This window comes from Siniperca chuatsi, linkage group LG1 (genome assembly GCF_020085105.1).
Source record: "Siniperca chuatsi isolate FFG_IHB_CAS linkage group LG1, ASM2008510v1, whole genome shotgun sequence".
Lineage (NCBI taxonomy): Eukaryota > Metazoa > Chordata > Actinopteri > Centrarchiformes > Sinipercidae > Siniperca > Siniperca chuatsi.
In genome coordinates, this window is record NC_058042.1 from 36,393,837 (window position 1) to 36,655,330 (window position 261,494).

General features: G+C 40.9%; 11 protein-coding genes and 1 long non-coding RNA gene across 35 annotated transcripts; 8 read left to right on the forward strand and 4 right to left on the reverse strand.

Annotated features, from left to right (window-relative positions):
- The first annotated feature begins 2,503 nt into the window (after positions 1-2,503).
- Positions 2,504-24,876, forward strand: nadsyn1 (NAD synthetase 1). 2 transcript variants are annotated; one of them, XM_044190274.1, is made up of 21 exons: positions 2,504-2,696; positions 5,544-5,604; positions 5,843-5,959; positions 7,721-7,774; positions 8,668-8,757; positions 9,784-9,835; positions 9,972-10,060; positions 10,163-10,280; positions 10,705-10,836; positions 11,197-11,268; positions 13,487-13,611; positions 13,758-13,806; positions 13,956-14,058; positions 15,487-15,655; positions 16,964-17,099; positions 20,342-20,448; positions 20,841-20,972; positions 21,431-21,500; positions 22,281-22,409; positions 23,403-23,597; positions 23,832-24,876. In XM_044190274.1, the coding sequence occupies exons 1-21, from the start codon at positions 2,519-2,521 to the stop codon at positions 23,865-23,867; spliced, it is 2,214 nt and encodes a 737-aa protein (XP_044046209.1). In that variant the 5' UTR covers positions 2,504-2,518; the 3' UTR covers positions 23,868-24,876. The 2 variants fall into 2 exon arrangements, with proteins under 2 accessions (XP_044046209.1, XP_044046216.1); XM_044190281.1 differs by having other exon boundaries at positions 2,579-2,833.
- A 376-nt stretch (positions 24,877-25,252) lies between these two features.
- On the forward strand, positions 25,253-65,178 carry tpcn2 (two pore segment channel 2). 3 transcript variants are annotated; one of them, XM_044190241.1, is made up of 26 exons: positions 25,454-26,093; positions 33,751-33,768; positions 33,897-33,949; positions 34,590-34,666; positions 38,393-38,570; positions 38,746-38,862; positions 44,498-44,604; positions 46,014-46,086; positions 48,214-48,313; positions 48,400-48,465; positions 48,581-48,645; positions 50,667-50,758; positions 51,245-51,326; positions 52,358-52,447; positions 52,563-52,682; positions 52,799-52,858; positions 53,468-53,596; positions 56,441-56,490; positions 57,165-57,264; positions 58,037-58,108; positions 58,594-58,667; positions 60,062-60,167; positions 60,397-60,479; positions 60,565-60,646; positions 62,090-62,181; positions 62,276-65,178. In XM_044190241.1, exons 1-26 carry the CDS (start codon positions 25,943-25,945, stop codon positions 62,349-62,351), a joined length of 2,313 nt encoding a protein of 770 aa, XP_044046176.1. In that variant the 5' UTR covers positions 25,454-25,942; the 3' UTR covers positions 62,352-65,178. The 3 variants fall into 3 exon arrangements, with proteins under 3 accessions (XP_044046194.1, XP_044046176.1, XP_044046184.1); XM_044190259.1 differs by lacking the exons at positions 25,454-26,093; positions 33,751-33,768 and adding an exon at positions 25,253-25,375; XM_044190249.1 differs by lacking the exon at positions 33,751-33,768 and having other exon boundaries at positions 25,458-26,093.
- A 7,640-nt stretch (positions 65,179-72,818) lies between these two features.
- pop4 (POP4 homolog, ribonuclease P/MRP subunit) lies at positions 72,819-84,041 on the forward strand. 4 transcript variants are annotated; one of them, XM_044197384.1, is made up of 7 exons: positions 72,819-72,961; positions 78,819-78,874; positions 79,788-80,017; positions 80,178-80,255; positions 80,374-80,435; positions 81,620-81,721; positions 82,443-84,041. In XM_044197384.1, the coding sequence occupies exons 1-7, from the start codon at positions 72,955-72,957 to the stop codon at positions 82,577-82,579; spliced, it is 672 nt and encodes a 223-aa protein (XP_044053319.1). In that variant the 5' UTR covers positions 72,819-72,954; the 3' UTR covers positions 82,580-84,041. The 4 variants fall into 4 exon arrangements, with proteins under 4 accessions (XP_044053319.1, XP_044053328.1, XP_044053336.1 ...); XM_044197393.1 differs by having other exon boundaries at positions 80,377-80,435; XM_044197401.1 differs by lacking the exon at positions 81,620-81,721.
- A 1,389-nt stretch (positions 84,042-85,430) lies between these two features.
- Positions 85,431-90,308, forward strand: plekhf1 (pleckstrin homology domain containing, family F (with FYVE domain) member 1). The gene is made up of 2 exons (XM_044197376.1): positions 85,431-88,174; positions 88,712-90,308. Exons 1-2 carry the CDS (start codon positions 87,928-87,930, stop codon positions 89,305-89,307), a joined length of 843 nt encoding a protein of 280 aa, XP_044053311.1. The 5' UTR covers positions 85,431-87,927; the 3' UTR covers positions 89,308-90,308.
- Positions 90,309-97,166: 6,858 nt separating this feature from the next.
- Positions 97,167-138,416, forward strand: pcsk6 (proprotein convertase subtilisin/kexin type 6). 3 transcript variants are annotated; one of them, XM_044202401.1, is made up of 21 exons: positions 97,167-97,493; positions 99,427-99,531; positions 103,413-103,523; positions 103,623-103,766; positions 104,048-104,124; positions 106,636-106,724; positions 113,622-113,794; positions 113,907-114,119; positions 119,405-119,505; positions 121,106-121,209; positions 121,408-121,525; positions 123,202-123,390; positions 129,161-129,297; positions 129,394-129,573; positions 130,012-130,114; positions 133,280-133,476; positions 135,054-135,141; positions 135,230-135,333; positions 135,597-135,726; positions 136,065-136,177; positions 137,999-138,416. In XM_044202401.1, the coding sequence occupies exons 1-21, from the start codon at positions 97,329-97,331 to the stop codon at positions 138,094-138,096; spliced, it is 2,739 nt and encodes a 912-aa protein (XP_044058336.1). In that variant the 5' UTR covers positions 97,167-97,328; the 3' UTR covers positions 138,097-138,416. The 3 variants fall into 3 exon arrangements, with proteins under 3 accessions (XP_044058336.1, XP_044058354.1, XP_044058345.1); XM_044202419.1 differs by having other exon boundaries at positions 97,365-97,493; positions 99,431-99,531; XM_044202410.1 differs by lacking the exon at positions 97,167-97,493 and adding an exon at positions 98,730-98,835 and having other exon boundaries at positions 99,431-99,531.
- Positions 138,417-142,964: 4,548 nt separating this feature from the next.
- On the reverse strand, positions 142,965-151,298 carry rwdd3 (RWD domain containing 3). Of its 7 annotated transcripts, none has more exons than XR_006378377.1 (6): positions 151,071-151,296; positions 149,878-150,110; positions 149,347-149,559; positions 144,054-144,172; positions 143,737-143,915; positions 142,965-143,370 (listed from the first exon to the last, which is right to left on the reverse strand). XR_006378377.1 is itself a non-coding variant. In XM_044200186.1 (6 exons), exons 1-5 carry the CDS (start codon positions 151,153-151,155, stop codon positions 143,801-143,803), a joined length of 765 nt encoding a protein of 254 aa, XP_044056121.1. In that variant the 5' UTR covers positions 151,156-151,296; the 3' UTR covers positions 142,965-143,370; positions 143,764-143,800. The 7 variants fall into 7 exon arrangements, 5 of the variants coding, with proteins under 5 accessions (XP_044056121.1, XP_044056103.1, XP_044056129.1 ...); XR_006378374.1 differs by having other exon boundaries at positions 149,347-149,568; XM_044200186.1 differs by having other exon boundaries at positions 143,764-143,915.
- A 7,807-nt stretch (positions 151,299-159,105) lies between these two features.
- LOC122877152 lies at positions 159,106-161,673 on the reverse strand. Its single transcript, XR_006378198.1, has 2 exons — positions 161,546-161,673; positions 159,106-159,732 (listed from the first exon to the last, which is right to left on the reverse strand). It is a non-coding gene; the product is annotated as an uncharacterized LOC122877152 (long non-coding RNA).
- Positions 161,549-185,100, forward strand: plekho2 (pleckstrin homology domain containing, family O member 2). 2 transcript variants are annotated; one of them, XM_044198261.1, is made up of 8 exons: positions 161,549-161,635; positions 161,725-162,196; positions 172,390-172,539; positions 172,847-172,969; positions 180,128-180,232; positions 180,383-180,481; positions 181,554-181,874; positions 181,986-185,100. In XM_044198261.1, the coding sequence occupies exons 2-8, from the start codon at positions 162,188-162,190 to the stop codon at positions 183,387-183,389; spliced, it is 2,211 nt and encodes a 736-aa protein (XP_044054196.1). In that variant the 5' UTR covers positions 161,549-161,635; positions 161,725-162,187; the 3' UTR covers positions 183,390-185,100. The 2 variants fall into 2 exon arrangements, with proteins under 2 accessions (XP_044054196.1, XP_044054190.1); XM_044198255.1 differs by having other exon boundaries at positions 161,562-162,196.
- A 1,109-nt stretch (positions 185,101-186,209) lies between these two features.
- ankdd1a (ankyrin repeat and death domain containing 1A) lies at positions 186,210-208,331 on the forward strand. Of its 6 annotated transcripts, none has more exons than XM_044202457.1 (15): positions 186,210-186,396; positions 189,962-190,065; positions 191,317-191,415; positions 191,645-191,743; positions 191,862-191,966; positions 192,190-192,288; positions 194,334-194,432; positions 197,336-197,434; positions 197,552-197,650; positions 198,851-198,949; positions 199,150-199,248; positions 199,860-199,955; positions 201,728-201,929; positions 204,651-204,782; positions 205,815-208,331. In XM_044202457.1, exons 2-15 carry the CDS (start codon positions 190,018-190,020, stop codon positions 205,874-205,876), a joined length of 1,437 nt encoding a protein of 478 aa, XP_044058392.1. In that variant the 5' UTR covers positions 186,210-186,396; positions 189,962-190,017; the 3' UTR covers positions 205,877-208,331. The 6 variants fall into 6 exon arrangements, with proteins under 6 accessions (XP_044058392.1, XP_044058374.1, XP_044058395.1 ...); XM_044202439.1 differs by lacking the exon at positions 186,210-186,396 and adding an exon at positions 189,086-189,227; XM_044202449.1 differs by lacking the exon at positions 186,210-186,396 and adding an exon at positions 189,173-189,307.
- Positions 208,332-224,090: 15,759 nt separating this feature from the next.
- On the forward strand, positions 224,091-229,936 carry znf414 (zinc finger protein 414). 4 transcript variants are annotated; one of them, XM_044196614.1, is made up of 5 exons: positions 224,091-224,252; positions 224,483-224,613; positions 225,851-225,951; positions 226,043-226,590; positions 229,074-229,936. In XM_044196614.1, the coding sequence occupies exons 1-5, from the start codon at positions 224,201-224,203 to the stop codon at positions 229,232-229,234; spliced, it is 993 nt and encodes a 330-aa protein (XP_044052549.1). In that variant the 5' UTR covers positions 224,091-224,200; the 3' UTR covers positions 229,235-229,936. The 4 variants fall into 4 exon arrangements, with proteins under 4 accessions (XP_044052549.1, XP_044052575.1, XP_044052557.1 ...); XM_044196622.1 differs by having other exon boundaries at positions 224,095-224,252; positions 224,483-224,593; positions 225,846-225,951; XM_044196631.1 differs by having other exon boundaries at positions 224,095-224,252; positions 224,483-224,593.
- Positions 229,937-230,939: 1,003 nt separating this feature from the next.
- On the reverse strand, positions 230,940-248,739 carry mtch2 (mitochondrial carrier homolog 2). Its single transcript, XM_044196655.1, has 13 exons — positions 248,585-248,739; positions 247,266-247,350; positions 241,587-241,693; positions 238,361-238,387; positions 237,016-237,072; positions 235,357-235,414; positions 235,111-235,162; positions 234,961-235,020; positions 234,376-234,469; positions 233,979-234,026; positions 233,812-233,879; positions 233,656-233,731; positions 230,940-231,747 (listed from the first exon to the last, which is right to left on the reverse strand). The coding sequence occupies exons 1-13, from the start codon at positions 248,669-248,671 to the stop codon at positions 231,661-231,663; spliced, it is 906 nt and encodes a 301-aa protein (XP_044052590.1). The 5' UTR covers positions 248,672-248,739; the 3' UTR covers positions 230,940-231,660.
- Positions 248,740-254,422: 5,683 nt separating this feature from the next.
- LOC122876402 (hatching enzyme 1.2-like) lies at positions 254,423-258,258 on the reverse strand. The gene is made up of 9 exons (XM_044196710.1): positions 258,225-258,258; positions 257,984-258,071; positions 257,451-257,526; positions 257,212-257,367; positions 255,696-255,816; positions 255,427-255,605; positions 254,925-255,006; positions 254,692-254,816; positions 254,423-254,549 (listed from the first exon to the last, which is right to left on the reverse strand). Coding segments are annotated over exons 2-9 (819 nt in total). The 5' UTR covers positions 258,062-258,071; positions 258,225-258,258; the 3' UTR covers positions 254,423-254,547.
- Between the last annotated feature and the right edge of the window lie 3,236 nt (positions 258,259-261,494).

Consider the following 261,494-nt stretch of genomic DNA (forward strand, 5'->3'; position numbering starts at 1 on the left):
CTGATTCTGGGAACCTGCAGTAAACCAGCAGCAGACGGCCGCAGTGTTCGCAGGCGACTAGTGAACAACGGAGTTAGCATGTAGCTTGGTCCTAGCCCACTGAGGGCTTTGTAAAGGAGGAGGAGGAGCTTAAAATAATTCTCAATGTTACAGGAAGCCAGTGCAGAGCAGATACAAGTGGACTGATGTGGTCTCTCCTGGCTCTGGTTAATAGCTGAGCTGCAGAGTTTTTTAATCGAGTCGTCTTTAAAATAAAGGCACAAATCGGTTTTTCAGCATCTTTTTAATTTATAAATGGCCGTACTTCAGCTATGTGGTAAAAGCTGGTATATATACAGAGGTGTGAAAAAGGAGCAATCACTTTTTCACACATGTAGGTTTGGATTTTGTTTTCTCTTAATAATAACAACCTTCATTTAAAAACTGCATTTTGTGTTTACTTGTGTTATCTTTGACTAATATTTAAATTTGTTTGATGATCTGAAACATTTAAGTGTGACAAACATGCAAAAAAATAAGAAATCAGGAAGGGGGCAAACACTTTTTCACACCACTGTATGTGTGTGTGTGTATATATATTGATATAGCTACCATAATCAATATTTTTATATTAACAATGGATCAAATGACAATGTGTAATGTGAAAGATATCGCTTGTAGTGATGAACCCACAGAGATTTAAAACCCAGCTTCCCTCAGCTCTGCAGAGCTTTTTGACCTCTTTTCGCTCACCGTAGTGCTTTTACGGCCAGTAACTTTATTGTTCCGGGGCAGTCTCGCCGCTCTCACCAGCCGGTGGCCGCAGCAGACAGCTGTTTTCAGCAAAGCTCTGGTAAACCCACCACCTGTACACGACCTGCTCAGTGCCAAACAGCAGACAGGCGCAGTTAGAGACCAGCTGGTGGGACAGAGCAGGCATCGTCCAGCAAAAGGCAGACCCAAACAGAGCTGAAGGCAGAGTGAACGCTAGACTTTCCGCAGGTGGCCAGAAGCACGACTCCATGAGTTCTCTGTTGCTCATGTCTGCTGGATGTTAGCAGACATGAGCAACAGAGAGTCTGTCTGGAAATTAGAAACTATTTGCTAACACGTTTGCCCGAAACAACTTTAAAAGGTGATAATATGTCAGAGTTGTATCTGAAGTTTAAGTGTAAAGTCAACGCAAACTACTACTTGGATGAAGTGAGTTTCACACTGAACCGAAATGGATCTGTGGCTAATGGAAATACATGCACTACCACGTCCCCAGAACTGCATCAGCATGGGCTGCTTTTATGATAATGGCCTTCAGCAGTGGTGGTGAAATACTTACGGCCTCGAGTCTACGATGAGCACATGGTCCGGAACCCAGATAAAGATCTACTGTAATATTACTGTAAGCACTTCTGTAAGCAGGAAAATATCTAATGAAGATAAAAACTGAAGCCAGTACAACACACTTATAGCACAGTTGAATTATTCATGGTATTCTCAAGACATTCTCCTGCTGCCTCTGTTATGTGCTGAAAATATGAAAACGTTCTGATGAAAGGCTGACGTCACAGTATTTAATTTTTCTGAACTCACCACCTGCAAAGTTAGCAGCCGTCGACACAGAGCACAACATCAGGTCCGGGGGCCACTTCAGGTCGGTGGGTACACGATGAGCGTCCCACTCCGACTTCAGATTGGAGACTGCTTGCTCATTGGAGACCAGTGGGACTCCCCACAGCTGCCTCAATGTGCCCCCCTCGACATAATAAAAAAGCGCTTTGAGGACATTTTGCAAGTTACTGCAAAATAGAAGTTAGAAAGTTAGAATAGGGACAAGTAAGTAAGTACGTTTACTCAAGTACTGTACTTAAGTAAACGACCAAGTAACCAAAACTGTGCCTGAGTATTTCTGTTTTACTTCATACTTCCACTTCACTACATTTCCTAAGAAATATTGTACTTCTTACTGCACTCCATTTATTTGACCGCTGTAGTTGCTAGTTACTTGCATTATGAACAACATATGATGAGCTTATAAAATGTGTTTTTTCATGGGTTAGTGGTTCCCAACCTTTTTGACTGGTGACCCCTTACTAAAGCTGGGACACCTTCCTTCCACCAAAGACACATTTTCCCTGTAAACTTCTCAGATGGTTTTATTTTAATAACTGTTCAAACCCCAAAGAGGTTGAATTATCCAATATAACAATTACTACAATGAAGCATTAGATTATTATTCAAGATTAGAGAAAAGATCAAAAAATGAACACAGGTTTATGTAGCGGACCTTTGTTTTTTCTTCTTTATTTTCAAACCTGACTCCTCAGATTGATCTGTGGCCCTTAGGAGGCCGGTACCCACTGGACTTCTTCCCAGCTGTAGAACTAGTTAAAGCACTACCTCAACCAGCTGCAACAATAACATAACATGCATAACAATCGTATAATGTCATATACAATAACATATCAGTCAGCTTTTTCTGCAGAACCACTACTGTACTACTATTCCGTCCCCACGCGCTCCAGGCGTGCAGTTCGCACCACGAATGACGTCGTTTGGCCATTATCCTGTGGAGGGCAGTAATGCTCCCACAAGCGTCTTAACTGCCACAATTACAGCAGCCGAAGAAGAAGAGGAGCGAGGAAGACTCAGGACAGGACAGGACAGTCCAGTCCAGTCCAGTCCAGTCGGACACACGTCCTTACGGAGAGGCAGGTGGACAGGTAACCACCGTCCCCGCGACCTACTCAGTTTTAGCAGCAAACTAGCAAGAGCATGGGACGGAAAGTGACTGTTGCCACTGGCTCGCTGTGTCAGTGGGCTTTGGACTTTGAAGGCAATTTGGAAAGAATACTGAAGAGTAAGTCGGACTATTACTACTAGACAGCTGTGCATTTGAAGCTCTTTCAGCTGTAACATGTCACGTACAGGCTGTCACTGCCGCGGGGTGTAACAGTGATTCCGTTAGGACTGCAACATGAGTCGCCTTCTGCTGGAACATTTATTTGTCAAAGTGGAATTGCAGTGTGGAATAACAGACAGACGTGTTACTCATACGACTTGCAAGAACAAAGTTACTATCAGTTGTAGAAAACACGGTTGCGTTCCATTTTCAAAGCCTGTACCCCAGAATGCAGTGCCTGCCACAATTTGATGAGTCACGTGTGACAGGAAGCAGGAAGCACACAGGTTCAAGTGCATGGGGCCAGCATTCAGCCACCAGACCTTTTTAATAAGACTACATGTGTCTCACACAGAGCCTGCACCAGTGCTGGCAAGTTCATTTACTCAAGTCAAAATTTAGGTAGCCTACTTCCATATTTCCATTTTATACATTATATCATTGAATATCTTCTAGTGCTAGAAATGTTGTACTTTTTACTACTCGACATTTATTTGACAGCAAGTTCCAAGTTATTTTGCAGATTAGGATTTTATACAAAAACATAAGTATGGCCATTTTATAAAACATGAGGCATCAGGGTTTTTTGTTTGTTTGGTTTTTTTTTTAAGCGTTATTTAAAATGAATTTTGACGTAACACATGATAGCATACAATGAGGCATTTGGATACATAAGTCCATCTCGGTAGTTTAGAAAATTAGTTTTAGAAAATAAAAGTATCGGCCCAGATAATTAGAGGTTGATAGACCCATACATATACAAATGAAATAATGATCACTTTACTTGACCACCAGAGATCATGGCTTTAGGCGAAATGGCCAAATGAAAGAAGATAAGGGAAGAAAGAATCCAACACAACCAAAGGAGATTACTGACAAGAAAAGAAACAAATGGAGCAAATTCTTAAAATTCGCTCCACCTCCATAGTACATATAACACACACACACACATCTTTAGAGTATACTGTTTTTGCTGTTGGTATACAAGAAATCAACATACTTAACTGTTTGATACTAACAGGAAGTGATACAATACTTGTCCTGTTGGATGTCAGTCAAACTTCGACTTTGCATCACCACCAATTAAACTTTACAAAGACAAAGCAACATTTTTTTCCAAAAAGCTCCATATGAAATGCACATTGGTAAAATAAACGTGCTGAAAAGAACCTGCATTTGAATCCCCTGCATTAGACACAAAGCCACTCTGGTGAAAGATATTGCCTCCCACACAGTCACTTTCAGTTTGCGTGAATATTTTGTGGACTGAGGTTTTCCACTGATTTTCAAATCTGAGGATGATACATCTTATCTGATAATATTATTGACAGGAAACGTTTGCAAAGAAAGTAAACTGAGGTTCAAACATTCAAAGGAACTGTAGTGAGGAAACTGGGCCGAGTTCAGACCAGGGCAAGCTAAGTCTGACCTGATCATTTTCCTGTCAAAAGTTTAGTCCTAGTTGGTTTTACAGAATATAGGGTTAATATGAATTCATGAGACAGTGAAGGGGCTTATGGACATGCTGTAATTGGACAGATAAAATGTTCCCAATGACAACTGACGCTCTTCAACGCCACGGCTACCGAAACCCACGAAGTGTGTGTGTATAACTCTGAACTTAACAGTGCCCTTAAAGTTTTCATGTTGTTTTTTTTTTTTACAACATTAAATCAAAGTAGATTTGGCTTTTTTTTACACTGGTCAACAGAAAAAGAACCTTTTAATGTCAAAGTGAAAAAAGATCTCTAAAAAGCGATGGTCAGACCATAGAAGCTTCTTCCAGCTGACGTCAGTCTCCCACGTGCCTTCAGGTGAACTCATGCTGAGATGTCATGGAGAAAGATGTGGGCAAATCCCAGGCAGGGGAAGTTTAAGGAAAGCACTTGTCTTTGCATTTTCAAAACCTTTTATCACACGCCTGTCAGCTCCAGCTAGCTAACATGACACATGGAATTCCACAGTGAGAAACGGCAGCTAGTAGCAATGATAATGCTAACTGTGACTATACAAAGTTTGCTCCACAGGTAGTGAGAAATGAACTGTGAGTGTCCCAAAACATAAACCGGCAGCATGGGTTAAAAGCTCTGAAACCTCCCTTCAAACTCAGTCTAAGAGCACACACGCTCCCTCTTTCTGGACATATTAATAATGTCAGCACGTATGAAAATCCTGCTGTTTAGATAACTGCAGTGTAAACAGACAAAGCTTCACTCCTGACAAACTGCGTCAATGCAGGGTTTCATAAGTCTTATTGATCAGCTGCACAGGATCATGAAAAGAGACTCTGCACACCTGTTGACACCTGACATCTTGACACCCATTACTTTTGTGATTTGTACAGTTGAAGCTACAAAAACAACATTTCACGGGGGGGGGACGGGGTTAACATGAAATGCAATGAACAGTGCATCTCACTGATGACCCGTCTAGACGAGGGATTAAATGTCAAGATATGCCTCATCTGCTTTGATTTTGACCTTTTTTTAAATCTGTCTCTCAGAAGTCTCCCAACTTTGCGGAAGTACAGTACTGAATCATTATAGAAACGACTAAATAAAGGAACTGACTTCTGCTTCCACCACTGGTCAATGCACACTAAACCAACAATAATTTTTGCCAAAAAGCAATAATCCTGCCTGTTGTCTGTCTGTGTGATTCTCTGCAGGTATTGAGATTGCCAAGGCTCATGGCGCCAAATACAGACTGGGCCCAGAGCTGGAGATATGGTATGATGGGAAAAGCATTCATTAGTTTCCAAGACGCTTGCTTAGGTTTCACACTGATATGAGTATATCCCCATTATATGGTTATCAAATTTGTCTTTGTCCAAAATATCATCTTTAGAACTACTGGACTAACAGCCATAAAACATTGTCAGTGCCTTGTACCTCAATAGTGTTAGAGTTTCAGTTTTACTGTACTCAGCTGACCCGTGAGATTTTCTAATTCACTACATTTTTACAGCGGGTATGGCTGTGCAGACCACTTCTATGAATCGGACACGTTGCTCCACAGCTTTCAGGTCCTGAGGACGCTTCTGGAATCTCCCATCACCCAGGACATCATCTGCGACGTGGGAATGTGGGTATCACCTTCAAACAGACCAGTCCAAAAGCAGTATTCAGTCAAGCAGTCCTGCTCAAACAATGAGTATCACGTTGTTTTGGGCAGATCGCCTGCTGAACAACTAGTGACAGCAGTGGTGGAATGTAACTAAGTACTTTTACTCAAGTACTGTACTTAAGTACAAATTTGAGGTACTCCACTACAACTCAGAGGCAAATATTGAACTTTTTACTACATTACATTTGTCTGACAGCTTTAGTTACAGGTTACCTTTCAGATTACATTAAACAACTTTTCATACCCATAATGTCCAGTTAAAACCATGTATCTCCAAATGGATGGATGAAGTGTTCCATTATGGGTGGAGAAAATTCTCCTACTTCTTAAGCTAAACAAACTATTTAAACCCCCCTCGGATCAGCTGGAAAATAATGCTGAAAACAGGCTGTTTTTCTGAGCTCATGCAAAGTTGACTGCGACACTACAAACATATGATGATCTTATAGAATGTGATACATTGCTGTAGATTAAACTACCTAACAGTATATAAAGTAGTTCAAATTAGTTCAGCCTTAAACATCTACAGCAGTAAAATGCAACATACACATTAATGCAGCAGGAATATTAATCCAGAAACGTCAGCTATCATAGGAAAACACTGAAAGGGAACATTTTCTGCAGAATGAGTCCTTTATGTACTTTAAGTAAATTTTGCTGCTAATACTTACATACTTTTACTTAAGTGAGGTTTTGAATGCAGGACTTTTACTTGTATTGGAGTATTTTCACAGTGTGGTTTTAGTACTTTTACTCAAGTAAGTGCTAACTAAGGGTAAAACGTCTTTAAGCAGCCTAGTTGGGAATAGGGTCTAAGAGACAGGTTGATGGCTTAGATGAATTAATCGTAAGAGTTAGTTGAAGAAGGTCGATAGGAGCAAAGCAGTCAAAATATATATCAGGTTTTACAGCTGTTTCCAAGGTTCCTGTGTTTGAAGACAAGTCGGCAACGATTAAAGGCACGACTCGATGAATTTTTTCTCTAATAGTTAAAATTTTATCATTAAAGAAGCTCATGAAGTCGTTACTACTGAGGGCTATAGGAATACATGGTTCAGTAGAGCTATGATTCTCTGTCAGCCTGGCTACAGTGCTGAAAAGAAACCTGAGGTTGTTTTTATTTTCCTCTATTAATGATGAGTAGTAAGCTGCTCTGGCATTATGGAGGGCCTTCCTATATGTTTTAAGACTATCTTGCCAGACTAAACGAGATTCTTCCAGGTTGTTGGAACGCCATTTCCTTTCAAGTTTTCGTGATGTTTGCTTTAATTTGCGGGTTTGGGGGTTATACCATGTAGTTAACCTTCTTTGTTTTATTATCTTCTTTTGTAGAGGAGCGATAGAGATACAGGATACAGCAGGAGATACTTGAACATTTGAGAGTTTATTTCATATCAAAGGGCTTCGATATCCCATAAATCATAGGTAACAGTTGTTGCACTGCAAACTGCTGTGACTAAATATTTTCAGTTTTTACTCGTTATTAATTTAAAAATGACCACCATTCATAAACGCCATTCATAGTGAGAAGATTGCTCGGAACATAGGGCACTCTTAATATTTGCAGCTCGCATTTCTGAATTGAATTGACAGGACAAGTTTGTTTTGCCTAAGAAAAACCCCACAACAACCTCACCTTGTGTAGCTTCAAGTCTGGTGTCACATTTGACAGTGTTTTGGAGTGAAAGTTGAAAGTGTTTTGGATTCTGTTCCCCTCAGGCCCATCATGCATCATAATGTGCGCTACAACTGTCGGGTCCTGTTCCTCAACAGGTATGTCAACACACCAATCCAGTCTCATAAATGACATGTTTTTTTTTTCTTTTTTTATACATTTATATAATTTGACTGGACAAAATCTTTCTCATGATCAGTTGGGAGCATACAGAGCACTTGCAGATGGAAATGGCCTACTGTAAAACTTCAATTAATAGCCTGGGCTTTTATTTGCTTCAATCACTTAACCTGCCTATATTTGGGACAGGCGTGTCTGTATGGGTAATAATTGAGGAATGGACACATACTCGGACTTTATGACTGCTTCAAATGTAGGGAGTCATCCCTTTTTTTTTTGTCTCTCTTGTTTGTCATGTCGATAAATCTGAATGAATTATACTTTAGTGCTCATGGTTTCTGTAAAATGAACTCAAGGATTGAACTGTGGAGAATCTAACGATGTGTAGCATGTCCATATTGACAAAAGTTTAAACATTTATATATGAATGCACGATCTAAGCAACTTAGAACTAGCTCAAGCGGGCGACTTGGTGGGCTTTAAGAGGTTTTATACATCAAAACGTGTTGTCACACTCGGCCAGTAAAGGGGATCTGCGTTTAATTGGGGCTCGGCTTTTAATTGAACTGTTACTATATATATCTCTATATATATATATCTCTATATATATATATATATATATATATATCTCTATATATATATATATATATATAGAGAGAGAGAGATATAGATAGATATAGATATAGATAGATATAGATATATATCTATATCTATAGATATAGATATAGATATATAGATACGGAGAGAGAGAGTGTATATATAGAGTATTAAAGTATTTCTGATTCTGATGATATATATATATATATATATATACACTGTACTGTACTGATCTAGAGATATTATCACTCAGCATTTTTCTTCCATCCTGTAGAAAGATACTGCTGATCAGACCTAAAATGCTGATGGCCAACTATGGGAACTACAGAGAGATGCGCTGGTTCTCACCTTGGAACCAGTTACGGTTGGTCATCACTCAGAAGTCTACCACAGACTGTGACACTATTTTAATCCCTTCTTATTGCTCTGTCTCTCTTCTATCCATATCTCTAACACTAATTGTTGATATATTAGTTACATAAGCAAATTATTTAATATATTTATTACTTTCATTCGCAATGGATTTTATACTTTATTTGTCAGTGTATCTGGGATGTTTTACATATAGAACTGTCCCAATTATTAAAGATTATATTGTTGATATTAAACAACATCAACAATATTATTAAACTGAACTATCTAAATCTGACAAGTCTGTTTGTCTGTAGGCCATAAAAGAGTACTCCAGCAATTTATAAAGAGACAGTTGGTTGAAATCTGTGCAGCAGATGCCTGAGATATCCTGACGTTTACTCTCTGGTATGGGTCAAAATATGCTCCAGTGCTCCAGTTACCACTGGCACCACTGTTACTTTTACTCTCCACATCTTTTCTAGCTCCTCTTTCAGCCCTTGGTATGCAGGCACACACATGATGTTGTTGACCTGTGGGAGGTGTAAGCATCTGTTTCTCTGTGATCCTCCATGACCTACAGATACCCATAACACCCTACTCTGCATAGGTCCACAGGGACATTTAGTACTTCACAGAAGTATAATTCCAGCAAAATCCCATGCTCCTAGTTAGTTACACAGCCTTTCTGTTAAAACTTTGTAGTGTGTACGCTCAAGCAGAAATTACCCAGATGACATCACCAGGGCCATTTTTTTCAGATTTAGAAAGCTCTGCTAGAGTCAAAGAATACATTACTGTTTTCATAGGCTGAGTAGTACTCCCCACTACCATATTCGAGTTGTTGAAAGGTGTAACAGTTTCCCTATGATTGTAGTCTTTGAGCTCAAAGATAACATATTTCCCAAAATGCTGGGAGTGTTTTATGAGGCCAAAACTCTGATTCAGTTTTGTTTACCATATGTGATTTTATTTCACTTTTGGAAATGACATGAATGGTAGTGAAAGTACTTTTTGTCTTTTTGATTGTCTCTTCAAGGCAAGTGGAGGAGTATTTCCTGCCCAGAATGATCCAGGAGGTAACAGGGCAGGTACAAAAGCTAAGACTTTGACATGTTTAGCTAAGACTGATCAGCTAAAAGAAGACCTAGGCCATTTTCTCTCCACAGAAAACATTAGCAAAGAGACAGACAGTGTTTTTTATTCCTGTTTCTTTGTGTTCATCAGGATACAGTCCCATTTGGTGACTGCGTGCTATCCACTAAGGACACCTGCATTGGCACTGAGATATGTGCAGAGCTCTGGAACCCCAGAAGGTAGAGGACTGAATAAGGATACAGTATGGGTGTTGTAGTTTTCTGTGTGCTGTCTGAAACAATCTTAACTTCTGATGACTGAATGTTTTCTCCTTTTCTCAGCCCCCATATTCAGATGGGTCTGGATGGGGTTGAAATCTTTACTAATTCGTCTGCTAGCCACCACGAGCTCCGCAAAGCTGACCAAAGAGTCAACCTGATCAAGTCAGCCACCACCAAGGTATACTTTAACCAGGAGTCCTTACACATTTGCTTGTCTATTCACGTAGAAACATGAAAATGTTGTGATTATGCTTGTTACAAAAACATGTTGTGTAAGATTATTAATACTGGTCTGGAGTTTTATTTGCAGGTATTAAAAAAAAATCACAATTGCACTATTGGTCTGAAAATTTAGCAATTACATTATGTTCTACCATCACCTTACCAAGAGACTTTATATTGGTTTTGATTTTCATTTGTCACTCATCTGTACTTGCGCAGACAATGCAAAGCAGAGATCACCAGAGGGCAGTGCTGTATCACTGATGTAGGACGTAGTACCACCATAACATCCTGTGTTTTTAGTACATTTTCCGCTTTGAGTATGCAATAGTTTGACTGAAATCAGTACTGCATTCAGTGTATTGTTGGTGTTGTTTCAGAGTGGAGGTATCTACCTGTATGCCAACCAGAGGGGCTGTGATGGAGACCGTATCTACTACGATGGTTGTGCCATGGTGGCCATCAACGGAGACATTGTGGCACAGGGAGCACAGTTCTCCCTTAATGATGTGGTATGTATGGACATGAAAAGAACCAGACCCGGCTCGGAACGTACCTGCAAATAAGTGTCTATGTAGTTGAAAATCATAAATGATAATGTGAAGTGACATTATTGTAGGTGTGGACAAAAAATAATACATGTTGTTTATACTGGAGGAAGCCAAATCAGTTGTGGACTGCAGTGTGAAAACATTAAGTACTTTTTGTGTGTATACTGTATGTTTCCTGTGTGTGCAGGTGTATTGGGTAAGTGTTGCAGGGCAGGTCATACAGTGAGACAACAGACAGACAACATGCCTTCGTCACAAGAGAACCAGACTGATTGTGTGTGTGTGTGTGTGTGTGTGTGTGTGTGTGTGTGTGTGTTGTAGGAGGTGATTACAGTCACTCTTGACCTTGAGGATGTGCGTAGCTACAGAGGAGAAATATGCCAGCCAAACATGGTGAGAAAGCACCCCCTTCCAACCTTTGTAAAAAAAAATCATCATGCCAAAATCATAGCCGATTGCTTTTACTTATCGCTATGTACTTACTTATATACTTTTATGACAAAATAGCTGCAAAACTAATTCCCATCAGCCTCAGCTGTACTCTGTGTTTACAGCTGATCAGAAAATGTTGGCATGCTAACATGCTAAACTAAGCTGGTGAACATGGCAAACATTAAACCTGCTGTACATCTGCATGTTAACATTGTCATTGTGAGCATGTTAGCACACTGACATTAGCATTAGCATGTACAGCCTCACAGAGCTGCATGTGTGGCTATAGTTTAGCCCATGGTTAGCTTTGTTTTATCAGTGAGAGTTAGCTGAAATGTAGCGTTTAGCATAAGTGCTGTTGCTACGGTTACCCTGTTGTTTAACATACTTTAGGTTGCACGCTGATTTAGAACAGTGGTTAAACTGGTGACTGGAACTACTGTATGTTTGAGGTGTCCTGATGCACCATGTTAATAGGTATTTGCCCTCCAATCAGAAACAAGTATCTTCTTTAACTGTGGTAGTGTTTGTCCCATTGGTAATCTGAAGTAGCTAAATCTGAACAATGACCTTTTCGTAGGTACAAAGATAAATCTAAAGTTCTTATTTTTACTGTATTTATTCTGTGACCTGTGTCCCCGTAATCTCCTAAACAGTGGAACTTAACTGTAATGTGTTGAAAAGCCTCGGTTGTATAGTATGTAAGGGGTGTAGCTGTGTTTACAGTTGAGTGTAAGTACTGTATGTCTTTATTGGCCCTGGGTGAAAATAGCAGGCCTGACATGTGTATGTCGCATATTACAGCTAATGAGACTGGAACATCATCTCATGATGAGGTGTCATGATTAGGTGCCTCTCTCTTTACAGACCTGTGAGCAAGTCTGCTTATCTTGCGACACAAATCTCAAGTTAGGTTAAGTTAGGTTCGTGTCAGATCTCCGCCATTAAAGGTCAAGCCTCAAATCATGTTTTAGGTGGAAATGGAGGGAACTGAGTCAATATTGCTCAGATGTACAAAATACCTTAAATATTTCAATAGAATGGAGGACAAATTCAGTCACTCAGATTTACAACACAAACAATATGTTAATGTGACATCAAAAATGATGCCACTGGAACACACTTGAACAGTCTGAAGACAATCCATGTCCCATGTTAAAGCTGCACTAATCAGACGCAGTCAGAGAGCAGCTGCTGAACATAGCGGAGCATCTAGCAGCTAAAGAGCCAGATGTTTCCCTCAGCAGCTGCTGGAGACCAAACACAGAGCTGACAGAGAGAGAATATTGGACGTACATTCATCAGGTGACACAAACATGGCTCCAAATAAATGAATATCTTGTTCTGTGTCTGCTGGATGTGTAAATAAGCAATATGTTTATAAGTAAATAAGCTGTTTGCTAAGACGTTCACCATAACAACTTAAAAGGCGATAATATGTCAGATGTTGTTTCTACAGCCTGTTCTGCTGCCCCCAAGTGACAAAAAAATCAATGAATGCAGCTTTAAGTAATAAGGAGTTGGTTGTAAGTATTGAGGAGAAGCATTTTATTGCCTTTAACATCATTGTTTTGGTTTTCAAGCGACTAGCTGGTAAAGAAACATCTAGCAAGCTAAAACTCAGGTATTTTTCTCAGGAGTTGGTGGAGACCAAAAGTGAATATTGGACATTTGTCAGGTGGAGGGAAGCACAACTCCAAATTAATGTTATTGTTGCTGGATGTGTAAATATGCTACTCTTTGCTAACAGCTGTCAACCTCATAATAATATGCGAGAGGATGTGTGTTCACCATGTTACGCTGCCCCCATGTGGCCAAAAAAAATCAGTTAATGCAGCTTTAAGTGAATCTTTTTACACATTAAGTTTTTACGCTTTTGTTGTTTGATTGTTTCTCTCTGAACATGTTAAAATTCATATTTAATTTCATTCTCTTTACTTTCTAGCATTTTTTAGTTGGTTCAGTTAGTCACAAATAGCTCAGTTACAAGTGATCTATGGCTTGTAAACAAATGTCAAATGGACTCACATACATCTCCTTCATTGGACAGATATCCTACTGTTTTAAGACATTTCTGCAGCGGAAAACACCTTTTATCATTTCCTGATCACTGTTAGTGATAGTTTTGTATGTTTCACTTGAGTATGTGTCTCTTTGTGATTCTCATACTATGTTGTAGGAAAGTGAACCCAAACCTTGCTACAGGGTCAAAGTTGACTTCTCTTTATCCAGTGGTGATGATATCTACCTCCCTACCCACCAACCAATAACATGGCACTTTCATACTCCAGAGGAAGAGATCAGGTACAAAATACATTTCGTTTGGTACAAAATATGTATTTTTTCTTAACAGAAAACCAGAATCATCTTTTAGCTTTTGAAAAGGGCCAGTTAAAGAAACCCTCTATGCAGAAATCCATTGAACAGCAGTTGACACCTGTGTTGCTCAGTCTAGGGCCGGCCTGCTGGCTGTGGGACTACCTGAGGAGAAGTGGACAGGTGAGGAGGAGAACACACACTGAAAAAATGCTGCTGTGTGTGTCTCATAAGGATTATTAGGCCTTAAAATAACTGAAATTAAGAAGTAATTAGATTTTGACTTTGGGAACTCACTTTGCTGTTTGTGATGGTTCTGGTGTGTGTCCCAGGCTGGTTTTCTGTTGCCTCTGAGCGGGGGCGTCGACAGCTCCTCCACCGCCTGTATTGTCCACTCTATGTGTGTGCTGCTCTGCCAGGCGATAGAGGACGGCAGTGAGTATGATTCAGTTTGCCTTAATTTCAATTTATACTAAACACACATATTCTCTCAATGTGACTATTGACACATGTTCCTCTAAAGGATAAGGCTGGATATATTCTGTATTTTCCATATTCTCAACAAATTCCATGAAAAGACCCAAACCAGCAGTGAACGTATCTACTAACAGGTGTTGTGTGTATCACAACCTGATGGATCTTCTTCCTCTGAGCCGCAGAGCTCACTGCTGTCCAGAAACTGTTAAAACTGATCAGTGAGCCGCTCTGTTGCACTGGGTGTCATGTTCCTTCATCACCATGAACGCACACACTGTAGTTTATTCTGACTCAGTCCCACACACACCGTCCTGCTGCCCCAAACACTCACTACAGCACCACATGTGGATTCATCCGCTGCTGAAAATAGTCCCCTGTTTTATGAAATTACTGAGCCTTTTTGAAAAAAATTTAACAATATATTTGTGAGTTGTTTTTAAAGATTTACGTCTTGGTGCTGAGAGCCACAGACAGGGTAGGGAAATATATATTGAGGGAGACTTACTATTACAATGTTGGTTTTGGGCTTCATTTTTGCCAATAAAAAAGCAATATATGTTGGAAACTGTTAGCATGGTAAAGAAGCAGGGGGAACAGTACAACAGAATGAGTTCAATTATGCTTTTGTAAAGCAATAACTTCCTTCCTTAGAATCCAGCCTTGGACCTTGGTTGGTCTTTGGTCTTGGTCTTTCCTGTCTCACTTCTCTCTAACAAAACAGAAGTTCCAAAAAGTCTATTCTTGTCAATCTGTACAGCATACAACACCCTCTGTCCTTAGACCCTCTCTATTCGCATGAGGAAAAACTCCCCCAAAAAAACTCTAATGAGATAAAAATGGAAGAAACCTCAGGAAGAGCTACAGAGTAGGGATCCCTCTCCCAGGACGGACAGAGAGGAAATAGATGTGTGTGTACAGAATAGACTAGAGCGGTTTAAACTTTACTGTGGGCGGTCTGGAACACACACATTTCAGGAGCAGGTGGTAATGGTCAGAAATCCAGTGGGAGCTGTTGTAAAATTACAGTATAGACAATCATGATGACAAAGGTTTGAGGAGATCAGACAGGTATGAAAGGGCGAGCCCTTTACAATTTTATGAGTCATCAGAAGCACCTTAAAGTCTGATCCAATCTCGGAACCCATCGGCCATCATCTGACAACGATTAAGCCTCTGGGGGCAACGGCCGATGTTTCAGGGCTTCCGATGTAGCCAGCGGATATTGGAATGATGGATATCTGGACCAAGACTTCCTTTTCTGTGCGCTGGTCATTGTTTACAGTACAGCTGGCAATCTCAGAAACCATCGGCTATCTTGGTGTGATATGATCAAATTTTCTAGTTTTAGTTGAGATTCTAGTTGCTGCATTCTGAACCATCTCTCAGACAGCCAGGTACTGGAGGATGTTCGCAGAGTGGTAGGGGAAGACTCCTACCGTCCTCAGCACCCAAGGGAACTGTGTGGTCGCATCCTCACCACCTGCTACATGGCCAGCGAAAACTCCTCAGGGGACACATGCAGCAGGGCCAAAGACCTGGCCAATCAGATCGGCAGGTAGGCACGATTCAACTTGAAGGGCTTTTGCTAACGAGATTGTAAGATGCTATGTGCTGTACAAAGGAGCATACAAATGATGTGTTTGAGAATCAGGTGTCAAAACCAAAGACCATTTCATTTGTTATTCAGATTGTGTAAAATCAAACTTTAATAATGGCCAAGAATTAGGTGACTGCTAATGTCACTATCAATAAAAACTAAAATGTCTAAAAATAATCTGGTTAAAGAATGAGGTGGTTTTTAGTATCAAATGATCATTACCATAATACAGTACTGCACAAGATGAATGGAATTAAGTGATGCAAATATGCGGCATATAATAACACAATTATAGTGTTAGATTGTTATAAGAAGAAAAATATGTATATGAATTACCATGTATGCAATGGGTAAAAAAGTAAAGTATACTGAGAGAAAAAATGAAAATGTACATGTCAGAAAAATATGCAGTTTGACAATAAATGACAATGATATACAAAAACACAATTATATGCCTTAAAGTATGAAGATTTGAGGAAAGAAATAGAATAGATTAGAATACACTGTATTCACAACAGTAAGGGTTCAGTATAGACAGAAAGTGTGAAGGGATTATCAAAGAAATCAGAATTGATATGAATTTATGGATGAGCATTCAAACATGTTGAGAAGAGCCTGATCGATATGGCATGGCCAATATTGGCCAGTTTTAGCTCATCGCAGATGTTATTGGTATATATGTCAGCCATATGTCAGAGTTACGCGCTGGAACTATTTGTTGCTATGCTAAACTAATTGCATTCTTGCTCCTAGACATGAGAGCAGTGTCAATGTTCTCATCTAACTCGTATTTGTCAGTACAGAAATGCCAAAGCTACTTTGTACTGTATGTTTGAGGTAATTTAGAAACAGTGTCTCCATTACAAAATGTATCTCCATACAGCACTGAGAAGTTGATTGAAAATCCAGTCTCTTATGTCCAGAAAAAATGGGACTACAGTGCAACTTCATCTGTACTGTCAAGTCAACAAGAGGCTCAGTAACTTAATTGAAACAGAGTTAACTTAGTAGGGAGTAAAAAAAAACCCAAAACAACTCAAACAAGTACTAATAAGAGTTGTGGAATATCTGTTTGCCTTGTTGGTTGTGTGGATGAACACATAATTGTGTTCTTATCAAAACAAAGTACAAAGTGCTTCACAACAAGAGAAATATAATACCACAAGAAATAAGTATAAATAATAATTTTCTGTAGAGTTATTCTCCTTTGAGTTGCTTTGGAATAAAAATGTTTTCATCCCTTGTCATTTGTCTCTTGGTTTGCAGCACACACATGAATATTAACATAGACATGGCAGTGAAAGGCATTCTGGGTATCTTCTCAGTGGTTACTGGAAGAAGGCCTCAGTTTCGCGCCAGTGGTGGAAGCCACAGGGAAAACCTGGCTCTGCAGAATGTACAGGTTAGACACTTACGCACACTCTATCTGTATCTCTGTTTCTGTAATCATAATGGTTTTATCATCATGACAGTTTCCTCTCCTTATTCTTTGTCAAGTCGATTTTATTTATATAGCCCGATATCACAAATCACAATTTGCCTCAAGGGGCTTTACAATCTGTATAGCATAAACACCTTCTGTCCTTAGCCTCCTGATTCGATTGAGGAAAAACTCCTCCCAAAACCTTTTTAACGGGGAAAAAATGGAATAAACCTCAGGAAGAGCAACAGAGGCATCCCTCTCCCAGGATGGACAGACATGCAAAAGATGTGTGTACAGAACAGAATAGAAAACAAAAACTAGCAGAGGGTAAGATAAATGCAGTCGATATCAAAAAGTTTGCAGTCTGTTAATTGAATTCTCGTCAGCAGGATAAACATGGACTATAAGTACTAATATTAATAGGTTCATTGAGACTGAGAATGACCCGCCGGAGGTAAAGTGGTAACAGGTACGAGGTCTGAAGTATAGAAGGTTAAGTACTAATTTAAAGTTAAAGCAAAAGGAGTTTTTAGCTTAGATTTAAAGGCCAACAGACTCAGACTGTCTGACGTCAGCAGGAAGATTATTCCACAGAAAAGGGGCACGATAGGTCTTGTGAGGTCTTTATTCACTTTTTTTTAGTTCACAAACATTCTGTTTAACCACAGTCTTCACACTGATGCTTCAGTAACACAACTTTGACCATTTTGTAGTTCTGTTTTGTATAGGCTTCACCCTCTAAGGCTATCACTACTGGGTTCATCCCTGCTCATGCAGCACTGAAGACTTACTATGTGGGCCCCTCCTCGCTCTCACCCTGTGTATAAATTGAGATGAGACCAGACAATCGGCTCCCATTTTTCTTCAGCTCTCTTCGACTTTCGCAGCAGCTGTTTGACAAGGAAGATGTCTGCATGTGTCCAGTCTGCCAGACGGGATGCATCATGGATTATGATCTGCATGCCCGTTGTGAGTCGTGCCTTGGACCAGAACATGCTGGCTTGGCCCTCACTCGTCAAGCCAATTGCCCCTCTAGTGTTCTCACCTTCCTCAGTCTGAGAAGCAAAAGATTTGTGGCCAGTGCGGGAATCTTATTCTGTAGACAAGGCTCTGGACATTTTGGATCCCGCTGTTTTTGCTGCGGGGCAGGAATCAGATGTGGGTCGCCTCTAGCTCCCATCCTCCTGGTGGAGGAGCAAGATCTTGATAGCGACCCGATGGGTGTTCGCCCAGGGAATCCTGGGCTCCCCCTGTTTGCTAGGCTTGCCAACCAGTCCCAACAGTGTGGCTTCCAGGGGTAAGTGGCAGCCAACAAAACTGCCCTGCTCGTATATTCCATGGCAGATCCGGCCGCACAACCTAATGTCCTGCCCATCAAACAGGTGTAGAAGATCGGCAAAACTTCCTGTGCTGTCCTGGCAGTGTGTGCTACCATCGCAGACAGTGATCCATCGCAAGGGAAGCACAATGCAAATACCAACTAGAATTTTTAAAATAGTAATAATTAATGGTAGAAAAAGAAAGAAAAATGGTAGATAAATACGCATGAATGCAGTGGCAGATATCAGGCAGCACGTGGGAACTCCCGTGGAGCGGGGACACGCTCTTCCATGCAAAGGGAACGATTAGGAGTTATCTGGTGATAGGCCAGCGTCGGTGGGTTTGACCCCTGAACAGGAGCGCTTAGAGAGACTGGGCCTCTCTCGGGATATTGTGCAGGCCGCTAGAGCCGCCTCTATCATGGCATCTTATACGGCTAAATGGTCGGCTTTTCAGCGCTGGTGTGTGGATAAAAGACTGGATCCCACTGCGTGCTCTCTGTCTTGTGTGTTTTCTACAGCTATACTGGTGGATAGAAATTTGGCTTTCAGGATGTTACCCGCACTGGTTAAAGCCCCTTTTGAACCTTTCGATCAGGTCCCACTTATTTTTATCCACCAAAACGGCTTTGCTTTTGGCTCTGACATTTGCTAAGAGGGTTAGTGACTTGTCTGCTCTCTCAATGGCTCCCTAGTGCCTCAGAATTTGAAGAGACCGTGGCTCTGCTATTTTGCGTCCTAACCTGACCTATACACCTAAGAGCATCACCTGCTCTTTTAGGTAAAGGGTGTTAGCTCTGGATGTTTTTGCCCCTCCTCATAAATCTAAGGAGGAAGCCACTTCTCATCTCCTCTGCCCGTTGTGTGCACTGTCTTGCTATGTTGGGTGTCCAGCAGGTTTTCGCTGTTCCCAGTGCTTATTTGTGCACTACAGAGAGCAATCCCAGGGTCTTCTCCTGTCCGCACAGCGCCTGTCACAAGGGCTTTGTGAGGCTGTTTCACAGGCCTATCTTTGAAAAATCCAAAACAGGAGCTGTGTTTTTTGGACGACTTTATGAAATATACTGCTGACAAAAAAAGGCAACAGAGCAGAAACAAACAGCCTCTGTCCCTGTATGATACAGCGAGAGAGAACAGAAAGAGGTGGGCGCGGCAAACTGGGGTTGTGAGTAAACGCTAAAATAAGGTGATAAATAAGTAGAATTAAATTGGTAAAATAAGAAATAACCTACTAGAGTCATTCTGTGGGAAACACTATATTTGTTAAGCTCTAAGCTGCTCCCAATAACCAAGCATAGGCTGCTATAAATTGTGTCTCTAAGGCAGACAGTGGGATATGTTGCACATGTTGCCTGCCAATAAATAAACAGTTGTCAATTCATGATACTTTCTCATCGCTTAATTTAATACTTAATACACAATGTTGTTAAGAATAGTTAAATAAATAAATAATGCTACACAATAAATAGAAGTCTTCATATAGACCCCGTGATCAGTGATTGGTATCGGCCAATACTGCTTTCAGTGATCAGCCCCAAAAATCCTGATCGGAGGACCCTTAACCGTGACTCCAGATACTATGAGTATAGGCGCAGCCCTCTAAACTGTGGGCCCCACTGGTTCCTTTTACTAGCTGAAGAAAAAGCTGTTTTGGAAGCCGATTGTCTGGTCTCATCTCAATTTATGCACAGTGTGAGGCCGCGGTGGGGCCCACGAAGTACATGGGCATGGTCTAAAAGTCTTCGGTGCTGCGCAAGTGCAAGCACCGAAGCACCCACTAGCGATAGCCTTAGAGGCCTGCGCCTATACTCATAGAATCTGGACTTTAGGTATGTAACGTCTTTATCTGTGCCGGAGGCAGTTTTGTATTTACTTCCTCTGTGTGTGTGTGTGTGTTCCCAGGCCCGGGTCAGGATGGTCCTGGCCTACCTGTTTGCCCAGCTGAGTCTGTGGGCCCGGGGGAAGCCAGGTGGATTGCTGGTGTTGGGCTCAGCCAACGTAGATGAGAGGTATTACCAGAAAATAATTACACTGTGATTTTGGACTGTCTGTTTGGAGTCAAAAGTTGACAGTTGCAAACTGTGAGTTTGAAGGTTTCTGTTACTCAAACTGGCCCTCCTGTATTGTCTTTCATTGACTCACTCAGTACCTGAAACAACATGCCCCCACCATCACAGCTGTGCTGCTTTCAGTTTGAATGCCTGGTAACAAATGTTAATGTTTGGTGTAGGAGGCTATTCACCAAAAACAATAACTGCTCTGTTCACTGGCAAAATGGCATTCACAAAACATTGTTAGTGTAACTAAAGCAGTGCAACTACTGAAAGATAAATGTTATTTTTCTCCAGACTAGTACCATCTTTGTGGAGAATAGTTACAGCCTAACTTTTCTCCTGCTCAGTCTGACAGGGTATTTCACAAAGTATGACTGCTCCAGTGCTGACATCAACCCAATAGGAGGGATCAGCAAGACAGACCTAAAGAGCTTCCTGCTTTACTGTGTTGAGCAGTTCCAGCTCACCAGTCTGAGAGGGTAAGGTCAGCTGAGAACACATACACCTATATATATATGTATGTATGTATATATATGTATATATATATATATATATATATATATATATATATATATATATATATATATATATATATATATATATATATATATATATATATATATATATATATATATATATGTATATATATATATATATATATATATATATATATATATATATATATGTATATATATATATATATATATATATATATATGTGTGTGTATATATGTATATATATATATGTATATGTATATATATATATATATATATATGTATATGTATATGTATATATATGTATATATATATGTATATATATATGTATATATATATATATATATATATATATATATATATATATATATATATATATATATATATATATATATATATAAATAAAACAGAGCATCTTGTGTGGTTTTGGTTTCCCTTTGCAGCATCCTGGCCGCTCCACCCACAGCTGAACTGGAGCCGCTGACAGACGGACAGGTGTCGCAAACAGATGAGGTAAGACATGGAAATATATCTGTAGAACTTCTTATAGAATTACAATAAAAAGAACCAAACAGTTATCTTACACCTAATAAATTACTTAACCTGAAAAATAGGACGGTGTAGTCCCTCCTTCGTCCAGGAGTGTTCTATCGTAGAAAAGTTTTCAGTCGTAGTCGTCTGGACGCTGTTTTCAGAATCAAGACGTTTCGGCTCCCATCCGGAAGTCATTCTCAATTGTGAAAAAATGGGACGGGAACTCAGAAATTTAAGCTACTCTGTGTTACATAAGCCCCGCCCTCAGGAAGGAGTCTGCCTGAGTATCTGTTGATTAGCTAGTTTCACCTGAAACTGACCTAATTGTTTCAAGATGGCCCAGTAATCAGTAATCAGGCCTATTGTTTTCTGGCTGCACCTCCCTCATCACTGTTAAGTACCTGATTAGCATGTGATTGGCGTGACCAAGGTGCCAATACACTGTGGTAAACTTTGGGCAGATTGAATCTCAGACCACCATTTCTGTTCAAAGAGGGGTTTTCTTTTTGCAGAAAAATGGCTTCCTTGAAACCAACTCATTGAGAATGACTTCCGGATGGGAGCCGAAACGTCTTGATTCTGAAAACCAGATGACTACGACTGAAACCTTTTCTACAAGCTGAAAAATACTTAACTGGGATATGACTAGCAGCTCTGTTACTCTGTGTAAGGGATCATAGCCCCGCATTTGCTTCACTTCTCATCCTCCTTTTCCTGTTTTCCATCTTTGTCTTACCACCACCACGCCTCCCTCCCCAGGCAGACATGGGGATGACTTACTCTGAGTTGTCGGTGATTGGACGACTGAGGAAGATCTCTAAGTGTGGCCCCTTCAGTATGTTCTGTAAACTCATTCACATGTGGAAGGATGCGCTCTCACCCACGGAGGTCAGTTAACTCCTTTGCAGTGTGGGATGTTTTTCTGCTAGTCCTCAGCTTTGGGATAATCTGGTGTCCACTTTTAAATAAACTCAGCCACAGAAAAATGCAGAGCACACATTTTCAGGCCAAGTGTGGATGTCATAGATGTGGAGGAGGATTTTCAACAAATCTGTAATGCATTATCGACTTAAATTTAATTTTGTGATTATTTTAGGGCTGAATGATTTCAGGAGAATATGTAATTGTGATTTTTCTGACCAATATTGCAATTTCAGTTTTAATCGCCTGTATTCGAGGTAGAAGACACACTTGTACCAAGAAGAATCACAAATTGACCTTCTTTCTACATGAATAGAATCAGAAAAAACAATGCAGTTGATTGTTTTTATTTTTTTCTCAAACCTGTCAGTCAAAGAAAAGTCAACTAAGTAAACCAGACTAATTTTCTATGGATACATTGAGGAGTTTAGCCCACATTTATTAAGTTATTATTAGTATAATTAACATTACTCAGTAATATTCCAATATACTGTAATAATGACATTCATAAGTGGCTTTATAACAATATTAATTGATAATGGCTACGTAGTTTATCCATTCTGGTAATATTGACAAACCGCTGGTTTTGGACCATATCTATCTTGTTTCATGGCAGCATAAACCTAAACTAAACCGGAGTCACGTCTGACTGTGTTTGATGGCGGGCTGATGAGCTCTAATGTTCTGCCCTTTAGCTGCTTGAGCCAATGTTAAAGTTTCACAGACTGACAGGACGAGCTGCTTAACAGCTCTAAAGCTTATAACGATGATATGATGTGCTTAAAAATTGAATGAGAGAATTTACAACTAACGAGCGACCTGCTAGCAGCCAGTCTGAAGTGAATGTGAGGCAATCTCTACATCATTTATCTTGAGCAAGACCCAACATTGAAAATGTGTCTGTTGAACACAGATAATGAATATTGTGCATTTAGCAGCTGTATTGTCGTCTTTCTTCAGGTGGCCCAGAAGGTGAAGCACTTCTTCCGGATGTACTCAGTGAATCGCCACAAGATGACCACGGTGACGCCGTCCTACCACGCAGAGAGCTACAGTCCTGATGACAACCGCTTTGACCTCCGACCTTTCCTCTATAACACACGCTGGACCTGGCAGTTCAGGTGCATCGACAGCCAGTTAGAATCAATGCACAAGGCAAGAACTTTGTTTCACTTGATTCTCTTGTTAGGTGGTGGGCTAGACAGAAAAACAAAGTCAAATCTAACAGACAAAAGGAGGATAATGTAGACACACAGGAATGAACTGTGAATAAGGTTAGCCAACATGCTCTATCCCACTACTCTATAGGATTTGGTAGAGCTGGACACAAACAATGGTGACTTTGGCTAAATAACATCTTTGACCCATTTTTCATTTCCTTTCCCACAGGTGGCCCTGATGGCAGCAAACACCCCAAAGCAATAAGAACCTGAGGTCTTCAGTGTCCAGTGAAAATCCATCAGATCTGTGATAGATCAAAAAGATCAAATATTTTGTCCAGCTTTCAGTAAAGCCAAATACTTTGTACTGTGCTTGCAAGCAGGGGAAAGAATCATTTTATGGGACTATTTAGAACCTTTGTTCTACTTCCGCCCTTGTCACATTTGTGACAGCTGACTACATGCCATCATTCCCAAAAGTTACTACGAAGCATGGGATCATTTTAAGTCTTTTCCCCATGAGAAATGCAGTAATGCAGTCATTTGTGACAAATATGCAACATTTTTAATCACTGTGTAAGAAATAACAGCTGTTCCTACGATGGCGTATTAGGGCCATTGTAGGTGGAAAAAATAAAATTACGGAGCTGGGGGAGGGGGGTAATATTCTGAGAAAAAATCTTGAATATTCTCTGAGATTATAAAGTCATAAATTTGCGAGACATAGGTTTGTTAGCGAATTGAACACAGACGCTGGGCTCAAGCGAACTTTTTGGGCTCAACCCTCCACGTCCAACTAGCGCATTGCAACTTGTATCCCCCTTGGCCGTGCTGGGAGGGGACGGTGATTTCACTACCCCACCCCTCCCCTAATGTTGAACATGGGCCCCCCTTCTTCATTAAATTCCTACCACAACAATTCACTTTACCCTTGGACCTAGCTGGTTCCCGGCTGTGTATGTTATAGCGGTACATACTGTATATAGCCGGGCTTAATCTTGCACACCAATCTGAACCTTGTGATGAATACCAACTGGAATAAATCTGTTGTGTAGCTCTTTTTGGAAGCCTAACCTTGATTTTTCTAATGTGACTAAAGCCACTGCTGGGGTTTTCAAAGTCGATGCCTTATTTATCCTGTGTGTGACGGTGATGTTTTTTTAGATGTTTTTACCTGTATACCTGTAAGAAAAACTGCTTCAAACGATACAATCTTTAATTTGCTTCAGTATAATCACAGGATTGTATTTCAAATAAATATTGCTGATATATAATGTTCAGTTTCTACATTTGTTATTAGAAACATGAATGCCTGTCAAAACCATGGACTATATTTGACTGAAGATTCTCAATCATTTATCTGAAGCAATAGGTTTGCCCTAATAAGCCTCCTCTTACCTTACATCACTTTTTATTTAGGTATAGCTACAAAAAACATGCTTTTTACATTATGGTTGTATAACAACTCATGCTTCAAACTTTTTGAGGTGTAAAAAATGCTTAGGGGTTAAAAGTGTATAATTCAAAAGTACATATTTTTGTGTTAACAGCAAGCTTAGCTAAGAGTCTTCAGCCACGCTAGCGGCTCTCTGAGGCTGTGCTTAGGCCCAGTGTGCTTTGAGCTAAATGCTAACATCTGATAATGTTGTCATGGTCATGCTAGGTTAACATGTGTCAGCAGCTCTGCAGGTATTTGGTCAGAAAGCAAAGTGTTGGACAAGTTGACACGTCGACCTGATGGTGGCGCTAGAGGAACAGTCAGGGAACGACAGAGTGAGTAGGATGAATCTATCTGTACAAAATGTCAGGCCGATACATCCAGCTGTTGAGATATTTCAGACTGACAGACCAGCCATGCCAGGAGCTAACATGGCGTAGGAACTGCGGTTTGAATAACAGGAAACATGGGGGGAGTTCTTTAAGAGTTTGAAAACGGCTGTACAACATTCACTGAAAAAAATTAAAGACTTGAAAACATGTGAACCTGTTGTTTAGGACAGCCATGTTTATTTATTTGATAGGTATATTTGTGTATCTGTAAATTGGAGCTGGGTTAAACTGTTGCTTTCTTTTTGTTCACCGTAACGTTTCGAGTGTCTCCGTCTCCGGGCCCTCGGAGAGTAGGTGCAGCCGCTGTAGGTGGGGTTTGTGCTTTTAAAGTCAGCGTGAAGTGGTTGTAGAGGACATGGGGGGGTGGTAGGAGGAGCAGAGGACTTCCTAAAAGCTCAGTCCCGGCCTTCTGCTGGCCGCTGTACGGACCGAAGGGAGCCTCGCTGTAACTTGGTTCACACCGCGTCCACCGCAGAGGAGCGGCCGCTGAACGACTCGTACATTGCCTGGATGGAGACGGACAGTCTGCTGGCCGGGAGTGTGACCGGAGCATCCGGGGAATACGGCTCCCGGTCGGTCACGGAGCACGGAGGGGCCCCCGGCAGCAGACGGATGTCGTACTCTGTCGCCGGGGAGTCGTGTAGTGTCGAGGGGAACACGGGTGAGTGCAGGGGGGTCGGTGGCGTCCGCAGCAACATGAGATCAAGTTTGATATCGTGAGAGAAATGTGTAAGGACAGGTGCCACTCCTCTGTTTGTTAGTCATCAGGGCTGAGGAAGAGGGCCTGCTGCGATCCTGAAGGAAGAAGAGCAGTTCTGTCCAAGCTCAAGTCCTACATTCAAATCTTCACTCAGAGCAAAGTAAATCTGTATTATCAGCTGAAGTATCACAAACAAACTCCTTGTGCAGAAGAATGACCCCTGTGGGAATGGCAGGTTAAACCCACCTAGGGGCCCTGCAGCAGAGCTATGGGCACACCAGCACCTCATGGCATCGTGTGTGTCCTGGTACCTTCAACTTGACAAAGTAAACAGATTTATATAGGCTGCATGCATCATGGAAACATATTCTAAGCCTAAATAATAACTAAGTATGAAATGTAGTTTCTGGTACTGGGCTTTCAGCAAGACAGGGCCTCAACATAACGTAATGATGCAGGACCTGTAAAGAGGCCCGTACAATCCTGATTTCACTCAGTGTCATTTATTGGTGCATAGCCACAAACACATTTTCAAATAATCAAATTACCACAAAGCATGAACACAGTGAACCTGGTATCTTTTGGGGCTCTTGAGGGTCTGGGGGTCTGGGTCAGTGTTCCACTTTCCCCGGTTGGAAATCCATTCTTGCCTGTGCCATTGCCTGTGTTATAGTGGTATATAGGATTGTTACTACTGGTGCATTAATGTGTAAGTAGCATTTTATTGTTGTAGTGGGTCAAGGTGGCCCTAATTGTAACTACTTTATATATTGTTGGGTAGTTTAATTTTTAACAATGCATCATATTTTGTAAGGTCATCATGCTTTGTTAAAGTAACTATAGCTGTCAGATAAATGTAATGCAGTAAAAAGTACACGTACCTTAAAAGTGTTCTTTGGATGCTTTTTTTTTCACACCCTTCTCTGTAAACTGTAGAGACTGTGGTGGTGAAAATCCTACAAGATCAGCAGTTTCTGGCTGGCTGCAGCGGCTGTAAAATGGTGGAAATATTTTTTATAGTGTCACAACCCCTGCGAAATGACTCGTTTCACCCTCGCGGAGGGCTAAACCGGACGTTAAAGTAAAGCGAACTCCTCTGTCGTTGAGTTTGTCTGGTGCGACGGAGGAGTTCTGCACCGCGACACTGCGATTGTTTGGAGGGCGAGATGATGGATCTCCATTGAGCTCACCAGTGAGGTTCCGGAAGTGAAAATCCCATTCATATTCTGAATAGAGGATTTTGATTATTAGCCATAATGTCGTAACCATCCAAGGTAGACTTATCACCAGCTATGAGATTGTGAAACGTTGGTATGTGCTCCTGTAGAAGCCACAAGTCTGTATGAAATGGACTTTGTTTTAAGAAAAACACTTTTTATTCGCAATCTCATGGAGAAGCACTACACTACCCACAATCCTAAAGTGTTGCAGCGATGTCTCTGATCGGTGGAGCTAGCTGTTACCATGGAAATGTTCCGCGAACACGAACCCACGAACGTCTAGTGAGCTTTTTTAAAAACTTTATTTCCACACTGACAACTCTTAGACCAGGTTTAGCTGGTGAGTTAGCTGCTACCACTGAACTACATCCGTTTCCGTTTTGTTTCCGCCGAGCAGCCATGACGTCTTCCTGACATGCTGCGTTTTTTTAGAGAATCACAACACTACAATAATGACACAGGTTAAATTCAAGAAGAAGCGCGCTCTGTCGTTAGGCTAGGAGCTGTTGGAAAGCTATCATTTGCAGTGGTTTATGGGATGTGTAGTTCCTTCAAATAATTATGTACCTTTGCCTTTTTTTTCCGTTTTCCAAACTTTTTCCATCTGAATCAAATGTTTTATGGTCACGATTCATCTCGTCGTTGGTTGGCTTGGTTCCAGGCTTAAAACTGTTAAAGTTATATGAGGATTTTCTGAAACGTCAATGGAGTGAATGAATGGGGAGTTCACTTCGGCAACCAGAGCCGTTAAAAAACTGGGCGGTCACTGTTGAGCTTAACGGCGTACGTAGTTACTGATGCCTACGTCGTTACCACAGCAACGCATGCAGATAGGGTGGGGATGTCTGATCACTTGCGAATAACAATGCGGGCAGTCTGTCTTAAAGATGTGATTTGAGAAACAAATCTGATTTAGATCACATCTCTGATGTTCGGTCTGAACAACAGCTGAACCTCCTCACCATGTCTGCATCGGGTTGCTGCCCCATGATTGGCTGGTTAGATATCTGCATTAACGAGCTGGAGTACAGGTGTACCTAATAAAGTGACCACTGAATGTATATAGTTTTAGTATATATTAAAGGCCGCAACTAACAACTATTTTCATTATATGTGAATCTGTTGATTGTTGTTTGATTATTTCATTAATAGTTTAGTCTATAAAATGTTATAAAATAGTTGAAATTCTCATCACAATTTCCCAAAGCGGGAGGTGATGTCTTCTAATGTCTTGCTTTGTCCAACTCCAAAGATATTAAGTTGACAAAGATAGAAAACAGCAAATCCTCACCCTCGAGAAGCTGGAACCACAGAAGGTTTGACATTGTTGTGCTGATTCGATTATCAGCGGTGTTTTTCTGTGAATCAGCTAATCGTTTCAGTTGTAATATACGCTGTGTATAGCCTGCATTCAGTATGCCTAAAAATTCTATGAGCGCTCACAACTTTCAGGGGAGAGTTGAGTCCCGTTATGAGCTACATACTGGAAGGCAGAAGGTGATTTGGCCTCCTCCTCGTGGCGCATGGCTTATCAGGTGTCCAACCGGTGCATCTGATTGTAACGTCCGAGCGGAATCAGTTAGTTGAAGTGGTGTTAGTGTTCTCAGCCTTCAGCTCTATCTGCCAGCTGAAAGGCGTGAAAGAATTGTTGGTGTAGAACGGGGGTGTATGGTGCAAAAGCAGACGGAACTTTACAATTATTCTGTGAGTAAAGCAGATATATAATATTATTTTAATTAAGATACATTGATTTCCTATAGCTTTGATCAGTTTCATTCCACTTATTATGATGCACAAAATAGTGTACTGTTCTGCAAGTGAAGTGAGTATTCCCCTTTATTGTGCTCTTTAAAGCTAATAGAATTTGAGCAGCGGCGACGTGTCCTGTGACTCACAGCACTGTAATGAACGGTCTCGTTGTCTTTCTCTGCCGTTTTCATGCTGCAGTTTAAAGCTAACTACGTTTTATGTATGGAGCCACTAGGCTTCCTGTATGGAATTCTAATGCCACACCAGGTTTTAACTCCCATGGCGTGTATAGATGATTTTGATAGGGCTGGGTCTGTACGCTGATAGAACAATCACATGGTCCATTATCAAAGCAGAGGGTTTGACGTTTCCACACAAAGGGTGATTCATGTTTCCACACAAGTCAGCTACGAGTATAGTTTCGTCATTTTCGTTCAAGAAACCCCAAAGTACTAGTTATTTTACATTAAAATAATTGCATAATGACCTACTAGGCTGATTGTGGAAGGAACAGTGCAACATTTTGAGAAATCCTCTTGTTTCCGTCTCTGACACGGAGTCAGAAGAAAAGATCAGCTTCGTGTCTGTGCATCCAGATAGATCCGTGAACAAAGACTGGAAGCATAGCTCCATCAGAAGTGGAAAACACACACCCGGCAGCAACTACAAGGCTATCTGATTTAGACTGCAGACAGGCTGCTCTTATCATTGATTCAGCTGTAAGGTTTTATGGAAGGATGTTTGTTCTATTTGCACAGTATGGAAAGTGTATGCTTTATTCCAATAGCTGGTAATAACAATAGTTGATAATTAAGTATTCAGTAGCAATAATAGTTATGTAATAAGGAGTTTATAATTACAGAAATATTATTCACGTGCTGTTTCTCTGGACTTTATTTTAAAAGCTGCTAGAGTATGTAATATTAATTTACAGCATACAACCTGTAACTCTGTCCCGCTGTGACGTAACCTGACGCGGCTGTCTGGACGGTGACGGGAGCGGGAGGACATTTCTGAAATTGTAGGCTGCTGACGAAATGCAAAATGTTTTGTTGAATGTGTTTAACAATGTCTTTGTGTTAACAATATGATTGATGATATGAACTGAGCCCCTTTTAGACATACACCTCACTGGGTAAATGTCATGGAACTTTAACATGGTCTAATGTCTGAATTCAAAAGTCACAGGTGGATGTTACTAGGTCGGACCCAGGAACATTCTGATACGGCACAAATCTGAACTGAATGTTGTCAAATCAACGTAAAGGCTGCTGCACAACATAATATAACTGCACGCCGTGTTCTGCCTTATTAAGAGCGCTGTGATAATCAGTTACCATCTCTTTGATTAACCGGGAAACACACTGGATGTAGATCAGATTCTTCTCTTTTCAGATCAGTCTACAAAAAAAAATTCTCCTCAAGGTGCAGAGCAAAAACGGTAAAAAAAAAAAAAAAGTTGTACAATGACAACAATAATCAGACAAGCACTCCCTCCCCAGATTTTCAGTTTATCTATCCAGCAAAACGCTTCACAGACAGCATGTGGGCAAACAGGAATGAATGAGAATCCCAAGTTAACATCCTGTCATGTAGCGCTTGTGAAAGCAGCAGAGGTCTCTAATAATTTATGAAACTGAGTTTGTTCTACAGCAAAACAAGTCTTAATATCCCTCAGTGTTTCCCGTGAGACCTGAGACCTGAGTGTTTCAGCGCTGCGCCGTGAGAGCGTGAGAAGTTCACACTCGTTTGTCCGCTGTGGTGGGTGTTAGCTGCGTGTTGCAGCAGTGTCATGAGCACCCACCGCCACCGCCACTATGACACATCCTGCTGTGATGCATCGAGTCAGCAGCACCGTGTGTGTGTGTGTGTGTGTGTGTGTGTGTGTGTGGCTACAGCTGAGTCATCATATCTGAAACATGTAACTGCTGAACGGAAAAGTTAGTCATTGTATAGCAGTCTGTGGATATTCTCTCACTAACATAAATGATGAAGAAGAGCATCCAGTCTTCATGCTTGACATGGTGGAACTAGTGAATATTAGAGATTTTTGATTGAAAAATGACTCAAACAATTATTTGATTATCTAAATGGTTGCCAATTAATATTCTGCTGATCAACTAAGCAATGAATTGACTAATCCATGCAGCTGCACAAAATATTGCACAAATGGTTCAAATTGCGACAACTGTTTTACTGATATTCTATTTTGATATAAGCATCGTATACACTTTAATATAATTGTACATGTTAACATTCCAGTTTTTCAAGCTGCCCTCACATTTTTACAACAAAAATACAAGAACATTTGTTTGCATACTTGGTCAACAAAGCTGATTCGGATCAATGGCAGCCACTAGTAGGATAGTGTTTGTCTTCCTTCCCTTAGAGCCTTCCAGATAGAGTCATTTTCCAGTGAGTGTGATGCTCGTGTAAATTGATTCTGTTGTTATTGTTATGTATACAAAATAGTCCATCTGGGTCCCAGGGCATCATGTGACCTGAAGTGGCTGTGGCCCTTAGCCAAAATCCCCACACAGCCCATGTTCCTGAGGGCCTTTCAAATACTTTCTATAATGTTCCCCCGAACCTGTCTTAGCAGGCATAGTTGGGTAACACTTTCTAATGTTACAAAGCATACAGTATACCCAACCGTTAACTAACGCGGGCTCGTAATGATTTATGAATGCAGGATGTAGGCATGAATTTCTGTTTCTCACCGTTAACAAATGATCAAGTCTCTGACTTTATGGGATTAGTTAACACTCACTGTACAGAGATCATCAGTTAATGAATGTGAATTCACAGTTCCTTCATACATTCATTGATAAGTCACCAAATGAGCTGGATTCCAGCTGCACAGAAAAGGGACTTTCCAGTCATGTCTGATCAGTTCAATTCAGTTTTATTTATATAGCGCCAATTCATAACAGAAGTTATCTCAGTGCACTTTTCCTATAGAGCAGGTCTAGACCGAACTCTTTGTAATATTATTTACAGAGACCCAACAAATCCCACCTTGAGCAAGCATTTGGCGACAGTGGCAAGGAAACACTTCCTTTAAGAGGCAGAAACCTCGGACAGAACCAGACTCGGTGTGGGCGGCCATCCGCCGCTGCCGTGTTGATCCGCCTCTGGCAGCAGAACAGGACCTGCTGGTCTGCTGGCCTGCTGGCCGTCCGATGCAAACACCTACATGCTGCTGCAGGACCCACTGGTCTTTATGTCACATTTGCAAGCTTGGGAGTGGAACATGAGTTTTTAAAAATGATTCTGTTATTATTTTATTATATTTGTTTAACATTAATCATTTGCAAATGTGTATCATGACAAGATACAAGGTAATAAAGGAATCAAGGTCATTTATTTGTCATCTTACAACACAGGGTTGCACAGTGAAATGTAAGTTGTAGTTGTTGATGTTGTGGTGGAGCAGGTCTCTGTAAAGATGTGGGCACAACAGTCTCTGATTTCCCCTTAGCCTTAGTCCTTTTTCATAATAGTTATCTCGTGTGAAGTATTGACTGAATATTGATGAACTCATCATGTCTCATTTACAGTTTAAGTCATGCATGTCTGTCCATTCTCCCCTGATTTGTCAGTTGACACCTGCTAGATGTATTTTGTTTTAGTGCATCATTCTCTTCTGTGCCACACTCCACTTCTATCAATAACAAGAGCAAATATGATTAAATAGTAATGATAAAATGATATTTTAAAAAGTTATGTTCCGCCCCGTATCTTGAAAATGTGACATAATCTGAGTTGAAAAAAGCTCCATGTTTCTGTCCAAAACCTCAAACTAACCGCTGCATTGTTGTGTGTACACTGCATTGGAGAACGTATTACCTGACAGGCCTAAATTAGGGCAAAAAAAGCCCCTCGAAGCATGTTAAACCTGCTGGCAAATTATCGTCAGAGACTGCCATACCACAGGAAAGCTCATCAGCTGCTCACAATTAACAAAATCAAACTTTTACTGACACTAAGGACACGTATTACACTGTAGTTAGTTCTTGAAAGGGGGGACATAACGGCCAGGTTAATGGTCATGCACAGTACTTCTCCGCCTGTTCAGTGGCTCTGGAGAAGCTTTCTAATGTCTTTGAAAACAAATGTATTACGGAAAGTCTGCATTTTATACTGGACATTGAGTTTGAAAGATGTGGGCATTTACCAGGTAGGGCGGGTCGAATGAAATGATTCTTTCTACTAGCGCCACCCTGAGGACAAACGTTACATTTTTAGCATCACTACTGGTGAGGCTGTAAGAATAGAAAAATCGTCAGGATGTTGTTTCTTCTGTCCAACACATTTGCACTGTTGCGTGTGATGAAGATTTCAGTCTCTAGTATCCGCTAACGTGGCTTTGGGCTATCTGCATGTACATCAGTATGATATTCGATTCAGGCTTATTAAAGAATGATCACAGCTTTCTGTATGTGTGGGTATTTTTGGTGTTTGAGTGGAGATAAACCACAGTTAGAAAAACAACCTACAGCTTTACCACAGCACTCAGCTGTATCCCAGCTGCTGTTTTCCCCAATTTTGCCTCAAGAAAAAGCAAACCATCATCTCAGCTCCCAGTCCAACCAGTTCTACAGTTGTGTTTTAGTCAGAGAACGTGTTCTGTACATTCTGTTGCACAGGAACCATGGTGAGTGAAGGTACGCATGGGGATTCAGGGCAGTGAAGAGCACCTCTGGGATATGTGAAGATCTTTGCTAATTCTGCTTCCGAGTCAGAGGAACTGTTCAGATGGTCCTGCCACTCTCTCTTGTCTCACTGTCCACAGATGAGGACCTCTTCATCCAGCAGGCTGTTGTATTCATCGAGGACGCCATACAGGTACGTACAATGACTTTCCTTACTACTGTAAGGCGTTTTGTCCACCATCTTGTGTGAAAATATACCTAATAAGCTTGTTGTGCAATTTCTGCTTCAGTCCTGCTTTTTCCAACTAAGGAACACTGCAAAAGTCAAAACAAAAATTGAACATGTATCGCACCAGATTAGATTACACTAGCTCCCTGTCACTTTTAGGATTGATTTCAAAGTTTTGCATGGGCAGGAACCTCTGTGCTTAGAAGAGCAGGGACTCTTCTAACTAAAGGTGCTCATGCTTTTGCTGTTGTTGCTCCTCGACTCTGGAAGAGGGATGCACTGATCCAATACCATCGGCAATGACATGAGTGATCTACATTAGATACTGTTTCTTCATCTTCTAGTTAGTCCCATGCAGTGAGGTATACAGATTTTAAATTTGGGGGAAGGACAGCGCTGGTAGCATATCGGAACTCGGTGTCGCCAGATAACCCGTGCTGAGAGGGAAGAGTCAGAATGGTGAATCTGTTACAGCGTCCTGCAAAGTCTGAGAAGCCGAATCAATGTACATTTTAATCATACTGTATTTTCTCTTTTGTCTCTCCTGTAAAGCACTCTTGTTTGAAAAAGTCCTATATTATTTAAGTTTGTTTTTTGCTCATAGTACCGGTCCATCAACCACCGTGTGGATGCCAGCTCGCTCCGCCTGTATCGGTGGTACTACTCCAGGATATGCCAGCGGTAAGTTCACACACCTCCCAGATTGGAACCTATTTGTTTGGATCCGACAACTCCTTGTCACTATCATAATCTGTAATTACATTTTGTGTAATATTTTTTGTTATCTGTTCTGTCATTCTTTTATTTCCCATTCGAAGTTACTTGTAAACCACTTGTTTGCCTGTTTTGGATGCATTTTAAATCCGATTTTTTTTTAAAGAGAGAGAGGTCAGGTCATGCAGTGACGCCTGAAGTGTGTGATTTTTGTGCACGTCACGTGAGCTAATGTTACTGCTATCTGAATTAGGAAACCCTCAGCAACAGGGAGGAAACTGGTAAAATGTCAAAAAGACAATCAAATTTGTTGAATTTCTTCAAGGTCAGTGAAGACCAGTCATTTCGGCAGATCAACATAATGGCACTGTATTCTAGTGGTTTAATGCTTTTTGGTGTCTGAATATTTTGGCATATGATTGCTATAAGCCCTACAGCCAGCCAGCCAGAACACATCACTTGGTTTGGTTTCTTAGCCTGCTTGCTTTTCGGGGTTGTAAATAGAACTTTCAGCCCTAATTCCACTTTCCCCCCATTGTAGCAGCAATCCACAGACAGAAAGGAAATGACAGGGAAGAGAGAGAGAGAGAGAGAGAGAGAGAGAGAGAGAGGCTAACCTTAAACAGCTGTTTCTACGTGATTATTGTGAATGCTATGATATAAATAAATAATGCTTTGTTTGTGATGACAGTTTAGTTTAGTTTTAACAGCTAACCTAGGCGTTGTCCAATGTGCTCCAGGCGTTCCATGACTTTTTCTCTCTCCTGACCCGCCGGAACAGCACCCTCTCTGTGTTCCGGGACCTCCTGATTTACAGCGCTGCTCCAGAGATGTCCTAACCGAATAGGAGTCGCCAGGAGATGGTGTTCAGGCAGAGACATTCAGTGGGAGGAGAGTTATTCATTGACAGGGATTACTAAAAGATACTATTTTGGCAAAAATGTAAAAATCATTTCTGCATCTGACCTTGTGCAGGATGCAGAAAAGAACACATGCTCTCTCCTCAAAACTTTATGGCCAAATGTAGCTTTGCGAAAGTGATGATTTACTGTAGGTCAAAAACACAGTTCCAGCAGTAAGAAGTCAATCTTTGATGCTCATACAGCTCCTTAGGTACTGCACTGATTCAAATTGTTGCTTATTTATTTATTTCGAAATAAGCCACAGAGCCATAGAATAATATTTGAGATATATTTATATTGGTATTTCCCAAACTGGGTGACACTACAGAAACAAGAGATTTTGTCCCACCTGTAATATGTTCATATGTCAGGAAGTGTTCATCCATGAAAATGAGAGTAAAGAGTAAAAATAAGAACTTTACGAGTTTGGAGATTGAAGTCTTGCTTTTGGAGATCCATAAAGGAAAGCCTATAATTTTTCAGTTACACATTTGTAGAAGCCCAGCCCATGGTAATCTAAACGTGACAACAACCATTCATCTGTCTCTGCCAATATACAGTATCAGCATGCTGTCTAAAGACAGTCTAAGGCAACTGTCTTAGGATTTTCATACTCAAAATTGCTTCAAAGTAATGAAATATACAATCCATTAGTGAAAAACTTAACAAAACAGCAGACTAATTGCACATGACTGCTACGACAGGTCTGGACCACTCGTAAATTGTGTTTGTGTCTAAGAGAAAATTCAAAATACGAGAAAATTGGTGAATCACTCCTAAAACACTCGTACAAGTCGCTTTAGAAAGAATCGTACAAGTGGTTCTTGCATGAGGCCCAATGAATAACACATGAATGATTCAGCATACAGTAGGTCAACAGTATTCCAGATTAACTTTTTCCCTCAGAGCCATTTTTATGTATGATGGGATATTTTTTCTTCCGCTTTGTGTTTAATGCTGATTTATTTAAAGAGTGAAAGTCAGAATCCGTGTGTCCTCTAGAGGCTGCAGTGTTCATTACACCCTACAAAAATGTGAACACAGCAATCAATATGCAATTTTGCATTTGTTGATGCAGATCTAGCCAGTAGTTGTTGAGATATTCAAAACTGTAGACAGAATATCCAATTAAAACCGCCATTCTTAGGCCCTCCTGCTGTCATAACTGAGACAGGGTAAAGTGTGCTATTTAAAGTAGCAGTCATTTTTCTGTAACAGAATGTTAATGTTAGCTGGGTTACTGATTTGATTAGATAGCTGATAGTGTGTATGCATTAATTCAGACTCGAGATAGAAAAGGAAGAATATAAAAGTTTTACTTCCTCAGGACTGCACTTAAGTTTATGACAGGCATCTGGCAGGACATCTTATCTCAGACCAGATCATCAGTGAGGAGAAAGAGATAGGGTGTGTAAACTATCCCAGAGAGTCAATTTATTGTCATAAAATTTTGCTGTTGCTCCATTAGCACAACAAGACATATATTTTCTCCGGGGTGGAAAGTTCTTGTCTTGTCTGGCAAGTCTCCAACATTGACACCTTTACTGTTGAAAATTGGGGAACAAGCCAGTTGAGGTCTGGAGGGTCATAGCAAAGATTTTTATTCAAAACCCCCCAATGAAGATAACAGACATTCACCCCATTGTTCCCCAAGTTCATGCATGCTAATGTTACTTTTTTTAATGCTAGCGTTACTTGTGTGAGAGGAGGTTCTGTGCTCTTATCTGTGCTGCCTGATAAGGGTCTGAAAAATACTTTGTAGTTTTTCACTACGAGAGCTAACTTCGTGTAGTCGCTGTTAGCATTGTTACTGCTGTTAGCTGCCATTTCACCCTGGAATTTTATTAGTCATCTTAGCTTTAGCTAACATTTGGAAATGCGAGGACAAGTGCTGCATGCAAGTTCACCTCTAAACAGTAATTTTACTGGTTTCCAGCAAGGTTCTTTATTTCTAAATAATGGAAATGTGCATATACAACCTACCGTGACATTGTGGCTCTTGCTTTCTATCCTCCTGCTGTGGTTGCATCCTTGATTGTTTGTAAACGGGATACACTGTACAGTTGTACATGTCGGTATGTCAGCCCTCTTAATACATTTGGAAGTTGGTGTAGTTGGTCAAAAATGGAAAAAGCGATAATGGGGGGAAATATTATGACAGACTTGATTGGACCAATGAGGATTTTGTAAAACAGTAGCTGGATCAGATTATTACAGTTGGTGTCAACTAGAATTGTAGCATTTGAGAATGCTTAAAAAAATCAAGACAAATGTTGTTCGCCCACTACAAGGCTTGACTGATGAAAGTGACGTCTACTTTAAATGTTTTGATCGACAAACTAATTGACTGGTTGATTGATACACATGTTGTCAGGGTGTGACTCACTCAGGAGGAACAGATCAATAGATCTCACCTTCCTCCACACAAGTATCCTGCACTACCAGTAGGAGATGGTAGTGCAGTGACAACAGTGTTATCCCTCACTGGCTTCCCACCCATCAACACTACCAAAAGGCCCTTTTCACAACAGACATTTTGACATAATAACAGGAAAAGCACAGGTGTACGAACTGTTCCTTTAACAATGTGAACTTGAGGATTGTAAGTGGTGATAAAGAATACAGAGTAAACTTTACCTGTCAACACTTTTTTGAGCAAGATTGAGCAAGTTTAGACAGCACCATCTGGTAAGCCTCATCAACACATGGAGTTGAATGACAATTTTCTTTTCTCTAAGCCATATTCCTGCATCCATTTGTCCATCCATTCACCCATCTTTCCTTGCCCCAGGGGCTTGGGCCTAACCATTGCGGCGGTGTTGCTGCTGGCATTCGTGGAGCGCCCGTCCTCCCTGTCCGTGTCCTCAGACCCTCGGCATCGCTCTCCACCCTGGCAGCCTCCCTGCGGCTTCACCGAGAGCATCGAGATGGTCTGCCTCATCATCTTCTCTCTTGATCTTGCTGTCAAGGTAGGCACAGCCAGGGTGGAAAACATTTGTTCTCAGGACATTAGCAGCTGTCTGGTTGAACAAGGGTTTCAACATGGAATTTGCCACATTTGATGTTTCCAAATAAACTTGCTGTTTCTTATAGTTATTTCCTACTTATTTGTCCATTTGAACCACTGCTTCACTTTGTCCTCAGAGCTACTTGATTGGCTGGGAAGAATTCAGAAAGAGCAAATGGCTGATCGGCTACACAGTAGTGATTTCAGTCTCCGTCATCGACTGGGTGTTGTCTGTCAGCATGGTGTGTGATGAGGTGAGGCTGTCTTCTGTCATCCTTCTCTAAACATGTTGTGCTTAGAGGAGTGTAGTCCACCATCACGCAGTATACAGTAAAGAGTATTATTAGTACTCATAAGGATGTTTAGCTTGCAGAAAAAGAAAAGCTTGAGATACATAGTGTTGTTGAAAGCTGTAGAGAAGTCAGTGGGACAGTACAACATGAAACAGTAGGCCACTCTCATTCTGCATTCGTGTCTGTTCTTGTAGACCTATGAAACTTTATCATGTCATGGCCCAATTCAAAGTTCGCACTTAGACAAGTACAGTCCAAATGATTGAAAGTGGTCTTGCTCTGTCCATTTTATCAAGGATACTTTGGGAGCTGACTAAATTTGGTGTAGACAAGTATCCCAGAATGCATTTAACATCAACCAGCAGCAATGGCAGAGAATTTGAGCTAGTCTCACAACTCTTATAATTTTTGGACTACAACTATTACTGTGTCACCAAATTAATTTCTTAATGTAATTAAGAAATTAATTTATGTATACAGTAGTGTGCGAAAGAGTTTGCCCTCTTCCTGATTTCTTATTTTTTTGCATGTTTGTCACACTTAAATGTTTCAGATCATCAAACAAATTTAAATATTAGTCAAAGATAACACAAGTAAACACAAAATGCAGTTTTTAAATGAAGGTTGTTATTATTAAGGGAAAACAAAAGCCAAACCTACATGGCCCTATGTTGGTTTGACCTATAACTGGTTGGGCCACCCTTAGCAGCAACAACTGCAATCAAGCGTTTGCGATAACTTACAATGAGTCTTTTACAGCGCTGTGGAGGAATTTTGGCCCACTCATCTTTGCAGAATTGTTGTAATTCAGCCACATTGGAGGGTTTTCGAGCATGAACTGCCTTTTTAAGGTCATGCATCTCAGCATCTCAGTAGGATTCAGGTCAGGACTTTGACTAGGCCACTCCAAAGTCTTCATTTTGTTCTTCTTCAGCCATTCAGAGGTGGACTTGCTGGTGTGTTTTGGATCATTGTCCTGCTGCAGAACCCAAGTTCACTTCAGCTTGAGGTCACAAACAGATGGATGGACATTCTCCTTCAGGAGTTTTTGGTAGACAGCAGAATTCATGGGTCCATTTATCACAGCAAGTCTTCCAGATCCTAAAGCAGCAAAACAACCCCAGACCATCACACTACCACCACCGTATTTTAATGTTGGTATGATGTTCTTTTTCTGAAATGCGGTGTTACTTTTACGCCAGATATAATGAGACACACACCTTCCAAAAGGTTCAACTTTTGTCTCGTCAGTCCACAAAGTATATTCCCAAAAGTCTTGGGGATCATCAAGATGTTTTCTGGCAAAAATTAGGTTTGGATTTTGTTTTCCCTTAATAATAACAACCTTCATTTAAAAACCGCATTTTGTGTTTACTTGTGTTATCTTTGACTAATATTTAAATTAGTTTGATGACCTGAAACATTTAAGTGTGACAAACATGCAAAAAAATAAGAAATCAGGAAGGGGCAAACACTTTTGCACACCTCTGTATGTGTGTGTATAATATATGTATATATATATACACATACATGTATATATACACACACATATATATATATATATATACACATATATATGTGTGTGTGTGTGTGTGTGTGTGTGTATATATATATATATATATATATATATATAATATATATATATATATATAATGTATATATATATATATAATGTATATAATGCAAATACCACCTAGAATTTTTAAAATAGTAGAAATGTAATTGTAGTGTTTATATTAATAAATTAATAATAATAATAGGAATGTCAGCTATAGGAAAAATAATGTCAGTATTAGTAACAGAGCCAATAACAACAACTGTAGTAGCAGTTATCGAGGAGGAACACGGGGACAGCAAGTGGCCCACAACCACAGATCCAGACGTAGCTGCGGAGGCAGAAATACCCGCTGAGAGCGACAGAAGGAGAGAGGAGAGAAACGAGAAAGCACAAAAGAGAGAGAGAGAAGATGTCGAGGTAGTAACATGCAATAATGCGATAAAAATGCATGAGGAAAGATGGAGAGAGGAAAGAGGTGCATCATGGGAAGTCGCCTGGCAGTCTTGGCCTATAGCAGCATAACTAAGGGATGGTTTAGGGCTCACCCAAGCCAGCCCTAACTATAAGCCTTATCAAAGAGGAAAGTCTTAAGCCTACTCTTAAATGTGGAGATGGTGTCTGCCTCCCAAACCCAAACTGGGATGTGATTTCACAGGAGAGGAGCTTGATAACTGAAGGCTCTGGCTCCCATTCTACTTTTGGAGACTCAAGGAACCACAAGTAACCCTGCATCCTGGGAGCACAGTGTTCTAGTCGGGTAATAAGGTATTATGAGATCTTTAAGATACGATGGTGCCTGACCATTAAGAGCTTTGTAGGCGAGGAGAAGGATTTTAAATTATATTCTGGACTTTACAAGGAGCCAGTGCAGAGAAGCTAATATTGGAGAGATATGATCTCTTTTCCTAGTTCTTGTCAGTACATGTGCCGCAGCATTCTGGATCAACTGGAGGGTCTTAAGGGACTTATTCGGGCAGCCTGATTATAAGGAATTGCAGTAGTCCAACCTAGAAGTAACAAATGCATGCACTAATTTATCGGCATCATTTTGAGACAGGATGTGCCTGATTTTTGCAATGTTACTGAAAAAAGGCAGTCCTTGAAGTTTGTTTCATGTGGGAGTTAAAGGATAAATCCAGATCAAAGATAACTCAGAGGTTCCTTACGGTGCTGCTGGAGGCCAGGGCAATGCCATCTAGAGTAACTATATCTTTAGATAATGTGTCTCAGAGGTGTTTGGGACCAAGTACAATAACTTCAGTTTTGTCTGAGTTTAACATCAGAAAATTGCAGGTCATCCAGGTCTTTATGTCCTTAAGGCATGCTTGAAGTTTAATTAACTGGTTAGTTTCATCTGGCTTGATCGATAGATATAATTGGGTATCATCCGCATAACAATGAAAGTTTATGGAGTGTTTCTGAATAATATTGCCTAGAGGAAGCATATATAAGGTGAATAGAATCAGTCCAAGCACAGAACCTTGTGGAACTCCGTGACTAACTTTGGCGTGCACGGAGGACTCACCGTTAACATATAGAAACTGAGATCAATCTGATAGATAGGATTTAAACCAGCTTAGTGCGGCTTTCTTTAATGGCAATTACATGTTCCAGTCTCTGTAATAGGATGTGATGGTCAATGGTGTCGAACGCAGCATTAAGATCTAACAAGACAAGTACAGAGACAAGTCCATTGTCTGATGCAATTAAAAGGTCATTTGTAATTTTCACCAGTGCTGTCTCTGTGATATGATGCTCTCTCAATCCTGACTGAAAATCCTCAAATGAACTATTGTTATTTAGAAAGTCATACAACTGATTGGTGACAGCTTTCTCAAGGATCTTAGATATAGGTCTATAGTTGGCTAAAACCCCTGGATCAAGAGTGGGCTTTTTAAGAAGAGGTTTAATTACAGCTTCTTTAAAGGATTGTGGTACATAGCCTGTTAATAAAGACAGATTGATCATATCCAGTAAAGAGGTGCCAACTAAGGATAAAACGTCTTTAAGCAGCCTAGTTGGAATGGGTCTAAGAGACAGTTTGATGGCTTAGATGAATTAATCGTCGAAGTTAGTTGAAGAAGGTCGATAGGAGCAAAGCAGTCAAAATATATATCAGGTTTTACAGCTGTTTCTAAGGTTCCTGTGTTTGAAGATAAGTCGGTACTGGTTGAGGGAAGGGCTTGATGAATTTTTTCTCTAATAGTAAAAATTTTATTATTGAAGAAACTCATGAAGTTGTTACTACTGAGGGCTATAGGAATACATGGTTCAGAATCAGAATCAGAAATACTTTATTGATCCCCGAGGGGAAACTCTTTTGTTACAGCAGCTCACTATCACATCAGTGCACACAGGAATAGAAGTACTAAGCAAAAAATATAATACAATATAATACAGGTCAGAAAATAAATTAAGTACCAAGTGGGTATAAGTATAAAATTAAAATAAGTGTGAAGTACAAAGTGGGTTTACCGGTTGAGGATAATAATACGGTATAAAGTAATAGTGCATGAACTGTCAAGTTAAGTGTAACTTATTAAGATTATAATGAGACAGAGGATATTGTACAGCAGTAATAGAAGTATGAATAAATATCAATAAATAGGGAATTTTAAACTGAAAAGAGTATATTGCACAGGAGTATTAACACAGAATATTGCACAATTATGTCAAATATTGCAGAGATGTCAATGATCAATGTCCAGTTTCTTGTCCAGTTTAATAGAGTTATGACTCTCTGTCTCTCTGTAGCCTGGCTACAGTGCTGAAAAGAAACCTTGGGTTGTTTTTATTTTCCTCCTATTAATGATGAGTAGTAAGCTGCTCTGGCATTACGGAGGGCCTTCCTGTATATTTTAAGACTATCTTGCCAGACTAAACGAGATTCTTCCTTATTAGAACGCCATTTCTTTTCAAGTTTTTATGATGTTTGCTTTAATTTGGGGTTTGGGGTTTTACCATGGAGCTAACCCTCTTTGTTTTATTATCTTCTTTTTTAGAGGAGCGATAGAATTGAGTGTCGTTCACAGTGAGCCTGCAGCACTATCAACTAGATGGTCAATTTGGGAGGGGCTGCGATTTGCATAGGAGTCCTCTGTTGTATTGAGACATAACATTGAGTTAAATGCAGATGGGATCGCTTCCTTGAATCTAGCCACAACAATATCAGATAGACATCTAGAGTAGGAGTTTTTGCCTAATGGCGTGTAGTCCAGTAATAGCAGTTCAAAAGTTATTAAGTAATGGTCCGATAAAGAAGGATTCTGTGGAATATACCAGAACAAGGTTGAGGGTGTGGTTAAAACAGTGAGTGGCTTCATGTACACTCTGACAAAAGCCAATTGAATCTAAGAATGAGATGAACGCAGTGCTAAGGCTATCATTTTCAATGTCCACATGAGTATTGAAATCACCTACAATAATTACTTTGTCTGTTTTAAGGACTAAACTTGATAAAGACTCTGAGAATTCAGATAAAAATTCAGAATAAGGACCAGAAGCGCGGTACACTATAATAAACAGAATTTATTCGTTATTAGTCTTTTCCAGGTTGGGTGTGAAAGACCAAGAACAAGTCTTTTGAATGAGTTATAATTTAGGTTGATTAATATATGTATGTGTATGTACACATGTATGTATGTGTGTATCTATATAAATGTATGTATGTATGTATGTATGTGTATATATGTTTGTATATATGTATGTGTATACATGTGTATGTATGTATATATGTGTATATATATAAAAATATATTTATGTATATATATGTATGTACAGTATATAATATATATTTACAAATATATACGTGTGTGTGTGTGTGTATAAATGTATATATATATATATATATATGTGTGTGTATGTATGTATGTAAACAATCAGTGGAAGTGTAATGTATGATATTAAATTAAGTATTCTGTAAATATACATTACAATAAGCATAACAAGTGTGTGTAACGTATTTCACCGTATCTCAGGTGTGTAGTCACATGGTGCCGTGCATTCAAAAAGGAATCTTTTCTTTTCTCTGTTAATCAGAAACTGAGAGTACGGCGACTCCTCCGACCATTCTTCCTCCTGCAGAACTCCTCCCTGATGAAAAAGACACTGAAGTGCATCAAGAGGACTCTGCCAGAGATTGCCAGGTATCTGACTCTTTTAAACGGGCACGACTATCTCAGATCTACTGATTTATGCTAATTTTGTTTTTGAACACTTTGTTTTCTAATTTAAAGTAAGCCAATGTGGCCACTGTGACCACAAGTAACAATTACAGGATAGTGGTATTTGTTAAAACTTAGTAAACTTAATAAAACTTAATGAAAGCACAGGAAGTGATGAGTCATAAAGTCTGCAACCTGGCTCAGTAACAGTGTTGGGCAAGTTACTTAATTTACTCATTACTTATTACTAATTGAAAACGCAATTGCATTACATACATTGCATTACTAATTATTCAACAGCAAAAGTAATTAGTTGCATTGCCCATCATTAGCTCAGTAAAAACTGAAACTACAGTGAAACCTACAGTTGGCTCAGTTATCTTCAATTTCATTCCAGCAAATAAAAAAGCCGCCGCTCCGAGCAGTCAGTGGTTTGCTGCTTCCCCATGATGTGGTCACAGACTACACTACTTTATGATACGCTCCCTGACTGTGTTACAGTGTCCGGTAGCGTGTCCAAAACTGTATTGAATTTCAAAACATGAACAGTGAGGAAGAACATTTGGAGGTTCTGTTTGGTGCTATAGATCTGTGAAGTTGTAGGAGGAGTTCTTTCAGGCATCTATGTTATTAAAGACGACGTTAGGTGAATGACAGTTGGAGCACTTCAGATGGACATGAAACTCTCCCGTTCAATCACTCATCTGGCTCTTTGATAAAAAGTCAAAGGTGCAAGGCATGTGCATAAAAATGTAAAGGGAAAAGTCAACTACGACTCCCAAGGAGCAGTTTAGTAAGAATCATCCAATCACAGAGCTTTATCTTGTAAATATTGTCTGTGAATTTTGTCTTGTGGTAATCTGTGAATATTGCCTGTTGTGCTAGTCATTGTGTCTAAAGTGATGTTGATATTTGTCTGACGTTACTGACACTGTTGAATAGAGCTTAGCTAGCATGCTGTACCGAAAGCACGGTTGTGCGGTCATTAATAAATATATAAATGATTGATTCATTCATTTAAAATCTGTCGTGTGAACCTCTAACTGCAAGCAGACGCTAAAGAAACCTGATAAAACAGTCTGCAGTTTGGATCAGTTCACGTTCAGATTCTGGGTCAGTCTTGGATCAGTTCTGCATCCTTGCTGCAGTGTTTTGTTCCCAACTGCAGCAACGAAGCAGCTCGTGGGAACTGTAGAGCCGTCCGCCATAGCAAACTAAAAAAACGGATTTTTCAGAAATTAAGCTGAAATAATTAAAACTGATGGCCATTGCATAAACCTATAGTATTTTTTAAGTTATGTTTTAATGGAGTGTATCTTAAATAAATAGAGAAAGATTTAGATTATTCGCTGACTCCCAGGCTTTTCCACCCCCACCCTGATTCTGTGCAGTGTCATCCTGCTGCTGGCGCTCCACCTCTGCCTCTTCACTATGATCGGCATGCTGCTGTTTCCTAAAACTGAGGTGAGTTCAGCTCTTTGTGGTCACGCCCTGTTAAATACACAGTACACTACCTACACAGGACACTCTGGCTTTGTGTGTGTGTGTGTGTGTGTGTGTGTGTGTGTGTGTGTGTGTGTGTGTGTGTGTGTCTGGACACGTCCCAGACTGTGATGGCAACTCAACAGCCGAGGGTCACTGTCAAAAGAATGCCACTAGTCCATCATTAAAAAAACAGTTGCAAAAAAAATACACAAATTAAAAAATGACTACGAATAATGTCACAAACTGTGCCAGAAAAGGTTGGATAGGTCGAGGTCAAATATGTGTAAACAAGAGCAAGCTTTAACTCACTAGATGGTGGAGGCCTCAGGCCCGGAAGGAAGAGGTGAATATATGAAGCCACGTAAATATGCTTGAGGCCCAAACAATATCCAGCTCCGCCTCTGAACCAGGAAGTGGAACAGTCCACAGAGGCCACAGACATGACAATTAAAACTAATAATAAAACAGAAATACTGTACAGCATTCAAAAACAAACACTGTTGAGAGTGCAAAGGGTACGTGCTACATTTTAAACAGTTATGGTGAGACTGATTTACATATTACAAAATGATTTGAAAAATCAATTCATTACAATAATCAAGTTCACAGAAAATTTGATGAGATGCCTTAAATTGTGACGTGAAACTGTAACTTCCGGGTTCTGTTCCAGAAGTAAGAAATCCCACCAACATTTGTAATGATGCAAATTACAAGAAGTCCATCCCTCACTCAGCAGTATGTTGTGGGGTTCACACATGTGGAGAAGTGGAAAACGCCCCTCGCACCTACTCTCCTCAGTCGTAACACAGTCACGATACACACACTCTTGGAATCAGCTTGACTTTCACTTTGCAGGGACAGCAGGAAGTAAAGACGGACCTGTTTAGACAGGCGTCTGGGTAACCTGTATGCACCAGGAAGGCTTCTTATGGATTTATTGTGTATTTGTTATTATGTATTGTGTTTTTAGTTTTGCACTTTTCAACACGTGGCTCGGGCGGTCGCTTCATCTTCTTTGATTTCTTTCTTGTACGTTGTATAATGCTTTTGTAAAGCACTTTGTGACTTATGTCTGGGAAAAGCACTATACAAATAGATTTTACTTACTTACTTACAGTAACTACAGTGTCCATCAAAGATAAACGTTTATTAATCCGCCAAGAAATCCTAAGAAAAAAACACATTTCAGTTTGCCTCCTAATCATCGTGTTTGGACATTTTCTGCCCAATCACCAGCAGGCTGCTCCGTGCTTTTCTGTTCAGTGGAAACAGTAGCTGCTAATAGTTAATAATTCAGCATGACTTTACTCCAAATTCACCAGAGTAAACAAATATAGGCTAAAAACCACAGGGGTCAAGGTGTAGGTGCAGCCCACCGCAAACTCACTGACTCCATGGCAACATCTAAACTCCATGCTTGCATCACCCAAAGCACGGTTGGAGCTGGAGCTGTAAATTAGTCCCCAACAAAAGCACTGTTCCCTCCTGTGACCAACGTTTGCTTAAAACTGCAGTGGCCAGCTTATAGATTTATGCCTTCAGTAGGAACCAGTGGGCTCGCAGCTGAGAGCCACAGACCGGAAGTCAGACAGTGTTGACAGACGGACTAATTGTTGGTTTGATCTTTTTCTTGGGACTTTTTGACAACAAAAATATAGAATATTGTCAGCCTTATCCTTAAATGGACACCAGTTCCCACAAAGTGTTTCTCAGCTTGAACCTCACCAATAGTTGCTTAACAGTGATAAAATAATTTATCTTATAGTATGGATAGTACACTCCAGAAACATGTTGTACCTTTTTAGAAAGACAGAAGAAAGAAACCCGTAATGAGAGATTGTAGTGAACTACAGAAGCTAGTGCTACATTTAGTCCAGAGGTGGCGCTCGGCTCGCTGTTAAAAAAGACATACGTTATCTGCCTTTGTGCAACAAATCTAACTAAAGACTGCAGCTAATGACTATTTTTCATTAGCAATTTATATATTAATATATTAATCAAGAAATGTCAATAAATGCCTGTCTCAAGGTAAAGTAAGGTCTTTAGATTGTCCGCCCCGCCTCTCCCCGTTTCTGTTCATCGCTCTCCCTCTGTGTCTCTGTTCAGGATCCAAAGAAGAATGGGGAGTGGGAGTTACATTTCCGAAACCTGCCTAATTCCCTGACCTCTCTGCTGGTGCTTCTCACCACAGCCAACAACCCAGACGGTACGCAGTCACTTACATGATAAACAAGCCACGTTAGCTGAGGCGGAGTCGGATCGTCTGTTTAACATTTCTTCTATCCTCCACAGTGATGATCCCTGCCTACTCCCTAAACAGAGGCTACTCAGTTTTCTTTGTGACCTTCAGTGTAATCGGTGAGCCGGGATTATTATTGTCTGTGTCAGTGCAGCAGCTTTAAGTGACCTGTAGTGATAGTAGATTGTTGTGTTGCTGTTAAAGCAAGCTTACATGTGTTTTGCTTTCTGGCAGGAACCTACTGTCTGATGAACTTACTGACAGCCATCATCTATAACCAGTTTAGAGGATATTTACTGGTGAGTCACACATACACTATGACATAATGCTGCTGAGGAGCAGTTCATAGTCCTGGGAATTATCTTGCAGTTACAGCTCCACACATTCATACTGGAAGCCACCCAGTACAAGCACAGTCTTCCACTGGTGGCCAGTGAGCACTGTGGTTGAATGCTGTTTCGATTATGTGTGGCAGACATGATTAATGTGAGCCTGTGATGTGAGAGGGTTTTTTATTTTTACTAAACTGACTGCTGTTACTTAATTGTTCCCAGCTGGGAAAGCGGGTGTGTCAGTGGGAAAACCCCAGCCTCGGCAGGGGAAGGTAGTCATCTGACATTTCATATGCCAAAGCATCCGCCCAACATTGGGAAATGATGTATGGTTTTGTGCGTAACCTAAATTCTGAAAGTCATTGGCCTGTTATCACATATTGAGCCTCAGCATCACCACTTTCATTCATTCTAAGGTATACTCCAGTGCAATGCTAAATGTTTTAGCATCGCACTTCTGTGAAGTTGGAGGATTCACAAGAGACACATTAAAAAAAGAATGGTCGAAAGTGGGTTCATCCAGTTAGAGTATGGGACAAGCTCCCAAACCGCTGGATCCTACAATTCCCATGATGCAACCAACAGTGTCTTTTCGGTAGACCCTCCCCACTCCCCCACACATTTTAAGACTCCAAGACCAAGCTGAGATAACCATTTCCACCCAAAGTACCCGGAACTTTAATTCCCAGGAACTACTTTTCCTGTGATGCTGTTGTCAGCAGCATCACAGGAAAGTCTGTGTAAATTTGGTGGAGGTCTTCTTTAAAAGCATCGCCTGTCGTGTACACCAGTTTCTACAAGTACAAACTGTAACAGTCAGTGTGGGAAATGCTAAGATTGGGTGTAAAAGGGATAGCTTGGGATTTGGAACAGGATTAGCATGACTCGAGTCACAGGACGGGATGCTAACAGGAATACAGTCCATCCGGAGGGTATTCACAGCGCTTCAGTTTCCACATTTTATAATGTTACAGCCTCATTCCAAAATGGATTCAATTCATTATTTTCCTCAAAATTCTATAAACAATACCCCATAATAACAACGTGAAAGAAGTTTGTTTGAAATCTTTGCAAATTTATTAAAAATAAAAAACGAACAAATCACATGTACAGAAGTATTCCCAGCCGCTGCCCTGACACTCAGAACCGAGCTCAGGTGCTTCCTGTTTCCACTGACCATACCTGAGACGTTTCTACTTGACTGGAGTCCACCTGTGGTAAACTCAGTTGATTGGACATGATTTGGAAAGGCACACACCGGTCTATATAAGTCCCACAGCTAACAGTGCATGTCAGAGCACAGACCAGGCCATCAAGTCCAAGGACTTGTCTGTAGACCTCTGAGACAGGACTGTATCGAGGCACAGGTCTGGGGAAGGGTACAGAAACATTTCTGCAGAATGTGGAAAAAGTGAAGCGCTGTGAATACTTTCCAGATGCACTGTAAATAAATCTTTACTGAGAAACCAAAAAAAGTGTTTCTTTCAGGTCATCCTTTAGCTAAAGCTCTGTAACCTCCACCTGCTTTTATTTGGAATCAACTCATTGGTGAATACAAAAAACCATGTGACTGTGTATGCTTTTACTCCACTAGGATAGCCATTCAGTACTTGGACTACTTCTGTCGGACCTTTCCTCCTCGTTTTTAGAGGACCATGCCAGTGGTTTTGCATGTTGTGGTGCACTTACTATAAACCATGGATAGGACACATTGCAGCTAGACATTTTGTTGTGCTGTAAGAATTTGAATGCATTTTCTTTTATACATTTGCAGACATCAGTGGTTTCTATTCATTTCTGTACAATGTAAAACAAATCCTTCAGCAGACTCTTGAAACTTGCTTGAGTTGTGTAGTCCATCACAGTGAACATACTATGTATTGATACTATACTAGAAGTACACTACTATGCTGTAGCCAGTTTCAAAAGGAAGCCAGTGGCTGCTCTGAATGGTAGAAAAATATCTTTCTGTTTCTGTTTTGGTCCAGATGTCGGTCCAAACGTCCATCATCAGGAGACGACTGGGGATCCGAGCTGCTTTCCAAGTCCTCAGCTGCCAGGGAGCCCGACAGGCTGCTGAGTAAGAGACGTACAGAACACACACACACACACACACATACAGGGCATCATATCATAACACTTGCATTTATTTGCAGGAGTTAAAATAAATAAAATCTAACCCTCTAAATGTGTTGGTTAACTGTTTCCCCCCGTGATGAGATGAATGTTACATTGTTAAAATGCTGGGCTTCCGTGCAACTCGCTGCTAATGACAAATTGTTACATTGTTATGATACTTCATAGTGCAGTGACAAATTTGAACCGATGTTTTAACAACTTGATTTCACTTTGTTTAGTTTTTACCAGTTTTAATCAAAAGATTCGATCACCTTAAACTCACTTTCACCAAGATTTTATCATCTGAAAAAGCTGCCGGGGAGGAGGCGTGTTCAGCGCAGTTGACAGTAAAGCGGCTCCTGTGGCGGCGAGGACAGCTCAGAATATTCTTCCACTGATAGAAAATGAACAGAAGAAATGGAGAGAGTTGTATTATGTTCTCTGTCAGGGAGCGTGTGCGTGTTGATGCGGTGCTGGAGGTGATGTCCAGGGTCCAGATGAAGAGCTACTACAGAGCGGCCATCACTAAGGTCAGAGCGGACACCAAACCACTCTCACACACACACACACACACACTCACACACACACACACACACAACCACAACCACTCCAAGGGCCACTGTCACCGTAATACACCGCAAATGATGCTTACTTTTATGCTTACTTTGTCTTCTGAGTACAATTTTTTCTTCCAATCCCTCAAATGCATATAGTGCACATAATTTGAGATGCAAAACGCATATTCAGTTCATGTTGGCTTTTAACCTGTATGATGTTAAAGATGGATTTATGGTTCTGCAGGAAAATCTCATTTAGCAGGCAGTATCACCAAACAACATAATATAAGGTATAAAAAGTGATACTTAGATTACATTCTTAACAGTGTATGTCCTGCCTTTTGGTTGAGCGCTCATTGAACAGGTTTTAGCAGGATCCCAAAATGAGCTCTGAGTATATGTTCAGAATTTACCAGACATGAAAACAGGGAGGGCTGGTTGACAGGCTTCTTGCTTCAACTACAGAAATGTTGATGAAGAAACACCACCAAGGAAGGTCTTTAAACTGGGCACCAAATATTCCAGTAGCAGCATATATGCCATCATCAGCGTCAGAACTGCTCACTAGATCATTCAGTTGTGCTACATTGGCATATTCACCAGTGATCAACAATGGATCAATGACTTTTTTTTATCTTATATGTTTTAATTGAGATAAATAAATAAATGCTAATGTTGCTGTGTGTCTGTGTGGTATGTAAATTGGCAACTGTTTGCTAACATGTTTGCTATAACAACTTTATAAGGTAACAATATGTCAGTGTTGTGCACCTGTGGAGTTCTTCTTCCCCCAAGTGGGCAAAAAAAAGCAGTACAGCTTTAATATTTATTCATATCAATCGATAGACGGTAACTGCAGATATTTTACATATAGCATAGATCTTACCATAAATAAAGCTTCTGAGTGGGTTAGACCACAAGAATATTTCAATTTAAAAGGCATTCAGATGAGAAGATGCATCCTCTGGTTCTTCACCTTGTCCTTTACACCTTGTGGACTTCAGGAGGCGCGGCAGTATGCAGATGTCGGCTACATGGACCGAGAGCAGTTCAGGAAGATATTTGATGAACTGGATAAAGATCGCATCAAGGAGGTAGAGCTGTGCCCACAGGCTCTGCTGATTCATTCAACATTACATTTCACTTTGCTTTATGTCTCTGACTGTGTGTGTGTGTGTGTGTGTGTGTGTGTGTGTGTGTTCCTCCCAGCACCCACCCTTGCCCCAGTACAACTCTCCAGTCCTGCAGAGACTCCAGGTGATCTTCAGTCACTACTATCTCACTATACTTGGCAACGCAGTGGCACTGGCCAATGTTGTGTGCATATGTGTAAGTTGGACGCACACACGCACATATATATAAATATACATGTACTGTATATACTCATACACCCTCACAACCTGACCAAGCTGCAAATGGCAATATTACCTTTGTGTGTGTTACAGACCATCCTGGTGTTGAACTCTGAAAAGTCCACAGTAGAGAGAGACAACTACATCATGGAGGTGAACACCGTCAGAATGTTTTATGGCTGTAGGATGATTCCTAATCATTGTGGCGACCACCCTGAGCTTTCCTCTAGCACCACCATCAGGTCCAAATTACACCTGAACCAACACTTAGATCCACAATAAAGTATCTCAAAAATATTTGCCTGCATCTCATTAAATTCACTGTGAGGACCTGTCAGGTCAAACGTTCCACTTTTATACAAAAATATCAAAAAATCTAATGAACTGTTTGCAATGAAGTTTGCTTATCACATTCACTCGGGGGGTTTAAGCACACAGTGGACCCTCAGATTCCCCAAATTTCCCCCCAGCTCAGTGCTGATGTTTTGAATTTCGTAAGGAATTGTGTTGATTTTTCAAACATTAATAATATTTAATAAGTATTTACACCATTTGCATTGTTGGACCCTATACCAAAAATAGGGAGTGTTCTTTGAACTGCCTCTTCTCTAGCTCCCCCTTAAGACAAACTAAGTCTTTGAAAATAGAAAAATCATCAGTAGTTTATGTGGGGTAAAATAAACAGTGCAGCCTTGTTGAAATTGTGAACCTAACCTAGTTGAGAAATTAACTGATTTCACTCTTCCACTGTCCAACTGTCAGATCATCAACCTAGGCTTCATCCTCTATTACCTGTTTGAAATGTGCGTGAAGATCTTTGCCTTCGGCTGGAGAGGGTACCTGTCCTACAGGAACAACATCTTTGACGGCTTCCTCACCATCCTGCTGTTGGTAACACTGCTCTACCCACACACTCTATTATTTTCATATTTCATATAATACATCTGCAGTTTAGTCAAACGTAAAAAGATGACACTAAGGACCAGATTTACTTTTCTGTCACTATTTTTATTAGTTTGTATTTTCAAAAAAGTGATAAACTGCAGCTCTGTGGATAGTTTTGGGGTGCATTCATTCATGGATTTCTATAGTGGTTCTTTTCCCTCCGCAACCCTTTGTGTGGCTCATGTAAATCTCATCTATGCTATTTTCATGCCCGCTCTAACACGCACAGCTCACCATCGTAAATTGCTTGACCTTACTAGATGGTAACGTGTCTCCTGCTATTATTTGCCCAGTCCTCCCTTACATGCAAATACAATAAGGAGGGAGGCAGTGCACTCACTAAAATGACTGAGTTCCTGTTGAAGTGCCTGTGTGATACATTTCTGCCTGTTGGTCAACATGCCTGCTAAGTAATGAGAATACAGGTACTAAAGTTATGTACAATGTGTGTCCCCAGCAGATTATTATAGGTGCTTCATGGTTGCACCTCAGCAACACTACATGTAGTGATAGGCTGTATGCAACATTTGGCACTTCACTGTATAGAATTGGATAGACTTATGTAGCATATAAAAACATAATGCTGTTTTGAACAAGCAGGAACTACAGTATGCTTATTGTTTACATACTGTAGGAAGTGAAGGTGATGCGTGATTGGAGACTTTAAAATCAGCATGCAGGGTGAATGCATAGTTGCTATCCTGAAATAGTTCCACAGTTAAACCTACTTACATCAGTTGCAGTATATGCAGTGGTGTGCAAAAGTATTTTCCCCCTTCCTGGTTTCTTATTTTTTTTGCATGTTTGTCACACATAAATGTTTCAGATCATCAAACAAATTTAAATATTAGTCAAAGATAACACAAGTAAACACAAAATGCAGTTTTTAAAATGAAGGTTGTTATTATTAAGGGAAAACAAAATCCAAACCTACATGGCCCTGTGTGAAAAAGTGATTGCTCCCTAAACCTAATAACTGGTTGGGCCACCCTTAGCAGCAACAACTGCAATCAAGCGTTTGCAATAACTTGCAACTTGCAGCCTTTTACAGCGCTGTGGAGGAATTTTGGCCCACTCATCTTTGCAGAATTGTTGTAATTCAGCCACATTGGAGGGTTTTCGAGCATGAACTGCCTTTTTAAGGTCATGCCACAGCATCTCAATAGGATTCAGGTCAGGACTTTAACTAGGCCATTCCAAAGTCTTCATTTTGTTCTTCTTCAGCCATTCAGAGGTGGACTTGCTGTTTTGGATCATTGTCCTGCTGCAGAACCCAAGTTCGCTTCAGCTTGAGGTCACGAACAGATGGCCGGACATTCTCCTTCAGGAGTTTTTGGTAGACAGCAGAATTCATGGGTCCATTTATCACAGCAAGTCTTCCGAGTTCTGAAGCAGCAAAACAGCCCCAGACCATCACACTACCACCACCATATTTTACTGTTGGTATGATGTTCTTTTTCTGAAATGCAGTGTTACTTTTACGCCCGATGTAATGGGACACACCTTCCAAAAAGTTCAACTTTTGTCTCGTCAGTCCACAGAGTATTTTCTCAAAAGTCTTGGGGATCATCAAGATGTTTTCTGGCAAAAATGAGTCTTAATGTTCTTTTTGCTCAGCAGTGGTTTTCGTCTTGGAGCTCTGCCCTGCAGGCCATTTTTGCCCAGTCTCTTTCTTATGGTGGAGTCATGAACACTGACCTTAACTGAGGCAAGTGAGGCCTGCAGATCTTTGGATGTTGTTGTGGAGTCTTTTGTGGCCTCTTGAATGAGTCGTCGCTGGGCTCTTTATAGCCTTTTCTAGTCTGATAGATCTCAATTACTTTCCTTCTCATTTGTTCCTGAATTTCTTTGGATCTTGGCATGATGTCCAGCTTTTGAAGATCTTCTGGTCTACTTCACTTTGTCAGGCAGGTCCTATTTAAGTGACTTCTTGATTGAGCACAGGTGTGGCAGTAATCAGGCCTGGGTGTGGCTAGAGAAATTGAACTCAGGTGTGATAAACCACAGTTATGTTTTAACAGGTGGGGCAGTAATCAGTAATCACTTTTTCACACAGGGCCATGTAGGTTTGGATTTTGTTTTCCCTTAATAATAACAACCTTCATTTAAAAACAGCATTTTGTGTTTACTTGTGTTATCTTTGACTAATATTAAAATTTGTTTGATGATCTGAAACATTTAAGTGTGACAAACATGCAAAAAAAATAAGAAACCAGGAAGGGGCAAACACTTTTTCACACCACTGTATTCAAGGTGATTGATATTATAACTGAACTGTTCTTCTGAAATTGGAGGTCTTATAATCGTCAGTCCTCTTATTGTGGACAATCCTAAATGTCAGTCAGCACCAGAGTGGACAATCTGCTGACATTCAAATGCAAATTTCTTTAAAGCAGATATAATCGATATTTTTGTACTAACAGTGATCATTATCAAATGATCTGGTAGTGATGAACCTACAGAGAGTCATCAGCTGAACCTGCAGCTCCGCTCGGCTTTACGGAGCTTTGTAGAGATTTTCAGCTCGTTGTTTATCTGTCCGGCTGCAACTTTACTGACTCCTGACGAACATGTTGCTCTGTAGCTGCTGGATGTGGAAATAAGCAGCTGTTTGCTAACAACCTCATCAATGTAAAATGTTCCCAACCTGTTTCCGCTGCCCCCATGTGACCAAAAAAATCACTTATTGCAGGTTTAATAAAGTAAAATGTCTCATGAACATTTGATCTGTTGCTATATTTATCACTTTTAATACTCATCTCTGATCTTATGTGTGTTTTTTTCCATCAGGCCCTACAGATCACTATATATGTGACCTACAGGCTTCCTTATTCTCACTGGTAGGTTTGTATTTTCTTCCATTAATTTTAAAGTGAATGTATGTTTGTTTATTCAATTTCATGTTATCATTGTTTTTATATTAGAAATTCTGCAGTGATGGTTGACATTTGAGTCGTCAGAGGAGTTCACTCAAGTTCTACATTTCAAATGCAGAGTCTAAAACCAAATAATCAGCTGTGAAAATAGACAAATAGCAATGGAGTCCCAGAAGCTAAACAGAGTGACAGCAGACTTTTCCCAGAAGCTGGAGCACAAAACATGTTCGTTCCCATCTCTACATGAGCATAAGAAACAGGCAGAAATTACACATCTTTCCCTCAAACTTATTCCAGATTTTAATGATAACTTAAAGTGAAATACAAAGACACACTGTTTAACTGTTTAACCAAACTTACTGACATTTATAAAGACATGTACAACACTCTAAACCTTACCTGTAACTGTGCAGTTGCCATTTTTTGTTTGGATTCAGGATTGAAGATGCTGCTTATGAAACGCTCAAAATGCTTCTTAACTGTACACAGGAATATATTCAGTTTCAGCAGGAAGACAGAGTATTTAAGATTGTTGACATGTCTCCATAAAACCAGTAAGCTTTGATTAATGAACTGCCAAATGTCTCGCATTTCACTTCAGTGTGTGTGTGTGTGTGTGTGTGTGTGTGTCACAACAGGGACCCATCCTCTCATGGTGTAATGACTCTGTGGGAAATGGTTCGTTTGGTCAACATGCTGATTGTCTTCCGCTTCCTGCGCATTATCCCAGATATCAAGGTACACAGCAGGTGGCATACATGGCAATATGTGGAGTCTCAAAATGTTCAATATTAAATAAATAAAGTTATTATTAGGGCTGGTTATTGGTACGCAATACCATTAATGTATCGACTGAAATAAGCCAGTACAATAAGAAAAAGAAAAACAATAGAAGTGACAAAATCCATTCAAACTTGACTATTTACACTATCAATACATTTTGACAATATTAAGGCTCAGAATACCCAACATGCATATATTCCCAGGACACGGACACGCTCCTGTATCCATTCATACACAGATATTTACCGTACGTTAAATCTCTTTTGACTTATAGGCCAAAAAAAAACAACAAAACAAAACCAAAGCCCTTGTTTTACAAAAAGCTGCCATAGAACAAGTATGGTAGCACTCTTATAGCAACTGATGGCTTTTCTGAGTAGCTGAACTTATTATGAAAATAACAATATCTTGCATGCTTAGCCAAGACACGTAGTGACTATTCCATAAGCATGTAAATAAAGGGTGCAAAAACTGAGCAAACATTGCCAGGGGTTCAAAGGGTTAACACTACACTAACTGTAGTAAAAGCAAAAGTGGGACTGAAACATGAATATCCGGTAAAACACTACAGTATATGTGAAACATTGTTGTGTATTGCCAAGATTTTAGCATTATGTCCTCTCCGCAACACAAATCTCCATTTGCAGACACTGCAGCCTCATCACAAATACACTCCCGTGTCTCTATGTCCCCTTTTGCCTTTCATACTCTCCATCTTGTTGTCCAGCTCATGGCTTTGGTCGCAAGTACTCTGTTGGACCTGTTGAAAAACCTCAGAGCCTTTGCAGGGATACTGGTGGTGAGTGACATCAGCATACTTCAGTCAGCTGCTCTACACTTACTGTTTGCTATAAACATATGATATAAAATAGCTACTTATCTGTCAATGGAGTCCCAATACAGACACATTTTTTAATTATTGATCTGAGCTATGAAGCTCACGTAGAAAAAATCCCAAGTATTAGTATTTGTAACTTTGTATGTCTTTTTAAATGGCCTCTACCTACCTGTGTCGGGGGGAAAACCTTTTATCTTCTACTTTGGACATGTTCATGCTTTCAAATAGGCTGAATGATGACGTGCACCTTTATGGATTGAGGTCATTGTCTCTGGCTCAGAAAACCTTTTCCAAACTTTGGATGTTCACATTTATTGTCCCAAAACCTAAGTGGTGGAGATACAAGGTTTTCATCTGAAAACAGTGATGTGCAGAGCAGTTTACATGTGAAGGGAGCAAGCCTAACATGGGGAGTGGTTGATGTCTTCTTCATGCTCTCTGTGCAGGTGGTATACTACGTGTTTGCTGTGTTTGGGATCTGGCTGTTTGAGGGGGCCATTACACCTCCTCCAGAGACGAGGTATGAAGTCAGCATCAGCAGGAGCGCCTGGCGTAAAGCTCTTTCCCACCTTTTTGTTGGCAAAGAAAGCAGAAACACTAAGCCTAAATAATGTTCAGAACCTGTAGCTACAACCTGAGAATGAGATGAGCGGCCGAAGTTTGTATCTCACCCATTAGAAAAACAGCGGTATCCTACTGACTTTGCAAACCTTGTTTTTCTACGAGCTACTTGATCCAGATTCTGTACGTTTTGTAGGAGCTGAACAGTCTAATTGCGTTTGTCCTTATTTTGTGCTCCATTGCACTCCAGACACGTCACAACAGCCCAGCAGGTCTCCTTTAATGGCACTTTCTGCTTTCAGATGAACTGCAGCTGGGTTCATTGACATCTGTACAGTAATTTGTCGCAGGCTTAGTAAATATTCCCGAGTCCGCTCACCGTTGTAGTTGGGTTACAGAGCGGTGCTTCTTTCTCTAAATGGTCTTTGATCAGACATGTTCTGAGAGCACATTAACCAAACGACTTCCGAGTTTCATTTTGCCCTTTTGGCAAGTTACTTACAGCATTACAGTAATGACCTAAAGCTGAAGTAATCTGTCACGGCAACAGCTGTCATTTTAACCTGTGAACGTGACGGCCAGTGCAAGCTAGACATGAGAAGCAGCTCCACTGCGGACACTGTGCTCTTTGCTAATAAGAAAAAGCGAAGAAAGACAAGAGATTTTAAAAAGCTTAGAACCTCCTGGAACCAGATCTAAAACAGAACCGGCTATCTTACCAGCCGTAGTCTCTCCTACACAGTGTATCATCCAAAACCAAGTTTTGAGTGTACCCATATCTCCATCAATGAAAACCAGTAAATGTTTCTACGAAACTTCCAGAGACAATCGTATTAAAACAGTGCCAGGCAACATGCTATCATCCCTTTCAATCAACTCCATTTTATTTCTGTGGTGCTTTAACAAAGCCACTACACTACACTACACTATAGACAGACATACAATTCAGAGAAAAATAACTAAAGGCATCTGTTGAGGTTTGGGGGTATCAGAACATTAGCCCCAACAAAAGAAAGGCTATAACAACAAGGCCTATTCACAGGACCTTCGTATGGAGTCTGTGTGTGCTTTTCTACCATCGGAGGAGTTCTACTGCATGGAACCTGCTGCCTGTATGTTAGCCAGCTAGCTAGCTAAGATTGGTTCATGTGATAGCATAATATAAGGCAAGAGATCCAAATAATGAGGCTACATTTGTTAGACAGTATGAATACAGACAAGCGCAATGCTGACAACAAAAGCTGTGAAAGACCTTGAGATCACCAGCTCGTTTTCATGGGGTTGCCCGGTTTAGTGAGTCATCCCTGATTTTGTGTGTGTGTGTGTGTGTGTGTGTGTGTGTGTGTGTCCCAGTGTGCTCTCCAATACCTCCATGGAGAACATCACCACTAACTTCAGCATGGAGTGTGGCACCTATGAACAGCTGGGCTACTGGCCAAATAACTTTGATGACTTTGCTGTGAGTACCAGTCAGATCTGCAGTGTGGTGTTTGTGTTTCACTCTTCTCTCCCTTTTAACAACACCGCCCACTTATCCTCTGCAGCCAAAGGATAAAATCTGGGACTGAAATATGTTTGCTTTATGTTATTCCTCATTGTGAAGCACTTTTTAAAGTAATTATTGTCCTGTTTGACATTTGATGATGATGATCATTCCATAGTATGATCTTTCCCTCCCTCTCTCTCAGGCATCCATCATTTTGCTGTATGATGTCATGGTGGTCAACAACTGGCAGGCCTTCATGGATGCATACAGCAGATACACCACAGAGTAAGAGAAAGCCACTTTACATGCACAGCTGCTAATGCAGACGACGACGACGATGATGATGATAAAGGTGTTTCATTTTTCTCAGGTGGGCCAAGATCTACTTTGTGTGTTGGTGGCTCACCTCCTCTGTCATGTGGGTCAACTTGTTTGTGGCACTCATCTTGGAGGTCAGTTCACTCAGACAACACAAACATGGCTACCGAAAAAGACTTAAAACAAGAACTTCTTTATGCATTTAAATAACATAGCTATGGATTAAACTGACTACAAACACGCTTAAAACAATTGGTAACAATTTAAACACAGCCATGGTGCATCTGGGCCCCATGGAGAAAAGAGAGACACACAGCTGAACATCATGGGGTTCTCCACCTCCACCTTCTCCATCATCTTCTTGTGTTTATATTTCAGCCAGATCATCCATCTCACGCACATGCGACAGATCAGATATGCTTCTGTTTTAATCGATACAGCTGTGCAGATATGTATAGATTGCATAACAGCTCGTGTTTTACTCAGGCTTTACGCGCAGAACAACAACCAGCAGCATCTTTTAGGCCTCCGCTCGCGTGCGTAACTGCAGGGACGGCGTGCACAGCCGTACTGCGGCCGAACACATCCAATGTAGACACTGATGGAGGACTGAGCCCGCTGCTGCGACACTGATGTGCTGCTTTTGCTCCATGGCCGATAAAATTAAAAACTGTTAACACATCGATAAACCACACGCACGATGTTAGACGCATCACATTTTTCTTTGTAGTGAAAGCCTTTCTTTGACATTACGGTTCCATTAACTTTTCTTTCATCCTTACCTTCATATCTTGACTGACATGAGGTTTGAAGCTGCCACGGACAGTGTAGTGCACAGATCGTTGCTCTGACTTTGACAGTTCATGCAACAACTAACGAGAAAGCGTTGTATTGTTGTCCGGCTGGATGAAATTCGTTCAGGGTTAGAGGCTCTTTCATCCAGGATGAACCAGAAAATTCAACCATTAAATGCATAAATTCAACATTCAGAAACAAAGAAGTCACTACATCAGAGTTGTTCTTGCTTTCATTGGGAAGGAATATTTATCTCCTGTCACAAGCTGGCTGAAATATTGGCAGGTTAAAACACCACAGCCTGATGGAGGTTCCTCCTCTGAGCCGCAGAGCTCACTGCTGTCCAGGAACTGTTAAAACACACAGCGAGCCGCTCTGTTGCACCGGGTGACATGTTCCTTCATCACCATGAACACACACACTGTAGTTTATTCTGCCTCAGCCCCACACACACCGTCCTGCTGCCCCAAACACTCACTACAGCACCGCATGTGGATTCATCCGCTGCTGGAAATAGTCCCCGACAGATGCACTGTTTCCTCCTGTTTGAGTTAAGTTTGATTAAAAACTAATAATTATAATGTTATTGTAATTTTAGGAAATTAAAAATGAAACTATATATTTGTGAGGTGTTTTTAAAGATTCACATGTTCAGTGTCACAGACAGGGAAAGGATTGTTGGTTTGTGTAACTTGTTGAAGAAAAATCCTTATCTTTTAATATGAACTACATATTAAACATGCTAATAACACAAATACTCTTTGTTCCTTATTTCCTAACAGAACTTCATCTATAAGTGGGACCGCAGTCACAGCTGCTCTGTTATAGATGTGGAGAGGATCAGATATGAAACTTCTGTTCAGCTCATGTTCAAGTAGGTTGACGCTCGTCGAACTCAAAAATCTAGCTCTCAAGCCACGGCTAACTCATTCCTCTTTTCTCCATGATGTGTCCCTCTGTCTGTGCAGAGAGCAGATCCAGGAGCCGACTGAAGAGGAACTACTTTGCCAACTACATCAACACCCCCACTTACACCTACACTGATGACACACACACAGACACACAGCTCCAGAACTTAGCTGCAGTAACAAGTCAAGAGACTGCTACTAAATGAGTCTACTGCGTGTGTGGTAGAAGCACTGAGAGGAAAATTTAAGCATTCTACTACTAGTTTATTTTCATTTGTATTATTGTAATCTGTAATTGCTACTACTGAAGCAGTAAGAAGTACCGTTCTTATTATTTGTCATGTTATTCATGAGTAAAACCACTGTAGTGTCTGTTGTACAAAGGCTCTTTGGAGGCAGACATGCCATTGGTTGAGTTGAACATGAGTGGGTGGAGCTAAAGAACCACAAGTTGTGTGCCAGTTCCATACTGAAATACTATACAGCAGGCCTATTCAACTGGCGGCCCGCGGGCCACATCCGGCCCAGCAGCTACCTCCGAGTGACATCTGATGAATGACAAATAAATGTAACCTGCATATAAAGTGTATGGAAGGAGCTAACGGGTGAGCCGTCTCGCTTCCTGCTCATCGCTGCTGAGAGCTCCACGTGCGCAGCACCGATCGGGCGGGATGTTTCCGGATGCAGCGACACCGCCGATCATATCTTTCACAAATCAGCCTTTCCTCATGTGAGCTCCGACCAGCTGAGCAGCTGCTCAACACATCTGTCTGTCGACAGTCACAAGCAGGAAGTGCTCTACTGAGAATATGTCTCTGTCAACCCTGAAACGTAACTCTGACAGTGAAAGCGTCAGTTTGACGCTGCGTAACTATTATATTTTTGGTTTACCAAGCTGTGGCACAAAAACAACGGAATCAACATCAGTACGAAGTGTGTGGAAGAGCCTCCCTTATCGGTTAAACCACTAAAATTCAGGAGGTTATATTCTTTGAAATTTTGGTTTTGCATCGCAGTTGTCCAACCATAAAAATCCAAGTATATTGTCTCATCACACTTAGCAAAGACAGTATGAGAACTGCTGCTGTAAAAAGAGAAAAACCTTTATTGTGCGTGTTTACAAAGAATTAGCAGATTTTGTCTTTACCTGGATGCAGTTGTTCCAGCACTAAAACCATAAAAAACAATATGGAAGTTTAAAAGAAAGTGATTTAAGCCCCTTTCAGACAGGGAACCTGCAACTTTTCTCCAATGTGACCTCCTATGTGGCACGTGATTTGTCTCTTTTTACACATGACAAAGCGTCTTTCTTTCAGTTTTTGATATTAGTTAGCTGAACTTGTTATATTACGTGTGTCATGTTGCTGCCATTCCCTCTGCTTGAAGCTACAACTTGTTCTAGTAAGCAACATGATTAGATTAGGGTAGGTGAACAGCAGCAGCCTGTAGCGTATGGTACAGGTTAATAGGACTCAAAATACAGAACGCAAACGTTGATGGGCAGCAGGTGCAGTGGTAGCAACTTGCTGCCTGAAAGTACCTCAAATGGAGGATTTAAAAAGTGTCTTGCAGTGAATGGATGTTTGGCTCTGTGGCTTGTTTGCCAACCATCAGCCTGCCTCACTAAACCCCCCTGCTGTTCACTTTCATCAGTTAGCTATGACATACAAAACAGGCAACACATTTCTAACATCTAACAGTGGCCAGAACACTTCAGCAAAAAATGCCCAATATGTCAAAGATAAGTTTGGGTGGTATTTAATTAATACCTGCTTTGCTCACCCATAGATACCGTAGCTAAATGTTTTGCTGGGTTGTTATCCTACATTTGTATTGGGACTTTTGCGTGTAGAATGTGTGAAACTTAACTATGTGAGGGAGTTTCTGGGGAGAATGTTTGTTGAGTGTGTTCCCCACACTGCAAGGAAAAACAGGAACCAGGAACCAGGAAGCACGCCTTTAAATGAAAGCACCTAGAGTGCATCTTCCATACTCTCACATTACTGCACATTGCGAAACACGATCATCAGATACATGTGCCAGATTATTTTCTATCCATGTAAGTGCAGCAGTTCATAAGGAAATGTTCAAAATGTTCCTATCTCATGATGATGAGATTTACTTTTTCCCGGGCTCCACACCAGAAACCAGCGACTTGTTCCGTATTGGCCTGTGGCCTAATCACCCACCCACACACACACACACACACACACACACACACACACACACACACACACATTTCATTGGAATCTGATTACAGGTTTTCGAGACAGCCTGCTAACAATTGGAACCAAAAACAAAAGCTTCTTCATAAGTTTAGTGTTTCATTTATAAAGTGTTTTTGAAGATGTATGTGTATACTGCCTGTATATTCTATGTCTGAGAACACGCAGCCTCATGTATCTGTTAATATGACTGCTTTATATTCACACTTGAGACACCAATATGTCGAATTTCCAGAACATTTCGGGAGTGACGTGCGTGTGTGAAAGGTGACTTTATTCTGGGAGTATTTGTGGTACTGGTGAGGCTGGAGGCTGCATGCTGGATTACCATCATCTACAAGATGAGGTATCAAAGGCTCAGTAAATATGAACACGTTCTGTCTTCTGCAGTGGTATCTGCCATAAAGCCAGTGTATTCAGATCGTTTTTTACTAAAAGAGTAAAAATGGAGAAGCTCACTCCTTGTGACTGACTCCTTGTGTTATTTGAACTGAGATTTTTTCTAGAAAGTGTGCCTTGGTATTATATAAATACAGTTCAAATGCATTTTATTTGTAGAAAAAACTGGGAAAAGATTTTTATTGATAGAAGTTTGAATGTATAGGAAAGTTGGAATGCAATTTTCTGATATTTGAATTAACTTGAGATACAGCTTGTATTTCAGTCTGCATTTTGTGAACTGTTTGTAAAAAATGATCCAAACATAGATTTTAAATAAATATTTTGCAAAAATTCAAAGACTTATTTTGTGATTTTATTGATTTTTTTTTTATTAAGTGAAGCACTTCACTTCCGTATCACCTTCCTTTCAGTTTTAAATTAGCCAGTTAACTGTTATGTGCGGCCATACCCTCAATCTTACCACATTACCTCTTTTTCCGTCAAGTCAATTATATTTATATAGCCCGATATAACAAATCACAAATCTGCCTCAAGGTGCTTCACAATCTGTACAGCATAAACGCCTTCTGTCCTTAGACCGTTGATTCTGATGAGGAAAAACTCCCCTAAAAACCTTTTTAACAAACCTCCGGAAGAGCAACAAAGGATCCCTCTCCCAGGACAGACAGACATGCAATAGATGTCGTGTGTACAGAATAGACCAACATAATAAAATGACAGTTTGGACAATCATGATGACAAAGTTATGAATAGATTGTAACATATGAAGAATATCGATCCGGGAGGACGTCGAGGCACTTCAGGTGTCGTCAAACAGCCCGTTTTCATTCCCAGGGCGTTTTAAGTTACGCTACTAGTCATGTTTTGTTGCCTAAACCTACCATCACGTGACTTTCAATTCAATTTTATTTATATAGCGCCAATTCATAACAGAAGTTATCTCATTGCGCTTTTCCTATAGAGCAGGTCTAGATCGTACTCTTTATAATATTATTTACAGAGACCCAACAAATCCCACCATGAGCAAGCACTTGGTGACAGTGGCCAGGAAAAACTTCCTTTAAGAGGCAGAAACCTTGGACAGAACCAGACTCAGGGTGGGCGGCCATCCGCTGCTGCCGTGTTAGGTTTTGAGGAAGAGAGAGAGAGAGGTGTTTTGAGAGGGGGCACAATGCAAAGAACATGTAGAAAAAGAAGGAGAGAGGAGAGAAACAAGAAAGCACAAAACTACAGGAGAGAGAAGATGCCGAGGTACTAACATGCAGTAATGGGATAAAAATGCATACAGATGGAGAGGGAGAGGAGGAGAGAGGAAAGAGGTGCATCATGGGAAGTCTCCCGGTAGTCTAGGCCTACAGGAGCATAACTAAGGGATGGTTCAGGACTCACCCAAGCCAGCCCTAACTATAAGCTTTATCAAAGAGGAAAGTCTTTAGCATACACTTAAATGTGGAGATGGTGTCTGCCCCCCGAACCCAAACTGGGACCTGATTCCACAGGAGCTTGATAACTGAAGGCTCTGGCTCCCATTCTACTTTTGGAGACTCTAGGAACCACAAGTAACCCTGCATCCTTGGAGCGCAATGTTCTAGTTGGATAATATGGTATTATGAAATCTTTAAGATATGATGGTGTCAGACCATTAAGAGCTTTGTAGGTGAGGAGAAGGATTTTAAATTCTATTCTAAATTTTACAAGGAGCCAGTGCAGAGAAGCTAATATTGGAGAGACATGATCTCTTTTCCTAGTTTTTGTCAGTACACGTGCCGCAGCATTCTGGATCAACTGGAGAGTCTTAAGGGACTTATTCGGGCAGCCGGATAATAAGGAATTGCAATAGTCCAACCTAGAAGTAACAAATGCATGCACTAGTTTTTCAGCATCATTTTGAGACAGGATGTGCCTGGTTTTTGCAATGTTACGTAGGTGAAAGAAGGCAGTCCTTGAAGTTTGTTTCATGTGGGAGTTAAAGGATAAATCCTGATCAAAGATAACTCAGAGGTTTCTTACTGTGCTGCTGGAGGCCAGGGAAATGCCATCTAGAGTAACTCTATCTTTAGATAATGTGTCTCGGAGGTGTTTGGGACCAAGTACAATAACTTTAGTTGTGTCAGAGTTTAACATCAGAAAATTGCAGGTCATCCAGGTCTTTATGTCCTTAAGGCATGCTTGAGGTTTAGCTAACTGGTTAGTTTCATCTGGCTCGATCGATAGATATAATTGGGTATCATCCGCATAACAATGAAAGTTTATGGAGTGTTTCCTAATAATATTGCCTAGAGGAAGCATATATAAGTTGAATAGAATCGGTCCAAGCACAGAACCTTGTGGAACTCCGTGACTAACTTGGGCGTGCACGGAGGACTCGCCGTTAACATGTAAAAACTGAGATCACAGACAACTCACACTCCATCCATCGTTTGTTTTGTACAGAAAACTTTTCAACTAACTAACGCTGTCTGCTTATGGCTTATCAACTCTTTGATCATAACATCAATATAGTAACTTTCACCACTGCTCATTTTTGAAACGCCACCGTAAGAAAACGTTTCTTTGATTAGATTATCAAACTGACAAAGGATCATAGATGGCATGAGGACCCTAGTTCTGTGAGCCAATGGGCTTTGAGCATGCGTAGTAGGGTTCTGTCATGACGTGTAACCCCCTTTTTATAGCATCAAATAACTAATTACAACCAAACTTATCAGAAAAATGAACACTTTAACATACAGTACATCAGCGTGATAAGAACTACCTAAAATGTTATTTGACGTGATTTTTTTAGTTTGGCCCATGTCCCGTCCGCTAACGTGGAGGGGGCGTGGTTTATGACCTATACTGCAGCCAGCCACCAGGAGGCGATCGAGATGTTTTGGCTTCACTTTTGGGTAGCTGTCATGTCGTCCATCTATACATACAATCTATGGTTGCACCAAACAGACCAGAGCCACACAGCCTTCTCTCCACCTGTCTGTGGGCATGTGGGTGGGGAACAGAGAGTGCAGTATAGTATAGTGTAGTATAGTGTAAGTTTTCTTATATAGATGTATGCAATGTTTTTAATGAAGTGTTTTTGAATAGTATAGTCCCATTTTTCTTTAAGATGCATAGAATAGGATATGGGATTGTAACCGAGGGTCCTGGGTTCACCTAACTGTAAACACTTAATGAGGAAACAATAAACAGGACGATAAGTCCAAACTTCTGAATTTAAACTTTCATACTGGACAGCAGAATCTGCCCTGTCTCCTTCTCCTCTGAGTATTTTTAATTTTGAGAGCTCATTTAGCTCTTTGAAATCTGAGATTACAGAGCTGAACTTGTTAAAGTAAACGTTCCTTATTTTAATGAATGTTGTACATTGTAGGAGGAAGTACATCTCTGTCTCAACCTCACCTGTCGATCAGTGAGCACATATTCTGTTTTCTTTTGGTTGCCAGGATTGTTTGTGTCTTCCTGTTTCGATGCCAGTTTGTGGTCACTGAGCCTGTACTTGGTCAGGATCTGTCTCTGCTTTCTGTCTCTGACAGCAGAGAGATATTCTGCTGATTCATCATCTCTTTTTAGGGTCAGATAACATTCTGATCTGCTCTGGCTTTTAGCTTCTTCTTTCCAATGTTCCAAATATGTTTCTTTGCGTTATAATTTGGTTTCCTCTGATTGGTGTTTGGAAAGCAGTGTTGTTGTGAGACTGATCAGAGTGTGCCTGAGTTAGTCTCAGCACCAACTGATATAGGGGACTCTTTTCTGGGCTCAGTTCTTGGGTTTGGAGGGCTTTGGGATGGAGGGTGTCTCGGGGGCTGGATTTAAGGTGATTAAAAAATGTGAGCGCTCTCTTTTTGTTGGTGTTTTTCTGTGTACATATAAAATGTATGTGCAGAATTCTGCATGTAAAGATTCTGTTGGATGTTTGTCCCAACAGGTATAGCTCTGATGACTGAGTGGACCCTATACTTCACTACCATACAGCACAATGGGCTGGATGACACATGAATATTGTAAAACAGATTTTAATTTTAATTTGGAAATTATAAAATGTTGTCTTAATTGCATTTAGAGCTTTTTTCTTTTAGTGCATTCACTGCGATGTTGAAACTCCCTGATGCTGTTATGTTATACCAAGGTAGGTATAACTCATACTGTGTTCAATGATATGATTATTTATGGTAAGCTGGTATTTGTTCTCCTGGCATCTGGGGCATTTTTGAAAAATCATGACATTCGTTTTCTTCATATTTATTCATATCATACAGGGCTGTGTCTTTGAGGGTCTTTGCAAATATCTTCACCCGCTCTCTGTGTAGATGGAGTCCATCATAGAGGTCCAAGGTGCCAATGGTTGGGTGGAGGGCCAGGTGGATCTTAGGTAATGTGGCACATCCTCTTCTGATCTCCATATTAATGTCTTGGATGACATGAGGAGGGGTGTCTGTCCTAGGCAGCAGGGTGGAGACCACAATGCGGATGTCAGGGAACTCCTTACTGGCCTGCTCCGCCATCTTCCTCATTGCCTCAGCAGTGTCTTTACAAAGGCTGTGTAGATCACTTGTTCCTGTGTAGATCACCAGGCATTGAGGGCTCTTGAGGGTCTCCTTTTTCAAAAGCTTCATTGCCTAGCCTGTGGTGCTGCAGCCTTTAGATAACACTTTCTTACCAGGAAAAAGCTTGTTTGTGTCCAGGAATTTCCCATTAGAGTCAGCCATGAGGACTACTTGTGGGGCTTCCCCTTCAGGCTGAGTGGAGGGAAGCTGGGATGGGCAGAGCTGGGTGTTGGCAGCTGGCTGTGTGGATGTATCAGCAGGTGCCAGGGTGTTGTTGGGCTGAGTGCAGAGCAGAGAGGGAGGGACAGAGACATGGCAGGGGTTTGGAACACTGGCAAGGAGAGTTTGTGTCTCAGTACTTATCATTGTGGGGACTGATGAGAGTTGGTTTGTCAGGTGTTGGACTTGCCTGGTGAAGCTCCTTTGTCTATTCTCAGCATCCTCCTTTACTTTGGCTAACATGGAGTACACTGTTCTCTTGTTTGAGTGCCTCTAGACTTTCTCTGAGGCCTGGTTGGCTCTCTTTAAGTTGCTGCAGAGTGTTGTCTGGGTGATCAGACAGCCTGGCTTGGGTCAGCTCTTTGAATTCAGCAAAGTCCAGCTCCAGCAGGGCCATATTCAGCTAGTTGGTTGCACTGGCAGGTGTGGGAGGAGCAGAGATTGACAAAGTGGTGGGGTTCCCTACAGGGCTCTCATCATCTTCACTGTCAGAGGGGACCTTGATCCTCTTGGTGTCCACCTCAGCTTTCAACAGGGGAAATGCCTCTTGAAAGGACTCCAGGTGTACTTCATTCCCTTGGACCATGACATTTCCTTTGGTGTAGTATGTGATGGTAAGCAGAGGGTCGTCCTTGTCAAGGTGTTCATCTTTACAGATCTTTAATCTTTCTCCTGAGCCGATGCCCTCACTGGATACATATGCTCTGCTGCACAGAGTATCTTTCCAGATGTAGATGAAATCAGTGAAGAATATGAGGTTGTTCTTTCTTTTGTTGGGCATAGTCAGTGAAGAGGACCTCTGTCTTCTCCTTGTGTTTCTCCCTGGCTGTTCCACTCTTACATTTAGCAGGGTACTTAATCTAGTTGCTCTCTACTCTGAGAGCTGTGCTGTGCTGCCTTCAGATCGGTTTCCATGGCATCAACTTGTTTTCTCCAAGGGGAGCTTGGCTAACAATTTACTTTTCAAGCTTTTCTAGCCTACAAAAACTGGCAAAAAACTGAACTATGCACAGTTTACCAGATATATTAATGCTACCAACAAGAATCCTTTAATTTTTCTTCTAGTCTTTATCAAGTGATTCTTCTGTTAGCTTCTTTAGTGCAGTTTCTCCTTTGGAATGTCGGTAATAGTAGTAGGTAGCAGTTAACAGTTGCTAGCTAGCTTGACAGTTAACAAGTTGTTTTGAATAAATATCCGAAGACGATATTTCCTCTTCTGTTCTTGTTGATTAATGCAGTTACCTCTTCTTAAGAGTCCTTTCTGAAGATTATTTGAAGGTCATTTTGCAAAATGTCCCACTTCATTAGGTCCAAGTTTGAGTTGTATTCAGGAGCTCATCTTTTGGTGCAGCTATTCTCACAGAATCTCTCTCTATGCCATACTACTATGCTAATATAGCAACTGACTGAAAGCCATTCGGCATCACTTTAGAACTGATTAAGCATATAACCACAATTGTGACTACATAAGTATGACGTTATTACAACATCCAAGAATGTACAATCATCTACTAGAGTAGTGGTTTGTGGGGCAGGCCACCTCTGGGGGTCGTGGAGTTACTGCAGGAGGGGCATGGATGTCAGGGGAAAAAATGTGGTGAGGAATTAAAGTTGAATGACGAAACAAACAAAAGTTCTATAGTCTACCAAGATTCAGATGTTCAGTACAAGTTGGACAGATTTGTGACAGGGAAGAGAAGAATTGATGATACTCATCAAGGAAGAGTCAAGAAAATATAACAAAGCTTATCTTGTTCTAGTGGCAGAGCCTTGTGTCCAAAAGCTGGCAGTTTAATAATGTATGGTGAAAGGAAATGCGTAGCTCATGTTTTAATGTTTTTTTATTAAAATTACATTGAACTTTTCATTTTTTCATTTTTTATTACTATCTGCAATATTAATACTTGTTTATAAAGATAACTTAAATTTTGTATACAATTGTCCAAAGTGGGGCACTGTACTGAAGCATTAATGTTCATTTTTGGCCTTGGAAATAGTAGTTTGACAAAACAGTCCCAACTCAAGATCCTTTTACTAGCTGTTTCTGGAGCTTTCTTGTATCAAGAATGAACTTTCATAAACCAACAGGGACTAAAAGTGCTGTGGATGAAATCAACAGTGACTGAGCTGGCATGTCAACAGATCCCTCTCCATGACGACAAAACAACCTCCATCCGCTGTCGGAGGCTGTGATATCATTGAGAAAAAGCCAGTACGTGGACCTGGAGTTGGGACTGTTTTGTCAGTCTACTCATTTATATTAAACAGCCTCTTGTCATGTAAAGTTGGAGCAATAAATAACTAACTTAATTTGATAACTTATGCAAGCTGTAATTGTATTATTAAAACGTATTATCAAACACATGGTTTAAGTGTCTTTCTCCAAAGCACCTGTCCTCCATGATCAGGAAAATGAAGGCTGCATTTCTTCCCAGATTTGGAGCAACCTTTGGAATGGGGCAGCCTAGTTGTCCTTTTGTAATGTATTCCATCTTTAATGTGGAGTGTTGAGGTGGAACCTGAATTTGGGACACAGTGTCATGCTTTAAGACACTTTCTTGGGCTGCCCTTCAAAAGAATGTGTGAGCCTTCTCCAACATGTACTATATTAATTAATGAATGCTATTTTTATCTTTTTTATGGCTAAAAACAAGTACCATTCATTCTAAATATCCCACTACAGTAACTACCAACAAGTAACAAAGATATGAATGAAATCATGTGGTTGGACAGGAACTTGTGCAAGGTGACCTTTTTAGGTTCCTCTACATGGTGTACAGTAGTTTACATAAGCTACTGCACTTGTTTTGTCTCACTGATCCTTGTGCAGAAACTTAGTGGTTGCATCTGCTAAATTGATTATGTAACATCAAGTAACATGGAGCATAAATTACAATATTCATTGTAAGTTATAGAAACACTTCACCCAAACAGCGCATGTTAAAGAGAAGGTAGAATAAAAAGTATGAAGGAGGTGAGAATGATAGCAGAGGTAGGCCACAGCTTGAACAAACAAAAAGAAAAATAAAATTAAAATATATTATTTTTTATTTGAATACATTGTTTTCTTTTGAAAAGAGTGACCACTGTGTCGGAGTGTAATTATTAGTGTCTTTACTGGTATTGACGATAGAGGGCACATCACGCCTCGCAGCGGACATTCTACCGGAAACTCTTCAGGAGGAGGAGAAGAAGAAGAAAAGACAGGAAGTGAGTTTGTGTTGCATTCCAAAGCATAGATGTATAATCCGTGATTCCCAACACGCGTTGAGCTGTCTGTCTGGTTTCCCGGGGCCAGAGAAGTTGCTGAATTTAGTTCCGTTTTCTCCGGGAAGTCCGCGCAAACGTGAGAATGGACGGTGAGTTTAATTTTCGAAGAGGGAAGTAAAGCTACGGTTGAAAGGACAAGTTCACGAGTGTTGATGCTAGTTTCACTGACACTAACACTCCGACCTCGTGTACAATCCAACGGTACAGCCCCCTCTGTCTATTCCTACCGCCTGCCAGTCTGGTAACCGTTTCTAAAAGGCGCAGGTCGGGCCCTGTTCTTTCAAATATGTGTGTGGGGATGCTGTTGTGAGTACAAAGGTCTATTCACCTTAGTTAGCTTGTCTTTTCATTGGTGTCAGGCAGCAGACTCCTGATGCTCATTGCTGTTAGCAGTTGCTAACTGGTGATGCCAGCGTAGATCCCAGATAAGTTAACCCTTTTTCACAGCGGCCATTTAGCTATATTAACCTCAAGGGTCAGTTTATCTAATAGTAGCCTATCTAGCCATACAGGTAGTTTTTGTTTTTTGAGGCAAAAGACATTTAAAGCGTTTTAACAGCTCCATCTCTTTCCAGCCACTCTTTGGATCTAATCTACAGAAAACGTTGTCACTGGAACTCGTTTCTACCAAAGAAGCAGCTTCTAGCTGCTTTATTGTACACCAAGCCGTCCCTGTACTTCCTGTATACACCTGTCAACACCTGTCACTGCATCCCCTTTCCTAGACCGGCCAGGACAAGGAAACATGTCCACAACCATGTCTCCTACAGAATTTCACGTGTTCAAATGGAAATATTCTTAACATTCAAAGTGTTTCAATACAGTGTGACGAAAATATATTTCAACCTTTCTTTCTCTTCAGAATACACTGAGTGAGTACTCAGTCTCAAATATCCAGTTTTTAACACAGCCGTTAAACATAAAATCAAACCCCCCACTTATTTTTTTCTTAATCTGATTTCTTCTAAAGCATAAATGTTTGTTCCAAATATAACATATAACATAAATGTCAACATCCGTTTTTTGTTTGTTTGACTTCTAACCTCAGTTCAGCAGCTCGCCCTTGTCCTGTGGGTCTCTCAGGTGGTTCCCTAGGTCTGTGGACCTTGTCAAAGCTGGTGTCTCAGTTTTTGGGTTAGCGTGGCACAAGTCTGGTGTCACACCGACTCGCTTTTCAGACTCTGTCTCCTGAGCATGTTCCTCAAAGTCCTCCCGAGTCTTCAGCAGACTCTTTCTGTTTCTCCTAAGCAGTTGTCCATTCTCTTTACAGTGACTGACCTGGGACCTATTTCTCTTAGGACAGTTGCCTTTGTGGTCCTTTTCCTGAAGAGAGTCATAGATCATTTTCAGTTTGAGCTTGAGTTTTATCCTCTCATCAGTCGGCTCTTTGTTGTTGTTGGGACTGTGGGATGTGTGGGAGTGCGGTGCAGGCCCAGCAGGGGCTGCCCCACGCTCCAGAGATGCCGTCCTGTAGCTTAGCAAAGCCAGATATGGGTCAGTGCTATTGTCACTTGCATTTTTCAACAGTCTTTTCAGAATTTGGACTCCTTTTTCAGCCTGTCCATTAGCCTGTGGATAGAGTGGGCTAGAGGTAATGTGTTGAAATTCATACTGCTTGGCAAACTCCCTGAACTCCCCACAGCCGTATTGGTTTAGTTGGACCGTTGTCACTGGCCACGCATTGTGAGATTCTGTGTCTGGCGAAAAAGCCTTCCATATGTGTGATGACAGAATGTGCTGATGAACTGGGGAGGTGTGCTACCTCAGGGTCGTCTGAGTAAAATCTGTTACCAAAAGATAGGCCTTGTCATTCCGATGGAATAGATCGATACCCGCCTTTTGCCATGGTTTAGTTGGTATGTCTGCAATTAGCTGGCTCTTTTGTTTGTTTATAGTAGTGTCTGAGACATTTGTAACATTTCCCTATTATTTTCTCATTCTCCCTCATGGAGTGCTGGGTGACAATTCTGTTTTGTCTCAGCACACTCGGATCCTATTTGCTGTAACATGACATCAGGCGCGGGAGCGTTGCAGTCACCATGTTGGCATGTATTTCAACATCGTCGGTTGTCGAGCTGACCATCGTGTCAGTGCTAGGTGCTGGTGCCCTAGACAAAGCATCTGCCAGCACTATGTATTTTCCTGGTGTGTAGATGAACTCAATCATATTGCTGTAGTTTCATCATCAGATGCTGAATTCTAGGGGGCATGTCGTTAAGGTTCTTTATGATTGAAATCAGCTGTAAAGGTCTGCAAACCAAAGACACAACTGTGAAACTTTCCACATTCATACACTAAGCCCAAAGTCTCTCTTTCTATTTGAGCATAGCGTTTTTAGTGTCTGTCATAGATCCTGACCCGTTTGCCAGCTGCTGCCATTTGTCTCCCTCAGCTTGGAGCAGTACAGCTTCCATACCGTCATTTTAGGCGTCGCTGGAGATCATTGTTGTTTTTGAGGGATCAAAAAACACGAGGACTGGCTCAGTAGTTAGAATGTAAAAAAGCTGAATGGGACTTTTCATGCTGTGTTGGAGGAGAGATTAGGAATGAATTTGTCATTCCCATGGCTCGCTGGACTTGTGGGACACTTTTGAATGATCCGGTTCTACCCCCTCTCCTGAGAGCTCACCTCCCAAGAAGGTTATTTCTATGACGCCGAATTAGCATTTCTTTCTGCTCAGATTCAGTCCACTCTCTTGGACTCTCTGTAGGAGTTTTTCCAGTCTTTCATCATGATGTTGATGTGTGGACCCCCAGACCACCAAGTAATCAATATACACCCTGGTGCCTTCCAGACCCTCTATTATGGACTCCATCACCCTGTGGAAGATCTCTGGTGCTAAGATGATGCCAAATGGGAGCTTGAAGTAACAGTTTGGGAGGTGCAGTACTTACTGCTTTCTGGGTCTAGTTTCAGCTGCCAAACCCCCCGCGAATCATCCGGTTTGCTGAAATGCTTCGCACCTGCCACTTCACTGGTTATTTCTTCTCTTTTTGGGATTTAGTAGTGTTTTTATATTCTCATTCAGGGTTTTGGGCTCAAGGCAGACTCTTAACTCCCCACATGTTTTCTTGACGCATGTGATGGGATTTACCCAAGTGGTTCCTCAAAATCCTACAAACAATACCCCATAATGACAATGTGAAAGAAGTTTGTTTGAAATCTTTGCAAATGTATTAAAAATATCAAACGAAAAAAATCACATCATCACGAGATTCTTCCAGGTTGTTTGAGCGCCATTTCCTTTCAAGTTTTCGTGATGTTTGCTTTAATTTGCGGGTTTGGGGGTTATACCATGGAGCTAACCTTCTTTGTTTTATTATCTTCTTTTTTTAGAGGAGCGATAGAATCGAGTGTCGTTCGCAGTGAGTCTGCAGCACTATCAACTAGATGGTCAATTTGGGAGGGGCTGCGATTTGCATAGGAGTCCTCAGTTATATTGAGACATAACATTGAGTTAAATGCAGATGGGATCGCTTCCTTGAATTTAGCCACAGCACTATCAGATAGACATGTAGAGTATGAGTTTTTGCCTAATGGTGTGTAGTCCAGTAATAGCAGTTCAAAAGTTATTAAACAATGGTCTGATAAAGAAGATACTGTGGAAAGACTATTAAATGTTCAACTTCAATGCCATATACCAGAACAAGGTCGAGGGTGTGGTTAAAACAGTGAGTGGCTTCATGCACACTCTGACAAAAGCCAATCCAATCTAATAATGAGATGAACACAGTCCAGTGTCTTCTGTTGTCTGAGACCTTGTGACGTTTGTTCCTGTTAGCAGTGGAGTGGTGGCACCTGGCTCTGTACCTTCTCAGTCTGTGTACAGAACAGTATGCAGTAGCTAGTCAGACAGGTCTGTCTACTCCATGACAGCTGTTGGAGCTGAAAGCTCTTCTGTGTCTGTGTCCTCTCTCACATTAATGTTCACACTGTTACTTCCCTGAAATAGCAACTGCTTTACGCCACGGGAGTCACAGAATGTACGACATGTAACTAAACCTCTCTAATGTAAGTTTCCGACTGTGGAATGGTTATCACAGTACAGGTGGAAGTCACAGGGAAGTCCCTGTCTTCAAAAACAAACAAAACAAGGAACACATTTTTTTCTGGTGCAAATCAGGAAATTCCTGGAAGGCCGTTGTTGTCAGCCAGCACAGAAGGTTTATCTCCAATCTGTACTGATGCCTGACAGTTTGACATTTAGGGCAGGGCTGACCTAAATTAGGTCAGGGCTCACAGTAACAGTTGCCATTTTGGGAATTTTTCAACAAATTGCCATCAGTGGCAACCACTTTTTAACATATAAAAAAATAGGGACAGCAAAACATGCACCCCAAAATAAATAAAATGTGAATGTTTGTTGCATTAGTGATATTTAAATATTATCCGGAACCAGACAACGCTGCACATGCGCTGGTGCGTTTACTCGCGTGCGCACAGGCATCTGTTTGAGACCGCGGTGAGTGTTTGACTGTGGGGTGAAAAGTTCGACTAACCCGTCAACATCACAAACAAACGTGCAGATTGATTCTATCCGCACAAAGGTCCAGAAAACCGAAATTTGAAAGGGAGTTAACGGATGAGCAAGCAGCCAGTGACTTGCTGGATGAATTTTGAAGGATCTGTGTAGAACATGACAACAGCTGCACTACCGGTATTTTGTATACCAGGAATGGAGGGTGGGCACGTTAAGATTCAAATTTGTTAAATGTATCTGTATCTTCTGTAAAGTATCTGATAAAACTCAAACTACAAAGAATTTTGTTCAGTTAGTGTAATAAAGCTTTTAAATATTATGTCACATTTTCAATATTAAGCTGACGTATAACCATATGGTATCGTAATTACTCAAAATACAAGTTAACTAAAAATGGCAACCGTATTTTCAGTTTCAGCAACCAAAAGCTGATGCCTGGTTGCCAGCTTGGCAACCACTTAAACACTCAAAGTTAGTGTTGGTCCTGATTTAGGTATTTAGGTCTTTTTTCATGCAATGGCTTATCCTAAAACCTGCCTACAGAATAGAATGGTAGCTTGATAAGGGAGCCTTTCCTGCAGTGGTGTTTCAGCGATGTAAGTAAAGTGATAGCCCTGAAACATGGAAATCCAACACCACCCTGAAAGTCAACCAGTTAGATGACAGTCCAAATGAAAGTTTTCCCCTTGGCAGCCTTTTTGGCTTCATTATCACGGTTCTCAAACTCTCTGGAAAACCTGAAATTTGTAAGACAGCTTTCCAGGCCAACAAAGTTCCAAAATACATAAAACACCTCAGAAACAATGACTTCTCCTGAAGAGGTTTTGAATTTGCAGCATCAGATTGTAATACGAACTGTCACAAGACCCCAAAATATATTATTTTCAGATATCCCCACAACAGTTGGCAGCTGAATGTTAGCTCATGACAGAAGTTGGATTTGACAGCAATAGGGGGCATTTTATAGTATGATTATACTGGCTTTAGAGCTCAATTAGTCAATCAGATATTTAAACGTTAACGATTTCAATAATTGGTTGTATAAGTAATTTATCCAGCCAGTATGCCAAACATTGTCAGCCTCCTGCTTCTCAAATGTGCACTTTCTCCTTGTTATATAATAGTAAACTGAATGTCTTTTTGAAGATGTCACCTTGGGCTCTGTGAACTTGTGTTTTGTCTTTTTATAGACATTTTATAGACTCCACGGCTCGTAGATTAATAGAAAGAAAGAATAGATGGACTAATAGACAACGAAAAGAATTGTTGTAGTAGTATTGCTAGTAACAAAAAGATAGACGTTGTTGATAAAGCCAGAATCTCAGTGTTAATTTGTTCTTGTTTTTTATGTGGCACTGTGGCTGGCTGCTGGGGTCGACATTGGCCTAATGACCACTCTGCATTCTGGTCCAGTGCTCAGATCAGGGTTTGTGTAATACTAGTTTTGTTCGTGTCCTTTCAACAGAAGCACTTGTTCGTGCCACAATCCCTCGTGATCTGGTGAAGGCTCTCGGTGTTGAGGTAAGACCCTTCTCAGCGGCCGTACGATGCGCTGTATAGTGTAAGTCTGAACTGTGTCCACATCTGTAATCTCATGATCCAAGACTTTCCTGCAGCAAAGAACGTGACATGAGATCTAGAGCTGAAACAATGACTTCATTAATCGATTAGTCCACAGCAAATGAATCTGCAGCTAATTTGATAATTGTTTCAATAAATTGCTGGTTCCACCTTCTCAGATTTGAGGATTTGATGCTTTGATTGGGTTGACATTTGACTCTTAACACAATCATAGCAGGCATTTTTCACTGTTTTCTGACATCAAACAATCAATAGCTTAATCTAGAAAAAGCAGATTAATTAAAAAAATGTTAATTGCTGCCTTATTGATATCATACAAATGTGTGTGAGAGGTTAGCAGACTGATATTATCGGCCAGTAAGTGGCTTAGAGATGTCGGTATTGTTGTATATGTCGGCTAATTGAAATTGCACTACAATAACACATTGTTCAGTAACTTACTGTATGCCGCCTACAAAACATCAATTCCTAAAAATATTTTTAACCCTCATTTTTCTCAGTTTTTGTTTAAAATATTTATTGCATTTGTTCTGATCTGTAGTTATCGTTCATATAGGGCATCTAGCTGAAGCTAATTTGCATCCCCCATCCCTGGTTAGGCTTTTAAACTCAGGATTAAAAACTAAGCAAATACATGGATACAACAGATTCAGCATAATTTAGTCTAGTAAAAAAAAATTGTGTTTATGTTAGATAGTAAAGTTTATTGTTGGCTGATATACTGCTATGATTTTTTCTAAAAAATCCCATCAGACAGGCTCTACTAAACAGTTTATTTCAAAAGTTGGGCCAAACTGTATGTTCTGTGTGTGTTACAGGAAAAAACCTTTGTAAATGTCTGTCTCATTTCCAGTCTCAAACCAACTCGAAGGCGGAGGCCTTCACCCAGGCGTTCCTGAAGAGCAGCATTCAGCAGCACGCACGGCATGATCTGAAGAGCATGTTGAGTCACAAGGCTGTGATACTGGGCTACGCCAGGCCCAAGAAGGGCAAGTCGAAAAGGAACAGCAAGAAAGCCAAAGGACTCAACGCTCGGCAGAAGAGGGCGATGAAGATTTTCCAGATCAAGCCTGAGCACCAGAGGTTGGTCAGGAATCTGGAAGAGGGGACAGTTATTGTGCCCGACATGTGGGAGAACTTGATGTACACCCCTGCATCAAAATATTTACGTTTCCCCTTCACCCAGTTGTTTTGTAGCCTGTCGCTCTCCCCAGCATCACTGTCTTTATCCTTATTATTGTAGATACAAGCTTTTCCTGCCTCTGCATGAACTCTGGAGACAGTACGTTATTGACCTGTGCAGTGGATTGAAACCAACGAGGTAAATCGCTTTGGAGAACCGCAGAGCCTGACATTCATCATGAATTGCTCATTTGAAGCAGTTTCAGAAGCGCTCCTTACTTTTACTGTGCATTCAGTCTCATTGGTTTTGTTCACAGCAGTCCACAGTTTGTGCAGCAGAAGCTTCTGAAGGCAGACTTCCATGGTGCCATCATCACAGGTAGATTATCAGTTTTCTCTAAAATTAATATCCCAATGACTTTCAGTAACGCGGTCCAGTGTTACCTTAAACCCCCACACTACCAGGGCTTCCCCTGAACTTGGGTGTCTCTTGTTTTCACAGACCAATAAAACGAAGCTCTATGATTTATATAAATAACTCTAAATATATTTATTTATAGATAAATCACACACACACACACAGAATGTCCCCAGACCTTTCAGCGAACCTCAGAACCAGCATGTGAACACCTGCACGAAATTTGGTTACGATAGCTCAAAGCAAACTGGACTAAAGTAAGCCATTCTGGAGAAAAGATTGTTGATGTTTGAACTCAGCAGTTAAACAAATACACCCTTCCCTTCAGTGCTCCTTCAGACACTCTGCCCCCCAAATTCATGGACACGCATTGCCAAGGCAACAACACTAACAACTGGGCAATATGGCGGAATCCAGAGCAAAAATTCAGCATCAATCCAAATAATCCCACTGCAAGCAAACTTGTGTTTTCAGGTCTTTGTGGCTATAAAACACTATAGAATATAGAGCGAACAACGACACAGCAAGTCATGTAACTAACGTTAGCTAGGTCGTCACAACTTCGACTGAGTTGCAGCAAAACAGAACGGCGTATTATAATAAAAAGGTAGAACTTCTGTGCGTCTCAGTCCAAGCTCTTCATGTGTGAATTTTGGTGAAGATCCAATCAAATTTGTAGGCTGTGGTATCTAAACATTTTGGACTTAATTCAGAATGGTGGGAGGATGTGTAGGAAAAATGGCTCGTGTCCAAGGATTCCAGGGAATTTTCTGTTTTCTATCAAATACGGTTTATAAGTTATTGACCAAAATGTAAACACAGCTATTATAGAACCAGCATGGGGTCAGGTGATATGAGTGTCCAATCAGGTGTTCATGTCTGTGAAGGAGAGAACTATCAAGTTGCTATCACACAGTTTGAGATATGCCAAGACAGTCAGCTGTGTACAGTGTGATGTACTGAATGGTGTATCGCCATCACCTGTGCTTTATTGTTAAACCCTACAAGAAGCTGTTGTATACACACACTTACCAGATGGTCACTCGATCACGCTGACTGCTGAAAGGCCGTCGTCTGGATACGTTTCTGCACAGATGCAGGTACGACAGACTCTACTCATAGTTTGTTTCTTTTCTTCTTCACAGTGGTCCGGTCTAAATGCCCTTCCTATGTGGGGACTACAGGGATTCTAGTCCAAGAGTTCAAACATGTCTTTAAAATCATCACCAAAGAAGACAAACTGAAAGGTTAGACAGATGGACGTGTCTCCCTCACTGAGACTCACCTTTCAGTCTGGCTCTGCCACACAAAGCCAGATAACCTGTTAGCATTTCACAAAAATCTGTTGTCCAAACTAATGATTCTGACCCAGTTGTAATTACTAACTAATATTAGTTATAGAACTTTTACTCGTATGATATGACAAGTCAAAATGTCTACTGAGACAAAGGTCTATTCGTTGCATTGGTTAATTGTAGTTTTATATTTTACACGAATTTAACATAATATATAATGATATCAGAAAAATATAATGATTTCACCCACCACTATATTTAACACTATTACACAAAACATCGAAGTATTAAAAAGAAAGCTGTGATATTGACGATATTTTCTTAACATAAAACTATGCAGTTATGGCATTTAGAATACGGTCTCTGGTTGGCCTGCCGGTTATGGGTGGGCTATCTTTATTAATAAATGACAACGTTTGCATTTCTTTTACAATTTGTTTGTAAAAGCACATGGTAAAAAGTTAAACCAATTTAGTAAAACTCAACTTTTTCATTTAGACGTAAGAACTGTGAACCACATCAGTATTTTGCTGGTGAAACCTTCCAGTCCTGCACAGTCTCTCTCTAAGCACGAGTTTGATGGCAGTGTTAAGGAGTCCTGTGTTTTGGAATAGTCACTTCTCACCAGGTTAACACATTTGTTTTTTCTCACCCTGCACTTGCTGTGTGACAGTGATCCCTAAGAGGAACAGTGTGTTTGCAGTGGAGATCAACGGCTTCGTCTCCCACATCTATGGAAGCAAGTTCGAACAGCGAGCCAGTGAACGCTCCGCCAAGAAGTTTAAAGTGAGAGGAACCATCGACTTGTGATGAGTGTCGCTAAGAGACATTACAAACGCAGCCTTCTACTGCCCTCTATTGGCAGTCTGGAGGAACTGCACCAACAATGACCAGCGTTTAACAGATGGATTGTGGTCATTTACTGTATGTGGGACTGTAAAACTTTAAAAATTATACTTGAGTTTTTGGTTCAGTTTTTCACCCCGCTGCATGTGGACAACTTTCACACATAGGCATCACCTTATTTTAAAGGGGAACTCCACCAATTTTGCACATTCAGGATCACTGTAGGAGTGAAACCAGTTGTATAATGTGTCTCTGTGTTATGCTTATGCTGTCATCAGGATTGTCTCAATTTGGGCTTGGAGCTCCTGAAGTTCCTTGTTGTGATATGAATGGAAGTAACTGGGAGAATGCGACTCCAGAAACTGACGTGGCGCGATCTGCTAGAATCGCCTTACTGTTGGAGTTGTTGGAACTCCAGAAATACTCAGGACTCATCACGAAGGATTTCACAGACACCGGCTGCAGGGAGCACTTTAACCAGACAACAGACAAGTTTCATTTAGGCTTTTTAAGTTAAGTTAGTTAAACTCAATTATTTATTTTGCCAATCTGGGTGTCAAAACTCAGAACCACTCGTACCGGTGTGGACAAATACATTCACACACTCTAACTTTGGCTGGCATGCAAGTGAAGTGCTGCACTGCAGAGGCCAGCTGTCATCCAGGTGAGCAGCGCTGCAGTAGCAGGCTGAGGTGGACAAAACGCAGGAGAGGTCCGTAAAGAAGTAGATTCATCAGCTTTCTTTTAGCTGATACTGATCCATTAAAATATGCTCGGATCGGCCCAGATACTGATCCTTAGGATCCGTGTGGGACTGGGAGTGTGTTCTGGGTGTTCTGGGAGACTAAAAGTCAGGATATCTCTGCCTCTGCTGTTTCAATCTTGGATCATTCTATTTAGAATCTATGTCTTGCAAGTCTCCCAATGTTTTTAAAATGTGTAAAACTAAATTGCTGGAGTGCCCCCTTTAATAGTCATCAAACACTGTGGAGGCACTGAGACGGGGTTTTGCTGCAGGTGCGTGTTGTTGATCAGGGCCTTGTTAAAAGCAGTGGAAGTGTCTGAGGGACAGTTGCTGCCTTTACATGATGACTGTTATAAAAACGCTGTTTCTTATAACACTCTATTGTCAGAACACTCTGAGAGAGTGCTGGGAAGATGCACCACTCTTTGTTCCATTCTGTCTTTTCCAAGCGCTCAGTGCTTCCGAGTGATGAGCAGAAGGCTCGCCCTCAGTTCAGTCCAGCGGGGCATCAGAAATAAATACTTTTCTTAAACTAAACAATGTTTCTGTAGCAAATGTTGGCATCGAGTTCCTGGTCACATTTTTAGTTGTTCACCTTTGATCAGATGTTTCTGGATTTAAATCGTGTTTTGCACGCCTGCTTCATGTTCAGACAAACATTAAACACTGAACTCTGAAAAAGTTTGTTGTTTTTTTTTTGATTAATTAAAAAATATATTTTTATGCAAATGTATGTTGCTATTCCCCAAAGAAAGGTATCGTTTTGGTATCAGTACCAAAACTAAAAGTATTCGTTACCAGCTCTGAAGTTTCAAACAATAGCCAGCCCTGTGGAGTGGCGAGTTTTGTAATGCTCTAATTAAACTGCTGCTTGAGTACAAAATAGCAGTAGGCCAGGAATAGTCCTAAACTAAAGATACGTTTTTAGAGGTTTGCTCATAGTGGAGTGAAGAAATATAAACAGGAGACTTTATTGCATCATTTTATTTAGCTCTTCTTAATGGGAACTGATTACATTTAGAATTTAAAAATAAATAGCTCATGTAAGCAGCCAGACGGAGAAGATGTCCGCTGTCAGACAGCAGTATTCAGTTTGTTTGAGTAGCTAGTTTTTTTTAGCTCATTTTGTAATACATATTGTACAGTAGTGGTGTAACCACAAAGATGTCTGCCTGCACCCTTACTTTTTTTGTCATGAGGAAACATGCAGGACTTCCTTATTACCTTATGTTTTCGGTGCCGTTTGTTGGTTTGTCTGTCAGCAGGATTACGGAAAAACTACCGGCTCGCTTTTCACGAAACGTGGTGGAAGAGTGCAGCATGGGCCAAGGGAGAGTCCACTGCGTTTTGGAGCGGATCCGAATCACGTGGTGGATACATGAATTATTTTTCACTTTGTGTATGGCAAAGTGAACAGAATTCATCGCACATGTGCGAACCCATCATAATTAAAGTGAATGGTGTGTCGCAAATAAACAACCAAAGAGCCCCCTCAGACAGCACTGTAGACACGCATGCTGCAGGGATGTAAGAAATAAGCAGTCAGGGATGGGATTTTTCCGGATGAATCCAGATTTTCCGACCTGAAATGTGACCCACGTGAATCATACAGAGCCATAAAAAATATTTATAGTCACACACACACACACACACACGTTTGTTTCACTATCCCCGTGGGGGACAGTCATTGGCATAATGCTTTCCCTAGCCCCTTACCCTGACCATAACCATCGCAACTAAGTGCCTAACCGTAACCCTTACCCTCACCCTGACCTTAACCTAATTGTAACCTGAACCCTAAAACCAAGTCTTAACCCTCAAAAAGCTTTCTCTCCCCGTGGGAACCTCAATTTTCCCCACGGGTTAGTGTGCATTCAGGTTCCCCACCGGGCTAGAAGAACCTGACACACACACGAGCAGAGGCTCAGAGACAGTGAACCATGAAGTGAAGGTAACGTTTTACTCCAGTTGACGACAACGCGAGTAAAAAGTAGGTAGAAAAAGGTAGAAAAGCGATATTTCCACCTGCTTTGTCCGCAGCTGTAATTCAAATAGTTTTGGAAATATGTCCAGACATAAAGCCTGCTGTGTAGTGGTTGCACTTGCAGATTTGCATATCGAAGACTGGACTACTGGCCTTGGAGGAGGTCTGCGCTCTGAGTGCCCTCCTAGTTCCCATGGTGGGCTTCGAGCTGTTTCTGACTGAATACAAAGACAATACAACACTTGGTGGACTTTCTTGACCTCCTTCACTTGCTCCTGGTGATGTTTGCACCTCTCACATTCCAGGTGCCCAGAGTGCCTTATATAATTCCCTTGGGGAGAAAACTTGTATAACCACGTGTTGGTACTGCCAAGCTGGAGGTGTCTGTGATTTGACAGTGCACAATTAGTTTTTGTCCTTGACAGATCCCAACACTTGGCTTCAGCAGTGTGCTTTTCTAAGACAACTATTTGGGTTCATTAGAGAGGCATGCATGCAGAGGCTTCACTCAGATCAGATTACTGATCAAGACTGCAGAACCCAGACGTTCAGCTTTGTATCTGTTACATCATTTGAAGACAAAAACAAACAGTATGCATGCTGTGTGCACATACTGCACGGCACTCTAATTAATGAGGACACGCGCTTAATTAAGCTTAGTCTATGACTCCATAGTCAATACTCATAACTCATAACTCATTCACATTTAAGATACATTTCAGAAAGCCCCTTTGCAAAGCCAGGATTAATTCTCCTGGTTGAATTTGTACCCTGTAGGGGAAAGTGGCCCTCAGTGAGAGCGGTAACGGAACTATGGAGGAAGTTAGTGTGGAGATATGTAAGATTTGACACTACCTCACGTTAACCACCTGGAAGGTTAAAATGGCTCACACTTGCTTTGTAAAAATGGAATTTAATTCTCAATAGCCCAAGTATTGTTTTATCATGCTTTACAATTCCAACTAATGCACCGACCGAGCTGTAGCCCTTTTTCACAGCAGACATTTTATGTTAGAGCAGAAAAAGCACAGGTGGCCCGCAACTTTACTGTTTTGGTTCACTCTCACACCCATCCTTATCTCATCCACCTTGTTTTCAGAAGCAGCATGCTCTATTTTAAGCGGAAAAGCTCTGATAAACCCACTGTACACTACATTTCCAGCACCAAATGGCCTTCAGACAGTAAGTGACTAGCATTTAACAGCTAAAGAGCGAGATGTTTTTCTCAGGAGTTGGTGGAGACCAAAAGTTAAAAGAAAGTGATTATTCGATTCATGTTCATCAGGTGGACACAAACACCACTCCAAATGAAGGATAATGTTGCCCTGTGTCTGCTGGATGTGCAAACAGGCCAAAGTTGCCGTTGGCAGATGTCAACTCGACAAGGCCATACATGTCAAACGTGAGAAGCCAAAGTTGCCAACTGTTAAATGTAGCAGTTAAAAGACCCTAGCCTGAATAATTCTAAAATTGCCAACATTTTAATTGAAATCAAGGACTGTCTGATCAAAGAGTAAGTCATATGATCCTGACCAGACATTCGATGGCAGCTTTCAGTATGTGACAGATTTTGATACATTTCAGTCGGTACAAGAAAGTATTGAGACTCCATACCCAGCTCTGCCCATTTAAAAAAAAGGAATATTAGACTTCCAGCACATTTGTCACGTGGCCAGAAACAAATTAATGCTAATATGAGTGATAATGGCTGCCTCAAAAATCACTTCATATTTGCTGTATAGTGCACTAAATATACTTTCTTACATTTTGTTAGTGTCCAAATTCCGAGTGTGAATTGAATGCATTATATAGTGCCAACCAAAATTCCTACAGTGGAATGAAAAAAGTTTGAGCATTGCTACTTTTTGCTGATGATCCCACAATGCAATGTGTTGCATTTGATAGATGCAAAATTATAGTTGTGTGACACCACAACTGGCAATGAGGAAGAGGCAAAATGATGATGTAGCGTAAAGTGAGTGTAAAATACTGTTAACAAAGGAGTGACTTTGGACTCAGTGTTATATGTTGTGTGTTTTAGCTTGTTCTGCTGCCCCCAAGAGTCAGTTAATTCAGCTTTAAATTGTTCTTACGGGAACGGTGGGAAACATTCCAAAGCTCTTGGTGATGGAGTGCATGGTGAAATACAAATATTCATTCATGAGCTGGAAATAGTGGAAGCCACAGGTTCCTTTGAAATAACGTAGTCAGACACTAAATCAGCACAGAAAAAAGTGTATGTTCCCAGCAGCAAGGGAATTTCAGCTGCAAAAATGTTGCTATTCTGGAAATGCTGAAATTTCCTTCTTTAGAATTTCTAGCGTCACTTTCTCTGAATTCAAATTCAGCTCCCGCCCCCTTCCTTCTTCCAAGATGTTTGTTTTAAAGCTGAACTTTGGAAAGCCCCATTGCGTCACCAAGAACTAAGGCTTTAAGTGCTTCTGCTTGGCTGCTTGCCTCATCAGAGAGACAAGACGAACACATGACAACATCTTGCACCTACAGAGGCGTGGAACTATCAGCAAAAAGACTGAGACTGCTGCACTGAAAACAGGACTCTTGTGAACTAGATACAAGGACACCATGGCAGACCAGCTAACGTTTGCTCAGGAGAACCGGGAGCGGATCCATGCTGTTGAAAACTCATTTGGGCCGTTGGGGAAGCCCCTGTTCCAGCCGGGTCGGGTTCTGATCGGAGAGGGCCGGCTGAGGAAGCAGAGCCGCCGGGGGCCACAGCCTAAAGTCTTCTTCCTCTTCAACGATGTGCTGGTGTACGGCAGCATCATTCTAAATGGCCGTTGGCACAAAAAACAGCAGATCATCCCTCTAGGTGAGCAACTCATCTGCTTCTCTAGAACACTTGACCGAGGAGGAAGATTAGGCTTAATTGTTTCATAACTTTTAGGGTTATGACATGCTTTGACAGTTAAAAGTGAAGCTCATACTCACAAATAAAAAGGTAAACAAGATTTAGAACAAAGAGCCAACACAGTCAAAAGGCAACAGGTTCACACTGCGAGCGAGTTGGTTGGCTGTGGGCAGGGCCAGATGCTCTGATTACATCTCTGCAGTAGCTTGCAGCTACAGGCAGTGACAGCGACATTGTTTAGATGACTTGGTAAAGTCTGCTGGCAAAAGAAAAATGTGGTTACAATGACAGCTGACTGTCACCTCCAACGGTGGATGTAACTGCTTCCAACCAGACATTTTAAAGCAAAGGATGCCTGTAGTCTTTCAAAAATGAGCTGAAACGGGGGCGTTTTAAAGAAGTAAATTCAGGGCTAATTTTTCTTGGCTTGTTGACCATACCATAGTGTTCATACCTTTTGTTATCTTGTATTAACAGATCATTTTTTCATAATTTCAGAGGACATCCAGCTGGAGGACTTGGAGGACGGTGTGAGAATGAAAAACCAATGGTTGATCCGCACACCACGCAAGTCCTTCTACGTGTCAGCCGACTCATACGAGGAGAAGCGAGCCTGGATCGAACACATGGAGGACTGCCAGTCCAGACTCCAGCAGGGCGGCGGCCGCAGGCCCGTGTCCACCTTTGCCGTTACTTGGATCCCTGACCAGGCCTCTGCCATCTGCATGCGCTGCTCTGACAAGTTCACCGTGACCCAGCGTCGGCACCACTGCCGAAAATGCGGCTTTGTGGTCTGTGGTGCGTGCTCCAAGAAGAGAGCGGTGATAGGACATATTCACCCGACTAAGTGGTTGAGGGTCTGCGCCATGTGTCACTCGAGTCTTTCGAGGACGGAGACAAAGGCCCAAGATATGTCTCGTCTGAGAGGAAACAGCACTGGGAAGATTGGCTCAGATGAAGATGAAGTGGAGGGGTCCAGTGAAGAAGAGGAGCAGATGGAGGACCATGACCCCAGCAGGTGGATGGACTGCCATAAGGACTCCTGGTCCCCCTATGTCTACCTCAAACCAGAGCACATGAGTCCCAAAACATAAGCACATCAAGAGTGCTGCAGTCACTCGGAAACAACCTTGTGTTGGACTTTGGGACTTGCTGTAACTTGGACACTATGCTGATGATCCAGCTTTGTGCAGTAGAAGCAAGTTAAACGCCCTTCCCACTCAGTCATAACCATAACAAGACAATAACGTTTAAACTGTTTTGTACATGCTGTATTTATTGATGTGAATAGTTTGTCATTGCTGCTCTTTTCACACTGTGCTGTTTGTGGAAACACTATTGCTGTGAAGTCGGCACATAATTTTCTTTATTTGTCGACAAAGGATTTTGAGTAGAACACTTGAGGTAAGCCTCAGTCTGCCTTACTAGATTTTTATTTAAGTCTGATTTCAGTCACTTGTGTATGTCAGTGTTTGTGTACATGGGAGCATATTGACTTACATCTATAATCTGCCTCACATTTGTCTTTGAAATGAACAATGAAAAATAAAGCACTTACAAATTAGATAAAGGATGGGGTTATGTCATCGGTCGAGTTGGTCTGTCTGTGTTGATATTTCAAGAACTACTTGACAAGTTTCTATGAAATAATAACCCACACGCATGACACTATAAAGCAAAACCTCTTAGATTTTTACTATGAAGAACTTGTAGATTCATGGTCAAATCAATCATTGTAGCACCACATATGGATCCCCTGCAATGTTTTGTCCGATGGGTGGAGAATGAAAAAAGGAAAAACCAACAGGTTTTAACACATCAGTGCAAAATCTTCCTCTATATGTTCTGTTGAGACCTGGTGACTGTGAAGGCCATGCCATAGCAAATGATTCACATCATTTTCTTACACCTCAAACAGTTCAGTGACCCCTCATATCCTGTCGATGTGGGCATTGGCATCCTGGATTTTCCATTCATTTATTGTTTTTTCCCCTTTGTTTTGTCGCCCATCAGTATATTGCTATGCAATGTATGCCTCCTATCTGCTGATTGGCTTTAACCAAATAAAGTCCTGTGTGGTCATTTCTAGTGAGGATCCATCTGTTGTGTATATTTGGTTAGTCAGTACTGGATTGATAATTATAAACGTATTAGTAGTAGTAATATGATGAATGTGGTTTTTATGATTGATGTGAACAAGTGTGCACTGATAACAGCAGAGTGCTTGATATAACTGTGTATGTTTAGAGGCAGAATTGGAGTACTGAATAAATTAATGAATGATTTTTTATTTTATTTTGTGTCATACCATTGAAATCCCACATGAGATTACATGACACGCAATAATACAGCATATAAATAAATACTTCCGCTAGCTGAATAGCTTCATATTCCAGAGACGAACTTATTATTATAAACCACATACTGTACATGGTTCTCGAAACACAATAGAAACACAATAGAAAACTTCTACAACACGTTTTCTTAGCTCATGCTTGTCCAGATACTCAAAACTAGACTCAAACTAGACTGGCCACTGGTTTAATGTTTAACTAATTGTTTTTATAAGCTGATCATATGTTGTTGTTTTTTTAATATAAAATCTTAATTTGAAAAGTAACTAGTAACTACAGCTGTCAAATAAATATAGTGGAGTAAAACGTACAATATTTCCCTCTCAAATGTAGTGGAAGTAGAAGTATAAAGTAGCATAAAATGGAAATACTGAAGTACCTCAAAATTGAAGTTAAGTACAGTACTTGAGTAAAATTACTTAGTTCCATTCCACCACTGGTGGCAAGCGTGTGAGGAGTCTGGCTATTTGTTGGGGTGTGAAGTGCAGAGCTGGCAGTGGTCATACTGGCGGTCAGTGTGTCTTAGCTCTGGGTTTGGCACTGGGTATAGTGGTTTATAGTACAATGGTGTGACATTTTCTCTGGAAAAATACTCTGGTGGAATTTAACAGGCTGGCATTTCCACTGAGCAAACAGTACACACCCTTCAACGCGCCTCTGCATTCTTTCCAATGAGCCGGGCTTTGACTGTGGTGTCAGATCTGTCTGACTACACGGAACAAGGAAATGGTCCTGGAAGAAGACACTTTCGAGCAGGTGTACAGAGAGACCTGCAAAAATGCAGACAGTAATTCAAACAGGAATTCTCCTTTTTCTCTTGTGAAGATACTCACAGCCAAGTATGTCTGGAAAGTGTGAACTTTAAAATAAAGTTCTGTGGGTTTGAAAAATGTTTGGCCAAAACAGAGTGAGTTTATAAGAGACGAGCCAGCAGAGGGGCAGCGGCCGGGGGGGGGCTCTTGTTTCATTCAGTAATTCCCAAGTATTCACAAATGTGTCCAGTACTTTTGTCAGATCTCCACACTCTAGTTCTTATTGTTCCTGAATAATGCGTCGGATTTGAGTAAAACAATCTCATGTTGTTACTGTGTACCAGCCAACATGGGGCCCAAACAAATGAAAAATGTCCGGAATACAGTACATGTCAATTCATGTTTGAATATATGTTCATTTATTTGGTCTTATGAAAATGTTTAATACATATTAATTATTCCTACCTATAATTAAATCATATAATTATGTATAACATTTATGTTAATGTAATGTATATTAATAACCTATTTAATAACAAATAATATAAGATTTGGTTCTAAATTAATTTCCGTATTGCTAGAGATGGCTCCTGTTAGCAGTGGTGGAGTACTCTACTTAAGTACAATTTTAAGGTACTTGTGCTTTACTTGAGTTTTTCCATGTTATGCTACTCCGCTGTATTTTGGAGAGAAATAAGAGATAAATAATGTACCTTTTACAATATTCACTACTTTAATTTTACAGCTATTCTTACTAATGACTTTGCAGATGATGATTTTACGTACGAAATATTCCACCTCGACCAGCTACAACTTTTAAATGCTGCTTATGTGTTGATACTTCAATGATAATAATCCAATACTATAATATATATAATACTATAACGCTATGAAAGGGGCCATTTTGCATAATGAGTACTTTTACTTTTGATACTTATTAAAGTATATTTGGCCGATAGTATTTTTCTAAATAAGTAGTAGAAGTTTTAAATGCAGGGCTTTTACTTGTAACAGAGCATTTTTACATTTCAGTAATACTTATTATTACATATTATTTATTAAAAATACTTTCCCCCCACTGACATTCAAAACATGAACAGTGTGTAAAAGAAACTGCAAACCATGGGGAAAGTCAGAACTCACTTAGTTTAAACCACTGAGGTTTCAGATAAACGAGAAGGAAATGAGTGCGTAAATCTTGATAAATGTCTCGTTTGACTTCTCTCAGAGTGCAATGGTTCCTCTTTATACGAACTGGTTTTCTAAGGAAATGAAGCTGGACACCAATCTCGCTCCAGCAAAAGACCATAATTTCCTTTATTTCATTGTTTTGCTTCTTGCTTGTAGTTGGGTTTACTCAAGAGAGTAAAAAGGCTGCATACACTTAGTCATACGAGGTATAGTATATTTACAACTGGAAAATGATCTGTGTCTGATAGCAGCAGTGGCAGAGAAATCAGACTTTAGTTTATTGTCTGACAGTGTCGTTCATCCAGCACTCATCTATATCTATCTATCTATATTCACCTTCATGAAGGGGGCATTCCACTGATTTTACGTCATCAGTGTACTTGTCATGGAGAGTGCTACTCAGTCTGTGAAAACTCTGGAGGAGCTTTGTCAAGTCTTCACAAGTCACACTTGAATTACTGTACTTGAACCTTTTATGAAAAACTTGCTAATTCAAGTGTAAAATGTTATAATTTCAAAGTCAGGTCTATAGAAGTCAGCAGAGTTGTTCTTTGGACCCAAAAAGTCATATCCCCATGGAGGCAAAACTATATTTGCAGCCTGAATTATTTCCAGCAACAGCTGCATTTAGAAGAGATCTGTGGGGAGCCAGTGTGACTACACTGTACCAGGAGTCAAGGTATATGAGGAGCAGAGAAAGCTCTATAAAGTAGACACTTAGCCGCTGGATTAGTCTTTTTGAAACCCTACTTAAGACCAAAAAATAAAATGAATGTCACTGGTGTTGGATCAGATGGGCTGATCTGTGGACTCTGACATCAGCCTGTGAAGCTGCTGTGAATTGAGCAGGTCATCATCTGTGTGTGCATGTTCATGGTCATGGAGAGTAGCTGTAGTTGTGAAGTTGGATGTGGCAATGTATTGTACTGTATCTGTTAAAGAGTAATACAGAAAGTAGGCAGTGCTGTGTGTCATCATCAGTGCCATACAGTATATTTGTGAATTTGTCAGTTTTAGTGCTGCAAAGTACCAAATTTGCTAAGGCGGACATGCAAGTCAATTCTGCCTGGTTGGCTGGTCATGTTTTAATTAGGCCTTGTAGCGATCCTGTAGCAATATTGCACAAGGAGGTAAAACTTCCTGTTTTGACTGTTTGGAGAGTGGTGCAATGACATTTAGAAATACATTCATTGTTTGAATAGATGTCATATATAATAAAATGTCAAGATGTTTTGCCACATAATGGTCCATGTTTTTGGCATTTCTCATCCTTGTTTGATCCAATATCCCATTGCACCATGTGCCCCCACTCTGGATACATTTTGCAAAAAGTACAGCTTTATTTGAATCATCTTTTATAGTAAGCTTAAAGCTGCACTAAGCAATATTTTTATACTAATGAAACAACTGCTTGTAATGTGAGATGTGTCCCTCATAGTGATGAATCAGCTTTATGAAGCCTTTTAGCGTCTTTCAGCTCATTGTTTTGGTTTTATAGCACACAACTTCACTCTTTTGGTTCAACCTCTCTCTCTTTTTTCAGCAGGCAGCTGTTTTCAGAGAAAAAGCTGTAAAAAGCCACTGTGCACTACCTGCTCACCACCAAACAGCAGACAGACACAGTTAGAGACTAGCTGAACATAGTGGAGCATTTAGCAGCTAAAGAGCCAGCTGTATTTCTCAGGGGTTTTGTGAACACCAAAACAGAGACAAAAGGAGCATGAATATTAGACGTGTATTAATTGGGTGGCCAGAAACATGACTCCAAATGAATGACCATTTTGCTGTGTGTTGCTGACACATTCAAAATAACAATTTTATAACGTAATAATATGTTGTGGCCAAAAATAAATGCAGTTTTAAGCTGGGTTAACACAAACATCTGCGACACAAAATGTAAACTTTAATTCATAAAATTAAATGTTCATCACTTTATAGGGCAACATGTGAGTGGTGTGTCAACTCACAGTCATACTTGCTGTAGGGTGTTCAGATCCTTTTGTGTGTGTGTGTGTGTGTGTGTGTGTGTGTGTGTTGTCTTGTTCAGCTCTATATGTGACTCCACACAAGGCACATGACAGTCTCAGTTGGAGACACATGAGTCGCTGATAAGGCAGAAAACAGCACCCCCTACTGTGCCTGGGTCAGCAAGTCAAAAAATATTCCCAAACACCACCTCACAGGGTGCTGGATTTGGGTGAAATTTCAAATGTATTGTGTTGATCAGTTGTTCCCACCACAGTTGGCCACAGACATCTGTTCACAAATTTGACAGTAATATCCCTAATACTACGGTGTAGTCCCTCATTCATCCAGGAGTGTTCTATCGTAGAAAAGGTTTCAGACAGCGAGGTGAAGATTCTAAGTAGAGAGAAGAGTTGGTTTGAACGGGGTGTGAAAAAAGAAAACCCCTCTTTGAACAGAAATGGTGGTCTGAGATTCAATCTGCCCAAAGTTTACCACAGTGTATTGGCACCTTGGTCACGCCAATCACATGCTAATCAGGTACTTAACAGTGATGAGGGAGGTGCAGCCAGAAAACAATAGGCCTGATTACTGATTACTGGGCCATCTTGAAACTATTAGGCCTCCAGGACCTGAAAGCCCACAGGAAAGGCTGTGGCTGACCCCCCCCCCGGACACAAACTGTTTCAGACGCTCCCCTCCAGCAGGAGGCTGTGGTCCATCAGCACCAAAACCTCAGGCTGCAGCCGGCCTCATCAACAAGGCCCGGGACTCCCACTGACACTGACTCATAGCCGCCCCCACCTACCCCAATAGTGCAGTATAATCAAACTGTAAACTTTTGCACATTCCCATGTAAATAAGTCATAGTCATAGTCAAATTGTATTTTTGATTCTTGACCTTCAGTACTTGCTTAAGCTTTCTCTATATTTGTTTATTTTTCACCAAAATACCAGTACTATTGCACGAAATGCCAGCAGTACACTTGTACTTTCAATAGTAACATATATTGAAATAGTTTTGTAATAAAAGAATACTTTCGTTACTTAACTTTATATGGTTTTTTAATCACTATTTATCTTTGAGCAACATTTTTCAGTTTGAGTAATAAAAATAAAAACCACATCTCTGTCCCCTCAGTGAATGAATCTGTGTGACTTGGTTAAAGGATTCTAATCCTGAATTTTGTCAAATTCAGTGAATATCTCCTCACAGTCCGCTAGCTGTCCGATCTGTATGTGCGCTGGAAAAAAAACTAAGTGTTTGTACACAGCCGCAAATGGGAAACACACAAAGTGGCTCGGACTGAACCACACAGCACTATTCCAGCCATGATTTGTGTGTCAAGTACCGTTAAATGACTTGCCCACAGACATTCAGCTATCTTTCTAGTTTGCCAAGATCTGCTGTTGTTGTGATGTTAGCTATAGCAGCAGGAGAGTTGTGTGTATCGCTGTCTGGAGCTGCTGTGCTGGCTCTGGGAAACGTCTCGTCCTCTGGCTGTTAGCTTCTCAGCTGAAGGGACAGTTTGCTAACCCACAACCTAGCTAACGTTAGTTATATAACTTACTGTGTCGTTGTTCGCTCTATATCATGGTATTGGATTTCTCCAGAATTGCATCCCCCACCTTTAATTGCGAGTTTGAGGTTATTGGTAGCTGGTAATACCCATTTCCCAGTCATACATATTTCCTGCGGTGCAATTCCACAGGTGGCGTTGTTGGTTTTCTATCTCATTCACCTTTCAAATATAGTTCTCTCACTTCTCTCTCTGCCACATATGCACAACATTTGTTCACATTGGTCCAATAATAGTACTTAAAAACCTCAGTCTGTTGGTAGAAATAGCTGATTCATTGGTCAGTGACACATAAGAACTTCAAACACAACCCTGCCAATCTGCCAGCAGAGTGGGGCCCCTGCCAGGGCAAAGACCTGCCAGACTGTGTTTGTTCTAACTTCAGAGAAATAAAATCGCACATTCTTTCCACAATACAAAATCAGTTTCTTTCAAAATCTGCAAGCAGCAGGCTTCCCTGGATAATCAGTGGATGCACTGATTTCATACCCTCAAATATACTCATACTCTAAATTGACTGGTATGATGTCATGTTCTATTAAAAGAGAAGTAATAGAATTAATGGAAGAAACAATTTGTGATTTTATCAGAAAACACTTTGTTTTATATTAATATTTGGCTCTTTAGCCAGCCTCTAATTGGACTGATAAGTAGCCCAATCAAAGCATAAAACCGGCCAAAGTGTAGCCCAATTTTTAATGTTCATTTAGGAAAGGGTTATATACAGTGTATTATGTGTACATATGTATATATGTATGTGTGTGTGTGTGTGTGTGTGTATGTGTATATATTTGTTCATGTGTATATATATATACACATATACACACACACATATATAGACATATAAGAGTATGGTCTAGACCACTATATAAATAAAATTGAATTGAATATATATATATATATGTAATATAATATATATATGTGGAGACATCTTGTTTCCAGTAGTTAAAGGTTTGAAATGAGTCATTTCTGGATAGTGTTTTTAACATTTAATTCATACTTGCGGTTGTTTTCGAATAGAATGCGGTTTAAACGTGATCAGTGCAGGTCAAGGCAGCAGCATCCAGTGAGGTTCCAGATGTTGTGCCATTGGCTGCTGCTGCCAGCTCAGAGCGCACAGCCCCTCCGCGGCACGGGGACTAGTGTTCTAGCGGACAGTGGATTTCAACGGGACCTGACCACAGCATGATGGACTTGTGACAGACTTTACCCACAGCTGCGCTCCAGCACTTTTCCCGTTAACCGACTTTGATTTTCGAACATTGGAGTCAGGATGGCTTTATTCTTGCTTTTCATTGTATTAACTGTTGAAACCAATCAATTAGTGCTCTCAGCACACAGGGACGTTTATACCAACCACTGGGCAGTGCGGATTACAGGTGGTCAGGAACAGGCTGATATAATCGCAGCGAAATATGGATATATAAACTTGGGACAGGTAATGATCAGTTTATTTTCTGTTGATTTGTTATTACTGCTGTTGTGAATTAGCCCACATAAATGACATAACATGCTGTGAGGTTACTCTGAGGTTAAATGTCGTAATGCATTTTCTGTGAAAGTTGTAACAGTGTACATAAAGAGAGTCTTGACTGATGTGAAATTAAAACACCATGCAAAAGGAGGATTTTTTAAAAATCGCTACCACTTTCTAATAGCCTATTCCGAGCCTTTATAAAGGTTGTATAAGCAATGGCATTATTCATAGTTAATAACTCATTTACTAATGCTTTATAGATCAGTTATAAGCCATTAATAAGAATGACTTGGGTTGCCAGGTTGAGAAAAATCCCTCTTGCTGGTGTTTATTCTCCTCCAGCAGGACACTTGATTTATCCCTTAGATAGTACATACATCCTAATGGACCACTCACCATCTGGAGAAACAGATTATCCAGAGTATCTGCACTAAAATACATTTATTAACAACTTATCCACATTCATATCTGTAGACTTGGTGGCTCATTAGAAAGTGTGAAACCCATAAGCATTTATTAATGTACTTCAGACATTTCTAATCATTATTACCAATAAAAAAGGATAAACACACCAGTCAAAGGGATTTTTCACAACTTGGCAGCCCCAAACCTGTTTTAAATAATGGCTTATAACTAATAACAAAAACTTGGTTAGACATACAGACAAGAAATGACAGTAGCTCCACCTACAATTAGGATATCACATGATACAAAATAACCTGGTTTAAATGAGGAATTCAACATAAAATCGGTCTTATAAAAGTGCAAAAATGTTATTTTGTATCATGTGCTCTTTTAAATGTAGGCGGAGCTGTCATTTTATGTTTGTACATATCCTGCTTTTTGTTCACGTTTACCTGATAAAGACGTTGTGGGTCGAAACCTGGCATCATTCGAATTTTGGGAGCATGCAAAACTGAGTGTGTGGACACCATCTTCTTTCTCTTTTGTATACTGCTTTTATTTCCTTGCTCATAAGTGATCTATAAACCTTCAGTAAATGATTTATTAACATTAATAAAACTATAAGTTGCAACATGTCTTCTTAATAACCCTTAATAAATACATTATAAAGCTTGCCTTATTAGAAAGTGGTACCAAAAAATCTCTTCTTTTAGGTACTTGATAGGCCTACCTTCTGTAAAAGAGACTCACACAAGATATCTGTGGTTGAAGGCGATGGGGAGAGGATGAAGAGATGTAGTAAGAGGAATGGTTCGAGCCAGAGTAGACTGGAGTCTGAAGAACATGACTGCAGTGTGCCAGCTGTGCACATGTGCTGAGAATCCTGCTCACATTTTTGGTGCAAAGTCAAGAGAGAAGATGCATATTTATTAAGTGACATCATATTCTATATACAGATGGCTCAAATGTGTTTTGAATGTAGAAAGCTTTGTAGAACCAGTATGGAAGCATATAGGGGACTATATTAAAATGATAATGAAAATGTGATTCCACAATAGCGTTATAATTTTTCACATATGTATACATTATTTGAGTAAAAATGTAAATGAAAAAACAATGTGAACAATGATTTTCCATTTATGCAAGAAATATTTAAGTCAAAATTAAAATTAAAATGCAATTTTCTAACATTGTGACTTTGTTCATTAACATTTACAAGTTCTACCTACAGACTTGGGCGGGCTCTGCCCGGACTGGGAGCTCATTTCCAAGTTTACATTATCATTTTAATATATTCCCCCTATACGCTTCCATAAATCAGGTTTATGTTTTTTATTTTAAAAAGTCAGATCACATCATTGTAAAAGCCATTTAGATAACAAGAGCTCAGATATATAGAATATTCAGCATTTAGCTATCTGTTTATAGTCTAAGTTTCAGTCTAATTGTTGTAATTTTCTCGTTGTTGTTGTTGGATGTGTTTGGTCAGATAGGAAGTCTGGAGGACCATTACCATTTCCACCACAGCAGAGTGGTTCGCAGAGCTGTGTACTCTTTGAAGGGCCCCCACAGCTTCATCCATATGGATCCCAAGGTGAGACTTGGTTTCTTTCAAGTGGAATCAAAATGTACAACAGAGGAGATATGATATGAGATATTTTTGCTCTTGTCTAAAGCCTTTCAATCAGACCTTCCTACCCTGGACATAGTACCACACTGGCAGAAGTTCACATATTTCTGTCATGACTGTATTTTTTCCATTTCATTGGTTTATACATTAGCATAAGAATGCTGTGCACCTCTTGTGGTGTAAAATGATTGACCAGTGTTTTCTTTTCCACTTAAATAATAAGAAAAATCCATTATTTTGTGAGGTTATACCCAACATTTAAATAAAAATAGGAAACAAGTTCACTCTTCTTGGACTGATGTCACGGAATAACAGGCAGGGGACACCGAGATGGAAGGGAATGTCTTTATTCAGACGACAGCCAGAAGTAGAGAATGTGGAGATAGGTAATGTGGCTCTGGAGAAGTCACCGGAGGGAAGCCACAGGAGACTGGAGAGACAAAGGAGGAATAGAGAAGCCACGGAGGACCGGCGACGACACAGGGAACTGGAGAACACACGGGGAACTGGAGAGACACTGGAATAATCTGGTGCATGGAGTCCTAAACACGAACGAGGTCGGACCCTGAGTGTGGAGAGTGGAGTGGTTTTATACTGGATGTGATTGGGGCTGATTGAAGGCAGGAGTGTAATTAGGAGCAGGTGTGGGTGATTACGGGCTGGTGAGGACATGACAGGCTGTGACAACTGAGTTGCAGTTGGATGAAAAAAATCAAAAACAAGAAGTGCAGCATAGTCCTCAAGATACTACATTACATATTTAGCTGATGATTTTGTCCAAAGCGAATCATGCAAGTACATCAACTTCATCAAATATGCTGAACTGTTTCAAGTGCTACATTTAGAATAAGAGAGAGAGTTTTTTGTTTGTTTTTTGATTTTATTTCTATGGGCCACGGTGCAGTCTGAACAGATGAGTTTTCAGTCTGCAACGGAAGAGTTTCTGCTGTGCTGATGCCTCTCCCCCATTTGCAGCATGGTAGACAAGTACCAGCGTATTGAATCGGATTCGAGCAGCCACTGGTAGCCAGTGCAGGGTGCGGACGTGCAGTGTAGTGTGGGATAACTTGGGTAGGTTGAAGACCGGCTGCTGCATTCTCTATGAGCTGCAGAGGTCAGATGGCACATGCAGGCACACTAGCCAGGAGCGAGATGCAGTAGTCTAGGCGTGAGATGACAAGAGTCTGGACCAGAACCTGCGCCTCCTGGGTGAGGAACGGATGTATCCTCCTGATGTTGAGGAGAATTAATCTGCAGGAGTGGGTTGTCACAGTGATGTTGACTGCTGGTCATCCAGTCTCATATCCAGGTTCCTTGCAGTCCTAGCCGGGGACACCACAGTGTTCTCAATGATAATGGAGAGGTCATGGGTGGGAGATACCTTCCCTGGAAGGAAGAGCAGCTCAGTCTTGTCGAGGTTGAGCTTCAGGTGGTGAGCAGACATCCACTGAGAGATGTCAGCCAGACATGAGGAGAGTCACGCTGCCACCTGGGTTTCAGAAAAGACAGAATTAGTTGAGTGTCATCTGCTTAGCTGTGGTAGGATGTGAGTGAATAACAAAGCCAAGTGGCTTGGTGTAAAGAGAAAAGAGGAGGGGACCCAGAAGAGAGGCTTCAAGGTTCAGACACAGTTTCTCTCCTGTAGAAGTGACCCTGTAAGTGCGGTCCTTGAGGTAGGATGTGAACAGGGAGAGTGCAGAGCCTGAGACTTCCAGTTCTTGGAGGGTGGAGAGGAGGATCTGGTGGTTCATCGTGTCAAATGCTGCTGAATGGTCCAGCAGGATGATGATGGAGAAGAGGGAGGCTGCTCTAGCAGTGTGGAGTTCCTCTGTGACAGCCAGGAGGGCAGTCTCAGTTGAGTGGCCTGCCTTGAAACCAGACTGGTGGGGGTCAAGGAGGTTGTTCTGGTGGAGAAATGCAGAAGGTTGAGTGAAGAAAACACACTCAAATGTTTTAGATAGAAAGAAAAGAAGAGAGAAAAGTACATCATTCTCCACATCAGAAGGGGTTCTTTAAAAGGGGGTTCACTCTCGCTGCTTTTAGAGTGTCAGGAACCAGATGTCAGAGAGGAAAGGAAGGGGGTCAGGAGCAATAGACTGAAGAAGGTGAGAGGGGATAGGGTCATGTGGGCAGGGTGGTTGAAAAGAAGTTAGAGTAGGAGATGAAGAGGTGGATATGGACAGGTGGTGTCAGCAGGTGGGTGGGGAAATAAGAAGCTTATGTCATCTATCTTTTTTACAAAGTAGCTAACAAAGTCGCTCTGTAGAAGGGAGGAGGGAGCCAGGGGACTCGGGATCGAAGAGGGTAGAGAAGATAGAAAAATGTTTTCTAGGGTTGGAGAAGGAAGATTGAATTTTGGATTGAAATAAAGAGCTTTTAGCTGCAGATAAGGAGGTGGAGAAAGAAGAGAGAAGAGATTGTTAGGTAAGGAGGTCCTCAGAGCGCTTGGCTTTTCACCATTTTCTTTCAGCTGCCCATAGGGTGGTTCAGTCAGCTGAGTCAAACAGCCACAGAGCTAGAGGGGTCGGGCGAGCCTACCGAGAGGTGAGAGGACAGAGAGAGTCCGGGGAAGAGGACAAAGTAGAGAGGAGAGTGTCCTGGCGGGTCGGGAGGTATGAGTGAGGAGTCAGGTGAGGAGAAAGCTGATAGGACAGAGGAGGAAGACAGGGAGGGAAGGTTGTGGCGGAAAGGGACAGTATGTGTAGAAGACAGAGGTTTGAGAGTTTGAGAGAGGGGGATAGAGTAGGATATGAGGAAGTGGTCAGAAACATTAGGAGGAGTTACAGAAAAGCTAGTGGTAGAGCAGTTCCTGGGGAATATAAGGTTGATTCGCTTTATGAGTGGGGGGGTCACAGCGTGAAGTTAGATTTTCATTAATCATCTTCTAGAAGCAACAAAGCAAAATCAGCAGATTTAGTGATTGTTTGTGAATAATGCAAATAATGTTAATAACTTCCTCTTTTTAATCTGATATCTGATATATATGTGGTGGTGTCAGGTCACATGACCTCCTCATAAATGTGAATGTGTGTTCCCAACGTTGAGAAATGTATAGCAGGCTATGTGAAACAATCAGAACCCAGTAATGTTGTTACTATAGTCAACAATAAACAGCCGGAAGTTACAAGACAAAAAAGGAAATGGAACAAACAAAAAATTGGCCAAATAAAGTCAATAGGTATGCAGAATCTTCTACAACACTGTATTTATGGTGGAGGATGGTGGTGAAAGTAATGTTTTGATAGCAAAGACAGAAAAAGATGATTCTGTTTGATGTATTTAAAAAAGTGTAATTTTTCATGTAGTCCTTTCTCACAGAAGACATTTTGACATGCGACAGTGGGAAAAGCCCAAGTGTAAATAATAAAAGTAATGCTAATTCCATTTGGCTGGGTCCTGATATTGTTCATTCTGGCTCACTGTCACACTGTCATGTCTTACTGGGACACTTCAGTAGAAAAGAGCCGTTGTTAATGCTTTTCCTACTATGACAAGTAAAAATGTCTGCTGTGAAAAAGGTCTATTGGCACATGTCATGTGGAGCATAGCAAATAATCCAACAAGCAGAAGAGGTTTATGGCAAGAGTCAATAGTCAGTGGCCACATTCAGACTTCTCCCCCCTCAAATCTGATGTCTACTTGGGTCACTCATGTAACTGCAGAAGTCAGGGTAAGATCGATGAAAACATAGATAAAATCTATAAAAAAAATATTCTTCAACATTTACCTGTAATTACCATTAATTGTGTAGGTATTTTACAAGGCCTTCTACAGAAAACAGTGCAGCTCTTTTTGCACTTGAAACTGATTTACAGTGTTCTTGCCATTTCCATTTCCACCCTTAGGTGGACTGGGCCCAGCAGCAGGTAGTAAAACCAAGAGTAAAGAGGCACGCCCAAAGTGACCCAAGCTTCATTAATTTCAATGACCCTAAATGGTCCAACATGTGGTACATCGTAAGTGCAGAACACTGAATCATTCATCCTGCCATTTCCATTTTGACGAGACAAAACAAAATAAGATGGCTGGTGTTTGTCGTCTATGTTTCTCTTCAGCACTGCAATGATAAGAGCAGCCGCTGTCGCTCCGAGATGAACATTCTGGCAGCCTGGCAGAGGGGCTACACCGGCAAGAATGTGGTGGTCACCATACTGGATGATGGCATAGAGATGAACCACCCTGATCTGGCTCAGAACTATGTATGTGCTATCCATCCAACCATCACCAAAAATGGATACAGTTCAAAATCAAAATACGTCCTTAGGAATTTAATTTTCAGATGTAACATCTTGGGTTATTGACCCAAGTTTGTAACCCATGTTAGGCTCCAGTTCATCACTCCAATACCACACAAAAAGAACTGAAATAGAAAAGGCACAGGTTGATGTATACTGCATAAATCTTTTTTATGAACTTCAGTAACTGTTGGCTGTTTTCTCTGTCTCTGCCTCACCTATTTGTTGTCCTATCATTTCTGTAGGACCATCTAGCAAGTTATGATGTCAATGGGAATGACCATGACCCTAAACCACGTTATGACTCGCACAATGAAAACATGTAAGAAATAATATGTCTCCACCTTGTCACATTCAACTTAAATCTATTTCCCCCAACTATCCCTCTGTCCTTTGATCTTGTCGCTATCCTTGTAGCATAAGTGCCCACTATACAGCAGGAGTAGTTCCAAATGAGTTCCAGACTCATTATCAGAATATCTAGAAGTACTAGATATAGTGGCAAGTGTGCTAGTACAATACATAAAGTTGTCAGTTTGCAGGTCAGGTCGGGTTCGGGTTCGGGTTCAGGTGGTTGATTAACGCATATATTTGTGGGTCAGGCAGTGCAGATTGACTTTAATGACAGGTCGGGTCGGTGTGGATATTAAAAAACCCTGACCCGCACATCACCTTTGATTGTACATTCATTCCATACTTTTGCAGTGAGTTTCCTTGCTAAAAAAATCTTTTAATTTCAAATTTACTATTTCCCATACAAACGAGAGCCAGAAAGATAAATCATCTAGGCCGAAGTAACAAGAAATGTCAGTACAGAAATGCCAAACTGGTTTTGAGGTAATTTAGAAATAGTGTCTACAGAGTTTGTCCCCCAAAGAGCACTGACACGTTTTTTGCACTGTAAAATGTTATGCTGAGCATGTATCTTGGTCACAATTGTTTAAAAAATTCTAAGGGATCCGTATGAGTGCCGGTTAGCATCATAGCTAGGCTAGCGTTAGCATTAGCAGACACCTGGAAAAGTTGGCTGAAAAGGATGAAGTGTCAGTGCCTGATCCGTACTGGCTGCCCGAGTCGTTCTGCACATGCGCAAAATAGGTCCTGTAAGTCAAAGAAGGTTACTGAAATGTGCCTATTCAAAAAACTAAAACAAAATCTTTCAAATCAAGATAACAACATGGTTTTTAGTCATTGTAAATGTAATAGTTCACTATTATGTAATAGGGAATTGAAGTTATAAAAAATTCAAAAAAACATTCTGCAAATGTGCATACTTATTACTGCCCGATTTGTACCACGCATGTGTGAACATTTTACTTGACGACAGCCTATGGATGTATAAAGAGACAGCCAGTGAGTTTTTTTTACTTTATCAACAACACAATATTATAGTAGTCTAAGTTAAAAATAGACAACTCTATAACAGAGGATTACACTGTGATTTCAAAATAATTTGTTATTTTTTGTATTATATACTCTGATGTATGTTTACAACAACTTTAGTAATGACATACCATCTGGAACATGTATTTTTCATATACTGAATGAATTGTATTGAATGAACACAGAATTAAAACAAAACAGAATTAAGTTTTTTTCATTTTTAATTACAAATGTACAGATTGTCCAATGATACACAGACTGAACTATTACATTTCTAATGATTTACAACCATTTTGTTATCTTGAGTGTGAGTAGGATTGTTTTATGATCATTCATTCACATCACAAGTAATTTTAACAGGCACATTTGTGGTAACCTCCGTTGACTGACAGGACCACTTTTGCACCTGTGCAGAACAGATTGGGCAGCTGGTATGGATCGGGCACTGACAAGGAGCTATCTGATTGGCTACAGATACTTCCCTGTTGAAAAAAAAGGCATTTGTAATTCGAGCCACGCCAGGGAACTCTAAAAAATAATGCATTGAGTTCACAAATGACAAGCAGTTTGTAAATGCAGGTTTAACAGTTTGTGTATGTATGTAACAACATCCAAATATGTTTTGATGAAAATTGCAAATACCTTCAAATACATATATTTGTGGATTTCTATTACAAATATTTAAAACAAGAAATATTGGTGTGTGCATCAGAAATACATTTGTGAACCATCTTTTTATATGTGGATTTGTTTTACATTTATATACAACAATAATTATTTGTGTGCATTGAAGAATATTTATGTGGAGAGAGTCATTTATATATAAATCCCAAAAAACATTTGTGAATCCTTCTGTTCGCATTCATTATTAATGAGACTGATCTGACTCCATATCTCTGGGCCTTATCGAATGGCATTATGGAAAATGTACAGTAGAATGTAGACAATTCCTGGAACACAGTGAACATTGGAAACTGATGGCATGAGTTTTGGGATGGTCACCATATTATCTGTCTTCTATATATGGGCTTCATAGAGGGTGTTAAAAATTCATAACAATATTGTGAGAGTAGAATGGCTATAGGAGATAAGGTAATCAATTCTTGTTGTTTGTTGTTTTCCACTACGTTTCCATTATCTGTAGGCACTAAGGGGTAGCCTTGAGATAGCATCTGTTCTCAGGTGTGTTAGCTTTCTATAAAAGTAGGTCTAGTAAAGAAAGGGAATGTGTCATCCTCTGACTAATGATTCCCCTGCTAAGCCTGTAAGGAGAGGAAGCTCTCGCCGCAGGCGGTGTCATGTTACTCTTCTCTGAATGATATATACAATGGTTATTTTATTACAGATATGGCTTTGAGAAATGTTTACAGCAATCTGCCCTTGGCATTGAAACAGATCACATCTGTATGTCAGGTTGTACTTTCTGTATTTGCTCTCTGTTTACATGTAGACATGGAACTCGGTGTGCAGGTGAAGTTGCAGCAGCGGCCAATAACTCCCATTGCATCGTTGGGATTGCCTACAACGCTCACATTGGAGGTAGAGTTCTCTGTCCTTTTTTTCAACACTTGCAAGAATTAATGTAGGTTTAAAGGTTTTTTCTCTACTTATTATTTTAGTGCTTTGTCACATGTGTTTCAGTCACTTTAGGAGCTCAGTCTATTACTGTAAGCTACTGAGATGTCGAACCCAGGAGTGACCTGGTTGACGCGCTTCACTTAGTCTGATGTGATTGTATTACCATTTGCTGTGTGTTGCATTCAGTACAGAATCTCCAGGCTGTTCTTCTTGGATCCAGCCTATATATGGGACTTTGTCAACTGACTGTTGCTTTCCTAGATGACAGAGCAGAAATCTCGCTGGCAATAGCGGATGATGGCAACCTCTGCTCCCAATAGATCATCCAGCATCAAGATGCAACTCCTGGACATAACTATGACCCTTTGTCTTTCAGCATGCATCTTACTGTCCTGACTTGTTTCATCTAGATGGTTAGCCATAGAAGCGTCCAACAGCTTTCTCAGGCGACTCCACGCCAACAACATGGCTTTTAACCAGAGGAACCAGTAAACTGCTATCTTGAGCCTCCTCCCGTCCAAAAAATAGGCAATGAGCTGGTCAGTAGGACTAGACATGTCACATGCACTGAATACATTTGCTGTTGCCTGAATACATTTGCTGTTGTCTTTCTGATCTCTTGGTTTTTAGAGTCCACTGCGACTTCCAACACAGTTTTAGGCCAGTCCTCCTTATGTTTCCAAAAAAATGTGGGACCTTCAAGCCACTTGCTGTTCTTCAGAAGGTCAGGGACCTTCATTCATCTGGATGCATCATCAGCTGGATTGTCTTTGGAACCGACGTGTCTCCACTGTGAGGGTTTCCGATGTTTCTCTGATGGTCGAGATTCTGTTGGCCACAAATGTATGAAAGCACCTGTCCTCATTGTTAAAGTACTTCAACACTGAAGTGCTGTCAGTCCAAAATACAGAATCTGCATTCATCTGCTGCATCATTTTAGCAAGCAAAGTGACTGGTGCCAGGAAACCCTGAGGATTATACACTGAGCTGGTAATTGACAACAGACTGTTGTTTTATCTCCATCTTGAATCTGAAAGAGTCAGTCTCCACACACCATTGTAGATCCAGAGCTCTTTCCACCGGAAATTTGTCTTGGTCCAGATCTAACTTCTCTAGGTCCTTGGCCCGTTGATCCTCTGCGATGGCTCGCAAAATGACACGACTGTTGCTCATCCATTTCTCCCCCACCTTCCAACACAGAGCAATAAGATATCTTATCATATGGATAGCTTGTCCTTCAGTGGCTGAGCTCTTCAAACAGTCATCCACATAGAAGTTCTGCTTGACAGATTGAAGCACTTCAGCCAAGAACTCAGGCTGGTTATCATCAGCAGTTTTCCTCACTGCATAGCTTGCACAACTGGGAAATGACACAGTGCCGAACAGGTGTACAGTCATCCTTAGTGACATCTCCATCTGGCTACCAGAGAAAGCGAAGAAAATCTCTGTCTTCCTCAGTGATCTTCACCTTGCTCCTTGAAATGTGGCTCCACAGTCATACACCACACAAAGGGATCCTTTCCTTGGATGGTGGACACCATGGCGAGGGATGTACCACACCTTCCCATTCTCCCATTGCAGTTGTTGCTGAGGTACTTGCTCCGCATAGGTTTTACTAATGAACTTGTTTATGAACCCTGTATACTCCTGGCGCAAGCCTTTGTTGTGAAGGAACCTTTTCCTCAATCCCTGTATCCTTTGCTTAGCCACTGCAAAGTTGTTGTGCAGATTGACCTCCCTTTTCTTGAAGGGCAATTTCAAACAATACTTCCCATCCTGAAGTACTACTGAGAGCTCCACAGTTTCCAGAAACTTGAGGTCTTCTCTGGACATTTCTTTCTCCTTCATACTCATCTTTCATTGAATCAGTGGTTCCCGTTTACAATAGCAGATGGAAGCTCCTCATCCAAAGCACCACTGTCTCCATTCAGTGGACCATTAACGACCTGTCACAGCACCATCCTTGTGAGGGCCATTCCCACAGCTGTTAATGACCTCCCAGGGTTCCAATATCTTGGGAGCATTTGTTCCGATCAACAGGTTGACATTTGCGTTCATGCTTGGGATGTGCACCCTTGACAAGTATGGTCATTTATATGGTCAGCTCTTCATGTGTCACCATGTTCATCAGCAGTGACTGGCATTTTCTTCTGTGTGAGAACCTCTGGGAGAAAATAAAAGTAATTGCTGTCCAGATCAGATACCTCCCAACCAGACAAGGAGTAGGCTGGAACAACAATTTCTTGCCCATTGTGCTTAACAGGAAGTTGGTTCTTCTGCCTGTGATATTCAACTTCTGCATTAGATGTTCCGATGGCTGAACTACCAGGATCCAAAAAACATTTTTATAATGTGATTTCCTTTTGCAGATTTCACCTTTAAAGGAAGAATGGATAGAACACACTGGTTCTTACCAGCCCCTGTATGACCACATGTTTGGAGTGAAGTTGGCTGGTTATTAGATTGTTCTTTTGACTGTTCCAGAGCCGTTGTTTGCCTTTTGATATGAAGCATGGTGGGATGAGTTTGACCACAAATTTTTCATATCAAGCGCCTCTCGCAATCCAAGCTCATGTGACCAACACATAAGCATGCAAAGCAAACTCCGTTTTCCCTCAGAAAGTGAATTTTCTCCTTGTGCTTCTTTCCCTTGAACTGTTGCACTCTTCCAATGAGTGACTACGAGCACGGCAAAGGCATCTAGCTTTCTCTGCCTTCCCTGGATCTGATATTGGCTCATTAACTCCCCCAGGCAAGTCCATAGATGTTACTGTGGTGGCGACACTGTTTCTCTTTACTCTATTTCTGGACTATGATTTAAATTTGGTGATAGTCTTTACCCCAGCTACACCAGATAATGGATCCTGTATGTCACCAAATGGAGGATCGGAAAGAATTCTGACACAATGCTCAATGAATGTGACCGGTTCCATAAAGTGAGTTCTGTCGTTGGTTTATTCCATTACGTCATGAGCTCTGGTCCTCCATTGCTGCCTCATGTTGAATGGCAACTTTGAAATAATGACTCATGTTTACAGGCATATCCAATTCCTGCATGTACTGGAGCTCCTCCATTACATTGCAGTAGCCACGCAAAAATAAGGAGTAGGCTTGGAGTGCCTTTACATCCTCAGATTTTATTGTTTGCCAGGCCAAAGCCATCTCCATATAAGCAGTTGCGATTTTGTACTGATTTCCAAAGTGTTCCTGTAGAAGGCCCTTTGCCACAGCATAGCCTCGCTCAGGAGCCAGATGCTGGCAGGTACGCACCAGCTCTCACAGCTGTCCTCTAGTAAACTGACAAATAGTACAAACAATCTTTCTGCCTTTTCCTCCACTCCTTGCTCAAAGGCTTTCATAAATGCTCTGCATTTGAGAGGATCCCCTTCAAATGTGGGAATATCTTGTGGTGGCAGAGACAACGAATGCTGATGCTGTACCAGAGCAGCTGTTATTTCATTTTGTCTGTGCATGATGTGTAAGTATGTCTCCGGGCAGATTTTGACTGATCTGATGATGGTATGCAGATTTCTCTTTCTCATCATTTAACTGAGCAGTTGCTAATTCTAAATCTGTTGATAGTGGTTTATTGGGTGGTACTGACCATTTTGTCAAGTCATTTTGTTGATTTCCACATTCCGGGCTTGTATTCCTTTACCATAGGATTTAGGTCATTGACAGACTCCATTTCCCTTTTTTCATTTTCAAAATAAGAATTCATGCCATTTGAGTTTCCTTGAGAAGAACCTTTCAGATCAGAGGCCTGTAATACTGCCAACATAGCAGTGGATGCGGCTAGTTTAGCTTCCAAATCAAGTTCCTCTCTTTTCCTCTTCAACTGTTGTTCCTGCTCCTCCAAATATGCCTTTTAAAGCTGCAACACGAGCAACAAGTGCAGCTCTATTTACCTCAGCTTTTATTCGTGCAGAGGATGTGGTACTTGATTTACCACTGTTAATACTCCTTTGACATGAACGTTTACTATCAACACTGGAAACACTGTCATTTGGATTAATATCATCCTCAACATTACCATTTTCAGGGGCATGAATTGTATGTGACCCACATTTTTGCATCAACAATACACTTATCATTAAACAGCATTTTTGCCATGTTTCGTGTTTTTCCCTTTCATCACGTCAGTAGACCCAAAAGAGACATGCATGCATGTTGCTTCGTCACACACTGCAATCAATTCTCCAAGAGCATTCTGTACCCGTGCTTTATCATCTTTTAGCATTAAACCTTGCATTGATTTTATATATTTTTTGCTTTGTTTAGCTTAGCTTAGCTTCCATTTTGCAACCTGTCCAATTTATCAGCAAGCGCTTTTGCAGTGAGCTTAACTACACGTTTTTGAGTTTGTATTTCAACACCGCTAGTCACTAGTTTACTAGTGACTGGCAGTTTACAAATGACTTTGTTGATGTTACTGTTCATCGGGTCAAAATTTTAATTTGCTCAGTACTTTGGTTTATGACCAAATACTTGCAAATAGCATTCTACTGTACCATGCTAAACTAAGATGAACATGGTAAACATTATACCTGCTAAACATTAGCATAGGTGAAGAGGAGCAGCTGCACCCCCACTATTAGACTTAGGGGAGTAAACGTGCTTTTGTATCCCCACTTTTTAATCGGACAAGTCAAGACTGATCTCACTCACTCTGACTCTGTCGACATATGATGCCCTTTACCTTGTGTTTCTTATTAATATGTCATATTTCTTAAAGGGAGTTTGGCGTAATATTTTCCCTGGAGAGCGCAGGGAGTTTAGTTTAGTTTAACTAGGACTTTAGTTTAATCCAAACTGCTAAAATGTATATTGACTGTGGTTAGGTATTGGTTTGATTAATGGTTTAATAATGTATAAACATTAGCATAACATTGTTATTGTGAGCATGTTACTATGCTGACTTTAGCATTTAGCTCAAAGGGAATGTCACTGTCAGTTTGCTTGATCTTTCCATTGGTTTAGTAATGGCATTTATGGCATTCGGCAATTAAGCATCAGCACTCAAATGTTACATTACTCACTTAGGTATAAGAATACACAAGTATAACCATAGAAGAAACAATTTTTCTGCATGATTAGAAATGGGTTACTTTTGCTCCAGGCACTAGGCTGGTGACTAGCATTCTGATGAACATTCATGTGCTTCCACTATATGAATCCCCGTGGCCTTTTGCTAATGTCAGGTGTTGAAGATATTTAATCAAAACACTTTGTTGTTTCCTTGAAGCATGGCTCAGTTTCATTCTATACTGACAGCTCAAATAACTAACAGCTGCATTATTAGATGGTGAAAGTTATCTAAGTTCACAATATACATTTATTATTGCAATTACTATTGCATTGGTTCCTTGTGAAGTAAAATCCCTTTTAGCTATTATACTGTTAGCAAGCAAGGTACATGATATATTTTTTTTTTGTTGGCATTTTAGATCTTTTACATCACCTTACAGTGACAGACAAGAGAGCTATTAAACATGGGGATGACATGCAAAATGTCCCCGGCCAGAACTGGAGATGTTGTGACTGTGTGGTACATGTCAGGAGGACACCCCAGCGCATGATCAAATTTAGCTGAGGATGTCCATTAGAACTATTCAATTAAATTAGTAGATTTGACTTTAGCTGACTTGATGGTGTGTCTGGCTGACTTGTTTGAAGACAAAGTAATAGCACTGTTGTTGTATTGCAGGGTGCAGTTAGAATGTAATGTCTTTATGATAGTGTTTTTCGATGCTTACTTAAGCAAATAACTGTATTGTAAGTGGTGTATCACTACCAAGAATTTAACTTTACCCCTGAAATTATTGTTGCATTAACCTATAAACAGCTTATGGTGTGAGATAGACCAGGTGGTGCTAACTATGTCGTGTGGGCTGTGTAGTAGTATGTGGTCCCAAATGCAGAGTACCAGGAAGCGGTATGAGGTGAAGTAGCCAGATGGCTACAGTGTTTATTGGGGTGATATGGTTTACAGGCAGACCGGTAGACAGACAGGTAACGAACAGGCCAAAGGCAGATAGGTTACCGGCTGGCAGTGATGGAAGCAGAGAAGTGAGTCTGCCTGCTCCCGATTGAACCAATCGGGAGCAGGCAGACTCACTTTTGCAAATTACAAAATCCAGGATCCAGCCAATGTTCAAGGGAGACAAAGAATCCAGAACAGAACTCACGGTAAAAATGCCGGGGAACTGGGCACTGGAACCAGGTACAACAAAAGGTGCACCAAACGGTGACACACAAAGGTCAGGAACACTCACAAGACAGGAACAAAACTCAAAGCAGGCATAACACCATACATTAACAACAATGACCCAACACTGAACAAAGACAGAGACCCGGACTAAATACCCTAGGGGAGGTGAAACAACGAGACACAGGTGCAAATAATTAAGGAAGGGCCAACAATCAAAACTGGAGGGAAAACAAAGCCAGGAAGTAAAACCACAAGACACACAAGGGAAGGAGAATACTACAAAATAAAACAGGAAATGAAAAACCTTAAACTACCACAAACTATAAATTATTTATATACTGTTGAGTAGTTTAAACTACAGCAGAATATCATATTTTATGAGTTTAACATATGCTTTGTGAGTAAAATCAACTAACTACAATCATAACTACAGCCATCAGATAAATGTAATGGATTAGAAAGTAAACACTTTCCTGTATGGGACTCTTGTGCTCTATGCTGCAACATATTATTGTTATTTTTAGCTCTTTATTTATACACCTATTTTCTGTGTAATCTGATGAAGATGCAAGGAAGGCTGGGTGCGTTACATTCATTCCATTTGAAATTAGTTTGATGTATTGAGATTGATATTACCTTGGACACAGGGATTCGGATGCTGGATGGTGATGTGACTGATATAGTAGAGGCCAAGTCCCTGGGAATCCGACCTGACTACATCGACATCTACAGTGCCAGCTGGGGGCCAAATGACGATGGCAGGACAGTGGAAGGCCCAGGGCCGCTAACAAAGCAGGCTTTTGAGCAAGGCATCAAGAAGGTTTGATCAGTCACAAAGAAAAAACAACACTTCTCTGAGCAGAAGTTATGTTATGTCTTATGTATGTATGATTGATGTTTGAGTAGAATCACTATGTATTTATATCACACAGGGTCGCAAAGGCCTGGGGTCCATTTTTGTCTGGGCGTCAGGTAACGGTGGTCGGCAGGGTGATCACTGTTCATGTGATGGTTACACCAGCAGTATCTACACCATCTCCATCTCCAGCACCACAGAGAATGGAAACAAGCCCTGGTACCAGGAGGTCTGCAGTTCCATCATGGCCACAACCTACAGCAGTGGAGAGTTTAACGAGAGGAAGATTGTGAGTACTGGATAAATGGCTATTTCATCAACTGTAGCTCAGACAGTTAGACATGCGGTTTAAAATATGTGTAATACATATGACAATTCAAAACAAATATGTTTGAGCACCCACAGATAAGTTACTAGCTACCTCTGTAGCATGTGACTGTTGAATGTCCATAAGCCCCTAACATTGGCTTAACGTAACAAAATGAAAATCATTAATTTGTATAAAGTAGTTGCAAACTATTTTTAGCCTCTTTTAGCTCATTGTTTTGGTTTTACGGCTCACAAACTCAACTCTGATCATCATAGTTTCCAGTAGACAGTTAAAGTCAGCTATTAGCTTGTGAACATAGTGGAGCATTTAGCAGCTGAAGAGCCAGATATTTTTCTCAGGAGATGGTGGAGACCAAACACAGAGCTATAAGTAGAGTGAATACTGGACTTACATTCATCAAGTTCCCAGAAACAATGAAATGCTGTGGCACTCTGTCTGCTGGATGTGTCAATCAACAATAAAAGGAGGAAGGCCCTACCTGAACCGCCGTGAACTCGACTAACTTTCCACCGCCGCTCCACTTGTTCCCCACTGTGTTGCCCACTCGATGGCGTGGTCAGGCCAGCCCTGCTCAGGTCCGCTCTGCGCTCCAGCCGCTTCTCATGTTAACAATGTTGCCCTGAGCTCATCATTGGTTTCAGTTCATTTAGTTTAACAAATAGATGCAATGAGAAACTAAACCAAAGTACTTAAGGGATGAGAGTCATCGGCCATTGTCTATCATGGTAGAAACAAAAAGTTGCTCTTTGCAAGTACTCTGCAGCAAGCCACCCTCAAGCATCCATATCTCTACTCTTCCTCCCTCTGGTGTCTGCCCTCAGGCCAGCTCATACTACGTGAGCCTCACCTTCATGTTGCTTGGCAACCAATCAAAAATGACAAATGACAACCTGTGACTGTGACAAGTTGTTAGCATGGAGCAAACAAGCCACATCACTGAAGCTATGAGTCATGTGTGTTCATGTTATGGTTATTTGACTGGTAATAGACCAACCACTATTGGTAACTTGCTGGAACCTGTTGATAAAAGGGACAGAAAAAAATGGAGACCTTTTCTCCAGATTCTGACTTCAGTATCCCATTATTATGGGAGTGAAGAGATATGAGGTGAGGCATGCACTCCGAAAGCATGAAGCCAGTGTGTACAAAGGTTGTTGTAAGGTGAAATTTGTATGCATGTGTGAGTGGATATGTGTGTGTATGTGTGTGTGGGGGAGGAGACGATTAACAGCGGAGGTTGTGTTTGCTTGTACTGTGGTGTGCTTCTCACGTCATGTGGAGAGTAGATCAAAAATAAGAGAAAGGTGACTAAGTAAAGAGACATAATGATCTAAGTTCACAACAAGCGACCACACAAAAAGGTTTTAATGTGGTTCCCTGCTGCAGTTAAGAACAAACTGTGAGAATGTGTCTTTGTGTGGCCCGGTCCCACACTGTGGTCCTCAGTGTAAATATTATGCTTTGGCTTGTGTAAAACTAACCAGAGTGACGAGAGAACCATCTCCCCAGTGCAGTGCGCAAGGTGGAGGCTAGCCAAACAGTCAGGTCCGCTTGTGGAGAGGACACCACACACAGAGTGTCTCACAGACCTCCGTCTCCCATCTGTCATGTATTTAAACAAGCAGTGCTTATGAGTTCCGGCATGAGCAGAGCACACTTTCAGTTTTTCCTGTCACGGCCTGTTTTTTATGTCTGATCAAGGTCTTTGAACAAAGAAGGAACTTGATCAAGACAAATCAAGTCACTGCACAAAGATGTTAAACAGGTCTGCAGAGTTAGGCAAGTTATCAATTCTGCGGTAGCCTGGTTCAAGACCTCTGAAACACTCCAGACTTTTTGTTTTTTCAGCTTATCAAACAGGACGGACAGCTGTTGTTGAAAAGCTACTACAGCTTCAGTGGCAAATGAAAACGGACGTTGGCGGGACAGACATGTCACTTGCTACTGATTGGTTAAGGCAAAACAAAAGAAAACAGAAACCAGCTAGCATGACCATGATGTCAGACTGAATAATGCAGTAAAATGAAGAGGCAACTCAGTCTGATTTTCAGGCTAAGTCAAATGTAGGTTAGACACAAAAATATAGACCCCTTACCCCCTCCCTGCAGGCTATGTCAGTTCAGAGCTGCTGATAATTCCCAAAAATGTTGTGAAGCAAGCAAGAGTGAGAATTTAAAAAGGCTGCAATAACTCATTGAATGTTTTTAAAAATTAAAAAGATAAAGTTAAAAATGTTTCAAGGGACTCACTCCTTGAGTGACTCACTCTGCCCTAAAGGCAGTCCTGGCTCCAGACGAACGTACATGACATTGATAAAAAGGGAATAGTCTGCCTGGAACACCAGGTCTGAGACTCTGACTAATAGAAATGAATCATGAATAACATAATACATATGTATAGGCAAGCCAAGTTTTTTAACAACAGGGCAATCCAAAGTGCTGTACATTGGACATAAAATACATTAAGACAAGATATAAAAGAAACACAAGACAATATAAAAAGACACATCTGAATAGGATTTAAAAGCGCAAAATAAAATAGAAATAAGATAAAATAAAATAAGACAGATTAAACTGGAGAATAAAATTATAGTTCAGCTACAGTGCAGTGGAAGATATGTATAAATTGTCCCACATTTAATTTACTAAAAGGCAGCGGCAAACAGAAAAGCCTTCAGCCTCGATTTAAAAGAACTAACAGTTGCAGCAGAACTGCAGTTTTCTGGGAGTTTGTTCCAGATATGTGGAGTAGAAAAACTGAACGCTGCTTCTCTATGTTCAGTTTGACTCTGGGGACAGAAAGCTGACCTGAGAGGTCTGGATGGTTCATAATGTAGCAGAAGATCAGAAATGTACTTTGGCCCTAAACCATTCAGTGCTTTATAAACCAACAGTAGTATTTTGAAATCAGTTCTTTGACAGACAGGAAGCCAGTGTAAAGACCTCAGAACTGGAGCTGCAGCTGTCTGATCGACCCATAGAGACAGCATTACAGATGTTGTGCCTACTGAAGATGCATGTACAAGGTTTTCTAACTCCTGCTGAGACATAAGTCCTTTAATTCTTGATTTTTTATTAAAATTTAGGTCTGAGTCTGGGACTACACCAAGATTTCTGGCCTGGTACTGGTCTTTAACATTAGCGATTTGAGGTGAGCCCTTTTAATCGTTCTTCTTCGGCTCCAAAAACAGTTATTTCTGTTTTATTTCTGTTTAACTGGAGGAATGTTTTGGACCATAGTCTCCTGGTGACATTGTTATGTAAATCTGTGTGTCGTCTGCATAATTATGATAACATATTTTGTTGTTTTCCATAATCTGAGCCAGTGGGAGCATGTAGATGTTGAAAAAAGGAGGCCTGAGAATGGAGCCTTGTGGAAGTCCACAGGTCATTTTCTACACTCAGATGTGTAATTACCTACAGACACAAAGTAGTCCCGGTCCTTCAAATAGTATTCAAATCTGTGCCAGAAAGTCCCACCCAGTTTTCCAGTCTGTCCAGTAATATGTCGAATGCCACACTGAGATCTAATAATACCAAGACTGAAGTTCTGCCACTGTTTGTGTTTAAGTGGATGTCATTTAAGACCTTAACAAGAGCAGGCTCAGTGCTGTGGTGCGGTCGATCTCCTGACTGGAAAACATCAAAACAGCTGTTTAATGTCCAGAAGGGGGTTTGAAAAGCTTTTGAAAAACAGCCTTTTCAATGATTTTACTTAAAATGGGAGGTTTGATATTGGCCTTTGATTGTTCATTAGTGAGTTGGCTAGATTGTTCTTTTTTAAGAGTGGCTTAATAACTGCAGTTATCAGTTCTGTGGGAAATAGTCTGAGAGAAGAGACATGTTTTTGAAAAAGCCTGTAGGTTTATTAGCGAGGCAGCAGGAGGAGGATTTCAATGGTGGCAGAAAGTAACTAAGTACATTTACTAAAGTACTTTACTTGAGTATTTCCATTGCTACTTTATAGTTCTACTTCATTACATTTTAGAGGGAAATATTGTAGCTACTAGCTACTTTTTAGATTAAGATTTTAAATAGAAAAAAAACATATGATAAGCTTGTATCTTACAACACATTTTAATATATTTAAGCAAGTAGTTCCCAACCTTTTCGGCTTGTGACCTAATTTCTCCTCTAAACTTCTCACATGGTTTCATTTCAATAACTGTTCAAGGACCAAAGAAGTAAAACTCTCAAATACTTCAAAAGAAAAGCAAAGATTAAAAAAAAAAAAAAATTCATTCTTCGTGTAGCAGAACTTTGTTTTTTCTTCTTTCCTCTCCCATTAACCATCTCAGGACCCTGCACACCTCGAACACCATCAACAGTAAAATGGTCCTGCATTTGCTGGAACACATGGATGTATCAGTATTAACTATTTTTAATGCACAACCACTACTTTTACTGTTGATACTTTAAGTACTTTTAGCTGAAAATACTTCTGTACTATTACTAGGTAGGATTTTGAATGCAAGACTTTTACTCATTTTTACATTGTTGTATTGGTACTTTTACTCAAGTAAAGGGTACTGAATACTGGATTAGCACTGGATTTCAAATGTTGCATAATTTCTTCCAAGGTTTTTACAGCAGATAGGACCATATTGTGTCATGCTAATTAGATTGGATTTAAGTGGCCACAAGGACAATACAGACCCTTTGCCTGAACTGACAGCTGGTCTAATTTCAAAATTGTCAGTAAAGAAATACGTTGCAAGACTTAGTGGATAAAAGTTCAGGAGCTACTGACACAAGAGGTATTTCTCAGTTCTAAGTTATAAATGCAAGGCTTTCTTTATAGATGGCATAATGAACCTGTAGATGTCGCCACCTACGTTCAGCTTTTCAACATTGTCTTTTTTAAATATTTACCAGCGTGGCATTGGTTTTTTCGTACCAGAGACTACTTTTACCTTAGTGGGAGCAGTGGCATCAATAACATTTGTAATTTTAGAACTGAAATTATCTACAAGCTTGTTGACTGAGACCCAAGAGAGAGCAGGTGTGGATGAGAAAGCCTGAATGAATAATTCAATGCTTTTTTCAGTGATATCCTCTTTTGATTTTTGATTACCTGTGTTTGAACATTTGTGTGTACATTTATAGTCTGATCAAAATGTGGTCAAATTAAGGGCTTTCTGGCAAACACTACAGCACTACAGTAACAGAATGAAATCCATATGAAGTCAGATCTGTAAACAACGACTCAAATGGGAACTATACTGTGTTTGTGTTCCCTTGCAGGTAACCACTGACCTCCGGCAGCGCTGCACTGATGGTCATACTGGCACTTCTGTCTCTGCTCCCATTGTGGCTGGAGTCATAGCTCTCACCCTGGAGGCCAAGTCAGTCAAGCTTTTCTAAGTCTTGCTGTTTTTCTCCTTCTCCATCTGTCTTCTGTCTTTCCTTATGTCTATTCAGGTCCTCTGCTGACATCTAACCTGTGGGTGCTGTGTCAAGGCACTCTTATGTAGATACTGCATTGTTACACAGCCAAAAATACTAGGTTATTTAATTCTGTAGCCATTTAGTAACTGGCTACAGCTTATATATCATAGCCATATCTGTTTCCACTTGATGATTAAAGTAACACATTGAAGTTTAACACATTAAAGACTGATAACATTAACAGAAATATCCTCTTATCCTCAAATACCAAACAGCTTTGGTCATTTTTTAAGCAATCTGTATTCACGTTTTCTTGAAAAGGACCTGCTGTGGGCAAATAACAAAGGGATGAAGTCGATGTGGATGGTTTTAGAAGATGCTGGTATAGACGCTTCCACAACCTCCTGGATTACTAGCTACCTGATAGACAGACCCCAGTTTGTGTGCCTGGGGGGCTGTATGTCTGAACAGTATGTCTCACCTGCACTTTTCTGACAATTTTAGCTCTAAAATAACAAATCTTATTGTGCAGACAAAACAACCGGTCTCTGGTCCGCCTTGAAGGGGCGGTCTCGGACTGCTGTCAAGTGAACTCTGGAGCAGTTCATTTCTGGGGTGAACACCATTCAAAGCAATCGCAGGAAGCTAACCATTGTATGTGTCATTTTATTGGTTAAAAAACATTTTCTCTTCCTGTTTTGGTGACTGGTGACCTAGTAGTGCGTTTGCAACCAAAATGACGAACTTAGTGATTTTTGCATGTTTGCAGTTGTCGCCCACTCACCTCACTGGTCCACTTTGCAGGGCAAATGCAAACAAGTCGTGGTAGGATCTCATCTGAACCACCCGTCGTCTGTGATAAGACCGTCTCATGGCAGAGCCTCGAAATGCCTGCATTATTAAATTATTTAATACCCGCTCTCTTACGAGACGTTCATATGGGCGGTCCTCCAAAGTCTGCTGATATGAATCTGGATTTCGACCACACCGCAGCACTGAGACTGCTCTCACGAAAGTCTTAAATGACATCTATTTAAATACAGACAATGGTAAAGTCTTTGTCTTAGTATTGCTGGATCTCAGAGCTGCGTTCCTACTGAAAACGTAAATCTTTAAAAAACGTCTGACAAATATATAGTTCCATTTTTATAAAACGCTCAATAATTTCTTAAAACAGACACTGTAGTTGTAGGTAAAAGTCGATCAAACAGTGAATTTTTAGGGGACTATTTTCATCTGCAGACTAAGACTTTTGGTGCTCTAGGACAACTCGTTGATGTGTGATGAGTCTAATCCTTTTAGCTTCACTTAACAATGACTGATGTCTTGCTTCTTCCTGTATCTTTGTGTGTACATGTGTGAATGTACTGTACAGGATAAAGCTGACCAATGGAACAGTCTGCCAAAAACACAGTGCATTTCTTCAAAGCTAGTTGAACCAAAGAAGTTGAACTGCGTTGTCATAACAATCAAAGGCCAAACGGAGTTAACAAAGATAAAGGTCACGAGTCTCTCTGTCTGGCCAAATGAGATGAGCAGTGTCTTTGCTTTCTGCAGCCTTTTGCTGACATGGAGGGATGTGCAACATCTTTTGGTGAAGACATCCAGACCAGTCCACCTGAAAGCTGATGACTGGAAGACCAATGCTGCCGGACACAGAGGTACACTGCATTCTGCTTCTAATACTAACATAGTATTGACTGTTTTATACTTGTAATACTTTGAACTATGAAAATGTTTTGTTGTTTCGTTAAGTAAAATGGGTTGCAGGCCATCTCAACAACCCTGAAGCCTTACATAATTATAGAAGCATAATTACTGTCTTTTATTTTGTAATCAGTCTGTGTCTTCTCTCGCAGTCAGCCACCTGTATGGTTTTGGCCTGGTGGATGCAGAGGCCATGGTGCTGGAGGCTACGAAGTGGAGGACTGTTCCTCCTCAGCACACCTGCAGTCAGATGGCTGAGCGACGCAGCAGGTGAGGTGAACTGCATGCAGGTGCAGTTTGTAGCTGGCCGTACATTTTCTGTAGAAAGTAAACCTGGCTGGACACATGAGCAGAGAAAAACAAAGAAAAATGTGTGAGTGTGTGTGTGTGTGTGTGTGTACATAGTTATGCAAATTCCAGGAGGGATGATGATGTTTTGCCCTTGACTGTCTTGTTGAAAAAATACCACATGAATCTGTAGTTCAAGAGCCCAGCAAATAGTTGAAGACTTTAAATAAAATTGTGTAATTGCTTTATATAAATCCATACAATACAATAAAAGCCACACCCACCATTAAACATCATTTAGAAACTACTGTATAATTGTCATAAGAGATGGGTTAGTGCAGTTCTAGTGCTTTTACAGTATGTAAATGCAAATGGGTTTGACAAAAAAAAGGTCAATACTTACTCACACACAAAATAAGAACATAGTGGTTGTTGTTGTTTTTAAATGGGACCAGATAGTGTGCTCCAGCTGTAAAACATTGCTCAGTCTCCTTGTGAAAGCTTATGCCAGGGTGCTGGAAACTAGACTCCAGCCAATCCTGCTTTGTCTCCATATGTTTTGTTGATTCAGAGAAGGGCCGTGCGAATGAAGTGGTTCTGCAGGCTTCATAAGGCCTTGGTGGGGCGGTCTGTAGCCAAGCAGTGGGGAGAGGGAGTTAGATCAGGACTTGGAGTGAGTTAGAGGAGGCTGAGCATGAAAGTACATGTTGACGGCAATGTTATATATGTATATATATACATAAAGAAAAAACACAACACATAGTTGAAATACAAATTTACAAACCAAACCAAACAATGGATGGGCCTACATTTCAAGTGTGCTATGGTGCATTTCAGAAATGTAATAAAGTTATACCCATTTTGCCTCACTTTATTAATGCAAATTTGACTGCTGCATTGCTTTTGCAGTCTGTGTTTATTATGCTCAGCTAAGGTAGCGACTGTACAGACATTAGCTGTAGCTTGATACAAACGGGTGTGTGTGTGTGTGTGTGACAGCACACTGATATCAGAACTCACCAGGAACTCCAGTCCTCCCTGTTATTTTGCCTCCACACTCTCCTCTTTTTCCTCTTGTACATTCATTTCGCTCAAGAAACATTTCCAAATTGTGTGGATGCATCTTGGCCTCAATTCGCATCACCCACGGGCGACTGTTGACCTCCACTCATGACTTTGCATTGACTTTACATTGCAGTGGTTACTTTAAAATAATGCCTCTTTGCTTTGCATTCAAACACATCTTAATACAGCCGTCACAAGTTAACATATGGCTGTCACTGCAGTATGCAGAGTGTGTACCTGCAGGATTAATTAAATAGCATATCTGCTACGGGGCAGAGTACAGCAGCATCATCTATGGCCGCCACTGGACTGTCTTTGAGAACTTGAGAACAATGTAAACATAACTGGACGTGGCATTGCTCGAGGAGGTCACAATATCTTGGTGGAAAAAGTGGCAGTGGCTTCATTGTAGATTACCTTCCTCTCAAACCTTTTCACTATTGTTGTTGTAGGTTGTTCAGAGTCTGCTGCTCATGTGCTTTATTGCCTCTTGCAGGCACAATGCTCCAGATCAATGGAGGATACGTATGAGGGCAATCTATTCTGATAGTTTTCATGTAATTGCATACAGCTTATGCTTATGGCTTCCCCAGGTACATCCATGCTGGTCAAAGCCTGAACAGCAGCATAACTACCTCTGGGTGTTCAGCAGAACCTGAGCAGCACGTGGATCACCTGGAGCATGTGGTGGTCAAGGTCCTGATAGTCCACCCACGACGAGGAGACCTGGAGATCAACCTCATCTCTCCGTCTGGGACGAGATCACAGCTACTGGCCAAGAGGTGAGCGCTACACTATACACTATACTACACTACACTATATATGGGGCCCACAGTGGCCTTTTATTAAAGGCCCCAGATGTATCTATCCATGCAGATGCTGTAGTTTCGGTTTCATCTGCAGATGTTGTCATCTGCAGATGTTGTCATCTGCAGTTTTCACTATTTTCTATTTTTAAAGAATTTTTATTTTATTAAATGTTGTGTTTCAATGTACCTAAGTGGAGTTTATTATCATCACACCCGATCTCTGCTAAACTGAGCATGGTGTATGCGCGCAGGCCGTGATGAGGTATGTTCCAAACATCAAATATATACTTAACTCACCTTAATACTAGCTACAAGTATTTTTAAAAATGATTTCTTGAATCACTGTGAGATTGGATTCAGCTTTTCAGCTTTGTTTTTGGAATCTAGGTTTCCTCAAATGGTTTCCCATCACTTGGAAAAGTTAAACTGTGTTTGTTTCCGCATTCTCACATCCGTCCGTAGCTTGCCTTTTTTTTCTCTGCCCTGCTTTTCTTTGTGGGTCCTTCATCCCCTTTGTTGATATTCACAGAGTGCTGTCCATTGTCATACCGGGTACTCATCATAATATGCTTATTAATAAAACCTTAGAAAAAAGTGTTTTGGAATGTGGATGGATTTCTTTGGTTTCTTAAGTGTTTGGGGAAGCCACACAGTCAAACATCAGTGGATAAGAGACGGCCTACTTTTATTTCACAAAGTTTTAAAGATCTGAGTTTGCTTCAAACAACTTTTCATTTATGTCTCAGTGCCTGCTGCAGCACTGTCTCTGACTACTCTTATTGTTTGACTGACAGAGGTTTGACTGACAGTGCTGCTCAGTCCATATTCCTGCACACATGTCTGCCCTGCCAAAACAAGATTTGCAAAACACGTTTTATAACTAGGTACCAAGATACTTAGTGTACAGTTCAACTGATCAGGGTTGGGAGCTTGTTTGCTCAGCAGAATTCAAATAGCATGCCAACATGTGTTTTATGCTATACAGCTATAAAAATCACATTCTTTACTCTTTTACCATTTCTATTTCACAAAAATAGAAAAATATAGTAATGCAGTTGCACAGTAACTACAGACTGATGTGAAAAGTCTGCACTGCGTTCCCACACAACAGTAGCATGACTCTGCTAACAATAAAAGCAGACACAATATTCACTGTGATGAATTACCTACCTGAAGCGAGATTTAAAGGGGAACTTTTCGAAGCTGTAAAAAGTCTTTAGTGTCTCCAGAGGGAACCGTGTGAAGTCTGATGAATGATGTCACTTGAGTCAGCGTTGTTTGGGTCTGAAGACTACAAGTTTGAAAATGAAAAGAATCTGCGGGTGTTGAGGTCTGCTAAGAAGTGAGCGTATCAGACCTCTGTAGCCCGCTCCTCTCCTCTGCTTGAGGGAGGAGGCTCCAGGCTACACACACATCCCAATCTTCTTATCAGCGACCGAGTTGCATTGTGGGTAATGTAGTCGCCAGGTTTTGACAGGGAAGAAGAATGCATGGAATAAAAAAAGATGATATCTCTGGTTCTGCAGCATCGATTTTGATCAACAACGTTATGGGATGCGATGAGAAATCAGAAAATCAGAAATCAGTACTCTTTTAAGTCTCGACAAGTTGATACCAAAGTGAAACAAATAGAAAGCAAAGTCTATAATAAATTGTCTATATAGAAAATATATAGTCGCACTGGCAGCTCTGTGAGGTTTAACTTTGAGCTGAATGCTGACACCGGGTTGCTAAATCTCACACTTTTGGCATGAGATATCTGCTTTTAGGCTCTGTCTCTCGCTCTCTCGTCACCCAAACTAATCTCACGCCAAATAAGAGGAAGCCACGAAGCCACTCTTTGATGAGAAATATAGCCAGGCCTAAAGGTTTTGCAGAAACGTCAGTACTGAGGTTCTATTTGTTGGCCACAACTGTTTATAAGAAGGATTCTGTCCTTTGAGTTTATTAAATATCTGCACATAGCAGGAACGATACGTGCGTCTCCAAACTGAAAGAGGTGCTGTGTGCGTATAGAAGTGTATCCACATATTGAATGGACTCTTTCTGATCATTAAAAAATATAGCAATAGAAAGGAATGCTGAAAATACATTTTATTGTACCATAAGTTGCATAGTTAGTTGCTGCCTCATTGGACAGATGGGCTGATCACTAGGACAATGTTTCATGGAGATATATATTACGGCCTCTCTCCTCCCAGAATTACATTTGTGCTGCTCACAGAATTCAAAAAGCATTTAAAAATTTCAACATCTCTTTCCAGAATCAGTGGCCAATACAATGGAGGTAAATGAATAATACACAGAATACACTGTGTAGAGTTTTTATTCAGACTATTTCCTCCACATGCTATTTCCGTCCACAGTTTGAATCCCGGCCGGGGGACCTTTGTTGCGTGTCATACCTCTCTCTCCCCATATTTTCCTGTCTATCTCTACTGGCTGTCAAATAAAGGAAAAATTGCCCAAAAAATAATCTTAAAAAAAAGAAAACTGTCCACAGTAAGGTTCGTGTAAATTCCACTCCACTGTATTAGAGTGAGGGGAAAATCTCAGACTGCCTGGTCTAACATAGATCTACCTCCACCTAAAATGACCCCCACCCCAACCACCAAAAAACTGAATACATTTGGAATTCTGCTTCTCTGAGCTGCCCGTAAAAATGACATAGGTGTCATTTGGAGATGTGTGTTTCTTTATACTTGTATGGATCGGGAGTATAAAGCATGTGTCCAGGAAGCAGTATCACGTTTAGCAAACCACAATGTACAGAAAATGTAGAAGAAATATGAAAACAGAAATCAATTTCGATCCAGTGACAGTGTAAACTAACCACTACATTAGTTAACCAAACTTAAAAGAATTTGCATTTACCAAAGTAAATTGATGGGACAAGGATAAGACAGGCAACAATATTAATATATTAATATATTACTGGCATATTTGGTGTGATCCTGTCTCTAATGGCTACAACCAGGGGTTAAATTGGGATTTGTCATGTGGAGGGGCTCTGTGATTTCAGGGTTGGTGTACGTGTGTGTGCACATAGACTACAAAATGTGATTGATATCATTTGACAAACTGTAAATAAAATATAACAAGAGGAGACAACCCTCTGCACTGAACACTAAAATGCTAATCAATGTGCAAAACTACAGCTGATGACAATAACACCTTTCTGTAAATGCACTCTCCTGTGTATCTGCATCAAATATATCAAAACACTGTTTAAGCAGAATATCAGTGCAAATTACCTTCTGTTATTAAACCTGTCAGTGTCTGACCTATTTTTCTCCCGACCTTGCCATCCGCTCTAAGCTAAATTGCAGCTATCAACATTTTAAATTCAATATTTAATTAATAAGTGTCAGTGTCAATCCATCTTGCATTAGACCAGAGTTGTAACTAAACCATGACTGAGAGACTAGTTAACTGGTCTCCACAGAGGTTGCAGCTGAAGTTTCATTTCGTGCACGTACATATGAACACGTTATCTTTTCTGTTGCACGTTGGCATTTATCAAACGTAATATAACAGACCACAGCCCAGGAAGTGGCTGGCAAGCGTGCGAGACCCAGCCAGACCAAGAGATGCACTGCCCATATATATATATATATATATATATATATATATATATATATATATATATATATATATATATATATAAATATGGTATATGTGTTCCTTCATGGAACTACACTACACATTTGTTTTTTTGCCAGAGACTGGGATCATTTCAGAAACCAAATTTGTAAAGACCTAAGTAACTCAAAAGGGGTGTACACAGCACAGTGGTGTTGGGATTTACAATGGTTAAAGGGGGCACCACTTGTGTAGGTGTGATCAATTAATTATGGAATTATCAAATATAATCAAAGTCCTCTGGGGCACCACTCTTCTTAAAGAAGAGAAGTGATAGCCAATGAATTGACTGAGTCTCATAAAATACACTAAACCATCAATTTGGAACTCAGATTAATAATTAAATTAATAACTAATAACCAAAATTACAGTACCATTGATAGCTAGTAGGTTGAAGGATTTGGAGTTCAACATAGAAGAGGTTGGCAAATTACTAACTCTTGTGCAACATTAAAGAAGCCAACATAATTATACACAAGCATTTATTTAAAAGAGAACCAAAGCAAAAACACACAATGTGAAGTCCAACTCTACTACAGAACAAAGGGTGTGTGTATGTGTGTGTGTGTGTGTGTGTGTGTGTGTCTGTGCAGGTCTGGGTGCATGCCAAAAGGAACGTGTGCATGTTTCTGTTCTGCCTGCCATGGATGTCTTGTGTGCACACGTGCTCAGAAACAAAGGAACATGTGAAGCAGGAGCTTTAAAGTTACTCTCCGCTGTGTGTGGTTGTCTTTAAGGGCCAAACCAGAGGTGTATGTGTCTGATCTGTTTAGGATAACAGTGCCAAGTTAAAAGGAGTTAGTTAGCATGCAAAGACTTTGTCTGTGTGGAGCATAACATTAACTAACATCCACATAGCATGTGGCTGCCAAATTAACCTAACAGATAAACAAATAAAACCTCAGAAAAACACATCAGTAATGTCACTTATACAAAGTTAAACAGTCCTGAGCTGCTTAGCTACTTAGCTATATATACTGTTACTCTATGCTATGCCCAGTTGTTACGTTACCTGTCCATGGGAGGGAAAGAGAGGTGGCTTCTGGTGCTGCTGTTTGCTGGCGGTCAGTCTGTGTTAGACGAGTAAAGCGGGGAAGAGTTCTGGTTCCGCTGTGGAATCGTCTTTTGCTGTGCAGTGTTCGCTTGAAGAGATTGGAGGAAGCCGGTCACTCCACCTGTGGTTGTCCTTACAGAGTTAACAGCTTAACTTGCTTCATGCTTCTTAAAGTTTGCTAGCAGGCTTTGTGCAATAGATGTTGGCGCTAAACTTTGTTGCAGAGTCTTCGTAGCGCTCCGTTTCTGTTCCGAGCAGATTACACGGCGAAGCCAAGAGGAGAGAGTTCAGGTGGGTGTCTGCTGATGAGCAGGCCACACTGAGAGGGAGACAACCATGGCTGTCCGCTGCAGTGAAGGATTCCAGGAGAAAAAGAGAACAAATGATCGCTGACCTTTTTATTGACCTGGTGGCATCCGGGTCACAGGTCAGACTGGCCAACGCTGCGTTCATTGGCTCTCAGGATTGTGGGACAAAAGAGAATGCAGTCTCCTAACAAAAGTTCAGTTAACAATCACCCAAATGAATGAATTCTTCTGTGGAGTCCCAAAAATGGGATGGATCTGTGTCTGGAGAGACCTATCGTGTAGAAACAGACCTTGAGGTCTACGACCCTGAATGCTACATCTTTTTCAGACTATGCATGGATAGCTCTGTTATTCAAAAGGCTCGGAGGGGCAACCCTGACGAGGATAAACTACCCCATTACATCGAAAGAATGGGAGACATGGTTTACCACTGGTTTTGTAGTCCAGTGGAGTGATTGGGGGAGAACTCTTGATGTTTTGTCACGTAGAGGTCTTACATTTCTGACACTGAATTTTGGCGCAGGATGTCTTTGGTTGCCAAAGCTCTAAACTGGCTGTCAGTGGATGTGTTTCACAGTATGATCTAAGACCACCGTTTTTGATTGACAAGATTTCATCATGTGTAAATGGCACAGTGTAAAGTGGCCTTAAGGGGTAACTTTGCCCATGAACATAGAGCTTTTATCTTCTTAATTTCACCGTTCTTACATCTGATTTCACCTCACTATTATGTTTACAGGTTGTTTGACAGTTCTAACGAGGGCTTCAGGAACTGGGAGTTCATGACAGTTCATTTCTGGGGTGAGAGGGCAGAGGGCACATGGACTCTGGAGATTATTGACTCACAGTCAAAGCTACGCAACCCTGAGGTGCTGGGTAAGGTCCAACAGCACATGCACAGATTTACCATTACAGTTGAAGCTGATTCCCTTATCCAGAGCAACCTAAAAAAAATATTATTACTCGGCACAGGCAACCTAAAAGAATGGACGCTGATCCTTTATGGCACATCTCAGAACCCTTACCACCCCTACAGTGCTCAGCACTCCCGTTCAAGGATGTTGGAGATCCCAGCCCCAGAGGAGGAGCCAGAGCTGGACGAGGAGGAGGAGGAGGAGGAGGAGGAGGAGGAGGAGGAAGACGAGTACAATGGTGAGAGAATCAAAAAGTAATTTTTCTTCCCAACTTTCACATCTAAACGGAAATATTCAAAATAGAATATATATAATATAATAATAAAAACACATTTTCTCAAGGAATAAAATTAGACAAAAGCAGGAGATAATATACATTTTAAAAATCTCTTTCATTTTCACGTCAAGTACAGACAGACATGGACATTTGTGAATTTAGGCAGAGTTATAAATGACTAAACTAAATTTCTTTTGCCTTAGTAAGAATAAAGCTAATTAATTGTCAGTCTCCCCTGTAGAACCAGAGTGGAAATGTTCTCATCCCATGTGATAGAATAATGAATGTATGTAATGCGCATTGTGGAAAGAGATTTATCAGCTGTTTGCACTGGTGATGATAATGATGATGATGACACTGGTGGTGTTGTTGATCATAATCAATGTGGTGTTCATCAAGGACCATGCCACAGTGAGTGTGGAGACCAGGGCTGTGACGGACCAGATGCTGACCACTGCCTCAACTGTGTCCACTTCAGCTCGGGCAGCCTGAAAAGTGGCAGGTAAGAGTTGATAGAAGAAAATGGAACCAGACAAGATAAGGTGGAAAGTCACAAACTTTAAAGCTGCACTCCTCAATATTTTTTATATTAACAATGGCTCGAATTATTATGTGTAATGTGAAAAGCGTCACTCATAATGACCAACCCACAACACAACACAGCAGGCAGCGGCTTTCAACAAAAAAGCCCTGATCAACCCACTGTACACTACCTGCCCAATACCAAACAGCAGACAGAAAGTTTGAGAGTAGCTGGTGAACATAGTGCTAAAATTGTCAGGAGTTGGTGGAGACCAAAACAGAGCTAAAAGGACAGTGTAAGGTGGTCAGTCAGTTAGCTAGAAACACAACTCCAAATAAATGATAATGTTGCTTCTTGTCTGTTGGATATCTAAATTGGCAACTGTTTGCTAACACGTTTGCCATTTCAACTTGAAAGTGCAGGCTAAAGGAATCATCAACAGAAATGTCATCAGTAGTTTTAATGACTACAGACCTGTTGCACTAACAAGGGACCTCTTAGGTACAGGGAGGATCAATGTTGCCCACTAGATCAGAACCACTTTCCTGCTGTTCTGGTTACACAGCAAGCCTCTGACTGTGTGGGTCCAGACTGTCTGCTGCTGTAAATAATCTGAGTGGGAGATGCTAGTGCCTCAATACAGCAGTAGAATTCATTCGGACTATCAGGAAGGCTGTATTCATCACCTCCTGCAGCCCATGTCACACTCCGCTGTGGACATGGAGTTTGGTCTCAAGTTTATCTCTATACTCTGCCTTAGCCTTTTTCACTGCTCGCTTATACTTATTCAGCAGCTTTGTCACCTCCTCATTACCACTCCCAAAAGCATTCTTCTTCTCCCTGCAGAGATTTCTAACCTCTAGACTACAGTATACCATGGCTTGTTGTTACAGTTATTAAATTAGTCTGACTACAAACTTTATAGTTCCCATTCTCTCTGTGTGATGGGATAATAATTATGAATGATGTCAGTAGTAATACAGGCTAAAAGTTAGACTATGTAACCTAAGAAAGATGAAACATTTTACCTCTTCTAAAGTTGAATTCATAAGCAATAAAGCTCTTTCTCACTTAGTTCAGTACACTCAGGGGTTTTGCTGCTACAGGCTTACTTGGTCTGGTATGACAAGTAGCTTGCGGCAGCGGCGGATGGCCGCCCACCATTGAGTCTGGTTCTGCTCGAGGTTTCTGCCTGTTAAAAGGAAGTTTTTCCTTGCCACTGTTGCCAAGTGCTTTCTCATGGTGGGATTTGTTGGGTCTCTGTAAATAATATTATAAAGAGTTCGGTCTAGACCTGCTCTATAGGAAACGTGCAATGAGATAACTTCTGTTATGAACTGGCGCTATATAAATAAGATTGAACTGAATTAATGTTAGCGAATGTTAGCAAAATGTAGGTAGATATTGCTGAGTAACAAATGATTCAGTTTGCTGACTTTGACTCGTCTTTTCTCTACTTATGCAACTGTTAGATCAAGTTGTAGCATTTGCCCATCACCCCAGTTGTCACTTGTTACCATAGAGGCCGCTGTTCAGCAAAAGTTACATAGGCTCACTTGAAAATAAGTAAACTGTACACAGCAAGTAATAAGGTGGGTTAACTATTTCAGCAAAAAGATGGTCACCTGTTTAGCTGTACTGGCTAAAACTACAAGCCACAAATCAATACAGATCCACCCAAACAAAGCTACTGTAGTGTTACCCACCCTGCTACAGTTCAGGGTTTAATTAAATTCAATTACTTTAATAAAAGTTCAGTTACAGAATCAGAATCAGAATCAGAAATACTTTATTGATCCCCGTAGGGAAACTCTTTGTTCCAGTAGCTCTTCTTTACGTCAGTGCACACAGGAGAAAACGATATTATACACTATAAACAGGTCAGAAATAAATTAAGTAACATGTTGGTATAAGTATAAGATAAACTAAGTGTCGAGTACCAAGTGGGTTTACTGGTAGATGGTGAAGTACAGTATAAATACAATGTCACTAATTATGTAATAAATAATAGTAAAAGCGGAGGTGCATGTACTGTCGAGAGTGATTGAGGTATATCCGTAACAGTAATAAGAAAAACTAACAAGGAAAACTAATATTGCACTTGAGTAGTAAACAGAATATTGCACAATTATTATTAAGATGTAATGCTCAATGTCCAGTTTAGTGACCTAGGGTCAAACAGACTAATCCTTAGAGGAGGAGTTAAATAGTTTGATGGCCACAGGCAGGAATGACTTCCTGTGGCGCTCTGTGGTGCTCTTTGGTGGGATGAGTCTTCCGCTGAAGGTGCTCCTTTGTTTAGCCAGCACGTCATGGAGCGGGTGGGAGACACTGTCCAAGATGGCGTGTAGTTTGGCCAGCATCCTCCTCTCTGACACCACCGCCAGAGAGTCCAGCTCCACCCCACAATGTTACTGGCCTTACGGATCAGTTTGTTCAGTCTGTTTGCGTCCGCTACCTTTAACCTGCTGCCCCAGCATGCAACAGCATACAGGATAGCACTGGCCACCACAGACTCATAGAACATCTTCAGCATTGTCCGGCAGATGTTGAAGGACCTCAGCCTCCTCAGAAAATAGAGGCGGCTCTGGCCCTTCCTGTAAACAGCCTGAGTGTTCTTGGTCCAGTCCAGTTTATTATCCAAGTGTACTCCCAGGTACTTGTAGTCCTCCACAATGTCCACACTGACCCCTGGATGGAAACCGGGGTCACTGGTGCCTTGGCCCTCCGTAGATCCACAATCAGCTCCTTTGACTTTGTCGCATTGAGCTGCAGATGGTTCTGCTCGCACCATGAAACAAAGTTACCCACCACAGCCCTGTACTCCGTCTCATCACCACCGCTGACACATCCCACCACAGCAGAGTCATCAGAAAACTTCTGAAGGTGGCAGGACTCTGTGTGGTAGCTTTATTTACTTAAATTTAATTTACTTTAAATTACGTAGGCCTATGTAAGTGTGTTACAACAATACCCCTGCTGTTTCACTATAACTGGTCTTCAGTCTATTGTGCTCAAAGTATTTAGGTTCTCAAGCTCAGTTTAACCAATGAAATGATTTCTCCACCAAGACCAGCTCTGCCTCTGAGAAATGTCCATATTCTAATTCTAATTCTCTTTGCTCCGTCCTACATGTGTGTATAGAACCTGTGTGAGCCACTGTCCAATGGGACACTACGAGGACACTACGTCTCGTCGCTGTAGACGCTGCTATAAAGGCTGTGAGAGATGTGTTGGCCGATCAGTCGGTGATTGTCTCTCCTGTCGAAGAGGCCTTTACAGCAACACACTCAATTCCAGCTGCATCGATACCTGCCCCCCAGGTTACTTTGCTGATGAGAGTAAGTCAACACATCCACAGTGTAGAGCGAATTCAGTTGGCCGTTTATTAAATATATTTATTAAATATGTACGAGTAAATGGTAAATGGCTACATTTACAGTATATAGAGCTTTTATCCAAAGTGCTTTACAAGGTTTTTGCCGCTCATTCACCCATTCACGCACACATTCACCAATGGCAGCGAGCTACCACGCAGGTAGCTGGCCAACCATCGGGAGCAATTAGGGATTCAGTGTCTTGCCAAAGGACACTTCGACATGTGGACAGGAGGGGGTGGGGATCAAACTACCAACACTGTGATCAGTGGACCACCTCCTCTACCACCTGAGGCACAGCCACCTGTGTACATGACTGGTACACCAGGGGTTTGCAACCTTTTTGCTCCATGGGCCATTCTTATATATTTTCAGTAGGGGTGTGTGTGGTTATTGATAGTATCATCATCGAAATGAAAAACTCTAAAACTGTCTCTCACACTCATAATGTTTTGTTTCTTATTCATATTAGCAAGTTAGTTGCAACAGTAATAAGAACACAACACATGCAAAAGGAATAGCTAAGTGGGTGATGACGGACTGATGACCTTACTTTTGTTTAGTCACTATGTGGGCATGACGGGGAGTAATGACTGAAGATGCAACACAGACAAACCTCACCAAGTTCAAGGTAATTACAGCACGAATAGCTGATAACAGTCTGTAAAGTTAGAGGGAATATTATTCGGCTTATATGGACAAATCCTAACGTTTCCTTGTGGCCCGGTAGTAAATGGTCTGAGGCCTGCTACTGGGTCGCTGATTCAGAGGTGATGTGCTAATCATATTCCAAACATATAATCAGTTTTAGTAATAAGAGTAGTAAAAAACTAACACTTATTGTTGTGGTCATTGTCGTATCCCAAGTTGTAATGGAAACTTTCTGTGTTGCAGTCTCGTCTTTTTTTCCATCCCACGTGTGAAAAGTATTTTTTAACAATTCTGTTCTGTTTTTAAAAAATTTCGGAAATATTTTAAGTAAATATTTGAAACTGTGGAGTTTTTGACTACAGGTAACGCTAGGGAGCAATGTTTTTATTAGCGAGTCCGTGTTTTGTTTTTGGCTTCACGCTATTCCCCTGATTGACAGTCACTGGCGACAATCTGCCAAGAAATAATGTGCCAGCAAAAAACAGGGAAGAAGAAGACTGTTAGCTAGCCACCATCGATGTAAACAATGCAGGTTTCAAAATATTCAAAAACAATGTTTTATGAGGAAGGAAATGCATTCACCATGTTTGTTAGGCCTCAGGGATACGCACAATGCGATTTGGTGAGAAACACTGAATGAGGAAACCCCACAAGGTACCTTTTCAGTAGTATCATTACTGGTCTCCAGTTGTTCCTTATATTGATTTAAACCTGTAGACTGTGGCGTGTTTGTGGCTGAATAAAGGGTGTGTGATACAAGTTAATTCTTTTTTTATTTACATAAATACATGCGTAAATAAATGTTAAATGAAATAAATGTTAAGACAATCCAGGAACTCCAATTGTGTTATTTCCACCATAGTGATGCTTGTGCATGCTGTCTATGGCAGATCAGAGGCAGTGTGTGAAGTGTCATGACACATGTGTGAGATGCCTGAGGTATGCAGACAGATGCACTGCCTGCAGAGAAGGCTACAGGTATGTAAAGACAGTTAGACTGCCATTTATATTTGAACTTTGGTTTAAAACAAGGTATTGTAATGTAGTTGGGCTTTTTTGTTTACAGTCTGGCGGGGATGACTTGTGTTCCTGAATGCACCGATGGAACCTTTTTCCATCTGGAAGAGATGACGTGCAGCCCATGCCATTCCTCTTGTAGGACTTGTACAGGTCAGTGTGTTTGCCAGGTACGTGCAGTTTCTACAGTGCCGTAACAGAAGCAGCAGAAATAAAACCTCTTAGTGATAAGGCAAATGCTGATTTAGAAACTTGAGTAAAACTAGCAGACAAAGTTGAAGAGATTCAGGTATAGGTGTGAATATATTTTGATCACGTCTTTCCAAAAGTGCTATGTGCTCCTGATAATGTGTCGTGCAGTGGCCTGGAGGTTTTCATCTTGCGTGACATCGGAGTTTCATATGTGTGTTTCCCAGGGCCAGGTGAGGAGGAGTGTATCCAGTGTGCTGAGGGCTACCTGCAGCAGGAGTGGAGGTGTGTGCAGACCTGCGCACCTGGCTACTACTCTGGAGAGGCAGCAGGAGTCCCTCATAAGATGTGTCACAGGTGCGTGATTCTCAGTCTTACAAATATCACTGGTTCATACCTGGATCATTTTAAAATGTTTTTCTTACAATAAGTCAGTCAGTCAGGGTGTGATGCTTCACATGTATAACTTAAAATTCACTGTAAAATGTAAATCTTGGATGGTTCTTTTATCACAGTTACATTTGAATTATGCACCTGACATTTTCTAGTGAAAAAGCAGAAGAACATACCAGCTTCTTGGGGGTGCCCCAGTCTCAACCCTTTCTCTAAAAGGAAATGGAAGAAATAGGTGTTTGTTTAGTATGTGACGATTTCAGCTCTGTTCTAGTGTTTTTTATGTGGCTTTGTCTCTCCAGGTGTGAGGAAAACTGTCTGAGCTGCAGTGGCCCCGGAACAACTTGCACCAAATGTAAAGAGGATTATAGTCTGGTCAGCAGGACTTGTGTTGTGAATGCATCCTGTAATAACGGTGAGTTTGAAATTCTAGCCCCATCAGCTTCAATCTCCTAGGGCTTTTGTGTGATGTTATGCACCTCTACTGGCAATACTGGATAAGAGCTGCTGGGAACGAGCTCCATGCAGCTCTTTATCTCCCTAGAACAAAATGTACAGTTAATTTCTGTGTGGTGTTTTTTTTTACTGTGAAGTGAACATTTCCCCAATAAATTATTTGATCTATTTTATGTTTAGATAATGTCAGCTAACTAAGACTAGCATAACAACAAACCTCCCTGTCTTGCAAAACCATCCGATTTGTACACCAAAATACTTAAAGGTACCTTGTGGAGTTTTTGACCACTAGTAGCGCTATGGAGCAATGTTTGGACGAGTGGGTCCCCGTTTTGTTTGTACTGCGCACACACAAGCACACGATTCACATCCTGCAGCTGGTTTTACGTTATTTTGTGACAATAGGTGAAGAAGAAGACTGCTAGCAAGCAAACATACAATGCACAATTTAGAATACATAACAAATCGGCTTTTCAAATGCATCTCATGCAAGAACCATTTTGTTCTGTAGATTTGTTCTTAAGTGGCATGTACAAGTGCTTTAAGATTTCATTTACCACTTTTCTCCTACTTTGTAGTTTCTCTGAGGTTCGAACAAGGTACATCGCCATGACTGTCACATCCACTTGACCACCTCTCATATGAGTCATGGACTGCTTTGCTTTAGAAAGACGTGTTTTAGCATTTAACTTTGTCAAAACATTCCCTCTTTATGTCGTGTCATCAGAGCACAGCTGTACTGTGACAATCGTTGGCAGCTGTACCACTAATATTTTCTAATTGTTACAGGTCCTCTAACACCACTACTGACAAAAAAAACTACTGCTAGATTTTGTATGTTTTTGTCTGCTGATTTCCGACAGCAGGACTAGAAGCTCTGCAGTATGAAAGTCTTCTTTTTGCTCTTGTGTAACATTTTTGTGAATGAAACACAAACAGAGCGGAACAGGCAACCTTATATTGGCATTTTTGAAGCAAAGTAGATAATGCTAAGGATGAAACTCACAAACGCACACCTTCACAGGTGGTATTCATCAGGCTGAAACAAGCAATTTACAGCACTCGTATAAACAAGCCTCACAGACAATGGTAAGAGAAGTTTAGGATATGAATATGAAAATGTTCTTGCATGAGGCCCAATGTTGTTTGGTGAGTAACACTGAATGTAAACAGAACTACAAGAAAATTCCAAAGGGCCCCTCTAAAGTTCAGTGTAACTTTGCCACCTGGTATTAACATGCAATCTGGATCTGGATATGTTATCTGTATAAGGATAAACGTGTTAATGCAGGTGTAAATTCATGCAGAACACCATCTGGATGCAATCTGATCAGCTAGACCACTTCTGGAGGCGGTCTGGCTTGCATTGGGATCAGATCTCAGCCAGGTGTGAATGACATCTGTACATGGTGACCACATCTTAAGAAAAAATGTGTCCAGCATGTTGAAAGGTCACCTAACTCCACCTATTCCTCCTAGCTACAGACAACACTTCCTCTGCCCATGCAGCAGTATAACCAATAAGTGCGGGCAGAACGAAAATGCTTATTAATACCAGGTGAAAATGGGGTCTGAACACAGTGTGTTACCTCACTTGAGTCAAGTATGATTTGAAGATTGTTTGCCAAAAATGGTTATCAATCCCATTTTCTCAAAAATGAAGGAAAAATTCAAGACAAAGCAGATCCAAACAAAACAACGATGGTTCGTGGTGGTTAACCATGGTGGATGGTTATTTAGTTAAGCTGATTCTCTGCTTCTGCTCTGATCTGTCTGTCAGCTGATGAGGAGTTCTGTGAGATGGTCATATCCAACCGTCTCTGTGAGAAGAAGCTTTACCGTCAGTTCTGCTGCCGCACCTGTCTGATGAACGGATGAGGAGCCGGCCACCTCCAGACACCTCCCTCTCTCTTACTCTCAGTCAGTGTTAAACAGACATAACAACTCAAGTGTTATCATCTGACCAAACCTACGTCAGTTACATTCATTTATAAAATACTAACTTGTGCTATTCTCTTTTAGTTTTTAACTCTTTACAAATAGTGGAATGAAGCTCTTCAGTTGTATTTTTGCAGGTTGCTGAAGGCAGGTGTCATTTTCACAGATCTTTTTAAAATGGGCATTTGTGGAATGTGTAGAAATGTTCTGTACTGAACATGTACAAAACTGCATTATAATGAATGTGCTTTTTACAACAATATGAAGTACTGTTCTTATTAGTACTACAGAACGTTTTAGCATGTTTCAGCTCGTTGGTGGTTTTCCAGCCCACACCTTTAGTGTTTTGTTTGCTCTCACTGCTCTCATCAGCATCGTTACCAGCAGCAGCTGTTTTCACGGAAAAAAGCTCTGATAAAGCCATTATTTTGTAGCCAGTAATATTGCGATGCGTGGGCCTTGCACATAACAGGGTGACACAGGGATAGAAGTCTGAAATGAACCTGGAAGAGGCAAGCCCCCAGTTCTATCCTATTAAATTATAGGCCTATGTTAAAAAAATTTAAAAAATAAACCTATTAAGATACCAAAACTAACGGTCTGCCAATGGCCGGTGACCTACAGTACAGAAAGGGCAAATTATAAAATGAGAATGCCCCTCATATTCTTCATGGCATGGTCTCTTGACAAAATCAAACTAAAGCTCTGTTTCGCCATGTATACATGTTTTGTCTTAACACAATTTAGCTAGCTTATTAACCGTCAGTTTTGAAGTTCATGAGGCCTGTTGTTTCCCGCTGGCTGAGTTCGCCCTCTCAGCTAACACTTTATTTGATTCATAGTCCTACATTTTATTAATTCATCATCGTCCAAATGGGCGGCACTTAAACAAAATTAGCCATCACAGGCCAACTGTAGGTCCCTACACGTAAACTATGCACTGAACACGAGCTGCTCAGCAGCAAACAGCAGCCAGACGCAGTCAGAGAGCAGCTGCTGAACGTAGCGGAGCATCTAGCTGCTAAAGAGCCAGATGTTTCCCTCAGCAGCTGCTGGAGACCAAACACAGAGCTGACAGAGAGAAGACTGGACTGACGTCCATCAGGAGACACAGACACGCCTCTAAATGACTGATCACTACTGCATGTGGAAGTAGACAACTTTTTTTCTAACACGTTCTCCGTAAACGTTTGCCAGCTCATCATTACATTAAATCAGGTACCGCTGTTGCAAGTGTATTTGCTGCAAGTTTATCAAGTGCAAGACACGAAGAAGTCAGCAACTTCCTGGTCACACAAATCAGATCCATTACATATCAAAATCAAATTCAGTCCGTGGCTCGATTTTTGTGTTGGACTCATACACGAATAACAAAATAATGAATTGTTTTTTAATTTTCCGATTTTGGATTCCTATTGAATATAAAATAAAATACAAAAACCGGAAGAATCTATGTTTACAAACAAACAATAAACTCAATAAGCAAAAGCTGAAATTTGAATGTCCATGACTTGCTTCCTAACATAGTGTTAACGTTTTATAATGCACACACAGACACATGATGCACATGCACTGTAATACTATGGTGAAGTTAGCAACACTTTTTAAAGACTTATTTCTGAGCAAACGTAGCTGGCCCGTGTTGTATTTACTTTACTTGCTTCATCTTTGTGGGCATGAAAGCTGGCCACTGCTCCAGCGACGGGCGGAGCAAAAAGACTACACGGCGGAGGGACTGTGTTTTCGGTTCCTTCAGCTTTTTGCTCCAACCCTTCAAAACACATTGGTTCCTATACAGCTACACAGGAGGTTGGGGATATAGAAGGCTGTGCACAGACACTACCATATGCTTTCAGTTGCCTGAACTTGAAAAGTCCTGCCAACAGGAAAAGTTGGTTTTAGAATGCACTGATAAACAACCTATTTTGTTGCTTAGGTATGCAGACTTGTTGAACTTTTTATTTAGCATCCGAGGCTATCACCCCGGGGGGTCTGAACACCAATTAGTGCCTTGACGTATCTGACAGACGTAAAACCTTTCATAGCAAAATCCCACAAATACTTTACGTCCAGCCATTTGGGCTGAAATGGCTGAGAGCCGAAGTTCTGTCATTATTAACAAAGTGTTTTGTTTTTGTCCGGGTGAAAAGCTGCTGAAACACCACTGATACATCAGAGATGTTAACAACATCAATAGTGATACATTGTAGTACACAACTACATTAAATCAAATACAAAAATAAAATAAAGTGTTGAGGATGAGGATGGAGAGTGAAAGCACTAAACCCTGGCTAGCAGTCAATGACACACATTACAGCCTTCATAGAGCCATATGGTCTGATGGTCTGAAGTGTTTCAGAGGAACACACACAACAGCTGTAAACTGGTGGGTGACCTGCGGTTTAAATTCTTGAGATGAACCAGCTGGAATGTGCTCTTTTTACATCCTCTTAGTGTATTACTTGAAACTCGCTCATCCACGACCCAGAACTGTTTGTGTCCTTTGTGTGTTGTTGTTCCTGGAATGATAAGGATAATCTCATTGTTCTGTCTTATATCAGACCCTCATGTCCTGTTAGTGTCAACTGCTCAGCTGAAGGTAGGCAAGTGAGGACACCAATTCATTTACAAGAAAAAAGATTTAAGATGTACGTATAGTCTGTCACTTAATTGCTGGTACTTTTACTCTTTCTGAGAATCTTCCAAATATTCCAAAATATCCCCGTGTGTCTGAACATACACTTAAAATGTCTGCTCCACTGTTGTAAACAGTCCTACTGGTTTCTGGTTTTAGCAAGACACTGAGGTATTCCTAAATACAGACTGAACTGTTTAAGGACTACATTAATCAAGGGAGGAACAGCACTTTTAAAGACTTGACCTCCATTTCTGACAATGTGAGCCCCATAGGTGGTGCTAAATGCTAAATGGTCATGAAAATATTATGCAGAAGCTTTTTGTAGATGGCTTGCTGATTGTTATGTGCAGTAGCTAAAACAGGTTCTTTTGGTGAGAGAAAGAAAGCGAGAAAGATCAAGTGGGAGAGTCTAGCTGTTTTATTTTTTTTTTAGATAATTTTTTCGTCTTAATTTGCCAGTGACAGCAGCAGAGATAGACAGGAAAGGCGGGAGGGGGGGGGGATGACGACATGACATGCAGCAACGGGTTGGAATCTAACCCAGGCCGCTGCGGTAAGGACTCAGCCGCAATGGTTTGTGCTCTAGCTGGTGACTCACAAGGGCACCCCAAGACTTTAGTTATTGTTTATGACTTCTGTTCTGTGTCATATCGTTCAATGACTGCGTAAAAAACTAAACCACAGAGCAAGTTTCAAGTTCTTTATTGTCATATGCACAACAATTACAGTGATGCAGTCGGCAATGACATTCTTAGTTCTCAGGCTCCCTACAACAATGCTCATACAAATATGTATAAAAAGGAAAATCACGTAAAGAATTTAGAATCTAAGACATAAGGACATAAAATAGTGCAGAAGTTAAAATACAGGAAGAAAATATAAAATACACAGGCAATTTACAGGTAGTAGAATAAATAAATATATATATATACATACTGTGATGTGTGCAGGTATAACCAGGTAGTAATAAATACACCTGGATATAGGGATGTGATGTTGCAGTAGAATGTGTATGTTCAGTACCAGTAAGTATAGTATAAGTATGGCAGTAGTGTAAAATAGTAAAGTGACGTCCAAGTATCAGTGTGGTGCGACCAAAGTGGCATAGTGACGAGCACGAGAGCAAGAGTTCAACAGTCTTATGGCCTGAGGGAGGAAGCCGTCCCTGAGCCTGGTGGTGCGGGTCCGGAGGCCGCGGTACTGTCCGCCAGACAGGAGCAGGCAGGACAGTTTGTGGCTGTGGTGGTTGGGGTCTCTGATGATCCTGTTGGCCTTACAGTTGAGGGTGGTGCACCTGTAGAAGTGGCAGAGTATCCTGGAGTCCATGTTGAGCATCCTCAGCCTGAGGAGGAAGAACAGCTGTTGTCTCTGTGTTTTTGCGATGGTGTCGGTGTGGTGAGATGTGGTGTGATCTGATGTGCAAAAGGTGGTTCACATGGGTGGTAGTAGTAGTAGATGAAACAATCAGTGAAAATTGATGGTTTGTTGCTTTCAACCCGTTCAGCAGTCTACCAGTGTCATTCTTGAAATGACCACTAGATGACGCTGATGTAAAGAATTTAAAGAATTTGGGATTTGTTGGGTCAATAATATTATAAAGAGTTCGGTCTAGACCTGCTCTACAGGAAAAGTGCAATGAGATAACTTCTGTTATGAATTGGCGCCATATAAATAAAATTGAATTTAATTTGAGTGGTTTTAAATATCATCGGTGACAGACGACACAAATTGTGTTTTGCATAAAATCCCATCTTTATGATAAACAGGACACTTCACAGACCCCTAGTGTAATTGTGAAGAAACCAGAATAAGGGATGTTTTCAACACTGTAATAGACTGGATACTTCAGACACATTCTCCTTTATTAAGTTTTCAGCAGAATCAAGCTAGCAGTGTCTGAAATATCCAGTTGACATTAATGCCCCTGAAAACTTAAAATCTTAAATATTTATTTATAACGTTAAATAATCATGACTAAATAAGCAGCAATCAAAGTTAAGAAAACTATATGCAAGTGGTTTTACTGCCACTCTAATCATATGCTCTCTTAAACTTGGATTGCTAAGTATGAAGCACATGAACAGAAAAAAACCCAATAAAAGGTCGATGAAACCTGTTCTCAGATTTATGAATGTAAATTGTTGTAATTTATAAAAGGCGCACCCATAGCAACAACTCAAAAGAGCTTTATTGGTACAATACTTGCACATACAGTAACCACAAATAACAACAGAATTATGTCTGGTGTGTTAATCCATTTTCAGTCCATCAGTGAAAATGAAATCATGCATCCAAATACACATCAGCAATAATGAAACCCTGCTTTTTTATGAAAAGGCATACTTGTTGTCTTTTGTGTTAGCACCATCAGTCCCTTTGTGTTTGTTGTTGAGCCGATGCTACAGCACAGTTAGTGTTGTGTTGTAGTTGGGAGGAGGCTTTTAAGATTTACGTTTAATTTGTAATCCTGGGCTGTCAGCTCTTCCTGTGTGCAGCTGTTTCTCAGTCTGAATCTTGTCAAGAATCTTCTCAGTTTACTGATCTGCTCACCGTGGTACGGAACCCCCTGGGGTCAGCTGAGAAAGAAAAAAAGGAGCCATGTTTATTTCTGGACTCTCGGTTTACAAATCTGTGCACAGTTTTTTAAAATCGTGCTCTCAGATTCATAATCTGCCCACAGATTTGAAAACGACTTCTTTCTTTAAGAGAACAAGAAATGGAGCATTTCGACAGTGTTCAATTCAGTGTTACACAATGAAAGCTGCGAAACATCCAATGTAAAACACAATATTTGTGCTTTTTAAAGTGCTAGGCCTATATATAAATGAAATAATCTGGAAACTGGATGTGGTCGCCGTCGAAATGCTCCATTCCTTGTTCTCTGAAGAAAGAGGTCTTGTGCCACTCCGTGCGCACAGTTTGCAAACAGAGTACAGATTTACACATGGCTCTTTTTTTTCTCAGCTGACCCCAGGGGAGCTCCGTGACTTGGTAACCTGTGTGCTGTCAGTCACTTAATGATGGCAGGATCTGCTGGTAAAGCTCAGTCATGTTGATTTCCTGGAAGGCCGCGGTCAGCTCTGGTAATGACTGGTAGTTCTTCACTACAAAACCCTGGAGACTGATGGAAAGACATGGAGAGAAACAGAGAGAAACCAAATGAGAGCTGCAGTAATACTGCACAGTGATTATATGGATCTAGAAGTCCTGCCGTTATTCCATTTCTCTCCTACATCAGTCACGTGTCTGTGATCCATACCCATGTCCACAGGAGGAAGACAAAAGGGTTTCAATGAGAACCTTCATCATCCTCTCTTTGCATTTCTTGCCTGAAGAATCCACATCCACCTTCACTGTCTTCAAAAGGCAACAAAACTCCTGAAGAGACAACAATCATACAACAGAGATAACAGTCATAACAATCAGAATATACTACAAGGGGAGACACAGTACATGGCAGGAGTTATTAATCTGGCCGAGTTTATTAGTGGACCTAAACCATGACAACTCAGAGTTGAGACCAGGAGGCAGAGTTGCAGTCCTACACTTCCACGCTTCTCTGCACTTCCAGAGCAGTTACCCACCCAGAACTCCTTAGTGACGACAGCCAATTCTATTTGTTATAGTGTACCGCACTCCTGGTCCTTATTCTGAATTTTTATCTGAATTCTCAGAGTTTTTATCAAGTTTAGTCCTTAAAACAGATAAAGTAATTATTGTAGGTGATTTCAATATTTATGTGAACGTTGAAAATGATAGCCTTAGCACTGCGTTTATCTCATTCTTAGATTTGATTGGCTTTTGTCAGAGCGTACATGAAGCCACTCACTGTTTTAACCACACCCTCAACCTTGTTCTGGTATATGGCATTGAAATTGAACATTTAATAGTCTTTCCACAGAATCCTTCTTTATCGGACCATTATTTAATAACTTTTGAACTGCTATTACTGGACTACACACCATTAGGCAAAAACTCCTACTCTAGATGTCTATCTGATATTGCTGTGGCTAAATTTAAGGAAGCGATCCCATCTGCATTTAATTCAATGTTATGTCTCAATATAACAGAGGACTCCTATGCAAATCGCAGCCCCTCCCAAATTGACCATCTAGTTGATAGTGCTGCAGGCTCACTGCGAACGACACTCGATTCTATCGCTCCTCTAAAATAGAAAATAATAAAACAAAGAAGGTTAGCTCCATGGTATAACCTCCAAACCCGCAAATTAAAGCAAACATCACAAAAACTTGAAAGGAAATGGCGCTCAAACAACCTGGAAGAATCTCGTTTAGTCTGGCAAGATAGTCTTAAAACATATAGGAAGGCCCTCCGTAATGCCAGAGCAGCTTACTACTCATCATTAATAGAGGAAAATAAAAACAACCCTGGGTTTCTTTTCAGCACTGTAGCCAGGCTGACAGAGAGTCATAGCTCTATTGAACCATGTATTCCTATAGCCCTCTGTAGTAACGACTTCATGAGCTTCTTTAATAATAAAATTTTAACTATTAAACTATTTAACTAAAAAATTCATCAAGTCCTGCCTTCAACTGGTATTGATTTGTCTTCAAACACAGGAACCTTAGAAACAACTGTAAAACCTGATATATATTTGCTTTGTATAAGTGCTTTGCTCTTATCAACCTTCTTCAACTAAGTGACGATTAATTCATCTAAGCCATCAACCTGTCTCTTAGACCCTATTCCAACTAGGCTGCGTAAAGATGTTTTACCCTTAGTTAGCACTTCTTTACTGGATATGATCAATCTGTCTTTATTAACAGGCTATGTACCACAATCCTTTAAAGTAGCTGTAATTAAACTGCTTCTTAAAAAGCCTACTGTTGATCCAGGGGTTTCAGCCAACTATAGACCTATATCTAACCTTTCCTTTCTCTCTAAGATCCTTGAAAAAGCAGTCGCCAATCAGTTGTGTGACTTTCTAAATAACAATAGTTTATTTGAGGATTTTCAGTCAGGATTGAGAGTGCATCATAGCACAGAGTCAGCACTGGTGAAAATTACAAATTACCTTTTAATTGCATCGGACAATGGACTTGTCTCTGTACTTGTCTTGTTAGATCTTAGTGCTGCGTTCGACACAATTGACCATCACATCCTATTTCAGAGACTGGAACATGTAATTGGCATTAAAGGAGCCGCACTAAGCTGGTTTAAATCCTATCTATCAGATCAATCTCAATTTGTACATGTTAACAGTGAGTCCTCCGTGCACGCCAAAGTTAGTCACGGAGTTCCACAAGGTTCTGTGCTTGGACCGATTCTATTCACCTTATATATGCTTCCTCTAGGCAATATTATTAGGAAACACTCCATAAACTTTCGTTGTTATGCAGATGATAGACAATTATATCTATCGATCAAGCCAGATGAAACTAATCAGCTAGCTAAACTTCAAGCATGCCTTGAGGACATAAAAACCTGGATGACCTGCAATTTTCTGATGTTAAACTCTGACACAACTAAAGTTATCGTACCTGGCCCCAAACACCTCCGAGACACGTTATCTAAAGATAGTTACTCTAGATGGCATTGCCCTGGCCTCCAGCACCACCGTAAGGAACCTCGGAGTTATCAGAGTAAAATCAAATCAAAACACACAGAATTCTTGTAGAGAGATCAGGGAGGCAGTGGGATGCAGCCAGGAGGAGGATATGACGCTTTTCACTCCGCCTTCGAGTGTCGCCTTTTGGAACAGGTATGAAAGGGACAGTTAACAGCAAAATCAAAAATACATATTTTCCCTCTCACCTGTTTATCTATCTAGACTGTTTTGGTGCCAGTCGCCGAGTTTTGGAGATATTGGCCGTAGAGATGTTTGCTTTTTTGAATATAATGGGACTATACGACACCTGGCTTGTGGAGCGCAAAGCGCCAAAAGAATACATTTGAAAAACTCAACAGCAATGTCTCTTTCCAGAAATCACGACTATTAGTAGAAAGAAAATAGTTCCTACATGAAACTGCTCACAACAAATCTGTGGATTATCTTGAGTAACCGGGTCAGGATATCTGGAAAGACGTTGCTGTTGAGTTTTTCAAATGTATTTCTTTGATGTGGACAGAGAGTGAGTAGTATAGCAAGTCCTTCAAATTAAATGACAAAATAAGTCACTTGTAACTGTCCTCTAGAACGACGCATAGAGTTTTCTGATCTGACACATCTATTAGCAGGACGACATCATTTGTCTGTTCTTTCCAAAGCTGTTAAAAATCACTGTTGAAAAATAAATTTGTTTTATGATATGACAACGCTATGGTTAAGGTTTGATTAGGTTCAGGCACAAAAACCACTTGGTTAGGGGAAACATTGTGGTTTGGGTTAAAATGTCTTTGTTAAAGTTAGGGGAGCTTCGCTGTGATGGTTACAGTAATAAACGCATGGTTAAGGCTAGGGAACGATCGTGGTCACAGTTCAAAGAAACCAACATTGACGGTCACTTGGAAACGGGAAACAAACAGCGGTCTCCGGTGTTTAAGTCTGACGCTTTGTTGTGCCATCCATCCCCCCGACCTCCTCCCTACGCAGACTGTCACTCTGTCAACATCACCTGACTTCCTCCTTCACTCCCAACGAACGAGAGTCATATTTCATATGGCCACTAGAGGGCGCTCAAATGTAAACAGATTTCACATCAACTTAGTTTGTGGCATACTGAACCTTTTATCCTCTGCACTGTATTTTATATCAGAGCTGCAATAATTAGTCAATTAATCTATAGTCAATTTTCAGAATCAAATAATCATTTTAATAATTTTTTAATTTAAAAAATTCCAAACCTTCTCATATTTAAGCTTCTCAAATGTGAAACGTTGCTGCTTTTCCTCATTATAGCAAATTTAATATTTCTGGACTGTTTGATGACATCAACTTGGGGTCTAGGGAATTGTGATGGGAATTTTACCTGCTTTCTGATATTATATACCAGCTCACCAAGGAAGCAAATATGTAGATTAATCGATTATAAAAATGCTCATTAATTGCAGCCTTATTTTATATTGTGTGACACCTACTTTACAGCATACAACAGGCAGAGGGCGCTGTTCTTATAGTTTATAAGAAATGTCTTCATTCCGGTGTGAGCCAGAGGCTACTAATCAACTTTATCATAGTCTCATTTGTCTCTGTATAAATTTACCTAGGTATCACAATAATGCAGTAAAGATGTGTTTGTATAATAGTGATATAAATGGCCCTTTTAACATGTACTGTATGTTTTCAAGTGCAGAATCAATCAATCCTTAAATTCATAAGCCATGGCCATACAGTAAGTCCAGTATACAGTACATGTACTGTAGTTATATACCGTATACAAGACATACACAAAAAGTAGGTATGCCCAGATCGATCGGCCGGCCAATCGTTATCGGCCAATATTCAGTAAAAATATGTGATAGGGAGATCGGGATTAATGCTTTCTAGTCGCCAATCGATGACACAAAAAACTCAATTCTCAGCTGAGTTGGTGTCCTTGTTGCATGCTAACTAACCTAAAGGAGCACTTCTTCACCCCAAAATGATTTGTATATCAATTACTCACCCCATGTTGCCTTGAATTCCTGAAGAATTTTGTTTCCTCGTGAACATAGAATGAATCCAAAGCACGCTATCCAGACTTGTTGAGATTGATGGCGCTCCCGTTTTTAAAATAGCAAAACTATATCAAAATATCTGTTTAAAAACTCTCTCTCGTGCAAGATAATCCATGTCTCATTTATCTACCAGGGCTCGACATTAATGCTTGAACAGGGCAAGTAAACTCTCTGTTCGGGCAAGTGGAATGCCTCTAGCAGTTGTCCAATCAGGCAAGTGAAAAATAAATGTGATGTCTTTATCCATTTTTCCGTGTTCAAAACAGTTATTGCTACTAATTTAATGGCCTGCCTGCGAAGAACGAGTGAGAGCTGCTCAGCGACAGACTCGTTCAGCGAGCGAACCCAGCAGCACACAGAGGCCAGCGGGGAAACAGCGTGTACTTTAGAGCCAGAATATTTTCACATCTAACTCGGTGGATGAAGGATTTATTTCAACCAAACCAAAGTGGGTGATTGTTGGAATGATGGAAAGACTAACAAAGATGGTTTTGGTGAGTTTTATTTTGTTTCTCTTGAGTTTGAATGAAGTGTGTTTTATGATGAGTTAAAAAGGCAATTAAGCTGCTCTTAGTTTGGTGAAAGAGAGAAATGGTTGTATTTTTCTGTTTAATAAGGAAATAGGTATAAGAATATTTCCTTTCATGACATTTTGTGAGTTTATTTAGTTTATTAACATAAACAGAACGTAGCGAACTCGCTGCTCTCACACATCTCCCAGCTAAAACTTGGTTAACCTGTGGTTAAACACTCTCGTGCATGCGGCTGAGAGCAACAACTGCGTGTGTAGCGTTGCCCCGCCTCCCACCTCGTTCACTGGCCAGGAGCTGTGCATGTGGTTGCGGTATCGGCGGCAAAAACACGCGATCGGGGCATCCCTAACAAAAACAGGTACGTTCTTTGTGTGATGCCGAGTTAAACGTGTGGGTTCGTACCTTGATGTTGGGTCTCGCTCCCTGCAGAATAACCAGTATACTTCGTCCCAGTAATAATCTCCCAGTGAGCTGCAGCTGCTGGGTCCAGCGCTCCAGCAGTCCGATGTAACGGTTTTGAGCTCGGATGTGGTCCAACAACAGCACTGCAGTCCACTCCTCCTCTTTTTCTCTCTCTTTCACCTCCTCCTCACCTCCTCTGTAGTCCTCTGCAATCTGCACACACTGCTATTGTTAACACAGCACGTATTTGCACATTAATTATGATTATTTGAGGTCCTCCACAGATTTACTGTCCTTGTGTAACTGTATTACTTTGTGCACCCTGATATTGTTGTGGCTAATGTTTGTCCAAGGAAGCTACAAATGTTTCACAGCTGCCCTTCTAACCTACAGGGGGTGAGTGTTTTATACCCAATATATTTTTCGGATGGAGCATTCCTTTCATGTAAAAATGTTTTTGTACAATTATATGTAACCAGCTAAATTTCCAGAGTTACAGCTCATGAGAAGGTCAGTAAGTTTATTGTTTACCTGTAACCACTCCACTAACTGATGAACTATTGGTTCTGGTGGTAAGGCTGCAGCTTGATCCAGCAGCTTCTGTCTGATGTTGTGACACTGAGTCCTAGAAAGAGCAGTGGAAGAGACAGAGATGCCGGGGGGGCAGGAAGGGTAGCGGGGGTGCAGATGGAACAACAGACTGATGTCCAGTCCTCTTTCTCCTCCAACAGTGCTGTTGATTTGGACAACAAGCCCATCCTGAGCTAGAAGGCGAACAGAGCGATGTTACAGCACCAACAGACTGTAGACCTAAGTGCCAAAGTAACAGAGTACAGCTGATTTGGGTTTTTAAAGTCTAAGGGAATGTCAGAGAATCACATTTGTCATTGTAAATATTGGGGCAGCTGGCTGTATTAACACTGAAGCTTCAAAGTCTCACTTTTGTGCATCTTGTTAGCAAAGGCTTGAGGTTATACTGAATGTTGTCTTGGCCAATTTGTTGTAAGTTACATATTCAATTCAGTTGTATTTATATAGCGCCAGTTCATAACAGAAGTTATCTCATTGCACTTTTCCTATAGAGCAGGTCTAGACCGTACTCTTTATAATATAACATGGTTAAACGAGGCCTATAGTGAAGGTAGTGAAGGGATCTGAACCCCAAAAGTCAGGGTGATCTTATCCATACTCTTATCAGCCCGGCTCTTTAGCAGTACTCTTACCGGTTCTTTTTCATTACTAAATAATTTGGGTTAATTTTTTTAAAAAAATTAATAGTTTTAAAGAATAAATTCAGACCAGGATTAGAATTGATTTACATTTAAATATAACTAAATATTGTTTCTAGAGCAGCGGCAGTAAAGTTTACAACAGCAAAGTCATGGATGCACTCAATAATATCTCAGGGGAAACAAATCTAAAATGGCAGTCACATAAATCATATTCCTGCCATGAAAATGTGAAGAACACAGTCAGTATCAGGGTCCCTCTGCTGGGGGGGGGCTGCTTTCTCAGCCAGCAGGAAGTTTACAAGAATTTTAAAATTTTAAGATTCGTGGCAAACTAAGATAAACAGTCAGACTACATTCAGACAGCTTTCGTTTTAGTTTGTTCGTAACAATTCGCTATTAGCTCAACAAGCACGTTGTCGTTGTAAAAACTGCGGACAAAGCAGGTGGAAAGCAAATACGACGGTGTTGGCAGCGAAATGTTAGCTAGCTTACCAGACTGCTGGATGAGCTGGAACTCTCCTTCTCCGCAGTAAATGGACGATAAAACGGAAACTTCCTCAACAGCAGCTTCGGACATTATTCATGAATCAACATCATGTCGTTCGCGTCTCCATAACAGCTTTAAACAAGCGACATATCGCCAAACATTATGTTATTTGCTGTCATTTTTCAGTGGATGTATGTATGTATGTACACACATGTCCGAACCTCCTTGTCGTCCGGGTAGCTTTCGGATACCGAGTTCATCAGTTCCTCTGCAGGAGCGCACTTTTCACTTTTCCATGTCGATTTTATCACTACTGCAGTAATAAGTATTAAACAATAATAATAATGACAGTTATATCAGTTATATATATTAATAAAAACGAACTTGCTTGAACTAAATCTTTCCAGCACGTATTTGAATTTAGCACTCTAGATCACATATTTGGGAGTTCAAAGGGAGATCCTGCTGCTGAAGAGGGGCCATATTACATATTACAGGACATTTGAAGTACGACTGGACAGTTTTTCTTTATGTATTTCTGCACTTTCAGGGTAGTGATATAGTATTATTTTCCTAGCATATTTTGTAAATCACTTCATGTTAATTACAGCAAATTATATATTAAAGGATTTACTGAAGTAGCTGATTTACCCTCTAGGTCAAGGACCATCCAGATCCACCAATACAACTGGTTCACTCCAGCTAGATATACAAGCAGCAGGTGAGCTACTTATTACATGAAATACAGTATCACTGCCCTGTTCAATTAAAATGAAAACAGACAGTGAAGTTGAAGAGTAAGAACATAGCCTCACGCAACTTCTTTGGTGTCACTGAGCAACTCTACTCCTTCACAGAAGGCTCCACCAAAAGATATGGTTTGTTCATTGATGTGCAAAAAGAGCTGATGGAAAATGACCCCAAGAGACCCAAGACACTGAAGGCTTTGAGTGTCCTTCTCATTACCATGGATACTGTGGTGGAGACATTGGATCGGATTCAGACCAGTGATGCATTTGACCGGGACACGTCAGGAACTGCAATGGCACTGAGAAAAGCCATTGATTTTCAGTTCTGTCTCCATCTGGTGGCCTTGAGTAGAATTCTCACAATGACTGGTATTCTCTCAAAATACCTCCAGGGTGAAGACATGGACATCAGCACAGCTGCACAGCTTGTGGATGACTGCAAAACGGAGCTGTCTGTCCTGAGGACAGATTAAGTTTTTGTGGAGATGTGGGATAAAGCAGAGATGATCTAGTTATATCAGTGTGTGTAGATGTGGTTACAGGTTATATGTATAAGTGTCATTTTCAATAACCAAAACAAATCATTTACATGAAATTCTCTAAATAACTATATAGTATTTACCATAATATAAAGTGGGAGATTACTGAGCTACAAAAACTGATTTAATGAAGTTTTAAAATAATCCCCCCAAAGTCTTTGAATATATATGTCAAATTGCAGGAAATTGCATCATTATTTTCTTTATTTTCTGGGGAAGGACCCCCATGCCTCTCTATTTGTGCCCCCCCAGAATTTTGGCTTGCATGATGCCACTGCTGCAATATGTCACTTACAATACATTTTGTTGAGTTTAATGTCTCAGTGAGGTTGCGATTTCTCACCTCCGCCACCATGTCACGCAGGGGTTGTGTGAGCTCTACATATGCTGGAACATGGTTCCTGCTGTATCCTGTCAGGCCTAAAAAGGCTAACATTTGTTGAACCATAGTAGGCTTTCCGTGTGACAAAACAGATGACTTCTGCGAAGCGGTGAGGATGTGTCCCTCATGAGAGATTTCACGACCTAGAAACCATGCGTCTGCAAACTTGCACCTTTTCTCTTTTGACCTCATACCCCTGTTCTGCGAGTGTGTAGCAGTCAGGCAAGCTTCGGCAGTAGGGACGGCCAAAAGGATGCCGTCCACGTACTGTATGACCACAACATCTTGGGGTAGAGCCAATGGTGTGAGGTGTTGTTTTAGTACAGTGTTGAACAGTCCAGGGCTGTCCTGATAGCCTTGTGGTAGTCTGGTGTAAGTGTAGGTTTGGCCTTTGTAGGTGAAAGCAAAACATTTGATTCTTGGTCCAAGGGTAAGCAGAAAAATGCATTGGCCAAGTCCACCACTGTGAAGTATTGGTGCTGTGGACCAATGTTTTGGAGGACCAAGTATGGCTCAGGAACAGGGAGGGCCTCAGGTACTGTGGCAGCATTTACCGGGAGAAAGTCTTGCACCATCCTCCAGTCTTTTACTTCCCCTTTTGTCACAGGTAGAATGGAAGTGTTCCATGGGGACTTGTATGGGGACACCAGTTTGAAGCAGACCTTGGATTGTGTCAGCAATGCCCTCTTGTTGTTCTGGTTTGAGGCGGTATTGAGGGCGCCATATAGGGCCGTGGCCTGGTTTGACAGTCATATGAATAGGGGGAGTGTTAACCAGGCCGACATCCTGTGGTAATACTGTCCAGATTTTTGACGGCACATCATCCAATAGTCTTGGAGTGTCCGGGTGGTCCGTTCATTCTCGGCCATGGTATCTGCGGAGCTCCTTTTCCTCAAACACTCTGTTTACCTTTGTGGAAATAGAAATACACCACATGTCTTCTTCCCTTGCCTTCCATACCTGGGGGGCTTGTGTTCTGTCCCACGTAAGAGTGAGTGCCCTCTTCCCCATAGGACCCAAGGACCTCGCTTCGTATTTGCTCCCCACTGCTAGAGTGACATCTGGACTTGATTTGGTGTCTAAAGCATACCATTCTTGTTGGTCTTCCGTCAAGGAGCAGCCTGCCGCCACACCCTCCTTTCCAGCAAAAATAGAGGTAATTTGTAATTGCTGAGTGGTGGAATTCACTTCTTCTTGCCAGGCCTGTTCATAAAGCTCGTCTGGCTGGGTGAGATAGTTCAAAGAGCAGTGTAGCTCATCCAGTGGGGCCTTGTATGGATGTAGAGTCTGTAACCATGGTTTCCAGAGCATGTACTGGTACTGGATGTGGGGGGATTCTGGGCCACAGGACAGCAGTCTCATCCAGTACATCCGCGTGTGTGGTTCAGTTGGTAGTGCAGATGAGGCCATGTACAACACTAGAGTAGGGGTGGTAACTGGGGTGATGAAGCTCACCAGTGGTGATGTGGAGTCCATCTGGGCAGCAGTAGATGTTCAAACACATTTTGGAGAGACCTGAAACTGACCTAATTGGTCAGGTGAAACTAGCTAATCAACAGATACTCAGGTAGACTCCTTCCTGAGGGCGGGGCTTATGTAACACAGAGTAGCTTAAATTTCTAGTTCCCGTCCCATTTCTTCACAATTGAGAATGACTTCCGGATGGGAGCCGAAACGTCTTGATTCTGAAAACAGTGTCCAGATGACTACGACTGAAACCCTTTCTACGCTAGAACACTCCTGGACGAATGAGGGACTACACCGTCTTATTTTGAGGCCCATTGAAATTGTTGCGTGAGCAGCTGATTGGAAATTCTTCTACTCAAAACATGCTGGACTATGTCATTGCAAAAAAGGGTGTGATAATGTTGTGGCTCATGCCCTCTCATGTGTACCTTAGGATTGACACCAGTATGGCTGCCAACTTAAGGGAGGGGGTGTTACGTGCCATTCTGTGTCCTGCTATTGTGTTGCTTGTGTGTGTGTGTGTCTGCTCTATGCCTCTGTGTTCTAGGTGCAGTTCATGGATGACTACGCCAACTCCACATCTGGCTATAGGGTTACTGCATGAACACAGATATCCTCTTTGTTGACAATTTTGCTGCCTTTTTAAATAGGCCTCATCTTTTTAAACTAGATGACCTCCATCCCTCACACATAGGCTCATGCCTTCTATCAACTAATATTGAACTGACTGTGCAACCTTGTAAGGCTCATACTTCCTGACCTGTAGTGAGTCCACCTGACCATACCTCCCTGGGCTCATATAGTATTCCTAGGATCATGCCTAGATATAATACTCACTACCCTATGTATTCTGTGTCTTCAAACGATAACTTGAGAATTTAATTGTTAATTACAGTGTGCGCTAGTAATTCCAGATCAGCTAAGCCCTTACTTCCAGTTGTCTTTGCTCTTCTAAACTCTCAGTCTGTGTCCAATTAATCGTTCATTAATGATCTAATTGCATCCCATAACCTTGACATCCTATTTCTTACTGAGACCTGGCTCAAATCTGGGGAGTGCTGCCCTCTCAGTTATAATTTTCTGAATACATCTAGGTTAAAAGGCTGTGGTGGGGGTATTGCAGCTGTTTTCAAGAATCATCTCACTTGAACGCAACTCAGTCTTGGTTCTTTTTAGTTTTAGTTTAGTTTTAAAATCTTAGCTTTTAAAATTGTGTGATAACCCAATTTGCTGTGTAATTATTTATTAACTACCCAATTCAAATATGGGTTTTCTTAATGATTTCTCTGATTTACTGTCTGCTCTTGTGCTCAAATTTGACCCATTATAGTTGGTGGCTTTAACATTCATATTGATAATCCTTCTAACTCATTTGCCACAAATTTTAAATCTTTCAATCTTGTGCAGCATGTCTCTGGCCCGACACATAAACGTGGACACACCCTTGACTTATTTTTTACTCTACACATGTTTCTTAACTCCCTGAACAACATTGATTTTATCTCTGACCATAAATGTATTATCTTTGATGCACCCTTACTACCCACTACATTGAAACGGAAACATATAATCCACTCTCACATCTTTAATGAGCAGTCCGCAGCCACTTTTTCCAGCTACTTTTCTAGCCTGGCCTCACTTTGCTAATCTTAATGACAAAGTTAACTGGATTAATGATTTGTGTACATCTGCTCTTGACAACAAAGAAGGGAATATAGAAAATCCTAACGTAGATGGAAAAAATCCAAACTCGAAGTTCACCACCTCCATATGAAGGAGCTTTTGTTGAAACTGAACCAGATTATTAAAGATGCGCAAGCTGCCTACTTCTCTGACTTGATTAGTAGCAAGAAACACAATCCAATATTTCTGTTTAGTACTATTAACCAGCTTGTAAATCCTTCTCTTCCTATCATTCCTGCCTCATCTTTTATTGACTGTGAAAACTTCTTATAATTTTTTGTTGGCAAGATCGATGGTCTGAGGTCCAATTTTGCACTGACTGTTTTACCCTTTGCACCATTCAGCTGTCCTATTTTACAGTCTGAATTTGCCCCAATCTCTCTGTAGATCCTTTTTGACACTGTAGCTCATACAGTATGTGTCCCTAATCCAGTCCCTGTGATAAAGTTCCCATGAAATTTCAAAAATCTGTTCTTCCTGCCTTAATTCCCAGCCTGCACGTTATTACCAACAACTCTCTTACATCTGGGTCTGTACCTGACTATTTTAAAACTGCCAGTGTCCCACCACTTCTTAAAAAAACTTTTCTCGACCCAGCCCAGTTAGAGAATTATAGATCAATTTCGAAGCTACCCTTCTCATCCAAAATCCTTGAAAAAATCATTACAGACCAACTCCTCAAATTGTTTGAGGGTCATAAACTCTTTGATAAATTTTAATCTGGCTTTCATCACAATAATAGTGCTGTGACTGCATTACTAAGGGTGACAAATGACATTATGACATTATTATGCATGCAGACAAAGGTGAATATTCCATCCTCATACTACTGGACTTTGATACCATCGATCATGCCATTTTACTTGCTAGATTACATCACTGGGTTGGCATTTCTGATACAGCTCTAATCTGGTTTAATTCTTATCTGACTAATAGATATTTCAATGTTTGTATGAATAATCATGTGTCCTCCTCAGCTCCCCTGCTGTGCGGAGTCCCTCAGGGGTCAGTCCTTGGACCAATTCTCTTCTCATTGCACATGCTTCCTCTGGGTCATTTGTTCAGCCGCTTTCATGTCATGTCATATCACTGTTATGCAGATGATACACAGATCTATTTCTCTGTTAAACCCAATAATAAGATTGTATGTGTCATAACTTCCTCCACCTAAACCCTGACAAAACAGAAGTTATTTTAATTGGACCTGATAACTTTGCCACTGCAGTTGATCAGTTTATTGGACCATTTCACTCTAATATCAAATCTACCGCTAAGAATCTTGGTATCGTCTTTGACCAGTATATGACTTTTGACCATCATGTTACCAGTGTCGTCCAAACCTGTTTTCTTCAGCTAAGATTATTGTAATTCCCTCTACATGTGCCTCAGTCAAGCTGCTCTAAATTGTTTATAGTTGGTACAAAATGCAGCTGCCAGGCTACTAACTAGAACTAGCCATCGGTCCCACATTACCCCTGTTCTTGCATCCCTCCATTGGATTCCTGTAAAATTTAGAATAAACTATAAGATTTTGTTGATTACATATAAGGCTCTGCAGGACCTTGCCCCCAGTTATATTTCTGATCTCCTCATTCCTCATTCCACTTTTAGACCACTTTGAGAGAGAGAGAGAGAGAGAGGGAGAAGGAGAGGTTTAGAGAGAGAGGTTTATAGATAGATAGAGAGAGAGGTTTGGGGGAGGCACAATGCAAATACCACCAAGAATTTTTAAAATAATAGTAATGTAATTGTAGTGGTAATATTAATAAATTAATCATAATAGGAATGACAGCTATAGGAATAATAATGACAGTACTAGCAACAGAGCCAACTGTAGTAGCAGTTGTCGAGCAGGAACACGGGGGCAGCAGGCGGCCCACAACCACAGATCCAGACTCTGCAGCTCTGAAGGCAGAAATACCTGCTGAAAGTGACAGAAGGAGAGAGGAGAGAAATGAGAAAGCACAGAACTACAGGAGAGAGATGATGTCGAGTTAGTAACATGCAGTAATGGGATAAAAATGCATACAGATGGAGAGGAGGAGAGAGGAGCTCAGTGCATCATGGGAAGTCTCCCAGCAGTCTAGGCCTATAGCAGCATAACTAAGGGATGGTTCAGGACTCACCCAAGCCAGCCCTAACTATAAGCTTTATCAAAGAGGAAAGTCTTAAGCCTACTCTTAAATGTGGAGATGGTGTCTGCCTTCCGAACCCAAACTGGGACCTGATTCCACAGGAGAGGAGCTTGATAGCTGAAGGCTCTGGCTCCCATTCTACTTTTGGAGACTCTAGGAACCACAAGTAACCCTGCATCCTAGGAGTGCAGTGTTCTAGTCGGGTAATAAGGTATTATGAGATCTTTAAGATATGATGGTGCCTGACCGTTAAGAACTTTGTAGGCGAGGAGAAGAAGTAGGGAGCTGTAGTGGAATTTTAAAAGCAACGGCTTTATGGTCAGTTATAGGAATATCCACCAAATTAACACACTCGAGAGAGATACCAGATGAGAGTACCAGGTCTAAGGTGTGACCTTTATAATGAGTGGTCCTTTTAGCAGATTGAATAAGGTTAAAAGAGTCTATAAGATCTAAGAAATTAGATGTTTGGGAATGAGAAGGACAATTGCAAGTGCAGTCGCAACGCTGATGACCTCTTCATTTGCACCTCCAGCAAAATGGCGCATTAGTCACCGCCACCAAATACTGGTATGTGTGTGCGAAAGAATTAATTCACTGAATTTTCTCATTGGGTATAGCTGTCCATCAGACGTAATATCGTCGCATGATAGATTGATTGCACACTGCTCCTCCACAACTCTCCTGCAACTCCTATTAATTTGCGCCTCTCTTGCTTAGTATCAATGTCTGATACCAAATCAGTCTAGAAGCAATTGTTTTAAACATACCTGGTGTCTATTCCAGAAAGCAGGTTCAACAAACTGAGCCTAAACCTGAACTCTGAGTTGATGAACACTGAGATGGGAAACTCAGAGTTTAGAACAGCTGATTAGAGTCAGTTCAATCAACTCTGGGTATGTGCACTCTGAGTTAAGCTCGTGCATGAGGACTATAAACAGCCAACATCGACGGAGCTCCGAGACTACGATTCACCATGGCAATAGGTAAATAGGCAGAGCCTCCATTGTAATCCAGTGGACGTAGAGATATTAATGCATGTATATGCAGACTATGCACATTTATCTTTAAAAAAAGAGCCTGAGTCAGAGTGGGGAAAAGTTTTTATTCTGGTTTTATTCTGACCTGAGTGACTTGATGATGTGTAACATTTGAATGTGAGTGCAAAAACCGCTGTTCAAAGAAATGACTGACAGCGTATAAGAGTGGTAACTTCAGATAGTCCTGAGTAACAAACTAATATCCAACCAGGATTTAGATTCTGACAGTAAACCTCCGTTTCAGTCAGTTACCACGGTAAGTGATCCAGAGTTTAAGTTACTTCTCTGTCTGGAACTGAAAACCCAGAGTTTCCCTCATCTCAGGGTTAACAAACTCAGAGTTTTCACTAAACCTGCTTACTGGAATAGACCCCAGGTTGATGCTCACTGGCTAAAACGACAACTATGAGGGTACTTTTGTGTCTTTATTATGCAATCAAACAGAATAGGTTTGAGATCAAAACTTTCCACACTGCAATCAATAATTTTTTATTGCAAGTCAAATAAATGTGTGATTAAAGATGTATTAATGCAAATCCAAAAGTTTTGCTTTTGAACCCGAAAGCTTTGCTTGCTGTTGAGCTGACTCTCATGGGCGGGACCTACGCTGAAAGATGTAAGACACCTCCCTATTGCCCAGCCTCGATCGGAGTAACAGCTTGGCAACATCCACTGTTAGCAGACAGGAGACAGAGCAGGAGCGGAGAAGACAGAAAATCAGTGCACAGGTATGTTTACACATAACTTATGTCTTAGTAATAGCAAGAATGTTATGTTTGAACTGGTGCACGTAGATTGATTTTGTTTAACGATCTGTAATATTGTAATGGGTTAAAAAATGCATATTATTTTGCTAGCCTGTAAGTTAGCTGCTAGCTTAGCTCAATAAGCTAGTCACTACAGTTATGTGCCCGGGCTTCCTATGATATTATATGAGGGGGAGGAGTATGTAATCTTTCAAAACTTAAAAACGCATTGGACTCGTAGTAGAGAACGAGCTCTGTTAACCAATTTTGTACCAAATACATTGACTAGACAATGACGTAGTGAACAGTGGTTAAATTTAAATTTTTGATCAAAATGATTGCTCGGGACAATTCAGTAGTGTAAGGAGGCGTAGCTGGAGATCTCAGTCTTGCGGGAAGCTGACTGGCAGTTCCACAGGGCCCCTGTGACGAGGTGTGTGTGGAGCGGGTGGGATGGATAAGATCAGAGAGGTTGCAGCGATGTTGTGAGCTGGTGTGTGGTCTATAGTATCTACGAGAAGAGTGGTGTACAGGAATGGAAAGTATACACATAACAAATAAGAAAAAAGCAGGTATATAAACAAAGCGAAAAAATACTTAGCAATACTGACAATGTTAGCCAGTCCTCTCGCCGCTTCAAACAAGGAGTGACTTTCTAAACACAAGTGCTGATTGTTTAATTGGCTACCGAGGTGTTAACCACTCCCCCTGTTAATTAGCAATACAATGACCCTAATGGTGATGGCCTGGCAATAGAAACTCGTTTCCACTGGCAGCTCAACAAACAAACAAGTTATACAGATCAGGGAAGAGGTGCGATTCTGAAATCCTAAACTGAAATATTAACAATGCCTTGAGCTCTGTTGAGACAATGCTCAACCATTGTATGCTCTCGCTCTCTCATACACACAGCGTGTGGCCTATGAATCTCAGTGCTATTAATACTTACATAGTACTGGTAATATTAGTATTGGGATACGCACCAAGCACCAGGCCCACTCAGAACTTCTTGAGACATTTTCTAGTTATTATATGCGAGGCACAAACCGGGGTGAACATACTACGTACTTGTGCAGACTATCATGCAGACTTTTTAAATCTTAGCCTATCTGCTGAATCATTGATTATTATTCAAAGTTATTTTGTGCTTACTTTTGTTTTTAATGAACTTTAATTTTTCTCACTTAGGAACCACTTTCTAATAGAACACCCTTTGTAATAGGTTCATCAATTGTAAGTTGGCTTTATTAATAGTTAATAAATAATGTATTAATGAGTTATAAGCCACTGATAAGAAGAACTTTTGGTCTGCCAGGTTGTGAAGAATCCCTGTGACTGGTTGGACCATATGACCACTCATCTTCCAGACTCATCTTCATTCACTTTTTCATTAACAGCTTAGTAATTATTTATTAGTGGATTACCAACATTTATAAATGCATTTTTACCAAATCAAAAGGATAAACACACATACGTGGGTTTTTCACAACCCGACTACCCAATTCAGTTCTTGTTAATGGCCTGTAACTTATCTACTAAGCATTTGTAAATGATTTATTAACCACTGGCAGAGCCATCGGTGGCAACTTTTCTAATGGGTGCTTTATTAGAAAGTGGTGCCATCACTTTTACTGTATTTTTTTTCAAACACAATAAAGGTTTTTGTTTGTCTATGAGACTCTATTTCATGTTTGAATCATCCCCTGCCTGACCAGCAGGCGGTGCACAGCCACACCTACCAGGAAGTGTTGAGTGTAGTAACATGAGGCCACTTTAACGCTCATCCTCCAGTATGTCCTCACATATTCTGCCCTATAAGGAGGCATATGGTATGTAATAAGTATGAAAAGCATCTAGTCAAATAACAACATGTTGCCCTGAAAAATGTTTTGGTGACTTGTGGAAATGTTTTCTCCAGCGTTAAGTTTCTGATGAGAGGACTGCAGTGAGTCCGGAGTGATGCTGCAGCGCTTGCAGCCGGCTCTGGTCCCGGTCCCAGAAACGCCACGGCTCCACGCAGTGCACGTCGCCTAAACTTTAGCACACTGGTGCTGAGTTTGAACTGGGATGCTGGATGATGCATGCAGACGCTGCTGGCTGCTGCTGCTCGTGTTGCTCCTCCTCGACAGACTTTTCGATTCAGAGAGTAAAGGGACTTAAACCGGAAACCAAACTTTTTTCTTCGTACTTTTTTTCTCTGAGGCAAAAGAGGAAAAAGACGAGCCTCGGTGTCATAAACTGCCCGGTTCCTGATTCTCTTCATTTACGTGTGCTGTTGGAAATGTGTCAGCTGCCGACCAACAGCTTCTGGAGAGGATAAGTCCGACGTCGAGGGATTTTAGGCGACTCAACACTCACATAACGGATTTCGGTCCCTGACCATGGAAGATGTAAGTAGTCGCCCAGCCCCGCTGCGTGGAGCCGCCTGTGCCGCCTGTGCAGTGTCGGCTCGTAGTTTGGGGACATGTTGAAGAGAGCGAACACTTCAGTCGCATTCACTGCGTGATGTTCTAAACGTCGGGAGTAAACCACTCTGCAAGGGCGACCGAGTTATGCGAGCAGAGCCGGGGCCCACAGAGTAGGTGGCAGAGCGACCTCGATCCGCTATTTTCGTGCTACACGCAACAGTCATTACAGAGAGACGTTAGTTTGGGGGTTCCGTTTGTCTGCTGCAGTCACCTAAAGTCCACATTATCTGGCACAAAGCACCTGCCCACCTGTCAGTCTGTTGCATCAACTTGGTCCGATTCCATAAGAAACTCCAGCGACGACAACTGTAGAGAGAGCTGCAGACTCCATTTGAAACAGCTCCCGTTGTATTGTAGCGCTGCGTGTGGAAGGAGCTATAAAACCTTTAAAGCAGGGATTCATACTCTGTCAGTCAGCTGGGGCCTTCGGTGAATTCGGCATTATTATAATCCCCATTTAGCATTTGAGTATTAGGTTGCACGCGCCCCAAATCGGTTCATTTGGGCAGGAGAGGATTGGGGGAATAACATAAAAAGTTTGACATTTCACAAATAAAATATACAGGTGAATTATACCTTTACCTTTGTGACAGGCGAATATGTGATGATTTGGCATATAATGGCCGATGCTTGGCATGCTGTTGTCAACAGGGTAAGAGAACAGTATTAACTAACACTCATCACAAGACACACACATCTGATGCTTAAATCACAAAAGGCCTTGTACTGATACATGACCTAAAGTAATGTAACAACTGATGAACTGTGTGGCATTTTGAGGAAGCCAAGCTCTTAGAAAAAGGAAGTCAAGTAGAGACTACCATGTTACCTACAGTATGCACGGAACTTGTTGCAAACATTTTCAAGCATGCAGTCCCCCGCCCTTCGATTGTAACATTGATCATGTCTCCTCTCCATTCACAATCTGATAATTAAGCGCAGCTTTTCTTTTTCAAAACTTGCCGACTTTCCTAGAATCACTCTCCATTCCAGACTATCAGACTGTACATGTATTGTAGACGTAGTCTATAAAGCATGAAACAGCTACATCCCACATTTAAACTCTACGTAAGAATATGTTCTTCCTTATTCTCGCAAGCTTCTTACACCATAAACAGAGTGTGCTGGCAAGAAGTGAACACAGTGAGACAATTATAAGAAGTACGTCAAATTAAAGCTGGAAGTAGAGCTTAAGTTACAGGTAGAGTTAATTACCTGTTATACACATCAAGCAATACTCGTCATATTCCCAGAATTGTAAGTGATCTGCCAGAATTTCTCTTCAAACAGGAATTATGAGGTCACTGTCACGGGTGGTGGGGTCTGACTGATGACTTTCAAAGGTTGCACTTTTCATTACTTTTTGCATTTATCAGTGGTGTGTATGAGTTTTGTGTCAGAAATGGAATTTGAGTAAATGTTTGTGCAGCAGATGGGGTGGGATTCGAATCATGCATTGCATTTGCTTTTCATTCAAAATCAGCTGTCATCCCTCAGATCAAACGAACACTCGATGTTTTAAACTGTAAACATCATTATAGCAGATAGCATCAACAACATTTCAATCATACAAAACAGCAAAGTTTGTTAGAAAAGTTTAGTTACTTTGTTACAACATGAGACATTATCCTGGTGACTTTGCCATCTCACTCTCACTACTTTGCACATGGAGGAATGACATTATGGTCCAAGAGGTCTTAAATCGCTAACAGTCCATAACCAAGGCTGTGTGGGCTTGTTGAATGAAGCCTGTATCAGTGTTCACAGGTTATTACAGGGCTATGGCACGCTCCAGTCAGTAGTGTACCACACTGTGACATAAATATGTCCAAAAACCTTTTTAACCTCTTTTGAAAAATAGAAACGTGCACAATAGCTGCAGTGTATAGTTCATATTTTCCTAAATAAAAAGTGAGGAGAATTCAAAATTCACTTAGACTTGTAACTGAACTGAAACTGTGCTTGGTGTTTATGACTGGAAAGTGTGTTAGTATGAACAGCCATTATTAGCTGGCTGCCCATTGACAGCTGTTTGGCTCTTATCTGAGGCTTTATTTTTTATTTGACATTTCCCGCTCTCCTCCATGATGATCATTTGTCTTAGCTCAGTGAGTCATCCTTCTGTTGCCATCCCACTGACCTAGAGTGCATAGTGTGACATGTCTGCCTGATCCATTCAGCAAAGAGGAAACAGACTGCCACATTATGTGTCAAGCAGAAAACAATTAACCCTCTCTTATAATCGTCCTGCTATCCAGGCCTCCGCTACACAATGGATGTGTGTGTGTGCGCATCATACTGGGGCACTGCTGACAATTTCTGGGAAAGTGCCTTTATGAAAAAGAAAGAGTCCTCAATAGTGAATGCATGTGTGTGTTCTTGAATCTGTGTCCTTGTAGGGACACAAAGTCGTCAAAAGATGAAATATGAGGAAAATGTTCTTTTGGAGGACATGATGCTCTTTCCTACTTACTGCACAAGGGGTTAATTTAGGGTTAAATAGAAATAGTGAAGTATTGCTTTTGTTTGCTTATGTCTTTGATACTGGACCTGTGGTTGTGGGCCACCTGCTGCCCCCGTGTTCCTGCTCGACAACTGCTACTACAGTTGTTGTTATTGGCTCTGTTACTATTATTGTCATTATTATTCCTGTGACTGTCATTCATATTATTATTACTTTATTAATGTTAATATTACCACTACCATTACATTATTACTATTTTAAAATTCTAGGTGGTATTTTAATTGTACTTCCCTCTCCCCTCCTGTCTTCCCTCTGAAGTTTTTCCTTGCCACTGTCACCAAGTGCTTGCTCATGGTGGGATTTGTTGGGTCTCTGTAAATAATATTATAAAGAGTTCGGTCTAGACCTGCTCTATAGGAAAAGTGCAATGAGATAACTTCTGTTATGAATTGGCGCTATATAAATAAAACTGAACTGAATTGAATTGAATACTCTCTGTCCATCAGTGTCCTACACACATATAGAGTTGCAAAGTGGGCGGACTTATTTCAGGGTTCAAGTCCTGTTCTTGTTTTCTACATAGACAATGTTAGGTGAGTGACAGTTGGAGCATTTCCACAGCTTGGATGGGCATGAAATTCTGGTTGAAACATCAGTACAAACAAAACTACGACTCCAAAAGCAATAACACAATTAAGGCTGCAAATAACTCAAAATTCTACTTCTTATTGAATAAGATAAATAATAAGCTGCCAATTGTTTCCTCGATTCATCGATTTATAAAGTGATGTTGTTATATATATATTTAATTTACTATCAGATATGATAAAAGCAAGCAGCAAATCCAGATATTTGGCATTTTGTTTGAAAAATGACTGAAACGATTAATCGTTTACCAAAATAGTTGCAGATTCATCTTTCTTTTGATCAACTAATCGATTAATTGACTCACTGTTGCAGCTGAAAACACAATCGGCATGAATGAATTAACTTTCAAATTCAGAGTCAATTTTGTGCCACATTTTGGTCCCAACTGCAACCACAAGCATTTCGCATTCGCTACATTTCTGATCCGCACCTATGACCGTCTACTTCGCCATAGCAGCCGGCTCATGTATATAGAGCTGTCTGCCATACCTACCTGATGGGAAAAAAAAATATTATCCAGGGGCCTCTCGTGTTTCTGAGTTGATTTGTTTAATTAAAAGAACATTTTGGAATGGTACATAACGAGGAAGAGAAAACCAATTTTCAGTCAGAGACATTTACGTCAAGGAATTGACCATTTATTGCAAATGGTTGTACAGTTACATTTGGTAGGAAAGGCTCTGATCTTTGAGGGTGCTCTCAAAGAAGCTGAGCAGCGGCAATAATTCTGCTGGGAGAACTAACAGCATCTTAAAAAACACACTCATTAACATTAAGTCTTAGTCAAGTCAACAATACTAAAAATACAGCACGTAATGGATGGTGGAGATCAGCAGAGCAATACTGAGAACCGTGCTGTACCCCTAAATATGATTGGACACGACTAGTAAATGGTTAAATGGACTGTACTTATATAGCGCCTTTCTAGACTTTCTGACTACTCAAAGTCAGCTGATAGCTACACAGCTGGTGATTGAGCCAGTGATTGTGAAACATGAATTAAACAGCTGATGCCTACTAATGCAAGCGTGACTAACACCATGCTTCATTAGTCTGGTCAATTTCAGCCAATTTATATGGCTGCCGTTTTACATTTCTGTGAAAAATGTTGGTCCAGCTGTCACCATCTGTGAGAGCAAGCATTTCTGGATGTTATTTAGATTTTGTTGCTTGTCAAGAGAATTTCTTAATATTCCACTTTGTTTGGCTGACATAAAATAATTTGGTGCCCAAGGCATAAAACAGGAAGTGAGTCATGGTCATGATCGAGTATTGCTTTGTCGGTCTTCTTTTGGTGAGTTGTATTAATTTTTGTTTACAAGGCTGCTTCTTAACATGCTGGGCCTGGTTTTCTTTTCAGCTCAGGTCAACTATAGAAATAGAGCTGAAACAATTTGTCAATTAATTGATTAATTGAATGAATTCCATAGATCAATAAATTGGAAACTATTTTGATGATCTTTACGTAACTCATGGAGAATAAATGCCAAATATTCTTAGCTTCCAGCTTCCCCAATGGGAGGATTTGCTACTCTTCTCTTTTCATATCACTCTAAAAGCCTGTTAAGGTTTTGGACTGTTGCTTGGACAGAACAAGGTGAATTTGCCTGCTGGTTATTGGTTAGAATTCAGTGAACTTCGACTGTCAATCAAAATGAATAATGTTCCATAGCAGTTCCGAGCTACTTTAAAATGTGTAGCTCTATCCAATCATACACAGTCTTCCTGTCTTTCTGCTGTGCGTTGTCCCTGTCCGGCAGGTGGATGGCCTGACGATTTGATCCGCCACTGCCAACAATTTACCCGCATTTGTTGGACCGTGCTAATTCCAGACCCTGGTTAGCAAACCTCTCAGAGCTTTCGGCCCCACTTGTGGTCTGTGTTGTGATATGCAGGACAGAGGCCTCATTGTCACGTTTTTAAGATATAAGCAGGAACTGAGCAATGCGTAAGCCTGCATCTGTTTCTGATAGTAGGGTGTGGACAGTTCTGTGTGGAACCCTCCTGTTGTTTATTGCAGCACAAAAGTGACAAAAGTTTCAACATTTACATGTGTATGCGCAATCTAAGCATCTTAGAACAAACTCAAGCGGGCAGCCCGGTGGGCTTTAAGAGGTTTTATACATCACAAGAACTTCTATAAAAACCAGACCTGGCGTATAATTGAGACCTGCGTTTATTTGTCAAAACGTGTAGTCACACCCGGCCAGTAAAAGGGATCGGCGTTTAATTGAAGTTTTATGGTAATAGGTTAATAATACCAGCAAAACAATATACTGGTCCAGCCCCACTCTCTTCTCCCAGCTCAAGCAGTAAGGGGTTAGTGGGGGTAAAGTGTGAGCTCCAGTGGTGAGTTCAAGCTGGGCAGGTCAGTGTGAAAATCAATGAATGCCAGATGCTCCCTGACCTAAAACTTTATCAGAAACACATGTCTGCTAAAGTGTGTCTCTTCCACAAAACCCTGCGCTCTGTTTTCTCTTTCTCTTTTAAGACCCAGCTTATCTTTTCAGCATATTGTAATTTTATAACTGCATTAAGACTCATCTCTGCATACTATTTTAATCTGCACAAATGTAGATCCGTTTTAGTGTTCACTACAACACTGCAGGTAGGACAGCTAATAGATTGCACAAACAAGTGTGGGCAGTTTTAGGTTAATGTTTTGGTTAGGTTTATGTTTCAGTGCAGAGCAGACTTCCTGTGTGAGCCCAAACTTAGAGCCCCTTTACCGACTATTTGATATTGCAGTGTTGAGCTATAATAGTCAGCTGAGCCCTGAGTAATGGAAGCCTCTCACTGCTGCTCTGTTGCAAGGGTTTGGTCAGTGCTACTCTGCACTGAAGTGTTCCATCTAGCCCCATCAATTCTTTCCATGTTCACCCATGTCAGAGGCATGCCAAGGCCACTCTGTGCCCAAGGGTGCTTTTCTGGACTGCACAGTTAGGCTGCTTTGTCTTTCTGTGGTTAACTTTACCTAGTTGCACTATCACTCTATTTTAAAGTTGTTTTACAAAGTAGCTTTTTATTTTTACCCTTCTCGCTCTCTGTCTGGCATGTCTTTCCTCCCTTGCTTGGCGTTCCTTTCTTTGCAGCTGCACTGCTGTTTACCAAGTTGAGACACACTTGCAGTTACAGTGAAAGTGGAAAAACAGTTAGATGACCTCCCACCTAATCCCAAAAAAGAAAAAAAAGATATCCTGTGGAAGTTCCTCCAACAGAAACAAAGGCTGTGAATTTTGCAGACACCTGCACTTCACTTCAGTGTTTTAGTCACCATGAAAAATTAGTATCTGGGTTTACATGGAGTTTACTCATATATATGGTCAGCAGCCATAGCGTTGTTTGCTTGGATTGCTTGCTGTGAATATAGTGACCAATTTTTACTGGGAAAAGTATCAAAGTAGTATGCCATTATATACTGAATAAACAGCTTCAATTTGTCACTAAAAGTTAGATTTTCACATTTAGCACTACATTCCCTTATGTGTATGTATGCCCACCCTACTGTAAATGTAAGCCTTTTGGCCATATTTTGGCAAAAATATGTGTATTTGAACTAATAAGGATAAGAAGAAGCGGGAGAAGTTAATCTGTGTCTAACTATATAACTGGCTCAACATTGGAATCCATTTTAACCACTGTATTCAAGCTGACAATGCTGTAAAATATCTTCAGGTTGGAACCTTCCCATGCTGTTGCTAGGGTAGTTATCTTTTCACATTTGGCACTTGGAACTACATTAGCTTAAGTTGGTTGCTAACTTAAACACCTACCATATTTTAGCAAAATCAGAATGTTTTAGTATACTGATAGGCATAAGTAGAAATGTGTTATGCTGCAGAGTGGTTTGAGAAGTTAATAGACAACTACAACTACTTTTGCTTACATTGGTTGCTAATGTAAACAGCTAACTATGCTAGATTTCTTGAGGTGTGATTTGAGAAGTATGAACGTTTTCCTTTTTTGTATATTTTTTCTGTAAAATTGAAATCTTTTGTAACGGTGAACTTTTTTTAAAGGTGCAACTCGCATCTTACTTCATTCCCAAAACACATTGACATTGCTTTGTAAATAGTGTATTTAGCATATACTGGTGGAACGCAGCAGTCTGTACCACTTTCATTATGAATGTAAAGTTTTTCAGTTCCTTTAGTTCCAATCTGGCTTTCGTCAACACCACAGCACTGAGACAGCCCAACTCAAAGTCACTAAGGACCTTTTCATGAATGCATACGCAGGCATGTGTTCAATATTATAAAGAGTTCAGTCTAGACCTGCTCTATAGGAAAAGTGCAATGAGATAACGTCTGCTATGAATTGGCGCTATGTAAATAAAATTGAATTGAATTGAATTCTTGTGCTGCTGGACTTAAGTGCTGCCTTTGACACAATTGATCATGGCATTCTTTTAGATAGACTGGGCACTGCACTAGACTGGTTCTCATCTTATCTGTCCAATAGGAAAATCTGTGTCACCATTAATAACTTCATGTCATTCTTTTCCCATATCAAGTACGGTGTGCCTCAAGGTTCAATTCTGGGACCAATACTGTTCTCCTTATACATGCTTCCCTTGGGTGATGTCATCCGCAGACATGGGATTTCTTTTCATTGTTATGCGGATGACACACAGTTGTTCCTCCCTGTCAAGCCCACTGACCTTAGTATACTGAGTTCTCTGCAGGACTGCCTGTCTGACATAAAAAATTGGATGTCAATACATTTTCTTCAGCTCAAATAAAACAGAAATCCTTGTTATTGGGCCCCAACATATCACTAAACAAATACTGCCATCTACTGGTAACCTGTCACAACACATCAAGCCTGTTGCAAGAAATCTTGGTGTCCTGTTTGATAGCAATTTATGTTTTGAGCAACATATCACTAAGCTTGTCCAATCACGTTTTTATCACCTCAGAAACATTGCAAAAATCTGATCTATTTTAAATCTTAGTGATGCAGAAACTGTTGTGCATGCTTTTATCTCCTCACACCTTGATTATTCTAACACTTGTCTTAATCAAAAAACTCTGACACGACTGCAGACTGTACAGAACTCAGCTGCTCGGCTTTTAACCAGGACCAAGAAGTACGACCACATCACACCTGTTTCAGCCTCTTTACATTGGCTCCCTGTTTGTTTTAGGATTGATTTTAAGATCTTGTTGATTACTTGATTAAGGCTCTTCATGGCTCCAGACTATATTTTAGACCTTGTAATCCCTTATGAACCTTCACGTAGTTTGAGATCTTCAGGCAATGGTCTTCTGTCTGTTCCTGAGTCCAGGATGAAAACTAAGGGGGACAGAGCTTTTGCCATCAGGGCCCTGAGGCTCTGGAACAACTTGCCCAAAGAAATGAGGTTGTCTGAGTCAGAGTCTTCTTTTAAGTCTCTTCTCAAAACACATTTTTATTGGAAAGCAGGTCCTGATTTTACCTGAACTGGCTGTTTAGTTTATTGCTTTTGTGTATTTTATGTATTTTATTTCTTTATATTTCATCATTCACTGTGGTGTTTTATTTCTCTTGTTGTGAAGCACTTCGTACTTTGTTTTGATAAGTGCTCTATAAATAAAGTTTTATTGTTATTATTATTATTATTTATATTTAGTTCACAGATTCATTTTCAGTCACGCTAGTAAATGTGATTAGTGTTGCCTAGCAGCTGCTGACGTCACTCTCTTATTTGTGTGCCCTGATACTGCCCTTTTTGGCTGCTTTGTAAACAGAAGTAACATGCCATCACTTACCACCCATCCGTGGACAAATAGTAATAAGACAAAACATTTAGGCAGCTAATGTGTGGAGCAAAGCACTAAGGTGTTATAGTCTGAGGTGAGAAGAGATGTGTCAGAGGCACTGCATGTTTTTAGAAAAGAGAGCAGAAATGAAAGAGTCTGATAAGAAGTGAGAACTGTTCTTAATAGGCCTTAGCCCAACTTCTCTAACACCAAACTATTTTTGCACACTACAATGGAAGCAGAACTTGGGTTTTTCTCATTCTGAGCTTAAAATGAGGCACATTTCTTCTTAGACTTAGACTCGGCCACTCAAAGTCTTGTGTGTCTTACATTATAGAGTTGGGAGTGGTTGGAAGCAGTATTTTGTTTTGGGTTTTATGTTGTTTTTTAAATTTTGTAAATAAAGAGCAACTTCTTGCAAATTTAGCAAATGACTAGTCACATTTCCCTAGACCATAGGAGCAGATATTATTTAATGTGAAACAGGAAAATATTTAGCTGAGTCTTTTATGGAAAACACTTAAAACACATGAGAACAGGAAGAAGTCATGGCATTTTATAAAATGATGTCTTACTAATGAGTAATTTAGAGTTTCGATGCTGTGTCACACACATTCACTTACCCGTAACATTATTTGTGTTCGGCAACAAACAAATAATGTCATTCACTGCTGTCAGCGTAAAGGGCAACACACCCATTATTTGTATATAAGACCCATGGCTGGATAAACAAAATGGGCAACTTAATAGGCAATTTTAGTTTATATTGTGCTCAGATGGTGCATATTCCTAAATACATTTTGGGGTGTCAATAGGGGCCCAAAAGAAAATGTTTACCCTGAGGCTCTCTATTCAGCCACCCCTCACACAGACAGCGTGTTGACATAATAAGGAGACACTACTGTTCTACTGATTTCCCAGTGTGTCAACTGGCACATCTAGGCTACTGGACCTTTACAGCTTCTGTCTTTTGTCTGAGTGCTACAGATGTAAAATGATGTGTGATGCACATAATTCTGTAAGAGATATATGCCTTTTAGCTGTTGATACATTTGGATTATACATGATAAAAAGGTACAGATTTTATAGTATGCTGGCATAGTAAAGTATCAAATGCATACCTCAGTCCTTTTCTAGTACAGGTATACTGTGTAACACCATTTAGTAACAATGACAAACTGAAAGTGATTAGAACAATCTGCACTCTGCTAGTACACTGCCGTGTGTTTTGAGTGTGATTTCCTTCCTCTGTATCATTGTAGGGTGTGAAAGAGGACCCAGCCCAGTGTAAAGAGCCAAAGTTCCTGGGTAAGGCTGGCTGGGTGAAGAAGGCCCCCGGCAGACTATTGGCGAGCTATAAGGACCGCTACATCCATGTGGAGAAGACAGAGATTGTGGTGTATGAAAATGAGGTACACAATCACTACTTTTTCTACCACAAATTATGTCTTCCTACTCATGCAGCCCTCTCACTGATTTGCACCATATTACTGTTGTCCAAAAATCACAGAAAGCTCTCAAGATATGGATAATAGTCACAGAATTGTTCAGAATAACCTATATAACTATATCAGACTGCAGCTACAAAGATAATACAGTACTCGTTAGTAGGTTGTTGGTGTTGCTCCTCTCCTGCAGGATTTGCTGATATAATAATATTTAGCTAAATGATTTGGAATGACAAATTTGAAGATAATTTACCTGTACTTTGTGTTGCAGGACCTGCAGAACTGCTTAGAGAGGCTTGACCTGGAAAACTATGAGAAATGCCATGAATTAAAGAGCCCCTTTAAGAAGAAGAACAGACTGATACTGATTCGATCACCCAAGTCTGGAAATAAGGTGAGCTTAGAGATGAAAATAGAACTTTGTAAATATAAAATACAACATAATATGCCATGGTAAGAGATAAAATAAGGCAGTATTTTAATATAATTGGTATGTGATTGCTCACATACAATAGCTCTAACAAATTTAGCAGAACAAATCTAACTTAACATAATCAGACAAAGGTTTTGCAGTAAATAATGGCTCCTGTCAGGTTTAAAAGAACATTTTGTTTTCAACAAATGGAGGATGGGACTGTACAGTGTACAGAAGATCTAAATTAAGCAGGTGATCAGAATGTGAGAGGTGTCAAAATGATAAATTCTTGGGCAAAAAATTAAGAAAAATGACTCATGTTTACTGAGGTATGTTGAGAATGAATCAGTTCTAAGTTTAGCGATGACATCAGCTGCTCTCAGCTGTGGTTCCCCAAGAGCTAAAAGTAAATGCTCAGCATACTCAGAAAACAGACATTTTATTTGCATTACATCATTACACGTGTCAAGTTCTCATCCAAGTGTAAAAGCCCAAATTATTTTTAACTCCACAGTGTAACAATTAAAGGAGTTATTTACATACATATATACCTATACACAAATACACTCAGAAGGTAATAATGCTGTAGTGCATTTTTTGAGTTTGCATCTGGGGGAATATAAACAGCAGCAACAAAATAGTGTTGAAAATATGGTCGGCATCTTAACAGCGACATGAAAGATTGTTTCTGCCTCAAAATGACTTGATTTCACTCTTGATGGTTATATTTGACAGATTATAGCACACACAGTCCTTTTTACCAGTTGAAATACCTTTTAAAGGGCCAATACAACCAGTAACATGAAGTTTTACACTTGCCAAAAAGCGATTGCAGCTCCTACCTTGTGACTGCAAGGTTGTTTCTACCTCAAAATGACTTGATTTCATTCATGAGGGTTATATTTGAAAGATTATAGCTAAGGGTGCTCCGATTGATCGGCCACCGATCATAATATATTTGTTCTAAAACGTTTGATCGGTGGTCTCTATAATGGCCGATCAGAAGAGCCAATCAGATTATGCAATTCCGAGGGAGCAGAGCTGCCCTGTGCCGGGGACAACTGGTGGTGCAGCTGCAGTAAAGTGGCGACGCTGTGCGCTACACCAGAGCTTTGAGCCACAAATGGACAGGGGAGTGCGTGAGACAAACTTCAGGATCCCGAAAAGAAACTGGAAAAAAACAGCCAAAGCCAGCGGGGCGAAATGGATGTCTGAGCATAGACTTAGTGCAGTGTTTTGTTACAAGCACGGCAATGACGGGGGGAGCACAATGCAAATACCACCTAGAATTTTAAAATAGTAATAATGTAATGGTAGTGGTAATATTAATATTAATGAATTAATAATAATAGGAATGACAGTCATAGGAATAATAATGACAATAATAGTAACAGAGACAATAACAACAAGTGTAGTAGCAGTTGTTGAGCAGGTGGCCCACAACCACAGATCCAGACTCTGCAGCTCCGGAGGTAGACATACCTGCTGAAAGCGACAGAAAGAGAGAGGAGAGAAACAAGAAAGCACAAAACTATGGGAGAGAGAAGATGTTGAGTTAGTAACATGCAGTAATGGGATAAAAATGCATACAGATGGAGAGGGAGAGGAGGAGAGAGGTGCATCATGGGAAGTCTCCCGGCAGTCTAGGCCTATAGCAGCATAACTAAGGGATGGTTCAGGACTCACCTGAGCCAGCCCTAACTATTAGCTTTATCAAAGAGGAAAGTCTTAAGCCTACTCTTACATGTGGAGATGGTGTCTGCCTCCCAAACCCAAACTGGGATCTGATTCCACAGGAGAGGAGCTTGATACCTGAAGGCTCTGGCTCCCATTCTACTTTTGGAGACTATAGGAACCACAAGTAACCCCGCAAGTTTGTTTCATGTGGGAGCTAAGGGATAAATCCTGATCATCAAATAAACTCCGAGGTTCCTTACGGCGGTGCTGGAAGCCAGGGCAATGCCATCTAGAGCAACTATATCTTTAGATAATGTGTCTCGGAGGTGTTTGGGGCCATGTACAATAACTTCAGTTTTGTCAAAGTTTAACATCAGAAAATTGCAGGTCATCCAGGTTTTTATATTCTTAAGGCATGCTTGAAGTTTAATTAACTGGTTAGTTTAATCTGGTTTGATCGATAGATATAATTGGTATCATCCACATAACAATGAAAGTTTATGGAGTGTTTCCTAATAATATTGAGCAAGCGTATATAAGGTCATCGGAGTTTAGCAACGTTAGCAGCTCTGACCAGCTGTTTGTATGAGCTGGGGAGTTTCTCTGGTCATATATCACCAATTTAAAAAATACTTGCATCTTTCTACTGCATAGCAGTGAAATGTCCCTTTAATTGATTGATTGCGTCCAATTCTGCGCAGTCTCACGGTTATAACCTGACACGATAGAGTTTGATAGAAGATTTTAGAAGCTTTTTTCGTCCTGGATCCCACTCCGTTTGAGCAGATACTTTCTTAAATAAGAATAATAAAAAGGAAGGTACTTTTCCACCTGGTTTTTCAACCACCCAAAAATCATATTTTCGCTGAAAGACGAAGCGCTTTGAAGTGCATGTTGAGTTTAATGAATCCTTTATGCTGGGTATTATAATCATCATTCTTAGGCCAACTTCACTACACTAATTTGCATTTGACCCAAGACTTTAATTGGACCTTAATTAAAGGAAGCACACACATCAACAAACAAAAATGGTGTGCAATGATGCATGATATTGCATTCGTCCTAAAAGATGTAGATTGTCATTTATCATAGCCAGCTGACCACTCCAAAGGTGACGGTAAATAAGTTGGTTTCATGGCTGAAAATATTCATTAACAAGGTCATGTCTTTAAAATTTAGATCAAGTTATTTTGAGGCAGAAACAACCTTTCAGAAACGAGGTAGGAGCTGCAATCACTTTTTGGCAAGTGGAAAAATTCCTTTTATGGGTTGTAGGCCTGTTGCCGCTTTAAAGATGTTTAAACTGGTAAAAAGGACTGGATTGGTTGGCACAGAGCAGGTAAAATAATGCAGAGTCATAAGGATAATTGCAAAGAGATCATTTCTTTATTTTATATATAACCCATCCGTAAATCACGTTAATTACAGTCTAGTGTCCAAATATAAACAAGGATATTACCAAAAACAGTGCAACATCAGAAACAATACTATAGTATTGTCTGCATGCAGTGATCAGTCTGACACCAGTGTGCACAGATGTAACTGCGCCTGCAACCCTTAATGTCTTCCTAGACTTGAGCTCTGTCTGGACATACTGCTGTTTTTACTGATTTGAAACACTACCAGTTTCAGGTTGTTCTCTGGAACTTGTAATTGGTTTTTGATTATAGTGATAGCGTACTTTAATGGTTAGATGAGGATGATAAAAAAATAACCCTGGTAAAGACAAGAAATGAAAGGTTCACTGTGGAATTTTTTACCTCTAGTAGCACTATGGAGCAGTTTTTCTATGAGTGGGTCCCTGTTTTGTTTGTCTCGTGCATGTACATAAGGACGCACATACATGTGGGTGATGCGATACACATTCCTGCCATTGGTGTCACAATATTCCACGGATCTACATGTGGCAATAATGTGCCAAGATACAAAGCAGTGCACCAACAAGGCAGGGAAGAACAATTAAAAAAAGCTTTTGCACGTGTTTTAGAAGGAAGGAAATGGAAGTTTGTTAAACCGCAAGGATACACACAATGCTTTTTTGTAAGTAACACTGTAACATAACTTTTTTTTGTTTACGAGAAAACTCCACAGGGCAGCTTAATAAGAGACTGTCAAATCTGGTTTCGGATAAGGTGGGTATGTGAGTGTTTGATCCTGCACTGTAGCATGTACAGCATCAGTGGGAGACTTATGAGAGCTGAGGCTAAACCGAATGTTTTGGCATCGATTATCTTTGTTATTTTCTGAATAAAGGGAAGTAAACAAATGGAAAGTGTTCCTACAAATGATTGTTTTGCGAGTTGAAATACCATCATTCAGCATTTTAAAACAATCCCCTATTTGTTAAACTTCCCGAGTTCCCGAACCTGTTGGTAGCTTGTACTCTATAATGGTTGTTCAGTGTGAATGAAGTGAGTGGCTCTGACCAGGATGTGAAGAGCTACTTGGCTGCCTCTTGGTTTCTCCGGGGTAACCCTCTTCAGTGCTGGCTCTGCATGGCTGAATGATGCCAAAAAGACAAAAAGATTTTCATAAAGGAGCGCATCAGCAGTGTGTCTCACAACCAACCACCTGTGGCTGCTTTTCCACAGTTAAGATACTTTAAGTTATACTTATATAGTTAAGATACTCAAAAATGTTGAGTTGGAAGAGGTAGAGTGAGTGTCAGAGAGGAAATGCTATATACTATATACAGTACAGGGTAAAGCTAGAGCAATTTTGAGCTAAACAAAAATCCCAACATAATGTATTTACAGTAACAGTTTGAAATGTAAATTCATACTGTCATTCAAGATAGAGTACATTTTTCATTTTGAAAGAAATTTAAGACAGTATATAGCGTTACTCTAGACTCATGACTCTGAACAGTGCGAAACAGTGCATTTTTCACACTGTAAGAGCCTTGATTTTAATTGTAGCAGTGCATTTAAAAGCTGTAGGTAGTGCAATGTTTAACCAGCAAGTTATTAGCTAGCTGACAACTGTTACAGACAAATTTACTCAGCTGTAGCTAATTAACGTTAATACTGTGAGTTGGCCAAACAACAAGAAAGATACGTTTGCCTGGTTAATATGCTCTCTGCATGCTGGTGTCTGTACTATTAACGTTAACTATTAAGTTTCAGACAGGTAGCTAGCAGGTTGCTCAGTAGCTGTTGAGTGTAAACAGTAGACAACTAAAACTTCTAAGCAATTGGGGCGGCTGTGGAGCTACTTGTCCTGTCAGCCTGTGAAGCTAACATTAACGCTAGCTTAAGCAGCAACAGTGTAAAGCTGTCAACAGCAATCAGTCCGATATCAAATACTGTCAGACGTGACTTCAATTTAGTTTAGTTAAGTTTTATTCTGGCATAAAGTAATGTAGACATAACCCACTTATCCAAAACCATCAGCTAACAGCTTCACTTGGTTTTGACAATGAAGAAGTGGTTTGAAAATCAAGTGAGTGTAACTGACTTTGATCTATATGCCATTACAACAAAAGTTCTGAGGATATCGCTTGCTTGTAGTGCACACAAGAGAAACAGGACTATATTAAACACAACGTACACAAGTAACACTAATTAGACACACTAAAAATGTTGTTAATGAGTTTCATTACAGTTAAATTATCTTATAACAATGTTAAAACAGGCCTTTTTCGCAGCATACATCTTGACTTCACAGTAGGAAAAGCAAAGGTGTCATTAATAATATTGACAATAGAGTTGTGAAGTTGGAGGAGCTATTTTTAGCACCCTGGTTCCGGAAGTAACCAGGGTGCATTTACAGTCCCATTTACTTTTCCCAAAGACAGTGTACGTGACTCACAGCTCTTCTACGACTCGGATCGGCATGGAACTCTCTGGGTTGTATCATCAGTACAAAAGTTTAAGAACTCTGTTCAAACTGGGTAGATGTTAACTACAACTCCCAAGGTGCATTTTGGCAAGAAACATCCAGTCACAGAGCTTAAACCTCTGTTATGTGCACCGCTAATGGAAGATGAAAGCTAAAGAAAGCCTTTAAATTCTGGGTCAGTTGTGGGTCAAATCACTAACATTTTTTGTTCTTAAATGTAATGATGAAGCGTTTTGAATTCACTACTACACTGATTCGCGCCTCTCGCTGGCTTCTTCTCCATGGCAACATAGGCCTAGGTTCATGGATATTGTAGTATTTAGACCAGTCCACTATACCAAAATGATGGACAAAACACGATTTCTCAGAAACAAAACTGGTGGCCAAAACATAAACCTATAGGATCGTTACATTATCTGGGAGAGTCTTGTGTTTCTGTGTTCAACATTGAAGCTATCGTTCAAAGAAAAAATAGAAATGGGAACACAGAAAGGGGAATAACTCGCCAGCTGCCCCACTTTGTAACTCTATGCCTCTGTTCTATTTAAGTGTCCTGGTACGATAGTTAGCCAGCATGAACAATACCAGCACCATGAAACTGAACTAGCTAAATGGAGCTGTACTTTTTCTACTGTGACATGTCAAAATGTCTGCTGTGAAAAAGGATGTGAAAAACATTTCTATTTTCCAGTAGCTAATATCCGTAGTTTGTAGTAGTAGTACTACTAGTAGTAGTAGTTTGGTTGGTTCCCTGTTAGCTGGTGCAGTGAAAGTAACACATAGAGGATCACGTTAAAGGTGGGCTAAGCCATTCTGGAGAAAAGATTGTTGATGTTTGAACTCAGCAGTTAAACAAATACACCCTTCCCTTCAGTGCTCCTTCAGACACTCTGCCCCCCAAATTCATGGACACGCATTGCCAAGGCAACAACACTAACAACTGGGCAATATGGCGGAATCCAGAGAGTCTGCTGCCCCAGGGTAGCTGAAGCAAAACAAACATTACAATATAAAACGTCAAACAAACGGCATGCAAGCATCCAAAACACAACGGAGTAAAAACTAACGAGTGTTAGTTGTTTAGATTATTTTTACAAGAAGACAGGACCGTAGGTTTGTAGCTAAGATAACAAGGAACGTTACCTAGCATAGCAATTCAAAAAGAAACATTTACTCAGTCTTTAGTGACTTATTTTAGAGGCATTCTATGCCTGGAGATGTGTTATTTATCACCACCATTTTAGTGGATCAGAGGTCTGGGTTGATGGAGACAGTTTTTAATCTTTCATTAAATAATTGTACTGTACGGCATAATTTCCTAATTCCTAATTCTGAGATAATTATTTCACTAAATCTGAAGCAGACATGATGAGGTGAAGGCCCATAAAGAAACAGAATTTGCTCCACTTTCATTTCAGTTTTGTCTTGACTGTACTAGAAGTGCTTCCTAAACCATAAACAAATTAAGATATTTAATTCTTCTAATGTAAAAGAAAAAGGACAAGTCCGTATAGTAAATGCTCCCTAACACTTACTGTATGTTTTACATTTGATCATCAACCTTATTTTGTATTCTGTATTTACGACACGAGTCATTTCTCTGCTTTATGTGACTGACAGGTCCATGATGTGAAGTTTCAAGCTCAGACTGCAGAGGAGAAGGAGGCTTGGATTAAAGCACTGAGTGATGGCATCAATCGAGCAAAGAACAAGGTCTTTGATGAGGTAAACATCTGTGTACTCCCCACACAGAATCATAAGTGTCTCTTAATTTCAGACAACAACATCCTCACTGAGTTTTTATACACGTTTATCTATTAAAAGCTCAAATGGATTTAGTGGAAAAGTGAATGAATAAGCTTAATGTTTTCACAGGTGAAGGTTGATGAAAGCAGCAACTTAGAGCATGTTACTCGAACAAGGCCCAAAGGGAACCGTAACCGGCGACCACCGACCAGGATACACATGAAAGAGGTTTGTGTGCGTGTGTGTATGTGTGTGTGTGAGAATGTGAGAATCCATTAATCTGTATGTGTAGCAGACACTGGGTGGTTAGCTCTGTCGCTACAGTAAGTAGGTCTAGATTTACACTTCAAACACACACAGTAGGTCTAAATGAGTGAATGTCAGTAAGTTGCTCTGGATAAGAGTGTCTGCTAAATGGCTAAACTAAATTACATCATTCTTGTTGATGATTTCATGCCAGATTAATGTTTTTATAGCTCACATAAAGTATTTTCTCTTGGTTCAGAATTTTAAAGCTCAAGTTGCCTTAAATTCTAATTCTGGGGCACCCTGGTAGCCAAAGATTGAATAGAAGTGAGATGCCTCGCTCGGTAGCTAAAACGGAGGGTCAACCTATTCTGGTACAACCCCAAAATAAAATTATGAACCTGAAAATGACCATAATATGACCACTTTAAGTATATTTAAAATAGTAAATTTATAATTACTAAATATGCAGTCTGTTTTAAGTGTATTTTGCTATATACGGTTTTCTGTCCTCATCTGCTTTCATTTTAATTTGCTGTTGATAATGGTTTTCTATTAATATAAACTCTACACTTTCATGTTTACCTGTTGTCTAGATCAATTCTGGATGATGTACATTTCCACAATATTGTTGTTATTCACTAATTAATTCTAATCGTGTCTACTTTACTGTTTTTTGATCACTGTTAAGCTACCGCCAATGAAAGTCAACACATCCATTCCCTTCCCTTTGCGGTGGTGGTTTTAATGTGAAATATCTGTGCAGATTTTTTCATTGCTGATTTTCAATGGCAGTAGCTTACAAGTGAACGGGAAAAAAATACGTCAAAGTAGAATTTTGTAATTCATTTTTAAATGAAAACAACATTTCTATTAAAAAGAGAGAAGCAGAGTGATGAGTATGACATGACCCCCAGTCTTTTTTTTACCTTAGCCTTTATTATCAACCAGCCCTTATGTTTGTATAACAGCTTTTATTTGAGAATTTAGGTTACATTAGCTTTGAATTTGATTAAATTTCTTCTCTGCATGTCGTAAATTTTTTGCCGTCTAGGTAGCAGTTGTGTCCTCTGATGGTATCCTGCGTTTGGATCTTGATCTTGAGGATGCCTTAATGCCTAATGGGACCCATCATTCCAGTGTTCATGGCTCTGAGACCCCCAAAGAAGCCATTAAACTCCCAACGCCTCTGTCCAGTGCCAGCGAAGGTGCAGAGAAACAGTCAGGGCCAAGTGTTGAGGAGGAGGCTCAGACTGAGCCAGAAGTCAGTCCCCAGAAAAAGGTCATCAAACCTCCCATGCCCCCTACCAAAGAGCCTAAACCCAGTTCAGCATCTGAAGATGAACCTAATAAGGATGATGGCCCAGAGAAAAAGGTCTGTATAATGCTATGCTAATATAACCCTTGTTATACAATGCAGAAATATTTGTGTATGTCTTTCTATTTGGATGACATGGCCTGTAAAATATGACTGAATGTTTTTAAGGTCCTGAAGCCACCTATGCCTCCATCAAAAGAAGCCAAGCCCAGTGTTTCACCTGTTGTAGAAGCTACAGAGGAGGCCAAAGCTGAGAAGATGTCTGAAAAGAGTCCTGATGCCAGGAAAAAGACAGGACCACCACCAACCCCTCCCAACAAACCCAGCTCCAGCAGCTCAATGAGCAACCTTGTAGAGGCCTCACAGTCCAAGACAAACTCCCACCCTCCTACCCCTCCATCCAAAGAGAAGAAGCCCTCCCATCCTTCTGTGGAGCCAGACCAAGAGGTTCAAGGCACAACTGATGAGAATAAGGAGAAGGGAGAAGACAATAAGGAGGAGGTGACAGGAACAGCTGTGGAAACAGATGAGGCAGACCAGTCCATTTCTAAAGAAGCTGTACCTAGTGTCAGAGATGATGAACCTGAGGGTCCCAGTGCAGAAGGACAGGTTTCTGAAGAAGAATCAGGGGAGACTATAAGCAGTGGCATAAACAAGGCATCTGATTGTGATCCACAAACACCCACACAGCCTGTCAGGAAGAGCCCTAGTCCTCTTCTAACCCCCAAGAAAAAACCTGAAAAACCTGTTCAGCCCGACATGCAACACATAGAAGACAACACAACTATAACGCAACCTAATGAGGGACAGGACCCTACTGCGTTGCTGCAAACAGCCTCAGATACCTCAGCCAGTTCTCCTCAAGCAGAAGAGGCGCTACCGAAGAGTGAAGTCCCCTCAGTAGTTGTCTCTTTAAATGACCCGGCCACTGACAGTCTCAGCCTGAGTCCACTGCTCTGTCACTTGCCCGGGGAGAAGAAAAAGAAGGCAGAGGAGAAATCTGTCGACAGTGGTCAGCACTCAGACGATGACAGCGAAGGCTCTGGGAGTGAAGACACAGTGGCGGCTTCCACAGCTGCGTTGAGAGGAAGCCACGCTGGTCTGGATATGTTGGACGCCAGCGAGGACGACATTCACGTCTCTGTAAGTTTAAGACCAACAGAAGCTGCAACCAAGCCTCAGGTTAAATCAAAGGTCTTTCCCTGTCAGCGCTCAGAGCCCACTCCTCCTCTCAAACCCTCAACCAAGGCCAGGTCAGCTTCCATTGGAGATCTGCTGTCTGACTCTTCAGTCTGTATTCAAGTGAGACAGCATACCAGAGCTGTGGCTGGAAGCGACAGGGCTTCTAGTGATGAAGTCATGAAACTTGAGGCTGAAGTGGCTCTGGAGATTGAAAAGACAAGTGAGCTCCTGAGCAGAGTGTCCCAGTCCCAGAAGGGCAGTGACGGGGAGGGCATGCCAGAGGACCTCCTGGCCAAGGCTATGGAGAAGCTTAAAAGCGCCGATCGTGTCCTCAGGGAGGTCAAGAAACTGAAACCTGCAAAGAACTCAAGCAACAGGAAGAGTTGGTGAATGTCAGTCATAGCAGATTAACTTGGCTAAACCCCTCTCCTGAACAGTGATTGTCCAATCATAGCTTAGCAACCTTAAATAGGCACAGCAGGCCTGTCAAGCTTTGGATTTCTCCACATACTGTACAGTTTGCATGAGGCTGAAGTAAATGTGATATTCGGTATATAAAGAGTTTGGGCCAACCAAAAACACAAGAGCACACAAGTGTAAGGAATGGATTAAACAGTGTGTTTGTCTGCTCTAACTTAAGCTACAATCGTTAGCATATCCAGCTAACTAGCTTACTATATATAGTAGTAACTGAGTGTTATCATTAACTAACCACATTAGCTTGTATCTATTACAGGTTACATTCACCACTGGCATATCCTCTATGTACTATTTCCCCACAGTATGGTGGCCGGTCATGGATGCTATCAGAGTTTAGGCTAATGTTAGCGACTCTGTCCTGCTCTTTGGATATGGAAAATTTACATATACACTCCAGCAACCCCAACCAACGTTACCCAAAGACAGGGTTCCGTTTGCCAAAGCCATCCTAAAAGCCTTTTCCCTTGTAATTTCGTCAAAAGCGAATCATATGCTGTTTGAGCGGAGACAGCGTTTAACTGATAAAGTCTGCCTGCGACAGAAAGCTGCTTTTGTCTTCCTTTGTCTGAAATCAAAGACCCACTGGTTCAAAAATTCCTAAGAATTTCAAATGATAAATTTGACACGGTTATCATTGTAAACTGCATAGGTGCTGTGCGAGAATGGAAAGTCTGACAGGTGTAGCAACATTAGCTAAGGGGGTCAGGGTTTAGCCAGCGGTCAATTGATGGACTTGGGCAGAATGACAGAAGTCTCACATTTTTGATAGCAATGCAGCACATGCAGCTGTTCGCTCATAATGAACTAAATGCAATTATTTCTAATTTAACTTTCTCTGCAGCTGAAAGTAATGCTAAATGTTCTACTGTGTGTTGTTTATTTTTTGTTATATATGAAATATTGGACATTTTCAAGAATAATTACTTGAAAGTTAATTTCAGAATGAATAATATAATGACAAAGAAGTACTGTCAATACATTGAGAACATACAAAAAGAGTACTAAAAAGTGTTAATATCAAATTACACAACTGTTTTAATAGTTACTTATGGATACTATCCTATTTTCAGATACCATGTTTTTGCTGGCAGTTTGAATGAGGGAATTTATACTGTACATACTTTATTATCCTTTTACTACAGCATATGCTGTATATTGTTGATGAGGAAAGATGTACGAACATAGCTCAGGAGTTTTCTGAAATTAATCTTTTCAGATTAATCATGTGATTAAAGTAAAATGAAGAACTACTACTCCACATAGACGGATTACAGTTTTGTTATTAATAATGTGTTTTTCATACTGATATTGTACATAGCACAGAACAAAGAGCGTGTAGCAGCCCCTTTGGCTCTCACTAACTAACCCCTTACACTTAAATTTTACATTAATTTGTTTTTATGAAGGATATGTGTGTGTTTCTCGCAGTTTGAATCATGAACTCTAAAGAATTTCCCCAATTTTTTGTCCAATGCTTTGTTATAAGATATGATGGTAGATTTTAAGACTATTTTAAATATGCCATGCTATTAAGAGTATGTAAGAATATTTTCTAACATTAGATATCATTTTGTACTCTTTGATAAGATTTGCTATTGCCCAAATAAACAAAGGGTAGCTATCTGTTTGTTGTGTGTTTTTAATGCAGTTGTACCCCTAAAAAGCAGCTCAAAGATTTATTTAATTGTTACATCTATTCTAATTTACTTTGTGTTATTCTTTATTATTGGTTCCCTGTGGGGGTGGTATTAGGGTTTTATTTTTTTGTCTTTTATACAGATATTTTTCAAAACTTGATTTTAGTCTGCCCACTTGAAGTTTAGCTAACTGGTTAGTTTCATCTCGCTTGATCGATAGATATAATTGGATATCATCCGGATAACAATGAAAGTTTATGGAGTGTTTCCTAATAATATTGCCTAGAGGAAGCATATATAAGTTGAATAGAATCGGTCCAAGCACAGAACCTTGTGGAACTCCGTGACTAACTTGGGCGTGCACGGAGGACTCGCCGTTAACATGTACAAACTGAGATCGATCTGATAGATAGGATTTAAACCAGCTTAGTTTCCTTTAATACCAATTGAATGTTCCAATCTCTGTAATAGGATGTGATGGTCAGTGGTGTCGAACGCAGCACTAAGATCTAACAAGACAAGTACAGAGACAAGTCCATTGTCTGATGCAATTAAAAGGTAATTTGTAATTTTCACCAATGCTGTCTCTGTGCTATGATGCACTATAAATCCTGACTGAAAATCCTCAAACTAAACTACTATTATTTAGAAAGTCACACATCTGATTGGCGACTGCTAGCCAGTCAGACTTCCTCAGGCTAGCCGTGTGATTCACGTTACAGTACAGCGCACACTGAACACAGGATGTGAAGGCACCTCTCCCCCTGCATGAAGGATGCACGGATAAGGCGCACAGATGCATGGGGGGGTCTCAACTAACGGATCCCTGTTTTAGAAGCCGGTGGCTCCTGGACATGAAGCGGTCAAAATCGGCATGGCCAACCGCAATTGCTGCTACAAACACCCCCAAGGTAAATGCGGCGCAACAACAGCACAGTCATACAACAGACCGGGGGCCACATCGGATGAACAAACGCATCTACTCTCAGAGTGGGAGTGTCGCTTGCTCGCACGGAGAACCAAAGAGGTCACTGATCATTCTCTCTGTTCACAAACAGGTCAACTGCAGGCAGGGCGAAGCGCCGCCAGATCCCTGTCCGGAGAGAGGCTACACTTGTCCTCAAGCACGCCCCCTGTGGACATTCTTTCTGCTTCCTCGTTGAGGGACCCAGGGTTGTGCCGGGCTCTCAAGGAACAAACGTGGCAATCTGCCCACAACAGGATTTCCACCACCCTCCAGTGAAGGTTGGGGGATCTCACACCCCCCTGCCTCTGTTCAGGTAGGCTACCACTGTGGTGTTATCCAATGTTGATGTGGTTGGCTGACCCCGCTGACCCCCCTCTCGCCCCCTTGCTGAACTGCGCCGCCGTTGATTGTCGTGGTGCGGGTGTAGCCTTGGCCATGCAAACCATCCATGAAGATTTCTCATGGATGCCCAGCCACATAACCCATTGAATCACCAGGGCCATGTGGGCCATGGTTACCTGTTGTGATGAAGTGAAGCCAATCGTCTATGTAGGTAAGGATTGTCACCCCCTTCTCCCTGTGCTGGTTCAGCGCCGTTACCACAAACTTGGAAAAGGTGCACGGGGTCAGAGAGTATCCAAACGGGAGGCAGCAATACTGAACCACCCCACTGTAAGCCATCGGTTCTTCCTGTGGTGCGGCAGTATGAGGACATGAAAATACATGTCAGATCTATGGCTGTCATCCAATCGCCTGGTTGGATACACACCAGCAGATGTTTTACCGTCAGCATGCGAAATGTGACGGTTCAGAGCACACAGATCCAATATTAGCCACATACCCACTGACTTCTTGGCGACCCTAAAATTGGGGGGAAAGTACACCCTGCACGCCGCCGACAGCGGGACAGCGGCTACACCTCCTCCAACGCTGCTTGCTTGGCGGAGTTGGAATTAGAGGTATGGAGAATGCCGCTGTAAAGAGGAGGCCAGTGGCAGAATTGCAGTGCGTAACCCTTCCTTAATATCCTGTCCAGCCAGGGAGAGAGGCGCCTGCATAACGGCACCCATTCTGGGTATCGATCTGTAAGCAGGAGCGCAGGGAGATCGGTGAAATGGAAATGGATGTGGACTGTACTTGTATAGTACCTTTCTTGTCTTCCAACCACTCACACTTCACACTACATATCACACTGATGGCAAGTGCCAACTGCTCATCGGTCCAAAGAAACTTACTCATGGGAAAGCGACAGAGACAAGCACAGAGAGGGAGGATAGCATTCCTCTTAGCCAGTGGGACATAAACAGCTGATTAGTCGAGGGGAAAAAAAGTGACGGCTGAGGAAGAGCAGACATCAGGTACCACCGTCCCCTGATTTGCCTCACCTGCAAGGGGGAGAGAGATAGCCACCCTGTCACAGGGTGCCTCTCGTGGTCAGCTGAGCTAACCTCTGAAACAGCCCGTGTGTCAGTGTTAGGTGCGTTATAGGAAGCCAGCCCACCCAGAAATGTAAGATGTGGGATGTCGCCCTTTATTAGGAATAAACATTTTTGCATGTCTCCAGCCAGAGCCCGAAGCTCAGACAGGCCCGGCGCCAACGTCTCTCCCAACACGTGTCCAGGCTTGGGAGGAGGTTGAGATGGCCCGGGGTGGCTGGAAGCCATGGGCAGCCGGTCCTGGGGATGGCCCCTGGAGTGGTGGGGAAGTTGAGTTAGCTGCTGCTGTCAAGATGGGGGCTGCTGGGGGCGAAGATGGTAGCCCAGCTACTTCGATGCCAACTCGGTCCACTGATGAGTGAGGCTGTCCAGTGAGCCCACCAGGAAAGCCATGTGCCACTGCCTGGGTGGCACCAGCATAGCAGCAGTCGAACATGCCGGCCGTCACTCTGTCCCTCTCCGACAGGAGTGACAGCCGACCAGCATTAGCTGTTGTGAAGTCTACCAAGAGGTTCTTTGACAGTGGGGGTGGGGCAAGGGGGGTGTTCCTATGCTCAGCAGCAGAAGCAAACAGGCCAGACAGGTCGTCCAACAGCTTGAATAGTTACTCCTCACAGAGGGTGGCCAGGTCTTCCTCCTCATAGACACTGACTGAATCCACAAGTGGGGGGATGCCCTTGTCCCACGGAAGGTTTTGCCACCAGTGGGATGTCCCACTCCAGCTTGGCGTTGTTGAAGATGGGCGCCATGGGTGCCCAATGTCACATGTGGCTTTGGCTCTGTGTGCAGCTGGGCAGCGAGGCCAGTGGTGAAGTTTACCCAGAGGTTCTTCGATGGTGGGGGTGGGGGAAAAGGGGTGTTCATATGCTCAGCAGCAGAAGCAAACAGGCCAGGCTGGTCGTCCTATGTCTTCGACAGTTCCTCCTCACAGAGGGTGGCCTCTCATACACCTGTCTGTCATACTCCTTGTCTCATCGTCGCTGGTGATCAGGCCGATTACAGTTGTGTTGCCAGCAAACTTGATGGTGAACATGGAGCACCAGATTGAGCATGCAGCCCTGAGGGGCTCTGGTGTTGAGAGTCAGGGTGAAGGATGTGGTGGTGCCTATCCACACTGCCTGGGGTCAGCACGTCAGGAAGTTCAGGATACAGTCACTTAAGGCGATGTTGAGTCCCTGGTCTCTGGGCTTGATGACGAGCTTTTAGGGCACAGTAGTATTGAATGCTAAGCCATTGTCAATGAACAGCATTCTCACATATGTGTTTCTCTGGTCCAGGTGTGCAGGACTAGGGTGATGGTGTCGTCCGTTGACCCGTTTGGCTGACAATAAAAATGCAAAGTTTAAGATGAGCTCGAGACACGGCAGCCGTCATGGCGCCATCTTCTCATGTTTTGTAGACTAATTAAGTAATTAATTAAAAATAATAGATTAAGTGATCATCAAAATAGCTGCACTGCCTCCCTCAGGGGTAGCATGGTTGCTCAAAAGGATGTTTCAACTTTACAAGTTGACGTAAAACTATTAATTTTATTTTGAAGGTCATGAACGGAAGTCATTGTTTTCAGTTTAGTTTTATTCTGTGTGGCTTGACAGACATAACTGTTTAACATAGCTGCCACAGCACCGCAATGAAAGAGGTGAAGAGTCAGAGGCGCCTTTAAAACACGCAAAGATGGAGGACGAGCCGGTCTCGGAGGATGATATCTGTAAGTAACGGTCCAGTATGAGCGCTGATCGGTTTTCACTCAGCTGCGTGCTTCAGGGGAGCGTCTTCTGTCAGCAGCAGGTCCGTGTTGACCACAGGGAAAAACGTTATACACCACCTTAACTGTATGGAAGCTGTATTTCACTACTGATACACATCCGTTGGGATTTGAATAGGACGGTGGACAGAAACGTCACTTTGTATAATATATTACGTTTTACCCACAATATTCATTTTCTGTAACCTACAAAAATGAAAATACTGTCCTTTTGTTGAATTTGCTCCTCATAAAGGTCCTGGGAAAAGATTGTCATAAGTAGGCTTACTTACTATTTCTCCAGAATTGATTATAGCACCCCCATAAGGAATTACTCGAATTACAGGGAAACGTCATTGATACATTAAAGGATTTTCAACCTCATCTCCATGTGCCTGTCATAGACTAATATTGTTGATGTTAAGTTATGCATGTCTATGAACACGTGGTGGAGGGATTTTGGGAAGTAGCACATGGGCTTGTAGTGTTAAATTCCTTTTATCAAGAGCATGTCCAGCATGTAGTGGCTTACACAACTGTATTATGCTGTATGTATTCATCTACCATGTGCAATATACCAATTTTCACTGCTTCTTAACACTACAGCCAATAATGTATATGTTTGTAAGTCTTAGACATAGACAAGTGAAAAGCAACAACAAAAGTGGATTTGCACTGTATTCTATCTTTCCCGACAGTGCTGTGGTCAGAAAAGGAGTTCCATGATGCTGCAAAGAGGAACGACACCGAGAAAATGCAGGAACTGATCAGAAAGGGCGTGGACGTCAAGGCCAGAAATAAAGTAAGCCAGCTGAAGGACAAACATGTACACTTTCCAGGGCCTTACTTGTCACTGCTTTCAAATTCTATAGGTCTTTTTTTATTTCCATAGCAAGAAAAGCACAGGTGAAACTAATAACGTTCATCACGGCTCACTTCCTTTCAAATGCACAATACTTGGCACACCTAAATGGAATGTTGTCACTAATGCAATTAATTACACCTATGCTTTTCTTGCTATTGCTGCTAAATGTAAAGGTGTATTGTCTCAAAAGTTTCAAGTTCAATTTCCATTATTCAGACTGAATGCCTACCTCAGTGTTCAGTCTAACAGTGTTAATCTATGAGAAGATTTTACTTTTCATTCACTCGTTTAATATGTTCGTGGATTTTTTAAGCCCCCTAACAAAGTAAGATTGTCAGATTTCTAACTATAGCTTGCTCATGTATGCCTTAAAGATACACACTGTGTACATCTCTTTCAGTGTTCTGTAAATTAGGCTGATCTGTTTGGTTTTAATTCATTAAGCTTATACAGAATTAATGCTAAAGGAAGAAGTATAATTCCATCACAAAAAACATTAATTACATATTAAAAATGGGGTTTTTTTGCAACAAAACTTATAGTCTCCAAAGTCCCATTCCAGTCCCATTTTAAACTTAGGAACACACAGAATACTTCCTTTATTTTGCTACGTAGACTTTTGATGCTACCAAAACATTGGCTGTTACCCACAAACAAACTTTCAAAAAAGAAGCGAAGCATGTTAATGTGCATTTTGGTATAAGTGTTTCTGACCACTGTTTGTGTCATAAACTCAGGATCTTGAAGTCAAACTCAGTGCTTGTTATAGAGATATCAGCTGATGCCTCCAGTTAACCATTAGGCTTTACCTTTTTCACAGCTGATATATTAATATTGCAGGAAAAGCACCTAACATAAATAATGGCACATTTGGACGAGCCAGTTCCAGGTCCATGTTTTTGTGCCTGTACATTCACTGACATGGCTTACTGAGACACTTAATGGAACTAAGCCATCATTATTGTAATTAGTTACACCTGTATGATAAGCCAAAATGTCAGCCGTTGAACAGTAACTATAAACTGAGGGCTGAGGTGTCACTGAACAGGCGCTGTTAACTACGAGCAGGCTCAGGCGATTATCACTGCTCATTTTTGAATAGTCCATATTTGAGGATGTTGGCCTAATCCAGCCGTGCATGCACTGTGAGGAGCACGCAGTCATGCATCCCTCTGTCTGCCTCTGCAGAGAGACCGGAAAGCTCTGCACTGGGCAGCAGGAGCTGGGAATGAACAGGCTCTACGTCTCCTACTCGACCATGACACCGAAGTTGATGAGAGGGACACTGTATGTACACGTGTTTGTAGTGGGATCCTAATGACGATTTACCACTGAATGAATTCATTCTCAAGCAATAATTAAAAATAATATTTTACTATTATGTTATATCACTGAGTAGTGATAGAGGGATTCCACCCTTAGCCAGTTCATGAAAGCTTTGAAATTTGATGAACTTTATAAACTTGTGGTATCAGAGCTTCACTGTCAAATTACAGTTCTAAATGTTTGTCCTCAGTTTGGCATGAATGCTCTGCTTCTGGCATCCTGGTTTGGTCACCTTAAAATCCTGCAGATCCTGGTGTCTTGTGGAGCAACGCTCAACTGTGAAAACAAAGTAAGAGCTGCGTCATTTCATCATCACCACCGACTCTAACGATAAGGTTATTTTCTGATTGATATCTCATAGTCTGTGTGTGTGTGTGTGTGTGTGTGTGTGTGTGTGTGTGCTTTAGGATGGTCTGAGTATGCTGCACTGTGCTGCTCAGCGAGGCCACATCAGCGTATTGGAGTTCATCATGGAGGACCTGGAAGACATCTGTCTCGACAGAGTTGACAAGGTGACTCCTTGCTTGACACTATTTTAAATTTACACTCATGTTGTACAAATTGTGGATTTTACCAAGTGAAAAGAACTGTCTTTTTGCAGAATATGAGTCTAACTCCTCCTTTTCTTTCCATGTCTGTACTATAACAAACAAGCAATATGCCAATAAATGAAGGTGAATGGAACATGGCCCTTTTATTGAACACTATGTAACCTGCTGATGTCTCTCTGACCAGTCAGGGAAGACAGCTCTGCACCTGGCTGCTGAACATGGACAATTTGAAGTGGTGGAGTTTCTGATCGGAATGGGCTGCACACATGGTTTGAAGGACAAGGTAGTGACACACACACATCAAATCAGTAACTGTACTCAAGCAAACAAGCAGACACAATGGGCTGTTCATCACAAGAAGAAAATATGAAGTTGTTTTCAAATAGTAAACAGCTAAAATGTTGTACTAACAACTCTGTAGCTCACTCTGTCGGTTGGTCGGCTGGTCCCCACCCTTTGGCGGCCACAGTTTCCACCCTAGGAGGCTAAAACTTGGCATAGAATTCAAGTGTGTGTGTGTGTGTGTAAAGGTGTGTGTTTGTGTGAGGGTTCTTTATCTGTAATTAAGACACATTTTCAGGTGCAATGCAAAAGTTGTCACAATGTCCGCCTCGCTGTCCCTCTCTTTAAGCTACACCCCCCCTTCAGCGCTATTCTGTGGCTGCGTTTCATTAGTCGTGCAACATGCCCTCGCTGACTTGCCCTCGGGGGAATCCCTGCACCATCATAAGTGTCTTCCATTTGTCTGAAAAACTGAAGTGAACCCTCGGAGGGCTGAGGGAGCGAGTCAACAAGGATGGTCACTCGGGTGTATATTGCAGTTATGCATTTGGTGCAAGAAAATACATCCATGGTTAGATAGCAGTAATATACATAAAACTCCTGTTGCCAGGTTAGCAGATAATTTCTTAAGAAGATAGCTTGAAAACATTGTATAACTAACTGCAGTTAATATTTACTTGGATTGTTCAGCTTGTGTGATTTCTTTATTCCCAACATTATCTGTAAACACATGGAAAAACTGCTGTTTTGTAAGACATCATAAACCTGTAGCAATAATAGTTATGATAATCATGATACAGATCACAAACAGAAATGTCTAAATCAGAAACTGATGCAGCTAATTACAAAGTGCGACGTGTTGCAGTTTTCCCAGAAAACGCTTCGCCTCACTGAAATGAGTCTGCAGGTATTTCTGATGATTTGTAAAAAGCAGTATAGCGCTGAGCTACAACTGGCGGTCGATCCATGATAGTTTGGTCTAAAGCGTACAAAGGCAGGTGCGTCCCATTTAAATCCCTGCTCCTCCCCCGCCCACTTTCCCTCTGCTCTCCAAATGGCCTCCGTGCGACGTCTGCTGTTCCGTAATACCAAGGGCTGAGGGGGAACTACTAACGAACCACAGCCTGTACCTGACCACCAGATGCTCTCAGACCTTTCTCCTGTCATTCCTGATCTTGCCACTCCCATCTGCTCTGCAATCACCTCATTCCCCTCACCTTCCCCGCCCATCTCCCCACCTGCACCTCATTCCCTCATCAGCCGCTCTCTACCTAAACCGGTCCACTTTGTTCCTCTGTCAGTTTTTTTTATAGTTGCTGTGTTCCTGTCTTGTGTCCTGCCTGGTGTTTTTGCTTTTGAGCTTCTGTCTGTAGTCTCAACGGTCTGCATTTGGGTCCTTCCCCTGTTGCCACTCTCCCTCACCGCTGTGACAATACATTATGTAAATGTGTGCTTACTGCGTAAGATTCTCTGAGCAGAACTGCTGTATAAGAGGACAGTCCCACTTGCAGGGAAGAAACTGCTGTAATACGACATTTCTTTCAAAAACATTGATATTTGGCTTCTGAAGTGATGTAAAGCCAGTGCTTTGCTTTCTCCGCGCAGAGTTGGATGCTAGAACATGAGCGGGTTGTAAATCTATTGTAGTGCCCCACGTCAGCTTCCTATAGTCCTGTAGTTTGATCTGCGTTGTCAACCTTTGCATTACATAACCCATTATAAAAATGTTTTGTAACAGATCTAAGCTGTTTTGTATCGTTGAAAAGAGTTAGCTTGAGTTATCGTCTACTTCAGTGATTCTCAGCCGGGGGGGGCTTGGGCAGTGGGTACGGTGGAACTCTATGCTGGATTGTGGTGGAGCTCAGCTGCTTAAAAAAAAAAAAGATGATGAATTGGTAACATGATTGGTTTAACTGATTTTGATTTAGACCATAAAAGCAGTCAGGTGTTAATAGCCCCTCTTGACATGTTTCAGTGGATATGCTGTATGTAGAAGAAGTTGTCTCAGAATGGGTTTCTGCTTGTAATGTTATGTCTGCACTACAGGAAGAGAACACAGCCATGCATCTAGCAGCGAAGTGTGGACACACAGAGGTCCTGCAGAAGATCGTGGAGACTGGAATCGACGTCGATGAGAGGAATATAGTGAGTGGACCAGACTGCGCTGCATACTTCAAGGCCCAATTTATTTTTACTTAGAGGGATTGTGGTGCATAATTGGCAGCCTGTTTGCATTTTCGCCATGTTACTTTAATTGTACAGAAGCATTTTTTCAGTTGTGCTTGACATAGTAGTACATTGTTTACTGTAAACTGCAGTGAACAATGTTTCTTTGCACCATCAAATACAATAATTTTTGTCTGTGCAGAAATAAAATTCATAAAATCTCTTATGAGAAAATAATAAAACTGAAAATGATGACACTATATATGTTATATTCTGAATATGTAACATTACATTATTATAAACATCCAGATTAACCAGCTAAGCTAACCAAAGCAATGTACCAAGGTAGCCCTAAAGAATACTACAATGGGTGGCATATAATGCAGAGTTTAAGCCCTCTGGTCTTGATATGTAGTTTAGGCATTGGGCACTTGAAGATGATGATTGCTTACTGCACTATAACTGGTGATAATGAGTTAGACTCTTTTAAACACCTTTTTACATATAACCTTAAAAACAAGATTTTTTCAGCTAAATAATTTAAACAAATGGAGGATAGTGAACCTAATTTGGTCAGTATATTTGTTGATGAATATAAGATTAAAGACAACAAACAAATATACAATACAATATTAAACTCCAGCAGGAGAGGCCTGGAGAGAGCTGAGGATGATTGGTATGATATATGGGATGTCTAGACTAAGACTTCTAACTCAGATCCTAGAGAGAGTTTTGTTGGAGGAACATGATACAATATTTTGTGACTCCAAAATGTAAATTTATATAAACCACTTTTACCACATGGCAATGTGGTAAAAAAAAAAAATGGCTGACCATTTTCATATTTTGGGCTTGCCCTTTAATCTATGGAAGCGTATACGGGACTATATTCAAAAGATAATGTAAACTTGAAAATGTAATTTCACATTAGCATTTTCATTTTCAGTTATTTGAGTAAAAATTAAAATGCAATAATCCAATTTTCATTTTCACATACTTGTATGGGTGTTCTATGACAAAATTAAAATGGAAAAGCTGTTTGGCATTTAATTTTCAAAGTTGTAAACCGCTGTACAGTGGACAATATTCAAATTAAAATTTGAAAATGAAATATAAACAATGTAACCTGATTTTCCATTTATGCAAGCAATATTTAAGTCAAAATAAAAATGAATTTTCTAACCATTTGAAAATGAAAATGGCATTTGACATCCGAAAGGCCGCCCAAATTCTCATTTCTCACCCCCTTCTCCACTATCTGCAAAATGTATCCAGTCATCACAGCAGCCATTCTTTGGGGGCGCCAATGGTCCAAGCGTCGCTCCCTGAACACTCTCATCATATCTGACCAGATGGAACTGATTCAAAGCTTTCCATGCCTCCCACAGCCTTTCCCATTCCCTTCACTCAATGTCCCGACCCTCTCTGGCTTCATTACATTTGCCTATTCAATTCTCAAGATTAAATCTTCCACCATACAGGTCTACATCAGCGGAATTAACGTCTTCATTAAACTGTCCTCAGGGGCATGTCAGACAATGTCAGACAAAAATGTCTGACATTTACATCCATTCTTCCGACACTCTACTACCACCTCAAGTGCAGACCAACCAGTCTGGTTAACCTCAACCCATCTACCTCTTTCAACTTGTACCTAAGTCCATACGAACCTACACGTGACCCCTTAAACTCAAGACTAGCCAGTCAAGCCTCAGAGACAGGTTAAAGTGGCCAAACGCTTCTGTTTCACCTCTACTTTCGCCAAATCTTATCCAGATCTGGATACATCCCCTGAGCTATACTCAGGGCATTCCTTCTGCATCGGAGCCACATCCGCCACTTCCAGGCAGGGAATCCCTGACCACATCGTCAAAATTCTCAGCCGCTGGTCTTCTCCAGCATACCTTACCTACATCCGCAATGATCCAAACGACATCAGATTTCTTTTTGGGGGCTCTCTCCGAATCAGAGCACATGAAGATATGGCTCCCCCACTCACCCTCAACTCCCCTGGTTCCCTCCTGTCTTCCCGCCACCAGCTGGCACTGGTCCATCATCGTATTCCTCCATCTATCCATCCATGACCCTGATTTCTCCCCTCATCCCTTACCCTTTCTCCCCTCACCCCTTCATCCCTTACCATTCATCCCTCGACCCTCATCCCCATCCCTTCATCCTTCATTCCTCCCTCCGGACCCTTACTCCATCATCATCTTGGATCTCCTTCATAATATAAAGTAAACTATTCTAAATCTATATCTTTATTGCCGTGGTCTTTGTTAGTGAAATTAAGTTTTATAACAAGGTTCAGGAACAAAGACCACGCCTCAAACACATCCCATTTCTGCACAAAAGTATTTAAGCGCACCTTATCCATTCCCTTCCGTTTGACTCAGTTTTCACATCCCTCCCACCCAAACCCTTCTTTTTCCCATCTCTCTCTTTTGTTTGAATACAGGAACCATCAAGGGCTCTCTCCGAATCAGAACCTCAAAGTACTCAAAATCCCAGCTTAATAGTCAATATTATTTTCTTGTGTGTAAAAAAAAAAGCATATTTAAATAAGTTTGTTTTACATAAGTCCAAATTCGTGCAAATCTGACAAGTAACTCATCTTTTAAATAATTTATCAAGTAAAAACATCAAATACAACATTTTGTGCTTTTCTCTGGTTCGTGTCTTTGTAAACTTGCCTTCTGTTCTGAAAGTCAGTTGGACAAATTGAGCAATTTTAAGATGTCATTTTTATCTCTGGTAGTAGTATCTGAGCAGTTGTCATTATTTTTGGCCTTCTATAAACTGATCACCCAGTTTACAAATTATACATAACAATTTGACTCAGTAGAGTGTTCCTGACTGAAATGTACCTGTTGTGTTTTTAGGATGGTCTCACAGCAATGCACCTGACAGCTGATGGAGGTCACTATGACTGTGTCAAACTGCTGCTGGAGTCTGGCTGTAATGTCAGTGCACAAACTAATGTATGGTTTGTTCATTTAAAGTCACATATCATTTGCAATAAACACAAGAAGTTACAAAATATTTTTTGACTGTCTGAAAGGCCCTGAGTTTAAACCCTTGTTTTCTTCTGTCTGCAGAAGAATATGAATGCTCTCCATTATGTGGCCCAGCATGGCTTTGACAAAGAGGCCAGTTTGCTGCTGGAGGCAGGAATCAACGTGGATGCTGTAGACAATGTAAGTAATGTCAACTCCCATGTGACTTGTTTCTTGGTTTGTAGTTTTTCCATTGAGAAAGTTTATCCAAAAAAAATAAGAATAGGTGAATCCATGCAGTGTTTTTTTGTTTTTGTTTTAATTTTACATTTTAAAGAGCACCTAACACTAAATAATGTATGGATGAAAAAATGTACACACGGACCTCTTTGGGTTGAAAAGTACAAGATTGTTGCACTTCTGACAACCCCAAACGTCACAGGTGGATTTGGACAGGTGTAGTCTGTTTTGTAGTCTGTACTTGTGACCACACCCACCTGTGATGTAGTAAATGGTAAAACATTAAATGGCTGCACTTATATATAGCGTTTTTATCCAAAGCACTTTAAAATATGCCTCTCATTAACCCATTCACAAACACACACACTAACACACCGATGGAAGCGAGCTGCCATGCAAGCTGCTGGCCTGACCATCAGGAGCAATTTGGGGTTCAGTGTCCTAAGGACGCTTTGACATGTGGACAGTAGGAGCTGGGGATCAAACTGCCAACCCTAGAGCTGCACAACAGTACATTGTGAAGTGCTGCACTGCATGCTGTAGTGTGGGGACAGAGTACCAACAACCACTGGTTGGCAACACAAGCAGGATTATTAACCTCCAGTGGTATAATTACGAAGACACTGTGGCAGAAAGCATTGCATGCTGCTACCCTCCTTCCCCTCCCCCTACAGATTCGACCAGGGTGCAATAGATGGATGAGCTGAAAGCAACACATAGACTGCACCAATTTTCACAGGCATTGTCTCATTGTTCTACAACAAAACCTTAAGTTATCAGAATAATTCAAAATATGCTTTAATCACAGAAAAATCTATACAGAGTGGCTTTAAAGATTAACTTAGATTTATTATAGCACTTGATATGCGCCTCTGAATCGCCTCCCACATCTTTGATTCGTTCAGCAATTCAAATAGCTCTGATGTTGACAGCTGTTTCCCAGGTTGAAGGAACAGCCCACCAGCTAGAGCGTTCTAGGCAGGGTTCAGACTGGGTATGTCATCTTCCTACATAGCTAAGTAGCTACCTGGCTACAGCCATGAAAAATAGAGACAGAATGACCACAAAAACTGTGGATGAGATTGAAGCAGCTGTACAGCCCCCCCCCTCACATATCAGATGAAATGTTTTTATTGTCTTCTTTCTTTGTGTTTGAAACAGCAACACAACACAGCGCTCCACCGAGCTGTGTTCAACAATCACACAGAGGTTGTACGGCTGCTTATAGATGCTGAGTGTGACCTGGACATCACTGACAGTGTGAGTACAAGCCTCTAATGCTGCACTAGTACACATGAAAGAACATTAAAGCCCCTGGCTCTGCAGGACTTCTGTGTGCCCATGTTCATTTCAATAAAGTTAATAATGCCACATGCTAAAAAAAGCACAAATTACAATGACATGGTGATGGTTCTCAGGATAAATGACACAAAAACAGATTTCTGTCATGTGATTCACAGAGACAACAGACTGCTTTGCACATAGCAGCAGAGCATGGCTGGCAGGACATAGCTGAGATGATGCTGATCTCTGGTGTTAACCTCAATCTGACTGACAAGGTACCACGCCGCACACACTTTCATCCAGGGCACAATAAAGCTTTTCAAATGTCATGATTTGCTGCTTTTGTCTTTTTTCTAGTTTTTCTACTTTTTGTTATAATTATGAGTTTAGATTATGAGTTTAGAATATACGTTTTATTCCCTTAATATTTTATTTATGTGCAGTAGTGGAAGAAGTAATCAGATCCTTTACTCAAGTAAAAGTAGTAATATCACAATTGAAAAATACTCAATCACAAGTAAAAGCCCCACGTTCAAACTTACTTACTTACTTAACTAAAAGTACAGAAGTATTATCAGTAAAGCAGAGTGGCTTTCCATGACACGTTTTATGTTAAATGTCAGTGTACATGTAGTATTGCATGTTATCAGCCTGATGAATGAAGATAATAAATGTAAAATTTGGTTGATTTATGGCAAGTAGAACCTCTGTATTACATGGTTGGCCTTTGTTTTGTGTGTCACTTCTCTTTTTCTATTCTTATTCAGAATTTTACGTTATATTTACCTGATAATAATATCATGAAGTATGACTGTTGTATCTATGTCACTAGCAGAGTAATGTACTTACTATCCACTGTGTTTGACTGACTATATGATATACACAGCAGGGGAAAACGTGTCTGGAGGTGGCAGCACGAGGAAATCATGTCATCCTGGTTGACATGATCATCAAAGCTGACCGTTTTTATAAATGGGAGAAGGTGAGTTTATCCTGATTGCACCTGGACCTGCGGCGGTTCACCTAGAATAACTTTATTTAAAAAAAACAGAAAATACCAAAAACTTTCTCTTCTAACTGATGTTTTTTGGTTTATTTAGTTATCTTATGTGGAACCCTACTCTAAGGTGTTGCCTTTGATGTGTGATTGACAGGTCAGTAATCAGCCAATGACGACTTGCTGATCCTGAGATTTGTTAACAAAAACTTAAAGTTTTACCTTTTGTAATTTGAATTTTTCACCGTAAAACTTCCAAATGAAAAATGGAGAGATGTGCAACACGCTGTTCAGTTAGGGATGAATACAAAACAACCTGAGCTTCCAAGATTTAGTGCAGAATGCAGCAGCTCCTTTCTTGCAATTTTGTGGAGCTCAATGCCAGATGAGTTGTTTCGAAATTAATTATGACCTGGCAGTGATATGAGATTTGTTACCTACACATACTGTTAGCTGTAGATTAGGATGTGTGACATTAAAGTTTTTTGGCATCACTAAATGTATTTGTCCTGCTGTAGGATTCCTCTGTTACTTTTACTGCTGTATGCCAATGTTCATGCTTTGTCAAAGCAACCACAGCCATGAGGCTTTGTTGTTGTGCCTTCGGGTTATTGACACGGTCTACGTACCCTTGATTTTATTTGCATTTAATAACAACACCCTTACCATTTGGCCATCTGCAAGAACATTCCGAGTGAACTTTGCTGGTTGTCCATCCATCCATCCATTTTCTACCGCTTGGTCCCGTTAGGGGTCGCGGGTGACTGGAGCCTATCCCAGTGACTTTGGGCCTTAGGCAGGGTACACCCTGGACAGTGGGTCGCAGGGCTAACACAGACACAGACAAGGACAGACAACCATTCACTCTCACATTCATTCAATACGGGCAATTTAGAGTTATCAATTAACCTACACATGCATGTCTTTGGACGGTGGGAGGAAGCCGAGAACCCGGAGAGAACCCACGGTAACACGGGAGGACATGCAGACTCCACCCAGAGAGATTGTGTGATGTTGGTCTGGTCGGGAATCGATGAACCCACGATCTCCTTATTGGGAGGCAGGAGCTTTAGCCGCTCTGCCACCGTGCACCCCACTTTGCTGGTTGTAATAGTTATTTTTAATGTTTTGTGTTAACTCAAGATGCTTTGCAGAGTATACCACATGTATACCTATCATAGACGGTATAAAACATGAACATAGTATCCGTGACGTCACCCATAGGTTTCTGAAGAGCTGTTGTGAAGATCAAAGTGGGCAGTTAACCATCACCTCTGGCCATCACCATCTTGGCAGTGCCTGACTCCGGCTAATCCAAAAATGGGCAAAGAGGTGGAGCTGAGGCAGGCTGAATGACGCCTGGTGGCTAGCCACATGATAGGGCCCCCACTTGTCACTCAAAGCGGCCACGTCCTTAATTATGCCTAACTTTAAGCCTTAATATAATTTAAACGGGTGAGAAAAAAATTCTCACAGTTCTCATGAATAGGGAAATTAGCTATAGAGACCAAAACCGTTTTTTTTACCAGGCTGTAAACATGTTTATTTCTGCTGTAAAGTTGGCCATTTTAACAATGCGCTCTATGGGGATTGGCTCGCTTTTCAAGCTAGTCTCAAGTGGCTCTTCGAGGAACTGCAGGTTTTGGCACTTTGGCAGGTTTTGGCACCACATTTGCTTCATTTTTCAGCCCCGGAGGTTGCCTCTTGATACCTCTATGTACACTATGTATGAAAAACTGCTTCCCTGTTGGCTTTAGGGTCACATGGGCAGTGATCAGGACTCCTGGGTGGGGAGGTCTCTGAGCTTCAAACAGGACCACCAGCCAGAGACACAGCACCTCCGTTCTGTCCTGTGGAGCCTTGCCACCAAGCACCTCTACCGCGGGGAATGGAAGATTCTGGCACAACATTGGGGCTTCAGTGATGCACATATACGAGCTATAGAACAACAGTGGACAGGTGTGCTATGCTGACCTCTTGAAAATGGTTTAAAGCACAAATTAGATACACAGTAGATACACTACTGCTAATAAACACCTCTTCACATTAGTGGCTCCAACAGGGAGATATCTGTTTGAATGTCATAAAATCATGTAATGGGTTTGCTGTAAATTGCACACAGTATGTTTCCCAACCTCTGCATTGGCTGATTCTCTCTACTAGCTGCCTGAGCCTGTCAGCTGGAAGACCGATACCACTCATGTCTGTACGCAATCATGGAGCTAGAACCAGGAGTCGATTAGCTTAGCTTAGCATGAAAACTGAAAGCCTGGGAAACAGCTAACCTAGGTCTAGCCAAAGCCAGAAATGAGTCAGTTTTAGAGCTGTTGGTAGGCAAATTTTGAGAGACAGGCTAGCTGTTTACCTCCGCGTCCAGCACAATGCAAATACAACCTATAATTTTTAAAATAGTAATAATGTAATGGTAGTGGTGACATTAATATTAATAAATTAATAATAATAGGAACGACAGCTATAGGGATAATAATGACAGTATTAGTAACAGAGCCAATAACCAATATATGTTTTTTCAACTGCAAGTCTACATTTATTATTATTATTATTATCTTATCTTACTTAGGTCTATTTGTATATATTTATTCTGTTTATGTATATGTTTTTATTTCACACTTGCTTTGGCAATGTTAACATCTGTTTCCGATGCCAATAAAGCCCCAGTGAATTGAACTGAATTGAGAGAGAGAGCGAGCAGGAGGTAAGAGAGCATACAGTAGCACAATGCAAATAAATAGGAATAATAATGATAATAATAATAGTAAGACTAATAATAATAATTGTAGTAGCAGTTGTCGAGCAGGAACACAGGGGCAGCAGGTGGCCCACAACCACAGATCCAGACTCTGCAGCTCCGGAGGTAGAAATACCTGCTGAAAGCGACAGAAGGAGAGAGGAGAGAAACAAGAAAGCACAAAACTACGGGAGAGAGAAGATGTCGAGTTAGTAACATGCAGTAATGGGATAAAAATGCATACAGATGGAGAGGGAGAGAAGGAGAGAGGAAAGAGGTGCATCATGGGAAGTCTCCCGGCAGTCTAGGCCTATAGCAGCATAACTAAGGGATGGTTCAGGACTCACCCAAGCCAGCCCTAACTATAAACTTTATCAAAGAGGAAAGTCTTAAGCCTACTCTTAAATGTGGAGATGGTGTCTGCCTTCCGAACCCAAACTGGGACCTGATTCCACAGGAGAGGAGCTTGATACCTGAAGGCTCTGGCTCCCATTCTACTTTTGGAGACTCTAGGAACCACAAGTAACCCTGCATTCTGGGAGCGCAGAGTTTTAATTGGGTAATAAGGTATTATGAGCTCTTTAAGATATGATGATGCCTGACCATTAAGAGCTTTGTTGGTGAGGAGAAGGATTTTAAATTCTATTCTGGATTTTACAGGGAGCCAGTGCAGAGAAGCTAATATTGGAGAAATATGATCTCTTTTCCTAGTATTGGTACACGTGCCGCAGCATTCTGGATCAACTGGAGAGTCTTAAGGGATTTAATCGGGCAGCCTGATAATAAGGAATTGCAATAGTCCAACCTAGAAATAATAAATGCATGCACTAGTTTTTCAGCATCATTTTGAGACAGGATGTGCCTGATTTTTGCAGTGTTACGTAGGTGAAAGAAGGCAGTCCATGAAGTTTGTTTTATGTGGGAGTTAAAGGATAAATCCTGATCAAAGATAACTCAGAGGATCCTTACGGTCTTGCTGGAGGCCAGGGCAATGCCATCTAGAGCAACTATGTCTTTAGATAATGTGTCTCGGAGGTGTTTGGGGCCAAGTACAATAACTTCAGTTTTGTCAGAGTTTAACATCAGAAAATTGCAGGTCATCCAGGTTTTTATATCCTTAAGTCATGCTTAATGTTTAGCTAACTGGTTAGTTTCATCTGGCTCGATCGATAGATATAATTGGGTATCATCCACATAACAATGAAAGTTCATGGAGTGTTTCCTAATAATATTGCCTAGAGGAAGCATATATATGGTGAATAGAATTGGTCCAAGCACAGAACCTTGTGGAACTCCGTGACTAACTTTGGTGTGCATGGAGGACTCACCGTTAACATGTACATGTACAAACAGATCGATCCGATAGATAGGATTTAAACTACAGCTTAGTGCGGTTCCTGTAATGCCAATTGAATGTTCCAGGTTTACAGGTGCATTGGTGAGGCAGGGGAAAAGTTCCAGAGACCCGTGGTGGCCTCCATTAGCAAAAGCTTTGGCTTGGTCATGTGTTCCAGCAAACACAGTTGGCTGTGTTTGTTAGTGGGAAGCCAGTGAGGGTTCTTGTTCTTGTAGCTGCCTTAGTGACTCCTTTTGGTTGGTCTAACTTTAAAACCTTGATATGCTTCAAACAAAGATACAACTTGCTGTCCATTCAGATCTACAGAAAAAAATATTTCATGTTGCAGCACAACTTTGTCATTTTAGTTTTGCTTACTCTCCTTGAACCTTACTCTCTCAGTACTGTTCTTGGGTCACAATACAGGTCTTGACTTCCCTGGCTCTATAAACTAATTAGTTGCTTACATTCTCGCTTCTGACAGTAAAAGGACAGACTGCAACCACTTCATTTTCAGTTTTCACTCAACTTAACTAGGACTTATTATAGATATTTAGATATTGGTATGTATTATAACTCTGAATTGAACCTCTAGGTATGAAAAGCTTCAAAGAACATGGTCACCGAATGCTGTTAATCTGGCTTCATGGAGTCGTGGTGGCAGGGGAGAACCCGATCAAAGGCCTATATGAGGGGCTGGTCGAAATCTCACGGACAGACTTGGCAGGTGAGCCGATCAAACTGCTCTTTGGGAATTCTATTTCTTGAATACTTTTGCGCTCTCTTCGCAATACACTTTGGACTCCCTCTGATCCATAGAGAAAAGCTGAGCTGTATTATGATACAGTATTACGTATTATGTATTAGACAGCATGAGTAGGCGCTCCCTAAGCTGTGGCTGCACAGGTGCAAGTCTGTACCACTGTACCATAAGTAACTAGAGGAGCAAGCAGCTGCAGCTGTGATTACAACTGTAGTCATTGGATGATGCTGTAGCTGTGATTACGAATATAGTCATGAGACAATGCTGTGGTTGTGATTACGACTGTAGTCATGAGATGATGCTGTAGCTGTGATTACGACTATCAACTCAACTCAGCTTTATTTATATTGCACCTTTCATACAAACATGTAGCCCAAAGTGCTTTACATAGTAAAATTACGCAACAGAAACAAACAACAAAAACAAAAAGACTATATATTTATGAGACGATGCTGTAGCTGTGATTATGACTGTAGTCATGAGATGATGCTGTAGCTGTGATTTCGACTGTAGTCATGAGATGATGCTGTAGCTGTGATTATGACTGTAGTCATGAGATGATGCTGTAGCTGTGATTTCGACTGTAGCCATGAGATGATGCTGTAGCTGTGATTACGACTGTAGTCATGAGATGATGCTGTAGCTGTGATTATGACTGTAGCCATGGCTCTGCTTTGGTTATGATTCTTGCTGTGACACATTAGTATACAATGGGTGTAACACTAACTACATGCAGTGGTTGTGTGTGTGCAGTGAATGGCAAGGTGTTGCTGGCTGAGCGTTGTATTGAAGTTACTGTATTCCTGAACTCCTGTGGTGTATTGATAACACAACTGTCATATCTGATGTGTGAGGCTGGTCAGGAGGAATGCAAAAAATATTGCGAGGGAACACAAAAGAATTTGGTTGGCTGTTTTTGTGCCTGTCCATTTCCTGTATAGTACTGTCTGTGAGTCTGGAATATGTAGGTGATTTCTCCTTGTTGTTTTTAATCAGAGGGCATCCGGCAGAAGGCAAACGCAGAGACCAGCTCTCCCAAAATGTGCACTGCAATGTGATCAACACTGTGAGAGACTGCGAAGGCAACACAACAAATCCAACTATTTAACTGTAAATGCCCAGAAGTGAGCCCATGAAAAAGTTTTGTATTGTCCATGGCATGACCTGTTTACATATTAACACATTGAATACACTGTGATTGTTCTGAATTTGCTTCACAGACCATTTCTTTTCTTTTAGAGTTGGGGGAAATGATGTTTTTAAACCTGTAAAATACCTAGTAAAAATATAAAAAAACAAGTAACGTAATACGTTGTTTTTTTAACACATGCAGTGAACACCTGTTGACACTACTCTTACTGTACTGTATCTCTGTACACAAAGGGCTTTTTTTTAGCACATTCAAGTTCCTCTTACTTAAAGCTGCACTGAGTGATATATGGGGTAGTAAAGCTAAAAATTACACTCAGAAACAAGTTGTTATGGCTAATGTGTTACAGTAAATAGCAAACAGTTGCCCACTTACACATCTAGCAGACAGTGATGAACAAGTGATACCTTTCTGGTCTGAGCTTGTTTGGAAAGGACTGACAACACTTTTAGTGCATTCAGACTGAATGAGAAAGTTTTCCTTGCGTTATTTTCGCGAATTTGACCACTGGAGTGTTTTTGCAGTCTACATTTATTCGGCCCTGTGGGGAAGCCTGACCCGAGTAACTTGGAAGGTGATAAGAAGCAGACTCGAGAAACATTGTCAATAGCTAAAAAAGCTTTTTATTTACACAGTGCAACCCAAAGTACACATGTCACAAAAATGTAAAGAAAAAAACAAACAACTAAATGGCTAACCTGACTTAACAGAGGTAAGTTCAACTCAAATCAATTTAAGGCACGATCACATGCACACAGCCACACGGGCATCATCTTTCAAAGCAGAAGTATCGTGGCAAGATGTTTTCAATGCCAAGAATCACGTGACCTCCACAAACCAGGCCGTGTTATTAAGGGTCGGTTTATGCTTGTTCAGAATTAATTCCTACAAGTGTTGTTCCAAACACGAAAAGTGCCACAAATAGTTTTGTAACGAATGAAAAGAGAGCTGAGAGAGAAGTTCAAAACCAGCATACTTTCTCACCTCCGCACATCTGACCAATCACGGTCTGACATGGGTGGGAATGTCAGATTGTTGGTTTCAGAAAGTTACAGAAATGGTCGAACACGGCCCCCCTAGTCCGACATCTGAAAGGTGTGGGGGGAGGGGGTTTCCAAAGCTGTTCGACCCTCCAACATGCCGTTCTGATGGAGTATACTGGCCCCTTCATTTTTCATCTTGACTGTATCACACGCTTCGAAACAGTGAACCATTTTCAACACAAGTGCTTAATATTGATTCAGTGCTTTCCTGAGGCGCTGAGGTTTTGCAGCCAATAGACCTTTTTCATGGCTGACATTTTGACTTAGTCTGTTAGTTACACTTTACTTGGGTAGTCTGCCTACAGATAATTTATAGAGTATTTGTAATATTTCAACAGCTTCTTAGTTGAGATTCAACAGTTCAAATAAAGGTTTGGTTAGGGTGTGTTCATGGATCGTCACATGTACTTTATTGAGAATCTGTTAAACATCTACAGACAACAGCGGAACAGTTGAAATGTTACAAATACTCCTAACCTATCTGTAGGGGGACTATCCAAGGAAAGTGCTACTGCACAGTTGAAACTAATTTTGTTATCAATGGCTCTGTTCCAGCCAAGCGGCAACCAAGTGGGGTTGGAAAATGAAGCCAATCATGAGTCGATCCCCACAGAGCCCCGTGTTAAAATGCCCAACTTTACAGCAGAAATAAACATGTTTACAGCCTGCTGCTAAAAACACTTTTGGTCTCTAAAGCTAATTTCCCCGTTCATGACAGCTGTGAGGGGGGTGGATTTTTTTATAACTTACCTGTTTAAATTATATTAAGGCTTAAAGTTCTGCATAATTAAGGACGTGGCCGCTTTTGGTGGGTGCTGTCACAGGTGGCCGGGTTAAGCAACCAGGCTTCATTTGGCCCGCTTCAGCTCCACCCACACTCCAACTCTCATTTTTGGATTAGCCAGGAGCCGGCGGAGATGGCGTCGGCCGGAGCCACCACACTGAGCTTACTGGCTCTTCAGAAACCTATGAGTGACGTCACGGAGACTACGTCCATATTTTATACAGTCTATGGTTCCAAGTGTCACAGTAAGCCATGACAGTGAGCCAGCATTCCACAACTGGAACTAGCTCACCTAAATGGAATTCAGTCGTTATTAATTACACCTTTTCTTGCTATGACAAGCCAAAATGTCTGCAGTGGAAAAGGTCTATTGTATCTGCAAACGATTCATTACTCGAAGTCTCATTTAACACAGTGTTCACTGGTGACACCTACTTCAAATCATAACCGATAATGTGCCACTGTCATGGATAGAGAGATAGATACAGTATTGTATTTTATTGTAATTTAATAAAAGTCAAAATCAGTGTCTCTGAATACGAATTTCTTTTATTTCCTGCACAAGTGAAGAAATCAGCCGTTTCTGAGTTGTTCTGTCTTTCAACAAGTTCCATCCGTCCTTTATACTGGATAGCAAAAATACTCCCATACCTCATGCACTAGATCGATTTTTCTCATAACAAAGTCTCTCCTTTCTCGCTTAGTTTTGACTGGTTGCTGCATACACTAAGCTCACACAGTGATAACAGTCTTCTCTCTGTCCGAAACAAGGTTATTTTCACATGAACCTAAGGCAAACATGATCCTTTAGCTGTTAAATCACAATGTATTCCCCTACGATCGATAGATAGATAGAGAGAGAGAGATAGATAGATAGATAGATAGATAGATAGATAGATAGATAGATAGATAGATAGATAGATAGATAGATAGATAGATAGATAGATAGATAGATAGATAGATAGATAGATAGATAGGAATAGTGTAAAGTTATGTGTATTTTGACTGACTGTGATGTAGGTTTGGGGGGAAAAGGAGATTAAAATAAAGAGGGCTTAATTTGGGCAAGTGCTCAGTGCTCAAATGATTTCTCTTTTTGATATTCCCTCTCCGGCCTTGGAGAAGACTCTGACTAAAGACACCAAGAGTTTTGAAGCTTGGGTCCAGCATGGTAGCCATGACCATCACACTCAGTGTTTCTGCGTCTGTGGTCAGTGTACATTCCAATTCATACACAAGATATTTAGCCTGGGACAACAAAGAAACAGAAAAAGTATTCACAGTTGCAATGGTTTTTTTTATCGCTCTCTGTCAAGAAACAATAAAAGTGCCAACACACAGCGGACAGGCAATGGTTTGTGTTACTTTGTTGAACAGACCAGACCTAGGTTGCATCCCATGACAGTTGTGCACATGCCCACAGCCTCAAATGTTGGTCGTACGGAAAACACAGCAAGAACTTTTCCAACAGCTCCCCCTAAATTTCTCAAATAAGACTTTCAGAGGAGCTCATGTCTCTTTCAGGGGAGCCCCCCCCCCGTAGCCCCCCGTATTTCGAACCCTCAATCAATGCGATCACTTTGGATCCTCACATACTGCTGGGCATTCAATGGGGTGAGGTCTGTGTTTAGAGAGGCCAGGCCTGCCCCCACTGTCTCTCTTTGATTATACAAGGGCTCCAATATCATTTACCTCATTTATCATTTTTGGGGTCGGTCTTGTTGGTCTTGGTCTTCGCTCTTGTACCTGGCTTAGTCTCTCTTTTGCATTTTTCTGGCTTTGGTGCAAATATCATTCAGGGCAGGAATCTAATCGAATGACTTTCAAACAATGAGGTTCTGTGAATGTGCAATACATACTGCATGCCTAACTCGTAGTGTTTAGGCACAGGCAACCACGTTCGCTGCAGCATCTGTTACAAGGCATTTTATCTTCTTCCTTAGGCCCCACTCCTCCATGAGGTTAGATTTTGTCAAAAATTGAAACTAATGGGGCACTGAGCTGTACCTCTGGCTGGGTCACCCGTTCCAGCATTTTCAGTTAGCTGTGATACGATTCACTTGATTCATTTGACCAAGAACCATGGCAGATGTGAAAGACCTGGGAGGATGAAACCATATTCTGTTCTAGATTACTGGGTTAAACTGGGCATCCCTTCACTGGTGTGTAAAATGTTACAAGAAATAGGAATGATGACTAAAACTATGAAAATAAAACCCAGCTAATAAAAATCAGAAGTTAAGGAATTGTATGTGCGTCTGTGTTCTTTGTTTCTGCTTTGCTCATGTTAATGAATCCACTGGACGCATGACGCACTAAACAAAGTCGTACATTTTAAATGATTTGTACAGGAATCAGACTTCTGTATAGTACTCTAATACTCCCCATGGATTGGATGTTTTCATATGTATTCTTGTCTTCTCAGTTTTGCTCTGATCAAAACAAACTGAATGCCAGTTTTGTTTCACTTATGTTACCGGGGGCACAGTGTTTTGGGAGGGCTGTAGAGATTATGTGTGTAATTCTACTTGACTTTTTTGGGCCACTCAAGATACATTTTAATGCCAGGTGTAAATAGGGTTCATGTTGTATAAAATAATTGCTATTTTTGCATGAAATGAATGCATATTATCTCTTCCCAAGCACTTTCACAAAGTAATGACACCAGTTTTTGTACTTTTTTTCACTGTACTGTATTGTGGTATGCTAATGTAATGCTGAATTTCAACATGCATGCATCTTGTTGAATGGTCATTACTGGTTTACAAAATCTAAACAATCAAGAACAGGGTTAAATGTTTTGTTGTCAAGCAGCTAAATCATATGTGTAGGTATGGTATAAATAGAAATTGTGTTTGCATGAGTTGAAGACATTTTCTGTGCAGAAAGTCACCTTTTAAAAAGCCTGGCTGGTCCTCGAACCCCTCATGAGATAAGTGATTATTATGTAAAGATTACTTTTTTCAAAATCAATGCAATGACTGCATTTTTCTGCACTAATGCAAATTTTACTTTGTATATTAATGTAGAAACTTGCAATGCATCTATGTACGTACATGACATGTTCATTAGATCCATAAAAAAACTCTGCTTTGAAAACAAATGCCCACATTGCAATTTTCTCCTACAAATCTGGACAATCAGCTGTATTCACTAACAGAAACGACTAACAGAAATTGCCTGATAGAAGATTAAAAACCAAAGATCTACTGTTGATGGTAGTCCAGCCTTTGACTACACACAACTCAAAGATACTCATTCGAGGTAGCTTGTCAGGTTGGTCCAAGTTTGAAGGAAACATCATGTCGTGTACAATTTGAAGCGTCCTCTTGTACTCTTGTCTGACTGAGGTTGAAACAATCATAGCTGCACACATACAGCTAAACATCTTTAAAACTCAACAGTGTTCCACATTACACACATACATAGGGCCATGGCCAGATGAACCTGTTATGGGGTTCTAGGTTCTGGTGTGCCCCTGTTGACCTAACCACTTCCCACCCTCTGAGCATTGGGTGTGTACCCCCAAGTTCCCATCCAGTACAAAGTACATGGCAAATGATTTGCTCAGAAACCACCCAGTACTCAGTATGCTGAAATAACCTGGCCCCAGGTTTTCTGTGTGCTAGTTCATTTGTAGTAATTCAATTAAACACCACTTTATTTAGGAATCTATGCCATGTTAGCACTATATAATTTAAAATAATAAGCTCTCAAAACTAGGCCCCTCTACATGACATGGCCACATGCTGAGGTCATAATGCAGGACTTGTCTTAGTTGATATTGTACTTTAGCTGGGCAAATTCTTTAACAATGTGCAATGACTCAAATTCCCCAAAACTAACTGAAACACAATGAACTTGGGACTTTTGGGGTCCCTGAGTGTTTGGGGCCCCAGGAAGAGCACCTGTCCACTTTGTCCAGCTGGTAATGCAGCCTTGCACAGGGCTATGTTTGGTAGGTGCAGACTCCTGGAAATGGTTAGGACCCTTAATCTCTCTCTCTCCATCCACCACTTTACCACTCTGCTGGTTGGGTTAGTACAAGGTAGAGAAAATAATTTCATCCACATCACTCCAACAACCATTTATGTTCTTTAATATGATTTTTATTGACTCACTCAATATGTCAAAGAGAGTGCTTGCAAATTTGTATTGACCAATCTATATTTCCATTTTCCTTTTATCGTAATAGAAATGAAAAATAAATTCAAAGCTTATTTGTGGAAATAAAAAAGACAAGAACAGTAAGTTTCAAATGTTTAAAAAAAGGACTGGACGGGAGAAACGCTGGAGACGGGAGATCGCTTGGAGATGGTAGATATAGGTGTTATGCCGAGTGGCATGGAGAGTCCTAAATTCAAACGAGGTCGGACATATACTGAGGTGAGTGCAGGGCTTTTATGCTGACTGTGATTGGGAGCTAATGTGGAAGAGGAGTGTGATTTTGGGCAGGTGTGGATCATTAGTGGTTAGTGGAGCCTGGAGTACCCCTAACATGGATATGTGTTGAATTATTAATATTGGTACTGCTGATCAAGCCTGGGGTTGCTTATACTGTTGACAAAGTTGAGACAGAAAATGAGGAAAAGTTCTTCACTGTCGACGCCTTTTTGGATCTAAAGTGACATTATATTTGAGATGAGGTGGTAGATTGTAGTGTTTGACTTTTCATTATTCTTTATAGAAACATGGTGCCGCAGAATGTGATTCAGACTTGCTTCCAAAAGGTATGTCTTTCATTCAGGTATGCTATATACCACCCATTCCCTTACTTTCCATGAAATGTAATGTTTATGTGAGCACATGATTGTTTTTCTTAGTACAAGACTGAGAAGCTGGAGTTTGAAATCCACACAGTCGAGCCAAATTCTAGCCTGGAAACAGTCAAACTTTTCCCCCTTACCACTATAAAGATTCATTTTTGAAGTTTACATTTGCAGTGATAATTGATAATACATGAAGTTGCTCTCGGACCATTGTCATTAATGAGTTTCCTATATTCTTTCAGAATTCCACTGAAGTACGACTGGTGGGTCACTATGTTGAAGGAGCCAACACGCTGGACCAGATTGTGTGCTCCTTTATTTTTGGACTAACCCTCAAGAGTATGGGAGAAAGAGGGAAAATCCTAGTGGATGCCCTTACCATCCTCAACGAGGCCAAAAATATGTGGTTAACTTGATTTTGTGGTAAAGTGAAACAGCATAATTAATAGAAAATGTGGAATAAGAGAATTCCATACGTCAATATTTAATTTATTTACAGAAATAGAGCAAATATCCTGCAGTGTTGTGTGAGTCTTTATACATTACACAGATTTATAGGAGCAATGTGTAGGATTTAGTCAAGGAGTTCCGCAAGGTTCTGTGCTTGGACCGATTCTATTCACCTTATATATGCTTCCTCTAGGCAATATTATTAGGAAACACTCCATAAACATTCATTGTTATGCGGATGATACCCAGTTATATCTATCGATCAAGCCAGATGAAACCAATCAGTTAGCTAAACTTCAAGCATGCCTTGAGGACATAAAAACCTGGGAAACCTGAAAACTGAAGTTACTGTACTTGGTCCCAAACACCTCTGAGACAAATTATCTAAAGATATAGTTACTCTAGATGGCATTGCCCTGGCTTCCAGCACCACTGTAAGGAACCTCTGAGTTATCTTTGATCAGGATTTATCCATCCATACAAACTTCCTTTTTTGCCTGAATAAGTCCCTTGAGACTCTCCAGTTGATCCAGAATGCTGCAGCACGTGTACTGACAATAACTAGGAAAAGAGATCATATATCTCAAATGGTCAGGCACCATCGTATCTTAAAGAGCTCATAATACCATATTATCCGACTAGAACACTGCACTCCCAGAATGCAGGGTTACTTGTGGTTCCTAGAGTCTCCAAAAGTAGAATGGGAGCCAGAGCCTTCAGTTATCAAGCTCCTCTCCTGTGGAATCAGGTCCCAGTTTGGGTTCGGGAGGCAGATACCATCTCCACATTTAAGAGTAGGCTTAAGACTTTCCTCTTTGATAAAGCTTATAGTTAGGGCTTGCTTGGGTGAGTCCTGAACCATCCCTTAGTTATGCTGCTATAGGCCTAGACTGCTGGGAGACTTCCCATGATGCACCTCTTTCCTCTCTCCTTCTCTCCCTCTCCGTCTGTATGCATTTTTATCCCATTACTGCATGTTACTAACTCGACATCTTCTCTCTCCCGTAGTTTTGTGCTTTCTCGTTTCTCTTCTCTCTCCTTCTGTCACTTTCAGCAGGTATTTCTGCCTCCATAGCTGCAGAGTCTGGATCTGTGGTTGTGGGCCACCTGCTGGCCTTGTGTTCCTGCTCAACACCCACTGCTACAATTATTATTATTAGTCTTATTATTATTATTATTATTATCATTATTATTCCTATTTATTTGCATTGTGCTACTGTATGCTCTTTTACCTCCTGCTCTCTCTCTCTCTCAATTCAGTTCAATTCACTGGGGCTTTATTGGCATGGGAAACAGATGTTAACATTGCCAAAGCAAGTGTGAAATAAAAACATATACATAAACAGAATAAATATATACAAATAGACCTAAATAAGATAAGATAATAATAATAATAAATGTAGACTTGCAGTTGAAAAAACATATAAGTGAAGTGTGTAGGTCATTCACTGTCCCTCAGGTTGTGGCATGTTGATACATACTGGGCAGCAGGATCTGCCCTGTCTCCTTCTCCTAGGAGTATTTTTAATTTTGAGAGCTCATTTAGCTCTTTGAAATCTGAGATTACAGAGCTGAACTTGTTAAAGTAAACGTTCCTTATTTTAATGAATGTTGTACATTGTAGGAGGAAGTACATCTCTGTCTCAACCTCACCTGTCGATCAGTGACCACATATTCTGTTTTCTTTTGGTTGCCAGGATTTTTTGTGTCTTCCTGTTTCGATGCCAGTTTGTGGTCACTGAGCCTGTACTTGGTCAGGATCTGTCTCTGCTTTCTGTCTCTGACAGCAGAGAGATATTCTGCTGATTCATCATCTCTTTTTAGGGCCAGATAACATTCTGATCTGTTCTGGCTTTTAGCTTCTTCTTTCCAATGTTCCAAATAGGTTTCTTTACATCGTGTTACAATTTGGTTTCCTGTGATTGGATTTTGGAAAGCAGTGCTGTTGTGAAACTGGTCAGAGTGTGTCTGAAGGGGGGCAGTTAGTCTCAGCTCCAACTGACATAGGGGACTCTTTTCTGGGCTCAGTTCTTGGGTTTAGAGGGCTTTGGGATGGAGGGTGTCTAGGGGCTGGATTTAAGGTGATTAAAAAATGTAAGCGCTCTCTTTTTGAATGTTAATTATCAGTGGGTCTCTGCCTAATTCTGCTCTACATGCATTTGTTGGTGTTTTTCTGTGTACATATAAAATGTATGTGCAGAATTCTGCATGTAAAGATTCTGTTGGATGTTTGTCCCAACAGGTATAGCTCTGATGACTGAGTGGACCCTATACTTCACTACCATACAGCACAATGGGCTGGATGACACTATGAAATATTTTAAGACCGATTTTAATTTTAATTTGGAAATTATAAAATGTTTTCTTAATTGCATTTAGAGCTTTTTCTTTTAGTGCATTCACTGCCATGTTGAAACTCCCTGATGCTGTTATGGTTATACCAAGGTAGGTATAACTCATACTGTGTTCAATGATATGATTATTTATGGTAAGCTGGTATTTGTTCTCCTTGCATCTGGGGCGTTTTTGAAAAATCAAGACATTCGTTTTCTTCATATTTACTGCCAGGGCCCAGTTCAGATGGTACTCTTCTACTATGTCCAGCTGTTGCTGTAGTCCTTGTTCAGTAGGAGACAGAAGAACAAGGTCATCAGTGTAAAACCGAGACTTCACCTCTCTATCTAGGAGGGAGAGGCCAGGAGCAGCACACTAATCCAACTGTACAGCAAGTTCAATTATATACACATTAAATAAAGTCAGGCTTAAGTTGCAGCCCTGACGAACACCTCTTCTCTGGGTGAAGAATTCAGTTTTCCTCCAATTTTTACAGCACATCTATTTTCCAAACACACTGATTTAACCAGATCTGTAATAGAGTCCTTCATGCCAAATAGAGTTGAAAGCTTTCTTGAAGTCAATAAAACAAGTGAATATCTTACTATTTTTGGTTTGGTGTACACATTTGTTAATTAAAGTGTGAAGGGTGTATACATGGTCAGTGGTACAGTGTTTTAGGAGAAAGCCAATTTGATTTTTACTCAAGATGGAGTGTCTTCAAGGAAATCTAGTATACTTTTATTTAGAATACTGCAGAATAATTTACCCACATTGACAGATGCCACGGTAGTTACCAGGGGCTGATTTGTCCCCACTCTTGGCAGGAAATGAGCCCTTTGTACCAGATGTCGGGAAAACATCCTGGCTGTAGTACGATCTCTCTCTCAACCCAACCGGCCGCTCACCCTGAATCTGGTTCTGCCTGAGGTTTCTGCCTCTTAAAGGACGTTTTTCCTTGCTACTGTGGCCAAGTGCTTGCTCTTGGTGGGAATTGTTGAGTCTCTGTAAATAATACAGACCGCTCTATAGGAAAAGTGCAATGAGATAACTTCTGTTATGAATTGGCGCTATATAAATAAAATTGAATTGAAAGTGGTATCTAGTGGTGAAATTGCAGTTTGCAACCATCTGAATACCACTCGCCTCACCCTCCCCTTCCAAGCGTGTAGGAGAAACGAAAAACTCGTGAAAGGCCCTCTCTAGAGCCAGTGTTTGGTTTGTCTGTTCTGGGCTACTGTAGAAACATGGCGGTGCAACATGTTGGCCTCTGTGGAAGGGGACCCGCTCCCTCTGTAGATAAAAACGGCTTATTCTAAGGTAACAAAAACACAACAATTCTTATTTTCATGTGATGAAAACATACTTATGAATATTATATTCCATTTCAGCCAATGTATTCTCCTAAATGTGACACACTGGACTTTTAACTTTAAATGTGGGTCTTTTTTACTTGGAGTATATTAAAACAGCAAAATTGTCTTAAATAGCAAAAAAGAGTAAAATCTTTCACTCTTTTACCCTTATTTAACATTGCTCGTGTTTTTAAAGTTTTTCAGATAATTATTGTATTTCAGATTTTAGTTTCCAACAATATGCATTCCTAATCATATTTCATTTTTCTTTCTTCTTTTGGAGTAATATTGTAATAGACAATCACACCAAATGTTTGATAAGTCATTGAAGTATTCCCTTCCTTTTTTAATTCTCTTGTACCCTCTCCAGCTCCTTGCCATTAGGAGTGCCGTTCATGATTGCAAGCCATGTTGCTGACGTTCCAAAATACCAATTTGTTTGTACATTTAGCATCATTTCTGACCCTCATAGCAACTAGTGACATACTTGATTTCTCTGACAATACAGTTTGGGTGTATTGACTCTCAGGGCATATGGGGACAGATGAGTGTGTCAGATACCAGCCAACAAACATTTAAAATACTTTGCGTAGATGAAATATCCAATGAACAGTTGTCAAATACACAAAGTCAAACTTTTTCATCAGACAAAAAAAAACAATTGGGCCTTTAAGTCTCCTACCTCTACTCTGTTGTCTGTAATTTCATTAGATCAGTATCTGTATTCATTGTGTATTCATTTGTGTGTTCAGGCTCATAGAGTGGAGTAATAGTTCTACCAATGGTCTACAGTATCTTCTGTGGGTGAGATGTGAGACGGTTTCTCCTGCCTTACTGACTGCATCAGTAAGGTGCTTACTGACTGCTCATCTCGTCCAGGTGGGAGGATTTTTGAGGGGGAAATTGCAGTTTGACAAACTAAATCTTTACATGTAAGTGAACCTTGTGTTAAGATTTTTTTGGTCATAGTAATGTAGCAATGTCCCCATAATAGATGAACAATGTCGTGTGCAATGTAGTATGTAAGACGTAAATGTAGTCATAGAATATAATTGAATTGATTCAGTTTGAAATGAATTGATTTTAAAGTGAATTGAATTAAATAAAGAAACTATAGCCATGTATTTTAATTCCCAAGAGGATAGGCAACATCTCCACTGATATAAACAGGTTTATATTTCCACCAGCCACCGAAGATCTCTGTTGAATCAGGCAATGATTCAAGAAGTAATTATGACAGAGAAGGTCATGTGACCTGTGCTCCATAGAATAGTGAATGTGATGTGGTTCTATCACAGTTTATCAGTTTGCTGATTTGCTTAAACTGCAATCACTAATTGGACCTGTAAGAAATTCTGGGGAAAAGAAGCAAATGGTAGTTTATGAACATTGCCGTGGACACATGAGACAACTTAATATTAAGTAAGCCCAGGCCAACACACATCTGTTAAGCTAAAGGTAAAATACCAGGAATGAACAGGCATTGTGATTGTACATGCCGTACTGTAAAATGTGCTGAAGCTGGTTTTTGGTGATTGTGGTGAAAAGACATCTTTATTAACAAACCCAATTTACAACAATCCAACATCACAACTTGAACAGTAAATAAGGGAATTAATAAAGTAATATTCAATCTTATGTTCTTGTGTTAAAATGTGTTATTTAGCCTACCCTCATTGATATAAATGTGGTTGACAACATATTAGAAACACCCAGCAGTATAATACAGTGCAGTATAATACAGCACCATCCTCCAAAATGATCATACGGTTGAATCAACACCTCCCTGAATAAGTTTCAACAAAAACTGAACATTATAATCTTCATGAAGGGAGGATTTATTCCACAACTGTTGTATTAGACTGCATTAGTTTTAGCTAGGAGTACCTAATAAACAGGCAACTGAGTGTACATCTAAAATAATGAGATTTCCATATGTTTCAGACCTTTTTTTGTGGTAACTTCTTAATCGGAACACTTTTAATGAGATGATTCAGAAAAGAAAAGAAATGTGGGGAAGATTTTTAAAATGTTGATTTATGTATGTGGAATTTGTCCAGCAATATTAGCAAATTATTCACATTTTTTGGGAAAGGATTGCAATCACAGTAAACAAAAATCATGTCTTTGTTACTAAACTGTGTGCTCTATCCTATGCAGGGGCGTAGGACTGGGGGGAAAAGGGGGACTGGGAATACAGGGCCCTCATGAGGAGGGCCCACAAAGACACTAGAATGAATAGCAGTGGATGCGGGGAGGGGCCCAAAGAGAATGCCTATGTGCAGGTCCCGAATTCTGTGCTACGCCCCTGATCCTATATATAGCTAAATATTCATGTAAACCTTTCCAAAACATTTGTGAAAATTCACAATCACATGTGAGTACCAGTATATAAATGACTCCTCTGTCTTACAAACTGTCTTACAACTATAGTCAGTGTCAGTAAATGTGTCAACCACAGCGTGCAGGATATATTTTGTGAAGAATATAACCGACAGGAGGAGTTCAGATTTGGGAAGGGTGTGTATGTGTTTGTGACGCCAGGACGCGCCTTCGCCTCACTGAAATGAGTCTGCAGGTATTTCTGATGATTTGTAGAAAGCAGTATAGCGCTGAGCTACAACTGGCGGTCGATCCATGATAGTTTGGTCTAAAGCGTACAAAGGCAGGTGCGTCCCATTTAAATCCCTGCTCCTCCCCCGCCCACTTTCCCTCTGCTCTCCAAATGGCCTCCGTGCGACGTCTGCTGTTCCGTAATACCAAGGGCTGAGGGGGAACTACTAACGAACCACAGCCCATGATGTCAACACTGCCTGTGGTAGTGGGTAACTACAAACAACTGTACCGTGAATGTAACAATCATGACTTTTGGGAGTGAGGACGAAGGATGGGATCATGGAAGCATGGAGTGGCAGAAAGTGGCGTTCAAAAGGGAGAAAAAGAAAAATGGAAATAGTGGTAATTGAAGCAGTTCAGGGGCAGAGTCCGATGAAATGGCAAAGAGTCATAATTGAGTTTGTTGAGCATTTCCGTCTCATATCGGTGGCTTAAGCTCTGAAAAAGGATGTAGGCAAAGTGAAGTTTGCAAAGTACTTGAATAACAAGCGTATACTTGTACATGCAGTGAGTCAAGAACAACAAAACGCTCTGCTGAAAATGAATACACTGGATGTACAAAAGTAAAAACCCATGAACCTGGCTCAGCTGCCAGATACAGGGGAGTCATATCTGGAGTACCACTGTCTGTCTCAATGGACGGAAAGTGCCTGATGCTAAATGTATTATGTATAAGGACTTTGAAAATAACCTCCCAAGAAAAGTTATATTTCATTCCTCCGGCATTAAGATGCTTTAAATGTCAAAGAAGGGCTCATACTGCCAGCCAGTGCGAAGGAGAAGAAAGATGTGCAAGACGTGGAGGTGAAGTGTGGGAAAGATGTGTCTGTTAAATGTTGCAGTTGTGGAGGAGACCACAGTGCAGGCTATGGGGGACGCACAGTTCAAAAGCACGCAAGAGAAGTCCAAAATTTCAAATAATAAACAAAGTGTCATATGCAGAGGCTGTTAAGAGGGTCAACAACATGCAATGGAAAACAACACTGAAAGTTATAATCCAGGAAACAGTAATGATCCTCCAAGTTCAGAAAACAGACAAACACATCAGAGCGGACCACATGAGACCTCCCACAGGTGCATAAATTAATTTTGTTGCATTCGTATGTAAAGTGGTGTACGTCGGATCAGAACAAAATGACAGGAATGAGAGAATCGAAACAATTGTGGAAGCAGCACAAGAGTACCTCGGGATGTCAAGCACGGAGTGTGAAACGATACAAAAACTGATGACCCGTTCATATATGATGTGTCTAGTGATTAAACTAGTAATGGTGCTTACCATCTTTCAGTGGAGTAGCAGAAGTTGAATAGCAAATGGACAGGAATTTAAGAAGGTCATAAAGGATTTAAAGGACAAACCATATATAATATGAATTCAAGAAACATGGCTGAGACCACATCTAGATTTTGTACTGGCAGGAAACAATTCAGCCAGACATGATAGAGCAAATAAACAAGGCAGTGGCTGTCTCACATTCATTAAGGATAATTTAGCATACAGAAGAATAAATCCTACAGGTGGACATGAATGCACAGTATACACACTGCATTGAGGTATACAGAACACAAGGCTCAATCAGAATAATGAATTATTACAGTCCATGTCAAACTTTAACAGCAGCAGTGTTTGAGGAAATACTGGGAGAGGAAAGTCACAGAGAAGTGATTTCAATGCACACAATAGTCTATAGGGAAGTGATCGTACTGATTACAATGGTACAGTGATTGAAGAAGCGATAGATCCCAGAAATCTTGTTTGTCTAAACAATGGTAAAGGAACAAGATTAGATATAAACAGGAATAAGATGTCATGTATTGATTTAACACTGGTTTCTGCAAATATGGCTAGTCTGTATGAATGGAAAATATGCAACGATAACACAGGTAGTGACCACTTTCCCATTATATGTAATATAAATATAGAGAGATATACCCAAGAAAGTTCTATACATACAGTGGTGTGCAAAAGTGTTTGCCCCTTCCTGGTTTCTTATTTTTTTTGCATGTTTGTCACACTTAAATGTTTCAGATCATCAAACTAATTTTAATATTAGTCAGAGATAACACAAGTAAACACAAAATGCAGTTTTTAAATGAAGGTTGTTATTATTAAGGGAAAACAAAATCCAAACCTACATGGCCCTGTGTGAAAAAGTGATTACTGATTACTGCCCCACCTGTTAAAACATAACTGTGGTTTATCACACCTGAGTTCAATTTCTCTAGCCACACCCAGGCCTGATTACTGCCACACCTGTGCTCAATCAAGAAGTCACTTAAATAGGACCTGCCTGACAAAGTGAAGTAGACCAGAAGATCTTCAAAAGCTGGACAAAACTAAACTGCATTTTGTGTTTACTTGTGTTACCTTTGACTGATATTTAAATCAGTTTGATGATCTGAGTGAAGCTTGGCTATTACAGAAAGAAATAGTGCTTTCAGAAACTTCAGAAACAACATGAATGTGGACCATTTGATGGAATATAAAGGAAAAGAGCCATAGCACACAAAATAATGAAAACAGCTAAAAGGAATACCTGAAGACAGTTTAGTTCTTCTGTTGGAAGAGAGAGAGATGTGGGTCGTGTATGGAATATGGTTAAAAGATGAGTGGGAGAAGGTTAAACAATAAAACATCAGTACTTGCAGATGGAGACCAATCAGCAATAACAGAAATAGAAAAAGCTCCTAGGAAGAGTCTTTGCCAGCGTTCACAGTGGAAATCACCTCACTGAGAGACAGAAAGGAAAGAAAAAAGATACATCCAATGCTGAAAACTACAGACCAACCGCACTAACCTCACACACTGTCAATGGATGGAAATAATGATTGTCTACAGGTGATCATACTTTTTAGAAAAAGGAAGATTGGCTTTAGGAAAGGAAGATCCACGCTCTAATTAAAGTAAGTGATGAAGGAAATGATGGCTGTAGTTTTCTTTGACTTTGAGAAAGCGTGTAATTCCATGTGGAGAGAAGGTCTGTTAATTAACCTGAACAAGCTAAGCATAGGTGGAAGGTTGTATAACGGGATCATGGATTTTCTATCAAACACAACATTTCAAGCTAAAGTATGATCAGGAACCAGAAAGATAGTTTTGTTATTAAAAACGGGATACCCCAAGGTAGCGTCATCGGTCTGGTTCTCTTTGATATCATGATTAATGATTTCTTTGAAAATACAGGGACAGGTGTGCAGTCAGCAGTGTACACAGGCGATGGAGCAATCTGGAAAAGGTGAATAAATTGCTCACATGTGTTGAAAAGTTTACAGAAAGCAACAGGCAGTGTAGAGAGATGGTCGTATGGCTGGGGACTCGAACCTTCAGGAGCAGAACCATCAGGCTTTACGCTGCTCAGTGAAGAGAGAACAGCTGACGAGCAGGGGTTCACACTACAGCAAGCCTTTAAATATCTATGGACTGATGAAAAACACACATGGAAGAAGCATACTGAAGATATCGAGGCCAAATGTAAAAAGGTGTTAGATGTAATGAGGTGTGTGGTCGGAAGTGAACGGGAGCTGACAAAGAAGCATTATTACACTCATACAGGGCTCCGATGAGAGCTGCTCTGGACTGTGGCTGCATGGTGAATGAAGCAGCAGCAAAACCTCACCTAGAAACACCGGACAGGACACGACACAGAGCACGAAGACTTAGTTTAGGAGCATTAATGCAGCGCTGGTTGAATCCAGTGGACTGCCTCTGCATCTGAGGAGAACTAAGGTATCTCTAACATGCTGGGTGAGAAGATAAGGAAATCTGCAAACACTAGAAAAGAGGAGAGAGTGGGCAGAGAGGAAGGATAACACTGGGTGCATGGTTCAAGAGTATGTGAAGAAAAGTTACTAGAATTATCTTAATATTTTACAGATGGATCAAAACACTCAGATAAGGAACCTGTAGGGCTGGGTATATACCCCCCAGGATCTGACCGAGGAAGTGTTGGAGGATCTCAAACAGGCTCTCAGGACACACAGCAGAGGAGGTTAAACCGGTTAAAGTGCCGCTGCAGTACAAAGTATACAGTCGGGAGAATCGGTCTGAGAGGATCTTTTAATCGAGGTTTATATGAGCCCACTGAATCTGCAGCAACTGGGAACAGACGTTCATTTCTCACGCTGGAACAGAGGGAAATGAGACTGCTGATAAACTTACTAAAAATGCACTAAACAAAAATGATAACGACATTTTAGAAATTTGTTTTGGGAGATCAGAAGCAAAGTCACTAACTCATCAGGGAATAATGACATCATGGCAGGAAACATGGAATAACGGCAGTAAGGGTACAGAATACTATAAAATCCAAAAATCTGTCAGTCAGAAATAATCAGGTAAATGCAGGAAAGAAGATGTTACCTGTGCTAGGCTAAGACCAGGACACACAGGACTCAGTGCTAGCTTGTATACCATGAAACAGTCAGTCAGATAAATGGGAGACTTGTAACTGGAAGGAATCTGCTGAACGTGCTGATGGGATGTAGGAGGTTCAGTGTAGAAAGAGAGAGACTGGAGGGCAGAGAGGCAGGGAGGCAGGGAGCGGAGCACCACAGGTCTGTTAGGGACCGGGGAGGAACACTTACAGGCTCAAAGGGCTTTATTCAAAGATTTAAAAGAAGCAGGTATCATATCTACAATATAACGTCTCTATAGTTGTTAGTTTTGGTTAAAGTCATGATGTTACACACTCCGTTACAGTAGGTGGCGGCCCCTTTAAGGTTAGGTTTGTAGCCCGCCAGTAAAATCGAAGAAGAAGAAGAAGCGCTTAATTCACTTGTATGCGTGCGCCGTCTTTGTCGCATTGCATTCTGGTTCTTGTAGTCAGTTTCTAATCATCCTCTATTGTCGTTGTCACTGCCGAGCTCACCTACTCCGCCAATATGATGTCTTCGGCCAGCACAGTCTCACAGACAGCTGAAAATGGAAACGGAGGTTTGTTATTTAGCTTGCAGACAGATGCCACATCCGCTACGTTTTTATCCCATCGTGCTTAACGACGCCAGCTACGTGACTGACTGAAGCTAGCCAGTCAGCTAGCTGCCATGCTAACCAGCTCGAGTTCTGTCGCTAAGTTACTGACGTTATTTATACTATTGCTCCCTGTAACATAACCAAATAGTTAAATTCACGGCATTTTATAAAGTTTTGCTTGTCCTTTTCAGAAAACAAGAGGACACCGTGTCCGTTATACGGTTGTAAGCGGGTGTACGCAGACGGGAGCGCTCTGGAAAGCCACATCAAGGACCATAAGATCCCAGCTCAGTCTCTTCCTGGTGAGCTCCCAGCTCAGGAGGTGCATGTGCAGGCAGTGTATGAGATATTTCACCAGTCACTGCTGTATGTAATGTTAATAGCATCAAAATTCTAGAGAGGGACAACTACGATGAACGACTACCTGTGTTTTCCCCCACCTGACAGAATGAGTCAGCTCAGCTTAAGGCCTTTTTCTCCCCTGGTAGATCATCCTGAGAGAGCAGCTGCCGCCATGCTGCCAGGCAGCAAGAGAGATTGGTCTAATTTAGATAAGGTGGCACATTTTCCAAGCTCTGAGCTCGTGCCATATTCCAGCTGAGCCTGGTGGTAGGCCTGATGTCTCCATCCCACAATACAGACGTTAGAACATCAGGCTTGGGTCATTACAGTCACTTCTCCTGTCCTTACTGAGTGAGAAGAGCGCAGCTGGAATAGATGAAGATCAGCGGAGGCTAAGCAGTCTGAGTGTAAGATTTAATGCCTAAATTCAAACAAATCAAAGAAATACAATCCACGTTGTTATATGTATTTCCTTTTTTATGTGTGCATCTACTGTCATGATAAAAAAAAACGCATTAAAAGGACAATTATTTAGCTTTTAATTACTGAAAGAATAGTTTTTCATTGTGATGTGGATTTTCCTTGTCACGTGTCCTCTGCTGGACAACACTGAGATGCAGTACACCTCTGCTTAGTTTTCTGTGTCGTGGTTTTATTTTATTCATGACGACTCTCGTGTTGTCAGTCGAACCGCTGCGCTGATTTTTGATCGGCAGGTTGTAAACTTTTACAAACTGAGGCTTGTCTAAAACTCGAACCTAACTACAAAGCGAAGTGGTGGAAACTGCACACTGCACTGCCTCAGAGCTCTGAGGCAGTGCAGTGTGACTCTTTTCTGTTCGCTGCTCCGGTGCTGTATGCCCCTACGTTGGCTAAACTACTTTTGAACCAGACACTGGCACAACCTCCTGTGTCAAGTGAGTACTGCTACTATAGACAAAATAAAATGGGCTTATTCCAAATTTTGAAAAATGACCCTGTGGGTTCCTCTGAAATATAACTTATGAGAGCAGTTGATGCTGTCAGCGTGGAGCTAGAAAAAAAACTGAGGACAGCACAGCCTCAAACATTTCAAAAAGTAGTTTTATTAGTGGAAACCTAAGGGTCCAATCTGGCTGTAAGGTTTTGTTTTGGTGTGATTTGGGCTGGCGGTGAGGGGAATGTACTGTGGCGTCTCTACATCACATCACATGAGGTCTGTCCTCTGCTCAGGAAAGGTCTTGCTGTGCTCGGCTGTCGGCTGCAGCGGTTCCTTCCCCGACATGGAGAAACTGATGGAACATATGAGGCATCATCACAAGCCCAACATATTCTTCCTGTGAGTTGGTCTTTATTTGGCCGTCCCCGCGCTCTCAGCTGAGATTCTGTTTGTTCACCAGGAAAACGTAACGTTGCTGCTCTTTCTGAAGGTGCGAGAGCTGTCGCACAAAGCTGCGATCCTACCGTGGCCTCCTGACTCACCTGCACACCTGTTCCAAAGTGCCACGGGGGAAGACAAAGCCGACTGAACCGATGCCCCCCCCGCCTGCTGCTGCGACCAACCCAAACATGACCCCCACGGCCATGGACCAGAACCCCTCACAGCTGGACTCGATGTCTACACCCCAGGAACTACCCTCTGAAATCCCAAACCCAGACAGTTCCTTCCCTGCTGCTGCAGACTCTGCTGGCCCCTCTCTCTCCCCCCCCCTTTTGGCTCCTCAGCAGCTCACAGAGGCAGCTCCTGAGAGCGAAGCCTGTGATCTGCCGCCATCTCTAAACCTGGATGGCCCAACAGCAGCTCCTGACCCCCCTGATGCCCAAGGTCAGCACCAGACACAGACCAGTTCTCCCGAGCCCGCCCACCCTGCTCCAGGATCAGCTCCAGGATCAGCTCCAGGATCAGCTCCAGGATCAGCTCCAGGATCAGCTCCAGGATCTGCTCCTGGCTCCTCAGCCGTCTGGAAGAAGAATCAAGGTGAGCTCCTCACACTAAAGCACAGCTGCCACCTGCCAGATGTGGCGACACGTTTACTTCCACAGTATGTTCAAAAGAAAATCCTTCAGCGTGCTAAGTCGGTCGTCTGAGCTCACTCAGGCACACACACTTCTACAAAGATCGTCTCTGGGCTGCACCTGACGATTGTTTCTTCGATTCATCTGAATAATTTATCGATTATTCTAAAGATAATTTTTTTATTAACATAATTTATTTACCCCAAAATAAATTAAAAACTTGTCTATTTCAATATTTTATTCAATAATTTTCTCTTAAAAACAAACAAATGTAACAAGAAGTATGTCCCGCAGGGCATTATTCTGCAACAAAAAATGGATTTGTCTATTGAAAATATATGAATACATTACCCAATTTCTAGTAAATTATTTCTTATGTTACCATTTTAATTCTACTTAATCCTCCACCTTATTTTAGTGTTGACGCACAAACTACTTTAATCTGCTCACCTTGCTGTTCTCTCTTCCCCACACACGCACACCGGCTTGCCCCGCCTCTTCCTGTTTCTCTTCCTGCCTGTATGTGTTGACTTCCTTCGTCAGCACTGTTTTATAAAGTCGCCCAAAAAACTGGCATTTCCACAGCAGTGAATCAGTGAATACAGTTTGCGCTCTCCATTCACTAATGAAGAGCGTGAGATTAGGGATGCACGATGTATTGGTGGCCAATATATTAGAAAATGTCATTATTGGTCTGATAAAGTGAGAGAAATGCAAAGCAGATATGTTCTGCACAGCCATACTGAGCTCGTTATGCTAACAGCGAAATGTCGTCAACAAGCTAAACACAAACCGACACTAACTGTATGTAACAGTTGAGCCTCGTTAGCTACGTATCTGAAAATGTGTTGAACTCTTGTAGTTTGTGAGGCTGAGAGCAACCAGCAGGAGCTGTCCTCAGAGTCTCGGACAGAGGAGAGGATGAATGGTGCCAGTCCAAGGGCTTTAGGAAACACTTAACTAGTCCAAGAGTACGTAAAATGATTCTAATGCAGCCACATGCTCGTCAATAAGGAGACAGTCCTTTTATTAATTATTCTACATATTAAAAAAAGGTTTGTTACAAACAATAATTTACAATAATATATTTGTTGTTGTAGGGACGATGACGGCAAAAATAAACTAGTTAACATGTATAATGCCCTCTGCCCTCATTTTTGCATTTGTAAAATTAATATTATCTGTTATCGTATTGATATTGGCCACAATGAACAGCTAATCATCAGTTATCTTTATCGGCCCTGAATTCCATATCAGTGCGTCCCTGCATGAGATGCAGTTAAAAGCTTGTAAAACTGCTATTTCCAAGGTGACAAATTAACTTTCAGGCTCAAATATTCCATGTTTGTACAACCAAGCTTTGTTTAGTGCCTCCTGAGCAGCAAAGCCTAAGACTGGTGATGTCCAACACCACAGTGTTTCGTCTTAGTGTATAGTTAATTCAAGCTAAAGTTTGATAGCTATTTCTGCAGAGCCAACTTTATATATATGTATATAATTATAGGGATAGTGCGCATCCGCCAGCCTGCATGCTGCCTGTTGCCGTAACAGACTCAACAAGCTGACCCGTCAGGCCGGTGGCATTGTGGGGGTGGAGCTGGACTCTCTGGCGGTGGTGTCAGAGAGGAGGATGCTGGCCAAACAAAGGAGCACCTTCAGCGGAAGACCCCCAAAATGCACCACATTACATCATTACATCTCTGCAATACTTGACATAATTGTGCAATATTCTGTGTTAATACTCCTGTGCAATATACTCTTTTCAATTTAAAATTCCCTATTGATATTGATATTTATTCACCTCTACCTCTATTACTGCTGTGCAATATCCTCCGTCTCATTATAACCTTAATAAGCTACACTTAACTTGACAGTTCATGTACTATTACTTTATACTGTATTATTATCATCAACCGGTAAGGTTGATGATAATAATACGGTAAGGTTGGTATGGTATGGTACTTCACACTTATTTTATTTTATACTTATACCCACTTGGTACTTAATTTATTTTCTGACCTGCATTATAGTGTATTATATATTTTGCTTAGTACTTCTCTTCCTGTGTGCACTGACGTGACAGCTAATTTGTTACAGAAACTTTTCAGCCGTGACTTCAGATTTTAATTACAGCAGCTCACTGTTTGTGAAAGAACCAAACCGTCCTGCACACTGTTGGTAGGTCAGGTAAAACGGATGAATTTTGCCATCTGAGGACTGATTATAACAAATTAATGAACGTCTCTGCAGACATGTAGTTGGTGACAGAAACTTTCATGCCTTGAAAACATGCATAAAATCAAAATTTTCTGTTCAGATATATTCTGTATGTGTAACTGCACAGTTAAAATGGCGAAAACTATGCCGAATGCAAATCAGAACCTTCTTATCAAAAATGTAAGGTGTGGAGAAAGCGCCGGCTTAATTTGTCCTGTCATCCCATAGGTATGGCCTGCAACAGACGCATCCTTTGGGAGCACACTAGAGGGCGCTACACATGTGTCCAGTGTGGCCACACGGTAACCAACCGTAAGGAAATGACTCAACACATCAACACTCAACACAGCGGTAACAAGCCTGCAGAAGACTCTGCCACCAACGCATAGTGTGGAAGCAGGAGGACATCTACTGAACAAGCAAATGTCTTTTTGTTGTCCTTGAATTCATCTTCTGTCGAAGGTTTAACTTGCTGCACTGACCGATGGACGGTTCATGTATACTACACCTTTTATTCTGAGTAAAGAGCAGAGCAAGAGCGGCGACTTATAAACTCATTATTTTACATTACTTTGTCCATGTTCACAAAGCATTTAACTGTGTTTTTGCATATTGCTCCCCGACACACATACTATGTTTAAATATCATTAAATATCTGACTGCTAGTTTTAGCGTCCCAGATTGATTGTACACCAAACCTTTCTCAGCTGACTAGACTGCAGAAGTACACTCTGAAGTAGTGGAAACCCCAGTGCATAATATTTGGGTGTTGTCAGGCAAAATCCCCATGAAGTCATTACTTTTTTGTCACTGCATTAAAAAAACGGTAGTGTAACTTTGTTTTTCACACTGCTACAGTAGCTTTCGGTCCCATATGGAAGATTGTGCATTGTACAGTGCTGTTGTAGATGGGATGGACACACAAACACTTGACGTGGATTGTAGTGTTGCTTCTCCCTGCAGATGCTTTACTTGTGTGAACTGAATTTCTTTGTGTTTTGGGCTTTTGTACCTTACCAATTAAAGGATCAGTCTGGTGTTAATCTAGATTTTTTTTATGTTAACAAATCCAATAAAAAGACCAAAACCAACTCTGTGTTAGTCTGTCTCTCAATAGTTTGACTTCCCTAACTTGTCTGTGGTTCTCAACTCCAAGCCCATTGTTCCTTACTGTCAATCAGCTCAAATCAAATAGACATTTTTATAAAGACTCAGTCATTTCCTCAAACAGCTGCTCGCTGTAGTTTTTACCAAACCAACAGGAGGAAATGGTACATCTGATGGGGACTATTTTCAGTGGCGGATGAATCCACATGTGTTGCTCTAGTATTTGTCTGAGTCAGAATAAACTACAGTGTGTGCGTTCATGGTGATGAAGGAACATGTCACCCGGTGCAACAGAGCGGCTCGCTGTGTGTTTTAACAGTTCCTGGACAGCAGTGAGCTCTGCGGCTCAGAGGAGGAACCTCCATCAGGCTGGGATTCACGCACAATTCTATTGCACTCCCGTGCAATATTAGTTTTCCCTTGTTAGTTTTTCTTATTTATTGTTACTGATACTATATACCTCAATTACTCTCGACAGTACATGCACCTCCGCTTATTACTATTATTTATTACATAATTAGTTACATTGTATTTATACTGGACTTTCATCATCAACCAGTAAACCCACTTGGTACTCGACACTTAGTTTATCTTATACTTATACCGACATGATACTTAATTTATTTCTGACCTGTTTATAGTGTTTATAGTGTATCATATTGTTTGCTAGTACTTCCTCCTGTGTGCACTGACGTAAAGGCGAGCTGCTGTAACAAAGAGTTTCCCTTCGGGGATCAATAAAGTATTTCTGATTCTGATTCTTGTTAGTAGATACGTTCAGTGTTGGTTTGGTCTTTTCGTGGGATTTGTTGACATGAAAAACATTGCCACTAGTGCCAGCCCTCTCTTAACTCAAACTGTCTGAGCAGCTCCAAGATGCCATACCTTGCTTGTGTGCACTGCAGAATCCTTTTGACGGTGTTTCTAACTGCATGTACCACTTTACATACTTCTCCAATTCCACACCAAACAGCTTTACAAGAAAAACAAGGTCAAAAAAGCAGTTTTTATTTGGGTTAGTCAGAATGAGTTGATACAAGCACTTGACTGTTCAGAGTGCTGAGAGCTTTTGGTCAGCTCAGGTTACCCTCCAAACATGCTCCTGAACAACCCCCACCTCTGACTCTTTTCCCTCCTTTTCGTTAGCATTACACACCTGCCAGTGAGCTTTACAATGATCAAGACAATACCACATGACAAGAGGTCCCACTTAACGTGAATTATTAGACATTACCACATGCAGACTGCAGTGCTATTTTCAACAAACAAATCCCATCACGGGTTTGAAGGGGAGTCTTGTCAATAGATAATCTATAACAAAAACATGGGAGAGGGGGGCGCTTTCACATTGGTCTGTCATAGCATTATACAAACAGGTTGTTTGACAGCGTGAGCCGTCCTTCCATCAGTTTTTGTACATGTGGGTTTTAAAAAGAAGAAATGCATTCATGCTCCATCTCACTGTACGACCCTGCAGTTTCAATCGTACATTTCTGTTAATAATACAAAACCTGCTGGAAATGAACTGGAAACCAATGCGTTTTTATTTCACATGATGGCAGGTTGTTAAGGGAAAAAAATAACTCATAGTAAACAAGTGCATACAAAAAAAGATTAAGTGCCGACTGTCCAACCCCCAGATCAGGCAATGTTGATTTTTCTTTTGTTTTATTATCACAACTTTGTTCAGCTCAGTTCTCTTGAGGCTTTAAAAAAATCTCTTCTGGTCAACTGCGTACATCTTTCCTGCCGGAAGCTTCCGGAAAAATAAACTGTTGCCTCTGCTCATGTTGCCCTGGAATGAAGAGAAGAAAGAAGCGTTTAGCAGTGGCTGGTGTACATGTAGCAAAAGGCCAATCGTTTTCAGCATTGTACATTTGACGTTTGAAGTCAAAATCACGGTTTAATGCTCAAGACATGACAAGATCACTGGGGCTGTTAACACCACATTTGGACAACTGGGAGGATCTGATACATAGTGAAAGGATTGGACAGCTATCGCATTGTGTGTACTAGCTATAACTGTGGGTGTTTCCACAACCAAAACACAATAAAAGGATAATATGATCTATAAGAAGACTGGCTGTAAGTTAACTCTAAACAATAGAAACAAATCTGCAAAAGACAGGGCAGTGGATTGGATAATGTGGGGTTCCAACCATTTGTATCCATGCCGTAGTTCAACTTCTGTACAGCGATTCAAATAAACTTAGTCCATCTAGGAGCTGAGAGTTGATCTATGTGGGTTGGTAAGACCAATGCTTTTATATTGTACACTTCTGGACACAGTATCCCAGTCGAGCAACCCTTCCTTTCTTGGGTGAACTGACAAAATCCTGTCAATTATTCAAAACGGATCAGGACTTCGAAAGCCTTTTGTGTACCCAACAAATATGGTGACTGATGCAATTCAAAGACTTTAAGCTTAGGTCACTTTCACACCTGTAATTCAGTTCAGTTGGTCCAAACCAGGGAACACAATTATACATTTGGTGATGTCATCTTGCATCATCAGCGCTACATGGACCCATGTGTTTATTACTTCTCTGGTATCACAAAGAGCTCACGAACAAATGACTATGAGCATTATTAGTCAAGAGTGCAGCTGGACCTCATGTTAATGACGCCCAGGAAGAAACGGGACCAAAGAAATAGGCATGTTGTACTGTCATGTTTCAGGGGAATAGACTCACTTTTTAATGAGAACCTGCCAAAATACTGGGAGTAGGACCCAAACACAACAACCCTGTGAACTTGTTTTCACTTTCTGACTGAGAGCTCACGTGCTGATGCACATGCGTTACCATAATTATATAAATTGTTTGTACACTTGCTTCCTTAACAGTTCATGATCATGCTATAATCTACAATCCAGAGGTTGGTCTGCATTGCTTTCGCTCGGCTTCAAGCTAATTCTGGTGTGATTGTTGGGTCCGCACCAGAGTTAGATTGACAGCTTTCATACCAGTCCAAATAAACCCAACCACACAGGTTGGGTGTGAAAGCACCCTTAGATTTAGCCAAGATCTGTACCAAACAGAAATTTCATTCAATTTGCATACCTGAACTGACTGTGGTAAACTGCGATGCTGATTATTTACTTTGGTATAAAACACCATGATATTGTGCCAAAACCTTAATACAGAACCTATATCAACAACTCGATAGATCGATAGATAACATGTAGGGCTGTCACTTTGAATATTCCATTTTTCCCCTGCTCCAATGAAATTTCGAATACAAACTGTAATGACGTGTTTAAATTCAAAATGTTCACCTGTTGACCAATCAGTAAACTAAGCTAATAAATAAACATGGCGGAGGACACTAACAGTGCTGACCGGATAGTCACACCACAGTTTGAACTTGACTGTGTGAAGAAGTGACAGCCCTAATTACATGTACTGTCTCAATCTATGGTAAAAAAAAATGCAGTAAAGTTAAGCATCGGGGTGCTCAGAGCTGACACACAGGTTAACCAGCACGACGGTAGAAGGTATGAGAGGCCTTCTGTTTGTATCTTGTGGTCTGATTTGATTAGCTTTTTGTACACTATAAAATGCACTGTAGATGTTAGCATACTGTGATCCATATGATGGTTACTGATGACTAATCTGACGGTAGTGCAGCCTCCGCATCCCACCACTGCAGTGCTTAATGTGACATCTGCATTCATCCAGTGTTTGGAATGTGATGCATTTACCTCTCTGCTTAGATGCCTCCAGCAGTCCAGCCAGGTGGGATATACTGATGCATAGGGAGGCAGGCCTCCAACGAGCCTGCAAGGACAGTGGAAATATGAGTCTGCTTGATCGAACACACAAGAGGATTTACAACGGCAAATAACCTGCAAACTCACCCGCAGTTATTGACAGCCATGAGGTTTGACACCAAAACAAAAGGGTATGTGAGCATACTGGCGAAGAACTGGAAGAAAAGAGCAGAGGAGGAACATGATAAAAAAAACTACAAGCTACAAACGGCTGGTGTACTGCTGATGTAGACGGCCATGTTTGTCAGGCTCACCCCTGTCACAGCCTGGGAGCAGTTCTTGATTTCTCCTGTGTGACTCATCTGTACAGAAGAACAAATGAACAGCGTTAATTCAGTATGTGAGCCTGGACTGTAGACTGCTCAACACAAAGCCTCAGCATGATCTCACAGGGTGGAGGGGCAGCGGGAACGGTTAAAAAACTGTCTGTTCTAGTAGTTCTGTCTGTCAGATTTTTGGTGACACACAACCAGGGTAGTAGTGGTAGAATAAAGGCTGGGTAAAGCCTACCTTACGTTTTGAAATTGGATTTAAAAACAAAAAACAAAAACAACTTTGTCTCTGGACTGGTCCAGAATCACGTCCTTAAACCAACCTCCTGTACAGAATGCACCCTTGACTGGACTGAGCAGTGTAAAAGAAGTGGCATACCGAGTCATCAATGACGTATGTATTGATGAGGTGAGCCAGAAGGTTACAAATCCACAGAGACAGGACGTCACCGAGCAGGCGAGGAATCAAACCACTGAAAATATCAATATAATAACAATATCATCATTGTTGTAATATAATAACAATATCATTTCTGATTAAAACATAATCAGCACTCTGGATATAAGATCAGACCATTGTACAAAAATAAACTAACACTACAAGTCAAGGTCTGCCACTGAACAGCTTCCCATTCTCAGGCTGTGTACAGTACTGCATGCATAATGTAATGTAACCCAATACATCTACAAAGTACTTTCAGTCCCCCATTTTGGCCAATTTTGGGGGATTATAAACCATCATACACACCAGGGGTTTTCAAAATCTGACACTAAATTGATACATTTTGAAACACCTATTCATCAACAGTGTGCACTGTGCACGTATGTAAGCATACAGCACCAAGGCAAACAATCGCCTGGGGCATTTTGCCTTTAAGTGATGAAAGCACTGACACCAAAATTATTCAAAGTTGAAAAACCTGGTGTATTAAAGAAAAAAAGAGACAAGGAGAGTCAAACATACGCAAAGAAGCCCAGTATGCCTTCTTCTCTGTAGACTGTGACGATGGAGTCAAACACCCCACTGAGAACAGAAGAAAAGATTGTTTTTAGTTTTTAACTATTTTCATGGCTCTGCTCATTGAGGTTTGTGTCTAAAATATTAAAACTTTACCTGTATTTTGTTTCTCTCCCAATAAACTGGACCATACATCGCAAAGTAATCACTGAAAAACAAGTTGAGGAAAACATACTTGACATGCAGACTAGTGTCTCCCACCACATCCATACACCAAATAATTCAAATATATCACAACTGAAACCACTTCAAAGCTCTAATACAACCTCCGGAAGGATAATCCGGAGGTTTATAATGTTGTAGTTCGCCAGTTAAAGCCATGTGAAAGATTTCGTGACGTACCATGGAAGGGATGTGTGACAATGGTGGCACAGGAACGAGCTATCATCTCTTTGGTTGTCTGTGGAAAGACAGAAAACAAGTCAACTGAGGCGTATGTATGAAACATCATAAGGAGCTGTAGATACCCGCACATCACTAACATCATACATTTAAGTGGACATGACCGTATTGTTCGTATATCTTTTGAGACTGTATTCTACACATATGCCTGAGTTTGGTCCTCAAAAGAAAACTGAATTTACAGCCTAGAGACACAATAGATATTTTTTTAAATATTTAAAACAGTTTTGTATGTTCCCTCATTAAAAGGAAAGAAATTACATATTTAGTTAACAGAACTAGAGGATGTATACTGTTTCAAATTTGTAGACCTATGCATACCTTCAGATGTATATGCAGAAGACATTTTTTATTTACAACTAACTAAATAAAAGAAGCTAATTGGAAGTTTATTCACTAATTTTATCTCACTCAGTAAGGATGCGTAGGGTACAGAGAACTGCCTGAGATGCAAGTGTGCAGAAGGAACCTTTATGGTAAATGGACTGTACTTAGAGACTGTAAAGCGCCTTTCTAGTCTTCTGACCACTCAAAGCACTTTACACTACACATCACATTCTCACACACACACACACACACACACACACACACACGAAGGCACAGCCCTCAGGAGCAATTTGGGGTTCAGTATATTGCCCAAGGTGGAGTTAGTTACATTCAGTATTTTTCACCAAAACACACTGTGTATCCTTGAGGTCTAACAAATTTGTTGAATGCATTTCCTTTCTCATAAAACATTTGCAAAGAAATTTAAAATATTTTAAATGGTGCATTGTTTACATCCACGTTTGCTGGCTTGCAGTCTTCACTGCGTTTGTTGGCACACTGACAGCTGGTAGCGGTAACACGTGTAGTGTGAAACTGGAGGCAGGACTGTGTATCTGGTATTTTACAATAACAATGTATGAAATGACATTGTGAAAACAATGTAACAATGTGAAAGCTGTCTCTGGTGGTGATGAACCTACAGAGAATCATCAGCTGAACCTGCAGCTTTACGGATCTTTGTAAAGACTTTCAGCTCGTCGTTTATCTGTCCGGCTGTTCTGGTTCCCTCTCAGCTCTCACAGCGTCGTTTTCAGAGGAAAAGCTGTAAGCTCTGTAGCTGCTGGATGTGGAAATACGCAGCTGTTTGCTAACGACCTCGTCAACTTAAAATGTTCCCAACCTGTTTCCGCTGGCCCCATGTGGCCAAAAAAACGTTATTGCAGGTTTAAGCCTATATTAGCTCATTGCAATCACTTACTTTAGGAATGGATCTCCTAATGGCCGGTATGGACAGAAGGAATGATTACAGCAGGCAAAACCTGTTTTAATTTACTTATGGGCACGTGATTATTGTTTTAAGAGACCTGAAAAGAACTGAGCCTAATATAATGACAAACCTTGCCAGACCACAATGAGAGAAGTGAGAAGAACTTTTGGAGAACTTTGTTGAGTTACCTTCAAAATTTGGGTGTCTAATATATTTAAAGACAAAAGTAAATAATGTGATGAAGTGTAGTGTAATAAAAGTAACAGACACTTCTGTGGCCTGAGTTTGCTCGTGCTTGTTATGTTGCTTTCTGGCAGTATCTCATAACTGTACAAGTGTCTTACCTCGTTAACAACGTGCTGTAGGGAGCCCTCCACAGCCTTCTGCTGACCGCCCAGTACCTGGACAACAGAGACAAGCCTCAGTATCACCTAGCGTTAAAGAAGTTTTTGGCTATTTTATGACTTTATTAGGAAGACATACTACTCAGATGAAAAAACAACAAAGGTCCGTAGCCAGACTTGAATTGGGGACACTGTGGGGTTCATGGTCAGTGTCTTAACCCCTAGACCACCAATTAAACCAACAGTCCTTTTAGTGTATTCCTATTTGTGTTTCCATCACATCAGAAGAACCGCTAAATAAGAACAATAATGGAAGGTGTATATAATTTACTGTTGTGAGCCATGTTTTGTTTCTCTTACTCGCGACAATCCACTCTCTTTTGTTTAAAGATCATTTTTTGAGGCTTTCTGCCTTTATTTGATAGAGGTCTGGTGGAACTGTTGCCATTTTGGTGTGAAGATGTATCAGGGCCCAGAGAACATTCTCTAATGTATGTTCTAAATCTAATTACCACTAGGAGGTGGATGTGAATCTTACAGCAGGTTACACAAACTGTATTTACACGAAGTTTCAAGGTCCATTTATCGATCGTTGGGATCAGACTTTACCATTTGTTTTTCCTGATCCAGTGTTTTGAGGCTAGTTTCCGACGGATACAGGGTACGCACTCTTTTACATCTCTTTAGCCTTTTTGCAGTGTTTTCCTTTTTCCCATGTGAATGCTAATTTCAGATGCTGAGTTTTTGGTCACCAAGGAAAAAGGGACTGGTTAAGCTGCCAGTATGCGTCTTCAGTCTGAGGACAGAGGGTGGCATATGCTGTGCAGATCGTAAAGCAAATTTGTGATTTGTGATATTGGGCTGTATAAATAAAAATGACTGAGCCAGGGTTTGAACTTCTCTTACAACTGTCTTTTTTATTCTTTACACAACTATTTCTGTCACTTTCATTTGAACAAACATGTGCAACACTGTGAATGTCTTCCAGGAGAGACTGTGTGAAACTGTGTGCTGTTGTCTCCATATTTAAATGATATCGCGTCTCTCCCCTCTCCATGACGACTGGCTTTTCACTCCACCTTCCAGTGTGGCCGATCGGAACAACTATAAACACTTCTGATTTCTAATGTGGTTGGAAAACACAGCATAACCCGACCCTTACTCTCACATAAATACCCTTTACAATAGAGAGCATCAGATCGACACACGCCGCACCCTACTATGTACTGTATTTATACAGTCAATGACAAATGTACTGTGCCTGCTGTACATACCATCCTGCTGATATCTAATTAGCAATAGTAAACGTGATGGTACAAACAATGAATATGAAAAAAACTCCTACCTGAGGTGTGCCCTGTTCCTGACATTTCTGTAAGAAAGTAGAGGTTAACATTATGAAACTGCCCATGTGAATGAAGACTTGGTGAGTTACATTTACATCCTGGCTGGCAAAGAAATTAGTTTATCCTTCTTTAGTAACATTAAAGCAATGCTATATCCAATATGTATAACCCATTTACACCAGGTATTCATATGCATCCTTCCTGGATGATCAGACATCTGTTTGTGCTTAACTGCATGTAAAACCAAAGAGTGTAGCCCACTACACATTACCTATATTTCCACATTGCATGTATGTAGAAGTGCTTTCTTGCAAAAACTTTTCATTGAAAGCACCTACAGTGATAAATGATTAGAGCCCAACCAATGCCATATTTTGAGGCTTTTAACAATATCAAAACAAAAATACTAAGTACATCTCCACTGCTGCTTTTCTCAGTTTGATCTCTCTCTCTCTCTCTCTATAGAGAGAGATATATATACACACATCCATCGATCTATCTATCTATCTATCTATCTATCTATCTATCTACATACAGAGGCACTCATCATGGCTGCACAGGAGCAGGCCCTGAGCACCAGAGCGATAGAGGCCCAGATCTACCGCACCAGACAAGACCCAAGGTGTAGGCTGTGCAAAGAGGCCCCTGAGACAATCCAGCACATAACTGCAGGGTGTAAGATGCTGGCAGAGAAAGTATACATGGAGCGCCATAACCAAGTAGCTGGCATAGTGTACAGGAACATCTGCACTGAGTATGGACTGGAAACCCCGAGGTCAAAGTGGGAAACACCTCCAAAGGTGGTAGAGAATGACCGAGCCAAGATCCTGTGGGACTTCCAGACAAACAGCAGAGGAAAGCTGTTGTGGTTGACGTGGCGATACCAAGTGATGGCAACATCAGGAAAAAGGAACATGAGAAACTAGAGAAGTACCAAGGGCTCAGAGAAGAGCTGGAGAAGGCTTGGAAGGTGAAGGCGACAGTGGTGCCCGTGGTCATCGGAGCACTCGGGGCAGTGACCCCCAAACTGGAGGAGTGGCTACAGCAGATCCCTGGAAGAACACCAGACATCTCGGTCCAGAAGGAAGGAAGGAAGGAAGAAAGGAAAGAAAGAAGATAGATAGATAGATAGATAGATAGATAGATAGATAGATAGATAGATAGATAGATAGATAGATAGATAGATAGATAGATAGATAGATAGATAGATAGATAGATAGATAGATAGATAGATAGATAGATAGATAGATAGATAGATAGATAGATAGATAGATAGATAGATAGATAAAAAAAACTGTAAACGGAAAGTCTTTGGGTTTCAGACTTGTAGCCAACTGTTAGACAAAACAAGACATTTGAAGACGCCACCTTGAACTCTGGGAAATTATACCAGGCATTTTTCTTTAATATTTTCCTGATATTTTATAGAGTAAATTATTAATGGAGAAAACAATCAACGTATTAATGGATAATGAAAGTTACAATTAGTTGCAGCCCTGTAACGTTTTGTAAAGTTGTGAACGATATATTTACCGATTTCACATAAAGTAACATTTTATATAAAAGGATCCCATCAATTATGTTCTTAAAAAATCTTGACCTAAATATATCCTGAACGGTAGATTTTACAGTTGAAGTGCCCTTTGCTGAGAAACTATATAATTGAGATAATCTTCCTGAATTACGTCAAACAAATCTTTTTCTGCATTTCTGTACTGACACTTGATTATCAAGCGACATATACGCCAACACAGATATATTTGTGATAAGCTAAAACAGCAGATCCAAAATATTTGTCAGCTCTAATTTATAAATTAGGCTCGCACACATTCAACTTGACTGTTGCAACAAATCTGTTTATTCTCTCCACAAAAGTCACATATCAGAGCAGGTGTAAAGTCCAGAAGTTAGATGTTTTGCCATATACGGTATGCCCATGCAAATGGCAAAGCAACACAGCAAAACAAGCATTCTTTCAGTTCAAATAGTTACAAATACCAGATTTTTTCAGGGTTTTCATATTCAATTCTCTATTATTGTGGAAGAGAAACTAGTTGTTGTTGCTGTCTGAAAAATGAGACACAATCTCAGTTCTATCTACAATTACAGCTGCTGCACAGCAGTGAGTCGGGCCAAGCATTTTAAGAAGGAAGAGGAAAGAAGGAAGAGGAGGAAGACAAATGACAAATACATGAGGGTCAATAGGCATTGTCCAGGAATTGAACTCACAACCTTACACACCAAGGGCAAGTCATGATCTTGTTGAGCTACCTGCCAAGTGAGAAACCATAGATGTTTTCACACTATGTCAATCACCAGGGTTGCATGTAAAGGCAGATTTCAAACTAGTGTCAAAAATTCAGTTATCAAAATCTGTCTCAGACAAAATTCTGAGAATTTGTGGAATTCATCTAGAGAACAAAGATATGTCTGTAATTTATTTTTACAAAGACTGATTGCTCCATAAATGACAAATTGATGTTTAAAGATACTCTATTTCCATTGACTGCAATAGTTTACATGAGGATAGAATTCAAAATACTGTCAAAGAATCAGTTTTTGAGATACAATTCTGAAATGTACCACACTACATCCACCATAACTACAAGATTTTGTAATGGCAGCTCGAAGCATCCGAACATTCTGCTACATTTTGGTGAAAGTTGCAAAGTGGTAGCAAGTACAACTGACTTGTTATGAATTTTCAAAGTTTTAAACTTTAGATGGTTGCTGTAGTGCCACAATCAGGACTATTGGCCCACAATGCCAGTTGAGGAAGTTCGGTATTGGATTGGAAAGTTTTGATTATTTTCATGCATGGGAAGGCAGATTTCCTCGTTGGAATAATAATAATAATAACAACAAAAACAACAACGGCAATACAAGAGGGACTGGCAGCAGAGCTTCTTGGCACCTAATTATATAGCTATATGTAATTAATATAGCCGATAATGAAACAGCATTTATGCAAAATAAAATTTAAAATGTCCATATGGCTAGGGCAGGGGATATTCCAGCACTTCTCCATGCCCTGAGCAGAAGGCACATTTGTGCCCAACAACAAGACAAATTTAACTACACAGTGTTTAAGGAAATGCTTTCAGGTGATACTAACTGCACTATACCTCTATACAAGTATATGATTACATCCTTAGTTTCATCCGAAGAACAAGCTGTAGCTGTGATTACATCATTTTATGGTGCTCTTGATCTATTCAGGCCTACCTGAACAACTTGGCTGTGCACGACGGTGCCGATGGTGCCAGCACAGAGCCTTGGACCAAGCCCTTTGAAGAGACCCGCTTTTCCATCAATCTTGATGATGTGTTTTGCTGAAACATTCAGAAAATACACAGCAGGACATTTTAAAAATGTGATGTTGTATGTTTACCTATGGACAGATGTTTACATAAAATAGATGCAAAGCGCTTTGAGTAGTCAGAAAGACTAGAAAGGCGCTATATAAGTACAGTCCATTTACTATTACCATTTAGATGCCTTAGTTCCCACAAACTTTTCATGGTCTGTCACATGATGTATTGAATATTATGAGCAGTTCTTTACCATCAGGAGTCTTTCCCTCTTCTCTCAAGCATTCTTTTATTACACCACTACTGAAAAAGAACAACTTAGACCCATCTGTGATATGCAACTACAGACCAATCTCCAATATCCCTTTTCTTAGTAAAGTACTTGAAAAGGTGGTCTACAAACAGCTGACCAGTTGCCTATCACTTCACAATCTGTATGATGTGTATTGATCTGGCTTCAGGACTAACTACAGCACTGAAACAGCTCTCATAAAAGTAGTCAATGACCTAAAGATCAACAGTGCTGCAAACAAACCTTCCATCTTTCTATTACTAGACCTGACTGCAGCCTTAGACACCGTCGACCACGACATTTTACTCAATAGACTAGAAAATTCAGTTGGCCTATCAGGCCGTGTCATTAGCTGGCTCTCTTCCTACCTAACAGGCTCTCTGTGTCTCTTGACAACTTCAAAAATGGCAATTTTAACATTTGTTGTAGGGTCCCGCAAGACTCAGTTCTGGGCCCATTACTGTTTAATCTCTATATGCTGCCACTTGGCTCCATCATACAGAAACACAATGTACCTTACCATTTATATGCTGATGATACACAATTGTATATTTCACTTTCACATGGTAACCTCAACCCCATAAATGACCTTGTCAACTGTATCAGTGACATCAGGCACTGGATGACCAAAAACGTTCTGCAGTTAAACAAACACAAGACTAAGGTCCTTGTGGTAGGTGCTGTCTCTGAAACCAGGGTGAGCAGGTTAGAAATCTAGGTGTTATCTTGGATTCAGAACTAAACTTCACAAGCCACGTTACAAGTATAACTAGAACAGCATTTGACCACCTAAAAAATATTTCCAAAGTAAAATCCATCTTGTCTCAGTCAGATGCGGAAAAACTGGTTCATGCATTTTTCTAGTGCAAGCTAGACTACTGTAACGCCCTTCTTGCTGTTTTGCTGGACTCCCCATAAAGACTGTGGGACGGCTCCAGCTCAGTCAAAATGCTGCAGCCAGAGTCCTCACTGGAACAAGAAAAACTGAACATATTACTCCTATAACTTAGATCACGTCACTGGCTTCTGATAAAATACAGAACTGAAAATATTTCAAACTATTGCTCACTGGTTACAAATCACTTAATGATCTAGCTCCTAAATCTCATCTAATAATTTTTTCTCTTTTTTCTCCCCAAACGTATTTAAGTATGTATGCAGGTATTTTATCTTGTTCATATTTGTTGTGTGTGAAGCACATTGAGCTTACATTGTATGAAATGTGCTATATAAATAAATTTGACTTGACCTAAGAAACAGCAATCATGTAATTTTCAAAGATCTCACACTGTTAAAGATTTTAGAAAACGTTTACATATTATTTAGACATGAGAACTATGACCCATGATCTCAATGTTAGAATTATGTCACTGTACAGTTATAAAGATGTACACCACACAGTGGTCAAATACAAGTAAACTGAGTTTGTGGATGGGTACATTGGTTAATTTGTGTTTTTAACTCTAGTATCAACAAACTTTAAGAAACAAACCGGAAGTCCCGCATACTAGTTCGTAAACAGAAAGCAGTTAGCAAAGAAGTAGGTCTGGTGTCATTTTCAGAAGAAAATGTCCGATGCTGACGAAAAGACGATTACACTTTCTACAGAACGACTGCCGTAGCGCATCAGTTTGAGCCAAGAGTATACAGGGAAAGGACAATGAGAGGAAGCACTGTTGCTACATCACTGGATTAACCAGAACGCCGGCCTCTGGAACCAACAGACAGCAACTACTGGACTAGTTGTAACACATGACAAACTATCCATCTTCATCACCGCTGTTGGAGGAGTCAGAGAAAGGCAGTGATATAGTGGATGAACCTACATGTGTGACAAGTCATCCTGATTTCAGCACTCTTTTGTCTCTTTTACACAGTAATGTTGACAAAGTTGTGCATCCCTCCTAGCTACATTGTTCTGGTCAGAAACGTGGTGTGTTTCACAAAGCAGAGTCCGTCCAATTAGAACTACTCGTAGGTGGGATATCTGTCCTGCTAACCAATCCAATGTGGAACTACACAGAAGGAATGTATATCTGGAAATTCATATATATCATGGAAATCAGTCCAAGGATAAAAGACTCTACGGTCAAAATCATAATGATGGCGGCAGTTTTAAGGTGGGTGTATCCTGAACATTACAGTTCAATATTACAAAAGCTAAAATATGGCTGCATGCTTTGGGAAATGACTGGCACTAACGGAAGGTGTAGCAGATAGTTATTTGACTTCAACATCCATTTGACCCCTACTAGCGCTATGGAGTGATTTTGTTTTTTTTATTATCATGTCATGTTTTTACGAGTGGGTCCCTGTTTTATTAGACAAATGCATGATGTGTCTACATGCAAGTGCCCAAGCATGCAGGCGGCAGGTTGTTATCATGCTATTCCACTGATTGACAATGGGTGACAGTAACATGCTAATATACAAAGCAATGCACCAACAAAGGCATGGAAGAAGTAGACTGCTAGCAAGTAAACATGGATGTAAAATATGCAGAATTTTAAAATTCGTCTTTGCAAATGTTTCATGGAGGACAAAAATGCACTCATCAGGTTTGTTATACCTCAAGGATACACACTGTGCGTTTTGGTGAGAAACACTGATTGTAAACATAATTTTGTTTACAAGAAAACTCCACAGGGCACCTTTAAGGGAGATTACAACTCAAGAGGCTTGCCTGGACTTTTTCCATTACTGTACAAAGTACAAAGAAATAATTAATTTTAGGAGCCTCATATTCCTACTGACAAACAGAAAAAATGCTGTCACATTCCCACAAAACATCAGAAATTATGTCTTATCTGGGGAAAAACAAACAAAAATGGCAACTGACATCCCTCTGTTCTGCAAAAAGCAACCCAACTTTTCAATTCAATTTTATTTATATAGCGCCAATTCATAACAGAAGTATGGAGATCAATTTGTCTCAATATTATTTGTGTGAACAGATCAACAATCCATGTGTAAATGTGTAATCTGTAAATATAAAACACCTTCCACAAATACTAAATAAAAAGATTTTTAAACTCACAAAAATATTTTGCTAATATAAAACAGATCTGCAAATACACAACCAAATTCCACAAATAAAAAAAATCTGTGAATACATTAAATTAATTTACAAATAAATGAGAAGCATTTGTGAAGATCTTCCTAACATTTACAACTTTCGAACAGGCATTTGTGAATCCAGTCTTTATTTGTGAATCGAAAAGGAATCTGTGGATCTCAATTCAATGTTAGTGGATTTGCATTTTACACACACAGAGGTTTGAGACAGTCTGAACGAAAATCCACTTGTATCACTCGGCCATTTTCGGATAGCATGTGATCGACTGTAAATAAACCAGAATTCATACCCATCCAATTTGTAAAGAGATAACTTGTGTCATTTGTTTTACTTACCATTGACACAATGTGTCTTAATCATATTTACAGTGTATAAAATCCTGCACCCTGCTTTTGTTCCACTGTTTACTGTCGTTATGGCAATAGATGCCGGTTTAGTAGCTTAGCTTAATCTACATACTAACAATGAACAATTAAATTACAATACGACATTTCTAAACGAAAACAACTATCAATACCATCAACCATACAATCAAAGACCTTAACCAGGGTGCTGTCACTTGTCATATCTTACAACACTTAACATAGGTTGCATTGTTTCAGTTAGGCTAACTAAATACAATGTAGTTCTACACAGACATTACAACTACATTAGTAAGGGTACACTACTAATAGACTAACCTGGAAGAATCTCGTTTAGTCTGGCAAGATAGTCTTAAAACATATAGGAAGGCCCTCCGTAATGCCAGAGCAGCTTACTACTCATCATTAATAGAGGAAACCGGTGCTGACTTGTCTTCAAACAAAGGAACCTTGGACACAGCTGTAGAGCCTGATGTGTCTTTTGACTGCTTTGCTCCTGTCGACCTTCTTCAACTAACTCTGACAATTAATTCATCTAAGCCATCAACCTGTCTCTTAGACCCCATTCCAACTAGGCTGCTTAAAAGATGTTTTACCTTTAATTAGCACTTCTTTACTGGATATGATCAATCTGTCTTTATTAACAGGCTATGTACCACAATCCTTTAAAGTAGCTGTAATTAAACCGCTTCTTAAAAAGCCCACTCTTGATCCAGGGGTTTTAGCCAACTATAGAGCTATATCTAACCTTCCCTTTCTCTCTAAGATCCTTGAGAAAGCAGTTGCCAATCAGTTGTGTGCCTTTCTAAATAACAATAGTTATATGTTATATGTTTTTTACTAGTCACCATTATTGGCTTAAGCCTACGGCATTTTCCACTGCATAAATTAGCTTAGCAGCTAGCAGACTTTTCCTCTACTCATAGCTTAACAATATTATTTATACTTTTTCAGACTCACCGTTGGTGAGCTCCCGCTGTGGAAATTGCATTGCAAAATCTCTACCAGTGGACACATTTCTACCCACAGTACACCACAGTACACCATCATATGGTCCAACGCTAGTGTTCATTTGTCTGATAAGTTTGGTTTTAATTAGTTATTTGATGTTATGATTGACAGCTGAGGCCGGCTCGCGATTGAGTCGGCCGGGTGTGTGGGCGGGACCTCGATACCACGGCTCCAACCCCGATCACTACTGCACAGACTCTGGCTACAAATGACGTCATCGGCGCAAGATGGCAGCTCCCATATTCGGGATATTTTGGCTTCATTTTTGTACAGTGGGAGGAAGTGGAGACGCATCGTCCATCTTTATATACAGTCTGTGGTAAAATGCAAATCCACTAACATTGAATTGAGATCCACAGATTCCTTTTCGATTCACAAATAAAAACTGGATTCACAAATGCCTGAAAGTTGTAAACGTTAAGAAGATCTTCACAAATGCTTTTCATTTATTTGTAAATGAATTTAATGTATTCACAGATTTTTTTTTAATTTGTGGAATTTTGTGAGTATACAAATCTATTTATTTAGTATTTGTGGAAGGTGTTTTATATTTACAGATTGCACATTTACACATGGATTGTTGATCTGTTCACACAAATCATAGAGACAAATCTATCTCCATCATAGCAGAGCGATACGCAGCAGCGGAGAGAGAGGCGAAAGGTTTTGCATTGTGTATGTTCAAACTGCCAACCCGAGCTTTAAGACAGATATTACATTACAGTTAAAAACTACAGCAGCACAAGGTTAAATACCCATAGAGACATTAAAAGCACATCCCTTTCTGCCTTCTGTAATAAATGTTACCAATTCCATTTCTGAAAAGGGCTTAACCTGGAGAGTCAGACTCACCGTAAGCAAACAGTCCAGGAAGCTGGTAGATTTGTCTGCCAAACAGGTTCCTGCCCAGGGTGGGAGGGAGCGGCTCATGTCCTACCTAACAACACACACAATAATAGTAAAAGTTAAATAAAAGTGATAAGCAATATGCACTGTAACTGCTCTTTGTATGCACTTTCATTAGGCCTATGTCTCAGCAGCACAAAACTGAGACTCTCCCACACTTCCTGGTTTCTTTTTGACGCTTTTAATCAACTTGTTGCCATGTTTTGTTCACTTTTTCAGTTGAATTAATTTTAGTCTCCACAAGATACAAACGTTTCTCTGTGCGCTACATAATTTGTCTTTAAAACAACTTTAACTGTAAAGCTACAAGAAGTTGGCTAAATGATAAACGTTGACTTTAGCTACTTAGCAACCGCTAGTGTTAGCTTACGAGCTTTTTTAGTGGGCCAAAGGGCACCGGTCAGTAAACGACACACACATACTGTGAAGTCATTAATGTTACAGATTTGTTATTTAAGAAACATGACGACAGTGAGCTAACAGTATCTCCTCTGTTGTAAAACAAACAAGCAGCATGTTAGCGCGAAGAAACGATAGCTCGCCCTGACCTTTTAGTGTTAAACAGGTCAACAAAGCTACTGTGTGTGAAACTTCCAGGAATGGAAACTAGAAATCACTTTGGCACTTCGGGAAATTGGTCTAAAATGCAGCAACATAGAGGCTGTAACGTTAGGCAGCAGAACAGAGCTGGTCAGCTGACAGCTACCTAGCTGTTATCTCTAGCAATTCAATATATGGCAACCTAATGCGCCTTAGCTTGGTAGAAAACATAACGCAGCCTATGTATCTGGGAATATGACTCAGGACGATTACTTAAGTATTCTTGTACATTACGCAGAAAATTACCGAAGCAGTCCTACACATCAATACAGTTTGAACTAACAGAACTGGTTCACACACCTCGCTTCCGCCCACTACTGAGTATTTTGGAAACAGAAGGTCATAGGGACAACGAACGGGCTATTAATGTAGTTGATATTGTTCTCGGAACGTTTACTGCTGTGTGTATTAAATGTATGCTGAATTAAAGATTCCATGATCATGATTCATGACAGTGCTCAAGTCATGTACTACACTGGACATTCATATACTGATAAGCGAGACAACATTAAACAGTGCTATTTTCAATGGAGTTTGAGAGTTTCATCTTCAGGCTACTACCTAGTTGAGTTAAACTGTATTTACAAAGGCTAGCAAACAGTGACTAAAGCAGCTCCTGGACCAGTGACATTTTCCACCGTCTGCACGAACACTTCCCCTCTTACCTGGATCAGGACTTTAATGTACATCAGAGGGTGGGAGAGGACGGTGAGCCCTGATCCCAGCAATACTTGGCCACACGTGTCCGCCATTTTTGGAGAGACAGGGGAGACAGGAAGTTCTTCTCTTTCATCTTGCCTCAGAGGAGCCGATAGCGCCCACATTTCATCTCATTATAATGGTACCGCCATCTAGTGTTTACAGACGGCATGGACGCTTGGACTGACAGAATTCAAAATACAAAATCACAACAATAACACAACATAACAGTGCAGGGATACTTCCAAATAGCAATGCTGACTGAAAATTGTGAATGAATGATTACAAATAAATGTAAATGAATAAGTGAATAAAAAATATTTTGATAATGTAATTAAACCTCTTCTTAAAAAGCCCACTCTTGATCCAGGGGTTTCAGCCAACTATAGACCTATATCTAACCTTCCCTTTCTCTCTAAGATCCTTGAGAAAGCAGTCACCAATCAGTTGTGTGACTTTCTAAATAACAATAGTTTATTTGAGGATTTTCAGTCAGGGTTGAGAGTGCATCATAGCACAGACACAGCACTGGTGAAAATTACAAATGACCTTTTAATTGCATCAGACAATGGACTTGTCTCTGTACTTGTCTTGTTAGATCTTAGTGCTGCGTTCGACACCATTGACCATCACATCCTATTTCAGAGACTGGAACATTCAACTGGCATTAAAGGAGCCGCACTAAGCTGGTTTAAATCCTCTTATCAGATTGATCTCAGTTTGTACATGTTAACAGTGAGTCCTCTGTGTACGCCAAAATTAGTCATGGAGTTCCACAAGGTTCTGTGCTTGGACTGATTCTATTCACGTTATATATGCTTCCTTTAGGCAATATTATTAGGAAACACTCCATAAACTTTCATTGTTATGCAGATGATACCCAATTATATCTATCGATCAAACCAGATTAAACTAACCAGTTAGCTAAACCTCAAGCATGCCTTAAGGACATAAAGACCTGGATGACCTGCAACTTTCTGATGTTAAACTGAAGTTATTGTACTTGGTCCCAAACACCTCTGAGACACATTATCTAAAGATATAGTTACTCTAAATGGCATTGCCCTGGCCTCCAGCACCACTGTAAGGAACCTCGGAGTTATCTTTGATCAGGATTTATCCTTTAACTCCCACATGAAACAAACTTCAAGGACTGCCTTCTTTCACTTAGGAAACATTGCGAAAATGAGGCACATCCTGTCTCAAAATGATGCCGAAAAACTAGTCCATGCATTTGTTACTTCTAGGCTGGACTACTGCAATTCCTTATTATCAGACTGCCCGAATAAGTCCCTTAAGACTCTCCAGTTGATCCAGAATGCTGCGGCATGTGTACTTACAAGAACTAGGAAAAGAGATCATATCTCTCCAATATTAGCTTCTCTGCACTGGCTCCCTGTAAAATCCAGAATAGAATTTAAAATCCTTCTCCTCACCTACAAAGCTCTTAATAGTCAGGCACCATCGTATCTTAAAGAGCTCATAATACCATATTACCCCACTAGAACACTGCGCTCCAAGGATGCAGGGTTACATGTGGTTCCTAGAGTCTCCAAAAGTAGAATGGGAGCCAGAGCCTTCAGTTATTAAGCTCCTCTCCTGTGGAATCAGATCCCAGTTTCGGTTCGGGAGGCAGTCACCATCTCCACATTTAAGAGTAGGCTTAAGACTTTCCTCTTTGATAAAGCTTATTGTTAGGGCTCGCTTAGGTGAGTCCTGAACCATCCCTTAGTTATGCTGCTATAGGCCTAGACTTCCCATGATGCACCTCTCCTCCTCTCCCTCTCCATCTGTATGCATTTTTATCCCATTACTGCATGTTACTAACTCGACATCTTCTCTCTCCCGTACTTCTGTGCTTTCTCATTTCTCTCCTCTCTCCTTCTGTCACTTTCAGCAGGTATTTCAGCCTCCAGAGCTGCAGAGTCTGGATCTGTGGTTGTGGGCCACCTGCTGCCCCCGTGTTCCTGCTCGACAACTGCTACTACAGTTGTTGTTATTGGCTTTGTTACTATTATTGTCATTATTATTCCTATAGCTGTCATTCCTATTATTATTAATTTATTAATATTAATGTTACCACTACAATTACATTATTACTATTTTAAAAATTCTAGGTGGTATTTGCATTGTGCCTCCCTCTCCCCCACCAACACCTCCCTCCCCCCAAACCTCTCTCTCTTTCTTATAACCTCTCTCTCTCTCTCTCTCTCTCTCTCTCTCTCTATTTCTCTCTCAAAACCTAACACGGCAGCAGTGGATGGCCGCCCACCATTGGCTCTGTTTCTGCCTCTTAAAGGAAGTTTTTTATTGCCACTGTCGCCAAATGCTTGCTCATTGTGGGATTTGTTGGGTCTCTGTAAATAATATCATAAAGAGTACGGTCTAGACCTGCTCTATAGGAAAAGTGCAATGAGATAACTTCTGTTATGAATCAGCGCTATATAAATAAAATTGAATTGAATTGAATTGCTCCGGTTGGGCCACAACAACCTCCTGCTGGGCCGAAACCTTGTCCTGCTCCTGCTGGGCCACAGCAACGTCCTGTTCCTGACTTGCAGCAGTCTTCTGTTTCTGAGCTGCAGCTGATTCCTGTTCCTGAGCTGCTGCAATCACCAGTTCCAAAGCTGCAGTATTTTCCCAATCCTCTTAAGCTGCAGCAGCCTCCTGATCCTCTTGAGCTTCAACAGTCACCAGTTACTGAGCTGCAGCTGTCTTCTGTTCCAGTGCTGCAGCAATCTGCTGTTCATGAGCTGCAGCAGTCTCCTGTTCATGAGCTGCAGCTGTCTCCTGTTCATGAGCTGCAGCTGTCTCCTGATCCTGCTGAGCTGCAGCAGCCTCCTGATCCTGCTGAGCTGCAGCAGCCTCCTGATCCTGCTGAGCTGCAGCAGTCACCAGTTTCTGCTGAGCTGCAGCTGTTACCAGTTCCCAAGCTACAACTATCTCCTGTTCCAGTGCTGCTGTAATCTGCTGTTCCTGAGCTGCTGGAATCACCAGTTCCTGAGCTGCAGCAGCCTCCTGATCTTGCTGAGCTGCAGCATTTTCCTGATCCTCTTAAGCTGCATCAGCCTCCTGATCCTCTTGAGCTTCAGCAGTCACCAGTTACTGAGCTGCAGCTGTCTCCTGTTCCAGTGCTGCAGCAATCTGCTGTTCATGAGCAGCCTCCTGATCCTGCTGAGCTGCACCCTGGCTTCACCAGCTCTCAGCTCTGCACTCCAGCTGCCGATCTCCAGCTCTACACTCAAGTAAGAGGCTACACTATGCTACCAGTCCTGCTGCCCTGTCGCCAGCCTCCAGTCCTGCTGCCTGTCGGTTCCTGCTCAGAACTCCAGCCGCTAATGTGCCATTGCCGCTGGCCTCCAGAGGGGTTCTTCCACCATTGCTGCCGGCCTCCTGCCCGACCTCCTGAGGGGTTCCATCTTCACCACTGGCCTCCTGCCCAACCTCCAGAGGGGTTCCGGTTCCAGCCTCCTGCCCGACTTTCAGAGGGGTTCTGTCTTTGATGCCGGCCTCCTGCCCGACCTCCAGAGGGGTTATGTCTTTGCGCCGACCTCGAGAGGGGTTTTGTCTTCACCAAAGGCCTCTAGTCTGACCTCCAGAGGAGTTCCGCCTTCATTGCCAGCCTCCAGCTCAATCTCCAAAGCAGTTCCGTCCACCTTCCTAAGTGGCTCTGCATGTCTGGTTGTCCTCCAGAGTGTACTGTCATGGTTTTGGGTTTTTGTCTAGTTATTTCCTGTTTTATTTTGAAATAATCTACTTTCCTCATGTGTCTTGTAGTTTTACTTCCTGTTTGCTTTTCCCTCCTGTTTTGATTCTCTGCCCTGTCCTGATTAATTGCACCTGTGTCTAGTTATGTTTCACCTGTGTCTAGTTGTCCTTCCTCAGTAAGTATTTAGTCAGTGTGTTTCCCCTGTTTCCTTGCTTTTTCCATGTCCCTCAAAGACATTATTTTTGAGACTAATTTCATTAATAATTTTTGAATTAGGGGACTCCCTGCACACCCTAACCTCCAGTGTCACTCAACTTGGCGGATGAATGGATCAAATCACCACACACCTTTCAACCTTCTCTGTTGCGGCAGCTGCCACTTCCCCCACTGTCGCTCCACCTGAACCCCCCACACCTCCCCTAGTGCATAGTGTTCAACCCCCACTCGCCCGTGAGCCCTATTTCCCTATCCCTGAACACTACTCCGGAGATCTGGGAACCTTTGGGCTTTCTCTCCTCCAGTGCTCCCTCATGTTTAAGCAACAAAGAGGCCCCCTATGCTGATAAATGATTAAAGATAATCATTAATAACTTAAGTGAAGAGAGTCCTCAGGGGCACCACTCTTCTTAAAGAAGAGAAACGATAGCCACTTAATTGACTGAGTCTCACTAAACTATCAATTTGTAACTCTGATTAACAATTAAATTAATAACTATAACCAAAATGACCATTAATAGCTAGTAGGCTGAAGGATTTGGAGTTCAACATATAAGAGGGTAGCAAATTATGCACTCTTGTGCAACATTAAAGAAAGCATAATTATACACAAGTATTTATTTAAAAGATAAACAAAGCAAAACACACAATATGAAGACTAACTCTAAATTCACTAAACTCCAGAACAGAGGGTGTGTGTGTGTGTGCGTGATCCAAGATGGCTGCTTGGATGTCTTTGTTGTCCTTACAGAGTTAATAGTTTGGCGTTAACTTGCACAGGCTCCTGTTAGCATGTGAAGTTAGCTGGCAGGCTTTGTGTAGTAGCTGCTGGCGCTAATTAAACTTGATTGCAGAAATATTACACAGGCCCTCGCATCGCTGCTGTAAGATCAGAGAGTTCAGTTCTGTTGCGTGTTTCTGCTCCAAGCAGATTGCACGGTGGAGGACAGCAAACAGCCGTCTGCTGCATGCTGGAGGCAAAGCCAGGGGGAATGAGAGCGTGCTTACTCTTGGTTAGCGGTAAGCTAACCAGAAATCTTAAGAGGAAGGCAGGCGCATGTGTTGCGGCCTGATCCTTTGTTCTTCATCGGGGGGATCTGCGTAACGCAGACCTCCCAAGGTCCGGGCATAGAGTGTGGAGGAAAGAGAGATTACAGTGATTGCTGACCTCTTTTATTGACCTGGTGACATCCAGGTCACAGGTCAGACTGGCCGATGGTGGCTCGGATGCTGCGTTCAATGACTCTCGGGATTGTTGGACAAAAGAGAATGCAGTCTCCTAATAAAGTTTGGTTAAAAATCACACAAATTAATGAATTTATCTGTGGAGTCCCAACAGCATTTACTATGAGTTTACTTTCTGGTAAAGCATCTCAACGGGCTTCAGCATTATGTGGAAGGGGATCACCCATTTGTCAGTCATATTCCACTTTTGTTGCGGAAATGAAAAAGATCATCCTGTTCAGGGTAAGGAGGCCGCCACTAGACTTCTCTCCCTCCACCAGGGCTCTAGTTCTGTCGCTGAATACACAGTTGAGTTCAGGATTTTGGATTTTCAGGACTGCATTTTACTTACAAAAACACTTCCCTACATGTCATCCCAGTTTTTATTCATTCAGTTTGATTTAATTCATAATTGACAATTGATCTTAGCTGTGATTCACACTGTAGAACCTCTCACTGCAGAAAAATCTATCTAAATTTAAGTTCTTCTAAGTTCCTCTCAACATTGAGTGCATTATAATGTTATAATGTCATCATTACACTTGACATCATTCTAGAAAGCAGACAGCCACTTGTTATGACTAAATAAATGATTGTATGTTAACTTTTCAGCAAGCATACAAGGATGTGATGACAGAATGAAAAGAGAGTGCTGTGTTTCAGTCAAAGTAACTTTATTGTAAGATCATTGACTGTTGTGCTGATAAGTTCTGTTGTTCAGTGATCACCAGGAGACAATCTTCCCTCTGATCTGTCTGTCAGCACATCTGAACAGGCTTCCTCTGCAACAGTGAACAGCACAGAGGTGGATTAGGTAAAAACTGAGTGTAATAGCATAGTGTTGAACACAAACTATAGGTAGGCAGTGTGAGTATGCATGTGTGTGTATATATATATTCATGATGTGCTCATGTGGACACTCACAGCACTTGTAGAGTGTGTTGAGCCTGGCGATGTCATTGCGGCTCATCTCCTTAGCATTGCCAAAGGACACGTTGGAGTCAGGGATGGGGACCATGGTGGGCTGGTTGTTCTTGGAGAAAGCGTACCTGCAACAGGACACAGAGCAGTTAGACTGAACCACAGCACATCCTGCAAACACAACACACACGTATGATTACACACAGTAGGGCTGCAGTGAAGCCATTTGTTCTCACCTGTGGTACTGCATGACAGAGTTGTAATCGTAGGGCGTGCCCTGGTTGAGGGTGGCAATCTTCCTGAAGTTGTGCTCCATTCCTAAAAAACAACATGAATGAAGTTAACATTTGTTTGGTTTTAATTCACTTTGACTCTGGACAGAAAGGAGTCAAGCTGCTGGAGAAAGATCCCAATAAGCTGCAGAGCTTCATGGTTTGTTACTGATGCTTTTATATTCACACAATGAACTTACCAAAGCAGTGCAGATAACGTAGAAAGATTTTTTTGAAATTAAAAAAAGCTATTGCTAAATGTAATGTGGGGTTTTGCACAAATGTCCGATATCATTTGTATGGCTATAGGGTTGAATTATCAGTGTGTTTGTTGACAGAGTTTAGCCATGAAATAAATAATTAGGACTGCATAGCGTTTAAGGGAAAACAAATCTATTTGAATGTACTGCAGTATACTTGGTTCCCTCTCTAATATGCCATTCTGAATAAGAAACAGCTCCATTACCGGACTGAACATTTTGCAGCAGGACTTTGATGTGGTTGTCCCTGTCAGAGCGGGTCTGTTCATGGTTGAATCCCAGAGCGTGGAGCAGCTCATGCTGGACGGTGCCATGGTAAAGGCATCCACTACGGGCCAGAGACACCACCTGCTTACCACCACGACGGCCAACGAAGGAGTAGCAGCTGGACAGGATCAGAGATGAGTTGAAGAACACTGAAGTCTGAGAAAAGCTTTCAACTCATTCTGTCAGCTCATGAATATCAGTTTCTTACCCATTCTGGGACTCAATGCTCAGCCAGTCGTGGTCGCTGCTTTCGCTGGGCCTGAAGCGGATGCATGAGAAGGAAGAGAAGGACTCCAGTCCACGGATGATGATGTCCTTCTCACGGGAGGCTGGCAGGAAGACACCACACGGCATTTAGCCTTTGCCATCCCACAGCACAAGAAAAACAGAGTACCATATTGGCCCCAATATATGACAGGTTTTCTTTTCTGGAAATTACGTTTTATCGCATTATATTCCAGACAATTATGTATTCGCAACAGCAGATATTCTTTTTAAATGGAGAGTACCAACTGCTTCTACAGAGAGTGTTGCATTATGGGTTATTTGTAGGCTTAATGTTACTTGGCTAGCAAGTTTCTTGAAGTCTCTTTATAGAGTTTTAGGATTAGTCAGCCCTAAAAGTGTTCAGTGAGTTCAGTTGAACTTTTTCTGGCGGCTCGTGAGTGAAAAAGCATCTTTCGGCGTGTCTTCACTGCAGAAAAGGCCGGGAACCAGATCAGCTGTTAAGTTGAGACTATGTAACTTTTGCTGAACAATGATCAGTGTGGCCACAAGTAACACTTACAGGATAACGGTAAAACATAGTGCAACAGCAGCACGCATAGAAAAGAGTCATAAAGTCAACAAAATATCAGTTTACGCAGCTATACCTATCTAAGGTTTGTTAACTTAGCGAACACTCGCTAACTTAGCGAGTGTTCGCCATCATAAGCTAGTGGTCATACCAGATTAAGTAAAGCTGTAGCAGCAAAAGCCCTGAGGGTGTTGAACTGAGCCAGGGTGTATTTTATTCCTTATTCATTTGTATAAGAACATTTCTTCTTTCAAAAGTTACAAAGTCTCTCTTTAAGCTGCCAAGAATTACTGCTGTCACAGAAGGTGATGATGAGGAGCTAAACAGGAGAGAGTGTGAGTATGTGACTGGCAGACAAACTGTGGAATTTATGTTGTGCTTTAATAGAAGTACTTCATGTTTCACTTTACAAAAGCTTCAAGGATGAAAGCTTCTTCTCCCTGGACTAATAGTATCTCGACACAACTCCCAACAGGACTAGTCTGAAAGGGTTTTATAGCTTCAAAAACTCTTTTTCCAAATACAGCTGTTGGAAAAGGGCAACGGTCTTATAGTCAGGGCCGTCTTATATTGTGGCCAGTAAGGTATGTGTGTAGGCTTGTTGAACTTGATCTTGAACTTGACTTGAGATTGGATGAGTGACTCAGCGGTTTCTAATTCATTGGTTTTGTGAATCCTTACTGTGTTGGATTTTACCTTTTGCTGACCGTTGTTTTAGTTGTACATCTGTTTTTTATTTCTAGTCATTCATGTCATGACTCCAGAAGACCTGACTGCTGCTAATAATGAGTTTACTGTTAACAGTAAGCAGCATGCATGGCCCCGTCTGTTTGATTCTGATATATGAACAGTCAGATCTCTTTTTCAAAGTCTGCATCAAACGTGAAACCCTACTGTAGGACAGAGCAGGCCTCTGTCTGACACTTACAGAAGTGACTGGCGATGTGATAAGGAACGTAGACCTTCCCATCAGTCCACTTGCCCCACATGCAGCCTTGGCTGGTGCAGGGGTCGGCATTTTTCTCTGCCTCGCTGTCAATGGCGATGTCTCCTCCAGTCAGGATGGGATCATCGGCGGAACGGACTGAAACACATCATACAGCTACTTACAAACATGCTACTAGTAGAAGAAGAAAATTTGTTGGAACATCAGCAGCTCGCACTCACTCAGATTACTGTTGGCTCTCTCCAGAAGTTCAGAGACAGAAAGCTCCCCTGAGTCCACCTCTGCAATGTCCTCTGCTCAGTGACATCAACAACAACACAATTTAACTTAAAATACACCAGTCACAACACTGTGCATGGCAATGCAACAGGTCTGATCACTAGAATAGATTACATACCTGCCTGCAGGTTCAGCGTGGGATTAGGGGAGAAAAAACAAACATATTAGAAATAGACAGAACAACATGACATCAACAGACTATCCAAATAGTACTAAAAACAGTGCCAAAATTGTGGGAAAATGTACTTAAAAATTCCACAGCTGTAAATAAATGCTCAAATTAATCTCCTAACAGAATCTTTGAGAATGTGGAGAAGATGACAAGCTTCATATGAGAGAAGTCATGTTTGTGACTGTGACAGTCGAGGTTAAACACTCATTTTATAACATCTAGAAGTGTTGTGCATGATATAGCATGACAAATGACCAGATATCGCACTATGCTGTCACTGTCGACTGTTCCTCTTGATCCTACCTCGTTGTCGGCCCAACAACAAGCAGACAGCAGCAGCAGAGCCAGCGCTGAGAACCTGAAAACAGACATGCGAGCCATCCTAGCAGACCTGCAGGACACAGACAGGAAACAGCTACAGCTTCCACTCAGAGGAAAGATACAGTGTTTGAAGCAAAAAACAGACAACGAAATCTTCACACAGTGAAGGAAAGTGCACGCTTCTCCACTGAATTCTGCTGAACACATTTGCAGCTGAACTCACCTTGGATCCTCTGTGAGGATTTGTGCAGCTGAGGTTTCACTCCAGGTTTTTATATATGTTCAACAGCGTCGGTGAGCCCAAATATGGATTATCTGGGTACTAAGAAACCCAGAGAATCAGCTAAACTCACAGGCTTATCAGTGCCATATGGTTCAGACACATGCATTTGAAAGATATCCATACCTACACTATAGGGGTGGGAAGTGGACAAATTGAGTTGTCAGCATCCAGTGATATGTCTATTTGAGAGTTCACCATGCCCTGGCAGAGTCTGGAAACACTGTAGGAATGTAAGCTGCACTGTTTCCCAGAGCATCAAAAAGTGGTGGTGGAGCAGGGCCTTGCATGACAAGGCTGTTGAGTTAAACAATGGCCCATCTGATGTGGGTTAGGTTGAAAGTTAAACTAAGTAAGTGTAGTTAAGGCAAGAAAAACAAATTTTATACAGATGATATCTAAATGGATTATACTTCAAAACTATTTCAGTTTTTTACAATTGTTTTGTACAAACAGTATAAGATAAGATAAAATCTATAATTAGATTTATTATTTTGAAAGGACACAAGGAAATTGTAATGGCCATTTCTGCCCTCTCACACACTTATTAAATCCAGTTCTCTTCTATTACTTGGCCTGTTCTGATCTGATGCTGTAGAACCTCTGACTATTTATATCAACCGATAAAACATGCATAACTGTTCATTTAGTTCTCACACTGTAGCCTCGCTCACACCGGTAAACCTGAGACAAATCAGCATGTGAATTACAGAGAACAGAACATGCAATACATTTTCCCACTAGTTTTCATCAATAGACATGTTACAAGACAAAGCCACATTATGTCTGTTTGAAATGTCCTGGTTTCGTTCTTGCCATGTGATGAGAAGTTGTTATAAGCTCAGCACTGTGGAAGTCATGCGCTGCCTGCAGAAGTCTAGTTTGAATTGTCATAATTTAAATAATAATGCTATAATAATAATAATAATGTTATTTTGAATATGTATTACTTTTTAATCCATTTTATTTGCATTAGAAGGTACACAGATTTTATGAGGTCATTTCATTTTCTTTCTTTCACACATTAATGTAGTTCATAGTTGTTTTGCAAAATTGTGTTGATTCGGTGTGCAGACGGGGGACAATGAAAGGACAAAGCTGAATAAAAGAGGGGAGAAAGTCATCAGATGCAGCAGCGCTCACTGAGCGGTTTGGTGAGGATGAAAACGATGTGAATAAAATGCTGCGGCCTTTACAGTCACCAGGTCTCAACCCAGTTTCACACCAGCGTGTAAGACAACGCTGTCCTCCACCACCTCCATCAGACCAGATGATATAACAGATCTGTGTAGTGCCGTCTGCGGCTGTCTCTGCTGCTGTCTGTCCTTCAGTTTGCGTGTCTCTCTACCTGCTGCACTCAGGTGTGTCTGAGCTCAGTGGGACGGGCTGATGAATGAAGGCTGGATATATAACTGAGGGAACATCTTGTGGAGCTGTTCGTCCCTCCAGCAGAGCTCCACACACTTGGAGAGCTGCTCTGGAGGCTCGTGCTGGCCGGACTCCATACCAACACACCCATCTGTGTATCAATCACTTCGTTTTTGTTTGTTTATGTAAAAAGAGGATGCATGTTTTTGGTACTTCTGGATTATTGTCATTTCATAATTTATTAGAAAACAGCAAAATGTTTAAATGTGCTTTTTTAAACGACATATGTGTCGAATGTAGTCTTTATGTCAGATTAAAGCTGTAAATAATTAAATCTCATGATAGTTTGTGATCAGCATACCTATTACATTTATGTTGCCAATAAGGCAGTCTCAGACAATGGTAAAACATTTCATGTTATCAAATGACAAATATGACATCAATTATTTTACAAAAGCAAAACAAAAGCAAAAGCCATACATGCGATCTGTGCTTTTGCCTTAGTCATTGTTTTCCTGTTTTTGCAAGACTTTGCAAGACTATGTGCAAACACATATTGCAACTGTGCCCACAATTTGGAGAAGTCATATAAACACAAAAAAGGCTTTTGCAACTCCGCACCTCAGCTTTAACCACAGAGAGGGGTTGTGTAAATGTGCAAACCTTAATGCAATACAATAAACATGAATGAAGATGAAAGTCATTTTTAGCGTTCGTGCTGTTGGACCTACAGCTGCTTTGTGTTGCTCGCTTCAGTTGTGCAACACATGTTGAATCATCACTGACTTTACATTTTTCTGTAATCATGTGCTTTGATTATATTGTAGGTAGGTTCTAACTGTAACTCTGTAATTACTTAATTGGTAATGAAGATAATAGCTTGTTTATAATAGACCATAACTCACAGACTAATCTATAAGTATTATAGATATTACCTCTCAATCTATCACATGAGATTTTAATTCTATTATGAAATCTTATTTATTGTGAAATTGTTCAGTTTTTTGTTGAATTTAGTTTCAGTGCACATTATATAAATCACTGAAAGATGTCGGAATAGCGTGTTATCAGTTATCATCACCCAGTTTAATACAATAAACTCATGAATGGGTCACGTTTCTTACTTTCTAATGAACAAATCACAAACGTTAACTGGAGACCATCCTGTGATGGGATCTCACTACCCGCGTTGCAAAATCAGTGTGTGTGGTGCAATGGAACACATGAGAGAAGAGAAGTGAGTTTGGCGAAACAGGTGAAAGATTTATTCAAAATGCCTAACCGTGCTGGCAGGGTCAACAGGGTAGACATAGACGAGGTGGAGCTGAGACGGGCCAAATGAAGCCTGGTTTCTAAAACCACTGTTGTACCTATTCAGGTAGGGCAGGTTTAGTTATAAGCAAAATATCAAAGATATGTCTGAATATTAATAAAATTATTAATGTTATCAAAATGATTAATATGGATTAATAATTACGGGGCACCACCCTGGGATCAGGGACCAATAACCAAACAGTCTCAAAGGTGGCTGTCCTCCTGAAAATGTTGATATTTAAGGTCCCATCTTGCATTAATAATGGTGGACAGGGTGAATCTGAGCACTGACCGTCACAACCAGCTGTCACACAGTAACCACACGCACCTGCTCTTTACAAGGTACAACACTTTACTGAACCTTAGCACTGATTAACAATCAATAACTTCAGCCAACATAGCATGTAGAGTGTGTGTGTGTGTGTGTGTGTGGGACAATGGAAAGGTAGGGGGGCGAGGATGGCAGACAGACCGCGTGGGTGATTGTCACACATGGATCCAAAATGGTGGGCAGGCCCTGCGAACAACTTG

Bases quoted from the DNA above. Each gene is read 5' to 3' on its own strand.
- rwdd3 (XM_044200168.1), bottom strand. From the start codon at position 151,155: ATGTCCGAAGCTGCTGTTGAGGAAGTTTCCGTTTTATCGTCCATTTAC. The intron at 149,569-149,877 runs GTAAACAATAAA...TAACAATAGCAG, and splicing joins AGTTAGTGGAGTGGTTACAG to TGTGTGCAGATTGCAGAGGA. The intron at 144,173-149,346 runs GTACGAACCCAC...TTGTCTCTTCAG, and splicing joins GAGCGAGACCCAACATCAAG to GAGTTTTGTTGCCTTTTGAA.
- nadsyn1 (XM_044190274.1), top strand. From the start codon at position 2,519: ATGACGTCGTTTGGCCATTATCCTGTGGAGGGCAGTAATGCTCCCACA. The intron at 9,836-9,971 runs GTACAAAAGCTA...TGTGTTCATCAG, and splicing joins TCCAGGAGGTAACAGGGCAG to GATACAGTCCCATTTGGTGA. The intron at 20,973-21,430 runs GTAAGGTCAGCT...TTCCCTTTGCAG, and splicing joins CAGCTCACCAGTCTGAGAGG to CATCCTGGCCGCTCCACCCA.
- LOC122876402 (XM_044196710.1), bottom strand. From the start codon at position 258,061: ATGGCTCGCATGTCTGTTTTCAGGTTCTCAGCGCTGGCTCTGCTGCTG. The intron at 257,368-257,450 runs GTGAGTGCGAGC...GATGTGTTTCAG, and splicing joins GAGAGCCAACAGTAATCTGA to TCCGTTCCGCCGATGATCCC. The intron at 255,007-255,426 runs GTAATGGAGCTG...GTTGTTTTTTAG, and splicing joins GCTGCAAAATGTTCAGTCCG to GAATGGAGCACAACTTCAGG.
- znf414 (XM_044196614.1), top strand. From the start codon at position 224,201: ATGATGTCTTCGGCCAGCACAGTCTCACAGACAGCTGAAAATGGAAAC. The intron at 224,614-225,850 runs GTGCATGTGCAG...TGCTCAGGAAAG, and splicing joins GTGAGCTCCCAGCTCAGGAG to GTCTTGCTGTGCTCGGCTGT. The intron at 225,952-226,042 runs GTGAGTTGGTCT...CTCTTTCTGAAG, and splicing joins AAGCCCAACATATTCTTCCT to GTGCGAGAGCTGTCGCACAA.
- plekhf1 (XM_044197376.1), top strand. From the start codon at position 87,928: ATGGCAGACCAGCTAACGTTTGCTCAGGAGAACCGGGAGCGGATCCAT. The intron at 88,175-88,711 runs GTGAGCAACTCA...TCATAATTTCAG, and splicing joins ACAGCAGATCATCCCTCTAG to AGGACATCCAGCTGGAGGAC.
- plekho2 (XM_044198261.1), top strand. The intron at 172,970-180,127 runs GTGAGCTTAGAG...TGTGACTGACAG, and splicing joins CACCCAAGTCTGGAAATAAG to GTCCATGATGTGAAGTTTCA. The intron at 180,233-180,382 runs GTAAACATCTGT...ATGTTTTCACAG, and splicing joins AGAACAAGGTCTTTGATGAG to GTGAAGGTTGATGAAAGCAG.
- pcsk6 (XM_044202401.1), top strand. From the start codon at position 97,329: ATGGCTTTATTCTTGCTTTTCATTGTATTAACTGTTGAAACCAATCAA. The intron at 104,125-106,635 runs GTAAGAAATAAT...GTTTACATGTAG, and splicing joins GACTCGCACAATGAAAACAT to ACATGGAACTCGGTGTGCAG. The intron at 123,391-129,160 runs GTGAGCGCTACA...TTATGTTTACAG, and splicing joins TCACAGCTACTGGCCAAGAG to GTTGTTTGACAGTTCTAACG.
- tpcn2 (XM_044190241.1), top strand. From the start codon at position 25,943: ATGGAGACGGACAGTCTGCTGGCCGGGAGTGTGACCGGAGCATCCGGG. The intron at 38,571-38,745 runs GTAGGCACAGCC...CTTTGTCCTCAG, and splicing joins CTCTTGATCTTGCTGTCAAG to AGCTACTTGATTGGCTGGGA. The intron at 51,327-52,357 runs GTCAGAGCGGAC...TGTGGACTTCAG, and splicing joins ACAGAGCGGCCATCACTAAG to GAGGCGCGGCAGTATGCAGA.
- mtch2 (XM_044196655.1), bottom strand. From the start codon at position 248,671: ATGGCGGACACGTGTGGCCAAGTATTGCTGGGATCAGGGCTCACCGTC. The intron at 247,351-248,584 runs GTAAGAGGGGAA...GTGTGTTGTTAG, and splicing joins ACATTAAAGTCCTGATCCAG to GTAGGACATGAGCCGCTCCC. The intron at 233,880-233,978 runs GTGAGCCTGACA...CTTTTCTTCCAG, and splicing joins GCTCCCAGGCTGTGACAGGG to TTCTTCGCCAGTATGCTCAC.
- pop4 (XM_044197384.1), top strand. The intron at 78,875-79,787 runs GTAAGACCCTTC...TCTCATTTCCAG, and splicing joins TGAAGGCTCTCGGTGTTGAG to TCTCAAACCAACTCGAAGGC. The intron at 80,018-80,177 runs GTTGGTCAGGAA...TTATTATTGTAG, and splicing joins ATCAAGCCTGAGCACCAGAG to ATACAAGCTTTTCCTGCCTC.
- ankdd1a (XM_044202439.1), top strand. From the start codon at position 189,194: ATGGAGGACGAGCCGGTCTCGGAGGATGATATCT. The intron at 192,289-194,333 runs GTAGTGACACAC...TCTGCACTACAG, and splicing joins CACATGGTTTGAAGGACAAG to GAAGAGAACACAGCCATGCA. The intron at 194,433-197,335 runs GTGAGTGGACCA...TTGTGTTTTTAG, and splicing joins ACGTCGATGAGAGGAATATA to GATGGTCTCACAGCAATGCA.